The 263,414-nt window shown below is 48.8% G+C and overlaps 2 protein-coding genes, 1 long non-coding RNA gene and 1 pseudogene across 4 annotated transcripts; all 4 read right to left on the reverse strand.

The window, feature by feature from the left end:
- Nucleotides 1-6,749: 6,749 nt before the first annotated feature.
- On the reverse strand, nt 6,750-63,287 carry RAB6B (RAB6B, member RAS oncogene family). The gene is made up of 8 exons (XM_027091640.1): nt 62,866-63,287; nt 36,989-37,047; nt 16,056-16,109; nt 15,767-15,872; nt 14,395-14,506; nt 13,267-13,360; nt 10,584-10,650; nt 6,750-8,930 (listed from the first exon to the last, which is right to left on the reverse strand). Exons 1-8 carry the CDS (start codon nt 62,933-62,935, stop codon nt 8,866-8,868), a joined length of 627 nt encoding a protein of 208 aa, XP_026947441.1. The 5' UTR covers nt 62,936-63,287; the 3' UTR covers nt 6,750-8,865.
- A 27,599-nt stretch (nt 63,288-90,886) lies between these two features.
- SLCO2A1 (solute carrier organic anion transporter family member 2A1) lies at nt 90,887-168,023 on the reverse strand. Of its 2 annotated transcripts, none has more exons than XM_027091771.1 (14): nt 167,662-167,871; nt 132,891-133,028; nt 126,323-126,485; nt 110,598-110,825; nt 109,731-109,829; nt 107,731-107,867; nt 105,827-105,905; nt 105,142-105,306; nt 103,920-104,109; nt 102,156-102,321; nt 99,678-99,841; nt 96,300-96,364; nt 93,697-93,866; nt 90,887-92,862 (listed from the first exon to the last, which is right to left on the reverse strand). In XM_027091771.1, exons 1-14 carry the CDS (start codon nt 167,755-167,757, stop codon nt 92,674-92,676), a joined length of 2,049 nt encoding a protein of 682 aa, XP_026947572.1. In that variant the 5' UTR covers nt 167,758-167,871; the 3' UTR covers nt 90,887-92,673. The 2 variants fall into 2 exon arrangements, with proteins under 2 accessions (XP_026947572.1, XP_026947573.1); XM_027091772.1 differs by having other exon boundaries at nt 92,624-92,862; nt 93,697-93,820; nt 167,662-168,023.
- A 55,356-nt stretch (nt 168,024-223,379) lies between these two features.
- On the reverse strand, nt 223,380-244,472 carry LOC113612074 (uncharacterized). Its single transcript, XR_003429710.1, has 2 exons — nt 243,706-244,472; nt 223,380-224,181 (listed from the first exon to the last, which is right to left on the reverse strand). It is a non-coding gene; the product is annotated as an uncharacterized LOC113612074 (long non-coding RNA).
- A 13,762-nt stretch (nt 244,473-258,234) lies between these two features.
- Nucleotides 258,235-260,343, reverse strand: LOC113612109 (tropomyosin alpha-3 chain pseudogene; annotated as a pseudogene).
- Nucleotides 260,344-263,414: the final 3,071 nt, after the last annotated feature.

Consider the following 263,414-nt stretch of genomic DNA (forward strand, 5'->3'; position numbering starts at 1 on the left):
GACATGTGAAGGAAGGTTGAAAACAGCAGGGCTGTGTTGACAGTGGTCTGTTCTTCATCAGCTCAGTGACTTGTCCACACTCCAGCCTCATAGCACTTAGGTTTCAAAAACATGTTGTGAACCCTAGGAGTCGGCCCCAGGTGATAGAACTGTAAGTGCTAAATCCCCAAATGCTACTAAAATGTACCCTAGAAATGTACGTTCTAGTGGTTTCCCTTAACTGGGGAATATGTGGAGATTTAGAAGCTGTTCTGTTTTTCTGGATGCGTGAATGCTCCTGGGCTATCTTCATGTGCTGTTTGATGAGCTCCTATCTTGTACTGTCAGCTTGAATGCTGTGGAACAAATACAAAATGAAAAAAGTTCTCTGTAGATTTTTAAAGTGCATGTTCACTGATGGTTTAAGAAAAATGGCATTTTCAAAGTGATGTTCTTCGCTGTCTTCTTAAATGTATGGCTTTTTTAATGGCTTTTATAAATGATTAATACATTTCATGGTAAACAAAACAGCCTGTCTAGCTTAAAGCATTTAAATAGAGTGGTAGAGTAGGTACAAATGGGAGCACGTTTTAGGATTCAGGCCCAACTCCAGGTTTCCAGGGCCTAATGATTGCAGTGTACGTAAGAAGAAACTCTTCAATCCCTAGCTCACACACTCAGGGACAAGCCAACTAAAGCCTCAAAGGAGACAAGGGTGGCTGTGGATAAGTGAGACACTAATCGCAGAGCAGTGTGGGAAGTGCAGTTAACAGGAGAGGCACAGGGTGCTCCAGGAGTGTGCAGTGGGGCGCCTAACCCAGTCTTGAGGGATGGGGAGAGGCAAAGGAGAAAAGCATGGAGCTGATGACGTCCCAGTGAGTGTGGCCCCCACGTACATACACTACGGCCCAGGCCTCTGCCTGCTGTCTCCCCTTCCTGTGTGTCACTCTGGCTCCGAGTGAGGGGACCCCAGGGCCCCTCCTCCCCCGCCCGCACACCCTGCATCACACACCTTGCTGCTGGAGTATGAAATAAACCCAAGCTCGTGCGGAGAAGACGTTAAGCGTATGACCGTGGCAGGGTTCTTACTGGGAAGCCTCACTGCTGCTAATGTTATTACTGTCTTTTGGACTCTTTCTTGCCCTTTCCTTATTAGCCAAGTAGTAATTTAAGGAAGTGGGTAAGATCAGTGAACCGGAAGCCCAAAAGGAATCTGATGAATGTGACATGTTCACATAATCATAGGTAATGCTCACCTGAATAAACATCAATGGCTTGATGCTTCCGTTAAGAGGCGTGTGTGTTCTCTCAGCTTTTTTGATGTTTTTTTCTGGTAATAAACTGTTTTACTTTATTGGAGGAAGCAATACACAGAACAAGTGACTTGAAGAAGGGGAGCAAGGTTGAATTTTATTCAAGACCTAAAGATGATCTTTTGCAGAAGGAAAGTTATGTCTCAAACAGTGATTCTCAGATGTTAGTGTGCATCAGAATTAACTGATGCTTGTTAAAGAGCTCACCTGAGGACCCTGCTTCTGAACATTCAATTCAGCAGTAGATCGGGTGTGGTCTCAGGAATCTGCATGCTTAACGTGACCTCTACCAAGCACCTGGGGCTCCTGGGCGCACCCTCACAGGTGACGTGGCCTCCTGTAGTATCATGCGTGCCTTTAGTGTGTTTCGTTTCTAAGTTCTTTGGGCCACAAGCCCTGTGTAGTTTTGCTCACAGGGTGAAGGAAGCAGGCAGGCCGCATAGTCCCATCCTGCTTCCTAACCCTGTGCCACAGTCATCCCACTCTTGTGGGTCTGGGCCAGGGTGAGGTCATGGTGAGTAGTCCTTGGGAGCTTGGAAGGGTTTTCAATGGGAGGTCAAATTATTTTCTTGTGGCACTGAACCCGTTCAGCCAAAGTAGGCCCATTTCTTCATGGGATGGGAGGCGAGTATGGCCAGAGTGGAAAGAGGGATGTCAGGTCACAGGGACCAGCAGACTAGGCATGACTGTATGTCACAGGTGAGACAGCTGTGGCTTGAAACACCTTGGGAACACGGCAGTGTCTGAGCCACTGCATGTTGGGGCCGCTGAGACCTGCTCCCAGGGCAGCTGCCACCTGATGTGAATGGCCCTGTGCCCTGCGAGTGGGGAGGGGCAGGCGTGGTGTGGTGCCGGTGTGGAGACAACTGTGATGAGCAAGCCCTGGGCACTCACTGTCCTGGTACATACCACCCGCTTCCGGAATGGGGTCTCCGTGGGTACTGAGCACACCCGCAGACTGAGGCCGCCTGTTTCTTCCAGCTCTTTCAACACTTTCCGAGCATTTTGGGGCCTTGGTAGCCCCTCTGATGCCAGGTGCCTGATGGTTTGCTGGGATCTTAGCTCCTGACCAACAACAGCTGCTATTGCTGGGGAGACCCTGAGGTCTGCTCCTTATATTTCCCCACGCCCTGTGTCTCAGCACCCTTGGGATTCCAGTGGTCCTGCTGTGTGTGAGGCACTTGGCTGTGTTCTATTGGTTTGAGATCATTTCAGCCAGAATGTTATGCTTTTTTTTTTTCTTTCTTAAGGTTTGATTTAGAATGGAATTGTCAAAGCTTCAACTGGTTATGCCCATTCTCACCTAAAGGTGCATTAGCAGCAGTTTAGATGCTAACCTATTTCAGCCCTTCAGTTACTTAAAGGAAGGTGGTTGGTTACCTCACCTGACTTCTGCACAGGCCAGTAGTCCCACTTCCTTGTTCAACTACGAAGCCCTAAACTGTTGACTACTCACAAGAGCCGTGTATGGTGTTTACTCATTCAGAAGACGCCAGGCACCGTACCCAGCTCCGGGAATACTAAGTATGGCACAATTCCTGCTTTTATGGGCATATGGTCACGTTCTGAGGTGAAGAAATGTGCCCTTTCCATGCAGCCCCTGCTCTCCCCTCATTAGCATGGGCTCCATCTTAGCTGTACTGAGCTGCACCCCCCTCCCCCCACTGCATGGGCCCCAAGGTCAACTGCCTCAGGGCTGCCCTCACCTTCGCCCTTTCTCGTGCTGCTGTGCCACCCTTGCAGCCCCAACCTGACCCGTGTCTCAGTGTCTCCTGTGATCCCAGCATCCACCCTGTGGTCCTGTCGTGGGTGAGGCACTTGGTGTTCTTTTGACTTAGAGCTTTTTGTTTCAACTAAAATATGCTTTTTTAAAAAATTTGCAGTTAGCACAGGATTATCAAAGCTCCTGTCTGCACCCTTGGTCACTGGACAGCAAAACACAGCTACAGTGATAGGGAAAGCCACCTTGAGCGACATCCCTTGATGGCAAGCAGGGCACTCCAGGCAGGACATTCACCACAACCCTAATCTTCACATTCACCTCTGGGGAAGCCCAACAGTGCTTCCTTCACCCGTGGGGGAAGGGGTTGCTGGGCGTCCGTGTAAGCACCATGCTCAGGGAGGTGACCCACTCCCCTTCCTGTCTGCAGTCACGTGGCCCTGAACACCACGGTCTTGGGGAATGACTGTTTGTCCGGAACAGCTTTACTCTGGCTTTGATCTGGTCCGTACAAGCACGTGCACTTTGGCTCTCAGGCCCGGTGCCTCCTCTACCTTACAGTTTACACCTGGCAGCCAGGAAAGTTAGGCTCAGTGGGCAGGGACACCTAGTTCCTGTTCCTCCTAATCAGAGATGGCTTCCTTGAGGTGGCAGATTGGAGGGTGTTCCAGAAACTTTAGTACCTTTAAAGGGGAAAGATAATTTTAGTGAAGTTGAACTTGAGGAAGAATAAGACCTGGTGAACTTGGCTTTCCCTATAGCCCCGGATTCCCAGCATTATCAGACCAGGGCAATTCTGGGCCTAATCTTGGCCTTCGTGTCCTCTTTGGATTGGTCCTACCACTCTCCTGGCCTTCAGGGCATTTTTTAGTCTGGAGGTGACTGAGACCTGAAGGGCCGTCTCAGGGAGGTTCTCTGATTGGTGTGGAGTGCTGCTGGAGGGGTACGAGGCAGCTTAGTGTCATCTGAAAGGTGATTATGGTTCATCTTGAATTCTTGCCTTTAAATACTTTCTAGAAATCACCGGAAGGGAGATCCAGCCCCTGTACCCACCCTTCCTAACCCTCATCCATGGCGAGTGGAAAGCAGGGATGACAGGAGGTATCACACAGCCCTGAGTCTCAGTTCTGCCTGGAGTTTCCATCAGCCTTTAGGCAGAATGCAGATTATGGAAGTGTGTGGATTTAATCTTATTAATGGGTCCTGCCTTTTCCCCCTTCTGAATTGGAAAGCCCAGGTGAACAGAAGGGAGAAGCAAAGGGCTTTGGATGGTGAACACACCACCGGGACATGAGAGGAGGGTCTTCGTGGAGAATGCACTTGAAGAAACCTGTGTTGTCCACACCATGCCCTGCCCCCCCACCCATACATGACTGCACCACTTAGAAGCATTAGACAAGAGCCTTTGTGTTGAGAATTAGGACAGTTTATTGTTTGATCAACATGCTGAGTCTTCCACATTTTACACAGTTTTATGTAAAGTCAATGTGGCCATTTAAATCTGCTGAGCCAGTGAGAGATGGAAATGCCACCCTCTGTGCTCCTCACGGCCAATCACTTTTATGGGGACGGGCGAGGGGGAAGGTGACACACACGTGATACAGGCTGGCCGTCGATGTATGGAGGCTTCGCACTGGAAGGAAGGTCTGAACCCCACTGCAAGGATAAACCACGCCCTGCCTGGAGTGTCAGCCACACAGGGAGGCGGGGGGTCTGGTGTCCAGGGAGTTTACACACTGAGAGCTCAAGGTTTCGGAACACTGAAACAGTCCATTTCAAACAAAAAGTCCAAAGGGTGCCCTGGTCTGACAATCAGAGTGGACTTGGTGACTGGCCCTTCTTTGCAATGGAGGAGCCTGAAATGTACATGGGTTCTTTCCTGCCTCACTCGGCTATTCTGGACAGACTTACATCCGAACCAGAGTAGAGATGGCCTGAGGAGCATGCGTGCCCAGCAGCCCTGTGTGCCAGCGCACCGTCACATTTGTTACACACAGGTCAGCAATGGATGAAGAGTGGAAACACCTTGGTTCTGACTGCTTCTGGCTTACTGGGTGACCGTAAGCAAGTCACCCTTTTCGGTCTTGGTTTTCCTGCCTTGGCATAGGAAGGGTTCTGAGCTCTCCACCTCGATCAGCTGTAGCCAGGGGACAATGCCTCACATTTTTGGGGGAGAGGTAGTTAGGAAACTAGTGCGCACGGGTTAATGCACAGACACTTCAGCTCAGCTGCCCTTTGTGTGGCTCAGACATACCTCACAGCCCTCGGCTACCTGTTCTCACATCCTGACATCCTCACCCGCCTTCTGCCATGTGAAGGAATGAGGCTGCTCTGCCTGCAGGACACCGAAGCCAGCGGTGCCATTACTGTCACACCTGGTACTTGTGGGCAGGGGCTCCCAGCACTGACTGGCCACCAGGAAGACAGAGACATTGCACTCAAGATGTGTTCTGCACCCTTAGCCACCACCATACAACCCTTGTTTCTGTTGCCTGAGACACTGGAACTGATCTGGCCATTGCTCCTCGAACCTGGGACATTCCAGACCGATTGAGGATGCTGTCAGGAAGAGAGTCGTGACGATGATGGCAGGGAGGCCTCTGACTGAGTCAGCACTTGCTCGCCTTGGACCACACAGCTGCAGTTCTAGCACTCAAGATGCTGGTACCACACTTTCGCTCCGGCACATGTGTGCATTCATAAATATGCTTCCTGCTTTTCCCACCGTGTGCTCAATTTTTCAGATGCCCACAAAACAGGAGCTTTACTGACAGCTTTTCTTTGAGATTCCTCAAAGTAAAAAAGAGGGCTACAGAAGATGACCCTGCTCTACTCCCAGGTCAGGGCTGCTCTGTGGGGAGAGAGACTGAACCACGGGCTAAACTGAGATCCTTTCCTAAAAGGATTCCTCCCCTTTGCCTGGATTTGGCAACGGTAGGATACTCTCACTGCGTATGCTGAGGAATTTCATGATATTTTCTTCAAGGGAACCTGATCATTTCATTATTGAACCTTAACCCTGAGACAAGATCCTAGCTACAAGCAAGAGGGCAGTGATGGCACCTGCCCAAAACGGGAGCCAAGGAGCCAACACCCTTCTGTGCTGGAGGTCTGGCTGCCCTGACAGACCCAGGAATGAGGGGTGGAGATGAGGCCCAAGGAGGGTGCCCATGGAGCGGTGTGGCACCACCAAGATGGGAGGATGAGGGGAGGCAACCGCCCTCACCTGCAGAGGCCCACGGGGCTGGGAGAGTCCGGGCTCAGGAGAGAGGATGTTGTGTACGCACTGGAAAAGGAGGGCTCACCTACGCCACATCAAGCCACATTGTATCTACTGCGTCTCTTACTATTCTTCTAGGCTGTGATGGAAAAAAAAGTGGTGCCTTGGGTATGTGTGCACATGAGAAGAGGACTTTCTACCTTTTTTTACAAGAATGTTTTAAGAAAAAGTACTCTTAGTACCAAGAACATAAAAATCCGCCATCCATTCATTCACTGAGACCCAAAGAGATCCCTGCAAATGGGGCTGTCCCAGGGGCCACAAGCAATGGCCCTCACTGCCAGCCAAGCCGGGTGCTGTCACCTGGACTCCTATGAATTCTCACCAGGTAAGTAAGCACTCTTCCAACAAGCACCGCTTGGGGGGTGTGCCATGGTGCGGCTACGGGCCCACGTGGGCATGCACACCTGTGCATACAAGTACAGACAGAAAGAGTGCACATATTCCCAGGGGCTAGTTTTGCCTGTAGTTAACAAATCTATGCAGTATTTTATTGATGGCAAGACAATCACAAGTTTTGGGACAATATTAAGTATTTCTTATTTCAACACGTTGCAGTACTTTTGAATTTCCAAAACTGTTATCACAATGCAAGTTCCAACTTGAGAGGAGGAAGAACAAGAATATACATTGAGCACATGAATCTCTGTGAGAATGTGTGTGTGGAAGGTGTATACACAAATCTATCTCTATATATAATTATGTACACACATATAAAAACTCAACACTTGACACTGGAATTACGTTCGTACATTGGTCTATGCCTTCTGGAAGAGGAGCTCAGTGGGAATCCTGCTTCCTCTTTTCTTCACCCGAAGATACACTCCTCTCTAAAGATCAGCTCTGACACACAGTCTCTCCTTAGCTGAGTGTGTGACAGACCCACTGGACAACTTATCAATGAGTCCTGCCAGGTCCTGCTGCACTTACAGGCTGCCAGTTTGGATTAGTTTCTGAGAAGTTCCAAATTCATTGCAATAACTTGTCAGAGCCCTGCTTTATGGAGGAATTTACCCCCTACCACACCCCAGATGGTCATTTAGCTCAATTATGACAAGCCCAATAGCAGCCTGGAGGAAGAGTCAATGCCGGCTTGGAGGGCAGGGCTTACCGATTTTGGCCAGAGTGGCTGCCCACTGCCTGGCTTTGGGCCAGCTCAGGGGTGGTGAGTCTGGGTCTATTTGGAATGCTGGCCAAGCAGGCTACATCACTTAGTGAAAGAGAGAGTTCTCTTCAGAGATTTTACAGATAGGTCCTCAGGTCTAAGTCCTCTCAGAAATGAGTCAAACATGGCAAGGACGTCTCTCTGGGAAGCCTTCTGGGGACCCCACTTCAGCCCTACCCTCAGGCAAGCAGAGTGCTGCTACAATAGCTGCAAAGGTCTGTGCACAAAGGTTTCAACTGCACTGTGCCAGAGTGGCAGAAACACGTCAAGAAGTCAGCTTTTGCAGAACAGCATCAACAGTATTAGCAACCAAGGTGGCAAACATGCATCTTCCAGGCGGCAGTTCTGCAGACCCTCCCTTCCCCAATCACAGACGGGCCAATACTGTGTGATACAGGCTCCAGCTTTCCTGGCACCCAAGGAGGAGGGCTTCAGGGGGCACACACTGAGATTCCGTTTGCCCTTCCCTTCCCTGCAACCCAGATGTGTGTGCTGATCGCTGGACAGGTTGGCTAAAACATTTTCAGAACTACACATGGTGCCCCCAGTCTATAAACCAGCCCACAGTTGCCAACAGCACCCCATCCTTCCTTCCTTCCCATGACCTCTTGTTCTGCCAATCACTAGGCGGACCACAGAGAGTGGAAGGTTGCCTGTGGCGAGTGCCCTCTCAAGGCTTTTCAGGGAGGGGAAAGAGGCAGAAATAATTCCAGTGGGCCTGCGGCTGGGCCCCCTGCAGTTCACAAGGCCTTAATTTCAGCTCGGGGCCGTGACTAATGCCCCACTCTGGCCATGGAAGAAGGACAGAGTCACTGCTGCCTCTTCAGAGGCTGTTTCATTCAATCAGTGTTTGATTTAACCAGGTAGGGCCTGTTTGGTGGATGCTGGTTGGTCTGGGCCAGACAGCCCGGGGATTGGAACCTAATTAAATCGCCCAGTTAATTGTTTAAATGTATTGGTCTGGGGGTGGGAGGAGAGCAGAGGTGATGAACCGTTCAAAGAGGACAGGAAGGAGGAGGTGTGTGGAAAAGGTTCTCTGTAAGTTTACAAATATACAAAAACAAAAAAGCACATCTTTCAAATAAAAATGACTACATTTTTATCTGGCAAAAAGTTGTATACACATGGTTTAAATTTTTTTTTAATTTTAACAGTTTTTGGCAATCTTAATAAAGTACAATATATTACAACCAAACCAAAAAATAGTTGTTTAAGTAACAGCTGTTAAGAGTGACGTGATCCCTGATGCCCAGCCTCCCTCCCCATCCCACCCAACTCCTAGAGACAGAGAGAAAAGAAAAATCCTCCCATCTGGATAAGCTCATCTCCCACCCCCCTTAGGAAGCTAACCAATAGGAAGCAACACAACAAGCGAGTAGTGTTAAAGGAAGCCTGCGGTCAGGCTGCATTAGCAGGAGCAGCCACCCTCGCTGGCCGGAGGCTCCTGGGGTTTGTCCAGCTTGATGTCGATCACTGCAGGGGGCGGGGCTAAGGAAGATGACGCTCTCGGAGCTCCCACCCCCGCTCCTGCTCCGGTGCCCCCTAAGTTGCCCTGCGCAGACCCTCTGTCCCTCAGCAAACACCCAGGAACTTGCTCTTTTCTTTGCCTGGGTGGGAAGGATGCAGGGTCACCAGCTCCCACCCTTCCACCTCTTCCCCGACCCTTCCACATGCCCTCACCAGTATCCACCAGAAGTAAAACTTGTCCTGGGCTGTGGGACCATCATCTAAACACAGGCCCGACAGACCCTTTCTTAGAAGGCTTCCCGGTGACCAGCCTCGGCCTCGGCCTTGTTACCTATCAGCCCCACCCCAAAGTGCCCAGGAGGTGGAGCCTGCCGGCCGGGCATGGAGCCCACCTCACAAAGTACAGGGCTACACGGGCCTTGCCCAGGTGGGCACAGCAACCCTGACCCCTCAAGCTCCCGTCAGAACGGGTCGCTTAGACCCTGAGGCTGCTGCTGTGAGAACCCACATCCCTGGGGCAGGGTGTCAGCATAGCCCCTCTCCAGCCCTTTCCACGGGCGCCGTGGGGACTGGGGGTTGGCGAAGCACCGATCGGAACCGCCAGAGGAGCGGGTGCAGAGTGCACAGCCAGGCCGCTCCCTCTGCCCTCACCAGGCTGAAATCTCAGTCAGGCCAGGCTAGGCCTGGTCACGGCACTGCGCAGAATCGCCCTTCCTGTGGGGCTGGGAGTGGGTAGGGGTTGAAGCAGCCCTGCTATGGGACCTGCTGCCCGTGTCCTAGGGAGGTTTTGTGGTCCCTAGGTAAGGACGATGGGAGAGGTTCTTCAGAAGTTAAGTACTATAAAAAGCCATGCTTCCCCTAAAGACCACGTACCACCTTCCCTCCTTACCACTTTTTGGCCACCTGGCCATGGCATATTCTGAGTATGACTTTGTCCATGACTTTTCCTGATTTTCCCTAAACCCCAATCTTCTTATGCACATTTTTATCCTGTTTTGTGTGTACGCAGCGTATATATACATAAACACACATTATTTATAACATGGTAGACTATAAATAAACTAGTAAATAGACAATGAACAACTGCCTTCCTCCCCACTGGGCAAATCAGACCACCTCTCTGAGCCTCAGTTTCAGCTTTTGGGTGTGGCCTGAGTTCTGGGGTGGACGGTGTGAGCGGTGTGCAGACCCTGCCCCCAGAGCAGTGGGGAGGCCTGGGCTGTGCAGGGCAGGCAGGGGAGGAGACACCTGGCGGGGCAGTCATCTCGCACAGAGGAGGTTGGGCCATGCTGAAATCACGTCTGAGTGCACGGAAATGGAGATTCTACTTGTCCCCATGAAACACGGGTCTGTGTTCACTGGAAAGAAGGGCACTTACTATCTCTCACTCCCCACACTGTCACTCCACACACATCCCTCTGGCATTCCCACACGGTTTTGGAAGCTTAGGTGGTTCGAGCTGGATATGGTCTTAAGGACCTTGGAGTTCAGCCTCATCCCTGTACAGAGGAGGCCCCACAGAACAGCTATCTGCCAGGAAGGCTGGCCTGGAGAACTGGCAAGGGTCTGCCCACTGTTCTAACGTACCACGTGGATAAATCAATGAATAAATGGCTTCTGCAGCACATCTTTCACTCACTTGTCAAAGGAAAAGGATACTGCCTTCTTTGCTTTTCTCCTGGACGTTCTCCATTCCAGGCAGAGCCGAGGCCACACGTCGGAAGAGCTGGGGAGAGGGGGAGATGCAGCATGAGCCCCCATCCTTCCCCTCCTGCTGCCGGTGTCTCCACCCTCTGCCTCTTCTCACCCTGACCTCGGGCTCTGCTCTCTTTCTGTCCCACTGACTGCACCCTGGACAGCAGGGGCTGCACCTAACTTCTCCCACCTGTGCCCCCAGCACCTCTCATGGCGTTGGGCCCCGGCAGGCCTCTCACCCAGGCAGGCTGGCCACAGGGTCACGAGGGGCTGAGTGTGGGTCATGGTGATGGCAGGGACCTACCCTAGTGCAGAAAACGATCTAGGTTCTGGGAGACAAGCTTCTGGCCCACTGCCCATGTAGGGACCTGGTGTGGGGAAGGGACTTTCGACCTGCCCTTGAGACAATGACCCTCTCCTCAGAGAGCCCCACGGGCATCGGGGCAGCTGGGAGTCAGGGCCACACAGTCACAGCGGAGATTTTTTTGGAGGCAATAAGGACACAGGAGTGTGAATGTGACATTGTGGGTTTGCTTGGGTGTGGGTGAGTGCGATGTGCATATTGTGTGTAGAGGAGTATGGGTGGTGTGGTGTGGATGTGTGGCATCTGTGGGGGGAGAATGAGTGTGTATGGTGTGTACATGTACACATGTGGGGTTTCTGTGCGTGTAAGTCTGTAAAGTGTGCATGAGAACTGTGTGCGTGTGTGTGTGTGTGTGTGTGTGTGTGCGCGTGCGTGGAACCTAGCGGGTGACGGCAAGTACAAGGCAGAAACACAAGGCACCAGAAGATCCTGAATTCCCTCCCATCTCTCTACAAACACCAACTGCAGGAACTAGGTGAGCTCTGGGCTTAAAACTTCTCCACTGCCTGAGCTCTCTGAAGACAGGGTGAGTCTTATTCAAGGTCTCACCCCAGAGCCCAGCCGCATGGGAGCACCCAGGCTGGGTGACAGGACCAAAGGCGGTAAGGGTCCAGGCGGGGAAGCCACTGGTGGGCTCTGCGTGGTATGGACCCTGTGGGCAGGCTGCAGGGGGGCTCTGAGCGTGGCTGGCAGAAGTGGGAGTTAGATAGAGGCTCTTGGGGTCACATGGGGGCTTCTGAGAGCAGATATGCTCACGTTCAGAGTCCAGGAGGCTACACTGCATGGGGATGCCTCTCCACCACACAGGCTTAGAACCGACCATATACAACTCCGGCTCAGACCATCGCCCGGCTTCCAGAGCAATCCGGAAAGGGGGGCATCGGCATCTCCCTGACCATGGGGGCAGAGGCTACCTGCCCTCGGGGCTGCTGCCCTCTGCTTCCCTGCCCCCCAAGCCTTTCCATCAGGGCCGCGCAGAGCAGCAACCAGTGTCTCCTGCAGGCCTCCAGGGACAGGTAGCTCCCTCCTCCAGGTGACACCACGGCCACCCTGGCCTTATTCCGAAGGAGGCTGGGAAGGGGATGGGAGGGAAGAGAGCCATGTTGATGACCCTCCAACTGGGGTGGGGGCACTGAGTCCTGGGAGCTCGGGGCCTCCCATTCTGTCCCTTTCCGCTCCTCTGCCACCTCCCACTGGCAAGGCACTGCCCAGACTGGGTAAAGCCTCACTGCGTGAGGCCGGCTGCTACAGTGGCAGCTTGTCTAGTGCCCCTGGACACTGCTGGGGGCGGCAGGGCAGAAGTAACCCCCAGCCAGGCCCCGACACTCCTCCAGCGGCACCTGTGCCCATGCTGGTCCCCTGGCCCAGGCCGCCCCCTCTCATCACCTCTCTGAGTCCTCTTTTCCCTGCAGACAGGGGTTCCTCACCTTTTTTTGAACCAAAGATTCCTTTGGCAGGCTGGCGAAGCCTATGGGCTCCTTTTAAGTGTGTGAAATGAATTACATATAAGTTTTATGTAAAGGAGACCACTTAGTATTGAAACAAACTTCTAAAATCTTTAAAGATACAGACTTGTGACTAGCAGCCCGGGAGCCTGTTAAAGAGCAGAAGCCGGCAGGGCGTCTGACAGCCCCTGAGATACTGAGGTGGGAAAAAGTTCAAGAGACCTGCGACACCGTAAGGTGATAAGAAAGCGGCTGTGACCTCTACCGTGATAAAGCCCCAGGTGCTGCTAACATACGGAGTTGGGTTGCCTACGCTCACAGCTGCAGGAAATGCTGGAGACCCGTCAGAGGTTAGTGCAGAGACACTTGTTTCCCACCTAAATCCACTGACCTGCTGAATTCCATCTGTGGACTCCTTGGGGGTCTGTGGACCCAGGAGAAGACCCCTGCTCCCAGGCTCAGCCCTAACCCCACCCCCTCTACGGCTCCTCTGAGGCTTCTGACTCCCAGGCCTCCCCCCACCGCGAGCTTGGACCGCACCGTGGGTGGGCTCTTGTCTCCAAGCCTGCCTGGACCGCCACAGCCTTGAGCACGTGCCAAGCACAAGGCAGGAACCCCAAAATGCTGATTGGATAGACCCTCCTGCACGTCCACCCCACGTGAGGTAAGAAGCAGGGGAATGCTACGTCTCTCGGCCTCCTTGAAGCTGGTGGCTGATCCCATAGCCCCAACGGCCTGAGGGCGAGCAGTAGAGCTCTGGAGGCTACTCGCTCCCCATCTGGTGGCTGGATGGCCCCACCTAGTCACTAGCCCCTTGGCCAAAGGCGGCAGACCCCACCTGCTTCACGTTGTAGCCGGTCTTGGCGCTGGTCTCGATGAACATAACGCTCAGTTCTTTGGCGCGCTGCTCCCCCTCCTCGATGGTTATCTGCCTGGAGGGGAGGCGAGGGGGGACCAGTTCAGTAGGGAAGTAGCCCCTGGTGGGGGCGGAGGGAGCAGCCTCAGATGATGGGGGCCCCTCAGTCAGCCCTGAAGTCGGGGCTGGACCCCAGGGCTCCCTCAGGGCACAGCAGGACACCAGCCCCTCCCTACTCCTTGGCAGCTCCGTCCAGGTTGGGAGCAGGCCCTGAGGCAGGTGGCTTGCTGTCCCTTTCGCAGTGTCACCACGGCCAGAGCCAACATTCGTAAAGCACTGCCAGCCACAAACCGCCTCTCTGGGTGGTACCATCAGCCCCATTTTCCAAATGAGAACACTGAGGTTAAAAGTAATGGCCCCAAGGTCACCTACTGCAAAGGAGCTGGGCTTTGAACTCCGTTTTCTTCACTTCAAGGACAAGACTCAAATAAAGCAGCCTCTAATTCAGATTATTCCCTAAACGGGCAGAGTACATCTCAGGAAGCCCTCAGTCCATGACTCATTGCTCTACCTGCCCCATGAGATGAGTGGACCAGTGCAGGGAAGGGCGCTGGGGTCAGCCCTGTGCCTGGAGGATGGTGTGGAGCAAGCAGCCTCTTCAGGGAGAGCGTCCCACCCAGACACAGCGAAGGACCAGGCCCTTCACACCCACACCCACATCAGCCAGGCATTTCACAGGGGCAGGGCCGGTGGGAGCCCGAGGGCTGCTGTGTCTGTGTCTGCACTGAGGCCGGGCCCAGACCATGCGCTGCTGGGCCAGCCGGGCGCATATGGCTCCACTCAGGCCACGCGTGGAGGCCTGCCCTGCCCCTGCCAGCCTGGAAGGTGGGGCTTCAGACATGACACACCTGTGGGTAGGCGTCTACCAGGTGCTTTCAAAGCCTCCGGTGCCCCAAGGGGGTCCTTCCCAGATGCAGGGGGACAGGTCAGACAGGGTGCTGGGCAGGGGGTAGCTCACAGGGGCTGCTCACCCACAAATCCCAGCACTCCCCGTCCAGGAGGAGCTGCAGAGGTATGGAGGGGGCCCGGCCTGCAGCCCGCTGCACCTACCTCTTGTCGGCCAGGTCCGTCTTGTTGCCCACCAGCATGATGATGACGTCGCTGCCCCTCTCTGTTCTGACATCATCAATCCACTTAGAGGTCTGTTGGAAGGAGTTGAGATCTGGAGGTGGAAAGTGCAGATAAAACAGGGCGTGAGCGGCAGCCCTGGCAGGAGAGGGAGAGGGCGGGAAGGGAGTAAGACCAGGAGCAGGAGGGAGGGGTGTGTGCACCCTCAGACACCTGGGCGGCGCGGGAGCACAGTCCAGCGGGCCTGGGTCCTCCCAAGGACGTCCACACGTGTTTGTGGAGCTGTGCCCGGGGTCCCCGAAGGCCCCTCATATGCTGAGCCACCCTCTGGGGAGAGAAGTCACAGCATCTGGAAGGCCGCTGGGTCATGACTTCCTAGTAGTGGTCCTAGGGCCCACCTGAGAGTCGGACCTGACTTTGGAGGCTCACAGCAGAGTGAATGGATGCAGTAGACTTGGCTGAGCTTGGAAACAGTGTGACAGTGTGTGTGTGGGACCGCAGCAGCTCCCAGCGCAGGAGGGCCCTGCAGAGCAGCCTCCCACTGACAGGAGCTCAGAGGGATTTCTGAAGAGTACCCTCAGGCCCTGAAAGTAAGGGGAGCGGGGAAGGCGGCCCCAGGAGCAGATAAAAGCCAGGAGAGGCCAGGCATTTCAGGGCAGCCCCCTCCTCAGTCAGAAGCTGTGACAGGCCGCCGCACAGAAGAGCAGTCACAGGGCGACGCCCACCACTCAGCAGCCTGCAGGCCCAAGGGGAGCGGAGGCTCCCTTTCCTGGAAACCTGGGCTTCTCGCAGCCTGACCTTCCTTATGCTCAGCATCAGGCTGCAGGAGCCCAGGCCTCCTCAGGGCCCAGCTCCCACCCACTCTCAGGTGTGCAGGGAGCCTGCGGTCAGAGCCAGAGGCAGCCGGCTGGGGCATCCTCCCACCACACCCATGACTGCAGCCCAAGCGCTTGCCAGTTGTGTGCCCTGACACCTGCCTGGGCAGTGGGGCTCTGCACCAGGCCCTACCCTCACCCCAGCCCCACGAGCCTCCCTCAGGGCTGTGCGTCGCTCTTGAGAACAGCTGATTTGGCCAGAAGAGCCACACTGTGTGAGAAGTGCAGGCCACCCAAGGCCCTCCTGGACCCGCTGGGCCTCCCCTCCCACGGAACCCGGTAAGGAACTGGGATGCTGCTGACAAAACCACGGCTGCCAGGTCAAGGTTGGCCTGGGGACCAGCGTCTTCTCCCATCTTCACACACACACACAAACACACACACACACACACACACACTCTGCAGCCTGGCTGGGGCCGCACCTGGCCCCGGAGCCCCTGCGAGCTACCCTCCGCCCAGCACCCAGGCCCCACACTCACTTGTGATGTCGTACACCACCACAGCCACCGTGGAGTCCCGGATGTAGCTGGGGATCAGGCTGCGGAACCTCTCCTGGCCGGCTGTGTCCCAGAGCTGCAGTCGCACCTGTCACAGGGAGGGAGGAGGCTCAGGGGGCAGTGAGGTCCTCGTGGTGGGAGTGGGGGCTGAGGGAGGGCCCAGCTCTGGGATGCTGGCCAGGCACAGGCTCTCAGCGGTGCCCAGCGTGGGCCCCAGGGGATAGGTCCCAAGGAGCCCTGCCCGTCCTCCCGAGTCAAGTCAGGCACTCACCGTACGATCCTCCAAGTACATGGTTTTTGACAAGAAGTCAATCCCAATGGTTGCCTGTTAGACAAAAGCACAGAACGGTCAAACCCAAAAGGTCTCAGGCAAAGGGGCAAAAGCTGAGACACCCAGGCGGGGACACAGCCAGGAAAAGGGGTCACCCACGCCGAGCCTTAGGTGGGTTCTGCTCTGATGCCCCACCCCCAGCTCAACAGTGAACCCTCTTGCCCCTCTCAGAGGGAGTGAGTTTGAGCTAAACAAGGATGAGGATAGGTGTTTAGGGAGTGATACTTTTTGGAGAGGAAGAGAAAAGTGCTTTGGAAAGGAGAGGAGAGAACAGGTGAGGCGGCTTCCCCAGCAGCAGGGCCACTGGCACATGTATCTCCTGCCCCGCTCAGGGGGGAGCCCGGAGGAGCAGGAACGAGGTGGTCTCCCTGCCCCAGCCTGCCGGCCCCGCCTGCCTCCTTCCCTCCCAGCCTCCACTCGAGTCTCCCAAAGCTTTTCTCCTCAGCCCTGGAACTCGAGCGCCTGGCGGGGGATCACCACTGGCCAGGAGGTGGAGCGGGGGCAGGGCGGCTTGCCGCGGGGGCGGGCAGAGAGCAGCTGGCTTTCCCCAGGAGCATCACGGCCACCCACAGCAGCATCTCGTTGCGAAACCCACCGGCTCTTCTCTACCCAGATCGACACACTGGAAGCCAACTGTCTAGGTCACGCCTGTGCCTCCTCTGTCCTGGCACAAGGAGATGCAGTTGGGCCAGATGGCTGGGACCCATCACTCACTTGCTGTGTGGCTTGGGGCAGGCCTCCAACCTCTCTGCGCCGAACCTGCACCCAGTGTTTGTGACGGGAGCAAGATGCTTGCAGCATGAAACAGTCACTGCTATGTAATTAATAATAATGGAGACTCCGACACAGCCTGAATGTCAGGGCACTGGTTAAGGACACGGTGGTTCATCCAAATGATTAGAAGCTTTGGCAGCCATTAAAAATCACGTCCTTGAAAAATATTTAAGGATTTCGGGAAATGGTCATCAGGTGAAAGAAAGCAGGTTACAAAACATTATGTATAGTGTGATCCCAACTTGATGAACTGAAGTAGAGATACAAGTATTTTTCATATTTTCTTAGACGTTGACGTGAAGGGACTACACTAAAGCCTTAATAGTGCTGGTGTCTGAGTACTGACACTGTGGGTGCTTTTTTTTTTTTTTTGGCTTCTTTCATTGTACCTTTTTCTATTTTCTACAATGAACATATAATAGTTCTAGAAGCATAAATAAAGCATTTTTAAAGAAAAATAGGGCTGAGAAATAAGCTTCATTGAAAGGAAAATTGTGCGGTGACTTCTGACTACAAAAACCACAACCAAGGGCTTCCCTGGTGGTGCAGTGGTTGAGAGTCCGCCTGCCGATGCAGGGGACGTGGGTTCGTACCCTAGCCCGGGAAGATCCCACATGCCGCGAAGTGGCTGGGCCCGTGAGCCATGGCGGCTGAGCCTGCGCGGCTGGAGCCTGTGCTCTGCAACGGGAGGGGCCACAACAGTGAGAGGCCCGCATACAGCAAAAAAAAAAAAAAAAAAAACCACAACCAAGAAAGCCCAAGGAAATAGAAAAACCCATGTCTGCAGGCCCCTGCAAGCAGATGCATGTACACTCCCACCCTCACCCGTTCCACAAAGGAGTTAAAGTGGCTGCATCCTCCTGGAAGCTTGCTTTAGTGCAAAGATAGGGAGTGTCAAGGAATCATACAATTCTACAACATGCGTGCTAAGCAAACACCTTAGAGACAACTCAATTCCCTACTCTGGAGACCTGGAAAGTTAAAGCACACACCGAGCGTGACTTTGCCAGTCAGAGGCAGAGCTGGGAGGATCAGTGTAAAATCTTGGCATCACTTGGGCTCTTTCAACCCCAGCTTTGCACACCTTTCCTGCATGGTGTAGCCACTGGGGAATAAGTCTGGAACTGACGAGCGGCTTGTAGACTGAGCCTTGTTCCTTAACAGTCACACTACCTCCACTTATTGGTATCTGTTAGAGCAATGATCCTTGTCTGCTGTCACAGAGAAACGTACAGAGCAGGCAGATATCGCTCAACTTCAGTGCTCAGTGGGCTCCCCAGGGACTGCCAAGCTCCTTCTGTAAAGTGACCCTTGAGCTAAAAATCCAGGTGTATGACCTCAGGATTGGTAGCAGGGACTGCTAGCTGTCCCCCAACACGGAGTCTCCCTTTCTATAGTATTACGACTCCAAACGTATAGATAAACTCATGGCTGCCCCAAATAAAGACTGTATTTCCCAGCTTCCTTTGTAGCTGGGTGGCTAAGTTCTCTGGTCAGTGGGATGTGAAGGTGACATTTGCATCTTCTGGGATGGGTCCTTCATGGGGAGAGGCGATGTACCCATAGCTGCCCCTTTCCCTTTCCCACTGTTTGGAATAAAGACAGGTGGTAATAAGTCATATTGGCCCATCCAGATGAAGGTGACAGAGTAGTGGCGACAGATGAACCAGACAGAGGAAGCCTGAGTTCCTGCCTGTAGAGCCCCCTCAGCAGCCTGAGACTCTTACGCCCAGACTGTTGTGTGACAGAGAACTGGACTTCTATTTCGCTTAAGCCACTGTTATTTGCAGTTTCTTTTAATACAGCCTAGCTCTATCCAAACTAATAGAGCAAAGAACCATGGAGAAACATACCCCTCAAGGGTAGGCAGCATGGATGGTGACAGTGATGTTCCTGATGATAATGTAACAACAACAACCCCATTTCGCCTCACATGTGCTTCCATGGAGGACAGAGAAGTCACCAGATGACATGACAAGGATTGTGCCTTGTGGATCAAGCTCTGGTAAAGCTCAACCCAGTGGCCTCCATAATCATAAACACCATTTGCTGAACACTCACATACTTTACTACCCCTCACAATAGCAGATCAGTGGTAATGATGAAAGTAAGGCTGAAAGGACCAACTTCCTATCTCTCCAGCTCTCTCCCACCTCTATTCCCACTTTCATGCTTCTTCCACATCAGGGAAACACCTGGTTCCTTAAGTGCCCAGTCTCTCAGACCTGTTCTGGCCACACTTCCCACCCAGCCAGGCCGTTGAGCCACAAAAGACCTTCCCACAGCTGCACACACTGGTCAAAGCACAGGCACTGTCCTTGGATGTGGCTGAGGCATCAGCTCTGCTCAAAAACATCTCCCTAAGTTTCACTTCCAATAATGGCTAAGTAGTTTGTATCAAACTAACCCACCCACAGATAACTATTATAAACTCTGCACAAATGCAACAAATAACAATTTGCAATCACCGAAAAGTGATCAAAAGCAGGCAGAAAATGGAGGGGTTATAATCTCTAAAGGAAGGGAAGAAAATGAAGTGAGATCCTATGCTTAACCAGTTTTTCCCCTGAGGTAGCTTCCTAGTCCCACCAAGTTAGAAGGACTTGGTAAACACCTCAGGCATTTCATGAGAACCCCAGAAGGGCCAGCTCTGGGAAAAAGGACGTCATCTTAGGACTAAGGGTTATATCAGAGGACTAAGGAAAAAACCCAAAGAGACCTATCTTAACAAACTTTAAACATGGTAAGTAGGTTCCATGTCCTGGCTATTGTAAATAGTGCTGCAATGAACACTGTGGTACATGACTCTTTTTGAATTATGGTTTTCTCAGGGTATATGCCCAGTAGTGGGATTGCTGGGTCGTATGGTAGTTCTATTTTTAGTTTTTTAAGGAACCTCCATACTGTTTTCCACAGTGGCTGCACCAATTTACATTCCCACCAAAAGTGCAGGATGGTTCCTTTTTCACCAGACCCTCTCCAGCATTTATTGTTTCTAGATTTTTTGCTAACAGCCATTCTGACCGGTGTGAGGTGATACCTCACTGTAGTTCCGATTTGCATTTCTCTAATAATTAGTGATGTTGAGCATCTTTTCATGTGCCTCTTGGTCATCTGTATGTCTTCCTTGGTGAAATGTCTATTTAGGTCTTCCACCCAGAAGATGTGACACATATATACAATGGAATATTATTCAGCCATAGAAAGAAACAAAATTGAGTTATCTGTAGTGAGGTGGATGGACCTAGAGTCTGTCATACAGAGTGAGGTAAGTCAGAAAGAGAAAAACAAATACCGTATTCTAACGCATATATATGGAATTAAAAAAAAAACAAAAACAAATGGTACTGATGAACCTAGTTGCAGGACAGGAATAAAGATGTAGACATAGAGGATGGACTTGAGGACACGGGGTAGGAGGGGGAAGCTGGGGCAAAGTGAGAGTAGCATCAACACATATACACTACCAAATGTAAAATAGATAGCTAGCTGGTGGGAAGCAGCAGCATAGCACAGGGAGACCAGCTCAGTGCTTTGTGACCACCTAGAGGGGTCGGATAGGGAGGGTGGGAGGGAGACACAAGAGGGAGGGGATGTGGGGATATAGGTATGCATATGGCTGATTCACTTTGGTGTACAACAGAAACTAACACAGTATTTTGAAGCAATTATACTCCAATAAAGATCTACTAAAACAAAAAAACAAAAAACAAACAAAAAAAAACATGGTAAGTAAACTCTTCCAAACAAAAAAAGGATTAAGTTGCCCATAATTTAATTCCCCATTGAAATAAAACTCAACACTCTTCAGAGGAAGGTAACAGAATCTATGAATCTCTACAACTTATTATTATTCACGATGTCCACTACACAATAAAAAAGGATTAGACGTGAAGAGGCAGGAAATTTAACCCATAATTAATGGGAAAAAACTCAACAGAAACAGATACCCAGATGACTCAGATGTTGGATTAGCAGACAAGAAATTTAAAATAATTATTATAACTGTGTGAAAAATATAAAGGAAAAAGATGGGTGAATTTCAAGAGATATATGGAGACTAAAACAAAACCCAGAAATCTTAACACAAAAAAACACAATACCTGAAATAAAAATGCCTTGGATTTGAATAACACCAGCTAGGACACTTCAGAGGAAAGGGCAGTAAACTTGAAGACAGTCCAAAAGAAGTTGTTCAAACTGAAGCACAGATTTTTAAAAGATAGAATAAAAATGAACAGAGCTTCAGGAACTTCTAGGGCAATATAAAGACCTGATATACATGTAGATGGGGTTTCAGAAAGAGTAAAAACAAACAAACAAACAAAAACTAATGGTCAGATATTTTCTCAATTTGATTAGAAACATCAACCCACAGCTTCAAGAAGCTCAGTGAACCTAAAACAGGATACAAAGGAAACCACACCCACACAAGTCATAGTCAAATTGCTGAAAACTAAAGATAAAGAGAAATCCTTAACAGCAGCTAGGAAACAGAAAGACACAATACATACAAGGAAACAATGACAGGAATGATGGCTGATTTCCCTTCAGAAACAATTGAGAACAGAAGACAATGGAGCAACATCTTTAAAATTCTAAAAGAAACAAACCACCATCATCCCCATCATGTAAGCCTAGAATTCTAAAGCCAGTGAAAATTTCCTTCAACACTGAGAGCAAAACAAAAACATTTTCAGATAAGGGAAAACTGTGATCATTTGTCACCAGCCCTCATTACAGGAAATGAACACTTTAGGCTGAAGGGAAATTTTACAGATGGAAGTTTGGATCTTTAAAGAAGGAATATAGGAGCACCAGAAATGGTAAGTCTGTGATATATAAAAACATGTGACTTGTCCTCGACCACCTCCTGTTTCCATCCACATCAGTAACAATTCCTAACATCCTCCTGTTTTGTCCCTGCTTCATCCTCCACGAGACTCACTCTCAGAAGATGGCCTCAAATCTACTTTACAACATCAAGTACAAACCACTTCAATTCCTTGCTTTTACCCTCTAATATAACAACGATAACTACAGTAACAATGACTAAACATGTGAGTGCTCATCATGTGCCAGGTAAGAACTTAATATGCATTACTTAACTTAATCCTGATAACCTGTGCCATGAGTTATGCTCTTTAGTATTTATACGTTTCTGCTAAGAAGACTGAGTAAAGTTGATCCCTGAGCAACGTGTGGGTTAGGGGTGCCGACCATCCACACAGTGGAACACCCGTGTATAACTTACAGTCGGTCCTCTGTATCGCACTTCGGTTCCTCCGTTCAACCAACTGCAGATGGTGTAGTACTGTAGTACTTACTACTGAAAACAACTGCATGTAAGTGGACCAGCCCAGTTTAGACCCACCTTGTTCAAGGGTCAACTGTATAAGAGATGCTAAATTACTTGCTCAGTGTCAACAGCTGGAAATGGCAGAGCCAGAATACAAAGATATTTGCAAAGTTGTCTATGTGTGTCCAGCCGTATCTCCATCCCTCCAGCCTCTGAGCATTTGCTCCTTCTGTCAAAGCAAGCCTCTCCTTGGGGTTCTCTTGGCCCTGAGCCTCTCAGCCATCAAGGTTCTTTTCTCTTTTCTCAACCCCTCATTCTCTACTCACTCTTTCCTTTCATCCAAGAAACATTCTTAAAATTCTTGCATCCTTAAAAAAAAAACCCTTCCCTGTCACTAAGTGGCTCTCCAGCTCTCTGCCAATCTCTCACCTCCATTCCCTTGGTATGCTTCTTGGAAAAGGACCCAAACCAGCTGTCCCCACTTCCTCTCTTCTCACCCACTGCTCAGTGGTCTGACTTCTGCCCCTCTGCCCACTGAGGCTGCTCTGGCTGTGATCGCCATGGCCATTCATCTGCAAATTGTAACACTCTATAGGCCAGACTCTACTAGATGTACTTGACCCTGTGGACCAATCTCTTCCTTGACACTCTTCCTTCCTTTGTTTTCATGATGTGACTTGTTTCTGGCTCTCCCTGCCTCTCTAACTGCTGTCCCTTATTGGCCTCTTACAGGATCCTCTTCCTTTCTCTGTCCCTAAAATGTTGGTGTTCCCTACTGTGTCAGGGGACCTCATTTACTGTCATAGCTTCAAAAAGGATGTGCTGCTGGCTTCCCAACCTACATTCCAGGCCTCACCTCTGTCCTGAGCCCCAGATCCAGGTATCTGACCGCTTACTGGACATGTCCATCCACGTGTCCTCTAGACCTCTCACTAAACATATGTGTCCCACCCGGAGCCCCTCATCCCCCTCCAGACTTACATCTTCTACTTTCCCCATCTCGATGAATGGCACCTCCACCTCCATGGGTGCCCAAGCCTCCAGAAGCCCTCCTGAGTTCCTCCTCTTCCCTTGCTCTCTCGTCCACCCGCTCACAGCAGAGGAATCACTGAGCTGATACTTTGCGTCCTGAGTGTTTTCACCTGTCTGCTTCTCTCCATCCCCACCAGCACTGCCCCAGTTCAGTCCTCCAACTTCTTTTACCTGAACAGCCTAACAGCTTCCTGACTGGTCTCTCTGCCCTGAGGTTCTCCCTGGATAAATAATCTCTCACCAGCACCAGTGTTATCTTTCTAAAACATAAATCTGACCATATCACTCCCTACTGCCCCCAGGAAACAATCCAAACACTTCAGCTTGGCCTGCAAAGGGTCTGCCCGTCGCTTCCTTTGACCTCGTTTCCCCTCTTTCCCAGCTTGCACTTCATACTTTAGTAATAATACTGTGGTCAGGACTCTACACGCACAAGTCACTTTGTGTTTCTGTGCCTTTTCTAAGGCTCTTCCACATGGTTAAAACCTAATCAGAGATCAAGATTCAGCTCCTCTGCTGAATCCAGTCATCTTCTGAGCCCTCAGGTTGGCCTCAGGGCCCCTCATTTAACAGTTTCTTTTCTAAACTGGAAAGATCTCATACTAGTCAGTCTCTCCCAGTGGCCAGTGATGTGGTAATTCTCAACACGTAGTGCATGGACCACTTGCTTCAGAATCACATCAGAAGCTTGTTAAGTATGCAGATTGCTGAGCCCAGCCCAGACAGACAGAATCACAATCTCTGGGGTGTCAGTCTGGGAATCAGAATTCCAGACAAGCCCTCAGATAACTCATTTGTGCAGTAAAGTTTGCAAACAACTGCGTAGATTCTGAGCTCCTGCTGTAATTGGTCTGAGGAGTCTGTGGTATCCAGGAGGAGGGGCAGATTCCTTGCCTGGGGTGAGAGACAGGGAGATGCCCATGCCTGCAGAAGGGGCTAATCACGGATGAAAAAACCAAGGCTCACTCTGAACTTAGGTCATACAGGTGGGGGTGGCAGAGGCAGGATTAGAACCCAGGTCTCCCTGACTGCAAAGCCCCTGCTCCTGACTGTTGAGCTGTATTCCCTCTGCTTCCTGAAGTCCTTTCATTTCTGAAGCTGTCACTGAGTGTGTGTGGGGGGGTCACATCCTTTCTGGCTCCCTCCTGTCAGAATCTATGGTCATTAGCCATAACAGCTCAGCAGAGTCCACATTAAGAGGAAGTTCATTTGCATTTTAACAACAACAACAAAAGTCAGCTCTCTAAGGGCAGAACAGAAACAAGAACTTTTAAGATGGCCTTGGTTACCAGAAATTTTCTAGCTCCTTGGCGTCATTTATTTTTCCAGACACAAGGCATAAGCAGTTGGCCCTACACTACTGCCAGCTGGAGCCCATTGCTCCCAGACAGGCCAGATCTGCAGGGAGAAGGTGGTCACGGTCTTTCCTGGGCAGCTCCTTTCTGGCATATGGTGTAAGTAAGTAGCACTCATTCACTTATTCACTCTTGAGTGTTTACTATGTGTTAGACCAAAATAAGCCCTGGTCCCAGCCTATAAGGAGTTGTTCCCTCCCATGGAATGCTCCTCCATATGGCTAACACCTATTCACAGTTCACGATTCAGCCTTGAACTTCCAAACTTGTGGAGGCGCTAAGATTAGCACACAGAACTATGGTCCCTGACAGATGGGTAGGACTATTGTAGTTAGAGGGTCTCTAAGAGGAGGCGGACCTTGCTTCTGATTGATTTCTTGAGGAAAGGCAGGGCAACTATGCCAGTCCTTGAGTGAATACTAACTTACCAGCAGGTGAAGATGGGGAAATAGTAGAGGATGGGAAGTACAGGGAGTAAATCCCAGATGGAGGGAATGGGGGTGTTCCGATTTTGGTAATCAGAACCAACCCTCTTACAGATTACAATTATAAATTCTGAGCAGAATGTAAAAAACAACTAACTGAAGGCACTAGAAAGTGACAAAAGCAGGTAGAATCTAGAGGGGAGTCAACACTTAAAAGAAGAGAATGGCCCTGGGCAAGGCTCCTGTTTTTACGACTGTTCATTCACCTAAAGGCAGCCCCGGCTGGAGCTGAGGGGTAGCTACAGCTTGGCAAGAAACCCATAGTCTTACTGGTTAAAAATGAGAGGGCAGATCATAAAACTATCACAGCAGCTGGAAAATGTGGAAAATCCTGGAGATGAGAAATCCCAAATTCCGCATGTAAATGCTACCCAAATCTCTGGCCCAAAGAGACCACAAGTAGCCTAAGACTGAAAACCAAACAAACAAAGCTGAACAGAACTTTAAGTTGCTGCCTACCACGGGGGAGAGAATTGAGAATTTGGGTTCAACAGGTACTATTCCAAAGGAACAAGCAGAATCCATAGTCTTGATCACAATGTGTAGTATACAACTCAAAATTACTATACATATGAACTAAAAGCCGTATTTAAGAAAAAAAAGAATAAATGGAGACCAGCCCCGAGGTGACCCAGATGTTGAAAGTAGCAAGCATTTTTCGGCAGCTAATACAATTATGCTCAAACATATAAAGAAAACATGCTCACAATGAAGACACAGATTTTAATCTGTGCATCTCAGCAGAGAAACTATAAAGAAGCAAATATAAATTTAGAACTAAAAATACAATATCTGAAATTTTTAAATGCTTAACAGAAGACAGCAAATGACAGATGAAACAGTGAACTTGAAAACAGATCAATAGAAATTATCTGAAAGGATAATATGGGGACACCAGACAAAAAGAACAACTAGCTACCCACGTAGGCCACAACCTCCATTCCCTCTCAAAGGTCAGCACAGGTCATACAGTGTGTGAGTGTATTGATGGGAATGTGGTTATGAGTGTATGTGAGTAGACACGTGATGAATGGAGATACACGAGTGTGCATGCAACTGTGTATCTGCATGTGGAAGGTAGTAGGTGTAAGAGGCTTGTGTGGGTATGAGTGTGTGGTGGGGAGGGAGTCATTTCTCCTTTGAAGGTAAAGCCCAGATCAATGTATGCACACAGCCCTGGTGAGGCCAGGAGGCTAAGAGGCTGAGGTGACCAGGAGCCTCCATGGGGGAGGGGGACAGATTTCTGCCAGCAAACCTAGGCTCCCTGTCAGTGCCTCCTAGAGCAGTGCATGGCCAGGCCTAGAGGATCTGGCATGCAGCTAGCAGAGTGCCCCACCCAAATGGGCCTGGGTGGGGTCATGTGCCCAGAGGGCCCTGGTCCGTCTTCAGGGACCTCTGCCAGTGCCTTGGCAGGCTCTGAATGCTGTATAATGGGCTTGGAAGAACACTGTGTTGGGAGTATCCTGGAAAAATGACAGCCTCTCTGGCCCTCAGCTTCTTATCTCTAAAATGGGGATAATCACAGCTTCCTTCAAGGACTCTTGGATCAAATGAGTTAGACTGCATGAAGGTACTCTGTGCAAACAAAATGAGGACTGACCAACTGACTGAGGGATTTCCAAAAGATGCTGTAGAAACTTGGTCCTGGGAACCTTTGTGCTTGTAACCTGTATTCACATCCCAATAAATGAGTGTTCCCAGAGCTTCAGGAAAGGCTGGCCCTCAAAGAGGTGGGTTCCAAACGAACCATGGAGTCTTGGCCACAGCATTCATTTTCTGTATTCCGTATCCTCTTATGAGGTATGCAGTAAATTATTCTTGCTGGAAACTTTTCCACAAGGATGTAAAGAGGGTATCAAGACAACACGAGCAGCAGGTTTGACTCTGAGACTCTCCTACCAGTACATGACCCCCACGATCCTCTCCTTCCCTCCTCGACTGTGCTGGGTGAGCCTCCTGGGCTCGATGGGCTCGATGCCCCTCCGAGGAGGCTGGACTGCATCCTGCTGTGGTTAGATCACCCCAAACCTGGCAATGCTTATTTATTCCTTTAATATTGCTGTACTTGCCAACTGTACTGCTTATGAAAAATGGCAGGCACTTCGTTTTATACAAAACAGGTGGAACCTTAACAAGGACAGATTTCATAGCTGCGTCCACATTTATCTCCTTCTGAATGTGGTATTAACCAGTGTTAACAGGGGCTCAGACACACAGTTCAGAATGATGGTGCGTTACACGCCTCCCTCTACACGAAAGCTCCCATTGGCCCAGCATATGCCCGAGGAAAGAGATGTTTCCTGAGGCACTTGTTGAAATCGTTTTTGCTACGTGCATTTATTATGAAATGTAATTTTGCATCCACATTCTGACAAGACACAGTAATAAAGTGTGCTGTGGAAATTTGCATGGTAATTTGCATGAATTGACTCAAGATTCTCTTCTCTGGAAGAGAGATCATGAAAAGGAATGTATTTGTGTCTTCTTTTAGCCTTGGCCAGGCCTTGGCCCGTGGCTGGGGAAGCATCCCCAAGTGGCAGAAAGCAGCTGGGCATGACAAGCCCTTGACAATGAAGCTGCTGTTTGTGCTCTGCACCACCAACCATCAGATGAGAGTATCGGTAAAGACATGCAAATAAGCATGCAAAATGAAGCTGGCAAAACTTACGGATTCAGACCAGCAAGTGGATGCTGTGGGGGAAGGAGACAGCAGCCTCTGGGAAACACGCTGGGCACGGTCTGGCCTTGCCAGCAGCTCAACCAAGTGCTGCGGAGGAGGGGCGGCTGGCTGGGAGGCCACAGCGCAGGTACCAGGATTCTTTCAGACACCTCAGTCTCAAAGTCTACACAGTCCCTGTGGCCACTTTCCTCCCAATGGGGAGTGGCTTATGCCAGTCACCACCCAATACAAATATTTATCAATTGCTCTTTTATTTCCTGACTGTGCTCTGAAACATCAACCAAACAATATGCACCTTACAACTTTAAACAAGGGGTGAAATGTCATCAAAATTAGTCAATCCTTCCAGAAGCCACACAGATGCCCAGGGATGTGTGGCCTGAAGCTCCCTGACAGGTCTCCCACAGGCTCACAAATGGATGCAATGCATCAGCCCTCTCCTCATCTCTTAGGGAGAAAGATGTTCTGGGGGATGGACTTTTGAGGGCATCTAAGCGCTGTCTATGAGTGACCTATGAAGCGAATTAGGAAGGATTACTAAAACCTGGGTCAGAGTCGCACGATGGGGCCACTTCACTTATGAACGCTAGCAGGTGCTATTGGACTCCCCCAATACCAACTGGCAACCTCCTACTCCCTTGCCAGCCTGGAAGTAAAAGTGAAATGCTGCTTTCCCAGCCTCTCTAAAGGATAATGGTGATCATGTGACTCAGTTCTCGCCAATACGACATAAGCTGCAGTCTGCTGGAGGGGGAGGGGATTCTAGGGAAGCTCTTGCTATCTTTATCTGCCTTGAATGCAGAGGTGACCTATGGAGCCAGGCTGCATGAAGATAACCCACAGAACAAGAAGGCAGAATAGACTGACAGCAGGGGTCTGGGACCTGCCTGATGGCATCACTGGGCAGCTGGGCCACCTCAAGTCCTACCGTGACTTCTCGCATCTGAAAAACCAAAGCCCTTCCTTGTTTAAGCCAGGTTAGCCAGGTTTCTCTACTAGAGGCTGACTTCATACCTAATTTGCAATATGCTTGACAAAAGAGCGAGAGAAGCGCAGGGGAGAGGAGGGAGGGAAAGAAAAGATGTTACAGCAAGTCTGCCCTCAGACCAGTCCCAGGTAAATGTCCAAAAGGAGCACCTGGGTGACTGGTGGTGCCCAAGTGGGTGTCTGAGGGCAAGGTCATCTTGCCAAGCTGCCTGCCTGGCATTCAGGGGCATTTCACTATATAAGAGTGTCACCTCACATTTTGACCACAGAACCTAATGTTTGCGAAAGGTGGAACTCTACTGCATTAATATGATAAAATCATCATGTTGCTAGAGCTAACCAAAGATGGAGTCCAGTGTTCTGCCAGAAGTCTGGGGCCCTGGCAGCATCTGGCAGAGTGCCAGAGCTCTGCACAGGCAAGCATGGTTGGGAGGCCCACAGTTTCCCATGAAAACACTATGTTAGTAAGTTATTGTTAGCTTCACTTCATCATTATCAACTTAGTTTGTTGTGGAGTTGTTGGTTTGCTTCGCTCTCTGTATAGAGCATGGTAATGCACATTTGTATCAACAGTATTTCTGGCCTATAATTTTCCATCATCCAGGCTTTAAGACCTCCATGAGCTATGGTTTAAATACAAATTAACCACATCCCTACTGCTAAAGTTTGAGGCCACTGGTCTAGGTGATGCAGGGGTTAAATGCCATCCAAATAATTTCCAGGTTAAAAAATGCAATACTAAGAAACTGGGATGCTGGCCCAGAATCTCTCAGCTAAGTGACAGAGGTAGGATTTGAACCCAGGCCTCTGCATGCAGCATTGTTTTGGAGGAGAAAAAAAGAGCTGATATAAGAGGATGTGCTGACTCTTTCTCCTCTGTGTGACCCCACTCTGACCACCTCGACAGGGGTGGAAGATTCTGCCCCTGTCTCTCCAGGTGCCGGGTGGTTACCTGGACACCACCTGGGGATACGTAGCATCTTGGATTCTATGGGGAAAGGCCCCTCCTCTTGGCCCTCCACCTGCTCTCTACAGTCTGACCCAGAAAACTCAGTAGCTCTTGGGACTTCAGGAATCCAGATCCTTCCAGCGTCTCCTGGGCCCACCCACATAACAGCCATTTTCAAACATCTTCACTTGACTGTTCCACTATCACTTCCCACTCAACTTTTCATTTTGCTTTGTGTTGACGGCACCGATATTCTTCTGGGGTGTCTGGACAGAAACCCAGGGCCCACTCCTCTCCCTCTTCTGCACCCCACAGGCCTACTCTGTCCACTCGCCCTTCCCACTGTCCTGTGTGTCTAGGCCCAGGCTTGGCCCAGGCTCCTCACTCACATCCCACGCAGCCCTGCATGACTGCTCAGTGACGTTCCTCCCTCCCATGCTCCGCCCTTCCACTCACAGAGCTGCATCCAAGTCTGTGGGCCCTGCTGCAACTGCCGTCCCTGCCCTGGCTGGGACCCACAGGCCTGTCTCCTGCAAACTCTGGGGTCTTTGATCCCATCGGTGCCCACCGTAGGAACCACAATAGCTCTCTCCATTCCCTGCCCCGTAAGCCCAAGCCCCGCTGAGTTCCTAGGGCCTCCACAGCCATATCAACTAGGCCCACTTACCCACTGGGACAGCAGGCACAGACCCTGGAACCCACAGTACTTTTAGAGGCCCAGAAAAATGTGTTTTGTTTTGTTTTGTTTTGTTTGCGGTACGCGGGCCTCTCACTGTTGTGGCCTCTCCCATTGCGGAGCACAGGCTCCAGACGCGCAGGCTCAGCGGCCACGGCTCACGGGCCCAGCCGCTCCGTGGCACGTGGGATCCTCCCGGACCGGGGCACGCACCCGTGTCCCCTGCATCGGCAGGCTGACCCCCAACCACTGCGCCACCAGGGAAGCCCTGTGTTTTTTTTTTTAACTTTTTAACTTTTAATTTCTTTTAAAATCAAAAGAAAAAATGAATATAATAATAATGACATATAATAATGAATCCAGCCTGTATTGTCTTCATCTTTAGAACAATACAGTTATAAAATATAATTTACATACATTATATATATTTGTGTGCATATATATATATATATAGCTTTTTAATGAAGGAAGGAGCAAAGTGCCCTGGAAGGCAAAAGTGCCTAAGGCCGTGAAAGTCAAAAGGCAGCTCAGCCAGTAGCCCATCCACAGGCCCGCTAGGACCCTCCACTCCAAAAGGGCACAGCCCGCCCCGGCACCGCCCCCCACGCATGCGCAGCACTGGATCATTGCACCTGGGGCCCCCACCAAGGCTTCTCCTTCAGCATACTAATCCTCCCTCCCACACAGTGGCATCAGATCCTCCCTGCCCCTTCCCACTCAGCTCCCACCCTCTCCTCCAGGAAGTCTTCCACACCCACTAGAACAGCCACTGATCCCTGCCTTGTCTGAAGCTCCACGCCCCCAAGGACCACAACACTCTTGATGAGCTTCACGCATTAATGTAGGATGAGAGAATGGGAGGATGAGCAGGGAAGTACCTGGACAGCAGTGTTGGTTACGACGTGAGCCTCAGCCCCATGTCAGCACTCCAGCCGCAGAGCATGCTCCCCAGGGAGGGGTAGGGCGGCCACGTGAGGCCCACCCCCTCACCTCTACCCGCCCACCGCCCAGGATCTGTCCTTGCAGAGCTGCAGCCTGGCCACCCCACCACCGGACCTTGCCCTCAGAGCTGGGTGCCCAGCACAGTACGATGTGCACACACACCCTGGCAGATGGGACGGATGCTGCGCCGTGCACCCCGTAGGCCAAGGGCCAGCTGCCTTGCCCGGTGCCCTTGCAGCACGCCATGTGGCTCCTCTGAACCTCCTGCCTCTTGCGGACCAAGTGCTCCATGCCGTGGCCACAAAAGCCATCTCCCCTGGACCCTGCGTGCCGACCCATCCACTCGTCTGACTGGCTGCACCTCCTCTTCAAGGTGGAGCCCCGGGCACCTCCCCACCTATCAGAGGGACCCCTGGCTCCTGGTCTCTCTTGGCTGCTGTGGGCTCTGTGTGGGCTCACTCATCTCCTCACAGTGACCCCCTGACAGAAAGGTGCTCAGTGCCATCAGCAACCTACCGCCAAGTCCCCAGGCCTTTCCTTTTCCCTGGCCCCGGCAGGGGAGGGGATCAGAGAGCAGCGCCCTTGAGTGTGAGGCTGGGTGTCCAAGGAGGACATTCTGGCTTGACCCATCCCCAGGTCCTTCTTCCTCACTGTGGCCCACTTCAGGCCCACCAGTGAAGGCGATGTGGAGACACTTTAGGTGTGGGGCTTGGCTGCCCAAGCCTGGCAGCCTCCAGACCACCTTCCTGAGTCTGGTTGGACAAGCATTAGCAGAACTCGCTGCCCCAGAAAGAGAGACTTCAAAGCCCCACGCGGACGACCCCTCACATACCATGGTCATCACAAACGCCCCCTCCCTGAGCACCTGGGATGTGCTGCTGTGAGACCCAGCGGGAGCTCAGCTCCACTGAAAGGCCACCCGTGCTGCAGGGGTGAATTGTCGGGGCGGGGCAGGTGCTGGTTTGGGGGCTGCTGAGCAGCCAGATGGGCAGCTCCATGGCGTCAATGACCAGGCCCCAGTGAACGTATTTACTTTATTAAATCAACTTACAAATGTTACATAAAGAAACATCTGATCATTCTGAAAAGCCCTGTAAGAACAAAAAGACTTGCTGCCAGATAGGCTCCTGGGGAAATGGCTTCCCCAGGTCAGATGCTGGGCCAGTAGCACGTGAAGCGCCAGAGGGGCCTGGAGCCTGGAGGGGTCCCCAGTAGGATCAGACTGGGAGGTGCTGGGACACTGTGTAGTGGGTTGAAGAGTGTCCTCTTCCCAAATTCTGTCCATCTGGAATCTCAGAATGTGACCTTATTTGGAAAGAGGGTCTTTGTGAATGTAATTAGTTAAGGGTTTCAGGATGAAAAATCATCCACGATTTAGGGTGGGCCCTAAATCCAATGACTGGAAGTGGCAGGAAGGATTCTCTCCCAGGCCTTTGGAGAGAGCGTGGCTCTGCTGATTCCAGACTTCTAACCTCTGGAATTGTGAGAGAATAAACTTCTGTTGTTTTCAGCCACTTGGTTTGTGGCAATTTGCTATAGCAGTCCCAGGAAACTAATACACAGCTAGCAGGGAGAGAGGAAAGCCCCCAGATCACTGAGGGGCTAACAGCAACTCAGGCAGTCCCTCGGCCTGTGAGGGCACAGTGGACACAGCCATGCTGTCCCCTTCCCAGAGGCACCGTGGGACCCAGGGAGTGCTCCAGTGCAGTCCTCCAGAGACACTCCCAGGAGCACCTAGGTAAGCCCCCGCGGACCGGGACCCACTGGCTGCTTTCCTAACTTGTGCTGGGTGGGAGGTCTAGGGACAGGCCGGGGGCTCCAGCCTTGGTTATCAGTTCATCTCAGTCACCTCTGAGATTTAAAAATGCTAATGCCTGACCCAGCCTGTGCATCTCGTCATCCCCCCAGTAGGTAATGCTAACGTGCAGCCAAGATGGGGGACCCCTGAGAAACCCCAGGAAGAGGGCTGCTCCCAGATTCCCCCCTCTCACCCACAGCCACCACCTGGGGGGCTGAAACCTCCCATTCTGGTTCTAGTGCAGGTTTCAAACAGGTGGACCAAGGGCCAGGCCCACAGGTGGGTTTCACTGGCCACTGGGAGGGGAAAGGGAGTCTGGCCCACAGAGAGGGCCACATCTCATCATGGCGCAGGTACCAGGGGTTTCTTCGTAGTACATTTTGAAAGACATTTTTTAGTTGGGATTTTATATAAGAGCATTGTTGCAGACGTGAATCTCACCAGGCTGTAAGTCTTGACTTTTTGCTTCTTTAAGTGAGTGGATTTAGATGGGGTGACAGGTGGGTGGTGAGAGGCTGGGGAATGCACATGTCAAGAGGAGAACAAGGTACACGTGTGTGCAGGGGAAATGCCAGGCAGGAGGCGGCAGGAGACCCGCTCCCAAGGCCACAGGTCAACAAGGCAGCATCTCCCCTGGGCCTGCCAGGCGGACAGGACCCCGGAAAGGTCTGGCGGGGAACCGCGCTCTGCGTGCCCAGGTCCTCATGCCAGCTCCTTGGGGCCTCGGGCATGTTCAGCCCCAGACAGAGGGAGGACTCGCTGCCACTCAGGATGAGGTTGAACCCTCTCTACCCTCCATGCCTGGCTCAGGGCAGGGCCAGATTCTGTGGCCAGGTCATTTTCTCCCACTTCTCTGCAAACAGTAAGCACTTGACAAACATCCGTTGTCAGAATAAGTGAATAGGGGAGGGGGTGGGAGACAGAGCCAGAGACACACATAAGGATGGGAGGGGTGGAGCGGTGGAGCTGCCCTGGGAACTTTCTGGGCACCTCAGCCAATCAAGGCGGGGACAGGGGCGCTTTGCTGGGCTGTACTGGTTGGTACACAGGGTATTTGTGGGCAGTGCTGGGGAGTGGTCAGCGTAGGGGGGCACAACTGGGAACATCCCCCGGGGCCCTCGGGCATCTTGTCTACTTCCCAAGTGCCTCTGCCACCATGTTAAGAAAAAGTAACATTTCCCCCTCTCCATCTCCAGAGAATTCATGAAAATGGGCCTGTGTGCGCACACAACTGGAGCCCCAGCCTCCCAGCCTAACTACCATCTTAGAGGGTATTGGGAGAGAAATTCTACCTGCAGCCAAAAAAAAAGTCAGAAAAGCCTACAGTGGGGAGGGACTTGGGCTTTCTTCACTTTTTGCCAGGACACTGGACATCGACACTGGGCCACTGTGGCCGCTCAGTCAGATGGAGTCTAAAAACCAAGGCAGACAGGGCCTCTTGAAGCCACTGTGGTGGATTCTGACACCAGCTGACACAGCTGTGGGCAGGCCCTGCTCTGGACCCATGAACGCAGAGGTGGATCCGAGGGGTCCTGGCCTCAGCCAAGCTGAGAGCCCATCCGGCAGCCAGAGCAGTAGGAGTTCCTGTAGGGCTGGGAGGGCAAAGGAGCCCCGAGGACAGTGTGCTAGGGAAGATGGAGCCGTGGAGGGGTGCAGAGCATGAGGAGGGTCCTGACCACAGACAAACATGTGCTCTGAGCCTTGATGAGTCAGTCAGAGGAATTTTCCACAGCAGAGGAGAGAAGAGGGAAGGGCATTCCAGCAGAGGTGACACCATGAGCCAAGGCATGGAAGTGGGACAATGTCACTGAGTGGGGAGCAGCAAGCAGGGAGGCCCGCTGGACCACGGGATATGGGACAAGCAGTGGGCCATAGGAGGTGACACTGGAGACTCAAACGACATGGGGAGGAGTTGAGGCTTTGATCCACACCAGTGAAGACCACTGCAAAGGCTCTGAGGCCATCTCTACCGCCCACCACTGCCAAGAACACCAGCCAGCCAAGGGCATCACTTATTATCAATGGGACATCAACAAGAAGTATTATAAGTAACTTAATATTTGAAAAATCAAATAATCAAAACAATATCTGTGAGATCATTCACTGACACACACACACATGCACATGAATACACACACAAATATGCAAATACCAAGTCAGACTTAAGAATTGAAGTTAGAGCTGTGATTCGGACGCAAAGCGACGCAGTAGGAAGCCCCTTACAGGGAGGAGAGGGCTCTGCAAGCTGCCGTGGTACAGAGCCTGGCCTGTACCAAGCAAGACAAAGTGTGGCTGAGATAATCATCCCAGAGCAGATGTCCAAGGCTGTGTACGGCACTCGGGGCCCCATGTCCTTACCCTTCAGTCAATTCTTACCAAGTCCACTAGTTATCTGGTATTTCAGATGACAGCAGAGGAAAAGTAGGGATTTAGAGGGAGACAGAGAAAGGAGCTGTGTGTGAGGCAAAGATGCTGACTGGTCCAGAGTGAGACAGACAGACTAAAGAGTAGACACAGAACCGTAATCTGCAGTGGGCTGTGCTCTGCATGCTCTGTAGGTCCTGGGATGTGGGAGAGAGACCTCTTAGCACAGCAGTCCCCAGTGTGTTCTATAAATATTCATCCTTTGAGGACTCGATGACAAAAGGATTCCATGACCAAATATATCTGGGAGATCCTGCACACTACATCTCCCTTTCAGCAAATCAAAACCATACACTGATGTAGTAAAAGGCCCTGAGAAGTCCTGCAGTAGAAAAGTAGATTTACTTTCGTTCACCAGTGTTCCCTAAGCCCCAAACCCTTCTCCCTGCCTTTTTTCCCTCAAATAACACCTACTAACATCCCTTGGAACTACTATCTCACAGAACCCACTGGCTTAGAAAACTGAATTATTATTTGTGTCTGTCTTAAGGAAGAAAACAATATATTTTTTCTTAAAAATAATTGAAATGATTAAGTTTGGTGCTTTGTGATAACAGCTTTAGCTGCAGGGGAAATTCACTTCATTTGCTCATCAGTGGTGACAGGAAAGTGAAATGTTACTGACCTTCAAGAACTCAGCCTTAGGCTACATGGAGCCACCTCTGGTTGATTCCAGACCACCCTTGAGAGCCAGGAGCACACAGGTCACTCTATCCAGCCTCCTGCCCATGTAGAGCAGTGCAGGCCCATCACACCAGCCTCTCCAGGGAAGGAAGTGTCCCAGCAACCGTGTGTGTGTGTGTGTGTGTGTGTGTGCGCGCGCGTGTGTGCGTGGGCGTGTGTGCACGCGTGTGTGTGTGTGGGCGTGTGTGTGGCTGTGTGTGTGGGCGTGTGGGTGTGGGCGTGTGTGTGTGTGGGGGCGTGTGTGTGTGCGCGTGGGTGTGGGTGTATGCGTGTGTGGGTGTGTGCGTATGTATGTGTGGGTGTGGGGGGGGGCGTGTGTGCGTGTGTGTGTGTGTGTGTGCGTGTGTGTGTGTGTACGCACTCACGAAGGTCCAGCACACAGCCACGCTGGAGGAGCAAGTTCTCCTACTGCTCTTTCACGTCCCTCATTTTGCTTCTTGCCCATCCTCCTCCACATGGTGATGCCCCCAAGAAACCAAACACTGTCATGGTTTAGCCCTGCCATGGGGGGCAAGAGAACACAGACTGAAAGGTGTCCTTTCTCTACTGGAAACATTTCCCTTATTGAGGTTTGCATCTTCAGAAGGGCCCAGGGTCTTTACCGGGCTGGGACCAGTGTGCAGATGGGAAGCTCCTCCAAGGCAAGATGGATGCCCTAGGTCCCAGGAATGCCCCACTCTCATCCTAGCATCAGCAACCCTGGGAGGGAGGCTGGCATGGTGTCCAGGTGGCTGTCAAGGCTGCAAACACTGCGGGGCTTCGTGGGGGGCAGGGACCCAGGAACTCACCTGGTACGTGTTGTCGAAGCTGTCATACATGAACCGCGTGATCAGAGACGTCTTCCCGACTGTAAAACAACAAGAAGAGAGGGGTTTAGCCGTGATCCGAGCTAGGCTCCTCTAAACACATTTCATGTGACAAAAACAGATAATGAAACAAAAAAGCCCAGAGGAAAAGATGAGATGCAGAAACAGAAGTGGGAGGTGGGACCCCCAGAGAGGGACATTGAGGTGAGGCAGCCGAGTCTACACTGGGTGGGCTGCAGTGGCGTTCCTGCCAGGCACCAAGGAGGAGGCCTCCCCCTGCCCTGTGAACTCTTACCACCCAAATCCAAGTCTTCCTTGACCCATAAGAGCCCAACTGATGCAAGAGTCATACCTGAAGAATCAGAGCAAGTGTGTGCACTACAAGATGCTTCTGTCACATGGGTCCACGCTCACCTGGAAATACTGCCTTGCCCTTGGTCACAGGCTAGGATGGAGACATGCTCCTTTATTTCAGCCTGGGCACTGATGAGGAACGTGGCTTTCCAAGGAACCAGAGGGCAGGGGAAGTAAATGACTCCCCAGCGTCTCTCTTGGGCAGGACTATTTTTCATAACGTGTGCCTGACTGTCCAGCTCCTCGCAGGATGTTTAGCATCCCCGGACCTTGCTGGATAAATGCCTTCAGGATCCCCCGTCACCGTGACAAGCCTGAACTCCCCTGCACATTTGCAAATGCCCTCTAAGGGGCAGTAACACCTCCAACGGAGAACCACTGGTATGGCTAAAAGAACCAGGAAGTCTCTTGGGAATCCCATAAATGCTGCTAATTTCCCAAATTGCAGGGTTTGGCTTCTGACCTAACCCTGTGCAGGTCCCCTGAGGCCTGGCTGTGGCGGAAATGCCTGCTGCAGCATTTGTGAGCATCTGGGTGGGAAGGAAGGGCGATAGGAATATTTGTTAGGTCAGGCCCAGCAAGGAGTGCTACTCCGTCCCACCGAGTCTCTGCCATGGCCCTGGGAGGCTCAGAGGGGGACCGGACCAGCTGAGCTTGGCTCAGAGCTCTTTGTGCTCCGGGCTGCTGAAGACAGATAACTCTGGCAGGGAACGCAAGACAGCCAGCGCCCAAGAGCTCTCATTCCACCTCTCCCTGATTCTTGGACGGGATGTCCACAGGCTGGGCCTAGAAGGGTGGCTGGTCACTGCCTGGACGGAGCAGGGCAACCCAATGGGGTTCTTCTGGGAAAGGTCCTTTTCCAGTTCGGAAGCCTCAGTAGTGCACCAGGTGAGTGCAGTCCTCTCCCAACAGCCAGCACTTGTAAGGGAAGGGCAATTGTCTTCCACGGGGAGAAGACACACTGCTCGGTTCCAGGCCTCCCAGACCTCACCCTTCGCGTCTTTTCATTGGGCTGTTCCTGATTTGTATCTTTCATAGTAAAACTGTAATTGTAAGTAGAGTGCTTTCCTGAGTTCTGTGAGTTATTCTGGTGAATTATGGAACCTGAGGAGGGTCGTGGGCACCCCCAGATTTGCAGCCAGCTGGTCAGAAGTGCGACTGCTCCTGGGGACCCCACTTACAGCTTGCGTCTGAGGTGGGTGGCAATCTAGCTGGGGACTGTGCCCTTAAACCTGGGCAGCCTGACACCAGCTCAGAGTGGGTAGCGCCAGGACTGAATTGCAGTACACCCGCTGGTGTCAGAATAGCCTCGTTTCTCTTCTCAGTATCTCTGGGGTGAGCAGTAATACACCCAGGATCTCTTGTAAGTTTACCTGGAAACTGCCCTTTGAGCTTCTAATAAAAGTTAAATCTGTAAAGTACTTTCCAATTGCTTTAAATCTCCACTCAAACTCACACAAAGGTGAGAAGTCGGGGCTTCCCACACCTGGAGGATCAGCTCTGAGGCTCTGAGGCCACAGAAAGGCCTGGCTGGGAACTGCTGAGGGGGGACCGACCACAGAGTGAAAAGTGGAGCAACCCGAGCCAGCAGGAGGAGGACGAAATCAGGGAGCGCACGGCATCCTCCTTTTCCAAGAGACAATGGAAAGTTCCTTCCTCCTCGGGAAGAGAGGTACTGCAGGGCCCACTGGTAGCTCCCCTCTGTGGTGACACACAGCACCTCACACCTTCGCAAAAGGGACACGGTCCTCTTCTCCAGCGGGCTCTCCCCTGGGGCAGCTGAGCAGGCAGGGAGGAGAGACAGCGGAATCCCCAAAAGCCACTAAAGGAACAGGAGGTTCACGGAGGAGCTCAGAGATCAGAAAGCCCTGCAAGGCTTCTCTGCCAAGTTCCCCTTCTTGGGGCGCCAGCCACTACCAGTGGCTTCACAGTGGCTTGCAGGGCGACTGCTAGGTGGGAGGAGAAAATGCCAAAGGAACAAGTAGTGTCCCGGGACTGTGCAGGAGGAACTTTTAGGTGTGGGGTCCTGGCCAGTGCCAATATTTTCTGAGCTTTCTCACAGTCACCGTAACAGGCAACACCTGAACCCTGTATTTATAGAGCGCGTCAGGCACACCCCAAGGCTGTGCCAGGCACAGATTTACACGACAGCAGTAAACAGAGGAGACGGGACACCCGCCTACCTGAAGCTTGCAGGACTTCTGTGTTTGCAGCTATGCTGTACTAAGCCCTTAAGACCACCCTGGTTAGTCCCCAACCCTGAAGCAGGTACTCATGCACCCCCATTTTATACAAGGGGAAACGAGCTGACAGCTCCTTGCCTAGGGCCAGAGCCGAGCAGCGCCAGGATAAGGTGGTCGGACCAGGGACTGAGCTCCTATCCCTGACGCTCCTCAGCGTCTTTGGGTCATGCTGGGTTTCAGGATTCTGCTGGGTCATTATTGCCACCACTGTAGATGGATGTCACGGAGCTCCGGGAATAGCCTTGCCAAGTCAAGGCACCTTTTTCTTGGGATGGGCTGGAGGCAGGGCCTCTCCCTACTCAGGCAGTGCTTGACCCAACCTGCAAGGCCAGAAACTGGGAATTCAGGCACGGGTGGGGCAAACGGAGGGCTCAGCAAAGCAAGGATGGATGGGTTAGGACACCTGGGGCCCAGCACACCAACTGAGGCCTGGACTGAATGACAGCCTCGTTATCAAAAGGGGATGATTTCTTCCCACTCTTCTAGGTGGTTTTTCTCATTTCTCAGAGCAGAAGCCCTCCTCTTCCTTACCTCAGAGCTTCCCCAAGACCACCCATATTCTTTCCATGGCTGCCAGGACAACATGGCTCAGACCCTGTCTGAACCTGTCAGCTTGGCCTCCCTGCTTAGAGGCCTCTAACGGCTCACCCTCCCCGCGGCCTCAGTGTGCACCCTTTACTGCAGGCAGGTGTGCATCAGCACCACGGCTGGTGTGTCCTGCCCCGGCCCCAGCTTGAGCCAGGCCTCCACCCTGACCCATGGCCCCAGGGCTCCAGGGTGGGGCTCACCAGCCTGCAGGGGACCAACCAGCCCTCAGAGCAGAGCCCAGGCAACACTATGCAGCGCCAACAGCAGGAAAGGTGCCTCCATGCTTTGTCCCTAGGGCCCTGAGGCAGAGCTTTACAAAGGAGCCCCTCGCCCACTGCTGCCCTGGCATCACGTAAAGGAGCTGGCTGCGTAAATGGGCCGCCCCACGCACTTCCTGACCCCACACCCCACCCTCAACAACTGCCTTGGGTGGAAGGTGCTGGAACCTGGGTATGAAGAGCTGCACAGCCCACCTACCTGGCCACTCTCGTCTCACCGCAAAGAGCAGCGCGACAGCTGGAGCCGTCAGCTGACAGGGCACCACCACTGGGCCAGCCAAGGGGAGGTCCAAGAGGACAGCGCATTCAAGCAGCTCAGACAGGGCTGGGCAGGGGGAGGGGGGGGAGACCCTCCCCCTGAGGCCCCCTGCCCTCCTGAGGCCCCTTGCAGCCTGTGGGAGGGCCGTCCTCCCACACAGCCCTGTTCTCAAGGTCATACTGTCCCACTGCCCTTCTAACAACTGCTCTCCGACACCACTGCAGCAACGTGGAGCTGTTTCCCAGGGCAGAGATTCAGCTCTATTGGAAGGATTTTATTAAAAATAAGCAGGCAATCATTATTGAGCTTTTCTCTCTCTGCTCATGGCTCAGCAATATGCTTATCATCTTCTGGTGGTTTAATCCCACATGATTAAGCAGGGAGACATTTTCCCTCTTTCACCCAAATGAGGGTGAGAAAATGCATTCCTGAGCACTTATTAGGAGCCTCTAGAAAGAAGGAATGGAAACGCTAACTCTTACTGGGATTCTGCTCAGCGCCAGACAAGAAATTCTTAGGTTTCCTCATTAATCCTCATCATGATCCAGTGAGGTGGTTCGTATCCCCAAGGTCACATGGCTGGGAAGCAGTGGAGCTGACATATAAAACCAGATATGATGCCAAAGACCTCACCTCATGAATGACATTGCGCTGGTTTATGGGAAGGTCTGACCAGCAGCAAAGCGGAGATCACAAAGGGCGGGGGCCCAGGGGGCTGGGCATCAGGAAGGCTGCAAGGGCAGCTGTTGAACTGTGGGAAGCGGGGGTCAGAGGAGACCAGGTATTTCGGGCGGAGGGAACAGCGGGAGCAAATGCACACAGGCAGGAAGATAAAAAGCTTGTGCAAAGAGATGGGAGGCAACAAGGTCAAGGTCATTTCCCCTGTCCTTTGGCTCAGGGAAAATGGGGCCAGACCAGGTGTGTAAGGAGAGGGGTAAACGACAAGCACTGTTCAAGGAAGCTACGTGTGGCCACTGAGTTGATTTAAACCAAAATCCATCTATGGGGCCAGTTGTAGAGGAAGGGAAGGGACGGACCGATAGAGGCAAGCCCGGTGGGCCAGGGGCTAGATGGCCAGGCCATGTGGCCACACCAAGGAGCACGATTCTCTCCTAGGGGCGGCAGGAGCTCCCGAAGGGTCTTAAGCAGAGAGGTGGTGGGAAAGGTGTGGCAGCTCATAATGGCCACGATGGCTCACAAAATATGCCCCATACCACGTGCTCTTCTTACAATGTACCACAGACACTCTATCCAGAGGTAAATCTGTGGGCCCGTGACTGTGGCAGAAATGGCACCATGTGTGACTCGAGGCGAGGTTAGAAAAGGCAGCACACCTTTGGTCTGGAATGCTCCAGCTCCCTCACACTCTGAAAGCTAGCCCTTCAACCCAGCCGCCATGCTGTGAGGAAGCCCAAGGCAGCCTACACGTGGGAGAACCTCCACGGAGGCCTCCAGCCAGCAGCCAACAGCCAGAAGACCTGTGGGTGGGCGAGCCTTCAGATGACTCAAGTCCAGACTTGGAGCCATCAAAGTGGAACAGAGGCACCCTTTCCCCGCTAGGACCTGCCCAAATTATAGATTCCTGAGCAAAGTAAATATTTTCATCCTCTTGAGCCACTAAGTTTGGGGTGGTTTGTTATAGAGTATTAGGTAATCAGAGCAACAGTTCTGTGCTTTAGGAAGAAAATTTACCCTTCTAAGGGGGGAAGGGCCTACAGGGGCCAGATTGGAGGCAGGAATCCAGCGAGGGATGGCGGATCTCAGTTAAAGCAAAGGCAGTGGCGCTGGGGAGAAGTGGAGAGCAGAGGAGAGTGACAGGACCTAGTAACTGGTCAGACTCAGAGGAGAGCCCAGGACGCCTCCCTGACACCTGGCTTTGTGACTAGCACACGATGGGGCCATTCCTTAAGCCCAAGCGAACTGGACAAGAAGCAAACAGCAGGTCATCACTCTGGATTCAGGTCACCCATAAAAGCTTTCTTTAAAATTGTCAGACCAAAGCACAGATACCAGCACTACATTCCGAAAAAAATCATTACATAATGATGGGTAATAATCATGCAACCTCATGAGCTGAGGATCTAAGCTTATTTTCCATTATTGATGTCACCACGGAACAGTCCTTTCCTTACCCACATCTAAGCTTCGGGCCCAGAGGTCTTGCAAACCCGTGGGCTGTCCCGATGAGCTCGGTTCCACACACCCTGGAAGTTCAACCAGTGCAAGGTGGCCCTTCATAGCCAGCTAGCAGCACCCACCTGGACCTCACCCATGGGGGCCACTCACTCCACCAGCCTCCCATGGGCCCCAGTCCCCATCTCAGTGGCAGGTCCCAGGTAAATAGATTTTTGTACATTCAGGTGGCTTCTAGGTAGCCACAGAGGATGTGAGGCCTCTCTGTTCATTCAACAAACACCCAGTGGGGGCTTACTCTGTGCTAGGCCCAGGCTAGGCCCAGAATTCATAGTGAGAAGCAGATGTCCTTTTGTCCTACAGCAGCCCTCACCCAGTGGCAGAGCCAGATTCAGGTGCAAACACCTAAGATGTGAGGCAACTTGAGAGGGGGTACGAAGAGGCCAACAAAAAGGTAAGGCCACTCTCTGCTGGGGAACTGCAGAAGCATCCTGCAGGCGGTGGCATTTGGGCTGGGTCTTGACTGGTGAAGACAAGGCATCAGGGGGACAGCATTCCCAGGAGAGGGACCAGAGGGGTCTGGTGATGTGAGGCTGAGGTGTCCTCTGCATACAGCTGTCCCTTACCCACATCTCACCATGGCTGCCACGTGAAGCCAGACTCCCAGGGCTTTGGGGTCAGTGCCTATGAGAGTTCCCGGGCATGGCTGGGGCCCGGGCCACAGGTTGACAGCTGAGTGGGCTGTGAGCACCCAGACTCCCACTCCGACACTGTCTTGCTCCAGGAAGGACCCCTCTCCGCCCTGTCACCTCCACTGCGGGTGAGGGTGGAGGTGGAAAGACTGCCGTGAGGGCCAGAAATGGGGCAATATGTGAGGCAGAGTGCAAGAAGTTCGCTGGAGACTTGGTAGAGGGTCTGCCAAGACCCGGCAGTGTGTGCCCCACCCCTGGGTTCCCCCCCGCACCGAGCCACACCCGAACCTTGCCCCACCATCTGTGCCCAGCTGCTCACTCACGTTTGCCGCCCACACCAGCGCAGGGGTGCTGCTGGATGGTCAGTGGGGTCTCCCCTGGTCCTCCTCGGGGTCACAGAGCTGGGCCCAGGGTGGCAGGCAGGAAAGATGTGGCAGACCTCACTGCCATCTCTAGGCTGCCCTGGCGGGCTGCCCACCTCTCAGACACTTGTGTTTTTAGGAAAGCAGTCCCCATGCCAGGGAAAGGGTCTCTGCATTCTTGGCCCATAGCCCCATCAGCCTGCCCAGGTCAGAGAAGGTCCGAAGCTGTCACAAGGTGGCCCTCGGGGCTGAAAAGGCAAATCTGCTTCCCCAGGGCTCAGACCAGCAACCCATTCCTACGATGGGCCCAGCTAACTCAGGTGTCCCATCAGCTCAGTTTCCAGAACACAGATGGGAAATGCTGGGGAGTGCTGGGAAGGAGGCCAGTCCCTTCCTGGTCCAGTGTCCCTGCCCTGCAGGGGCCTGGGGAGATGGCTCCACCAGTCCCATGCACCTCCCTGCCTACAAAGCCCCCCATTCCTGGCCTGACCATGAGGTGCACAGCCCCCAGGCCCTGTGGTGATAAGACGAACAGCTGGAGACACCAGCTTCATCTGTCTGATCCTTGTTTCCTTTTGTTCTATTTTCACAAACCAGAAAACCCAGCCCTGCCCTCCTGCAAGGTGGAGAGGCGTGGGGGGCTGGGCACCGGGCTCCTGCTGCACACCCCACCCTGCCACCTCATGCTCAGAAGAGCTGCTGCAGACAGGGCTTTCCCAGCTCCTACCTGAGCCCTGAGGGGCTGGCTGGCTCACCATAGGCTAAATGAGGAAACACGTGAAAATCCCATTTCAAACCATCCCCCCAAAGACTCAGGCGGTAATTAAGAAATATGTAAAGCTCTTAATTGGACACTTTAATTAAGTGTGTTAATTCCCTCTGCCGGAGGATGCTCAGTCACCTGGGCCTCACCCGGGGACCCAGGGAAGACAGAACCGAGGAGGGAGGAGGGGGGAGAAGCGGAAGGAGTGGTCGCAGGACAGTGGTAGGGGCTGGTCCGGCCCAGGCCCTTTCTCCTGCTCCAGCTGGGAGCCTGGTCCATCCCCGACGCTCTCGCTTCCCCACTGTCCTCCAACTGTCCGCATCTGCTCTGTCTGAGCCCAGTGATGCCAGGAAAGCCTGCCCTGGGTCAGTCGCTGTGGGGTGTCATCCACTCTCTTCCCCCACCAACATATTATCTCACCTCTGCCGCTCACTGAGCTAAGAGGTCATTATTCCAATGAGGTCAGGCTAGATGGTCTTTAAGGGCTGCTTCCAGTCTGAGGCGAGTGACAATGCTTACCAAGACTGAAATGCAGCTGGATAAAAGGACCAAGGGAGGGGCTCATTTCCAGCTGTGGGCGGAGTCCCTTTGACCCTTGGGTCTCACTAACCTTCAAACATTTCATCCCATTCCCACTCCCACCCCCACAGGCCTAGAGCCCTGAGAGCCCAAGAAGGGTCTGTGCTCCGCTGTCTGCTCTGGTGGGAGGGCGGAGGGGCACAGAGGCCAGGGAGGGTGCACCAGGCTGTGCATTGGCATGACTGCTGTGCACAGGAGAGCTCACACTCATCTGATAGCCTGGGTTAACCCTCTCCTTCTTTCCCCCACAAAAGGATCACTGGTGACTATATTATTTAAAATAATATCAGGATACAGTAGCTACCTATCAATAACAATAGTGGATAGCTGCCCAATTCCTCTGAATGCCCCTACTGTGTTGGAGAGGTCTAAAGCCATCCTCCCCAATGCAAGAGCCTCCCTTGCAGCTCTGTTGTAGGCATCCTACCTAGAATTCTCCCATCAGATGCTCACATGAGACTCACCAGAAATGACCGACATGAATCTAGTGAGGTGTGGGATGTCCCTGGATTCTGATGTGGGTTTCAACACCAGCCTTTGACAGTACCCAGCAGAGGGACTGCGTCTACCCCTGGACCAGTGCTGGTGTGAGTCAGGCTGCTGCTCCAAGCCTGGTTCTCTGACTCTGACCCTCCCAGAGACTCTGTGCTCCCCAGTCATTGCTCTGATACACTGCTTGAATTGGCTGGAGAGTGAGAGTAGACTTCTCTTATTTGCAACTAAGAATTTTAAGAGGGATATAAGGGAAAGGATAAATAAGCTAAAAAGAGAAGGCTGGAGCAAAAAGTTTGTTCACAGACATACATCTTAAAATATATTACCCGATCATTAAAGTCAGACTAAGAAACTGCCTGAGCTCTCTGGAGGTCAGAGCAAAAAAAAAAAAAAAAAAAAAAAGCTAACGTGATCAACTGTACAATTCTCAGTATTCATAAGACAAGACCAAACTAGTTGTTAATGATGAGCTTGTAATAAGAGCTGGATAGCAGAAAGTTCTTGCCAAGACTCCAGAGTGCAGAAATCATGCAGCAAATTTACGTTTATATAATTAATTGTATGAATATCACAGATGAAAATCAAGAATACTAACTAGGGTTTCCCTTGTGGTGCAGTGGCTGAGAGTCCGCCTGCCGATGCAGGGGACACGGGTTCGTGCCCCAGTCCAGGAAGATCCCACATGCCACGAAGCGGCTGGGCCCATGAGCCATGGCCGCTGATCCTGCATGTCCGGAGCCTGTGCTCCGCAACGGGAGAGGCCACAGCAATGAAAGGCCCACGTACCACAAAAAAAAAAAAAAAAAAGAATACTAACTAGACAACACTCCTGTCCAAGCCAGTGTTCTCACTCATGGGCCCAGACCAGTGTCCCCTACAAATAAATGATTAAATGAAAAAACAAAGACCCAAGATGTTAGCTTCTGGTCATCAGATTTATCTTCTCACTGGAAACAATCAAAAGACAGACAAAATATATGAAACTGATTTTCAAGACAGTACATAAGGGCAGTAAAGGACAGTAAACCCTGAGAGACATGAAGCAAATCAAGTGAGCCCCCCAACTGCCCCCAAATTGTTGCCTTGAGAAAACTTCAGGACATGGCACAGGGAGTGGGGAGATAGAGCTGAGAGTCTGGAGAAAACATGTCAGCCAAAGTTCACAAGAGAGGAAAGAGGTGCACAGAGAGAGAGAGAGAACACCAGAGGTCTGCGAAGTGGCTCACTTAAGTCTTCAGCTGAGGACTGATCAGCAAAGGTGTGTAAAGAAACTGCTCAAGACTTGGGAAAGAACCACCCAAATGGATTAAAAAGGAAACAGCACCTGGCATCTACAGAGGCCTGGGATAGTGCCTGTTCCTACCAGCCAGAGTGAAAAGCTTCCTCATTCATGGCACACTGGGGAGAGAACTCTGAAGGGCTGTGCCTCAAGAGTGGGAAATAATTAGCCCCAGACTGAGCACCACTCCAGTCCCAGCTAACAAATCCTAAGAATTTATAGGAATACAAAAACCATCCAATACACAACATGACAAAATTCACAATGTCTAGCATCCAATAAAAAATTACCAGGCATGAAAAGAAGCAATAAAATAAATCCTTAATAAGGAGAAAAAAATCAGTCGAAACTGACACAAATGTTAGAATTAGCAAACAAAAATATTTTAAAAAACAATTATTATGACTGTATTTCATATGTTCAAAAAGTTAAACAGAGATATGGAAGATATTTAAAAAGACACAAATCATCCTTCTAGAAGTAAAAACTACAATGTGGGAAATGAAAAATACACTAGATGGGTTAGCAACAGATTAATCCCAGATTAAATGCAGAAGAAAAGATCAATGAACTTGAAGACAGAGTAATATCTAAAATAAAACACAGAGTAAAAAGAACAGAAATAAATTACTGGAACACTAGTGAGCCATAGGATGACATCAAGTAGATTAACATACATGTATTTGGAGTTCTCGAAGAATTGAAGAAAGTTTTACTGAAAATATTACAAATTTGAGAGAAAATGTAAACCACAGATCCAAAAAGTTCAACAAACCCCAAGCAAAGGAAACGTAAAAGATATCACACAGAGGCACATCATAATCAAATTGCACCAAATCAGTGATAAAGAGAAAATCATAAAAGTAGCCAGGGAAAAATGACACACTATATACAGGGAAACAAAGATAAAGAAGACAGCAACTTCTCCTCAGAAACAATGCAAGCAAGAAGACAATGGAGCAGTATCTGTAAGGTCCTGAAAGAAAAACTTATCAACCTAGAATTCTGTAACTTTCAGATATATACTATATAACATCTTTCAAAAATAAGGATGAAATAAAAACTTTTTCAAATATTCAAAAGCTGACAGAATTCATCAGCAGCAGATCTGTACAGGAAAAAGTGAAATGACACCAGATGGAAATGTGGGTCCACATAAAGGAATAGTGAACACAGGGAATGGTCACTACATGGGAAAATGTGTAAGATTTCTTTTGTATCATTGAAATCTCTTTAAAAGATAACTGACTGTTTAAACAGAAAGAACAAGAATATATTGGATCACAGGCCTAAGAAAATATAGAATAAAAATCTTTGTTACCTTGTCAGAAACCATGCAAACCAGAAGAAAATGAAGTGACATCTCTGAAGTACTGAAAGAAAAATATTGTCAACACAGAATTTTATACCCAGCAAAAATATTTCAAAAATGGAATTGATATAAAGAAGTCAGATGCCAAGACAATTTCTTGCTAGCAGATCTACAACACAAGAAAGGAAGTTCTTTGGGCAGAAGGAACAAGGCACCTACACACTCACGCTTACATCACACATGGTCACACACAACTGACAGGCCTGGATTTTAATCTTGGCTCTGCCACTTATTTGCTGTGTGATCTTGAGTTAGTTACTATACTCTCTGAGGCTCAGCATCCTCATTTGTACAATGGAGGCAGAAGTGCCTACCTCACAGAAGTGCTATGAATCCCACAGGAGCAGTAAAATGTTAACATTCTGGGTGGAAGGCATGTGAGAAGTCTTCATACTAGTCTTACAACTTTCTATAAGCCTAAACTTATGTCAAAATAAAAAGTTAAAGGAAAAAACGAAATATGACGATTTTTAAAATTATGCACACACACACATATGTATGTTATATCCCTGTCTCAGATTCTGCACGCATTCAGGAAATGGCTTGTTCTGATTAAACATTGTGGTCAACGTGAAATTTTCCTAAGGAAATAGAATATAACTGTACTTGGCATCAACAGTCTTCGCCAAGAACAGGGACCTAGCTGGGCACTGGGGAACTGCTGTGAGCCCTTCTAACCACAGACCAGGAAATGGAGTAAGCCTGGACAGGACAGCTCGGTGGGCAGAACCTTGGCATAACCACCTAGAGCCTTATGCCATCTAAGTGAGCTCATGCTCACTTAGATGCATGCAAACACACACACACTCCCTCTCTCTCTCTCTCTCTCTCTCTCTCTCTCTCTCTCTCTCTGTCTCTCAACCCAGCAAGCACCAGAAGCCCTGGTGTGGGGGGGAACTCTCTAGTACCCCTGGTGTCTTAGCTACGAAACTGAGAACCTCATCAAGGATGACGTCTTCAGGATTTCTTGAAAACCACTTGAGCCTGAGCACATGTGGGCTGCAGAGTTCCTCCCCACCATGGCCAGTTCACCCACTGTCTGGACCCTCTCTACCTCACTGAGTCATCTTGAACACTCTTCTCAGCTTCAAAGAGGTGCTGGGTCTCCCCTCCAGGTCCCAACAGCAGTAGCAGCACCTGCTAGCTTTGAGTGCTAGCCACTCTCCACCCCCAGCTAGAACAGGAGCTCCCGCCTGCAGTGCACACACTCTGGCTTGGCTTCCCTGGACAGCCAGACTTGGATGGGCAGGATGCACTCCATTCCAATTGGCTTGAGGCTCATCCCAACTCTAGTCCGACCCTACGCTGGCCAATCGTGTCACATGTCTGAGTAGCTGCATGGGTGCTGTGAAGAATTCAACCATAGTGAGGATATGTACATTTGAGAGAAGGAAGAAACACATGCTAAATTCCCACCACCAGCTGATCTTTTGACAAGGCTGGTGTTAATGCAATTTGGTAGTTTATTAAACTGAGAGGAACTCTTGGTTCATCCACAGCATGGAGGTTGGCAAAGTAATATACGTACATGCTCACATTTATACTTCTCTTCCTAAGGCAAATTGCTGGTGGCATTGCTATTAAAAGCCTCATTCACAGGGAGAGGACAGTGGGGCAGTGACAATGTGTAGACAGAGCGCTGAGAGCCATGGCTTGTGTTTTCCAGATTATCAGCTGAGGTCCAGTCAGAGGGGCCTTGTGACAGTGGACCCACAGCCCCCATCCAAGGGGGCCCAGCTGTTGCCTGGCCATGAGATCAAGCTTGCCCGGTCAGGTGGAAGGTGGCCTCAAGGTCACAGGCTGCTGGAGGCATGGCATCCTTCAGAGGAACCCTGGGCTGGCGCTGACCAAGGGTGCTGACTCCAAGGCCTCCTCGAGCACAGGGAGCTGCTCCCGGCACTTGTGGGGGCCCAGCGCCCCCTCCTGTCCCTGCATACCCTCACACAGCCTGCTCACTCTGTGCACCTTGCTGCTTTGCCAAAGAGGAAATGGGCACAATCCCAGCCCCTGCATGTCCAGAGCCAGCTGGTGAGGGAAGAGTGGATGTGGAGACCTCCCCATTCAGTCAATAGAAAGAAGACCCCTCCTGCCCTCAGGATGGGCTCAAGGGCACCTGCTCAAGATTCACCTGGAGAGTAGGGATGGCCTTCCAGGTGAAGTTTAGAGACGAGGACCATTGTTTCGGGGGTGGAAGATGCACTCTAGATCTCCGGACCCCTGGGCCTGAGAGTGAGCACAGGACCACCCAGCAGGCAAGGAGGATTCTTTGTCTCCAGCCCTTGTGGACCAGAGATGACTGCTGGCCAGGCACTGGGGTGGCCAGAGGGCCAGGCTGGGGAACAAGAAACTGGGCGTATATTCAGGTCTGCCCCTGGACTTGGACGCCTGGGTACCAAGAAGATGTATCCAGGCTCACTTGTCCCATCCCACAAGCTCCAGGTCCTTAAGGAGCCCTTCTCCAAAGCAGCACCCCAGAGGGTGTGAGCCATAGAGGACTCTGGAACTAATTCTGTCCAAGCCTCTCACTGAGCTAGGAGATGTGAGGTCAGAGAAGAGGGGCCGCTTGCCCAGGATCACATGACCCCAGGATCACGGCCAGATAGTAACTCCTGGTGCACAGCCAAGAGCTCCACTTCAGAGGTTTGCCTGAACCCATCAGGCTTATAGAAGTATGCCCAGGACAGGAAGATCATGCCTCCTGAAGCCACAGTGGAAACACAACACGGGAGGAGCAGCAGAGATTAAAACTCACAAAGGCCCTGAGGCCTGGCTTCTAGAAGGATCACAGATCAGAGTGGCCTCAGAATGCCAAGTCATGGCAAGAAGTCACCTAGAGATCATCAGATCCAGTCCTTCACGTAACAGAGGAAAAACTGGAGGCCCAGGAAGCAGGAGGGTTTGCTCAAAGCTGCACAAAGGGAGAGAAGTAGCAGAGCAAGAACTAGGACTCGACTCCCGGGGCCTCCCTGGAGGAGGGCCTCCCTCCTCCCATGGGCCCAGCCAGCTGCTTAACCAGGAGCAGGTCATAGTTCCTCATGGAAGCTCCAACTCCTTGTCTGCAAAAGGAGGACATCTCTAAGGTGTGTCTTCCCTGGAAAAATCTTCACCCCATCTGTATTAGTTATTTGTTGCTGTGTAACAAATACCACAAAGTTAGAGGATCAAAACAACATACATTTATTATATCACATTCCCCTGGGGCAGGAGTCTGTGCACGGCTTTCCTGGAACCTCTGTTCGCAGTCTCACAAGGCTACAATCATGGTATTGGCTGGGCTACGTTTCTTCCTGGAGCTCGGGGTCCTCTTTCAAGCTCCTGTCTGTGGTGGCTGACCAAATTCAGTCCCTCGTGACTGGAGGACTGAGTCTCCATCTTCTTGGGGGCTACCGGCCAGGGGCTGCTTTTCCCCTAGAGGCCACCCACAGTTCCTCACCACATGACCCCTCACTGCCCTCTCACCACATGGCAGCTCACGCCTTCAAGGCCAGCAGAGGAGTCTTTTAGAGAAACAATCGTGGGAGTGACAGCCCATCATCTTTGCCATACCACACTGGCTAGAAGCAAGTGTCGGGTTCCATCTGCATTCAAGGGGAAGGGACTAGGCAAGGGGGTGACTCATTCAGGGTCACCTTAGGTTGTATCTGTCAAACCATCTCACATTCCTAAAAGATGCCCCCTCTACTCTTCCCTCAGCCCCCGCCTCCTCTCCTGCGGCGGTGTTAGTGGCTGGTCACCTGCTGCAGAACCTCGCAGGTCTCTCTGTTTAGGACTGAAGCCCTCAGCTGCCCTGCACGGAGGCTGTGGTGGGCAGGGGCTGTGACTACCTCACCATACATTTCCCACAGCACTTCCAGCCCCCCGAGGTGAGGTGGACAGATGAGTGGACATTGCTGTCCAGACCAGAACTCTGGCTTAGATGACCCTTTGGCTGCATGACAGAGAAAGGGGAGGAGCTGGCTCTTCTGGCCCAACACCTGGGGTTCTGCCCTCTTCTGATGCAGGTGGGAGAGAACCAGGGTGGGTGGGCTGGCAAGGCAACTTTCCAGGCCTGCATTTCACATTCTGACGTGGGCAGCAGCCGGCAGTGCTTTGGCTGGATGTGGGGGAGTGACGGATTCGAGTCAGGGGAGAATTTCCGGATCCTGGTGCTACAAGTAGGATCTGCTAATATCCCTAAAATAAGTGGCTAATCTGAGAGTGGCTTTTTTTTCCCCCTAAAAATAAACCCTTCTCAGAGGCGCTCTCTACACAGAGAAGAGCAGAACCAAATAATCTCCTGCCCCAAGGCTTGACCCTACTTGCAGCAGCCCAGTCTGGGAACTGCAGGGTCCCAGTGGGGCAGAGCCAACTGGCCTTGGGGAGGGAGAGACGAGGCTCAGTCTGCTCATGGAAGCCCGGTGTCGCAGCACTGGGGCCGTGGAGCTGAAGAATGCCCTCCCTCATCTCCCGGGGCCGAGGTGAGAGCCCTTCTCTCCACTCCTGCTCTGCCTGGCCGAGGGTCGTCGGCCTCCTCACAGCAGCAGCCCCCACCCCTCAGCTCATCCTCCACGTGAAAACAGAATTAGTCCCGTCACTCCTGTGCCCCAACAGGAATCAGTGCCTCCATAGGACCCTTAATTCTATTTGGTTGGGGCCCCAGGACGGACAGCACCATTGCCTAGAGCCTTATGCCACCCGGGCTTTCCCAAGGCCGCAGCACGTGGCGGCCAGCAGGCCTGTGAAGGTGCGCTCCGGCACCTGTGTCTGGTGGGGGGGCCTCCCCTCAGTGCCTCCATGGCCCTCTCTTCCCTGCACTTCCCGACTCCCACCCCCCATCCTTCACTGGATGGGAAAATACACAAGAAATGTGAGTTTGAATGCTTCACTTTATCCTCTTCAGTCTGTGTGATGTTTATTCCCCGCTCGTCAACAGGGTCAGAACTTTTCTCTACCTCTCTCGGAATCCGCACGCCGCCCCCAGAGGGACCTGACGCCCATGTGGAGGTCACACTCGCAGCTCTGCAGTCCCGAACCAGGGATGTGTCTCTTGGTCCTGCTTCTGCCCCGGGATGGGGGCAACGGGGGTACCCAGCGGGGTTTCAAACAGGTCAAAGCTGGGCTGAGCTGCTTGCGGCCAGCTTCCAGGCCGTTTTCTCTAGTCCAGCAACTCTGGGCAGGGGCGACACCTCTGCTGAGCACCAACCGAGGGCACAGGTCTCCTTACCCACTCTGATCTCACAGACCATTAATGTGGCCCTGCCCACAGGGGCCACTGAAATGTGCTGTGACCGCTGACGATGCATAATTAGGGTATTCTCCCCCTACCAGCTACACTGGCAAAGGAATACCCAGGGGGGGCTCAGTAACCTCCATGGGTGGAAGACACGAGGAGCAGGGAACAGAGGTTACCAGGGCTTTGGAGGGTGGCGTTTCAGGCCTTGAGGACAGACCATCAGACCGTGAGCGGGCCTGCAGGTGGGGGCCGGGTTCAGGAAGGCAGCCCCCTGTCTCCACGCCAGCTCCCTGGCTCCCACCCTTTGCCTTTTGCACAGCCAGCTTAAGACTAGGTTTCTGTTTCCAAGGCGGGGAGGGAAGCTCTTCCCCACACAGTCCTCCCTCAAGTCCTCAGGGACGCCTGAGCTGGTTGGGAAGCTGGAAGCTGGCAGAGAAGAGCAAGGGAATCTATGGAAGAAAGCACAGGAAGGGAGTCAGGTGTCCGCTGGAAGAGAAGCCCAGCAAGGGAGGCAGTGGCAGGAGGCTGCACAGGAGGCAGGAGCTCGCACACCCAGCGGCCCGCTCCTCTCCAGGTGTACACCCGCCCTAAGCAGCTGGCGGACGGGAAGAGTCTGGAAGGGCTGCCAGCAGTCCCAGAGCACCCAGGGCACTGTGGAGGCTGGAAGGGCAGAGGAGCTTAAGGCAGCCAGTTTGGGTACATCTGGGGACAGTGTGGTCTTGCAGAGAAGGACAGAAGTCCCTCCTCTACAACCCTTCATTGTTCCTGAGTCCTCAGTCAACAGAGAAAGAATCAAGAAAATATACATCCGCAGCAGAGGTGAACTTCAGGGCTGGAAGGAAGCTCAAGCTGATACCTGTCACAAGGCCTCCTCTAAATTCCATCCTCTGAATGTTCCCAGCCGGCCTGGGTCAGGCCACCTGGATCTCCTGCCTGCAAGTGGGCCATAGCCTTGTCTTCTAACCCATAAGCATGTCCCTCCTTGGTTGAAGCCCCCTATTGGGTCCCAGCTGCCTGCAGGGAAGACCCAGACTCCTGTGTGTGGCCTGACCCTGCTTCTCCAGGTGCAACTCCTCCCAGCACGTTCCCCCAACCACACCAGAGCCCAGCCACATGAAGGATACCCAATTCCCTAGAAGGCCCATGCCCATCACAGCCCTCAGCCTTGGCACAGCTGGGCACTCTGCTCGTGATGCCTCCCTCACCTGCCAGTGAATTCCTGCTCACTGTGCACCACCTCCTCCGGGAAGCCTCCCCTGATTCCCCAGCAGACCACACCCGCAGCCTTGCTTGTGTAGTTAATACTCACATCAACACTGGCTGAGGTCCAAGAACTGTCCCACTCACAACACCGCAGACCCTCCAGCCTGCAGTCCCTGGGCCGTGTCCTCAGGGAAGGACAGTGGCAGTGAACTTGAGGTGCTCTGCTTGTGAGCAGCTGTGGGGCCACAGGGGGTCAGGGTGAGTCTGTCCCCCTCCCTGCCAGGCCAGGCAGCAGGGAAAACGCCGGCCAGTGAGTCAGAGACCCGGGGGTCCTTCCCAGCTCAGCAGTAGCAGCTTCTGGGTCCCGCACCCTGTGTAAACGTCTTCGCCTCTCAGAGCCTCACTTCCCTCATCTACAAAAGTGATAAGCAGCTCTACCTGTCAGATCACAAGAGCGCTGCCCTGCAGCTCACTACACAAAAACGGTCCATCAGTGATTCTCCGAAACTTGCACCCCTCATACATCTACGAGCAGGCGGGGAGGGGGGGTGCCGTCACTGTTTCACCAACAAAATTACCTCTTACCGGAGCATTGAGCATGTGCCACATATGGATGTATTAGACACATCTTGGAAGTCCAGCAAGGTCATAAAGACCCTACTGTCTTGGAGGGAAATGAGCACCGGGGGTCCTCATTTTTGAGGCCCCTGTCTGTCTGGGTGTTACATCCCAACACCCAGACAGAGAGGGCCAGGCTGGGGTGGAAGCCCAGGGCTCAAGAGGATGCCGTTGGTGATGGGGCTGGAGTAGGAGCTGGGACTGGTCTACTGGGGACACCGCATATCCCTCTTGGCTCTGGTCCCTTCCCAGCCCTCCCCACTTACCACCCACCCACCTGGCTACAGAAGGAAGTGTCCCGGAGTAGGAGTACCTGGGAGCTGTCACCCATTCTGCTGTCCTCTGTATGAGATAAATGCCTGTCGGCAGGAAGGGCAAAACAGCTCCATCCCTGTTGCCTGGCAACCTGAGCCAAACACATCATCAGAAGGGATGAATCAAAGCACCCCGAGGGCACAGTAGGTAAGGCTGGGCCCAGGTAGGTGGGCCTAGAATGTTGGCCAAGAGAAGAGATGGCAGACTGGAGAGGACCCTGCACTGGAGCCCAGGGCAGTTCCAGGGGAAAGAGTTGGCAGAGGCCCTGATCCCATTCATTCATCCCTGCAGCCCCTCTGACCCGTGCCGTGCCCAGGCTGGGAGTGTTACTGGCTTGGCGTCATACTCTAAGCTGGTGCTGAATTATAGAACCACTTAGAGCTCCACTGGCCCTAGTGATCACCAAGTTCACTAGCCTCCAGGGACACATCGAGAAAGTGAAAGGTGGGCTGGGGCTAATCCAACCACATGGCCAGCTGGTGGCAGACCCTAGACAGAATCAGGGTCTCCAGGGCCCTGATATCTCCAGGCCTGGAGGGAGAATGAGGCCAGAGGAAGGGCTACCCCCAGAGAAGGTAGGAACCAGCTTCTCAGTGTGACTGGTTCTTCCCTTCTGAGTAATGAGTTCTCAGCTAGAACCTGGCTGAGCCAGCCTCTGTGACCTGCCCTCACCTCATCTCCAGCCACAGGGGGAAATGGGTGAGCCAGTCATCCCAATACTGGAAACCCCTTTCTCGAGGGAAATCCCACTAAAGCAACAAGCCCATCCCCCAACTGCCCAGACCCTGGAGGAAAGCTGTGGTCTCCAGCACAGAGCGCACCCAAATGAAGTCCTCCTCCCTCGCCCGTCCTGCTGGGGCTCCAGGCCGCCACTCTTTTAACGCATTTTATAGAGGTAACCTTTACTGTAAAGGCTCCATTCTGCCCTCAGGGGTGAGGCATCATCTGCTTTCTCCTGAACCCTGGTCTGTCCCTTGGGTATGTCACCCCCCGGGGAACAGGAGGCACCTGGCCGAGTCACTCAGGCTCCCACCGGCCTTGTTACCAGGAGACCAGGATAAATATGCTTTTCTACTGAAAATAAATCATTTTACTAAAACGATAACATATTCACGGTAGTGAAAATTTACTTTTTAAAAAAGATCCCACTTAGTTCAGGGCCAAAGTTACCGAAATAAAAAAGGGAATTGGAAATTTCAAGTTCAGTAAAGAAGCTCTCTTAGGAGTCCTCAGGCGTTAGGAATCTGCATCCTTTCCTGCCCTGTTCCAGGAAGCAGAGACTGGCTTCCTCACCGTCGCGGTCCCCTCAGGGCTTAAGTGCCCAGCCCCGCCTGCAGCCCCATTTCCCGGCAGCCTGTCTTTTGAGCTCCTCACAAAAGCTGCTCATCTCAGGGTGCGTCAAGTACTTCTCCCTGGCAACCTCCCCCATCTTCTCTGTGGTGAGAAATGGAAAAGGATGACAGACAGATACACAGACAGACGGTGGAGGAAATGCCCAGTATAGTAGTCCACCCCCGATGATTATGAATTTTGCTGTTCCACCTAACCTTCCCTCACCCTCCCCAACGGGTCTGTCCATCAGTTTCTCTAAATGATTTACACTGAGACCAGAAAGCCCTGCACATTCAAAGGCTCATTCATTCTGCAACAGTGGAAGAACGGTTGGGGAGGACAGGAACACTTTGCAGCCTCGATGGGACACAGATGGTACCACCCTCAGGCCTGCCCTGGGCGAGCTTGCAATGTCAAGGCAACACCTATAAGGATAAATATTCATGGGCTGATTTTAGGGATTTAATAAGTAACAAAAGGACAATGAGGTTATTTTGTTATATTTTAATGGTATTCATTATAATTTGGAGGCTGCAAATGATAATGATAATCAGACCATGCAAACGATGGTAATTACTATTACACCTGCACCACCAGAACGTGTTCTCACAGTTTCTTTTTTGTCTTCTGGTGAGTTCTCGAGCATCTATCATCAGCACTGAGGGTGCCACTTTTCTCTTATACCAAGTACAGGTTAATTCTCATCTTGGTGCCTGTCTGTCTGACCTCACACCCAGTTCTTTAAACAAATAAAGCAAAGGTTCTGGGCCTGCACCTGACATCCAAGGTTCCCTCTCTCATTCCAGCCACTGAGGCAGGGAGAAAAATTGGGAAGAGAGAAAGCAGGACCAAGAAGCTGAGGCACAGAGACACTGGGTGATTCACTTCAGATCTCAAAGTGAGCTCTGCCGGGTCTGGATGTGTCCCTTCCGCCCCACCTCTGGTGGCCTTGCTGCTTCTCAAAGTTCTGCAGAGATGGTGGGGATGGGGGTGCCCTGAGAAATTCAGCTTCCGTGAGATGAACGGTGAGGTGGGCATGACCAAGGCTAAATGAGCCAATCCTCTATGAAGGACTCTGTAAGTGTTGCAGATAAAAATCCTCTGGCTTGAGAAAGCGGCAGGTGTCAGGATGAAGAATCCTATTCCAAAGCGGCCTTGACTCCTGTCGCTTTCAATCTACTGATGGGCCATCAGCAAATCCCACACAGCAAAGATCTCTCATCATTTTCAAATGAGATATTTAATGAGCACAAAACTCCTGCAGGCGGAGAGGGGGGAAGGATGACTAAGATGACTAGTCACCTTAAGGTGCTGAAATTTGCCCTTAAGGGGCTTAAAATTCAGTTAGGGTTTCTGTACCTAAAAGAAGTTAATAAGCATTTTAAAATCCTGAGGAACCAAGACAACAGAGGTCTTGGGGCAGCATGTGATTGTTTCTAAAAATGTTCAGAAAAAAACAAAGCTCCACCATGGTGAGTGCCCAGCTAGGCTGGGCACAGCAGGGCCAGCAGGTCTGGGAGGAGTCCACTTCTGGGATGGGCTTCAGGCACAACCACCAAGCCAGCGGTGGGCTCCCTGTGGGGCTGCAGCAGTGTGGGTTGCGGGGAGGCAGGGGTCAGGCAGGACCCTCCTGGCAGTGAGGACAGGGATGAAAGTGGAGGGGCAGCCCTTCCCTCTCAGCAGTTGCTACTTGTCCTGCTCTCCTTGTCCTTGTCCTGCTCTCCACCCTTGTCCTGCTCTCTACCCCACGCACTTCCTCAATGCAGGAGGGAGAAGAGCAGGCAAAACTCTCTGGAGAGGGTGGGCCCCTTGCAAGACCTACTCCCCGCACTCAGCCCAAAGAAGGAGTACCAGCATGCTGCCTATAGAAGCGTCTCCCCCTCTGACGCCTTTAGAAGGCGCCTCTGACACCTGCCCCCATAGGTGGGCAGGACGCCCTGCTATGTGCTTCTGCAGCAGCTGTTCCTCCCTCGTCACGGCCCTCGCAGACCTTTACTGTAATTATATCTGCAGATGTCTGTGCTCCCCAGTGGACTATAAGTTCCACGAGGCAGGGATACACTCAAAGGTCTGACTGAATGAATAAACGGATGCTGGGAGGAGGAAGTGAGAGAGGCGGATGGGGGAGGGAGAGAGGGATGGTTGAACAAATGAGAAAACAACCAAAGCTGCCTGCTGGGTCACTATGCTGCATGAGTCCAGGGATGCCACTCACATCGTGCTCGGCATGGATGGCACGTCCAGCAACACAACTGCCAGGGAAGGACAGGAAGGTGGCTGGTCACAGGGAGAAGCTGGCCTACTGGCCTCAGCCTGGGGAAGGAGACCAAACTTGTGTCCATCAATCTTCCTGCTCCGGCTGGAGGAGTCTCAGGGAAGGGAGGTGAGCAGAGGCCAGAGTGCAGCAGACACAGCCCACTTCCCCCTCCCTGCCACACACACTCGGAGAAGCCCCGCGTGAAGCTGGAGCCCCACAGAACGCCATCAGAACTCAGGAGGAGGGCTGTGTCCCCCAGGTCGAGCTCCTTCCTCAGATATCTGCTCATGCCTGCCTTCTCTGGATGCCACCAAGTGCCCAAGTCGGGACTGGTGTGCATCACCCCCTCTTTCACCCTCCACTGCCATCAGCACAAGGGCACGGCCAGCAGGCCCAGAGAGCCATCTGAGCCCCAGCAGGATTGCACAGCCTCCACACTGCAAGGAAATCCTTCATCCTGGGTCCACAGCAACCTCTCCACAATCCCTCCCCCTGCCAGGCTGATACTGGCCAGCCTGTATTCCATGCTCCACAGTAAGGCAATCATTCGGCTGCTAGGAGGTGGTACTCTCTCATGGGCTAGAGGTATTCTCTCCAGATTGGCTCCTCAAGGCTTCCCACCCAAACCAGATCCCTGGAATCTCTGAAGGCCCGATGCCCCTGGGATTATCTGGTCCTGGGCACCCTCCTCATCACTGGGCTCCAGGCCGGGCACTCCTCTCTGGGATCCAGCTGTCCTCGCCCACTGGCCTAGAGAGATGCTACCAGTAAGCCAGGCACAGGGAACAGGAGAAGGCCATCTCCTTCCCCTGGCTCCTTTCCAGGGGACTCAGCTCATACAGGCCAGCCCATGCTGTTCTAGAAGTCCCTGCTGTGCTCAGCTGACCCAAGTTCCCTGAGTACAGAAGGGGAGGTACCTCCAAGGTCACACAGGGAGGGAGACCCAGGGTGGAGGTGATGGCCAGAATTCAGTGGGAACTCAGAATTCCCTCCACCACACAGGCTGTAGAGGATGCGGGCACAAAGGACCAACACGTGTAAAAGTGCATGTGGGCAAGATGGAAGCCATGGCTGCGGTGGCAATTCCTCTGTCCCACCAGGCTCAGAGATGCCCATGTCTCCTGCCTAACTCAGGGACCCCAAAAGCTCTGTAAAATTGAAGGTAAACAACCCACTAATGACACAATAAAGTGGGAGGAGGCCTTTCAGGGTCCTAGGGCTCCCTGCCAGAAGGGACCAGAGTGGCTAATAGCCAGTGGCACTGATGGCAGTGCCTTTTTCCCTAATGACCATGTTCAAAGGGCCCAGAAAGCAAGCTCCCAACCAACTAGCCCGGTATCTCCACCAGGTCACCCAACATAGCCACAAGCCTGGCCAGAGTATGGCAACCCTAACCCCCTATCAGGAAAGCTCCCCAATTCTTGGCTTCCCCAATTCAAGGTCACCTTATTTCCCAACGGCATGTTAGTGACTGGGAACAGGAGATGTGGTTCCAGTCCCAGAAGGGTTAACAACTCACAATAGGATTCTGGGTCGACACCCCATCCCTGGGGCTGGAACTTCCCATATAAACATGCTGGAGAGGTGGGGGCTCACTCTCTGAGGCCTTCAGGTCTCATTTCTGTGATTTTAGGGGCAAAGGCAGTTTGCAGGGCTCAGTAGGGGCCTCAGCCCATCAGAGATTCCGTGGGAGCCCAAAGTTTTACCTCAAACACACCATTCTCCTCATCAAACCCCTGGTCCTTTGCTGAAGCATGTTCAGACTTGGAATAAACAAGTGTTTGTTGGGAACCCCCATGGTCCAGGCCCTTTGGGAGACACTGAGGAAACATGAAGGGGTAAGAGAACTGCTCTTAGGCAACCATCTTACAGAGACAGAAACTAAGGCTCAGAGAGGCTTTGAAATCTGCTCAAGGGAACACAGCTAAGAATTCAACTCCCAGGGCTCTAGGCCCGCTAACACTAGCACTGGGATGTGAAGACCACCCCCACCCCCCAAATCCCTTTAGGCACAAGGAAAAGTTAGTTTTGTGAAACTGGAATCTACTAAGATCAGAAACTCAGAGTCCAGGACACAGGGCTGGCTGCCTGAGTTGATTTTGTTCTGAAACGCCCAGCCTGGCCCCAAAATCCATGTCAGAACTCGACCACCTTTTGACACCCTTCTCTGAGCTGTAATGAGCAGCAGCAGCAGGCAGGTGTGTGACCTCCACAACCCATAGGCACACACATCACAGCAGCACTGCTCCCGGAGCCCACCAGGGCCTCCCAAGGTTGTGTGTGTCTTGGCCCCTTGTATAGACAGGCACCAAGCCAGGTGAACGGGACTGGTCTGTAGAGCTAGAGCTGCTGGTCCTGCTCCCACAGCAGAGCTGGTCAGGGTCCAGCTGGTCTCCCTGCAGCCCCAGGTGAGAGGCCTCTGGAGGGATGCTCTGAAAAACCACTCCTTCCTACAAGTGTCAGAGGGTCCATGCTCCTCAACCTGGTCTTCCCACCTCGGGACTAACCTGGATTTCAGAGATGCTTTCCCCGGGGAGGCTGCTGGGCAGTACGTAAGCCATTTGTCTCCCCCTCTCCCCGGCCCCTGGCCCGCTGCCACGGTGACCTCCCCTCCCCCAAGAAGGGCGGTGAGCTGGGGGGTGGGAAGAATCCACCGCCAACGCTCTCGGGAGGGGTGCTGGGAAGCCAGGCAGGGCGTGTCGCCTGGTCCTTTCTCTGCCCAGCCCCGGGCGTCACGGCTCTTGGTGTGAGGCGCCCCGTACCATCCCCCAAATCTGCCTCGCACTGGGGAACCCTTGCTGTCGTCGCCCAGATCCCTGAGCCCCATAGGGGCTAATACATACTGGCGAAGGGCAGCGGGTCTAGAACCTTCTGTGCCCAGTCGGACGTAAGCCAGGGGAGGTAGGCGCCTTGTTCCCCCACGACCTGCACCCGCTCTTTTCAGAGGAGACATCTGTGGGTCTCCCTCCGCCCGCGGCCGTCTGCCCTTGGGGTCTGGACGTGCCCGTAATTACGGTTCCGGTCAGGGGCCCCAGGGAACCCCTCCGGTGCCGCGGGGTGGGGAGCGGCCAGACGCCAGTCCCGTCTCGTTCTCCAAAGAGGGGCGCCGTCCTCCCCGCGACCCTCACCGGCGCCCCGCCACCTGCGCGGTCGCCCGCAGCCGGTGCCGCAGTGCGAGCGAGCCAGCGAGCCCGGAGCCTTCACGCCTCGGCCGGCGCCGCTGAGCGAGCCGCCGCCCTCCGGCCTCCCCGCCGCGCCGCACCTGCACCCGCACCCGCACCCCGAGCCCCCACCCCAGATCCCACCCTCACCCCCACCTCCGGCCCCAGCGTCTCCTCGGCCCTTACCCTTGGGCCCTCCCCTGCCCGGCCCCGCCCGAGCCGGCCCCGACTTCTCATCCCCAAACCTCCCCTCTACCCAGGCACCGAGGGGCCTTTTCGAGCCGGGGCCGGGGTCCCAATCGGGTGGGTGATTTGGCGGGGGTTCGACTCGACGCCAAGCCAAGAGAATAAGCGGGGTACTTACCACTCTGCTCCCCCAAGAACACCAACTTGAATTTTCTCAGTGGGTTCCCAAAATCTCCCCCTGCGGACATGGTGCTGGCAGCCTGGGCTGGGAGAGAAGGAGGAGGAGGAGGAGAAGCGAAGGAGCAGGGAGGGGAGAGGAGGAGGGCGAGGGGAGGCGGCCGGCGGTGCGGGAGCCGGAGGGGGAAGGGCTGGCTGCGCGCGTCCCTGACTCCCCAGCTGCGTCCCGGCCCCGGCCTGCGGCTGCGTGTCCGGCGGCGGAGGAGAAGGAGGAGGAGAAAGAAGAGGAGGAGGAGGAAGGCTGGGGCTGGGCTGCCGCGGGCGGCGCTTGATGCGGTGCGAGGGGCGCGCTCTGGACGCCCGAGGCGCGGCGCGAACAGCGAGGCGCGGGCTGAGCGGGGCGCAGGGACTGCGCGCAGGGCGGAGGAGCGCTCTCCCAAGCCGCACTGGTCGGCCCCCCTCCCGCCTCTCTTCTCCGCCCGCGCCTGCGCTCTGCGCGCTCCCCAGCCTCTGATGTCATTCGGGGCCTGCGGGGCTGGGGGGCGCCAGTCCACCCACCCGGAGCCCGCACCCGGCGGGGGAGAGAACCGCCTCGCCGTGCCTCAGAGAGATCCCCGAATCGAGCCCTGTCTCACTGCCCCTCTACGTCTGTCTTCCCCACTCTACCCCTCCTTTGAATCCAGAAAATGACGTGAAATTATCAGGGGATATTTGTTTCTGGTCTTTAAACCTAGATGCTAGTCCCTTCCTCCACCTCCTGCAACACCAATGCACACTCAACCTGGCCATCCTATAGGGTGGAAAGGAAAGGAGTGGGGGATGAGCCAGGGTGTGGTGGACCGTGTGTGCTCAGACAGGCTCTACTGTCATCTTGTGCGTCTCTTGCCCTCCCTACCCTCTCTAGACCCAGATCCCCCCTCTTGGGCACAATCTGTGACGTCATAGGTGTCCCCACAGACATGCCCAGTGAGAGAGGAAGCACCAGTAAAAGGCGTACCTTCCTCAAACCAACCGCTCCTAAGGATCATTTTATCCTAAACCTAATGCCCCGTAGGAGAGAAGGAACAATGAGGCCCTGAATGTCAGCACCTCCATCTCCAGAACGGTGCCCTGGATCCCTGGACCCTGGGGCCTCCGTGTTGACAATGCCGCTCCTTGCCCTGGCAATTAGGTGTATCTGGACAATGAGCTCCTGGAGCACAGGAGGGAGACCTCGCATTTGTCTCTGTATTCATCCGACCTTTTAAGGCACACAGAGTAAGTTGTGAGTGGGTGAGAACAAGGAGCAGGTGCCAGGTGTTAGAAGCACTCCCAACCCAGTCCTAGCATTCTGGCTAATGCTAGCTTTGAGGTTTTGCAAAGCTGCCTCTACCGTGCTGCCACCACGTGGTCTATGCTTTTAGGACTGTTCAATGAACATTTATTTGGGATTATAACCCAAATGTTTAGGAACAAGTTGCATGTGTGTGTGTGTATTTCATACAGAGAGAAAAGTGAGACGCAGCCTTCATCTCTGGAGATTTCCAGAGGACATTTGTTGACCTCTTTTTGACTTACATGGCTTGCTTGGGATGTCTCCCTGTCTGGCTCCATGGTTTGTTTACTTAGAGTCTCTCTTTCTCTCATTGCTTATTAAAAACCAGAGAGTGAGTTCCATGAAATCAGCAGTTGAGGCTCCACTACTGAATCCCAAGGACATAGCTCAGAGCTTAGGAAATAGTTGTTGAAAGTTTGAATGAATGTCTAGAACACAAATCAGAACAACTGTTCCACTTATTGAAGAGATTGTCTTTTCCCCATTGTATGTTTTTGCCTCGTTTCTCATATGTTAATTGACCATAAGTGTGTGGATTTATTTCTGGGTTCTATATTCTGTTCCATTGACCTATGTGTCTGATTTTTGTGCCAGTGCCATACTGTTTTGATTACTGTGGCTTTGTAATATATTCTGAAGCCAGGGAGCATGATTCCTCCAACTCTGTACTTCTTTCTCAAGATTTTTTTGGCTATTTGGGGTCCTTTGTGTTTCCATACAAAATTTGAAATTATTTGTTCTGGTTCTGTGAAAAATGCCATTGGTATTTTGGTAGGGATTGCATTGAATATGTAGATTGACTTGGATAGTATGGTCATTTTGACAATATTAATTCTTCTAATGCAAGAACACGATATATCTTTCCATCTGTTTCCATCATGTTCAATTTCTTTAATCAGTGTCTTATAGTTTTCTGAGTATAGGTCTTTAACCTCCTTAGGTAGGTTTATTCGTGGGTATTTTATTCTTTTTGATGTGATGGTAAATGGGATTGTTTCCTTAATTTCTCTGTTTGATAGTTCGTGGTTAGTGTATAGAAATGCAATAGATTTCCGTATATTAATTTTGTAATTAATACAACTGTACAAAATTTATTGATGAGCTCTAGTAGTTTTCTGGTGGCATCTTCAGGATTTTCTATGGATAGTATCATTTCATCTGCAAACAGTGACAGTTTTACTTCTTTCTTTCCAATTTGGATTCCTTTTATATCTTTTTCTTCTCTGATTGCTGTGGCTAGGACTTCAAAAACTATGCTGAATAAAAAAGGTGAGAGTGGACATTGTTGTCTTGTTCTTTTCAATAAATGGCACTAGGAATACTGAACAGCTATGTGTAAAAGAATGAAGTTAGAATATTCTCTAACACCATATACAAAAATAGACTCAAAATGGATTAAAGACTTAAATGTAAAACCAGGTACTATAAGACTCTTAGAGGAAAACACAGGCAGAACACTCTTTGACATAAATGGCAGAAATTTTTTTTTTTGGATCCATCTCCTAAAGCAAAGGTAACAAAAGCAAACATAAACAAAAGGACCTAGTTAAGCTTAAAAGCTTTTGCACAGCAAAATAAACCATTGACAAAACGAAAGGACAACCTACTAAATGGGAGAATGTCTGCAAATGATATGACTGATAAGGGGTTAGTATTCAATGTATTTAAAGAGCTCATACAACTCAACATCAAAAAAACAAAACAACCAAATTAAAAAATGGGCAGAAAAACTGAACAGACATTTTTCCAAAGAGGAAATGCAGATGGCCAACAGGCTCATGAAAAGGTGCTCAGTATTACTAATCATCAGGAAAATGCAAATCAAAACCACAATGAGATATTATCTCACACCAGTCAGAATGTCTATAATCAAAAAGATAACAAATGTTGACAAGGATGTGGAGAAAAGGGAACCCTTGTACACTCTTGGTGGGAATGTAAAGTGGTGCAGCCACTGTGGAAAACAGTATGGAGGTTCCTCTAAAAACTAAAAATAGAACTGCCAGATGATGCAGCAATTCCACTCCTGGTTATATATCCAAAAAATAATAATTCAAAAAGATATATGCACCCCAATGTGCATAGGAGCATTATTTACAATTGGAAGCAACGTAAGTGTTCATCAACAGATAAAGACAAAGAAGATGTGGTGTATATTTAGATAGATAGATAGATAGATAGATAGATAGATAGATAGATATAGATATAGATGGAATACTACTCAGCCATAAAAAAGAATGGAATTTTGCCGTGTGCAGCAGCATGGATGAACTTGGAGGGCATTATGCTAAGTGAAATACGTCAGACAGAGAAAGATAAATACCGTATGATATTGTATGTGGCAACTAAAAACTATAACAAACTAGTAAATAGAGCAAAAAAGAAGTAGACTCACACATACAGAGAACAAATTGTGGTTACCAGTGGGGAGAGGGAAGGGGAAGGGGCAATATAGGGGTAAGAGAAAGAAAAAGGTTATTATGGGATTATATGAAATCATATGTGTGAAACTTTTGAAAATTGTAAAGCACTGTAGGATTTAAAGAATCTTTCATTCAATAAAAAAATTTCTAAATAAAAATAAATTTAAAAACTAAAAAATTCATTCTTTTCCCACTGGGAAAAAAACAAACAAACAACTGTTCCACTCCTCAGAATGGCCTTTGGTTTGGAGCCCCATAGACTGTAGGGCATCACCCTGGGATATCTCCCCTATGATGCCTGGCATCAGGCACAGGGCCACATTTCAAACTCCCACCCCACTTCTGCTCTGGGGTTTTGCTCTCTCAGGAGGCTGCATCCAGCATGGGGCTGAAGGATGCCCTAGAAGGAGCCAAGCCTCCCAAGCTGCAGCCCTTCCTGCCTCTATGAGTGGTCCCTCCATGGGAGGGGCAGGGGAGGCACCCAGCGGGGCACCCTTCCTCCTACCCACACCTTTTCATAACATCTGGTGCTGTCTTCCCACACACTCCTGTCACATCCTGAGGAAATCATCTGTGGCAAGACGAAGTGTGACAGAAATTGTACCATCTTATCGGTAAGCCTGCGCAAGTCCTGTGCCTTCCCTGACCATCTGGTCCATACATGAGGCAGTGGGGCCGTAGGGGAGGGAGGGGTGGGGCACGGGCCCCTCTGGGCACCTCTAAGCCTCTGAGTCAACTTACGTGCTTACCAGCCCCAGCTGACTGTGGGCCAGGATGCCTTGTGGGACTCTGTCCAATTCTTCCAGTTCAAATGACAAAAGCCCGACTCCAGCTACTTAGGTACAGCGACGTGGGCTGGCTCAGGTAGCGGGAGCAGACAGTGGCATTGCTCACAGAATGTGGTCATCAGGCTATGGGATCAGAGTTGGCTCCACATCCCTCTCCTTCCCCATCTTTTGTCATTGCTCGTCTCTCCTTATTTGGGGTCTTGTTCTTAACCTGCCCTAGAGCAGACAGGCTTTCTCCAGGTGGGGAAAACAAAATGTGAAATGTGGCCACTGTGACACTCAGTTTGGCAATCCCACTGGAACAAGTTTCTTCCACATGGCATCCTTGTGTTCCATTTTTGGAAATTATGTAAAGCTTCCTATTGAGGCTAACGATGTATATATAAGTTGTAAAGAAAACCTGTCATTAGGAATGCCCATTTACCCTCCACCCAGCTGGAGCAATCAAACATCACAATATTCTGAGGTGTCTGTTGTTTCCCTCCACTGCACCCCTGCTGCTCCCTCCCTCCCCAACGCAGAAATGCAGAACCCCAGCTGCCTTTTCGTTGAGTTTATCACATTTGGATGTGTCCTTCAACAATATCTCCTTTTGTCTGCATCTTTTGAACTTTATCTAAGGTATCAAATGACGTGTTTTTCTCCTATGACTTACATTTTTCTTACGTCATGTTCCTAAGATTCATCTGTTGATGACTATAACAGCAGTCCTTTCATTTTCACTGCGATTTTGTATTCCATTGTTTGCTCCAATTTTAAAATCATTTTCAGTAAAATGTGTCCAGTTTAAAAATGTAAAATACTTTTAGATTCACAATGATAACATCTTACATAGCCATAGTACATTAGTAAAACAAGGAAATTAACACTGGAAAATGTACCCAGTTTTCCTTCTGCTACTACAAATAATGCTGTTGTGAACATTCTTTATGTGCCTCCTGATACACCTGTGAGAAGTTTTTGCAAGCTGTGTTTTGAGTAAATAAACTGAGGTATAGAATTAAGTATATGTTTAATCTTATGCCAAACTGTTTTCCAACAATAGTTCTCAGCTCATATAGCTCTGCACCTTCACTTATAGTTTTCATTTTCTTCAAGAGACTCTTGACTCTTCTCAGCTCTTTGCTATTATATGCACTTTTTAAAAACTTTTTAAAAATTTGAAGTATAGTTGATTTACAGTGTTTCAGGTGCATAGCAAAGTGATTCATTTATACATATTATTATATGCATTTTTAATTAAACTTTTTATTTTGAGATAATTATAGATTTACAAGTAGTTGTAAGAAATAAGACAGATCCTGTGCATCATTTATCCAGATTCCCTCAGTGGTAACGTCTTGCAAAACTATAGTACCATATCACAACCAAGATACTGACAGGTGCAGAACATTTCCATCCCCACAAGGGTGCCTCATGAGGTCCTTTTATAGGGACACCCTCTTCCTCCTGCCTCACCCCTTTCCTAATCTCTGGCAACCACTAAACTGTTCTTTGTCTCAATAATTTTGTCATTTTAAGAATGTTATATAAATGAAATTATACAGTATGTAACATTTTGGGATTGGTGTTTTTCACCTGGCATACTTCTGTGGCAATTCACCCAGGTTCTGTGTATCAATAGTTGGCTCCCTTTTACTGCTGACCAGTATTCCATAGTAGGGATTACCACAGCTTGTTTACCATTCACCCATGGAAGGGCATCTGGGTTATTTCCAGTTTGGGGCCATTACAAATAGAGCTGCTATGAACATTCATGTACAGGTTTGTTTGTTTGTTTGTTTTCATGTACAGGTTTTTGTGTGAACATAAGTTTTTATTTCTCTGGGATAAATACCAAGGAGTGCAATTGCTGGGTCATATGGTAGCTGCATGTTTAGTTTATTTTTCTTTTAAAGGAATAGCCGAACTCTTTTCCAGTTGGTACCACTTTATATTCCTACCAACGTCACATGAGGGTCCGGTCTCTCCACATCCTCACCAGCATATGGTTTTGTCACTATTTTTTGAGCCATTCTGTGAAGTGTGTAGAGATATCTCACTGTGGTTTTAATCTGCTTTTCTCTAATGGCTAATAATATTAAACATCTTTTCATGTGCTTATTTGCTATATGTATATCCTCTGAAATATCTGTTCATGGCTTTTGTTCATTTTTTAATTGGATTGTTTGCTGTTTTACTGTTGCATTTTGAGAGTTCTCTATATATTCTAGGTATTAGTCCCCTGTCAGATATGTGGTCTGCAAATATTTTTCTCCCAGTCTGCAGCTTATGTTTTCATCCTCTTAACAGGGTTTTTTGCAGAGTAAAAGTTTTCAATTTCGATGAAGCCCACCTTACTGATTTTTTTTCTTTTAAGAATTGTGCTTTTGCTGTCATGACTAAGCCCTAAGTCTCAAAGATTTTCTATGTTTTTTCCTAAAAGGTTAAAAATAGGTTTATGTTTTACATTTCAGTTCATGATTCACTTTGAGTTAAATTTGTATGAGCTATGAAACTTAGGTTGGAGGCTTATTTTGGTTTTTTTGGTCTATGGATGTCCAGCTGCTTCAGCACCATTGTTCTTCCTCTAGTGAATTATTTTCGGCCATTTGTCAAAGATCAGTTGGGCCTTGTTACTGTTGGGGAGGGGGTGAACATCCGGTCTCCCCACATGGTCTTCGCTGACACTACAGGTGGGAGTCACTGCCCACCTCCCCCCACCCCATACTGCCCAGTGGGGACAACAGGCCCAGCTCCCATCTTGGTCTTCTCTGATGCCCCCATCCCAGCTGAAGGATTGGGGCACCTTGTTCTAGCTTAGAGATGGTAGAAGTCTATACTCACCGCTTGGACTTTACTGGGGTAGGTAGGTGGGAGTGGGGGGACCTCACAGTTTTTCTGCAGTGTTTGACTAAAAGTTTTCTGTCTTACTAAGCTGCCCCTCTCCTGCTCCATTGACTAGAGAGAGCAAGCTTTGGTTGGGGCTTTATTTTTTTCTGTGCTCAGTGGTGTTTTTTAGTCACTAGCTTCTTCAGCTCCAAGTCCAGGACATAAGAGATAAAAGGAAAACCCAGGGAACTCATCACCATGTCATTCCTCAGGCCCTAAGGTCCAAAGCTGGTCTGCCTTCTTCTCTCCACCTTTTAGAGTTTTCTTATGTTTGTTTTGTACATAATATCTGGAGTATTCAATTGTATTTAGCAGGAGGAACAGGGAAGAGTATGTTTGCTCCATCTTTCTACCTACATATTTTAATGTAAACTTTTATTAAAATGTATCATGCATGCCTAAAAGTCAACAAATCACAAGTGTACAGCTTAATGAATTTTTCCAGAGTGAACATATCTATCTAACCACCACTCAGATCAAGAACAGGAATATTTTATATATATATGTATAACTGAATCACTTTGCTGTACACTTCAAACTAACATAACATTGTAAATTAACTATACTTCAATTAAAAAAAAAAAGAAGAGGAATATTGCCAGCATCCCAGAAGTCTCCGTCATGCCCCTTCCCAGGCATTGTTCTGTTCCCACAAAGGAAAGAACTATTCAGATATTTCAGCAAAGACTGGTTTTGCCCATATTTAAACTTTGTATAAGTGGAGTCAAACAATATGTACTCTTTCTTTTATATTTATTATTTATTTGTTTGTTTTGGCTGTGCTGGGTCTTAGTTGCAGCACGCGGGATCTTCATTGCAGCATGTGGGATCTTTAGTTGCAGCATGTGGACTCTTAGCTGTGCAATGCATGTGGGATCTAGCTCCCTGAGCAGGGATTGAACCTGGGCCCCGTGCATTGGGAGCATGGAGTCTTACTCACTGGACCACCAGGGAAGTCCCAAACAATATGTACTCTTGCATCTCTGGCTTCTTTCATTAAATACTGGGTTTGTGAGAGTCACCCATGGTGTTGCATGTAGTAGTAGTTGATCCACTTTTGAGGTTGTATAGTGTTCCACGGTGTGAATATATCAGTTTATTTATCCATCTATTGTAGAGGGACATTTCAGTTGTTTCCAGTGCTTGGTTATTACAAATATTGCTGTTATGAAAATTCTTAGATGTGTTTTTTGATGAATATATGTTCCAGATATACACGTGTATTTCTTCTGGGCATATACCTAAGTGTGGAATTGCTAAATCATAGAGTATGTCTATTTTCAGATTTAGTATATACTTCCAGCTTTCCAAAGTAGTTGTACCAAGCAGCAGTGATATATGAGAGTTCCAGTGTTTCACATCCTTGCTTACACTTAATATTGTCAGTCTTTTAATTTTAGACATTCTGGTGGATAGGTAGTGATTTCTCACAGTAGCTTTAATTTGCTTTTCCTTGATGCCTAGGAAGGTGTTATCTTTCTTTAAGGAGGATTTACATTTGTTTATGCCAGGCACTAGGGAATCCTAGCAAACGGTATTCACTTAATCCAGTTTCAGAAACTGAAATGCTTTGGAGCTGGACTGAAGTCTCTGTGAGAGCTGGTCTCCTTGCAGTCCAAACTGATGACTAGGCTGCACTTCTCTGGGTTCTCATCCCAACATGAGTCTCTCTTCTTCAGTGAGTCCTAGACTCCAACTATCTACCCCATTCCTTTGAGCCTGACTAGTACACCTCCCAGACTCTCGGCTGACTTGTCCAGAATTAGTAAATGCTTCTGGGCCAGAAGTAGTCCAAATGTTGGGCACACCTTCCTGGATTCCCATTTTCTCCAAAATCTAGGCCCACTACATCTTTGCTACTTTGTTCTCTCTCCAATACTTTCAAGTATATTTTTAAAAACTGCGCCTAGTTTTTCTTGGTGTCCGGAATGAATCACCTAAACTTCTATCAGAAGAGGCATGGGTTTTTTAAAAAATTGCTTCTTGTTCCTTCTTCCTTTTACAGATATTCTCCCTTATACCTTTGAATATATTTGCTACATTTGCTATACTTATTTTACACAGTTGATCTGTATGCATTGTGTCCAGTTTGTTGTATATCTTTTATAGTGGTTTTAATCCTCAAGTCTCTCCTGGTTTTGGCTTGTGAACTCCCGTATCCCTTGTGGTTATCAGCTGTCCAATCAGATAATGAGTAAGGGATATGATGAAGGTCTGTTTTTGTCGCTCCTGGTAAGTATGAAGGGTGGTGTGGGGATGACTCACACCAGATGGAGAGCCCTGGGTACTCCAGAACTGCTACTCAACCTCCTTCTTGCTTTTGTGTCACAGAGAAATCTCTCTAGTCAGGGACTCCTAGATTCTTCGAAAAAAGCAGCAATGATAGAAGACAGAGTCTTTAGAATGGTCTCATGAGTGGGATCACCTACTGTCCTTGAAACCATCATCTGCCATCCATGAGGGTCTGGAGGAGACTGGGATGGAAGAGCAGATGTCTGGGCATCTGGGCAGCCTGCATGTGCTTCATCAGAATCCCAGATTGGCGTGGCTCTGCTATGAGCCTGGCACCCCGAGCAGCCAAGTTGCTGCCGCTCATTCCTTTTCTCCCGTGACAGAGGCTCCAGCCATCCTCCGGGAAATACAGCAGCCAGGAACGAACAGAACTTAACATCTCTCCACCACCCTTTCTTCCCACCTGTGTACCTGCCACCCCCGCCTCAGACTGCTACTAACGTTTCACATTAGTCACCCAGCTTAGTCTCCCAGGGGTTAGTCACAGTGTTTATATTAGTTTCTCCATCTTACTTCTGTAATTTCTCTGTCATTGATTTCTTGGGGGAGGCAACCAGAAGACAGGGCTAGTTCACTATCTTGCACCTCCCTTTCTCTTCCTTGAATTCCTTATCATCATAATTTACGTTCCCTTCTTTTTCCTCCTTCTTCCTCTTTCTCCTTTCCTTTTTCAGCTTTAGGTTTGATTAGAGTTTCCTTATCTCTACTTTGCAAATTACTCTGCAAGAGAGTCTTTAAAATTTATTTTTATTTCTACTCTATTTCCTTTTGATTTGTTGTGATGTGTGTTTTTCGTAAATCGCCTTTATCCAGTCATTCTAGCTATGAATCACTCATCTGAGTGAGAAACTGAGCTTCTCTCCCACCAAGTTCTTACTGCGGTCCATTGAAGTGAGGCTTCCAGGCTGCTTAACCTACATAGGGTGGGGTGGAGTAGATGTTAAACTATGTGTAAATTGGCAGGTCATGTTCAATAGTGGCTGGATGGCCAGAGAGCTGAGCAGTGGGTGGATTTTTGAAAGGTTTGCCCACAACAAAAATATCAGGCCAATGTTGGAGGAGGTCTAAAGCAATCCAAATATGGGCAAAATTTCTGCCTCATGGTCTGCGGCTGTCATCTTTGCTGATGACCCTTCAATAAAGAGGGGATTGGTTATTGTGAGAAGATCAGAAGTTTCAGTTATTGGGGAGATTGTTAACAAAGGGCTCCATGCTTAGAGCCATAAGATCCACAGTCTCTGTTGTAAGAATTTTCATATGGCTGAGAGATGATTAGGGTGTGAGCTCACAGACCTCCTTATTGCTCCCATGGAATGCTGTGGTCTTCTCTCTTTTCTTCTTTTGTTCAATTTTTTTTCTTTTTTTTATACAGCAGGTTCTTATTATCTACTTTATACGTATTAATGTACATGTGTCAATCCCAACCTCCCAATTCATCCCACCCCCACCCCCACCCTCGCTTTCCCCCTTTGGTGTCCATATGTTTGTTCTCTACATCTGTCTCTATTTCTGCCTTGCAAACCGGTTCACCTGTACCATTTTTCTAGATTCCACATATATGCATTAATAGACAATATTTGTTTTTCTCTTTCTGACTTACTTCACTCTGTATGACAGTCTTTAGGTCCATCCATGTCTCTACAAATGACCCAATTTCATTCCTTTTTATGGCTGAGTAATATTCCATTGTATATATGTATGTGGTCTTCTCTTGATGATGTGAAATGGAATGAGATCACAAGAGAATCTTAGAGGGATACCACTCCTTATTCTATGGAAAGTCTAGATTTCAGAGTTATCAGTGATTGGATGAATTGAAAAACTGTCTGGTTGAGTAGATGAATTAATAGAAAGGATAAAAGGATCCATGGGAGATGGAATGGACTAATTTTTGAATGGGTGGCTTTGTGGGTGAATAGCTGAATAGAAGATTGTCTGGAAGAGTGGGTGTAATTATGTATGGATCTATGTACATGGGTGGATATTGGAGTAAATGAATGTAGATATATGGATAGACAGATGAATGGAAGGGTGGTGGGTGGACTGACAGACAAAATAGGGGGTGGATAAATGGCTACATATACATGCATGTAAGTCTGCATCATGTGTGTGAATGGAGGGATGATGAAGTAGGTAGGTGGATGTTTGATGGATGGATGGGGATAACAGATGGATAGAGTCAGAGCTACATAGGTGGGAATGATGGATAATGAGCGAGTGTGTAAGTGGATGAGGGCAGTGGATAATGGATGGATGACAAAAGGGTAAACTTTGAAATCAGTCCTGTGTTTTCATCTTGACTTTGCATCCTAGCTCTGTGACATAGGGTAAAATCCTTTAATTTCTCTAAGCCTTGGGAAAATTTTAAATATTCAAGAAAAAGTAAGCCATAAGTGAAAAATTTAAGGGGAAGTATTATTGAAAATAAATACTTCCAAGGATAAAAACATTCAAGAAATAAATATCAGAGAGGGGTTAAGGTCTTACTTGGAGTTAAATGTCTGTAAATCAAAATGTAGATTTCAGGAGTGGAGAAGCTGTGTTAAGATTTGGAAATATTTAACTATGAAATAATAGTAATACAAAACATTTACAAATTGTAGTTACAAACTAAAATATAAATACTATTTATGTAAACATATTAATATCACAATATATGATGATGTGAGGGAGGGGAAGGAAGGCTTTGGATCTGGTGTCCTCATCTTTCATATCAGGGAGTCCAATGATAATGCCTACATTGAAGTATGGAAAGTAAAAATGATTACTCTCATATCAATGTGTTTTTTCCCTCTACTCTCTTTTTGTAATTATAGAAGGATCTTTTACAAAACCCTCTTGAAGTGAATAAATATTTATTTGAAATTTTATCATTGTTTCATGTTCCTTTTGATTTCTTTTTCAGGTTTTAACTAAAAATGAACTGAATTACAATAACATTACAAATAACATATTAAAAATCACATATTTATCAAAATATTTCAATATATATACACTTGATCTTAGCCAAAAAGCTGAGAAGTGATAAAATATTTCAGTATATCTATTTAGCTTTTCTGGAACACATACATGAAACGATGTCTAGAATGATACCCTCCTAATGTAAATATTAATTATTTATGAGTAGTGGCATTTGAATTTCTTTAACCTCTACACAGTGCTTGAATAATTTATAATAAGTATGCATTCTTTCTACAAAACTCATACTGGTTTTACCTCATATGAAAGAGAAAATTAAAAAAAAAATAATTCTCTGCTTATTCAGATCTTTTCATCATTACCTGAAGTAGTTTATTTGTAGGCGTGCTCTGTAACCCTCTAGCTCCAGGCTTACTGTTAATTCTCTCTGGAATGCAACCCTTAATCTCAGGACATAGAAACTGCCATACTCGCTTTATTTTGTACGCTTGTTAGAGAAAAGTGTTCCTTTTTAAAGTGTGAATTATGTGCCCCACGAACGTCCCAGTGCAGTGAGGTGGGAGGAGAGAGGAGGGTGTGTCTCCAGAGATGCCCGATCAACACATAAGAATCATGCTCATGGACTTCCTTGGCGGTGCAGTGGTTAAGAATCCGCCTGCCAATGCAGGGGACACGGGTTTAATCCCTGGTCTGGGAAGATTTCACATGCCACGGAGCAACTAAGCCCGTGTGCCACACCACTGAGCCTGCGCTCTAGAGCCCGTGAACCACAACTACTGAGTCTCTGTGCCTAGAGCCTGTGCTCTGCAACAATGAGAAGCCCGTGCAGTGCAACGAAGAGTAGCCCCCGCTCGTGGCAACTAGAGAAAGCCCACATGCAGCAACGAAGACCCAAGGCAGTCAAAAATAAATAAATTTATTAAAAAAAAAACATGGTCATATGAGGTTATCCATCCAAAGATGTGGAATAAGATTCAGTAGTATTCAGGTAGACAGTACAGTGATTTGTAGATTCCTGACTCATTGCCACAAATGTTTTGTTCTGTCCCCCTGCCCTCCATGTGTCCCTGTGGCCTGAGAGGGCCCATCTTTGCAATCTCACACAAAGTCCAGTGAAAGAGTGTGATTTTTAAATTCTAAAATGTGTGTAAGCATACTAAATGAGTAAAGAAAATTCATGTATAGAGGACTGGACTTTATAAAAAAAAACAAAAGCTTTGTTCTTTTCTTTTTTCAATACATGAATTGTTTTTAATGTTTACTTATTTATTTTCTTATTAGTTATCCATTTTGTACATATTAACATCCATATGTTAATCCCAATCTCCCAATTCATCACACCATTACCCCCACACCCTGCCACTCTCCCCACTTGGTGTCCATACATTTGTTCTCTACATCTGTGTCTCAGTTTCTGCTCTGCAAACTGGTTCATCTGTACCATTTTCTAGGTTCCACATATATGTGTTAATATATGATATTTGTTTTTCGCTTTCTGACTTACTTCACTCTGTATGATAGTCTCTAGATCCATCCACATCTCTACAAATGACCCAATTTCGTTCCTTTTTATGGCTGAGTAATATTCCATTGTATGTACCACATCTTTATCCATTCGTCTGTCGATGGGCATTTAGGTTGCTTCCATGACCTGGCTATTGTAAACAGTGCTGCAGTGAACATTGGGGTGCATGTGTCTTTTTGAATTATGGTTTTCTCTGGATATATGCCCAGTAGTGGGATTGCTGGGTCATATGGTAATTCTATTTTTAGTTCTTTAAGGAACTGCCATACTGTTCTCCATAGTGGCTGTATCAATTTACATTCCCACCAACAGTGCAAGAGGGTTCCCTCTTCTCCACACCCTCTCCAGCATTTGTTGTTTGTAGATTTTCTGATGATGCTCATTTTAACTGGTGTGAGGTGATACCTCATTGTAGTTTTGACTTGCATTTCTCTAATAATTAGTGATGTTGAGCAGCTTTTCATGTGCTTCTTGGCCATCTGTACATCTTCTTTGGAGAAATGTCTATTTAGGTCTTCTGCCCATTTTTGGATTGTGTTGCATGTTTTTTAATATTGAGCTGCATGAGCTGTTTATATATTGTGGAAATTAATCCTTTGTCCATTGATTCATTTGCAAATATTTTCTCCCATTCTGGGGGTTGTCTTTTCCTCTTGTTTATGGTTCCCTTTGTTGTGCAAAAGCCTTTAAGTTTAATTAGGTCCCGTTTGGTTTTTTTAATTTTTATTTTCATTACTCTAGGAGGTGGGTCAAAAAAGAAAAGATCTTGCTGTGATTTATGTCAAAGAGTGTTCTTCCTATGTTTTCCTCTAAGAGTTTTATAGTGTCTGGACGTACATTTAGGTCTCTAATTCATTTAGAGTTTATTTTTGTGTATGGTGTTAGGGAGTGTTCTAATTTCATTCTTTTACATGTAGCTGTCCAGTTTTCCCAGCACCACTTATTGAAGAGACTGTCTTTTCTCCATTGTATATCCTTGCCTCCTTTGTCATAGATTAGTTGACCATAGGTGCATGGGTTTATCTCTGGGCTTTCTATCCTGTTCCATTGATCTACATTTCTGTTTTTGTGCCAGTACCATATTGTCTTGATTACTGTAGCTTTGTAGTATAATCTGAAGTCAGGGAGTCTGATTCCTCCAGCTCCATTTTTTTCCCCCAAGAGTGCTTTGGCTATTCGGGGTCTTTTTTGTCTCCATACAAATTTTAAGATTTTTTTGTTCTAGTTCTGTAAAAAATGCCATTGGTAATTTGATAGGGATTGCATTGAATCTGTAGATTGCTTTGGGTAGTAGAGTCATTTTCACAATATTGATTCTTCCCATCCAAGAACATGGTATATCTCTCCATCTGTTGGTATCATCTTTAATTTCTTTCACCAGTGTCTTATAGTTTTCTGCATACAGGTTTTCTGTCTCCCTAGGTAGGTTTATTTCTAGGTATTTTATTCTTTTTGTTGCAGTGGTAAATGGGAGTGTTTCCTTAATTTCTCTTTCACATTTTTCATCATTAGTGTATAGGAATGCAAGAGATTTCTGTGCATTAATTTTGTATCCTGCAACTTTACCAAATTCATTGACCAGCTCTAATAGTTTTCTGGTAGCATCTTTAGGATTCTCTATGTATAGTATCATGTTGTCTACAAACAGTGACAATTTTACTTCTTCTTTGCAATTTGTATTCATTTTATTTCTTTTTCTTCCCTGATTGCCGTGGCTAGGACTTCCAAAACTATGTTGAATAATGGTGGTGAGAGTGGACATCCTTTTCTTGTTCCTGATCTTAGAGGAAATGCTTTCAGTTTTTCACCATTGAGAATGATGTTTGCTGTGGGTTTGTCGTATATGGCCTTTATTATGTTGAAGTAGTTTCCCTCTATGCCCACTTTCTTGAGAGTTTTTATCATAAATCGGTGTTGAATTTTGTTAAAAGCTTTTTCTGCATCTATTGAGATGATTGTATGGTTTTTATTCTTCAATTTGTTAATATGGTGTATCACATTGATTGATTTGCATATATTGAAGAATCCTTGCATCTCTTGGATAAATCCCACTTGATCATGGTGTATGATCCCTTTAATGTGTTGCTGGATTCTGTTTGCTATTATTTTGTTGAGGATTTTTGCATCTATATTCATCAGTGATATTGTTCTGTAATTTTCTTTTTTTGTAGTATCTTTGTCTGGTTTTGGTGTCAGGGTGATGGTGGCCTCATAGAATGAGTTTGAAAGTGTTCCTTCCTCTGCAATTTTTTGGAAGAGTTTGAGAAGGATGGGTGTTAGCGCTTCTCTAAATGTTTGATAGAATTCACCTGTGAAGCCATCTGGTCCTGGACTTCTGTTTGTTGGAAGATTTTTAATCACAGTTTCAACTTCATTACTTGTGATTGGTCTGTTCATATTTTCTATTTCTTTCTGTTTCAGTCTTGGAAGGTTTTGCCTTTCTAAGAATTTGTCCATTTCTTCCAGGTCATCCATTTTATTGGTGTACAGTTGCTTGTAGTAGTCTCTTAGGATGCTTTGTATTTCTGCGGTGTCTGTTGTAACTTTTCCTTTTTCACTTCTAATTTTATTGATTTGAGTCCTCTCCCTCTTTTTCTTGATGATTCTGGCTAATGGTTTATCAATTTTATCTTCTCAAAGAACCAGCTTTTAGTTTTATTGATCATTGCTATTGTTTTTGTTTGTTTGTTTCTGTCTCATTTATTTCTGCTCTGATGTTTATGATTTCTTTCCTTCTGCTAACTTTGGGTTTTGTTTTTTCTTCTTTCTCTAGTGCCTTTAGGTGTAACGTTAGATTGTTAATTTGAGGTTTTTCTTGTTTCTTGAGGTAGGCTTATATAGCTATAAACTTCCCTCTTAGAACTGCTTTTGCTACATCCCATAGGTTTTGGATCATCGTGTTTTCATTGTCTCTAGGTATTTTTTGATTTCCTCTTTGAATTTTTCAGTGATATCTTGGTTATTTAGTAATGTATTGTTTAGCCTCCATGTGTTTGTGTTTTTTACTTTTTTTCCCTGTAATTTATATCTAATCTCATAGCGTTGCAGTCAGAAAAGATGCTTGATATGATCTCAGTTTTCTTAAATTTACTGAGGCTTGATTTGTGACCCAAGATGTGATCTATCCTGGAGAATATTCCATGCGCACTTGAGAAGAAATTGTAATCTGCTGTTTCTGTATGGAATGTCCTATATATATCAATGAAATCTATCTGGTCTATTGTGTCATTTAAAGCTTGTGTTTCCTTATTAATTTTCTGTTTGGATGATCTGTCCATTGGTGTAAGTGAGGTGTTAAAGTCCCCCACTATTATTGTGTTACTGTCAATTTCCTCTTTTAGAGCTGTTAGCAGTTGCCTTATGTATTGAGGTGCTCCTATGTTGGGTGCATATATATTTATAATTGTTATATCTTCTTTTTGGATTGATCCCTTGATCATTACATAGTGTCCTTCCTTGTCTCTCGTAACATTCTTTATTTTAAAGTCTATTTTATCTGATATGAGTATTGTTACTCCAGCTCTCTTTTGATTTCCATTGAATATCTTTTTCCATCCCCTCACTTTCAGTCTGTATGTGTCCCTAGGTCTGAAGTGGGTCTCTTGTAGAGAGCATATATATAGGTCTTGTCTTTTTATGCATACAGTGAGCCTGTGTCTTTCGGTTGGAGCATTTAATCCATTCACGTTTAAGGTAATTATTGATATGTATGTTCCTGTTACCATTTTCTTAATTGTTTTGTGTTTGTAGGTCCTTTTCTTCTCTTGTGTTTCCCACTTAGAGAAGTTCCTTTAGCATTTGTTGTACAGCTGGTTTGGTGGTGCTGAATTCTCTGAGCTTTTGCTTGTCTGTAAAGCTTTTGATATCTCCATCGAATCTGAATGAGATCCTTGCTGGGTAGAGTAATCTTGGTTGTAGGTTCTTCCCTTTCATGGCTTTAAGTACATCATGCCACTCCCTTCTGGCTTGTACAATTTCTGCTGAGAGATCAGCTGTTAATCTTAAGGGTGTTTCTTTGTATGTTATTTGTCGTTTTCCCCTTGCTGCTTTCAATAATTTTTCTTTGTCTTTCATTTTTGCCAATTTGATTACTATGTGTCTTGGTGTGTTTCTCCTTGGATTTATCCTGTATGGGACTCTCTGTGCTTCCTGGACTTGGGTGGCTATTTCCTTTCCCATGTTAGAGATGTTTTCAACTATAATCTCTTCAAATATTTTCTTGGGTCCTTTCTCTCTTCTCCTTCTGGGACCCCTATAATGCGAATGTTGTTGCATTTAATGTTGTCCCAGAGGTCTCTTAGGCTGTCTTCATTTCTTTTCATTCTTTTTTCTTTATTCTGTTCCACAGCAGTGAATTCCACCATTCTGTCTTCCAGGTCACTTATCCGTTCTTCTGCCTCAGTTATTCTGCTATTGATTCTTTCTAGTGTATTTTTCATTTCATTTATTGTGTTGTTCATCTCTGTTTGTTTGTTCTTTAATTCTTCTAGATCTTTATTAAACATTTCTTGCATCTTCTCGATCTTTGCCTCCATTCTTTTTCCAAGGTCCTGGATCTTCTTCACTATCATTATTCTGAATTCTTTTTCTGGAAGATTGCCTATTTCCATTTCATTTAGTTGTTTTTCTAGGATTTTATCTTGTTCCTTCCTCTGGTACATAGCTCTCTGCCTTTTCATCTTGTCTATCTTTCTGTGAATGCGTTTTTTTCCCCCACAGGCTGCAGGATTGTAGTTCTTGCTTCTGCTGTCTGCCCTCTGGTGGATGAGTCTATCTCAAAAACTTTGTTCTTGAAATAGGTAGCTTGTGAGTATAAAATTAAACTATGTATAAACAATTAAGCTCCCATTTAAAAAGTAAATATTGTGCTCTGACAAGACAGAACAAATGTATGCAGATATTTTGGGGTAAAAAGCTATTAATTAGAACATTTTAAGAGGAAGATGAATTTTGAACAATAAGTATTAAAATTTATTACAATTTATGCTGAATGTTAAAACTGATAATCCTATTTTTTTCTCACATAATGTTTTTTCCCCTATCAGACAGTGCAGACTGAGGAAGTGGGGAATAAAAAAGTCACTTCTTTATTCTACTAAGTTAAAACAAATCAGACTTTTGGCTTGAAGCCATCTCTGTCTAAAATAAGTTGCAGGGCAGGTGGTGCCGTATAACATGGTAGTATTGGCCCTCATTTTAAAAAATCATAAATATAAAGGTAAATTGGTGCAAGTTTTACAATTGGAAATGCTTTCTATTTGAGGCACTTCAATACAAAGACCATTTATTTTAAAAGATAGTAACATGTTACTGTACGATAAAATCACAAGTGTTGATTTTAATCTAAAATTTACTCAAAAAATTAAATAAACCCTTGTAAAATCAAATCTTAGGTGTGAGTTTTACTTTAAGGACAATTCTGTGTTTCATCCATGGGGCAATGGTGCAATTACAGAGGTGCCAAAAGAGATGCATCCATTTCATTTTGACTCTTTATACTGTGAACTATGATACACAGAAGCAAATAAAGCATAACTGCATGGCTCAATGGATTATCACAAAACAATGTATCCACCAGGAGTTCAAGAAGTAGAACATTGCTACAATCACAGCAGGCATCCTCATGCCCTTCCCAGTTACTAAGCCTTCCTTTCTTCCCAAACTAACCACTTTTCTGACTTACAACATGCAGTTTCATTTGAGTGGTTCTAGAAGCCCAGGGTATGAATTCTATTGGGTTTCAGCTTTTCACTCAACGAAATGTTTGTAAGATCCATCCATGATGCTGTGGTTACTGTATTCATTGCTGTATGTATTGTATATGTATGTGCTCATGTATGTGTATGGTGCAGTTTCCAGGTGGGGCTATTATGAATGATGTTGTTATGAAACATCTTGCTGGTGTCTCTTGCACACAGGCAGTGTATTTCTGTGGGTATATGCATAGGAGTGGGATTTCTGGGTCAGATGATATGCAATGTGTTCAGCTTCAGTAGAAAATGCCAAAATGCTTTCAAAGTGATTACACCAATTTCCACCCCCACCAGCCACATATGAGCATTCCTATTCTTGCCAACACTTAGTATCATCAGTCTTTATAACTGTGGCCATTCTGGTAGAGATGTAGTAGAATCACTCTGTAGTTTTAATTTTTATCTCCTGAATGACTAATGATATTAAGTACATTTTGATATATTTGTTGGCATTTGGATATCCTCTTTTGGGAAGTAAGTATACAAGTACTTTGCCTATTTCTCTGTTGGGGGTATGTTTTTCTTGTTTACATGTATAGGAATTTTATGTACATATTCTGGATACAAGTGTTTTACTTATTATATAAGTTGGAACTCTTTTTCTTCTCTGTGGCTTGCTGTGTCACTCTTTTAATGGTGTTTTTGCTGAAAAGAAGTATTTAATTTTCATGTAGTTCAATTTATCAATCTTTTTAATAGTGCTACTTGTACTCTACATAACAGATCATTACTGAGGTCTTCCACTTCCATTTCAACTTTGGAAACAGGCAGTTTCTTATGAAGTTACACATCACATACCCTTTGATCTAGCAATTTTTACTCCTAGGTTTTTCCCCAAGAGAAATGAAAACATAGATCCATAAAAAGATGTGTGCATAAATGTTCATAGCAGTTTTATTCATAGTAGTAAAAAAAATTGTAAACAACCTAAATGCCCAGGTGAATGGATAAAGTATGGTATACTCATCCAACGGAATACTAACCAGCAATAAAAATGAATGAACTTGTACATATCCACAACCACATGAATGAATCTAAGCAAAAGAAGCCCGACACTGAAGACTATGTACTGTGTGATCTCATCTATATGAAATTCTAGAACAAGTAAAGTTATCTGTAGAAATAAAGCATATCAGTGGTGGCTGAATGAGGTGAGAGGATGGGGTAGGGAGGTAAGTGTAGTATTGACTGCAAAGCAGTATCAGAAAGTTTTCTGGAGGTCATGGAAACATTCTATATCTGGATTCAAAACTCACTGAACAGTAAGTAGGCTTAAAATTAGTGCTTTTTGTTGTATGCAAATTATATGTCAATAAAGTTGATTTTTTTTTTAAGCTTATTTTCTATTGTCTCCGAGGTTTTGGTCTAATCACTAGGAGGCTAGAGTGCTGTTAAGTGAGATGGGAAAGTCAGTGAAAGGAGGTTTGGGGAGAAAGGTGGGAGTTCTGCTTGGACTTCATTCTCCAGCAGGCCCCAATCAGCCACCTGCAGTCACCACTGTCTCTCACGGCTTCTAGCAGGCAGTCATCTATCTGGAGGTTATTTCTCAAACACAGCCCTTTGCTTCTGGATTGGCCCTTTCCAACATTCACCCGGATTTCTGGTGGCTTAGCTTGAAGCTTTAGGGGTGTAGGTATGTGTGAAAATTTAAATACCCACAGGGGCTAAGCACGTGATGTGGGAACCTCAGCAACCTTAAGAATACAGGGACCACCTGAAAGGGTGGTCTCTACTCAGCTCCAGTTCCTTGTTGTAGGACTTGAGTACTGGCCCAGGGTTTTTCCAAGAAAAAACCCCCGAGATTCAAACTCTCTCAATGATTGCAGCTAATTTAAAAACAAATGTTAAGTGGGCCAATTAGACCCCATGTGTTGGGCCCAGAGACAGCCAGTTCCCAACATCTATTTTTTAACAAGGCACATTCTGGTGCAGGGACCCGCTCCAGCAGGTCTCATGCGAACCCTCACACTCTGGGCAGCTCAGCCTGGCCGCCGGGAGCCTGTGGGCCCCTGGGAGGCTCCTGCTTCTCGCTGGTCCCACCCTCGGCTCTGGACCTGCTGGGGCATCTCAGCTCTGACCTTCTCTAGCAGCAGTGCCCCCAGCAGCCACCAAGACAGGAAGGAGGCCTCCTTCCTGAGAACCTACCTTTGCCAGCCCGGCTCCCTTTCCCAAGTACAGTGCAGCCCCAGCGGCCTTTTAAACCCAGAAATCTGGTTGCATCTTGCCTCTTAAAAGCGTGTCGGTGGCTTCCCATTACCCACAGGCAGCATCCAGTTACTAAAGGAGGTGTAGACGGTACGTGGCACACCTTCCCTCTAGAGCCTGCTTCCCAGCTACACTCCGCCTCCAGCAACTTGTAACTGTGCTACCCACCCCCGACCCCCCTCCAGGCAAACATACCACAAGCTTCTCCCCTGTGAGTCTCCAAGCCTGTAGCTCCCCCTGCCCAGAACACCTTCATTCTAAGGCCCCTGCTCCACAAACTTGCTCCCACCCTTCAAGATTCAGCTGGAGTTCACCTCCCCTACTCCTGATCCCTAATCCACTAGGGAACTGGCCTCTCTCACCTTTGTGATACCACCACATACCCGCCTTTGCCCTGCATTCCGATGCAGGCATCTGTCTGCACTTCTCCTCCATGGCACTATTGCAACTGGAATTATTAGCCAATCCCAACCACACAATTTGTGTGCCTTCTTGGTTACGTCTGTCTTCCACCGGGGAATGGCTTCTATTTGTCTTGTTCACCGCCACAAGCCTGGTGCCCGGCACTTGCCTGATGCCCGAGTCTGCGACAGGATGGGCAATTGGACACTCCCCGAGATGGACAGGGCCTGAATCGGACATAGCTTTCTCTCTCGTGCCCGCTTCTGTCTCAGGGCCAGACCCCAGGACTTGCTCCAAGAACCGGAGTTAAGGAGGGATGGGAGGATACCTGAGCGCCCTGCAGCCACAGAACGATGGTTCCCAGGCGGCGACGCTGCGGGGAGGCTGTGACCCCACAAGGCGGGCTGGGGTGACCGCCCTGCCCATGACACGTCGGAGAGCGTGGGGGAAGACATGTGTGCCTGCGGGCCCTCTCGGTGCTTCCTGGCACCCTTTTCTCTACCTTCCTCGTTCTTGAATGTGTTTACTGCACTTTCGTACTGAAAATACAGATAAACAGACTAAATGGCGCTTTATCGCGCGGCGGGGGAAGGAACTCTTCTCAAGGACACGCCAGAGGCAGGCGCCGGCGGGCTGAGACCCCTGGCGGTCCCGGGGTGTCCAGGATGCGGGAGTGGGGTGGGCGAGAGGAGCCCGGCGGGCCCCAGGGCGCCGGGGCGGGGACGCTGAGCTGCGGGAGGCGCGCGGGGCCGGGCCTCGGGGGGCCCCCGGACGCGCTTGGTGGGGACGCAGAGCCGGTCTCCCCCGCCCCGCTCCGGCGGGCGGGGCGTGGTGCCCGGCGTCCTACTCCGGGCCCGGCGCGGCGGGCGGCGCCCCCTGGTGGCCGCCTGCCACTCGGCCTCGCTCCCATGGCGCCCGCGAGGCGCGGCTCTGCAGACCCCAGCGCCGGCCCCGCGCCGCCTTTCGGTGGAAATGAGAGAAAAGGGCCCCGGACCACAGTCCGCTGTGCCTCAGGTTCCTCATGGGAAATGGTAGGATAATTACATCTCACTGGGCTTGTGGTGACGATTAAAGGTGCAAACGTATGTGAAGCTCTTAGGACAGAATGAGTGGGCGCTCAACACACCTGATCTATTGAAACGCTGGGCTGCAGGAGCCCTTCTGGAATCTCGGTGTGAATGGAGAGGAGGCTGGAGTCAAGGAGCCAGACGGGAATAGCGTGAAACCTGCCTCGGTCTTTCGCAGTGGGGGACCCAAGGGAGAACTCATCCGAACCCGCTGCTTCCTCTTCCGTAAGCTGGTGGTAGTGAGGTATAATGAGGGCTGAGGTTTAAACAAATGTTGGGCCCCGTCTGGGATCTCTGAGGTCACGTTTATGGAGCTGGTGTCTGTAGAAGGGGCTGCACGCTGATGGATCACAGATAAAGGAGAAGGGGGTGGAAACACACTGAAGGCCTGGATGGATGCCCCTTTAAATTACCTGCCCCGTTCTGCCCTGAGACTCAGACTTTCTGACTCCCAGCTCCAAGTCTGGAGTTCCAACAGGCTCAAGTAGGGAGAGAGAGGAGGTGGGAGGGGAAGAGAGGGGATAGAGCAGCTTCCACCCCGCGCTGGGCTGGGGCAGCCTTGGAGCTCTGGCCAAGAGGGAGGATGCAAATGGGTGGTTCCTCCAAGCACAAGACGTGGGGGCTCCCTGGGAGCATGCCAGGTGTGCTGGGGGTACCGAGAGGACCGCTCCCTGAGGGACGGCAGGGCCCACTCAGGAGCCCTTTCCCAGTGTAGACAGAGCCCTGGAGGGGACCTGAGCTAGAAGGACCTTCCTGGGATGGGTTGGCTGGGGCTCTGAGGTCCCCCTTCCAGGCCCAAGTGGGAAGAGGTGGGCGCTGACTCAGCCAGGACCAGGGGGCTCCACCACTCCTGGCCGCCCTCAAAACCCTCCAGGAACCGCTAAGCCCAGACACGACTGCCTCTCCAGAGATGACCCCTGCTCTCCTTCATGCACCCTGTGTCCAGTGAGTTCTCAGAACTCCCACAGGTTTTCCTGCTTCCTGATCTCTGCCTGGAATGTCTTTCCCTGCACCTTGGGGTCTCCTGAAATCTAGCCCATCCTGCAAGGATGGATCAAGCCCCTACTCTGATCTCTCAGCCGAATGAGCTCTCAGCACTTGTACCTAATTCTTGCTCTTAATTATGTGACCTTGGAGGTTAGGGATCATGTGTGTATCATCTTTTGTCCTCATCTACATCAGGTACTAAGTGAATAAAGGAAGGCACAAGTCACAACTGGGAGGGCCTCGTTTTCTCCATTTGTAGGGTAGAACTAGTCGTGCTGGCCTTTCAGGGCTGGTGGAAGCTCTGGGTGAGATTCCTGCACAGAGGATTGGCGCACCCCCTCTTCCTCCTCAGACCCCTTCTCTCTGGCTCCTCAGGCTCCCCGTTCCCTTGGCCATTTGCCCCAGAAAGTCTCTCCCATCTCAGGAGAACCCTTCCCTGACCCCGCAGCTCCCTCTGCCAATACTCCATCTGCTTCCTCTGAGCCAACCTTCCTGCCCACCTCCCCGTTCCTCGGCAAACTGCCTACGGGCTCAGCTTTGCCTGGAAATCACCTCCTCACCTTTGGGAACCCAGTACTGATGCTGCCTCCTTTGGAGAACTTCTTTTTGCTGGACCCCCTCCCCCAACACCTGATGCACTTAAGTGTCCCAGTGAGCACCTACCTCCATCCAGGTTCGCCCCAGTGGTGGAGGAGCCTAGCGCTTATCCATACCTGCTGTCTCTTCTGAGCTCACAAAAGGATTATCTTTCCCCATCCCTGTGGCAGTTAGGCAGGGACACTGACTAGTTCTGGCCAAGGGGCTGGGAGCAGAGGTGAAGCATGTTACTTCTGGGCCAAAACGTTTACTTACCAGCGCAAGACCTTCGAGGACTGCCTGGCCCTGCTTCATCCATCATGGCAGCATGTTATGAAGTGGAGGTACTGAGCCACCACTTGGAGGCCACTGCCCTGAGAGTCACCCAGAGCCACAGTAGACTAAGACTAAACTCCTGTTGTGTCATGTGACAGATTGGTGAGGTTTGCTACCCAGCGCAGCCAAGCCTATCCTGACTGAGTTTCCAGTTAAAGGAGTTTGTTAAATGAATGGATGGCTTTGTGAACTGTAAAGATCTGTGCACATTTTAGTTACTGTTATTGTCATCAAGCTGTAGCAGGTGCCTGGGATCAGGGACTTCAGCAAGCTGTGGTGACCCCTGTGTGGCACGGCAATGACACTGCGGGGGTGGGGTGGAGAGCGGATGAGTGGGTGAGCGGGCAGGGTGTATCTTGGGAGAAAAACTTTCTCTCACTTATGATTTGCCAAGGGCTTGCCCACGACCTGTTTACATATTTAATCTCTGGTTAAAGGTTATAATGAATTCTGTGCTGTTGGCAGGAGATGGACATTTCTCCCAGCTATTTAGTTCTTGTGGTTGTAAAAGATAGTATTTCTCTCTTGGATTCACAGAGTTTTTATTTTTGTTTTTTCTTTCTCTCTTCCTCGCTCTCTGTCTCTGTCTCTGTCTCTCTCACACCCGCGCGCGCGCACACACACACACACACACACACACAGCCCCTGGGAATCTGTAATATAATATTTTAATATTAATTTGATAGTGACTGGATTCACCCCCAGATTAAATGTATCTCTTCATCTTTGAACGCAGCTGGAGAAAATCACAACGTGGCTTTGTTTCCTAAGCGAGACTCTGCTAACCCGTCACCAGGTGGGCGTGTCTCCTTGAAGGTCTGTCTGTGTGCAGCTCTCTCAAGGCCTTTTCTCCTAAAAGCCTTTTCCTCTTTGTCCCTTTTCTCCGTGACTCTCCTTTAACTTCTGGTGCTATAGGGCTGACGTGGCCCTGGTTAATGAACAGTTGTAACGTTCATTACTTGAAAAGCAGGTGGTAAGTGAAATATTACCTGGTTCTCTCCACCTCCGTTACCTACCTTGCTTGGCCCTCAGTAGATTCCCCCGCCTCCATCCCATGGGCTAGTGAACTTCCGAGGGAACAGACTGACTCAGTAGGGGAGCTGGAGCAGACAGAGAGGTCTGGACAGCCTGGTTTGAGTCCAGATCCGGCCAGTTATTATTTGCATAAACTTGACTACACGGTCACTTCCTTGATTTCAGATTCCTCATCTTCAAATGGAGCCTTAAGACCAGTCTGGCCTCCAACATGGGGCTATGGTAAGGATCACCCCAAAGGGCTGTGGGCCAAAGGATGATTTATGGAGATGTGGCATTTAATTCTCACTGCATTTTCCCTCTCCTGTGCCAAAAAGGCTCAAGGAAGGATGGGATAAAAAGGTTCCTGCATACCCTTCCTTTCCTGGCTTTTTCATTCAGCCCCCGAGGGGCTGGGAGAGGGAGTGGAGCAGAGGGGTGGGCTTCCTAGGACTGGTTGGGGGGATGGGGAGCATCATTGCGGGTACACAGGACCTTAGTCTTGGGATCTGGCCTCTTCAGGGTTTCCAGGCTCAGGGAAGAAGCAGGGCTTCTAGGAGGCCTCAGACTGGGAAGGGACCAAAGACCCACAGTGGCAGGACCCAAGGACATGCAGATGGCTCTGAGAGCCAAACACAAGGCTGGTTGAGGTTGAATTTCCGGCCAGTCAGCAGCATGAGGGCCTGAAGTCAGACACAACCAATATGAAGAAATGACAGTGACACATTTTGCACTCTCAAGCTTGTAGAGGGAGAGTTCCACCCTTAGGACTGGTAGAACCCAATATAAATGTGGGCTCTTGCATTGTTTTCCATGTCCACTAGCCCCTGACTGGAGCCTTCTCCTCCTCCGGCCACCTTTGAGCTGACCACAGGCCCAGTGTGGGTCCGTGTCTCAGTGGTCTAAGCATAAGTGGACATCCTTGAGGCCCTGATGACCCACCACACAGGGTCTAACAAGCCACATCAGCCTCACACGAGGGGCCAGTTAAAAATGCCACTCCTGGGCCCCCTTCAGCCCCATATAAAGGGCCTCTGGGGCTGGGTGGAGAGGGTTGGGAATCTGCATTTTAACAACACACTCTATGAGCGTCCAACACTCAAGGAAGCTTGTTAAGCTTTGCACCGGAAGTGAAATGAAGGTGACACCATTATAGTCCCAGCTGGCAGGTTTGCTGTGGGCCAGTTGTACTGGCTGTGACCAAGTGATCGGTGATGATTACGATATTAGTTCTCTTTTGTGTCATGGACTTAGCTGTCCATGTCCAACCCCACTTCTGCATATAAACTCAAGGGCAGGGATCAGGGCTCCTGAGAGCCCAGTACTGTGGGGTCTTGACAGTCACCTGCTCTCAGAGATTCACTGAAGGGACAAGAAGTACCTGCTGCTGCTCTGTACCAGGATGATGGGTTAGAGTGGCATCACCTCCTATCCCCATGGCCTTGGGCCCCCAAGGGTTGGGGCAGGGGCAGCTCCTCTGGCCAGAAGGTATAGGTTCTGTCTGCTCTCTAGCCAATATACATGACAGTACAAATTCATCCAAATTATATCAACAGCAGAATTATAATATATTAATAGCAATATCATAATAGAAAAAAGGCTTGGGAGGGCAACCATCTTCCAGAATCTGAAGGTTGGCATTCATTCTTCATGAGCTCAGCTGAAGGTAGTGCCTTCAGAATTTGGTTAAATGGCAGCGAGAAGGACCAGGGTTAGTTGCAGGAAATCATTTTCCAAGCAGGTCATTTAAGGGCCTGAGGTTGCATGGAGCCTCCCTTCCAGAGTGAGATCTGTGGAAATAGAGCTGGTGGCTTTGGAATCAGGCTGTCTGCGACAGTGGCTTTCACAAAGACTTCGGTCCCATGGCAGTGTGGCCGTTGACATTCCACCATATGAGGCCTTTCTGGAGGTGGCTTCTGGACGGGTCTTCCAAGAGCAGTGGCACTCAAGAGATCTGCATGTGGCCACGACCAACGTCCAGCTGCTCCAGAGGACATGGCGAGTCAGCTCCCTGTTTGGTAAAGGCCAGGAGCGGGCTCAGTCCAATGGGGCGTGGACGGTCAAGGTCTTGTTGACAATCTCCGGGTTCTTGCTTGTGCAGCCCCAGCCCTGCCCAGTGAGCCCACTCTGGGAGGAGGCCTTAGTGTAGATGGAGGGCGGGGAAGCTCCGGGAGAACCACGCGCCAGCGCCGCCTTGCACAAGGTCGGTCTCCAATAAATAAAATACTTGTGGATGAAAGGCCTCCCTTGCTGGTTTCTGACTCTGAACCTGCACCCACAGCAGCAGCGCCTCTCAGCCCAAGCCCGGAGAAGGCGCTCACCCCTCTGGAGGCGGTGAGAAGAGGCTGAGAAAATGCTGATGAGTGTGTTCAGGACCAGGAGAGTCAACCTCTCGGGCCTCTACTTTGTGGGCTGCAGACGGCCGTGCAGCCTGGCAGCTTTTGACATTCCCTGGGCTTCATCACCTGTTTTGCGGACATCCCTGATGGCCTCCCTTTACTCCGCGACACACAGGCTAAAGTCCAGACGAGGGAGCCCCTGTGAAGACACCTCATCTGAGCCTGGGGAGGCTTGTGGGGGAGGGGTTCTTCCCACCACTCTGAGATGACGAGTCCTGTCCTCACACCGTGGAGTGGGGCCTGGGCATCACGGCTATCCACAGCCGGCCGCAGGTCTTCACCACAGCGTGGCATTCTTAGTTCGAGATATACCCCCAGAAAGACAGAGATAAACATGCACAGACCCGTGTACGGAAGGGCCTAGAGTTAACGTGAACGGCATTTGGATGGCCCATCCTTGGGTGTCAGCCCCAGCTCTGGCGCCTGAGCGTGGGTAACTGAGAGGGGAACAGCTGGCTGTACTTCCCAACGGGGAAGCTTCCAAAGTGGCCTCTCGGGGCAGGAAGTGAGGATCTGAGGGGAAGGGAGCCAGCCCCTCTGGGTTCTGTGCTGGTACCGAACCCGGAGGCAGAGGGGGCTGCAGCCAGCCTCCCCCTCCCCTAGCCTGGTTCTGGCCAGTAAGAGCTCAGCCCTCCCTTCTTCCTCTGGGCAGATACCCAGAGGTCTCTCCGCCTGGGAAACCACCCACTACGGGGCTGGGGGTGCAGAGCTGCCTCAGTGAGCATCCCTACTGCGCAGGATGAGCCTGGGCCTCTGGGGGCCCCTCCCAAGGGGCCAGGGAAGACCCAGCCCACCAGCTCTGTGCCCCCCCCCCGGCCCAGGTGCACAGCAGCCCCAAGGGACCCTGGGGTGCTCTGGGAGGCGGGGACAGGGAAGGCAAATGGTGGTGGGGTTTTCTCTCTTATTTAAGAAATGAAAAGGAGATGCCGTGTTAACGTTAGTAAATGTGGGCAGGTGCGGGGCAGGGTCCGTTCTCGAGAGCAGAGCGGCGGCCGAGGTCGCCTGTCAGATGAGGCTGGCGGCCTTCTCCTGCACGTTGTACTCCTTGTTTTTCTTCACCCGCCAGCTGATGTAGAGGAGCAGCAGCGTGCCCAGAGCCTTGTAGCCCACCTGCAGGCCCAGGTACCTGTGGGGCAGGAGACAGGCCCTGTGAGGGATGTGGAGGCTCTGTGGGCAGCATCACAGTGGCCCGGGCCAGGTGTCCTCAAGGCAGGATCCGGGCCCACCCAGGTGGGGCCGCTCTCCTCATTCCTTTTAACCCCAGGACCACAGGCCTCGCAAGGAGTAGGCGGGGAGTAGATGTGGGACTCCCAGTCCACTGCTTCTCGTCCCTGCCCTGGCGACCCCTGGAGGGCCAGAGAAACACTGCAGACCCAGCCGACTGGAGGGTCCTGCTGCCCAGCACAGCCAGGAGGGGGCACCTTCCCGTTGCCTCTTGGTCTGCCCCTCTCCAGGCCTTCTATGCCACTCCCACGCCGTTTCCAGATCCCGTCCTGCCCCCTGAAGCCCACTCTCCCTGCTGTTTCTGTCTGTGTGATGAGGCAGCAGGTGAGGTGGCTGGAAGAGGTGCCAAACTCAGTGGTGCTGCAGCTGGGTGCCGCCTGCCCTTGGCCTCTGCCAGGAGCCGTGACGGGCCACCTCTTTCTGAGCAGTGGGAGGCTGGCCTGGCATCATCATCCCACAGCCACGGCCTCTCCCTTTGAAAAACCTTTCTGCTGCTGTTCCCACCCCCCGAGGGCCAGTGGGGACCGCAGAAGGGGGGCCACAACAGAGCAGCCCCTGAGTCTTGGACGGCTCTCTGTGGGCCCTGAAATGCCAGTCACCAGTGGCCCTGCTCCCTGCCCAAGGCAGCTCCCCTCCTGCCCTCTCCCTCGGAGGCCTGAGAGCCTCACAGTTGCCACCGGAGCAGATGACGGCCTCTGCTTGGGCCTGGGGCCTGGCACGTCGTGCGGGCCCTCACCTGTCTCGGAGAGCGTCGTTGTCGTAGTAGATGCAGGCCCCTCGCCTTCCAGAGCACTGCGCGCCCCAGCGGATGCAGGAGTAGTCGATGGTGAGGCCGTAGAGGGCTGGAGACGGCAGCCAGGCTGGCATCAGTGGGAAGAGAGTTCAGAGAGCTCAGGTCACGTGGAGCTGCCAGGAGAGGCACCCGGCAGGGTGGGGAGCGAGCCCCCCAGCACCCCTGCACAGCTCACGGGCATGAGCACGGCTCTGCCCCACCCTGGGAACCACCGTGACTTTGGAAAGCAGAAGAGCTTTCCATGAAGCCTGAATTACTCTTTCACCAGAGGCTTAGAAGAGAAAAGGGGCCTGAGCCATCCTTCCAGGGCAGAGTGAGTCGCAGATGTCACTGTGGGCCTGCTCAGACAGATACCATAGTTCCCACACTTGGGGTTGCTAGGCTCCACTGGGTGGCAGGAGGCTCTCAAGGACACCAACTCCTCGGGTCCTCGCAGCAGCCCGGAGGTGGGTGGGTGTCCTCATTTAACGGGGAGGAAGGTGGGCTTGGCTGGCTCACCTTTGCATAGGCAAGCGGGGTTAGGGCTGGACTTTGCACCCTAGTTTTTGGAGGTTCAGATCCCACATTCTTCCACTACACGAAGCTGCCCTGCTGGTTTAGACAACACCCCCAGCAGACCCCCAATACCCTGGCTGCTCAGAACCTCCCAGGCCCCCTGAACTTCCCCACAGCTGAGTGGCGAGAACTGGTCCGTCAGGGGCCATGCCCTACGGCTGCTGGATATTCGGATGAGCCCCGCATCCTTAGCTACAGTTCCAGGCAGTCACTGGACTGGGGAAGGGCTCGGCCGGATCCACACCTGGGCCAGGCCACCCCATTCTCAGAACCACTCTGAACAGCCTCTCAGACTGTTTTGGGCCCTGTGGGAAGCTGCTTCTGGAGGAAAGAAAAAGGCAATCTTCTGCTTCTGGCTCTGCCCAGAGGTGGGAACCTTCAAGAACCAGCCTCTCTATTCAGACCTGTTGGCTCCCAAATCTCCAGGTGAACAGGGGATGGAAACTGGACACAAGGACCGACCTTCCTGAATGCTGGTCCCTGAATAGAAATAAAGTCCAGAAAAATTTTCAGCCAAGTCCCAGTGGGTAATTTGAAACTTGCCAAGTCCTTTTTTCTACCCAGGGTGGAATTGCCTTCTCAGGTGATGAATGGATCCCTCCAGCCTGGGTTTTCTATCTGTGGTGGCCACACTGAGTTATCTGAGCTCAAATGACAAAACAAAGGCAGCAGGTGCTTTGAGCCTCAGGAGAGGGGCTGTTTTCACCGTGGCTGGAAGAAGCAGGGCAGGGCTCTCCAGAGCCCATCCTGGCTGCTGTTGGGCTGGGCGGAATGTAAGGTTTCCTTCCCAGTGGAGGTTTCAGAGCAAGTTATAAATGGAAAGGCACTGTGGTGACGAACATACCTCTGCCACCAGGACAGGATAGATCCCAGTGTCCTGTGTCCTTTGTGCTTGTAATATAGGCCAGAGGAGCAGAGTCTGAAGGGGGGCTTCTGGGGCGAGAGGAGCAAGTGGCCAGACACCGAGAAATCCCACTGAAAAAACTGATTCACTCCTCATCACCCCACACCTCCCCCAGATTTGGTCAGAGAGGGCCTCCTGCTCAGCAGGCCCAGGAGAGACATCACCCACACACCCCAGTGTGATCGTGGAAGCTGCTACGGGGTGAAGTGCAGATCAGACTCCCAGATAATAATGCACCATGCGCTCTGCAGGGATTTCAGCGTTTAAGGTCAGAAAGTGCACCCTGATCACAGATGAAGTCCCTCCACTACAGTCACCGTATTCCCACTGCGGTGCATGCCCCCGGGTCCTCAATAAATCTGTCATTTTATCTGGTCCCTTTACTTAGTGTGAATCCGTCCTGGAATCAGTCCCTTTACTTAGTGTACCTTCACTGCAAGGGTCTCCATATTAGTGCCCTGTGTTTATCTAGTGCTTGGAGGTGTCCAGAAGGGACAGTCCAGCGTGAGCAGTCTGGGAAAGGACCTGCAGGGCAAGCTGGGTGTTCCCTGATGCCTGCAGGCAGCTCGTCCTCCTGTAGCCAGTCCTGATTGCTGTGCCCAGTTCCCTTCCTCCTGGGTTCTGGGCTGCCTGAGAGCAGGCAGGGTTGGTCAGCAGAGGGCCCCACTTTGCTAAATAGAGGTAGGAGGAGTGTATTTTGTCAAATGGAAAGGAAGCCAGGGCTGGGCTCCGCTGCCCTTCTGCTTGGGACAGGAGCACGAGGTTTTGTTCCTACAGCGAATTCTTGGAGAGAGATGAAAAAATACCTGCCTTCAATGTTCTATTAGGCATTCTCAGCTGCGTCCACTTTTCCTTTTTCTTACATACTTTCATTTGGTGTTAATGCCATAGATGGAATCTTTCCTAACCTCAAGTGATGGGGAAACCGCCCATGTGGGATTTGGCATTTACTGTTGTGTTGATTGTGTACAGCTTCTCTTTACGACAGAGATGAGACGGGGCTTTCCCCCTCCCCACCCTGCACCCCACAGCCCTCTGATTCCCCGTCATCTGGGGCCACGAGGAGGGGGGCATCTCTGACACTTACCCAGCAGACGCATCAGCAAGAACTGTACTCCGATGGCAAATGACTTTTCCTCCTGGTTCACCACGCTGAAAAGGCACACAGGAAATCAGCAGTGGGAGGACTCAGGGCTGTGCCTTCCCCCCACCGGGGCAGCCACAGCCTCAGGGCGCGTCGGAACCTGCCCTCACGTGGCCTGGCTGGGTTCCCCGAGCTCCCGTTGCTCCTCTCAGTGGTTCGCAAAGCATGATCACTGGACCAGCAGCGTCAGTATCCCCTGGGAACTTATTTGCAAGGCAGATTCTCAGGCCTTGCCTCAGAAGAAGAGTCAGACACTCTGGGGATGGGGCCCAGCGATCTGTGTTGGAAGAAGCCCTCCAAGAGATTCTGTGCACACTCAGGTTTGAGAACCACTGGTCTCTGTGATTTTCTGGGCTGCCCACAGCCCCCTTCAAGAAGCAAAGGGCAGAGTGTCTGGGAGCGGAGAGGATACTGAAGGCTGTGTTTATGGCTGCAGGTCTGAACAGCTCCTGTGGTGTTTACAGCAATAGAAGACAGCCCTGATACTAAGTGTAATTAGGGCCCCTGGGCTGTCGGCTCCTGTGTGCAACTAAAAGAATCCTCTACTTTGGGCCGGCTTCGTGGGCATGCGACCTGTGTGGCCTCACAGGGCCCCACCCTCAGAAAGGTCCCGTGTTTGCTTTAGTGCTCTGCTGTGGCTGGCTTGAAATTCTTAATAATTTTCAAACCAGGAGCCTTGCGTTTCCATTTTGCACTGGGTCCTGGAAGTTATGCAGCCAGTCGTGCTCCCACCCTTCTTCTCTAAAGAGGAGAGAAGTGCTTGGCTGAGGAAGGACGTTCAGAGAGAGAGGAGGCAGGCTGTCTGGAGGAGGTACCGCCAGGCCCTGTCATCCCGGCTGGGCGTGGAGCAGAGCGAGGACACGCCCTTCCACGAGGTGGGGGGCCAGGGGCGGGCCAGCCGGGGCACCAGGCTTCCCTGTGCCCTGAGTGCACGCACTCCTGAGCGGGAGTTGGCTGGGGGAAAGCATTCGGGGGCTGAGGGGCCAGCAAGGGAGGGAACTCAGAAGTAATCCCCAGGTCTCTGCACACGTTTTGTTTTACCTCCATAGTTCTGCTAGCAAACTGGAAAGGGACCTTCTTTCAGCTTCTCAGAATACCCACTGGGGTGAAGCAGCGGGGAGGCACCCACTGGGATCCCCCAAGTGGGAAGTGCCTCAAATCTCAACCTCATGGACACTCCCTTAATTGCCCATAGATGCCTTCAGTGGTCCGATCCATAGGAGAAGCTTCCGTGTCTTGGTCCTTATCCCTGGGCAGACTCCTCTGGATTCTCAGCCAGATGGGACTTGGGAACCCCAGTTTGGCTTCTGATAGAGATTTTGAGTTCCTTGTACTCTCTGCCCCTTCAGCCCCGAATTAACGCTGGCTCTCTGACCTCTCTTTCCTGATACATTTTCGGCAAACCTTCACTCCCAGCCTGTATTTCCATGCCTGGCTGGAGGCCACGACTGATACAAATAAGGTTTGGGTCACCTACAATGCCATCGTTAAGCCTCACCTTCTCCATACGACACAGCATCCATTCTTTCATCTTTCCCAGTGGGATTTATCTTTAAATCATTTTGGGATACTGGGGCCTCTTCTCCAATTTCACTCCAGCCCTTGACCAGAGATTTTCTAGAAAAGCCCACCCTGTGGTTGAAATGGTGCTTTGCCTCCACTACTTCCCCATCCCTGGGGCTTGACAGCCCTCTGGGAGGTGATCTAACAGGGATGCCCTTCTCCGCTGCTCAGGGACTTCCTTATCCTATTCCCTCTCCTCGTCATGGCCACCCACACACCTTTCTCAGGATCCCTGGGTCCACCATGGTCCATCTGACTTGGGGTGTAAGAAGGGAAGCCCACTCAGGGGCCTTGGGTGAAAGCACGGGTACTTGGAATGCATGGATGGGGAGCAGTGGAGGAGAGGGTGGTGCTGGGAGGCAAGGTGCTCCCAGCGTCCCTACACAGTCTTGCGGAGTATGCTAAGAATGCAAGGTCCTGACTGTTCGCTTCGTGGGCCATTTCCCAGGGTTGTGGCTGCAACGAGCATCCTTGAGGCATGAGGTAAAATCTTCTAGACCAGCAGCAGGCTTGGTCTATATAAGCAGTGGCTCTCCCAAACTCAGTGTTCCTTAGCTGTGACCTACACCCACTGCAGGCGAAACATACACCTGAGCCCCTCCACGTCACCCAGTAGGACTTGGGGGGCATGGATAAATGATGCAGCATGAGGTTCACACTGCTTGCTGTGCTGTGAGCAGCAAAGTCCTTTGGCTTTGACCCGGGAGTCTCCCAGCCTCTGCCAGCATCCTTGTGGAACAGTAACAGAAACAGGAGCTTGGTAGTTTGCAAGCTAACTTGTAAATAAGGTAAAATCCCAGACCCTTCCTCATCTCCTAGTCTTCTGGGGAAACTAGCCACCTAGCTAGCTGATAATAGTAATAGCAATAACAATAATTTGGTTAATAGTGATAATTAACTAATATGCAGAGCACCTTGTATTTACAAAGCAATTTACCATATAACCCTGACACCAATCCTTCGAGGTCAATATCATTAACCCCCTTTCATCCGCGAGGAAACTGAGACTCGGTGAGATGGGCAACACCCAAGGACTTTCAGCCAGTACATGGCAGAAGTGGGCCTTTGACCCTGGCCCTGGGCTTCCAGATCCTGTGTTTTTCCCTCTCTGCTTGCCAGACGGATGAGGACACGAGGGAGGCAGGCAGGGGGTGAATTATGCCCACTTGGTTGAAACCTTATTTTCTCCTTCGCCGAGGGTGAGGTGAAGGGAGGTCATTCCCTGTCCACACCTCAGGGGCACCTCAGTGCTGCTGTAACAGGATACCTCTGTCCTCCCCTCCCACCTGGCCGGCCCCTCCCTTCTGACCTGGCTCCTAGCACACTGCGCTTTTCTCATTTCCATCCTTTCCGTGGCCCTCATTCTGTCTCTGGAACTTTCCTCATTTTCCTTCCCCGATTTTATGTATCCAACTGAATTCTCCTCCACCCTCTCAGTTCTTTTAGGACTTGAAGATAAATGAGTCTACAGATGTGCAATCAGGCGGCCTGGCTTGGCCACGTGGCTCAGCCGTCAGGCTCTGCCCTCCCTGTGCGGGATGGAGGCACAGGGATCCCGTGAGACACGGAGTGAGGCTGCAGCGAGGGACTCCCAACAAGCCCGGCACAGAAGCCCCCGCCACTGGCGCACCAGCATTATCTCCCTGTATCACCCCAAGAACGTCCAAGGACACTGAGGGGCACGAAAGGCAGGAGAGCTGAGAAGGGGGCAGCTGGGCACGAAGTGAGGGAAGCGTGGGGAAGGAGAAGCACACTCACCGCAGCACCATCATGTAGAGAGGGTTGTGGGAGATGCAGGCTATGAGCGCCACAAAGGAGATGAGGAAGATGGCCGGGAGCAGGAAGTGGGCGCAGGGGATGGGGCACGGGCCCGTCTTTGCTGAAGCGGATCCTCCTCTCACGCAGCTGCAGTTCGAGTAGGTCTTGGAAGGAGAGGGAGGGGAACGGGGGAAACCTGCTGTCATTATTTCGACTCCACATACTTTTAAATGCCTGCTCCAGCTCTCGCTCCTCTGCCCTCCCTGGGGAGCTGGTGATGCTGGATGCAGAGGTTGGACGGGAGACCAGGTGGGGGTTTCAGGTGCCCCATGGATACTGCCTCTGACCACTATTTGGGCAACAGAAACCATCTTCACCAAAACCAGTTGTGCAGCGTGGGCTGGGCTCTTCCCGCAGTTACACCCGCATCAGGATATGTAGGATTCCACTGCCAGGCACTGCCCACCCAGTGGGGACCGGGGCCTGGGAGGGCCCTCCTCTGGAGCAGCAGTGGTTTTGTGGGTTGCTGTTTTTGCTGTTTGTGTGTTTACTGCAGGGACATTAAAGGAAGATAAAAATAGGGGGAGATAGCAGTGGGAACCCAGAGGAATCTACTGTACTTTCTGCCTGAGAGAAATTCTTCCTGTCTGCAAAGGTCTCTGTCTCAAGTCTGCGAATCCATACGGCTCAACACTGTTGTATAGCTCTCCTTGGTGGCCACTGCCTGTCAGGTGGCCTTCACCTTTTCTCTCACATTGTCTGATAGACCAGCCTATGGTCCAATTACTGTAAGTGTCAAAGCAGTTATAGGGGCAAGATTAGAACTAATGAACTGGTATGCTTCCTTCTACCAGGCATTGGAACTATGTACTCTTTTTACTTTGGCTGCTAGGAAGCTCATAATTAAGTTATATACAGTGTTGCTGCTACCTCCTTCAGTCTGGATTTTTTTAAACATAGATACTTTTCCTTATAATTTGCTATTTTTTCTTGATATTATGCTAATGGATTTTGGTCTTGATGTGCTTGTGCTGTCACTGGAAACCTGTCAAGATTATTTCTGGAAATAGATGAGTCAGAGGTAAGTAAATAAAGATAAGAAAACCACAGAAGCCACCACAGGCTCCTCCAACTAGAAGGCAACTGAGAGAGTAACTTGTCCAAGTTCTTTGTCCTCCTGCTGCCTGAGAACCACGCTCCTCTGTCCGCAGAGCTGGCTGTGGAAGCAGCCTTGTCCTGTCCTCTCAGGGGAGGATGGTAAATGGGTCTAGCCTTGCCTGTGCCCTCCACACAGGCTTAAAGGAATAAGATGCATCCTCTCCTTAGGGCATCCTCAGGGGAACTGCACAGACTTCCCAGTGCTCTTAGGAAAAAGAACATCCAAATCCTAACCTGACCCCTGCCGGCTCCCTGGCTGAGCTGGGTATGACTCTTCTCCTCACTCCCTGGCAGCCCTGGCCTTCTCTCTTTTCTCCTGTGCCAGCTCATTCATGCCCTGGGGCCTTGCAGCTGCGTTCACTCTGTTCGTTTCACTCCCAGGTCTTCATAGTGTTTTCTTCTTCTGGTGGTTCAGTTCTCATGTCACCTCCTCAGGGAGGCCCCCAGGCATTCTCTGTCCCATTAAGTCTCTTCATGGCATGGGTTACTTTCTAAAACTCCCTTGTGCATTTATTTGGTAGAATACAAACTCATGAGGGCAGGGACCTAGGCTGATGGGTTCCCCCCTGAATACTTAGCACCCGCGGCTGTGTCTGGTGTTTACTAAGTATTTGCTGAATAACCGCACAAACGACTGGACTTGGTTTGCTGCTGTCTGGTCCTGGGAGGCTGGGAGCCGTAGTGCTCTGAGGGCTGGCCAGGACCTCACCAAGTTAGCCTGGTGAGTGTGGGCTACCTGAGTGGGAGGCTGTGGCCGGGAGATACCTGGCCTTGCACAGACATGCCCCAGGCTGAGGCAGCACCCTGAGTTCTAGTCTCAGATCTGCTCCTAAATAGCTGCAGACTTCAAGCCAGTTGTGTGGCCATAGGTGAGTGTCGAGAGGGATTGAACCAAATGACCTCTATCACCACTTCTGGCTCTAAGCTTCCAGGTCCACATCACAGAGGCCCTCTGCCCTCGATTTATCTGGGCCAGTCCATGTGGCCTTGCAACACTGCCAGGACGCAGACAGGCCCATCAGGATCCTTCAGGGTGAGACTGGCAGTCCTCAGCTGAAGGAATGCTCTGGCTTGTTTCTGCTCTGAGCATTGTTAGGCCTCAGGAATGTGAATTTGTTGGACATCGGCCAACCTTTAATTGACTTTAGGCTGTAGACATCTGGTCATGACCCTAGGGAAGGGGAGGTGGAGAGAGGGTGGGTGTGGCCCAGAGGCCAGGATGCTGGGAATGAGTGGGGTGGAGCCCTGCCCATCCCGAGTGGAGGAGCAAGCTGCAGGGGCACATACTCGGCAGTGGCCCGGGGCCCCTCCGGCCCTTACCGGTTGCTTGGAGACTATAGAGCTGACGTTGATTTCACTGCAGCCAGCATGGCAAGGGGAGAGGTACTCAACCCCATCGTCTCCACAGACCGGGTGGAAGATGGAATCTGGGCACGAGCAGTCCCTGCGGCAGGCGGGAGGCTGTGGATGTATAGAACTTGATGTGCTGCCAGCAAAACGGGAAATGGGAATCAAACAAAGCAAGACCAAAGGAAAACCTCTCCACTCCAGCCCAGCGTGAGTTCCCCGCCGGGTTAGTGTGCCTGTGCGTCTCTGTTTGTCTTGGGCCAGCGCCACCCAGGGATCTGAATTATGTCTATTGGAGCCAACAGTGAATTTGGCCAGTGCTCGTGGCACCTCTACTTCTTCTGCTAGTAGGATCCCAAACTACTAGTCGTTGGAAATGCTTGGTTGGCAAATCCCCCACTTTGGAAGGGGTCGAGACAGCCAACCAGTCAGGACTCTGATGAGAGAGGTGGCAGATGCTATGGGAGAGTCACAGGCAATAATTTCCCTTCCCTTCGCTTTCATCTGAGCTCGGGCTGAGGCCCCTTGAGGCAATCCAGGGTCTAGATGGCTCCCGTCTCTGGGTCTATGTAGCCATCACCCAGGTCACTCCATTCCCCTGAGCTTCAACCAAGCGATTTCACTGGCTGATCTCACCAATCTTACCGTATCTGATATTCCTGATCTTCTTAGGGGAGGGTCGGGATTGGGGCTGATAAACCAAGGTTCAGAGCTTTGCTAAAATAATTACACTAATCCTAGTTAATGGGCATCCCTCATGCTCCAGGCACTGTGCCTGAGGGCTTTTCATGCGTGCCAGCCATCGCAGTATTAGTGGTGCTCCTTTTGTGGATGAGGAACCTGAAGATTAGATAAGTTAAGTAACTTTCCCCAACCAGTAAAGAACAGTGCCAGAACTAGGACCTGATCTGATGACAAAGCCCCGTGCTAAACTCCCAGGGAAAGCCTTCTTGGTCTCTCTCAATCCACAGCCAGAAGACCAGGACAAACCGGTGGGTGGGGGGGGGGGTCCCATCCTGAGTGATACTCCCTTCCCTCATACCCACCAGAGACAGGAGAGTTTCTTTCAAAGAGAAAGAGAAAACACCAAGGCTGAAAAGTATGGTATCTCCAAGTATTGCAACCTCACCGGGCAAAATCTTAAAGAAGAGCTGTTGCAAGGTGGCTCCCGGGAAAAAAGTGACGGCTCCTTGCTCAGCACACTCCCTCATGGGCCTCAAAGCCCTTCCTGAACATGAAGCCAGACTTAGAACTTAAAACCATGTTGCTTTATGCAAACCGACAGGTATGCTTTACCTGCCCTCTTCCTCACCTGCCCTAGTTTTTCAAGTCTGCCATCACCTTCCTTGTTCTTTCTCAGACCTTTGCAGGTCTCCGTCTCTCATCTTTCTCTGGCAGCTCCATAAGACTCTGTAATTTTAGCCGGTACAGAGTGGATGCTAAAGGTAGACAGTTCCTGGTTTCTGAGGCTCACAGCACTACAGATTCATCCTGAAACCAAACTAATTAGTTTTGGGTGCTTCTTAAAAAACCGAACCCTAACCTGATTGCTGGTGCCCCACTAGGACCCTCTGATTTCCTCTCATAATTGAGCACACTACCCAAGATCTGGTTTTCTCAGTTGCCACATAAGAGATTAGATCAACAAGGGAAAAGGAGAGAGGATAGTTGAAGAAGCAGAAAGGAAGACGTGTGGCAGCCACAGACAGGCTCTGGCCCCGGCCTCATTCCCACTACCTGCGGGGGTTGACCTCTGCCACGACTGGTGTGGAGCAGCCCATGAAGAACAGAGGGGCACAGAGGATCATGGAGATGGTGATGATGGTGGCAGCCACGCGGGGAATGGTTTGCAGAGAGAAAACAAAACGCTTCATGAGGATTCCTCCAAACAGCATCCCCAAGGCCGCAGCAGGGAGGTTCACAGCACCTACAGACGGAGAGAAGCTGGTCTGGGTGCACAGGCCTCGCAGTGTGTGTGGGCCGCACACTGAGCTGGACCACAGAGAAGGGGGCATGGCTTCCTGAAGCGACATTCAATATGATTAATTGCAATAGTAATAAACGACATTAATTGAGCATTTACTGCAGAGTTATCTTGACATGGCAGACTGCCCTGCCTGTGCCAAGAATAAAGAAAGAAGTGGGGCCCTTGCAGCCAGAGGGATGTGGGTTGAATGTGCACTTATTAAGCGCCTTTCATTACCTGGCCCGTCCTTGAACTATGATCACATGGGGTTAGCAAGGCACTGGTGGCGCCCCCTGCCTGATGTGCTAGTCAGAGGCCAAAGGCTAGAGGCGTGAAGTCACAGCCAAGAGCCACACAGGAGGTCAGGGGTCACGCCCTGACCACCTTGCCACTTCCACATGGTCAAGCTCACCTGTGAATTGGGCCCCATAACTCCCTTGGGTACTTGGTGGGACCACATCAGTGCTTCTCACCCTCAGCTGCAAAAAACACCGATGCTGGATGCTGGACATTCTGCTTTCATTGATCGAGGGTGGGGCCTGGGCGTCCGTATGTCTTAAAGCTCTCCATGGGAGCCTAAAGTGCAGTGGGGATGGAGAATCACTGGGCCCCATACTCCTTATCCAGGTGAATGTCTTCAAGTCATTGGAGAAGAAGGAAAAAACCCAGAGGCATCTTGCCCAGCCCCCAGTTCAATCCTTTCTCTTTCCTTTGTCGCCCCTGATGATGTCAGGGCCTTTGGGAGGCAGTCAGGCTTTCAGCCCCTCTGACAGGGTGGAAGTCATCCCCCAGCCTCCGCCCACTCCTGTCTGGAATGATAAGGGCCTAAGAAATCTGCCAGGAACGGTCTAGACTGCCAACCTGGAAGAATGTCCTTAAAATTCTTTCTCTCGGGCAAGAACCCTCTGGCTCCTGCCTGTGTCCGGTCTGGGGGTTCCCGGCCCTGGGTGGGTGGCGGGAGGGCCCAGCTGCGGCGGCACCCGGGGGACTCACCGATGAGGAAGTTGGCATAGGCCGCGGAGGCGCCGTACTGCTTCTCCAGGAACTTGTTGAGGAAGGTGGAGAGGCCGGCAATGACGGAGGAGAAGGTGCACTGGGCCAGGACCACCAGCATGAAGAGCGGGCTCATCAGGAGGCTCAGGAAGATGCGGGGGAACCCTGCCAACAGGCTGCCGTCAGGGCCGGGCCTCCGGGCAGCGGTCACAGGGTCCGCGACACTGGCCACTGCCCTTCCTCCCCCCGGCCCCCCTCCAGGCAGCTCCTCTCTCTTCCTCAGGGCAGAATCCAGGCCCTGAGCTGTTCAGTGGCCTGTTGGGGGCACACAGCCACTCGGACTCCACTCAACATGCTCATGGGCTGGATGAAAGGAGGACAGGCCTGGAAGAAGTCAGGCGGAGGGTGATTGTACATGATGGCTGCATCCACGGGAAGGGAGGGGAGAGGAGAACGTGGGCCAGGCGGTGTGGGTGGGGCTACCTCTATCTGAGTTTGGGTCTCCTGCTATCTGCACAGCAGCAGTCACCAGGGCCCCTGGCAGAGCCCCTCGTGAGGGGTTGTCCAATTTTAGACCACCTGCTTTTAGTGCCCCTCACCACACCTAATACCACATGGGCTGGGCTACCCCGGACCGCCCCCACCCCAAGCCAGCCCTCCCAGGGCTGCCGGGTCACTCAGTTACGTTTAATGAAATCCACCAGGGAGCTTCTTGACTTGGCCTCTTCCATCTTCCTTGCCTCATCTGCTATGGTGGGAGTCCTCTGAAGGCAGTGAAGGGGGTGAGGGTTAATGACCCAGGTTCCCTGCAGCCACCTTCCCTGGGCCCTTGATCCCTCTGGTCTTAGTGGCTCAGGGCTGGGCAGTGGTCAGCCACCCCGGGTGTGTGTGGGAGGGCGTCCAAAGCCATCATCACCTGCGTGTCGGTGAGCCCGGTGCTTGGCCACCGACCAGAACGCATCCATGCCAGGGCCTCCCAAGATGTTATTTCATACCTGGGCATATTATTTCGTATCTAACTGCTGGCTGATGCCAAAAGGCATCTGAGTGGATCTCACCCCTCGTCTGTCTGTCATGGCTACACTTCTTCCCTGTCCTCAGATTCCAGGGGCTGCGGGCTTCTGGGACGCTCTGGTCTAGAATGACCTCTGTTTTCCAGCTCTCTCTTTCAGTCTCCTCTATGGAGTCCCTTCTTTCTTCTGGGCCCAAACCTGGGTACTGTTCAAGGCTCTGACCTGGCTCTCAGCCTGCACTTTCTGTGCAGACCTCCTCAGTGAACTCGCCTTCCGCTTCTGAACTTGTTAGCTGCAGCCTGAGGCCCCCAGCTCTGAACCACCACACAGACGCAAGGCCCCTGAGCTCTGACACCATTAGGATCCCCCAGGGGACTCATCAGCAGGCCTAGGAGCTCCCATTCGTTTAGTGCTTTCTCCACGGTGGGCACCACACCCAGCGCTCTGCATGCAACCTCCCATTCCTCACAACCTCCTCCCAAGATAGGGACTCTATCTCCAGTATTTTAAAGCAGAGGAGACTTAGGAGAAAGGAAACTTGCCTAGGATCCCTCAGCTAGTTGACAAGTAGCAGAGCTGGATTCAGATTTGCCTCCCCGCAAAACCACCCCGATGTGCTGCCAACCTCTGAAATTCTTCCTCAAGACAAGTGGAGGCCCCTCTCCCCTCACCCCTCCTCCAAGCTGGGCCTAGATCTCACACACCTCATTGCCAGACGTCCAGCTCTGCCTCTGGCTCTGAACCTCGGCACAAATTTTTGCCCCTCTCAGCTCACTGCTGAGTCCTTCTCGGCACCCCCTCCGAGGACATCTACCCCTGCCCTTGCCTCATCTGTCCGGCAGCCATGGCCTCGGTCCTCAGCTGCATCCCCCATCTCTGCACTGGCCTCATCAGATCTCCAGCCTTCATTCCTTCCCAACTCTCCAACCTCAACCTTGACCCAGTTGCCATGCTGTCACCTGAGTGGGCACCATTCACTCAGAATTTCATGGGATCAGAACAAGTTTTAGACCCTTCAGTCTAAGGGCAAGGCCCCCACCCAGACTTCTCCCTGCTGTTTTCCATTCTCATCCTTCCCTGATTCCTTTCCCCAACAGATATGACTGGAAGATGCAGGGCAGGGCAGTCGGCTCAAAGTCTGCTCTACTCACAGCCCACCCTCACGCTCTGCAGCACTAGGAGTCCCCTTCTTACTCAGTCCTTTAGGATTAGACATGACCGGCCCTATCACATGCAAAAGTCAACTGCTCCAGGTCACATATGCAGCTTTTATTGGCTCTTAATTCTTTATCCCACTTTAGATGAACTCAGTGTTTCCCCAAACTACATTCCCTGGAGCCCTCCTAATCTGTGAGATGCTAACACAGTAAGGGAACACTGATGAGATACCATTTTTTGGAAATTCACAAGCACTCTCACCTCTCAAAGTTTCTCAGAAGTCCTGTATCATGAAACTTGTTTAGATTTCACCCAGAATTTACTTAACCTGCTGCAACTTCTCAGCTCTGTTTATTTTCTACCTCTACCTACTATTATGAAACTCTTATAATAGGTAGAATTGTGTGTAGAAGCTTACCTCCATTCCTCTGGGCATTGCTCGAGGAAAGAAAAAAAAGGGGAAAGAGGTAACAACCAGGCAGGCTGAGGAAATGAGCAGGCCCAGCCACCAGGCTCCTATCCATCGGGGGTCTCCGGGGCTCAAGTTAACTGCAGCTGAAGAGAAAACAAAGGACACAAGTGTTTGTTGGATGAATGCATGATCTCACCTTACTGATCGGGGGAACTTTCTTCCCATGATGCAGAAGAGGTAAGCTGTGAGCTAGCATCTTCGTCCAGTCGGCGTTCTCTCTCCAGGCCACTCTGGTCTTCTCAGAGAACGGAGGCCACTGGGAGGATCAGTGAGGTTAACTTTGGCCTGCAAGCGCCATTTCACTGGTCTATTTTCAAACCCATGCATGTATTTGTGGTTTCCAAACCTGCACTCTTAATCACTGGATGCTACTGCCTCCCAACTTTATTGATCCCTAAGAAAGGAGGCCTCATACTCCTTAGATGCTCAAAAAACCCACCACCAACAGAGTAGGCTACCAGGCCGCTGAAGGCGATGCTTTCTTCTTTGTAGTCTCCCATCCACGTCTAAGGGTCTGCCACTGTGTTTCTCTCTGTAAAGAAACTACATGGGCGTGGAAGGAGGGAGAAGATAGCAGAACAGCCCTCAGCCCAGCACTGTCCTGGGCACTGTCCCTGGTGGCCTGGGAGCTCAGTTGCTAGTCTCTTTGGGACCCAACTCAGGAAGTGCCAGTGAAGGGCAAAGCTGGCTTGACCCTGAGCAGACAGCTCTGCTAGCTTTGCCCTTTCATTTGAAGCACAGGTGGATGACCCTGAGCAGATGACCTTGTGGTCAGACAGTCCCAGGGACAGGAGTCTATGGGCTCTGGCAGCATGACTGGGTTAAGGCCTGCCCACATTCTTTGTGAGACAGGCAGGTTCTGATCTGGGTGCTGGGCACTGGGGGGTGGGGGTGGGGTGTTATTCCTGAAGGTCTGGCTTGGACCTGCCTTCCAGCCACATCTGGCCTGTGGGAACTTACATATCACCCACACACGCCCCACGCATTGCCCCCCTTGGCTCTGCCCGGATGGTTTCCTCCACTGGGAAGGCCTCTCCCATCACCACCTGTGTAATTCCACCCACATGGGATGCAGACCTCACCTCCCTGGGAGGCCCTCCCTCATCACCTCATCAAGCGCTTTGTCTGTCCCTCTGTTACACTGCCAGCCTTCCCTGCCTTGTGGGAGGCTGGGGTGTGTAAGGCAACCTCACAATAACCATATGCCCTTGCAGGGTCCATCCTGGGGTCGGCTCCCTGAACGGTTAACTCAGTACGTGTGCTCCTGTCTATGGACTGTACTTTCTCATCCTAAGACACACAGTGGCTTCATCCAGATCACTTTTTAAAGAGCTCACTCCTGTCAACCTCAATATATATCAGGCATGTTCTAAACACTGCAACATCTCTATTTCCCTATCATTAGCCCCTTTTTACAGATGAGGAAACTGAGGCACAGAAAGGATGAAGATACTTGCCCAAGATCACTCAGCCAGTAGAGGAGGTGGAACCAGGATTAGACACAGGCTCTCTACTACCTGTGCCCACATGGTTAAACATGATGTTACACCCCTCTGGATGGGAGTCATAATCCATGTGTGTACTCTATGTAGTGCTTCTTCTTTTCCCCAAAAGAGCTCTTACCAATATTTTTTTAAGCAATCAAAACCATCTTAGAATCAAAGAATCATAGAGCTCTTTTTAATACCACCACCAAGACAGGCAGCTGTGGTGGCAACACCTGAGGCCCTGCCCTAGGTCTCAAGGTTTCCCGCTGCAGAAAGTGTGTTTTCTTCAGCAGCGCATCCCCCTTGCCCACCCCCACCCGCTGGAGAGAGGAGGCCCACCTGTCCGCTGACTACAGGAGGGAGGGAGGGAGTGGGTGGCGAGGGGGCCGTGAGCATTTAAAGTTCAAGCTTCATCCTTGTCCTGACTGGCTGGGGGTCGTGGTCCTGGCACACACTCACCTGTGTCCACTCTGCCATAGTCCACAAAGATCTGCAGCATGACCGAGCCCAGCAGGTACCCGAAAGCCGGTCCGAATACAGAGATGGCAAATAAGATGGCTGGAAAGGGGAGGAGGAAAGGAGGCTGAGAGGGTGGCAGCCTCGGGCTCTTTCCCTTGCTGAGGGCTTCCTGAGACATCACCCCATCTGTCCCCTGGCCCTGACGGGTCCACACCTGTGGCATTTACTACAGGCACTCAAGATCCTGAGACGTGCAGAACCAAAGTTGTTTCTCCTCCAGCCAGATGCCAGAGAGATCCGCTTGCCGGGAGAGAAGCGGCCTCCTCGGCATTTGCAGATGCTGGCCCAGGTGCGTGTTGCTGGGCAAATCTCCTTGCAGGTACGGTGTGGCAGTGGCAGCCCTGGGGGAGCTTGTGGGCCACAGAGCCTGTGCATGTGGTCTGTCTGGTCTGGGCCGTGGGCCCTGAGGATGCTCAGTGTGGCTTGTTCTAAGGGAAGGAGTTGGTCAGTCAGATGGTCATGTGCTATCTGCTTTGCATATGCTTCTTTGAGGCCAAACTTCTCCCTAAGTGGATGGCTCAGAGAACACGTGTGCCCAGCCTGTGCCCAGACGTGACAGACGCAGTAGCTACTGCTGGTCGAGGAGCTGCCCGGTGCCTGCCCTGGGACCAAGGGCTCACATACATCACCTCAGGTACTCCCACGTCCCCAGTGCACAGAGACTGTGGGCCCCATCCTGCTGGTGAGGAGCTGGGGCCTGGGCTGGGACTCAAACCAGGTGTGTCAGATCCCCAGACCTCTGCACGCATTGGCTGGGCCACGTCAGGACCCGCCCCCACCCCGCAGCCCTCTTCAAGCCCAACTCACAGATGTACAGGGGCGAGTTGTTGGGCTCCGAGAAGTCGTCCACATAGGAGATCCCGAACGGCTGGATGGGCACCGTGCCGATGCCTGCCAGCAGCTGGGCCACAACCATCAGACCCCACATGCTGCTGGTCTCCTTCCGGGAGTCCTGGGTGCTGCTGTGGCACCTGCTGGGGGGCAGGCCCTGCCAGTGTTTCTGACAGAGCTCAGTCTGGAGACGGCTGCTGTTCCCTGCAACGAGACAGCGGGCGCCGGTCACCCCCGCCCTGGAGTCCTGGCCGCATCAGCTGGCCTCCAGACCCGGACTTTCTCCCAGGCCTTCTGGGAGCGGCTCCAGAAACAAACGTGAGAGGAGGGGAGAGGGTGGGCTCCCTGCCCTGAGGCGGCGCAGCCCTTGTCGGGTGTGAGAGCCATCCTCGTCTCCCGGGGGTCCATTCCTTCTCCTCTCTGGGTACAGGTGGGGGGCTGGGCATGGAGGGATCAGTACCTTCCTCCCTGGGAAAGAGGGAGCCAAGGTCAACACCCAGGCTTGTCGGCCTTCAGCGTCGCTGTGCGCAGCCTCAGGCTCGGGCCCCCAAGGTGTGGTTCACTTTAGCAGGACAGAGGTCATTCTGTCCCACAGAAGATGGTGTCACCCCCAGCCTGGGATGCTCTCCGGGGGTCATGACCCCCAGAGCCCTCACTCCTAGATGAACCCGGCATTGGGTCACGCTAAAGAGCCCTGTTGTCAAAGGCATTGAACGTGCTTGCCCAACCTGGCAGCTCCCAAGGATCAAGAACCTGGGAAGCTGAAGGGACTTTGAGACCCTCTGGTTTAAACCCCCCTGTTACAGATGGGGGGCGAGGCTGCACCCACAGGAGCTAGGCTGCACCTTCTGTGAGGGCCCCAGAGGCCGCAGTGTGGCCTGTGGGCACCAGTGCCTATGGCTTTGGGGACCTGGCCAGGCTGGACTGCCCCTCCCATGCCACTGTTTCCAATTTGGCTCACACTAAACAAAGAGCACTGTCCGCTCTCCGAGGCCTTGACGGCTCCTGAGGGCTCCTTTCCGTGAGATACCTTCTTTTCCAGCCTTGTAGAAGCCAATGGAAACTGCTAACATCACTGATCCCTCTCCTTGGAGTTCTGTTTCACTCTCATTTGTGGCCCTCCCAGAGGTGGCAGAGCTCTGAGCTGGGTGGGCCTCAGAGTCCCACAGAGAGGAAAAGTGAGGGCCGTGGACGGGATCTGTCCATCACACTGGACTCTGCCCAGTGCTGTTGAGCTCAGGGCTACCCTGGACGGTGGGGCTGGGGAGGGATCTGCCCTCCTATCGTCCCCTCACCTCCCGCAGACACACATGCTTGTCCATCCTGGCCCCAGCATCTCCTGTCCTCTATACTAGTGCCTGTGTAGGACATGTTTAAAAACCACTGGCCTAGGGGGCTCCCCCATCGATCAGGGGGCCCCTTGGCAAAGGGGGGCAAGACGCCTGTCTGGTCGAGGTCATCCAGACCTGACACCAGCCGTGTGCAGGGGAGCTGTGTGCACCCAGGCCAACGGCCAGCCCCAGACGTTTGGGAGTGTCCCTCTGTACCTTCACCCTCCCACTCCACACCCGCTGTCCCACCTTTCAATTCAGGGTTTGGATAGAGAGTGGTCTAACCACATGGGTAAATAGGAGGCGCCTCTTAGAATTAGAGTGGGGAGGTAGCCTTACTGACATGCAGAGACAGCTGTAACATCTTGTAGAGTCAAAAAATAACTAGTAGGGCTTCCCTGGTGGCACAGTGGTAGAGAGTCCGCCTGCCGATGCAGGGGACGTGGGTTCGTGCCCCGGTCTGGGAAGATCCCACGTGCCGCGGAGCGGCTGGGCCCGTGAGCCATGGCCGCTGCGCCTGCGCGTCTGGAGCCTGTGCTCCGCAACGGGAGAGGCCACAACAGTGAGAGGCCCGCGTACCGCAAAACAAACAAACAAACAAAAACTAGTAGTTTGGAGAAGAATATGATCCCTAATTTATAAAATGTATGCGGCCTAATGGAATATGCAGAGAAAAACTCTGGAAGACCATGGTTCTCTCAGGGTGATGGGATTGTGATGATCTTTGTGTGTGTGTGTGCTTGCCTCAGTGTACTTTCTAATTTTTCTATAATGAACATAAGATACTTTTGAAATAAAGCAACAGTGAAAGCTTTTAAATTAAAAATATTTTTTTCATAAAAATATATAGCCAGAATGTAACAATGTCTCTCCCACTTCTTATTTCTTTGTTCCACAGCCATTGCCCTAGGCCTGCAAAAGTCAGGCCCATCACACTAGGGCTGAGTTTCTCTGCCCACCACCCACCTTCCCTGACGCCTCTCCTTGCTTGTGTTTTGGGCCTTTCTCTGACTTACACGCTTTACTGTAGAGATCCAAGTTCCAGCGCCAGAATTTTTAAGCTTCTATTTACTGCACAGGCAGACACTGCCAAGGCTGTGACGTACATTTTGTCCTGTTCACAGGGGTTATTGGCCCACATAAGTGGCTGATCTGGGGCAGAGCTGGTATTTGAACCCATATGTGCCTGACTCAAAGTCCTGAATGAAATCAAATCTGAAATGGCAGTTTTGAAATGACACAACACACATTTTTCAGGGATGGAGGAGCCAGGCCTGGGGAGATTCCTCTACCCATCCCTAGTTACATTCAAACACATGAGCCCTCTGACCTCTGCAAGCGGCTGGGAACTTCCTCCCAGGTAGAGGTATCCTGGAAAGGGGCTGGCTGCTGGGAGTTTTGCTGAAATCCGAGACAAAGAGATGAAACAAACACATGGTATAAAGAGTCAAGAAATTGGCTTTGGTGAAATAAGCCAGACACAGAAAGACAAATACTGTATGATCTCACTTATATGTGGAATCTAAAACAGTCAAACACAAAGAAGCAGAGAGTAGAATGGGGATCGCCAGGGGCTTGGGGGAGGGGTAAATGGGGAGGTGATGGTCAAGGGTATAAGGTTTCAGTTATGTCAGGTAAGTTCTGGAGATCTACTAGACCAGCATAGCGCCTCTAGATAACAATAATGCACTGTATACTCAAAATTTACTAAGAGGGTAGAACTTAAGTGTTCTTAACACACACACACACAACAGTAATGACGGGGCAGGAGGAAACTTCGGGACGTGATGGATATGTCTGCAGCTTTGATGGTGGTGACGGTTTCATGGGTATATTCATCCTCAAATTCATTAAGTTTTATACATTACTATGTACAGCTTTTTACATGTCAATCATATCTCAATAGAGGTTTTGTTTTTAAAGAAGGAAAAACTGGTTTTAGCCCCAGGTAGCTGTGTGATCTTGAGCAAGTTTCTGAACCTCTCTGAGCCTCAGTCTCCCTTTAGGCAGAGACCATAAGGTGGCCGGATAGGGAGAGTCCCTATGGGTCATTAAAGTGCTAGAAGGCTATGGTTCCAGAAAGGGGAGCAGGCATGAAAAGTTGGACCCGCTGGTTAGTCAGCATGGCTGATGGCTGTGCCTGCCCCTTTATAGGAAGGCTGGTGTGCCTCAGTGATGCTGCAAGGGCCTGATTCTCAGGATCGTCACTTTAGTCTGGAAGCACAAAGCTGTGAAATGTTCCTGCTGAGAAAGAGCCACTCCTCACCACACTCAGGAACCCTCCCACCAACACTGCCCCCTGTCCAACACTCAGAGACGGGGCTGTGGTGCTGGCAGACTCACGCCCATCCCCAGGGGGAGGCCCAGGTGGCTGTGGGCTGGCAAGGCCCATAGATGTTGGAGCGGCTGGACTGGGAGCCTGGGACCTGGGTTCTAGTCCTGGATCTGACTCCTCACGTCAGTGACCTTGACTTTGAGAGACCTCAGAGGATTCTGGGGAAGGGGCCATGCACTGCAGAGGGTGGGCGGTAGCCGGAGGGCCAGGCTCACAGCACACTCCGTGCCCTCAGTGCGGCAGCCACACGGACGCCCCAGTGGGTGAGCGTTTACACGCTGTGGGCTGTGCTAGTCTTTAGAAAAAGACCCCACTACCCTTCTCAAGACCATATGGGCAGGTTCAGGAATGAGGGCAGAGCTGGTTGCCTGGCCCTGGCCACCCTCTGACCCGTGCTACCAACTGGCCAGGTGCAGCTGTGTGGTCACTCAAACGGTTGGCCACTCGCCCTGCTCACCTCCCTCCGCCAACTTTGACTGAGGTGACACACATCCAAAGGGCTCGTAAATTAAAAAGCTGCTCAAATGGGCAAGTTCTCAAATGGGCATTTCTTTTCAGAAGATTCAAACAAATTTCGAGTAGATTTTGTATGAGGAAACGAGCACAGCTTGGAGTTCCCTAAAACCGTGGGCTGCTGTCACTTGCAAAGGTGTTTGGCTGAGCTGCCTGTCTCTGTCTAGGTGTGACAGCAGCTCCCTGTCACATGTTGTCTTGTGGGCTATGGGGTGGCAGGGCCAGGTCTCCCTTAAGTGCAAGGGTGGAGTAAAGATCCCCCAAAGGCAAATGACCACACTGGGAAAGAGGTGCAAAGAATTGGCCCCTGCTCCCAGGGCAGCCACTGAAGGACCACACCCAGGCCCGTCAGCTCCCATGGACGATGCCTGCCTCACAGGGAAAAGCTGGGATGCTAAGACCTGAAAAGACACCTGGACACACCTTCCAAAGCCTTCTGTCTGCTGTGCTACACACATCATCAAAGAAGCAACCGCAATGTTGCCAAAATATTGCTCAAATCAAAACCACAGTGAGATACCATTTCATACCCTTCAAAAAACAGAAAACAAGTGTTGGGTAAGATGTAGAGAAATTAGAACCCTTGTGCATTGCTGGTAAGAATGTAAAATAGTGCAGCCACTGTGGAAAACAGTATGGAAGCTCTTCAAAAAAAATTAAACATAGAACTACCATATTATCCAGCATGTACACTCCTGGGTATTTACCCAAAAGAATTCAAAGCCGGGACTTGAACAGATATTCATACACTGGCGTTCATAGCCAGATCATTCACAATAGCCAAAAGGTGGAAACAACCCAAATGTCCCTCAGATGAATGGTTAAACATAATGTGATACACACATGCAATGGAATATTACTGAGCCTTAAAAAGGAAGGCTTAATACACATGCTACATACAAAATGAATGAACCTTGAAGATATTATGCTAACAGAAACAAGTCAGACACAAAAGTACAACCATTGCATGATTCCATTTATATGAGGAACCTAGAATAGACAAATTCATAGAGACAGAAAGCAGAATGGTGGTTGCCAGGCAGGGGCTGGGGGAAGGGGGAAGAGGGAGTTAGTGTTTAAGGGGCACGGTTTCCATTGGGAAAGATGAAAAAGCTCTGAAGATGGATGGTGACAATGGCTGTACAACAGTGTGAAAGTACTTAATGCCCTGAATTGGACACGTTTAAATAGCAAAGTTTATGTTATATATATTTTACCACAATAAAAAATACAGCCTGGTATCCACAGCGTACCAGAGAGCACGTGGGGAGGCACCAAACCCAGTGCTGTTGGGGAGAGGGTTTGGGAAGGATTCCCAGAGACAATAGCCTCTGAGCTGAGAAGAATCAGCAAGAGACAGAAGAGCAGTGCTGAGGAGGGGAGAGCTCAGAGGTTCAGCGGGCTCGGTATGCAAACACCACCAGGGCGAGGCCCAGCTGCTCCTGGAGGGCTGCTGTGTCCCGCAAAGGGGCCTGGATTACATCCTAAGGAGAGCCCAGAGGGTGACAATCAGGAGGGGGGGCAGTACAGCTAACACACTGGAGGGATTAACCAGTTTTCTAAGGCCCATGTGTAAAGAGCAGAACTGACCCAGCCAAGAGCTACTTCGGTGGTAAAATAGGTGAGGCTGCGTGTTGCCTGAGAGGCACGTAGGGAGTGCTGATCTACTCCACGGCTGCGAGCACGGGGATGCTCAGCCCACAGCGGGTGTGTCAGATACACAAGGCCAGGCTGGCTGTACGGAAGCAGGAGCCTCAGAAACAAAGGGCCAGAGAATAAGTGTTTCTTTTCAGAGTTCTAGTTCTTGATTTTGCTGATTCTTATTATTTTACTAAAGTCACATTTATTAGAACATTGTTGCTGGCAAAATTATTTTTTGTGTGCCATTTAGCGGTCATCAAAGATTGTAAAAATGTTGACTGGCTTATTAAGTCTTTACATGGCACGTTGCACGGTGCACCAATGCCACAAAAATCCTCATGAAATTTCACCTAATGAAGTGTCCAGGAGGCAAAATTCTCTGGGGATCTTTTAACTGTTATCATTAACTTGTAGAACGTCAGATTACATGTCAGAAACTAACTGCCTTTATTAAAAATGTGTATTTGGGGACTTCCCTGGTGGCACAGTGGTTAAGAATCCGCCTGCCAATGCTGGAGACACAGGTTCGAGCCCTGGTCCGGGAAGGTCTCACATGCCGCAGAGCAACTAAGCCCGTGTGCCAAAACTACTGAGCCTGCGCTCTAGAGCCCACGAGCCACAACTACTAAGCCCACGTGCCACAACTACTGAGCCTGTGCTCTAGAGCCCGCGAGCCACAACTACTGAGCCCGCGTGCCACAACTGCTGAAGCCTGCACGCCTAGAGCCCTTGCTCTCCAACAAGAGAAGCCACCATAGTGAGAAGCCCACGTGCCACAATGAAGACTAGCTCCCCACTCGCCACAACTAGAGAAAGCCCGCGTGCAGCAACGAAGACCCAACGCGGCCAAAAATAAATTAATTAAAATAAATAAATTTTTTAAAATGTGTACTTTAAAAGCTAATCAATTGGCCCCAAATTAAATCCAAGTCTACTGAGACCTTCTTGGGCTATTCTACATTCCAAATTGATTCAAGATCTCCCAACAAACTCTCTTTTCCTTATGCCTGCCCTAAGTGGGGCCAAATCCACCCCAGACCAGGCTGTGACACAAGCGAAAGGGAGAGATCAGTTCCTCCACCTGGGAAGCAGCAGCTTGCTCTCCGTCCTGGAGGCGGGGTACGGCGGTGGGGAGGACCCGCTGCTCCCTGACGTGTTGTGTTGTGGTGAATGTGTTTGTCAGAGACAAGGTCTGAGCTTTCCAGGAACTCACGCCTGGGCCTCCCTGCGGTGATGGCCATGGCCAGCTCACTCTGGTGAAGATAGAGTCTTCTAGAGTTTAGAACATTAGGCTCTTCTCTTAAAAAGAAGAAGACAGGGCTTCCCTGGTGGTGCAGTGGTTGAGAGTCCGCCTGCCGATTCAGGGGACGCGGGTTCGTGCCCCGGTCCGGGAGGATCCCACGTGCCGCGGAGCGGCTGGGCCCGTGAGCCGTGGCCGCTGAGCCTGCGCGTCCGGAGCCTGTGCTCCGCAACGGGAGAGGCCACAACAGTGAGGGGCCCGCGTACCGCAAAAAAAAAAAAAAAAGAAGACAGTGATGGAGTGAGAAGACCTGTATCAGGACCCATTGGCAGAACTGTGGGGCTCAGCTTTCTGCAGCCCACCCCACCCCTCTCCTCCCTGGAGCAGAAGAGCTCGGGCCACGTGAAGGAGAGAGCAACCTCTCCCCGCTCCTCAGGCGTTCCAGCAAAGGCCCCGCACCCAGTCCTCTCCTTGGACTTAGAGAAGCTCACCACCCTCCTTCTCCCACCTGCCCACCATCAGATCCTGTGATATGGTCAGAGAAACGCCTGCTTCTTCCAGCTACCACAGACTCGGGGGCCACCCGCCTCCGCCTTGAGGGGCCTGGGTAAGGGAGGGAGGGGGTATGTTTGAACTGGCTGTCAGTCTGTTTCTCATCTTCCCTGAGGCCCACTTCTGGAAGGTTCAAGTTTGTCAGAGCACATTCTTCTTCCCACAAGACACCAGAGGTCTAGCCGTGCCAGTTTTCACAGGGCTAACTAGAAACAATTCGGGACCTCTCCCCTCCTCCAGCTACCCCCCCACCAGCCCAGATGCACGCCAGTCAACCCTCTGACTCATCCCACAATTTACATACGCAGAATTTCAGCTCTTATTTCTGAACCCCTCCGTGGGTTTGCAAAGTGGGGACGCGGTGGCAGGAAGGGCTACCTCCCTGGAATGGGACCCATGGAGATGGGTGAAGCTGGGCAGACTAAGGCCTGGCCTCTCCATTGTTCAAGGACACACGTTCCAGGTGCGGCCAGGCTGAGGCCAGCGGGCTGTCAAGGGTCTAATAAGAGGTCTCTGCACAAAGATCCAGCGCTGGGGCCAAGAGAGAACCCTAGAAGGATTGAGCAACATAGGAAGGCTGTGGCGAGTGGGCTTTCCTTTGAGTAGTGCTTCTTGTCTGGTAGAGGAAAGGGAGAATTGTGCCAGGAAACAAGAGGGCAGCTCCTTGAGAGCCACCCATTACCTCCCTGCTCGGAAGGGGGCACCGTTTGCGAGTGAGTAGGGCCAAATGAGGAGGAGGTTAGCAAGGCCCAAACCTCAGAAGCGACCCATAGAGAACAATAGAGAAAGGCAGCGGTGTTTCCAGAGAGTATTCTGGAAGTGTGGCCAAAATGCCAAGCCTCGAGCTCTCAGCAAACTCCTGGAAGCTCATTCAGAATGTTCCACTCTGAAAGACCTATTTCCTCATCCTCCCAAATTCGGCCACTCAACAGTTCTTCCCGAAACTCTGGCCACGCCCACCGGCAGGCCTGGAACAGGCTGTCCTGAACTTACCCATGATTGAGATCTCAAAGTCATTTATAAAGTGACCTGTTTGCATATCAGAAGTGATTGGGTCCCCATGGAGTTCACAAAGCCTCGTCAGTCCATCGTGCCCCTGTGATAACATGGGTTCTCTTCCAACTAGACTAAGCCTCCACTTAGAAAATGATTTCTATGGGCACGTGCATTCTGACTTTTATTTTGGGAAACTAGGAGAGCATATCCTTCTGCACTAGCTGGGGGTTGACAGCTGGTGGAGCAGTGCAAGGAATTCATATTTTGAAGTCAGAGAGACCGGGTTCAAATCTTGGTTCCACTGCTCACCGGTCAGGGAACTGTCAGAATCTTAGTCTCTTCATCTCCAAAACAGATACAGATAATCATACCTACCTTGTAACATTCTTATTCAGATGAAAATGAATAACAATGTCATAACCTGGGATATAGTGATTTAAACAGATGAGGGAGATGGCAGAACCCTGGAGACAGGCATTAGGGCCCAGGTTTTTAAGGACTTGGGGACTGGATCCAGAAACTTAGAGACAAGTAAGATCAGCGCTGGTCACTAGCAACGGATGGATGTAACAGAGGGGTTGAGGGCAAGTGGGTTGCTTGCAAGGATTCACATCCATGCAGGAAAAGAGTGAGCTTAGGTGAGTGGAAGAAGAGGGATCCCCTGCTCTGATCTCAAGACTGACTTTCCGAGACTGAGACTGAGGCTGGACGCCCCTTCCGCACCGCCACCCTGGCACTAGAGGGGTCTTGGGGAAATGCCTACTTGTATTGAGGAGGCCATGTGACCAGTGAGCTGGGCATGAGAGGGCAGGTCCACTGTGCGCTGTGTGACAGGCTGGGCACCACGCTGCTGGCAAGGGGCTTGCCTCAGCCCCACCCTACCCCCCTCCCCGCACACGCGCCCACCCCTGAGGAACTGCCACCAGGCCTCGGAAAGAGGCATCACCCAGCTCAGCTCATCATCAACACTGTTTCTTAGTGGATAGGAGGGAAGCAAGACACACCCGAGGCAACAGGATGGCAGCTCAGAGCCATTTAATTTTACTATTCAAACAGAATGTGCACCCCCCAGTTGGGAGTGAAGCAGAACTTATTGTTCACAGATTTATTAACAGCCTAATGAGGAGCAAATTGAAGGGGGAAATAAAAAAAGGGGGATTAGCTGAGCCAACATGAGTTCATCAAGAGTCAGTCCTGCCAAGCCAAGCTCATTTCCTTTGTTAATGGGGCTCCCAGACTGGCAGGAAGCCAGAACACGGTGTTACTTGAGTGGAGGAAGCCTTCTGACAAAGCCTGTCATGATATCCCGACAGATATCCAGACCAGAGGTGGACACGTGGCTGAGTCCTCGAGGGAGAACTGCTCAAGGCGTGCCCAATGCAGGCGTGGATGGGCCAGTGTGACCTGGGAGACACCACGCAGCACCGCTGTCCCGGACCTGGGGACAGCTGAGAGCAGCTGACAGATTTGTGAAGGACATGAATCGTGTGAAGCCGGTGGCAATGGCAAATAAGACAGTCCAAAGGCTGAAAATTCAAGATGAGATCCCAGGCTACAAGGAGGGGCTCCAGCCAAAGGGACTGAATCTTCTGGAGTCAGCTGCGGCTGCTGTACCAAAGAATCATAGCCTGGGAGGCTCACACACAGCGGAATTATTTCTCACAGTTCTGGAGGCAGGAAGTCCAAAATCGGGGTGCCAGCCTGGTGGGGCTCTGGTGAGAGCCAGAATGCTGACTTCCCGCTGCACCCTCACGGGTGCAGACAGCTCTCTGGCCTCTTCTACAGGGCCACGAATCCCAACACGGGGCTCCACTTCCGTGACCTCCCCGCCTCCAAATACCTGACTTCTCTTTGCCGTCTCCCCCTTTAGATCTCTGAGCCTCACATCCCGTGACGGTGGCCAATCCAAGCTCTGAATCCTCAAAAGTCCTTTTGTTCCTGAGAGAAAGAAACTGCTTCTGCTGGTTTCCTGCCTCATGGTGTGGGTCGCTCGCTGCCCGAATGTGCCTGCTGGTTCCCTAGTCAAGCCTTTGGGCCACAGGAGGTGTCTGGGCACAGCAGCCTCGAGTGTGTCAAGAAGAGCAGAAGCTGCTCCCTGTGTCCTCTGGGGGTCCTTGGGGGCCCAAGGCCTCAGGCAGGAGGCATCAATGGTTTCTTCAAACCACAGTGCCCCAGGGGACAGGGGCTGGCACCCTGCTTCTGTGGGGCTATCCCCGACTCCCTGACTGTTTTCCTGGGGCAACCATAGCCACTGGAATAGTAACCAGCCTTCCTTTTCCACCCTGGCTGATGACTCTCCCCAGGAGACCCTCCCTGCTGCCTTGGGTGGGCCCAAGACACACAGTCCACCAGGGGTCCCTGGGACGCCACTCTCCCCAGAGGAGCAGGACGCAGGACGCAGCCTGGCCCCTAGGCGTCCCTCCTCTCCTCACCAGACATGGAGCAGGCCTGCAGCCCCCAGCCTCACCCCTGAGCAAGGGAAGTGAGGAACAAGCCTCCAGGGGAGGGGGAGTCACCCCCAGGTCTCTCCTGGGCCCAGGGCTGGAGACCCAGAACAAGGGATCCCGCCTCCAGGCCAGCCAGGGTGGGTCGTGGCTCTCCCACAAGACAAACGTTAAGAGAGCCTGACAGAGGCAAACGCTCTCAGGTCAGCCGCTGGGGCCATGCCTTGGAGATGCCCGTTCTCCACGGCCCCAGCTCCTTCCCCGGCCTTCCCCTGACACGCAACACAGCAGCCTGGTGTCTGCTGTCATTTCTCCACACGCGTTTCTCTTCTTTCCTATACTGTGTGTTGAAAATGTGTTCCACATCAGGTCTCGTTAGCTTAGCTGTGCTCATCCGTTCAGGGCTGTTTCCCTCTCAGTTGACTTGATAATACCCATGTGTTTTGTGACTCGCCCCCCCTGCTGCTTTCCCCCCCTTTTCAGGTTAAACAGATCCAGCTGGCAGGGCCATGCACCTCCCGCTCGACCGTCCACCCACTCTCCGCCCCCAGCACACCCATGCTCCCCCCGCCTCCCTAGGCACCTCCACCCTAACAGCGGCCCTGCTGCCCCCTCGTCAGTCCCCGCCTCCACCTCCACACCCACGCAGACCCCACACCTTCCACCCCCCCCTCCACTGCTGGCCACCTCCTCACAGAGGAACGCCTCCCTCACACACACTCACGCTTCCCCCGCAGACACACTCCCTTCCCCCACAGTTCCCAGCAGGTCCCTCTGGCACCACGGCTGGGTGCTCCCCGCTGAACTGCCCTGAGCTCAGGGCCCCTGAGCGGCTCCCCCAGTGGAAGGACCCTGCGTGGCACTGGGGTTCTGCTCCAGGCCGGCGTGTCCTCCACCGAGGAAGGGGCGCCGTCACTCAGGAGCCCGAGGCTCCCGTCCCCAGGCCTGCCCACCACCCTCCTGCCCAGGGACGCCTCTGATGAACGGAAGTGCGTGAGGGACTGGCAACTTCATGAGCAGAGGACTGGAAAGCCAAGCCACTCTTCCCTTTCTTTTTTTGACTGCTCCAAAAATACAACAGACTCCCCCCTGCCCTGCTCCTCCCACAGGAAGCCCCTCCTGTGTGCATCCATCGTCTGGGTGGGGCTGACTTCCCTCTGGACTTGGCTCAGGACCTCTCACAGGTTACACCTACTCCTACCAGACACTTGTTTCCGAAGCCCCTGCTCTTGTCTCCCAGGAGAACTGGTCTCGGGTTGGCCTGTTTCCCCCCTATCCAAACCTCTCTGAGCCTTCCAGAAGTGGTCTTAGAGGCTCTGGCTTGGTGGCTAGGCTTTTCTCGAAAGGCGCCAGGCGTATTTCCGGACCCCATTGACATTTAGAAAATCTAAACATTCATAAATGTCTGCATGGCCTTTTTAAAATTAGCCATGAGTTGTTAAAGGTCTCTGTGATTCCCACAGTATTCAGCTCCTCTTTAATTTTTTTCCCTAAAATACAGAGTTACTTTTCATTTCCCACGTTCATTTCTGGAGGAGCTTTGCTCCAAGGGGAAAGAGTCAGCCGTCAACACATGATAATAGGTCTGGGGGTTATTGCTCATGAGGAAGAGATTTCAAATACCACATCAAGGGCAGGCAAAGAGAAATGTGCTGAACAGCTAACACGGGCGAAGCACTTTACCTATACTATGTAGTTTTAATTTTGCCCTCGGAACACACTGGAAGTGGAGGTATTATTGTTCCCACTTTACAGATGAAGAAACTGAGGTTCAGAAAGATGAACAGCAGCTTGCCTAAGCAGACTTAGCACCTAAATGGCTGAGCTGGGATTTGAATGTCTATGCTCTCTCTACCCAGCATACCAGGTGGCTCCCACTTAAGGGTCTGGGAATAGAGCAGAACAGCAGCCTAAGCTCCAACCAAGAGAAATCCTATGCCTCACACGTAAAGGCGCAGCAAGGACTACACCAAGGAAGGGGCCCCGCTCTGGCTAGAGCAGAGGACAGCCGTACAGTGAGGACCAGGGAGAAGCTGCCTTCAGATGCCCGCAGGACGCCCAGCGCGTTGGCTGTGAGCTGTCAGACTCTCCAGAGGAAGCAGGCGCTTCCTCATTTGGGACCCTAGTTATCCAGCATATTACACGTATTGTTCCCAGCACCGCTTGTTATAAAAGCCGCTGCTTAATGGTTACCGCATGTGCCAGCCCCTTGGCTAAATTCAGAGCATGCATCCTTCGGCCTTCGCAGCCCTGCGGGGGAGGGTCCATTTTATACAGGTAGGAACTGAGACTCAGCTGTGGAGGAAGTGGCCCAAGGCCATGCTGTTAGGGGGTTTCAAAGCCCAGCTTCAGACCCCGGACCGTCCAGATTCATGACATGATTGAGGGTGGCACGTTTAATGAAATTTGTGTGTGCCTGATGGCCCTGCATAATTTAAAACTGAAGTTCCCATAGGAATACATTTGAAGTAAGAGTCGTATTTCAAACTTTTCCCACGAAGTGAGATTTTATGAATATTTTTGTTTGCACATATTAGCATAGCACATGCCCCCGCTGTACGGGCACCCACAGCTCCAGCTAGATCCCAAGGATGTGGCTCCTGGGCCAAAGTCCTCCTTATCCCAACCCCCTGGCCCTGGGAAGATGCCCTGAAGGTAGCCCAGCCCTGAGCACTTGCAGCTGCTGCTCTGATCCCAGCCAGCGTAAAGGAGACTGTGTCCTATTGTTGCAAATAGAATTTACACAAACAAAAAACAACAAAGCTCACGCTCCTGGACAGCGATTCCTCCCTGCAGGCTGGCAGGCGCGCTGTGGTCCCTCTCACAGTCCCCTTCTTCCCTCTCTCAGTGGAGGTGGGCTAAGAGCACTGAGGCAGAGAGTGTGCCTCAGAGCAGGGAGGATGGTGGTGGAAAGGACCCAAGACGCCCGGTCATCCCTAACAAGGAGCAGAGTGATTGCTTTCAGAGGCCCGCAGGTCTCCAGCCACTCTCTGTGGTGGCTGCTCTGCGTGATGCAAATGCCCTTGGTATTTGGCCCAGGCTGGGGGAGCCAGCCCCCGGGCTAAGCAGGCCATGGTGTGTGACGCCTAGCAGCATGCCCTCCCCGAAGCCTGGCCCCAGCACCCCAGGTTCCCTTGCTGGTTTCATTAGCCCAGTCTTCATGCTGACGGGGAAGGGCAGGGACCATGTGTCTGGAGCAGGCTTGGCACATGGCTCTCTGAGGTGGCCAGCAACTCCTGACTCTCCTTCAGAGCTGGCCTCAGACCCCTTGTCCAGACCGAGGGGGAGAAAGAGCTTAGACCCCTAAGCTTGGGTCTGTCTTCCTCCTGGGCCTATTTGAAGCAAGACTCAGGCTTAAAGAGTCCAAATAGATCCAAGGCCACAGTGAATTTATGGTAATCATCAGTGATCAGTCTACTGGTGATTACAAGGGAGGTGGGGAAAAGATTCTCAACCCAACAAGCATTTCATCATTACACATCGCTGTTCCTCCATTCTTTTTCCATTCCAGCTACCCACCTCCCCACTGTAGGTCTCACAGCCTATAAAGCATTCCTGTTTGGCATTCTAAGTGACTCCCCTCTTGGATCTGATCTGCATATATGACTAAAAACAAGCCTGGTATTTAAGCGAACAGGAATCAGTTACCCCTCCGCGCATCCCCGGGTGGCCCGGCTATCCTCAGACATCTTCAACTCCAATACAGCAGACCGAGAATAAGCATTTAGGGACTGGGCCTCTCACTTGCTGCTCCTCACAAAACCACTGCCACATACCATATCCCTTAAAACAAGTACAGATTGATCCCACGCCAATACCTTATCATAAAATGGGCTCCAAAGCAGTGATGTTCCCAGGGTGCCAAGTAAATGCAAATACAAAACCACCCTTGGGGCTATTTCCTACCCAGACCACACAAAATTTCCACAGGGGGAAAAAGAATCCCACTGCCAATGACCACACCATCAAACATTACAGAACATAAAGGGAACACTCCACCATAAACAAGAGCAAGCAGACACAGAATGTGGGAGGACTAGCAATCTCAAAATTTGCGCTAATAAAACAATCCAGAAAGGACTATAAAATAAATACATTTAAAATAGTTGAAGAAACTAAAATGAAAATAGAAATCATAAGGAAATACCAAGAAACCATGAAAATAGGGCAGACAGATTTGAAAAACTATTTGAAAATAATGCTAAAGGATGTACTTCAGGAAAAAGGAAGTTAAACCAACAAGGGTGGGTGAAATGCAAGAGGCAACGGCGAGCAAAGACACCAGTAAACTGTGGGTAAATATAAATAAGTACTGAACTATTTATAAATAACAACTGTATTAATAATGACCACTGGGAGGAGGGTAAAGACAGGCAGAGCTAAAATATAGTCAACAATAACATGGAAGATGGGAGACGATGCTGGGCATCCAAACACCCCAGGATCCCACCAAAAGCACAGGAGGATTGAGCGGGTGTCTCACAAAGTTGGTTGGGGGGCTTCTGGGGCAATGGATACCACTCTGGGCTATGCTGTCCTCTCCCACCAGAAAGTTTCTTCAGCTTTTCTCCCCAGAGCGTATCTGAAAGTCAGAACCTACAGAATCATGTACCCTCATCCCCTTGAAGCAAGAGTGGGAGGCCACTTACCCATGCTGGTCACGGTGTATTGGTAAGGTTCTGAGAGGAAGTGTGGGAGGGTGAGGACAAAGGCCCCCGAAGCCAGGAGGAGACCCCCCATGCCGATCAGACGCGGACGGTGCACCCGGCTGCCAAAGTAGCTGACAAAGATGATGAGGATGGCGTTGCTGATCTGCAGAGAGAGCAGAGGAGCCGAGTGAGACCAGAGGCTCTGTCGTCCCCCACCCACAGAGTGGACCTGACCGTCACAGCAGAGAGGCAAGAAGCTGCCTGGTGTCGCCCAAGGGCCCAGGCAGAGCAGTGGTGCCAGCTTTGCCGGGAGGGCCAAGCATGCAGTTTCAGCTTTCCCCTGTTGTCAGAAACCCTTCCCAGCCTCAGCCTTCTAGACCAGACCAAGAGAAGTATCTAGAGACCATGGGAAGCTCAACCATTAGGACCAAAGCTTTGGGGGCCAAATTCAAGAAAGCTTCCTATTCTGGCTGGCTCCTAGGAACAGTACGTGTTCCCTAACTAAACTCCCTAAGGACTCTGAGTTCATAGTCAGAATAACCACCAAGCAACCTTCACTATCTCATTTCATCACGCAACAAGTCGCATGTTTGCAGACGACACAATTGGGGCTCGGAATATTAAGTAACTTGCCATGTCCATGAGGTCAGGAGGCGGCTCAGACAAGGACTGCCTGAGTTTAAAGGGCCCCGCCTTAAATACAGTGGTCTACTGCCCCTAGGAGAAGTGAGTTTCTGCCCCAGCAGCTCTGCTCCTAATCAGCTCTGGCCCTCCCTGGGTTGGCTTCCACCTCTGTGAATGAGGGATGAGGACTAAAGCGCCCTAAGTCCCTTCCCGGGTGAAACACCAGTAACTCATGTTCCTGGTGCTCCCTGGAAAGCGTGCTCTCTGAGCCACACCCAGAGCCAAAGAGGGGAACCGAAGGCCCCAGCTTGGGGAGCAGGGTCTTAAATGGTAAAAGGGGTGCTGGCAGATCTTCTGACCTCGACTCCATCCAAAGAGATGGTCCTCTGCCCCAGAAGGTGAGTCCACCTGAACCAGAGGAGCCCTGGATGTCAGCACTCATAACCCCTACCCTGTCCACACCACAGTCTCCTTCCGGCCGTTAAAGCAGGTGTCCCTGTCTCGGGAAATAGGGACCAGAGTCTTGGTATGTGGCTCTTGCCAAGATTGTCAATGACCTCCTCATTGCCAAGTCCGCTGGCCAATTCTCAGTTCTCTTCTCACTTGATCCCTCAGCACCATCTGATTCAGTTGACTGTTTCTGCCTTCCTGAAACACTCCTTTCTCTAAGTTTCCATGACACCATGTTCTCCTAGTTTGCTGCCCCTGGTTGCTCCTTCTCAGTCTTCTTGGCTGGTTCCTCTTCACCTCCCTGATCTCTCAACTCTCAGAGCTCAGTCCCCATACCTCTGCTCTTGTCTTGGGAGCTCAGCCAGTCCTACGGCTTTCCTTGTCCTGTATGCGCTTCTGATTCCCACAGGCCCGGCGCATCCCAGAGCTCATTCCTCACCTTCCACCCAAAACCTGGTGCCCCCCTCCCCAGTCCCCCTCCTCTCAGTAGACGGCACCTCATCCTATGAGCGGCTCAAGCAGAACGTCTGCACATCATCCTCGACTGCCCTTTCACACCGACATCCAACCACCAGCAAATCCCATTGGCCGGGCCCTCAATGGAAGCCAGCCACTTCTCACCACCTCCACCACTACCACCTGGTCTCAGCCACCATGGCACCCTTCTGAGCTTTGCCTTCTACCCACCGCCACTCTTGCCTCAGAGCCCTCTATTCTCCTCCTAGCGGCCAGAGTGGTCCTGCTGAAATGTCAGACCGTGTTCCCTCTGCCCAAATCTGATACGGGATCAAAAACAAAGTCGGTCCCAGAGCCTCTGAAGCCCTGAGGAGCCTGTCCCCTTCCCCATCACTGCTCCGACCTGCTCTTCTTCTGTCCCCCCCACTTCCTCCACCCCAGCCACTCTGCCTCTGGCTGCTCCCTCATCTTACATGTCTGCGGGGGGCTCCCTTCTCAACGAGCCCTACTTTAGATCTCTGCTCAGGTTGAACCTTCTCATTAAGGCCTTCTCTGAAAAAGAAGGGGGTCGGGTGGGTGAAATGGGTGAAGGGCGTCAAAAGTACACACTTCCAGTTATAAAATAAACAGGTCCTGGGATGTCACATACAGCATGGCGACTATAGTTAATAACCCTGTACTGTATATTTGAAAGTTGCTAAGAGAATAGATCTTGCAAGTTCTCATCACAAGAAAAAAACTTGAACCATGTGAGGTACTGGTTGTTAGCTAGACACTGTGGTGATCGTTTTGCAATATATACTTATCTCGAACCATTATGTCGTACACCTGGACAGCTAATATAAAGTTAAATATCCATGATATCTTAATTAAAAAGGAGTTATTTTAAATATAACTTATATTTGTAATAATTAACGGAAATAAATTATAATATATTAAAATATATTTATAATTTAAATATAATTCAAAGAATAAAGTTATTTAAAATGTAACCACCGTGCCCCTCCACGATTTTATTTTTCTTCATAGCATTTACTCTAATCTGATCCACCATGTTTTATTTATTTCTATAAATAAATGTCATATTTATCAGTAGAATGATATATATGAGCAGAGATTTTTGTCTGTCTGTTCATTCCTGTCTCCCCAGCACCTAGAATGGTGTCTGACACATAGCTGGTGTAAATGGTAGGTTTTTTCAAGAAGAGGACACGATTGCCCAGAGACCCCTCCTGTGTGGCCAAGAGTAAGAATGGTTTATGACACACAGAGAAAGGGGATGTGAAGGTGGGTGAGGAGGCAGCCTAGTCTGATCGGGAAAGACGTGGTTCTAGGACATTCTGAAACCAGCACCTGGAAACAAAGCTTTATCCTTATGCTTCCTAGATTTCATTCCCTTTTTGTTTCCCCATCATTTTGCATGAAATGATTGTAAATGTCAGACCATATCAGCTAAGCTAACTGAGGCTGACTTGAAAAGGTCTGGGAGAGGGACGGGAGAGGGCCCCGAAGCGACCCAGGGAGGAAGGATTGGGGGGTGTCCCATCCCATCCACCTGGAGCGGCCCTTCCTGTGCTCCCCCCAGGGCCTGGGCTGGCTTCTAGGAAGGAAGCTGGGCCTCTACAGCAGTTACGGCTGATGCTGGCTTAAGACCTTGGTTCCCAAACGTTCCTTCAGCTGTGGCTTTCCTTTGAAAAAAATTATTTTCCCTAATATTAAAAAAAAAGAAGAAGCTGTTCTAGCTGAGGAGAATAGGGCCTCTGCAGCCTGGGCCTCAGCCCCTCGGCCCGGAAATGGCCCCTAAAACAACTCTGTGGACTTCGTGTTAGAGCATCTGAAGGTTATCACACAGCCCATTTGTAACACATCCTTACCCACGCCTCAAACCAAAGGGGCCCAGGGCAAACTGATGGGGGGCATTAAGGGTGGCTGACTGCATCTGCTCAGCCCTGGCCGTGGGTGGGCCAGGGAAGCCGCTACTTCACCGGGCTGGATGCCCAACGTCTTCCCTGCCAGCCAAGCCCTCCTCCTGCCACTGGCTTGTTACACCCAGCCCTGGTCTCCCCTTCTCCTCACCCTCTGAACCCCAGCGAGACTGGGTCCAGCGTGAAGGCTCCCGTCTCCTGGAAGCTGGCTGCACACTCCAGGCATCCAGATGGGCTCACCTTCCCCTCCACCAGGCCTGGTTCTTTTCTCACACCCCTCAGGCTTCTGATAGGCAGCCGCCTTGTGGTCTGCGGTGCTGCCAAATCCTGCCTTTTCTTCCTTTGCAGCACTGCCGGGGTCCTCTTCTCCCCCAGCTGCTCAGGCCTGGCTGTGACAGCCGCCCAGCCATCCAACTTCGGGATACACTGTCCCTCAACTCAAGTGTCTACCAGGCACCTCTTCCAGAGGGTTCGTCTTCACGAGACTGTGCACCCGGGCCTGGCTCTGATCAAGAAGCCAGGCCAGTCCCTTACTGACCCCCCCAAAAGCTGGGAGCCTCGAGCTTGAACATGAAGCCCCCTCTGATTTGGCTGCTCTCTGCTCTTCCGGTAAGACCCCTACTTTCTTAGTCTGTTTTTAAACGCTTCGGTCAGAATCAACGGGATTGTAGAAAGCCCTTTGGCTGAGTTCCTCTCCTCCACACAATCACCCATCCACTCCCCCTCAACACACACAGATACACACACACACACACACACACACACAGATACACACACAGACGCACACAGATACAGAAATACAGACAGACAGACACACGGATACACACACAGTCTCAGATCACAGATACACACATATAGTCATGCACACAGACACGCACAAATACTGAGACACACAGAGAAACAGATATACACACAGACACACATTTTCCCACTAAGCACACACACAAGATTGTTAGGTTCAAGGAATTAACTTTCTTATGCTGTTTGCCTCAAACCACGCCCACAGGCATGTTCTAAAACCTGACTGTTGAAAAGCTCATCTAAGTTTAGAAAAGAGAAAATTTAATGGGTGAATTATTTTCATTTTTTATTGAACTATAACCTGGGGAAATATTTTGCCCCTTATTTGCCTAATCAGTCTCCTGCCACAGACACACGGATACACACACAGTCTCACATTTCCCAGCTAGCTACTCCCTGCCCCTTGAAAAATCCAGTTGTTCCTGGGCCCACATCTTTGTTCCAAGCATGGGAAAAATAAAAATGAAAATTTAACCATCAAAGATCATAGATTCAATATCATGCGAGCCATAGTGGAAGAGAGGATTAGCCTACACACCAGCTCTGATATTGATTAGTAGATGTGCCTAGAACACTGTGTTGAGAAGGATTCAGAGTCTGGACTCAGCAGAAAAGAAGACTGCAGTTGATTAGTGATGTCTGCCAGGGTCACGGGATAGGACTGTGATGACACAAATGTCAGAGATTTGTTTTTCTTGTGTCCTGCGTGAATGAAGACAACATGTGCCAGAAGCATTATCAAAGTCACAGGCCAACACACAGAAGGGTGCATTTTGTGTGAGTGGTGCCAGGTCCCTGTCCTGTAAGAGAGCACAGCCTATGTGGAGGGGAAGACCCCCGTCACTGGGCATCACCAGGAAGCTCAAGACACAGATGCACAATCAGGTAGATAGAGGCATACATATGCACGTGTATACACACACACATACATTAAAACACACGGACACAGACACACATCCAGAAAGCAGTGAAGGCATCCACGTGGGCCTGGGGGTTCAGAGGAGGGGGTTTGAGGCCCATGAGGCCAGCAGGCATGACTGATGGGCCTCAGGGCTGTACGTGTGCAAGTACGTGCACGTCACAGGGTGGAGGAACAGTCCATGGGGAGGAGGAGTGCGTGGCGACCGTCAGACGGACCTGGGCTCCCACCCTGGCCGCACTACACACGTGTGCGGCCACTGGGATGGGGGTAGACTTTCTGCTGCCAGCTTCCTGTCTGGAAGACGTGACTGTGAAGAGAGCCCTCCTCCGAGGACGGCAGAGGCGTGGTGGAGAGGGCTCCTGAGGGGCACTGCCGTGTGGGCCGTGGAGGGCGCAGGAGTCAAGGGGAAAGGGGCGTTTCCAGCAGGGAGCAGGCTGTGGGATGGGGAGACTGGAAGGTGGGGGTTGGGGGACGTTGGAACACTTCCCACCTTCTTTACAGCCCATTCCAGAAGCTGTCTGGGGAGCCCAGACTCTACTGGGTCGGTTGTTGGCCTGAATTTCGCTATGTCAAGGGAAGATCTAATTGCATCTGGGCTCCTGGGAGGGGGAGGCCAAGACCTCCATCCCAGAACAGTGGGCCTTGTGGGAAGAAAAGACAGGAGCCAGGCCCAGGGCCCATCTCCTCACCTGGAGCCGACGATGCTGCAGCCACGATGCAGGGGCTTGCTGCCTCCCCTGCCCCTTTCTCCCTGGCTTCCAGTGACTCCTAGCTGACCCTGCCCTCTGACCTCTCACCCTGGCCTCTTGGCCCACCCTATCTTCCTCTAACTTTGACGTGCCATCAGTGAGGGATAGTGTAAACTCCACGTGGCTGGGAGGTCATAGACCTCTGACCTTGCCTGGCAGTCAGGGCCATTGAGCAGCTCTGTCTCCCGTTGCCCTCCTAAGACAGGAGCTGCCAGCCTGGGGCTGCTTCCCTAGCTGCATGCCTGGGGCTCGTCTTCCCCTGGACCGGGGATGGGCAGAGGCCACATAACCTCGTGGATGGTCACAGAACTCAATTAGAGGCACAGAGTTTGGAGGCAGCAGGCCTGCACACCTGGCACAAGCTGCTGCCCTTGCTGAGCCCTGGTGCCCTCAGCTGTCAGCAGGGAGGAGCAGAGTACCTGCTCGCAGGGCTGCTGTGAGGAGGTCAGGTGCCTCCAGAGGCTCTCAGCTCAGCGCCTGGTGCAGGGCAGCCTTGGGAAATGTAGCTGGCTGTCTCCATCCCCCATGGGTCCAACCCCGCCCCCCCACCCCGTTCTTCTGCTCCTCCCAAGGCCCCTCCTGGATGCCGTGATCAGGGTGGTGCACAAGTGGGGTCTGATGGACTAGAGCATCCTGCTTACCTCATTCAAGCTGGAAATGAGACCTGAGGAAGAACTGGAGAGGCCAAAGCGCTTCTCAATGGTGGTGAGGCTGCTCTTGAAGTAGGCGCTATACAGGAGCTGGCAGAGCTGCAGCAGGCCATGGCACAGCACGAACACCTGGGGAGGAGACCTGGACGGTGAGGCCTCTGGACAGTGAGCCCTGACCACCCACCTTCGCCCTCCATTCTGGGGCACAGAGGCCCAGCAGCCTGGCCCCGCTCCCCTGTTAGTTGGGAACACTTTCTCCATCAGGTGGTCCTAGGGTGAAATGTCATCATCCTCGGACCAGTTTCACCCACAGCCTTAGTCAACACATGTGAACCATTCCCATCATTCCTGCCATTCTTGTCACATTATCATCAATGGCAGGAAAACCACAGGGTTGAAGAAGCATCCCTGAGGGAAAGGCCTGACTCATCAGCCATGGCCCAGGGCATTCAGCACCTGGAATTGTTCTCTGACAGCTCTGCCCTCCCTCCTGTGTCCTGTGAGGGCTGAGGGCCACATTCATGTCACTCCCAGGGGCACAAACAAGCCAGGGGTCACACTGCTCCATTCCTCTTGACCTGCCTTCCATTCTCCTCCCTCCATCAATACCCATCCTCCCAGGCCCCCCTCTCACACCCCAGTGAGGCTCCAGGACGGGCTTTCACACTAGCCCATTTGAATGAAAACACTAGCCAAGCTTGTTACCACCTCTCATACGGGGTATTTGTGACTGTGCCGGCTCCTCTCCTGAGTGGATGATGAGGACCTGGAGAAGGCATCCCACCCTGCCCCATATGCCTTGTCCTGTGGGTATGAGTAAATGTGACAAGTAAATGTGGTTGATGGGGAGGGTGGAGAGGGCTTGTGGTATCTGGAGTCGGCTGCAGGCGGAGCTCTCCTGGGTCCTCGGCTATTGGGCTGAGAGCAGGCTCAGAGCTCAGAGCCCAGGGCCCCACATCCTGAGCCCCCTGGAATTGCCCCTTTTGGAGATTCACTCTTCCTCCAGGGAAGGGTGGGGTGCCATTATGTTTCGTAGTCTGCCAAAGCTCTTCCCTTAATTGAAGGCTGGCATCTCAGGAGAGCAACTGGGGCTCCACCTTCATTTCCGTTTCCTTGTAAAGCCAAGCCAGCCCCTCCGCAGGGGCCCGGCTCCAGGCTGTGGGATCAGAGCTGACCTCCCTTCTCCTACCTGTCAAGGCAGAGTCTTTGTGAGGCCAGCGTGCAGCCCTAGTTGCCTGCCCGTGCATCCAAATCCAAGGAGGTCATCAGGCCACAAAAGCAGACACCTGTCCGAACCACCGGCCCCTGACCCCGGAGCCCGCGGGGCCTCCTCACTGCTCATCAGTGGCAGAAGGAAGCCTGTCCACCTGGAGTCAGAGGCAGCCCGCCACCCCTGCCCCCTTAGGGAGGCTCCACTCTGCTTCATTTCATATACTAGAATTCTTAATATTCTGTGATAAAGGTACCCTGGAAAATGATCTAGTCTCTCTTACAAATGGGGAAACAGAAGTCCAGAGAGGGAGAGGGGGAATCCTAGCGCCCCAGAGTTGGGGAAACCAAGGGCCTGCGAGGGTGGGAACTGGCCATGGCTGCTCCATTGTGTGAGAGGCAGGCCCAGAACCGGTCCCCGGCAGGCATCTCAAGTGCCTGGCACTAAGCCCACAGTGCCTGCCACATGCAGGACAGAGGCCATTTGGTCTTGGATGCCTTGCCAGATCCTCTTCTTCTGACCGTCCCCTAAAGGCTGATGCCCCCCCAGACTCTGTCTGTAGTCCCCTTCTCTGCGCACGGCACCCTTTCTGCACACACTCATTGGAAACCCCATTTGCGGTGCCCACATCTCAGACCCTCCTCCAGAACGTCCCCCAGAGCTTTTACACTCAAGTCCACCTCATTGTGTGCTGGACGTGTCCACGTGGACATTCTCAGACCCCTCAGGCTAATCACTTCCCAGATAGGGCTCAGGGTCCTCCCCCACAAACCTCTCTAGTTTTTCATTCATTCCCCACCACCTTCACTCAGTTCCCTAAGCCAGAAACCGGGAATCCTCCTGGATGCCTGTTCGTCACTCCCTGGCATTTGGTGCCACTGCTGAGCCCTGTGATTTCACCTTGGCATCTCTTGTATTTGACTGGCCCTTCATCTCCAGATTATGCCTTGCCTCAGGCCCTCTCCCCTCTCCCCTAGATTCCTTCAGATTCCTCTCACAGATCTCCTGCCATCCCCTCAAACCTTCCATCCCACCACTCCAGAAAGAGCTTTATCAAACACCAATGTGAGCAGGTTACTCTCAAATTAATACCTCTCACTGGCTCCCCACTTCCTACAAGATATAAACCAATGCTCAAGGTTGGTATCCAAGATGCTACAGGTCCTAGACCCTGCCTGCCTCTTTGGCTCCACATCCTGCCGTGGCAGATCAAGTTTCACAAAAATGGCTACACCAATATCTCCTGTCCCACATACACCTCTAACAATGGGACAATGACATTCGTTCATCAAGAAGTGGGCTCTGTACTCCCTCCCTTTCAATATGGGCCAATTTTAGGTATTTGCTTCTAAGGAAGAGAAGGAAGAAGAAGTGATGCTCTGTGACCCCTGGAGCCAAGTCCTGAAAGTTGATAGTGAACCCCCAGCCCTTTCTCTCTTGGGACCCTTAGACCCCGGACATCACACTATAAGGAAGCCCCGTCTTCCCTGCTCACGGGGGGTCCACATGGTGGTGTTCCGGCCAACAATTCCAGTTAAAGTTTCAGCCTGCAGCCAGCATCAGCGGCCAGACATGTGACTGAGAGCCTTCAGAGGATTCCAGCCTCCAATGCCAAGTGGAGCAAGAGTGAGCTTCTATGGATGGCAGATCCGTGAGCAAACTAAATGTTGCCATTGATTGAAGCGCTAAGTTTAGGGCTGCTTTGTTATGCAGCACTAGAGCTAGAACACCTTGTCCTTCAAACTGCATCAAGGTCACACCACCCCACAGCACACACTCATTGTCTGCATCTTTGCTCACAATCTGCACAAAATCATCTTCCCCGCCTTTGTCTGGATAACCCTTCGGTGGCCCCCTTGCCCAGCACAGGGCTCAGGCATGTGTCAAGTTCAAGGTAGCTTCCGAAAATCCCGGCAATCCCGGCACCTGATGCTGACTTCTGCGAAGAGGTATCTTGATGCCTTGGCACATGGCTGGCATTTAGGGCGACATCCAGCAGAGGATGAGGGCTGTCATAACAGCCTGGGGGAGAGACAGTGAGGGCTGAACCAATGTCCAGGGCAGTGGGGAGGTGGGCAGGGGCCGATCAGAGGCTCCTGCAGAGGTTGAGTTGACAAGGCTGTCACTGATCCCAGGTGGAAGAAAAGGGGCAGTGTTTCCAGCCTGAGGGCCAGGAACGGGGCAAGGCTGTGTGTGACGGGGGCCCACGAGGAGGAGTGTAGATGGAGAGGGTGGTCAGTGAGTTCAGATTTGGAACAACCGAGGTTCAGAGCATAAAGCTCAGAAAAGACTGTCTCCCTCTAACCAAATTAGTAATGAATTAACAGGAGTGACTAATCTCTCCTCAGTTCCCTAGTAGTCTCAGGAGAGGAAGGTGAAGATAGTGGGGGGAAAATCTGTCTCAGATCTTTTCCTGAAAGATAAGCCTTTGCTTTTTCCAGTAAATACAAAAATCCCTTAAGATATGAGGTGGAAGACTCCACCTAGAGCCAGCGGGTGCCTCCTCATCCCATACCCCCCACACACACACACACCAAAGAGCCAACCACACGGCCAGCTTTCAGCCACTGCAGTCCTGTCAGGTCAGGGTGCCTTATGGGTGCCCCAGCAGAAGATGCCAGGTAAAGAGAAAGAAGTGGATGGGTGGTTCCAGCAGAGCTTTCTGGCCTGAGCCGCTCAGAATCACAGCCATCTGGTCCCATCTACTGAGCTTATGTGGACAGGACCCAGGCTGCTGAAACTTACCAAGTACCCACTCCATGGCCAGCATGACATGGAGCAGCAAACACTCGACACCAGGCAGGACACCACGCGTGGACGCAGAACTCCACCCCTCGCGAGAACATGGGGCTTATGAGCATAAGCAGACGGATTGGTGGGAGAAGGAAAGGTGCGCTCGTTGGGTTGCAACCCACCTCCTGCCACCACCATTTAGACAACATAGTGTTGTGGAATTTGATAGTTTGGGTTTGGGAGTCAAACAAGCCGAAGTTCACATCCTGACTGTAAGGAACGGCAAGACCTTCGGCCACGTATTTGACCCTCTGACAGCAGTTTCTACGCTAGTAAGTGGAAGCTGTGATAATACCTGTTCCCGCTGCCTTGTGAGGCTTGCACGAGAGAGTCTGTGTTTAAAGGCCTGGTGCCCTGCCTGGCCCACAGAGAGTGCTCCACATTCTGGGGGGATATGTAATAAGCCCAGGCTTCCTCCACTCCCTCCTCTTGCCCAAATAATTGAAACTTTCTGTTGCTTTCACGTCTCCTGTGGCATGAAAACTCTAGGATAGAATTTCCCACAATGTCTTAGGCAGATCACCACTTGCTTGAGATGCTCCAAGTTGAAAGGATTCCCAGGAGAAAAAAGTTTGGAAAACTGCATGCTATAATCCTCCCTTGCAAACATTTACAATTCACATTAGCATATTAAAGGCTCTAAGAAAACCTTGGGTAAAGACCGTCTTAGCTTTGTTTTACCCAACTTTCTCCATAGCTTCTTTAGCCATGTAACCCCCTGCATATATATAAAACAGATTCTAGCATTCTGCAGAATACAGCTTAGGGAAAGATTCCATGTCCCTTTTGAAAGAAGCTTATGGTAGAATCTGGGTCTTGAGATTTCTTCACAAAAGGAAAAGAAAATAAAGATATATTACATGGGCTGTATTATCTTTTTAAAAATAGCACACCAGCATTTTCTGTCTCCTCACTCTACTTTTTTCCTTTTTCATAGCACTTATTGCTTCCTAAAATTACATCATGCATTTGACTTCTCACTTATGGACATCTACCCCCACCAGAATGCAGACTTCACAGAGGAAAAATGATGTGTTTTTAAGATGCCACATACCTGTTGTCTGGAACAATGCCTGGTCCTTAAATGGGGCTCATTCACTGTCAAGTGAATGAATATGTCTTTAAATAGTCTAACTGATGAACCCTCTTCCAGAATATACATCCATCAGAGTACCCATTTAGGAAGCTGCAGATTTGTTCCAATGATCTGTCCTCAATCATAAATTTCCCCTTCAGCATTGCTTTTAATCAGTCTACAAGCCACAAAGTTTACAAGGTACAAAACATCATTTGTCAGCTCAGCTGCCCCACCTACTCACTTGGCTCGGCTTGAAATCATTTTTGGATATTTCTAAACTCAAATTAAAAAGTTAAAGATTTGCATTTATGTATGAAGAGACTTTCTGGGGTGGTAGAAATATTTTATATTTTGATTGTGGTGGTATTTACACAGGTGTATGCATTTGTCAAAACTCATCAATTATTTAAAATCTGTGCACTTTATTATATGTAAACCATACCTTAATAAAGTTGATTTAAGGATCTTTTAAAAAAGATCTGCAACCAGGAAGGTATTCAAAATAACATTCTGAGCCTTTGCAGGGAATTCCACAAACAGTTTTTAAAAAATACTATGAGCATGGGCAATTTCATTGGAGTAGATCTGTTTATTTAAGGGGTTCACTTTGAAACCATCAAAACCCATGTAAAGGGCTTCCCTGGTGGCGCAGTGGTTGAGAGTCCGCCTGCCAATGCAGGGGACACGGGTTCGTGCCCCGGACCGGGAAGATCCCACATGCCGCGGAGCGGCTGGGCCCGTGAGCCGTGGCCGCTGAGCCCGCGCGTCCGGAGCCTGTGCTCCGCAATGGGAGAGGCCACAACAGTGAGAGGCCCGCGTACCACAAAAAAAAAAAAAAATATATATATATATGTGTGTGTGTGCTAACATAAACATATATGTGTGTGTGTGTGTGTGTGTGTGTGTGTGTGTGTGTGTGTGTGCGTGTGTTAAAACTATACATGTCTTTAGGCACATCTTATAGAAGAAAGCTCGAAGGGAAAGTTAATGCAGGGGGAACAACATTCTTGTAGGGTGTGGTGGGCAGGAAGCTCTAAAACTTCTAACTGTTCATGTTCACAGCTCTATTCTTTTTCCAATCTTAACAAACATGAAGAGGAAGTTCGACGAGGAAGGAAGCAGGGAGATTGGAATGGTCATGAAGATCTTTCTTTAACAATGAGGACTCTTTTCACCACCTTTGCCAGAGAGCTAAGAAAGGTTGAAAAGATGCTGAGATGCCAAGTGAAGGTTCAGAGTGGGGCCCCAGGCCCCAGCCAAACTTCAGAGCTCTAAGTAAGTAAATAAGTAAGTAATCAGACCATAAGGGTAAACCATTAGGACAAGGGGTGAAACCCTCACAGCACAGGATGAATCAGAAACGATCAAAGTCCAGCCTAGCCATAGTTTCCTCTGCTCTACACGTTCATGACCCTCTTTTCCAAACTAGACATAAGAACTATGATCTGAGGCAGCTAATTAGAGTTACAGGGACACTGGGAGAAGTTCTGCAGTGTGGACCCCACAGGGTTATTACCTGTTTAACCAATGACTCTGTTGTCAACCAACTCTGATTTCATCCACACGCATCCTGATAAAGGCAAAACTCTAGAAAATTCAGCTGACTGTAAGGAACGGCAAGACCTTCGGCCACGTATTTGACCCTCTGACAGCAGTTTCTACGCTAGTAAGTGGAAGCTGTGATAATACCTGTTCCCGCTGCCTTGTGAGGCTTGCACGAGAGAGTCTGTGTTTAAAGGCCTGGTGCCCTGCCTGGCCCACAGAGAGTGCTCCACATTCTGGGGGGATATGTAATAAGCCCAGGCTTCCTCCACTCCCTCCTCTTGCACCAGCTGACGGCCCCTTGGTTCATGGAGAGAAGGCTACCTGTGCTTTCCCTGGGGTAAAGGGCTGCTCGGTACTAGCCCCTCGGGTTCAGCTTCACGTGTCGTCTCTGCCTTCTGCCATGTCTGCCCACTCTGAATGCGCCGTTCCCCATGGCTGTGCCGAGTCCCAGGTCCACAGGCTCCCCCGCTGCCGGCCCCACCCACGCACTTAAGAACCCGCCCTCCGCCACTCTGTTCCATCCATCAACACTTCCATCTTGCTGAAGCTATTGGACCGTTTCATCCACTCATAATCCCTCTCCCTTTCTTTTTTCTGTTGTTGGTCTTTACCATTTTTGAATTCATTGCTCTTATCCTAATGAGAGTGTTGGAGATGAGGACAAACGTGATGAGCCTACCATGTTGAATTATGAACCCAATCTACCTCCTGATGAGGACTCCAGTACACAAATCAACAATTCTGTCCCCACTTTTTCAATGGGAAAAAAAAGAAGTGGACTAAGTGGTCAAACCAAAAAGTGTACCCAGGCCTTTCTCCACAACCTTCCCTGCCCCACCCCCAGGACACTCATGCATCCTGACACCTCATGATTTGACTAGAATCTTCCAAAATGGTTGGCATGTCTCCAACAGAAGGCACATGGCTGGAGAGTGGTGCTTGCTTGGGGTGTCTCCCCATCTCCGCTTAAATATTTCTATGTTTTTAGTGTCTCTATTCTCATAGTCCATGCTCAGTCCTGGTTGGAAGTTCACCAAATGGGTAAGACCTGGAAGGTGAGGCTCAGGGCTCAAGAGGCCCTAATGCAATGGGGACAGAGAAGGAAACTCAGAAACGGTGACTCCAGCTGTTTCCCAAAGATCTCAGAGAGGCAGCATCTGAAAGGGGAAGAGGGTCTGTGGGTTGGCTCCTCTGAGGCCCCTCAGAGCTGGAGGAGAGAGGGGATCGTTCCCCCATCCTGCCAAAAGAAAAAGGAAGCAAAGCAAAGGTGTGTCCTGGAGTAAAGGCCTTCGGCCTACTCACCCCTCCTGTACCTTCAGCAGGGTGTGACTTTGGATCCGAACCATGGCCCAGTGGCCACAAAAGGGAATGTCTCTTCCAAGTGATTCAGAAAATCAAGTATGTTCCTGTGTAGCAAGAATGCTGGAAAAAACATAAAGTTCAGAGATTCAAAATAGCTAGCCTAGGGTCCAAGGTGGTGGTAGTCACAGTAGCAGGAATAGAAGGCATCTTTAGTATCATTCGTGTTATTATGAACTAGAAAAAGGTTTTGATAAGACACAGTCCTGGGGACCCTTGGAAGTATAAAAATCAGAACAATCAAAGAAAAACACAGATTTTCCTCACAGCTTCCTTGTTCCCTAAGAGGGCAGTGGCCAGGCTGAAGAGCTGGGACTGGGATCCTGCCTGGGAAGGGAGGCCAGCTGAGCCAGGGCCCCGACAGTACCTCTGCTCAGTGTAATTGTCCTTTCCAGGGCCCCCGAGCCAGCCTCTACTGTCCACACCGTGACCTTCCTGTCCGGCAGGTTCTCCTCTGAGGTCTGTGGGAGCTGCTCCAGGGAGGACTGGCGCCTCAGTGGAGGCCAGGAGGCCACCAAAACCACAACAGGCCCAGAGGACCACGGTGCTGAAGTGGCCTAATCCACCGTTCATACTCCTGGGGGGCGGGGGGGGGCTGGCCAAGTACCTCTAGGAGCCAGGTGGCCAAGGAATTGGGTTAGACCAGGATCTTTCGGCCATTTTTTAGTTTAGTCCACTCAGCTTAGAAAAAAATCTCACCTGAAGGCCTCTAGGTAAGAGAAAATTTAACTGGACCATGGAAGTCCCAATCCGAAAATTCTGTGGTTTTTGTTGTTATTGTGAGCTAGGAAAGGCCTTTGATAAGACCGAGTCCTAAGGGCCCTTGGAAGTACAAAGATGGGCACTATCTGTAAAGAAACACATGGATTTCCATGGCAGCGGCCCTGTTGGAAGCGACACGGCCACGGAAAAGCAAGGCAGACGAGCTTCCTGGCTCCTAATACCAGTAAATTCTCACACGCTTTTGGCTGTGGTTGTTTTGCTCTGCTTTTCCCGGTGGTGCGTGTCTGAAGCTCAGCCCCAGGGATGAAGAAGGCAGATGGCTGCGTTGACCTGGTGGCATTTGCGAGGGAAGATGAAAGAGCAAAGGGCGAGAGACCGCCTGAGGTGACCAGGACCTGCAGTGTGGGCTTTAGAAATCATAGATGAAAAAAAAATTCTGGAAGAGATGAAACATAAGCGCATGAGACTAGATGAATTTATCAGATTAGCTAGAAGCATGGTGCTCAAAGTTTCCCAGAAATATAGAAACTTTGAAACAAAATTATCATTGACATTTATGTAAATATGTGTCCAAATTCTTCTTCAGAAATTTCCAAAGTCACTTTTTTTTTTTTTTTTAAGTCGGAAAAGCTTTCCCTCACAGAAAACAAGTGCCATGTGTCTTCTCTGGAAGTTGGCACAAGAGCAGTTTGTTAGGTGAAGTAAGGAGCCATTAGGGAAACTGCTTTGAATACATTTATGGCAGGAAAAGAACATTCAAACTGTATTAATATAGAAACTTCATCTATTTTATATTCTTCCTATTCTTTGTGTAACAGGATGGGATGTTAATATTTTTCCTCACCTCCCTGAAGGGTTTGCAGATTAAGCTCTTCCCTTCCTGCCCTCAAGGAAGGGGAATTTAGTTTTTCAGAGAGAGAGAAGGCGGGGTGTGGGGACGTGGTATCAGAAGAGCCCAGGACCCTGGGAGCTGATCCCTGGGAAGCCGGCCAGGAAGGAGGGACCCCACTGCCCCAGAAGCCTGGCTCATGGCCACAGGGAAGCACTGAGGGGCTATTTTCCTCACTCATCTTCTTTGTTCTGTCTTCCTGTTTGTTGGTCACCCTGTATCCTCTGCATCTGGCTGCCTATCTGGCACATAACAAATGTTCAATAAATATCTCCTGCATAAAGTGAATCCTCATACCACCCTGAGAGGCAAATATGATTCTGTTGGTTTATGGCTGAGGAAACTGAGGTTCAGGGAAGCTTACAAAGTTCTCATGTCACACAATTGGTAAATTGTAGCAACCTACTGAAGCCATGTCACGCCCTCGTTCTGCTCCACCCGGCAGCCCAAGCGCATGAGAGTCTGGGCAAAGAAGGCATCGCTGACATTGTTTTCACCAAGATTGCTGGTTACCTAACTGCCAAATCCAGTGGGTTCTCCAACAACGGCTTTACCCAAGTCCTGCAGCATCTGACACTCCTGTTTCCCCTCACCATCTGTGACGTCATTGCCACCCCCGAGCTCCTGCAGTCTCTCTAAGTGTTTCTCCTTAGAAATTCTCGTGGGAGCTCTTTCCTGCCGCTCCACCCGAGCTTCTGGCCTCAGCCCCCTTGCCCATCTCTTTGCACACACTCACCCTGGGGGTCCTACTCGTCCACGCCAGAGGTCATCCTCGGCAGTGTGCTGGAGCCTCCAGTCCACAGCCAGGCTGTGGACCTCCCACCTCAACCCCCTGCTTCCCACGCAGTTCAACTTTACTCCCAATGATCAGTATCTGAAATTCACGCCCCAAACGACTATCGACTATCGTTACCCGGCGCTGCCTCGTCTGGGTTCCAGTCCTCGCCCTGCTGCTTCGACCTCCAAACCAAGGCTCCAGCCCACGCCGCAACTCCACCTCCACTGCCACCTCCCGTCCAGACACCACCTGGCCACTACCACAAGTTCCTACCCTTTCCCCAAGCCTACTCCTTCCTCCTCCCAATCTATTCTTTAACCAGCAGCCAGAGTGATCTTTTAAGAAACTTTATTTAAGTATAACATTCACCAAAAAAAGGCACAAGTCACAAGGGTACAGCTTGATAAAAATGTCACATGCCGAGGACACGTGAGGGACCAGCACTCAGACAGAGAAACAGAACATTTCCGGCTTCCCAGACGTCCTCCAGTGCCCTCTCGGTCACCCCCCACTCCCCCGGGGGAGCGACTCTCCTGGCCTCTAGCAGCACAGGTTAGTTTGCCAGTTTTGTATTTTACAGAAATACGATCATATAGTGTGTCAGCGTGACCTTCTGAAGATGGAGACCAGAGCCTGTCACGACACTGTGAAAAAACCCTCCAATGGATTCCCACCAGCTCAGATCAAAATCAAGCAGAGCATGCCAGCCTACAGGGCCCTCCCTGTTCCAGCTCCCATCCACCTCCGGCCTCGCTGAGCTTCCCACCACCATGGCCTCTCCTCGGGTACTAAGCTACCTACATTCGGTCTGGAGTAACAGGCAGTTGAAATTTGTAAGCTGTTTGGAAAACTCATGGCCCATGTGAGACGATGTGTTGCCTCAGAGCCTTTGGTGGTGGGGCCCATTCTCTCTATGGAGGGAGGGGCTCTTCATTCCCACCCCCTCCCTTGCTTAGCTTCTACTCACCTATCTATATGATGGCAAAGAATGTCCCTCCTGTTACACATTCTCCATTGTTACTTCATGGCCCTGAGCCCAGATTACAGTTACAACCACCTTAAGTGTTTGGTGCCCTGTGGCAATCCTGGCACCCAGAGCATAGCTGTTGCCAGCCAGCGGGGCGGAGGAAGAAAATGACCACAGAAGCACTGCTGCTACTTTATGAGGAAGAGGCAGTCCACTCAGCAAATATCTGACGATGAACAAATCAACGGGAAAGAATGAATTTCAGGGAATGACACCACCCATTACATAGACACCTGTAAGCCGTAAGTAAGTGGATGTAAAATTATCCATGTGGATCATGAATTCCTTGAAGAAATAGGTTTTCTTTTTTTCCCCCTTCTACTATGCCCATTTATCTCCCAAGGAGGTAAATCAATTTCTTAGCAAACCCTTGTAAATTCTTTCACTGTCATCAGGGTGACACCCAGAGCCAGCTGTACATCAGAGCTCCCAAACATCTCCATTTGGAGAAATGAACCCCTGGACTTATGTTCACCTCTTGGCCCTGCCCAATTTTTTAGGAGAAAAGAGACTGGAGACATACTGAGCAGTGAGGGAGGGTGTGTCTGGGTGTCCCCCCAAGGCTGCCCGGCGGGGAGTCTGAGGTTCCATCGGGAACAGTGGGTGCCCCGCTGGGACAAGAAAGGAGCCCTCGCCCAGGGAAGCGCTGCCCGGCAGCCTGTGCCCACCCCCTCAGAGGCTGCCGAGCTCCTGATAGACCACAGCACGCCCAGCCCCTTCAAAGCCACTGTGGAGGTCTGAGAACCCAGTCTCGAGAACCTGTAACAGAGTCAGAGACAGCAGACGCCTGAGACGAGGGTGGGCCCGTCGCCCACCAAGAGAGGCCAAGGCACAGGCGTGCGTGGACGCCACGACGCTGGGTCGGCTCGTCGTCCCACTGGCCGTCTCGCTGGCTGCTCTGGTGTCAGAGCGCCTCCTGAGGCTGTGGCATTCCGGAGCCGCACGGACGCAGAAGGCGTGTCCCGCCGCCGCCGCCGCCACCGTCTGAGCTCACAAAGGCGGGGACTCCCCTGCAATAGGCTGTCACTGGCAGCGACGCTCTCCTGCACGGAAGCATTCCCACACCCCAGCCTGATCACCCCGGCATTCCTCTGCCTGCCGGATACCCAACATTCATAACCACGGCTGTTCTCACAGGTGCCTGCTTCCTTCCAAGACCGCCCCCATCACTCCAAAAGCCACGGCAGCTCCCTGAAAACTCCATCCCAAGAGGAGAGGCCCCCGGCAGCCAGGATAAGATGTTCCCAGCAGATGCTCCCTACACAGGACAATCGCCACACTTCGTGGGCATGCCCTCCCTCTGCTTTTCTGGCGGCAGGTGGAAGGGTGGCAGGAGGAAAAGGCTTTGTCCAACATTCAAACCTCTCCATCCCATCAGACGCCTCAAGAGGATGACGTCTTCTCCCTAAGTGCTGAGCACAAATCCAGATCCCACCACCTGCCCTCCTGGAGATCCCTGGAGGGGCGTGGAACCTGGTGGTCCCGGCTCCCCACTGACCGCTGACAGTCAAAATACCAAGGATGTTGACCCAAATGGCTGCACCTCCTGCAGGTGGCTCTGGCAAGGAAACCAGGATATCTGTCGCCACCAAGCCCTGTGGGCCTCCACTTCACCTCCCCACAAGCCCCTCTCCCCTCCAACCCCCCAGGTGGTCCCCCCGCATCCTCGTTACGATCCTCACGACTGATCTCACCTCTCTCTCCACCCTACTCCCTCTGCCTCTGCTAAGGACATTCCCTATCACCTGTGCTGTCCCCAGCCTCTTTGTTGGGTATTATGGGCTGAATTGGGTCCTCCAAAAGATGTCAAAGGCCTAACCCCTGGTACCTGTGAATATGACATTATTTGGAAATAGGGCCTTTGCAGATATAATCAAGTTACGGTGAGGTCATACTGGATTAGGCTGGGCCTTAATCCAAAGACGGGTGTCCTTATAAGAAGAGCAAATTTGGGTACAGAGACACAAGACACTTGGAGGCACAGAATGGAGTGATGTGGCTAAAAGCCAAGGATTTCTGGCAGTCACTTAGAGGCACACCTGCAACTCCCTTGGTCCTCTTCCCTCAGTTCAGTGAACAAATCCTGTCGCTCTGGCCCAGATGTCCCCAGCTGACTCTACTAGAAACCTGGTTCACCTCTCCCGGGCCCACCACCCTTCCTCCTCCAGCTTCGGAGAGAGTCTGCGCTCACCTGCTCTCCAGCTGACTGAGGAAGCAGGTTGCCTTATTTTTGAACTGTTCAAGTCCCTCCAAATTCACCCAGTTATTTTCTTAAGTCTGCGATTACTCATCATTGTTCTCTGTGGACAAACACCAAGACAGCCGAGGCCTCCTGCGCCGGTCACCCATTTCCTGCCTCACTCTCCCCAACCCTTGATTTGATTGCCTCTGGGCTCCACTCCCCTGCCCTGGGTGCCCCCTCTCATTCCCAGGCTCTTCTGCCTTCTGTCCACACCTGGGGGGGCCTGATTGCTCACGTTCCATGAGGATTTTCCCCCAACACAGACCTCTCCTCTGTGGGAGCCAAGTCGTTACAGGAAGCCCGTGTGGAGTGGAGGGGCCTTCCTTCTCTCCACAAGCTGAGACTGCTTCCTTCCTTCCCTTCGAGGCTGTCCTGTAGGGTGGTGCTCTGCCTTCTCGGCTGATAGCACGTTCTCCCGGGTAGCAGAGGCAGTCTGCAGGCATTTCTCCACAGGCCAGAGAATGTCTACCCACCATTTTTTTTAGGCCTTGTGAAAGACAGAACTCCAGATTGATTGGCTTCTCCACACTTGCTCTAAACCTGAGCCTGCAACATGTGTACCTGAAAGAGGCCTCCTCGCCTTGCAGGGCTGTGCAGCCCCGTCACACTGAACTTGAACTCAGCCCCCTTCATCCAGGTTACAACTCCTCGTGCATGCTGCCCTATGCCTAGAATATTCTCCTGCCCCTTCCCTTGCCTCCTTGCTGGCCTGACTCCCCTGTCAAGCACTGTTTGAACATCGCTTCCCTAGGAAGGCTTCCTGGTCCCTTATTTAGGCTACTCCACTGCTGACACATACCCCCACAGGGACCTGTGGACCCCTCTCTCCGACGCCATCACACTTGTGATTCCAGAGCAGTGATTCGGGCATCCGCTCCTGAAGACGCTTATTTCCTTCAAAACACGCACAAGTCAAGACATCCTTCACTGGAGGCTGTGTCTCCCTATGAAGACTGAAATGGAACCTCCCTCTGGCAAAGGTGCAAGCACAGTTTACAGTTCCTGTGGTCGGCCAGCTTTGACAGATCTTATTGGGGGCTGTGTGTGTGTGTGTGTGTGTGTGTGCGTGTGTGGCAGGGGGTACATTATTGCTAATTTTGCCCAGAAGGAACATTTGAAGTAATGTGATAAGCAAATATTTATTGAATATCATTATGGGCCAAGCATATTCCAGGGGAGACCAAGCAGGGCTAGACTCCTCTGGGGCAGTGTGTTAATAAGATGAGGTATGTGTACATAGTAGTGGCAACTACTCTCAAGGCAATATGGCAGATGCCAAAGGGGCTCAGGACACACGAGGGTGAGGGAGAGGCTCCTGGAGAAAGGGAGGCTGGACTTAGGTCTTTGAGGATGAGGAGAACATCAGAAAGTGGAATGGAAAAAAGGGGCCATCCCAGGCCCAGGAGGCAATATGAAGAGTAGAAAAACACAAGTGTGATTAGGGGTAAGGAAATGATCTGGTTCGTCTGAGGAAGTTCTGGCTAAGTGAGAGGAGAAAACCAAGTCAAGTAAGAGGACTGGTACCTGAGAGGAGCCACAGACTTTTCTCTCTCTCTGGCTATCACCGACGACTTCTGAGCAGGGATAATGCATGTCAAACATTTTTAGAAAGGTTAATCTGTAGCAGAGTAGAGGCAGGGAGGCCAATAAAAGATCTTGGGACAAGGTCCAAGAAGCCTCTAGTCAGGGGGTGGCATTCAGCAGGGACACCAGCAGGGGAGAAGGTCATGACCTGATGACTAAGGAGAAGTGGGGGATGGTGAGTGGGCATCTGAAGACCAAGGGAAGGGAAGCAAGGAGCTCAAAAGACAATGCAGAGCAGGTGAATGGTGGAGGCAGAGGTGGGCTGTGGGGCAGGGGAAGACCCTAGTGGACATCCAGGGAGCCATCCCTGGTTTCAGGCTAGCCGGCAGGTACCTCTAGGGAAAGATGCCCTCACTTCTGACAGCTCTTTAACCCCACACCCCAAGAAGAAAGGAGGAGATCCCCTCAGGACCAAACGGAATCCAAGGACTAATCACTACATTAAAATGGTGACTCAGTAGCTACTATTTGGGGTCTTGAAATAAATCCCCCTAGGGCTTTATGTTGGCACTCTTTGAGCAAGACCACAGCTGTGGGAAGATGTCTTGTCCTATTATCTCTGTTACCTTTTGTTCCTTCTCCCAGAGGTCAGAGCCTCATGCCTTGTTAGACTTCACACAGCTGCAAGTCACTGTCTGTAAGATGGACAGGTTGCCTGCAAGGAGCCCCAAGGATATCTCCTAACAGAACTTCACTTGCTAAATTTGCAGAAGAATCAGGAGGACAAAGGGGCTTTTGATGAGGCTCTCTGGGACATGTGAATTCTGACTTGAAAGATAAAGGATCTGGCCCCTGACAGAGGCTATTTGATTTCTAATATGATTTGGTCCAAGTCCAGTCTTTTGTCTAGTCTTTAAATGGGTAGAAGTCTGCCCATCTGGTCCCCTTCTCCAGGGGTGGGCAGCTTTGTCTCTGAAGGCTGCATCAGGATGAGGGTGGTCAAGGCATCTACTTGGTCTTCTGTAGTCACCCCCGGCCAGCACAGTGGCCTGGGACATCTTTGTCCCAATGGGCCTCTATTCCAGCTCTACTCTCTCCATCACTTCAACTTATTTCTGGACTTTTCTGGCCTGAGGGCTGCTCCTTCCATGGCCTCACCTCCTGGACTTTCCTACGTGCCTCCCAAGGTGTTCCCCTTGCCCTCTGCCGTGTCTGCCTTCCTTCCCACTCCACTCTTCAGATCAGCAAGGAGCAGGGAAGAGGGAGAAACAGTTGCGGGGCCTGGAGAGGGGAAGGTAGAAGAAACTGAGTGGGATCCAGCCCTCGGCTGACAGGAAAGGATTTCAGTCAGCACCGCAGAAAATGCCCTAAGCCTTTCTTGGAAAAGTTTCCTCAGGTCCCAGGTTTGGCCTGAGAGAGGAAAGGAAAGGTCAAGGCAGGGGGCCAAGTGAGGCATGCTAGCCTCTTTCCCATCACAAAGCCACGTTTAGATGAAAGCAACTGAACATCCTTTCCTGGTACCCACACCCTCCGTTGCTCCCTCCCACCCCCGCTGCCTAGGGCCCCAGGGAGCGAGCAGGGGAGTGGGCCACAGGGGTCTCTACTGTTGCTGGGACGGGTCGTTTAGGCTGTGAAGGTCTTCTCTGTGCCATGAAATGGCCAGTCTAAACACAGGAAATGAGGGCAGGAGTGGGAGCAAGGGGAAAGCAAACCAATTCCTCAAATTCCCTGTTTACCTATGGTAAGCTTTAAGCTATAAATAGCATTAGTTACAATGCCCCTGACCTCGGCCTCCGAGAACATCTGCCATTTCCAAACTACCTGTGGGAAAAAAGAGAGCAAAATGGAACTCAGCCTAGCAGAGCACGCCTGTGTGCCCTGAGCTCCCTAGAGATTCTCTGAACGTCAGCGTGTGGCCGCAGTGCTCCTCAAGGCCAAGAAGGCTCTGCTCCACCCCACCCACCTTCCTTTCTCCACAGGGAGCTCTGGGAGGCCTTCGCTGGCCAGTCTAGAATGCTTCCCAAACTTCCTCCCTTCAGTTCCTCTCCACACAAGAGACTCACGTTCCCTGGGAACCATTTCAGTTTAATACGATTACTTCCCATCAATCACTTTAACGAATACCTTGGAGACAAGAATATCACAGCCACCTCAGTGCCCTCTGCCTGTGAATCAGTGCTCTGATATGTGCCTTGCCTTAGAGCAGAGGTTCTCGACCTTTAGGGTGCATCAGAGTCACCTAGAGGGTTTGTTAAAGCAGCATGCCCCACCTCCAGCTTTGGATTCAGTAGATCTGGGATAGGGCACAAGAATTCACATTTCTAACCAGCTCGCACGTGACGCTGAGGCTTGCTGGTACAGGGACCACACTTTGGGAACCACTGCCTCAGACTTGAGTAAGTCCCCCTGAACTCTAACCCAAATCCTTACTTCTGGGCACTCCTTTTCTGGAGACAAGGCCCAACGTCTGTGTAAACCCTTTACAAAGGAATGGGGGTAACACTGAGACACACCCTTGATGTCTCTGCCCTCCCCTTAGCCATCTGCCCATCTGGGTACGGGATCTGCTCGCACAGTGAGGCTCTGTCCGCGCTGTCGTGTGGGCCGAGAGCACCCCACAATTAGCTCTGACTAGGAACTTCCATCCACCTCCCAACTCCTTTGAACTGCCTCGCATGGAGCTCTTGGACAGCAAGGGCAAGGGAATGTGATTTCATCTTCCACACCTGGTCTGTTTGGCTGGACTCTCTCCTGGCAGGTTTCAAGACTCCTGAATGAAATCATCAGTAACCATCTTCAGATGGGGAAAGATTAGCTGGGCAAATACTCGACGCCTACCAGCCGCAGCCCTGGGAGGAGCAGACATGAGCTCACCCACCCTTCCAACACTGCGGGCGATTCATGTCTGCAGCCCAGGGGGCTGTGACCTCAGCAGCAGGTCACAGAACAAATACTGGTGGGCAGCGTAGGAAGGGTCATTGAGACGCTGGTGATATGCTGGGCATCTGCTCTGTGTAGGGGAGGGAAGCACAGCCCGATCGTGGAATTTTCAAACTGTGGTAAGGAGAGGATGGAATGCCCCATTGCAAGCCTCCTTGTGGAAGCTCGCCCCTAAGCACAGCTTCCTCCCATCAGTGACGTCAGCAAAGCACCTCTGGCCCCCCACGCCCCTCCTTTTTCAGGGCTATTGACCAGGGGTGCTCACCTCTCCTTCCTGCAGGACATTCTGCCCCATACTTGTCCTGAATGTCACTGCCCTTTGACCTGGGGCAGTGCTTTTGACGTGTCAATTTGGCCACGCTACAGTCCCCAGTTATTCAAACACTAATCTAGGTGTTGGCTATGAAGGGAGTTTGCAGCTGTAATTAAAATATATAATTTTCAGGAAGATTATTTTAGATAATCTGATAATCTGGGTGGGCCTGATTCAATTAATCAGAAGGCCTTAAAAGCAGGGTGGAGAGAAAAAGAGAGAGAGAGAGAGATCGATTCCCCTGAATAGGAGCTTTGGCCCAATGCCTGTGATCATCCTTTCCTGACTGCCTGCCCTGTGAATTTTGGATTTGGTTATTCACCCCCACAACTGTATAAGCCAATTCCTTGAAATTAATCTCTTTATATATATATATATACACACACACACACACACACACACACATACATGTGTGTGTGTGTTTGTATCTTCTATTGGCTCTGGTTTGATTAAACCCTACAGTAGAGAAAATAATGGCCTCCCCAATGCCTGTGTACTGATATTAGAACCTGTGAATACGTTGCCTTACATGGCAAAAAGAACTTGGCTGATATGAGTGAACTAAGATTCTTAGCATAGGAGGTTATCCTGGATTATCTGAAAGGGTCCAGTGTAATCACAGAGGTCCTTATAAGAAGGAGGCAGGAGGGTCAGAGTCAGAATAAAAGATGAAAAGGAGAGATTTCAAGATGCTGAACTCCCGACTTTGAGGATGCAGGAAGGGGCCAAAAGCCGAGGAATGTTGGTGGCCTCTAGAAACTAGGAAAGGCGAGGAAACAGATTCTCCACTAAAACCTTCAGAAGGAGCACAGCCCTGCCAACACCTTGATTTTAGGTCTTCTGTCTTCCAGAACTGTAGGAGAGTAAATCAATGTTGTTTTAAGCCACCAGGCAGTAGTACACTAATACAAACCCTGGTTCATATCAACCCTCCCCGTCTTCCCCCGCTTCAATGTTCTTACTCAGGCCACTTCTTTTCCCTCGGCAGAACCACACCTCCCCTTTTTTGACATCTTCGGGGGTCTGTTCTCCAACTTTCCACAGGAAGGCTCAACGGTCTTGTCTGTTCAGCCCCCCTCCTGAGAACAGGGCTCCCCCTTATTTTAGAAAAAGGTACCTATTCAACTATGAGAAGCCCCCAGAGACCCCACCTTGCCTCAAGGCACATGACCCAGCTGAACCAATGAGAGTCCTGCCCCAGTAGTTTTTCAGGTTGGAACTAAATGAAGGGCAGCAGGTAAGCTGGTTGCTGACCATGACTCAGCCATGAAGAGGACAGAGGTTTACAATGGAAGACAATGACGAGAGGAATTAAGAGAAGAGGAGAGAGGAGATGGGGGCAGCTGGCACTCCAGGCCACCTGCCCAAATCCTTCACACATTTTTCTATTGTGTTTCTTGTCTTTTTCTTGTTGGTTAGCAGGAGATCTTTGTATAGTCTAGATATTAGTCCCTAGTCAGTTTAATTTTATTTTTTTTGAATTTTATTTTATCTATTTTTTATACAGCAGGTTCTTATTAGTTATCTATTTTATGAATATTAGTGTATATATGTCAATCCCAATCTCCCAATTCATCACACCACACCCCCACCCCGCCACTTTCCCCCCTTGGTGTCCATACATTTGTTCTCTACAGCTGTGTCTCTATTTCTGCCCTGCAAACTGGTTCATCTGTACCATTTTTCTAGGTTCCACATATCCTAGTCAGTTTTAGACATTGCAGACATCTCACAATCCGTCTTTCTTTTTGCCTGAAACACTATTTTCTGTTATTAAAGTAGATAAATCTTCCTTCTTTAGTTGGTATTCTCCTGATATATCTTCTTTTGTCCTTTGATTTTCAACATTTTCTTTTAAAGAGCATGAAACTAGATTCTCTCTCTCTCTCTCTTTTAGGCAGTCTGTCTCTAGCTTTGAAATGGTGAGAGTACTCCACTTTCTGATAAACCTAGATTTATGTCCACTTCCTTTTATTGTGCTCCTATTTACCATAATGTTTCTAGTTTGTTTGTTTTTGCCTTTTATTCTCCTCTTTTCCTGCCCTCTTTTGGTTGACTAGGTTTCTACTTTTTACACTCTTCTGCTTTGGAAGGTATGCATTCAATGTCTTTACACTGAATGATTACCCATACATTTTAACTTAATGTTTGACTTAAGAAAGACTAAAGTTAATTAATTATTCCACTCTCCTCCCAAGCAAGCCAAGGACTTAAGATTTTAACTCCAAATTTCCCTGCCAATTCTCCATATTATTGGTATGTCTTATTCTACTTCCATCTTTTCTGCCCTCCATAAATCATTATTATTTTTGTCTATTCACAATCAATAATTACTACCATTCTGTATCATCTTTTTCTGTGTTTGATTTCTTGCTTTATGAATTTCATCCTTTTGTAGTTTATTTTAGTAGGACTCACGATTAGTAAATTCTCTACCTTTGTTTGAAAATCTCTATTTGTCCTCTTGAATTATCATTTAGTTATAACATTTGAATTTGGTGGTAATTTTCTTTCAGCATATTGAAAAGTATTCCATTATTTTCTAGTATATCTATTTATTTTGAGAAGACTGTTATTGGTCTAATTATTGAGTCTTATGTGTAATCTATAATGTTGCTCTAGTAGCTCTTAAAGTTCTTCTGTCTTTACTGTTCTGCAGTTCCAGTATGATATGTATAGGTGTACTTTTTTGTAAATTCCTGTCAGAACTTACTGTGCTTTTTTATTTTGAGGTACCATATGTCTTATTAATTCTGGAAATTCTCTGTCATTTTTTCAGTATTGACTATCACCTATTCATTCTTTCCTTGGGGACTCATTTCAGACTTATATTGGACTTTATTTTTACTGTTTTCATGTCTCTTAAGCTGCCTTTTAGAGTTTCCACTATTTTTGTTTTTGTTTTGTTTTTTTACTCACAAAACTATACTTTATTCAGATCTCATTAGCTTTTCTCTTTTTCTGTCCCAGGATCCCATCCAGGACACCATACCACATTTGGTTATCAGGTCTCCTTAGGCTCCTCTTGGCTGTGACAGTTCTCAGACATTCAGACATTCCTTGTTTGGAGGAGTACTGGTCAGGTATTTTGTAGAATGCTCCCCAGTTTCGGTTCGTCCATGATTTTCTCATGGTTAGACTGAGGTTATGTTTTTTGGGAAGGCCACAGAGATAAACCGCCCTTCTCACCACATTAGTTAAAGGGTACATATTTTCAAGATGACTTATCACTGATAATGCTAACCTTGGTCACTTGGCCAAGGCAGTGCTTGCCAGGTTTCTCCTCTGTGGAGTGTCACAGTTTCTACTTCTTTATTCCTCTGTGCTGCATTCAGGTGACTTCTTCAACCCTATCTTCCACTTACTAATTATCATTTTGTGCAGATGTCATTAAGTTAAGGACTTCAAATTGGGAAATTATCTAATCTGTTAATTAACCAATCATTGTATCTAATCTGCTATTTCACCATTTGCTGAATTGTTACTTTCTGTATGTATAGAATTCCCATTTGTTTCTCAAATCTGCCTGTTCCTTTTTCACAGCATTTGTTCTTTCCTGGTGTTTTCTATTTCTTCTTACACTTCTTTAAACATTTCAATGTATTTTTATAGTCTCTTTCAAAATGTTCCATTATCTTAAAATCTTGAGGTGCTAATCTTCCTCACTGAATATATGTACTGCCTGTGGCTTATGGTGGGTCATTTCCTGTATAACTGTTTATCGTAAGCTCCTGTTCCACGGACATTGTCTTCTCTTGGGGATTCCAGTTGGTCTGGACTGTAGAAGTATCCCTCCAGAGTGGTTTTGCTCTTGTGTCTACCAGATGACAAAGAGTTGTCACCAGCCCGGAATGAATTTCTTATCCTAATTTATATGCTTAGAGATTCCCATACTGTGTGGATAGTATGCATTCTGCTTCCAAGTCCATGTGGCATGGACTTGGTGTTTTGATTTCTCAGCGGAATTATTTTACCCAGAGGTCCTGTTAGAGATATACCTCTAACCTGTAACAGGGTGGTGGGCAAAGTTTTACGGGTTCCTTTCTGAGCAAGGGACCCAGTTTCATGCGTGAGTCTTCGTGCCAGCTCCCCATGTCATCTTTGGTGCCTGTAGGATTACTAATACCCAATCTGCAACAGGAGTTTCTTGAGGGTTTCTTTATACACAGCTTCCCCTCAACCCCTGCTGGTACAGTCATTGTTCGGGTGTCCAACTCATTCATCGTTTCTTGCCCCTGAAGATTTCACTTTCTTTCTTGCAAGTTCAGCTCTGCATTTAAATATTTGATGGTGTTCTATTTTATGCAGTAACTCTAGGTATTTGTAGTAGGAGGGTCCCATGTTTTGTAAACCTGTCATATGGATGAAAACCACAATTCACTATAGTTCTTTATGACCCATCTTATCCCAACTAACCAGAGCCTTTGGAAGACAGGGACCTTGCCTGATTCATGGTTGTATTCCCCATGCAGCGGCTAAATAGCAGAAGCATGAAGGTTGCATGTTAGAGTTCAGAGTATGCGGTCCCAGATGTATTGAGCAGAACCCAGTTCTGTTTCTACCTTCTCCTCCCTCACAAAACCCAGTTCTTTCCCCTCTTATTTGACACATTTTATAACTTTGCATCTATTTGTGCATCTGCCCACTGTTTACATCTCTCATGAGGGCATGGCCCATTCTGTTTTGTTCATCATTGTACCTCCAACGGTTGATGGTAGGTGATCAATAATTACATGTTGCATGAATAAATGAACAAATGAATGCATCTCAGGCAGCTGTACTGACACCATTCCTAGCCTCAGAGTTCTAAAACCCCTGCTGTTTATGACATCAGCAGAGTCCTGCCTTGCAAACAGTGGGTCACCAACTGACTCAACACTCACCAAAATGACTGTGTGAAAGCCAACCCAGGGATGTCATCACATCCTCCCAAGTATAAAACTCCAGGCTCAGGACCAGACCCCAGGCAGCCCTTAGCAGATTCTGTCCCAGACTCTGCCCTCACCACCTCCCCCTGAGGCCCATTCTTCCTAACATGGCACGGAGCTTATCAGGTACACTCACTCCCCTAAGATGTTTGGCCAACCCTTAGGGCTGGATTCCCAAACTCTGAGCCAGTCCCTGGGAGTGGGGCACCAGAAGAGCAGAGAGGCCTTCCTGGACAGAAACACTTCTCAATCTTCCCAGAAAAGAAAATGTTCCATAGTTTTGCCTCTCTTTAAGAGTTAAAGCATTGTTATCTGACTTCACCTCCATCACTGAGGAGCCATAAGACTCCAGTGAAATAATAGATGTAATAACGCAGTGACAACAGTGATGGGCACAGGAGTGGTCCTTATAGACAATCCCGTCCCCTGGCTGCCCTCCTGGCCGTACCTCTGGTGCATCCTCAGGGACCTGGAGATCAGCCTCCTCCCACCTTACGTCTCACTTCATAGACCACAACGACAGATCTCATGGCACCAGGCAAAGGTGGGTGTCACCGCAGACTTCAGGGCTTTTAATTGGTAGTTTTTTCTAATTATAAATGCAGGACATGTTTATTGTAGAAATATGGAAAACATAGAACATCACAAAGAAGAAGAAACGATTTATAGGATCCCACTCAGAGCACTATCTCTGTTTAGGTATACCCTCTTTAAGTCTCGTGACTTTTAAAAATCTGGATCATCTCTTCATACAGTTGTCCATCCTGCCGCCTCTGCTTAACATTATAGAACGAACCCTTCCCTCAAGTTGTAACTTTTCGCAATAAAACTTTAAAACATGTCTTGTAAATATCTCATAGATGGATGTCCCATGATTCATTTATTGCCTTGCCAATAACTAGCTATACGAGTCATTTCCTCATTACAAGTTTCTGAACAGACGAGTTAAATGATAAAACGTTGTTCAGCAGACTGGGTTTCCATTTATTTGCTCAGGAAGGTTTTCTAAGCCACTTGGTCGCTGTTCCCACCCCACGCCGGGTCCCTGGTCTCAACGCTTGTGTGCTGTGGGTGAGACAACGTGCCACAAGAGAGGAAGACTGAGGAAGAAGGACTTTCCGGGCCACCAGTGTCAGATTTGGTTCAGGAAAATAAAACAATAAATAGGAACAAGCAGCCCTGCTGTGTCTGTGAGTATGGGCACGGAAGTAGCAGAGTCCTGGCTCGGCTGGTTGGGGTTTGTGGTGGGAAATGGAGAGCAGCCACAGAGGACAGGGTCTTAAGACAGAGTGCCCGAATTGCAGCTCTGTCACTGTGTGACGTGGCAGTGTCCACAAGCTGCCTGCCACTTTCCTCCACTACACAACATGGACAACATGCACCTCGTGGCACAGAGAGTGTTTCTGAAAGGACCTGCCCTTGTTATTTCACTAAATTTGGCACACGTGGGTGCCCCCATCAAAGCATTTGCATTCACAACTAAATATCCACATATCCCCTTACGCTTTATCACACAGATGTGGCCTAGTAAAACGCGTCCGCCTTTGTGATGATCGCTCAGAAAATCATAACTGCTGCTAAACATGTGTTGGTGCCGAGGGTGGGGATTCTAAATATTTGTGACTTTAAGGTAAACCAATACAGGCTTGACTAACACCTGTCCCCACTCCTTGTTAACTGTACGTGTTATGTATTAAATTCACATGTTGACTCCGTGGGCCTGTGCTTTTCCGGGACACAGAGGGAGGAGGCTGGAGCGGCAGCGAGCCCGAGAGGAAATGAAGCGGCAGCCACAGGGCCCTGAGGCTCACTTCCCAAGTCAGTGACAAGGTCCAGGGCTGGAGACAGTCTGCTAGACAAGGCCGGTTCTACCTCCCTTGGGCTCGGCCAGTCTGCGTGGGTGGGATGTGGGCGTTACAGCCTGGGGCACAGGCGGGGGTCCACAGGAATGTTCCCACTGGCATTAGGCCAGACGCCCTCCGTAAGGGTCTCTGTCAGGCCCCCTAATGATCAAGTCAGGGACTCTGGTCCTTGTCTACTTGCTCCAGAGAGATGTCGCCCAGCTGGAGGCCGGGGAGTGGACCCAGTGACCTGTCCAGGGCTCTTGCTGGACTCTCCATGAAAATTCCAAGTCAGGGAGAAGCGAGAGCTGGGGTGAGAAGAGAGAAAGATGGGGGTAAGACGGAAGAGTGTGAGAGCTGGGGCGGGAGCAGGCCTTGGGCTCCTGAGAGCATAACAAACTGCGGGGTCCCAATCATGGGAAGGTCTCTGCTGGTTCCAGGAAACCCCGGGCCCACCAGCCTCCCTAAAGCCTGAGGTCCCCTCGTGAGTGATAACCAGAGCCAGCGAGGAAACCTTTGTGATCTGGGACAACAAGGGTCGGAGGGTCACATGTGCCCCTCAGCAACACCCACCTTCAGAGCCTGGCCTGGCTTTTAGAGGAGGGTAGCCCAGGACACGTGGCTTTCTGTTTCAACCTAGTTAGAGGACTTGTGGGAGAGGTGAGACTGCTTTCTGCCAGAAGCAATGAGGAGAGTGGCCAGGAAGAGGGGGCTCTGCTAGCTTCACTCTGGGGGGTATACAATTCTGAAATTCAGTAATTCTATAAGTGAGGGGCACCATGTTTCTGTAGCTCAGTTTTATCATTATTCGTATGGATTCTATACAGTAAGAGGTTAAAAATGCTGCACAAATCACAACGGGCAATGAAGGCAGGGCCAGGCGGGAGAACTTCCATGTACTAACAAGAGGCAGAAGTGGGCCCTGCCGCTTGGTTTCTCCCTGGAAGCCTCCAGTTCCTTCCTGTCATGAGTCCTTGAGGCTTATTTCCATTGTTGGGCACCATCCCTGGCTCTCCATGGGCACCTCCCCTGCCCCACAGTCAGTGGGTGGAAGTCCATTCTTGTAAAACGGCAGTGGGGTGACCAACTTATCCCAATCTGCCTAGAAGTCTTCAGTTTTAAAACGGAAAGTCCTATGTCCCAGGAACCCCCTCGGTCCTGGGCAAATCGAGGCAGTGGGTCACACTGAGAAGCAGGGCCCTACGGGCCATTGTTTCTTGGAAACGTGGGTGTCTCTTCGAGAGCTGAGTGCAAACAGCGAAGCCTGGGGAAGAGCCTCCCACCGCAAACATGCAGTAAAGGCTCACGAGTGAGCGAGGCCCAGGCTCCGACATCCACACTCAGCTCCCCACCACTTCCCTCAAATGCACTGTGAATCAAAGGCAAAGTAGCACAGTTTCAGAAGGGCCTGGAGCACAGGCAGGAAGGACATGTAAAACAGACTGAGAATGTGGTCAGTTTAATTCCATCCTGAAATCTCTCTGGCAGCCAGTCGTGCAGGACAAGTGTGGCTCCGGCAGCCTGACGTCCTCCCCCTCCCCTCTGCCACTGTCCCCTTTCCCCAGGCCAACAGGGGCCTCACTGCGTTCTCTAGCCGGCTCCTCTCCTGCAGTGTCCCACGGGCTCAGCCCAGGAACTGTCTGCTATTCACACCCCACACCTGTCCCACTTACATTTCCTAGGTTCCCTCTATGCCCAACAAGCTGGCTGGGTTAGAAAAACTAATTCTGACTTGAGGCCTGCTGTGTTGTTTCCCAAACTCCACCTGGGGTCACATCTGGCAGACGTGAGCTAGACATGGCATAGCTTCCTGGAGCATCAGTGTTACTCCAAGATTTGGGGGGAAATACAACATATTGTTTGGAAGCATGTAGATATATTGTGGAGGAAAATATAAAATACACTTGATTCTAGGACGAAACATAAAATTCTACAGAAATGTAATATCCATGATTAGTTAAACCACATTTCCCGACACCACCCTTCATCCCCTTGTCCTACTCCATTATGGAGACCGGTCACTCCCTTCTAGAATTCAGGGCATCTTGGTGGGCAGATTGACAACCACTAGCTCGCTATACCCTCCCTGGTGCCCTCTGCATTTTAACTGAGGCCTTCTGTGCTCTAGGCCAGCATCTCTCAAGGGTGTTCGATGGAACATCTTTCAGAACATAAATAGGTATGGCTGATGTTTGGGTAAACAAAATAAAACTTGTCATCAGATTCCTATAGGACTTGGTGCACACTAAATGATAAAGAAAGGGTTAGTTTGCCCATATTTATAGAGGCAGTGGTCATCCCTGTGGGGGTCAGTGCCAATGCTGACCAGACTGAGTGTCCCACAGGTCACAAGTCCTGGGGTTACTGCGCCGGCTGGTGCCTTCTCCCCAAGCCACAGCCTCCATAGCATCTCCACCCAACAAGGCAACGAGGCTGGGAAGACAGCTCTGGGAGACAGCTGCTCGCTGGATAGGATCATCCCATCCATCCAGTCCACAGTGTAGTCTGAGACTCCTGGCCTTGGGTTCATCCTTCACCCCGATCAAATTTAATCCATCCCAGGGAATCAAGGTCCATGAAACCAAGAGAGCTGGGATTGATTGCAGACAACCGGGCCAGCCGCACCCTCCTCTTTTGCCAGGTTTCAGAGCAGGTCTCCTGGCAAAGCTCAGACCCAGCTGGCCCTGCTCCTGGTCTCATCTCAATCAGCAACTTAGCATGAGATGGGAATCTGAGAACCTGAAAGGACCTCAGAGATCACTGCGCTCAGGCCCCAAGGTTCACAGACGAAAGAATCCAGAACTGAGAGGCATTCTGGGGCCATGGGAAGAAAGGGGCTGGGAGTGAGATGACCCTGGTGGGAATTCCTGCTTTGCCATTGACTGGATATGTGGTCTTGGATGTGCCTCGATTTCAAGTATGAAATGGAGATGCTGATACCTCCCTTGCAGGACTGGCATTACGCATAGAAAAAGCTTAAGAACTTAGATTGAAAAATCAAATTCAAGGGAAAAGACAACCATTCAGCTAAGGCCAGAAGAAAAGCTGGAAACATGTAAATATGTAAGATCCCATCCACCTACTAAAAGCAAGCTTTAAATCTGTCCTTAAATCTTCCTAAAAGGCAAAGTAGAAGAGAAACTGAATGGGTTATAAGGTTTGGTAATCATTCCATTGCAGAATGAAAATCAAGTTTTACCTGATATCAAGACTTGCTATTTAGCTACTGTAATCAAGACACTGTGGTACTGGCAGAGAGATATACACATACATCAATGAAGCATGATAGAAAACCCAGCATGGACCCACCCAAGTATGGCCAACTGATGTTCAACAAAGATACAAAGGTAATTCAATAGAGAAAGGAGAGTCTTGTCAACAAATGGTGCAGGAACAATTGCATAACCACAGGCAAAACAATGAACCTTTACCTAAACCTCACATCTCTACAAAAATTAACTCAAAATGGATTATAGATTTAAATGCAAAATTATAAAACTTTTAGAAGAAAACAGAGGATTTCTCCTTCAGGAGTTAGGATTTGGTGAAGAGTTTTTAGACATGACAATAAAAGCAGTATCCAGAAAATTAAAAATTGATAAATTGGACTTTATCACAATCAAAACCTTTTTCTCTGTGAAAGATTCTGTTAAGAGGATGAAAACATAAGCTATAGACTGGGAGAAAATATTTGCAAACCACATGCCCAACAAAGGACTTGTATCTCACATATATAAAGAACTCTCAAAACAACAATTTAAAAATCCAATTAGAAAATGGAGGGACTTCCCTGGTGGCGCAGTGGTTAAGAATCCTCCTGCCAGTGTAGGGGACATGGGTTCGATCCCTGGTCCGGGAAGAACCCACATGTCATGGAGCAACTAAGCCCGTGAGCCACAACAACTGAGCCCCCATGCCACAACTACTGAAGCCCGCACGCCTAGAGCCCGTGCTCCGCAACAAGAGAAGCCATCGCAAGGTGAAGCCTGCGCACTGCAACGATGAATAGCCCCAGCCCCCTGCAACTAGAGAAAGCCTGAGCGTAGCAACAAAGACCCAATGCAGCCAAAAATAATAAAGAAAAGAAGGAAGAAAGAAAGAGAGAGAGAGAGAGAAAGAGAGAGAAAGAAAGAAAGAAAGAAAAAGAAAGAAAGAAAAAGGAAAAGAAAAATGGACAAAATATATGAACAGATGTTTCAGTGAAGAGCATATACACATGGCAAGTGAGCACATGAAAAGATGTTCAACATCACCAGCCATTAGGGAAATGCAAATTAAGACCATGATGAGATCTCACTACACACCAATTCGAATAACTAAAATACTCTACTTCCAGTTCCCTGAGACCTTGCACAGGTCACCTCCCCTCCTGGGCCCATTTCTTTAACTGGAGGAGGTTCCTTCCGGTGTTTACATTCTATTGTTGCATAAAAATGGGGTCCTCTGGTTTATTTTCACCAGAGGCAGTGCCTCTCTGTAGGGTTGGAATTCTTAAAAAAAAAAAAAAAAAAGATAGCTAAAATAAAAAGCAGTAACACTAAATGCTGGCCAGGATGTAGAGAAACTGAATTTCTCATAGCTTGCTGGTGCAAATGTAAAATGTTATGGCCACTCTGGAAAACAGTTTGGCAGTTTCTTTTAAAAATCAACGTGCAACTACCATATGACCTAGCAAAGGCACTCCTGGGCATTCACCCCAGAGAAATGAGAGTTTATGTCCACACAACCTATACATGATTGTTCATAGCAGCTTTATTTGTAATAGCCCCAAACAGGAAACAACCCAAAGGTCCTTCAATAGGTGAATGGCCGGAGAAATCACGATACATCCATGCCATGGAATAGTACTCAGCAATAAAAAGGAACAAAGGGCTTCCCTGGTGGCGCAGTGGTTGAGAGTCCGCCTGCCGATGCAGGGGACACGGGTTCGTGCCCTGGTCCGGGAGGATCCCACATGCCGCGGAGCGGCTGGGCCCGTGAGCCATGGCCGCTGCACCTGCGCGTCCAGAGCCTGTGCTCTGCAACGGGAGAGGCCACAACAGTGAGAGGCCCACGTACCCCCCCAAAAAAGGAACAAACTATTGATACATGGAACAGCTTGGGTCGATCTCAAGGGCATTATGCTTAATGAAAAAAGCCAGTCTCAAAAGGTCACACACATATTTCATGACTCCATTTATATAATGTTCTCAAAATGATAAAATTACTGTGCTAGAGAACATGTCAAGGATAGGAGTCAGAAGGAGACCTTTGTGGAGATGGGATAGTTCTGTCTTGAAGCAGTGGGGTGGTGTCTCCCTGAATCTGTACACATGATCGAATGGCCTGGAACTATACTCACACATCATGGCAATGTCAATTTCCTGCTTTTGGTATTACACTGTAATTATGTAAGATGAAATCCTTGGGAGGAACTGGGTAAACACAGGACCTCTCAGCACTGTTTTTCCTATGCATCTATAATTATTTCAAAATAAATCCCTCTGCCACTTGTTCTGTGGCAGCACAGGTCACGAATTCATCACCAGGAGACACGAGGAAAGCTAGGAAGGGCTTTGAGCATAGTTATAGGAGGAAAGGGTCTAAGTGACCTTTGACCACCACCCCACCCATTCCCATGGTTCTCCCTCCCCACCCCCCAAACCATCCCCCAAAACTGCCTCCCCAACACACACACACAAGCAGGGCAAGGTGGGCCTCTCAGGGGACAGACACCCTGGAGATCATAATATATGCTGTCCCCAATGTCAGAGAAATACATCCTGGGGAGGGAGGAGCATATCTTAATCCACCAGGTTGATGAAGGAATTCTTTTGGCCCAGAGGGTTCTCTTCAGAGTGTCTCCCCAAGCATGGATTGCAGGTTGCTGGGATATAGCACTTTCCTCTGGAAACTGAGAAGTTAAGTCCAAACTGCTGCCCCATGATTGGGAGTCAGAGGCCTCAGGACGTTACAGACACAGGCCAGGACAAAGCACCTCTCCCTCATTCGGGGGCCTCCCTCCCAGGTCACAGGTCACAGGTCACCAGGGCCACCCAGGCCAAGCTGTGAGACTCGTCTATCCCTTTCTTCCCACTGTTCTTCCCCAGCCTTCCATCCACCGACTGGATATCCATTATTTCCCTACACTGGGGCCCTGGGTGTGTTTAAGTTCCCAAACTTTGGGCAGCAATTACCAATCGACCACTCCTTCTATAAGACAACCTCAGTTTGGCCCCAAAAGTTTCATTTTCAGAAGAAACAGATCTCTTTGAGGCTGCCAGGTTAAGTTAGCCAAAAGGCTCCCCGCTAACTCCCCCACCCCTGCCCCATAATTGCTGAATGAACCTGTTTTTAATTTAGAGCTTTGGAGTACTGGATGCCAAACTGCTCCCTCTAACCATGACTGGCGAGCAGGTCCTCTAGTTCTTAAGAATGCTGTAACCCAGAGGCAATTGAGACTGTCTCTAGATTAACACGATTGTATTGACTCCTGCAGAAGGAAGTACCAAAAACTCAGCCTGAGCCTGAGAGTCACCAGGCTCGAGATGAGGTCGGGAGGAGTGAAAGGGTCTGAGCCTGTTACTGCTTACGCGGATCTGTGCTGCAGCCATGGCAGTGGTCCCTGGTCACGGCTGAGATGTGTGTGTCACCAGGGCCTGGAGAAAGCCCTGACCACTCGGAACAAGCACATCTGAGGAATCTCCACGCGCTAACGCTGAGCTGACCAGTGCCGTGCGACAGAGAGGGCCAGGCGCACAGGGGTTAGGGGTTCTGACCTGGAGGCTCACGTTCCTGGTTCCTCTACACTCCACTCTTTCTGGTTATGTATCCAAGCCCAAAGGACCAGCCTCACTAAGCCTTGTTTTCCTCATCATTAATGGGGACAGTAACAGCATCCAGTTGACAGAGCTGTAATGAGGACTGCATATGGGTAAGATATTTCCATAGTTCCCAGTAAATTCAGACAGATCTGTTGCTGTTCGCTACTATTGCTATTTTTGGATATTATTATTAACTGTAGTTTTTCTTAACTATTAACTATGTCTCATAGAATGAGGCGTAATTGGTGGAATAATCGATCCTAAATGACGTTTGAATTCACAGTCTTGTTTGTTGAGGCGAGAACTGTCCTCACAATGATGCCAATCCCAGAAAGCCCAGTATGGTTTACAAAGCCATTTCCTCTGCCTCATTCCACATAATCCTTATGAAGGCCTTCTCTACCCTGCCTCCGGGAGGAGGGAACTGTTCATGTTACCCAGTTTTTTTTTCACATAAGGACTCCGAGGCTCAGGGATACTTCCCTGTGTTACCTAGTTAGTAAGGGGATGGCATGGGGCTTGGATCTGAGTCCCCTGGCTTCATCTTCTTTCCCTAAACCATGTGGTATGTGGCGTTTTGCAGGAATGTCATAAAGCCTATTGGTTAGTCTGTCCCAACAACAAGGAACCTAGAAAAATGATGGGTCCTCAGGTTGGGTGTCCTGTGTTCCTCCCATGTTACACATGTCACGACATGTGCAGTCCATACCCCCCTGGCAGGGTGCATGGCAGCCACCAAACCTCTCACTGGGAGAAGGAAATCTCTCATCAAATAGCAAAGCCCCCAGAAGCCAGCCCTACCCCCTGGAAGAAATGACTTCAGGGAGTTTAACTAATGGAATTCCAGCCCCCAGATGTGCCTTGAGATATCCAGTCTCCTACCTGGTTTCAGGCGGATAAGTGAAGCTAAGTGGAAGTTGCTCCTAACTCTGGTCTTAGAATTACTATGGATCAACGGAGGCAATGATTAAAGGAATCTGGTTTTTAGAGTTCAGAAAAACTCCTAACTGGTATGAGCCTTCCGGAGGCCAATTGGCCTGGGCCCAGGCCTCAGGCACATGTGGCTATATCATCAGCATGTGATACATTATCTTATTTTTATAGATCTTCAAAGAAACTGCTGCCATAAACTCATTTATTTTAGGGACTCAGGGCGGGTCTAAATGGATCAGTCTCGTTTGGCGTTACCCTCGCTGTCAGCTGTCCCTCCTGCTCCCAACCCTAAGAGTGGTGAAAACAGAGAGAGTTGCCCCCACCCTGGCTCCCTCCTGGGCCTCTCTCTTTTCAGACCACCCAACTGTTGCCCCTGCCCTTTCCTCCCAATTCCTAATTTATAAACCCCAAGTTTTCCACAATTCTCTGCTGAAACTTCTCTAAACTCCTTTAAATGATGGAACCAAAACCACACACAGTGTTCTCATCAGGGTCTGGCCAAAGGTGAGGAGATTTGAGGATTATTTTAAACTATCTCAAAATTTCTATGTGTTATTTATGTCCAACCATGGAATCAATTCAACCTTTATTTAGTGTGGTGTGGGGAACGAGCAGAAGCAGGAGTGGGGAGCCCAGCTCTACTGCTAACAATATGAGTAAGTACATAGATGGGCTCCACTGTGACCTCCAGATCCTTTTCTGTTGGACACACATAACTGGCCCACAGAGACCCCCATCCTCCATTTGTATGTTCTGGGTTCCCCTTAATTGCGCCACTGGAGGCATTACCTAGCCCCATCTGATTGTGTGCTTGCCAGAAACAACCTCTCTGCACCATAATTCCCACCCTGACCCCAAGGAGCCTGTGACCTGGGCTTTACAACCTCCCACATCCTCACCACCGGAGGTGCATTCCTCAGTTGCTTCTGCCCTGCCAGAAGAGGCAAAAAAGCCCGAGTGTGGATTCAACCATTCCAGTCCTCTTGGACCTGTGATGGGGTGGAAAGCATTCCTGACCCCCTGGGGGGTCCTCACCACACTACTGCCTACACCCCTTCACCTACTCCCCATAACTTGCCAGGCACCTGCCTAGAATTTACGGAATAGACTGCGAAAGCCGCTGCTTTCCTGGGGCCAGTTCCGGACCAGGAAAGCTGGTCCAAGAGCTGCAGTGTTGGTTGCCAGCCTCGAGGGAATTCTCAGCATTGCAGGCAGCAGCCCGTTCAGGTAGCAGAGCTCACGCACTGCCGCCCTTGGGGAAGACGAAAGCCTAGCGGAGAACAGCCCTTCTGCCAGCCACCCAGGATGAGATGGGCTCTGATATTCATCTCAGAGGGACCCCAGCCTGTCCCCTACAAGGTGCCGGACACGGGCAACTCCAAGCCCATTCCCTTAACGAAGTAACTGCCCACAGGAGCCCAAAAAGGTGCCCCGGAGATATTCTTTTTCAAAGAACAGAACAATTCCCTCGGCTAGTGCCAGGACTATCTGAATAGATAGTTGGCCCAATAAGCAAGTACTTTCATCGCCCTGTTTCCTACCCTGACGAGGGCGTGTGAGCACGCGCGCGAGCACATACTCGCACAAACACATGCACACACGCACACACGCCCAGCACGCGCTTCCCTGGCCAGGTGCCTCCTCGCCGGCGGCGCGGGGCCCGCGGGGATGCGTCCCGGAGCGTGACACCGACGGATGGACGGCGGGGGAGGGAGCCCGCCCGGAGGGAGCCCGCCCCCCCAGCGCCTCCCGAGCGGCCGCAGCACTGACGCCGGGACCCCGCCGAAGGTGCACCCGGCGCGGCTCGGGCCAGGACGTCCCGGGTTCTCCGCTCACCTTAACGTTGCTGAAGATAGAGCGGGGACAGCGGCCGGCTCGGCCCGCAGAGGCGCCGCTGCCCTGGCGCGCGCCGGGCTCGGGTAGGAGCCCCATGGTGGCTGCAGCGCGGGGCCCGGGGCGGGAGGCCGGGCGAGCGGGGCCGGGACGCCTGGGCTGCGGCGGGCGGCCGGCGAGTGGCGGTTGCGGCGTTGGTGGCCGGAGGAGGCACGCGGCGCGGCCGGAGGAGACTGAGCGCGAGGGTGCGCGCCCAGAAGTTTTATAAGTGGCCGCCGCCGCCACCGCCGATGATGAAACGCGCGCTCCCTCCTCCCTCTTTCCCTCGGGTGTCAAGGGCGCTGCGAGCCCCCGCCCCGCCGCCGCCCCCTCAGACAGGTGTGACGCGGTGGCCGGCTGCGCTTGACCTCGTTCCGGCCGGAGTTGTCTCCGCGCCCGCAGCCCTGCAGGGACCCGCGAGGCTCGACCGCCCCAGGAGAAGGTCCCGCCCGCTGGAGGGTGGGGGCGGGAGGTGGCGGGCCCCGGGAGGGGGAAGTCTGAGGGAGGGGGCGGGAGGCTGCTGAGTGGGGTGGGGGGGGCGCCCGGGGCGCTGACGGGGCAGGGTGAATGCCGCGGGCCCGCAGACTGCAGGGGCCCGGACAAGGGATCGGCAGGGCTGCGGGGGCCGGAGGAGACTGGCGGAGGAGCGAGGGGCGCCGGGGGGGCCAGCGGGAGCCAGGGGCGTCGGAGAGGCGCCGACGCTTGTGAAGGGAAGCGGAGCCTCCGCGCCCCTCCCGACGCGCTCAGGAAGGTTTACGGAGTCGGTTTCTGCTTGTTTGCACTCGTCCAAAACCTGGGCTCTCAGTTCCGGTGATGGCTCTGAGACTTGCCGAGGCTCTGTTTGCGTCCAGGACTGATTTATATTTAAACTGCTCTTTGCGCTGTAGAGGGGCCTGGTAACAAAGGTGGAGAGGTGGGGGCCGCCCCGGGCTGGGCCTGGACTCTCTGGACGGGAGCCAAGGTAAACTGGAGGTGCTGTCGAGTGTCAACATGGCTGTGCCTGGCCTGGAGTGTTGAGGGGAGGCGGGGGAGGTCGTGGACAAATGGGATGCACCCACTGATCTCCTTTTCAGGGCTGGAATAGAACAAACGCTTACTTTTTTTTCCCCAAGATCTTTTCCACCAGGAGAGGTAGTGCAGAAAAGAGAAAGAAGGTGACACTTTCACGAGAAGGGTAAGAAGGGTCTGCCCAAAGCAGCTGCAGTAAGGAATCCAGTTCTGGGGGTATTTTTCTAACTCCCTAATTCCTGTAGTTATCTGCAGAACCAACCTCTTCAAGACCCCACCCTCACATCCTCCTCCTAGCTATTCCTAGGAAAAGATGCCCCTCAACTCCCAGGAAGATTTGGCTAAGACAGGGGCCACAGGACAGATGGACCATGTAGGTTTCTTACTTCTACCCAAGGCCTGATGCCTTTCTGGGCCTGGTCTGGGCTGTCCGATGTCCAGGGGCTTCTCCTTTCTACCTGTGGCCCAGGACCCTGGACACAACAACACACAGTGCTGGAGGAAAAGCCGCTGGACAGTGGGTGGCCTTGGGCCACTTTACTCACCCACAGATCGAGGGGCATCAGCGAGGCTTTCCAGAGCCCTGCAGCAGCCCCAGATCCAGAGTAGGCATGAAACTCTGGTCACCAGTAAGCCGTCTCAGAGAACTTGCAACACAAGAACGGCCTTCCCCACAGAGCACTCAATGTGTGCTGGGCGCTGGGCTGTAGCAGCCATGATGGACTGTGCCAGGCATTCTGCTGGCACCCCCAGGCACGATGCCACAGAACCCCAGCATTAGCCCAACGGTTATCAGCACTGTCACAATCTGGATTTTACGGATGATGATGAGGTCAACCAAAAAGAGTGACTGGAAGTCATACCCCCAGTAAGCGATGCAGCTGGAACCTGAACCCTGCTTTCCTAACTCCAAAGCCCAGACTTGCAGCACTATGCCCTTTGAAAAGCTATCTATCCCAGCAGCCCCATCTCACAAGTGAAACCAAGCAGAGACCAGAGAAGGCCCAGGCCAAGGTCATGGTCACATTAGGGCCACCATGACTGGAGCCTCTTCCTCAAACCTTGAGTGAGTCCTTGCCATGGTCCTCTGACAGAATCCTAGGCAGGGTCGGCCTCTCTAGCCCTCACCTTGTCCTGATCCATTCATCTTGCCTCTGCCCACTGTCAGGACTAGCATCATCTTTAAAGAAAAGGTCTATTCAGAAATGCCCACAGATGGTTATCTGCCATCATCTGCCTTTTCTATGGGGGAGTGCAGCTAAATGTAATGGAGACCCAGCTGAAGTTGGGGCCTCAATGAGATTTATTTGTCTTTCATAAGAAGCCACTAGTAGGTAGTCTAGGGGTCATGACCTAGGTCCCTTCAAGATTCCTTAGTGTGTGACTCCCGTCCTTATGGCTGGCTCATCATCACAAGATGGCTGTTCCACCGCCAGCCTCCTCTCCTAATTCCAGGGAGGAAGTGGAAGACAGAAAACAGGAAGGGGCCGTGAGCACATCAGGGAAGCAAATCTCTCCTGTGCACGCTCAGCTACCTTTCCTTAAGGCTTGTTGGCCCAAACTGGGTCACATGGTCACCCATTAGAAGGCGGCTAAGAATTGTAGTTAATACTCTAGCTGCTTCCTTTCAGCGTCTACACATAGGGTAACCCATTTCCCTCAAAGAACACCCCCAGGGTCTGTTTCTAAGACTCTTCCCAGATCCTTTGATTTCAGCAAATACTTTTTAGCACTAGAAAAACAAAGCACAAAGACAGTTCCTTGTGAACTCTATGAACTCAGGGTGGGCAGTGAGGAGAGGAAGCATCAGTGTGACCTAGGAAAAGAGCTGTTGTGCACATCTGCTGTGGGAACACAGAAGAGGGGTCCTAACTCGTCCTGGGGCAGCAGGGAGGTTTCCTGGAGGAAATGACTTTCAAGCTGAGCCCTAGGGACTGCCAGGATTGGGAGGATTAAGGTGAAGGAAGGTAAATCTGCTCCATGATTTCAGTCTGGCTGGAGCATGAGACCTGGGGACCGTGGGAAGTGTGCGGTGAAGAGGTTGGGACACGAGCGGCATGCAGTGAAGTGTAGGTCTTATCCCCAACATAATGGACAGCCTTTAAAGGCTTCTGAACAGGGGGTGACGTGGGCTGTTCGGCATTTTACATGGGCCTTTCTGGCAGCGGGGTCACAGTGCAGTGGGGCAGTCTAGAAGGCATCTCAGGAGCTCTGCGGGGATGACTCCCAGGGTCTGACTTGGGCAGCCTGCATCAGTGACACCAACTACTGGCAGAGGGGACCAGAAGGGGCAGCAGCAACTGGGGGAATGCGATGCGTCCTCCTAGGTTCCTTTTGAGTTCAGATGGCCTGGAGCACATGCAGGCAAGGCGTCCAGCAGGCAGACTGGTACAGGGGTCCAGTGCTCAGGGCGGACGCTGAGCTAGAGATTGTGGCCTGGACATCCGCATGGAGGCAGTGGGTAAGCCTCAAGAAAGGATGAGTCTCCTGGTGAGAATGTGTTGGAGAAACAGGTCCAGGACCAGCCACAGCAACATCCAGGTCACGCAGGGGATGGAGCCAGCAAAGGAGACAGAGGGGAAGAGTCCAGCATGGAGGGAAGTAAACCCGAGAGTGCATGTCCACATGTTGATATAGCCCCGGGGTAGTGTTTCAAGGAGGAGGAGGTCAGGAGCATGCCTAGGATGGTGAGGAGGGAAGATAAGACCCAAGGATGGCCATCGGGCTGGCTATAGGCTGGCACCGAGGACCTTGGCAAGTATTGCCGGTGAGTGATGTGAGCAGAAGCCAGACTACGTGGGCTGAGGGGGAGCTGGAAGGGAGAAAGTGCCAACGGAGGCCGGCAGAACTTGCCCCAGGAGTGCAGAGGGAAGAAGAAAGATAAAGGAGCTGAGCAGCTTCTCATCTCAGCCCTGAAACCTCCTGCTTTCTCTCCGCTTGAAACTGGAGCAGTTACATGTCCCGCCTCCAGGCTTTTGTTCATGCTGTTCCTCCTGCCCTGCTGACTGCCTCATAGCACTGGGCTTCTACCCTTCAAGGGCAGCTCCTGTTACTGCCTATTCTGGGCCCCCATAAAAACAATAGAACCTGTCACATACAGTATCCCGTGTCGCTCACAAAACTAGAGGTCATTATGCCCATTTCACAGATGAATAAACTGAGGCTTGGGGCTCTTCCCCAACACATACCATGTGTTCCTGCCTTTATTTTCACAGGTTCCAGTGGAGACAATACATGTGTTGCTGAGGGCACAGACCCCAAAGTCAGACATAGATGCCACTACCCTTCACAAGCTGCGTTACCTTAGTTGGCCTGCTTAACCTCTCAGCTTCTCTGTGCCCATCCTGGGGCTGTTATAAGTGTGTGAGGTGGTGCCGAGAGTTCCTGGTGCTGGTGTGGGAGCTGCCGGTGCCTGGTGGTTGGTGGAATTGATGGTGTTCTCTTGCTCCAGATCAGCTGTGAGCTCCTTGAGACAACGGTTCTGTGTTCATTCTCTTTGCATCCCCCATTTGGCCGAGCACATCCCGTTGCTTTAAAATGTTTATTTAATGGAACTGAGCTGAAATGAAGTCCAAAAAGACCCAGTGACTGGGAAAGGCCTCATTGCTCCTGAGGCCTCCAAGCCCTTGCTGTCTCTGTCAACCCCCTACTGCCTGCATTCCGGGCCCCTCCCTTCTGCCCCCTGGAGGCCTCCCTCATCAGCCTTGTCGTCACTGGAGGCTGGCCAGGGGCCCCTCGGTATGTTTATCAGTCCCCGAGCCACACCCAACACTCCTGCAGCCACTAATGGGGGTCTGTTGACAATTTGGACACAACTACGATCTTGCATTAACTCTGCCCACCTAGCTCCTTGTGTGCCAAGTTGGGGGGGGTTGTGGTGAGGGGGGCCCAACGACCACCCCATCACCAAGGTGGAGGGCACCCCTGCAGCCAAGTGCTCCACCACGTTGTCAGTGACACTGGTGGGGAGGCCCGGTCCCCTGTGAGCCGCCCTGGCCACTAGTTTATATTTTTATTGGACAAACATGCAGTGTTGACAGTCCTTGCCCCGTGCTGGCACAATGCTGATTCATTTAATCCTCAAAACAGCCCAATAAGAGGGATTACTTTTATTAGTGCCATTTTATATTTGGAGAAACTGAGGCACTGAGAGGTTAAAATAACTTGCTCAAGTCCACACAGCTAGGAGGTAGCAGAGCCAGGATTCAAACCCCGGCCTCTCGGTATAAAGTCCCAGCTCCTGGGGGCCTCCGCTCGCAGCGTTCGGGCAGGACAAGTGTAGTCCCCCACTGGATGGACCTTCAGGGGTCCGAAGCCACCTTGGGCCTCACCCATCCCTGCCCCCTCAGAACCTCCGCTGCCAGCAACACACCCAGCCCAGAGTGCTCTCCCTGAGTGGGGGTCTGAGCACAGCCCAGGGCCTCCGGGACCCTTCTAGATCCAGCTCTGAGGGCCCTCCATCCCTCTCCCCTCTACCTGGCACCTTCCCTCCTGCAGCACCTGCTGCACGCCATTCTCTCGGCCACTGGGCCCCTCCCGGGGTTGACCTAGCTCCCCACTCCCCATGAGAAAATGCAGCAAAGAGAGGAAGGGGCAGGGGTCCCGCTCCTGGGACCCCAGCTGCGTCGCATGTTACCTGGGGTACACCAGTGCTCGTTCAGGGTGGGGCACACAGATGGGATGTTTGCTTTCTTCCGGGAAGGGCTTCTCAAGGCCTTGGTGTCCTGTTCCAGCTCTAGGTCTCACCCAGTGCAGGTCGCTCACTGCTATGGCAGGAGATGCAGCAGGCGCAGGAAAAAGAGAGACCACAACAGGGCTGGCCCTGCACCCCTCCCTGTGAGCGAGGAGCCCAGCCAGGCCCCATCCTCTGTGCTCCATCAACCCGGGTTCAGGTTGTCCCCAAGCGGTGTTATCATAGCCCGTCCTCCTGCGTGATCACGAGCCAGCCTCCCTGCAGGGCTCGGACTTCACCGTCCTGATCCTGCTGGGGGTCATGCCACACACTGTCACGAGCATCTAGAGTGCCTTTGGCCCCTGAGGGCCTGGGGCCCGTGGATCCTGTTGTTTGGATGTTACCAAGTAACCAGAAAACCAATGCTTTGTCTCTTTGCCATGACGCTTGTTTTTGAACTGTTTGTTAATCTTTATATTATAGTCTTTCAAAACTAATGTAACTGTGTTTGAACTCTACTCCACCCATCATCCCACACCACTGTTAAAACTTTACTCAGGTTTCTACTTTTCCCGTTTCTTTCCAATAAGCATGTTTCTACTTAGAAAGATCACAGTATAGCATTTAGCTCTTACTTTTTACAATAAGCATTTTTCCACGTTGACAGGGGCTTGTCACCATCTCTTTGAATGGCTGAGTGGGCAACCAGGAGTTATTTAAGCCCTCCGCTGCTGTTGAATGTTGGGGGTGTCTCTAACTTTTGTCTTTTACACACAGGGACTTGATGGATAACTTTTTGCAGAAAGCTCTTTGCCTTTGGACTGCTGGCCAGCAGTGTAATTCAAACACCTCTAGATATTTTCCTCTGTGATATTCAAAATCATTCCTCCTGCTGCATTTCTACCCCTTAGGTCTTGTCTCCTCACCAGTGACACCCCTCCTGGCCCCTGTAGAGGAAAGCCAGCACCCCAGGGGAATGGCCTGACTTGCTACTGTAAAGTCCACCCAGGCCCTGGGAACCTCCTAGGGTCTTTCTTGTCTCCAGTAGCCCAGACAAAGCCCTGGAACTCAGAGAGCCAACTCAGGGCTGATCCCCAGATGCCAGGTGGTGTGGCTGCCTTGATCTGACACTCTGTCCCCCATCCCCAGTTCTGGAGAAGGAACTGTAGGCACCTTGTGTGGGCACCTTCCCGGAGAGAGCTGACTCCTCACCTGTATAGTCAAGGCATTGGGCTCCATGGTCCAAAGAGGGACCTCTTGTTCTCCCAGCTCTGTCAGCTTACTGGCTGTATCACCTAAGACAAGTTGCTCAACCTGTCTGTGCAGCGCTCGCTTTCTCCGAGCTGCGTGGGGAGTGAGCAGCTCCGTGGTGGTCACCATATTGTTACCCTTGTTGTTTTCTCCTAAGCCAGCAGTGCTCCCTCCTAGGCCCTGATCCCTCCTCAGTTGTTCCCTGCTTTCCCCTTCGGAGGCTTCCTTTCTCCAGAAACATCTCCCCAGAGACTTCTGCTCAATGGAGCCTGGGAGACACTTAATCCAGCCCCCTCTGTGGAAGCTGAGCCTGGGTGGGGGCTGTCACCTGTCACCCCAGGCCAGAGGTGGTTGAAGGCATGAGGGGCCCAAGCCTGCCCATCCCTAAGGAAGCGTAACTGGAGCCCCATCCTCCCCTAATGTTGGGGATGGAGTTGGGGGTCCAGCAGGGGAACTGCAGGATTAGGCCTCCTTCCAGGCCCCGTGGTCTCTCCTCCCCGTCGTGTCCCCTCTGTGTGCACTGGGAGAGGCCAAGCGTCCCAGTCCCAGCCCTGGAATTCCACACCCTCGCCTGGGAGCCCAAGGCCTGGGCTCTGTCGTGGCTGCAGTGTGAGGGTGTGCGCGCGCACACACACACACACACACACACACACACACACGTGTTTCCTGCTCAGAGGTACCCATCCTTTCCTCACCCTGCCCTCTCCTTGAATCTTCACACCTGTCCACAGCAGGGTCACCCCACGGAAGCCCCAACGAGGACACGCACTGCGCACCTTTTCCATTTCCGAAAGTTCCCACTTGGCCTGGACGACGTCCCTCTGGGGCACCTGGATCCTACTCTGCTCCCTGTCTGTCGGGCTGTGGGTCGAGGTCTGGCCTCGCGCTCCCACTGGTCCCGCCTCGCTTCTGGAAGGAATTTGCTCTTTCGTCAGTCTTGCTTCTTCACCCATATCTCCTCCTCCTGTGTTTATCCAGGTCTGTGGCCTCCTCACCGGAAAGGCCTCCAGTTCCCTGTTTCCTTCCCTCCCACCCTCCACAGCTCCCAAGGGTATTCTGGGGCCTGCTTCTGTCTCCTTCGAGGAGAGGGAGTGGGCCCTGCCTGGCTGTGCACACACCCTCCGGCGCTGTTTGGACTGACCCCATATCAGGTGGATTGTGAACCTTTGGGGCAGGGACCAAGTGTAAACATGTGCGCAGACAGCAGGATGTCACCCGGGGGACAGAGCAGGAGCCCGACTGTCACTCGGGTGGGAGCAGCTCGTGGGGACACGCTTATCACACAGACCTCACTTCCCAACTGGACAGAGCTTGGCCTTCCCAGCTCCCGGGCCTGACCTGACGGCACCAGTGCTTCCTCTGACAGCTACCCGTTCTGCTGCTCTGCCCTCTGCCTGCCCACGCTCTGCCAGGAAGCATCAGCTCTGCGTTCTCAGCGGTACACTTTGGGGCCTCCAAAGCTCCGTGGGGTCCTTCCCCTGCGCTGGGGTCCCTAACACACCCTGGGCCCTGGGCCCTGTTCCCCGTGCGCTGAGTCACCTGATGAGGTCACTGGGAGTCAGGCCTCCTCCCTGTTCATGGGTCACCAGGAGCGATCGCCTAGGGGTGTGGCCCCATTGCTGGGAATTCGGGAAGAGAATGTTGACTGCTTCTGTGCGCAGCCAGCTGGGGAGGAGGTGGGGGCGGGTGACCGGGCAGGATTTGAACCCAAGGCTGGGGAGTCCACAGCTCCCTCACACTGGGGTGTGGTGGGGACTCCTGCTCTGAGAGCCTCCCTCTAGCCACAGTAGTAGGAATGATGGCCAGAGAAGTGGGCATCTCCGGCTGGCCCCTCCCCAGATCTGTCCCACTTCTGGTGGAAGCACCCGACCTTCCTTTGGGGTACCCCCTCCCCACTCTCAGGTTATGAGGTTAGGTGGGTGGACCCTGCTGGGGCAGAGGGCATGGGGCCTGGCCCTCTACTGGAGCTGTCAGGACAGCATGTTCTCTCCTGGGGCTGCCAGCAGGGGGGGTGCCTCCCTCAGGGAGGGGTCTGGAGCATTCTGGGAGAATCTGTCCCAGGATGCAACCATTGAAGGAGCAGGAATGCAGGATGCATATGAATTTCACTGAGGTCACTGAGGCCTGTGACTGTGTCCTTCAGGCCCTGGGTCCCGCTGGACCTCAGCATCTGGACGCTGTGATTCTGTGAGCCAATTTAAGCTGTGTGGTGCTGGATTTCCTGTTGCTGGCATGTAAAAAGTGCTAATGAATCCAATAAACCAAGGTTTGGACAACACCAGGCAATTCACAGAGCAGCCTCAGAGCTAGGATCTCACTTAACCTGGGAGCTGCCTTGCGAGGCAGGTCTGGTTGCTACTACCCTTCTTTCAAAGAATGAGAACGAAGGCAAGAGGTGAGCGTGGCCTGGTACCTAGGTCTTCTGAACACAGACCTCGTCCTTCTGCTGGGTCTCAGGTGTCAAGGAGCCCTAATGCCATGCTGGAGTCGGGCCCTGGAGGTTGAAGACACAAGTGTGGAAGCCGGACTGCCCAGCACCTGGTGAGACGGCCGAGCTGCAGAGGCTCCGAAAACATGTGGAGAAACAGCTCCGTGGGTGTACACGGTCACTAAAATCATGCTCACGAAGAATCTGCGATAATAAGGAAAACGCTGTGTCATGATGTCAAATTAAAAATAGGACAAACTGGGGGCTCCCCTGGTGGCACAGTGGTTGGGAGTCCGCCTGCTGATGCATGGGACACGGGTTCGTGCCCCAGTCCGGGAAGATCCCACATGCTGCGGAGCGGCTGGGCCCGTGAGCCATGGCCGCTGAGCCTGCGCGTCTGGAGCCTGTGCTCTGCAACGAGAGAGGCCACAACAGTGAAAGGCCCGCGTACTGCAAAAAAAAAAGGACAAACTTATAGATTACACACACACACACACACACACACATATAATACTTACAATTATGTTTTTCAAAAAGCTTGTGCATAAAATTTTTTAAGACTAAAAGAAAATACAGCAAAATGTTAATAAAGATGATCTTTCCATGGTGGAAATGTGAACTTTTTAACTCATTTTTTCTACATCTTTCTCATTTCTATGATAAATTTACTTTACAATGAATCAAATATAAGCTTTATAAAAAACAAAAGAAAGAAGGAATCACTTGGTCACACAGCAATTTTCCATAAGTACCATTTTCAGAATTGAAACCAAACCGATCCCTTGTCTGGAAGGGCGTCGGGGAAGCTACTCCTGGTCCAGTCCTGCCGTAACCACTCTCCCCTGGTGCTCAGGTTCCAGTCAGTGAACGTGGCCGAAATTCACATGCATCCTGTTCCCTCCTGTGAGAGCTTGGCTACTCGGAGGGCTCACGTCACACCCCTGCTAGGCGGGGGCCCCCCTCATGGTGCACTCCAGCCCACAGCAGCCTGTTGGGAGCTCCGGGCATTGCCCCCCTTTCACTGGGGGGTAAACCGAAGTTCAGGGAGCCTAAAACTTTGCCCTCAGCCCTAGGGCTGGTGAGGGGCAGAACTGGAACTTGAACCGCAACCCGTCTGATTCCGAAGTCCACACCACTGGCCGTGCTGTGACGTGGCCTCTAGTCTAAAACCTTCCTGGGTCACTTGTTTATTTGTCCCTTTCACAAATAGTTGCTGAGCATCCGCTATGCCCATGACACAATTTTTACTCACAAAGGAGACTCGGAGGAAATCTGAGACAACTGCATACCCCAGCAGCTCATAATGCAGCCCAGCTGTCTCAAAGGAGAGCGTGTGCAGCCTGGTGGGGTTACAGGATCATCCTCTGGGCAGCGGTCTGAATACACCACAACTTCTATTATAGCTGTTTTCTGTCTAATAATTTTTCATTTCTGTTTTTAAGCATTTATAATATACATGATATACTGATATAGTGACATCCCTATAAAACATACGTGATAAATCTTTGATTGGCATATAATCTTGTTTATATGTTTATATACATGAAACTGTACATTGGGATGATCAGGAAAGGCTTGTGGAGAAGGTGGGAGCTGCACTGGGATGGGCTTTATCCAGGCAGAGTGAGAGAAAAGGGCATCAAAGGCAACACGAGAACATCACCAGCCACAGCCCCATGGGGAGGTGTCCGGCCTAACTCAGGGAGTGGGATTTCGGCTCGGAGCCTACAGAGCATTGGCTGGCCCTGCCCGCCTCTGGGCCCCCGTGTTTCAGCTTGTGTTCACCCAGTCCAGCAGCTAGGCTCCTACCCTGGCCCGGGACATGGCCCTGAACTCAAGGTCTTTGAAGCCAGATCCTCTGCCTCCTCCACCCCTAGACCCTCCATGCTTCCTACCAGACCCAACTGCTCCCACCGTCCCGCCCCTTCCAGCCCAGCCCACCTTGAACCCTGGGTCTGTGGTCCCCATCTCCCACCTCCTCAGCCTCTGCCTCTCTGCTCCCTCCACCTGCATCTCGAGGAACTGGCTGCCCTCAGGGCCCACCTCCCTGTGCCCTCCTGGGCAGAGCTGCACACCCTCCAACACCCAGGCCCAGGCAGTGGTTGCGGGGCTGGCTGGAGGCTTTCCCCTGGGCCCCAGAGGCCACTTCCAAGCCTCCTCTCTGTGAGCCCTGCCTCTTGCAAGGCTTGGAGTTCCAGCCCAGGCCCCCTCAGCCCCTCCTCATTTCTGTCTCCCAACCTTCCCCAGGCCCCTCTCCTCATTTTCCAAGGCCGTGACTCTGGCTCAGAGCTTTTCCTCTCGGCCTCCACATCACTGCCCCCGGGCAGCATGGATATCCACATGGACTGACCCCCAGCCCCCACCCCACACCCCACACCCTCAGTCCTTGACCTCCTCCACTTCGGAGGCCTTTCTCTCCCAGCAAAGGGGTCACCTGCAGCCACACGCGGGGTGCCTCGCTCCCCTGGGAGCTGCTCCACCCCCGGAACACCCACATTCTACTCCGGCTCATCACTCTGCACGCAGCCTCGCATTTCACAGAGTCGAGTCACACGGTGCTTTAATGCCTTCAGTTCTCCCATTTATCTGTCCCCACCTACTTTCACTTCCTTCCAGCCTAGAAACCAGAGAATTTCCGGCAAGGGCTGTCCCTCTTCTTGACCAAGAGTGACCAACCCTCAGGCTGTGCCCTGGGTCCATCCCCTTCTGCTTTCTTGGGCAGTAATTTGCTCCTTCAGATTTCCTCCCTCCCCACTGCAGCTTCAACTTTCTCTCATTTGTGAACCTCTTCCTTCAGCAGACTTGCTTCTCTTTCCATGTTTCCCCACATGAGTAACAGAGGAACCATTCACCCCTTGGCTTCCACTTGCCTCTGTCCTCTTTCTTTGTCCTCTTTTACGGTCAAGCTTCCTGAGATTGTCTCTGTTTTTCTCACCTACCACTGATGGCTCAACCCACTGCAAACTGGCCTGGGGATTTCTCCATCACAATGGACTGCTCGTGACAGGATCACCAGGGACCTTGTTAACTTATTCCCTGGACGTCTGGGTTCTTCTCCTGGCAGGCTCTCCGCAGCCGCAAACACGTGCTCGTGGAGGCTTTCTTCCAGCTTAGTCTGCACACCGCCCCCTCCTGCTTCCCCTGCCCCGACTCCGGCTGCCCTCAGGTTCTCTCCCAGCACCCTCATGGTATGTAGCCCTCAAACACCCATGGGAGAGGCCAAGAATTTGCATTTCTGACAAGTTCCTGGGTGCTGCTGCTGCGGCTGGTCCATGACCACGCTTTGAGAAGCACCGCTTTGGGGGAAAGTGCCTTGTCCTGAGCGCCTCAGTGAATAAAGCAGGCTCGTTACAAAGTGGGGCCCTGCCACCCAGACTGGGAGAAGGTTCTGGCTCCACGTGGGCTCTGCTTACAACAGTGAGGCCCTTGACCTTGGGTTGGACTGACTCCTCTCTTGGCTCAGTTTCCAACTTATTCTTGGTCCTCGTTGCTGTGGCTGGAGAGCAGGAAATAGGTATTAATGGTCATTACTGGTGCTAAAGGTGGAGGTAGAGAGCAGTGATGGCCATCCGAGGGTGCTCTGCCTGCCCTGGGGTTAGACTCACACCTTCCTTTCTTACCGCTGCATTTTATCTATGCCACATTCTTTGTGGTTTAAAGGCACACAAAGCTATGCTTCCTCAAAGACCTGAAAAAAGGTATCTAATAATTACATTCAGAATTATTACTCAGTTTCCTCTAAGGCCATGAGCTCCCTCCCCAGCACTCGCTTCTGGGCTGAGGGTCAGAGGACCCTCCACGCAGGGCAGATGCCCCCCTGAAGAGGAAACAGTGAACTTATTCCTGCTGTAGGAGCTCGCTCCCCAGGGGCTGAGCCTCACAGCTGCCTGGCTCCTTCCTCTCTGCCTCAGCAGCCTTCACTGTGAGCCCCTGCCAAGGGTCTGCCCTGTTTTCCACAGCCGGCGTGGACTGGCGGGCTGATGGTATCTGCACAGGAAGGAGGGCTGGCATGCTCGTGCTCATGAATGCACGAAGCCGCTGAGGCAGGGGTTGAGTTTCTTTGCATGAAGGCTAAGAGTGACACTTTCTTTGGTAAACACTGTAATAACATGGTACTCATTTCCTTACCGCGACCCAGATCTGACTCAATCATTCAAAACAGCCACACTTTAATACAGCCCGTGGAGCAGTGCCTGGATCCTTGCCTGGCACTCAAGAGATGCTTGATAAATATTTGTTGAGTGAATGAATGCGTTCACTCCAGTATAATCTGTCCATTCCAAGAGATCTGAAGTGATCCTGGCTACTCTTATCTAAACTGAGTTATTCCTGTTTCTTTTTTTTTTTTAACATCTTTATTGGAGTGTAATTACTTTACAATCGTGTGTTAGTTTCTGCTTTATAACAAAGTGAATCAGTTATACATATACATATATCCCCATATCTCCTCCCTCTTGCGTCTCCCTCCCACTCTCCCTATCCCACCCCTCTAGGTGGTCACAAAGCTCCGAGCTAATCTCCCACTAGCTATGCGGCTGCTTCCCACTGGCTATCCATTTTACATTTGGTAGTGTATATATGTCCATGCCACTCTCTCACTTCTTCCCAGCTTACCCTTCCCTCTCCCTGTGTCCTCAAGTCCATTCCCTACGTCTGCGTCTTTATTCAGGTTCCTGCCCCTAGGTTCTTCAGAACCTTTTTTTTTTTTAATTCCATATATATGTGTTAGCATACGGTATTTCTTTTTCTCTTTCTGACTTACTTCACTCTGTATGATAGACTCTAGGTCCATCCACCTCACTACAAATAACTCAGTTTTGTTTCTTTTTATGGCTGAGTAATATTCCATTGTATATATGTGCCACATCTTCTTTATTCAGTCATCTGTCTATGGACACTTAGGTTGCTTCCATATCCTGGCTATTGTAAATAGAGCTGCAATGAACATTGTGATATATGACTCTTTTTGAATTATGGTTTTCTCAGGGTATATGCCCAGTAGTGGGATTGCTGGGTCGTATGGTAGTTCTATTTTTAGTTTTTTAAGGAACCTCTATACTGTTCTCCATAGTGACTGTATCAATTTACTTTCCCACCAACAGTGCAAGAGGGTTCCCTTTTCTCCACACCCTCTCCAGCATTTATCGTTTGTAGATATTTTGATGAAGGCCATTTTGACTGGTGTCAGGTAATACCTCATTGTAGTTTTGATTTGCATTTCTCTAATGATTAGTGATGTTGAGCATCCTTTCATGTGTTTGTTGGCAATCTGTATATCTTCTTTGAAGAAATGTCTATTTAGGTCTTCTGCCCATTTTTGGATTGGGTTTTTTTGATATTGAGCTGCATGAGCTGTTTGTAAATTTTGGAGATTAATCCTTTGTCAGTTGCTTCATTTGCAAATATTTCCTCCCATTCTGAGGGTTGTCTTTTCGTCTTGTTAATGTTTTCCTTTGCTGTGCAAAAGCTTTTAAATTTCATTAGGTCCCACTTGTTTATTTTTGTTTTTATTTCCATTTCTCTAGGAGGTGAGTCAGAAAGGATCTTGCTGTGTTTTGTGTCATAGAGTGTTCTATGTTTTCCTCTAAGAGTTTGATAGTGTCTGGCCTTACATTTAGGTCTTTAATACATTTTGAGTTTATTTTTGTGTATGGTGTTAGGGAGTGTTCTAATTTCATTCTTTTACATGTAGCTGTCCAGTTTTCCCAGCACCACTTATTGAAGAGGCTGTCTTTTCTCCATTGTATATTCTTGCCTCCTTTATCAAAATTAAGGTGACTGTGTGTGGGTTTCTCTGGACTTTCTATCCTGTTCCATTGATTTATATTTCTGTTTTTGTGCCAGTACCATACTGTCTTGATTACTGTAGCTTTGTAGTATAGTCTGCAGTCCAGGAGCCTGATTCCTCCAGCTCCGTTTTTCTTTCTCAAGATTGCTTTTGTTATTCGGGGTCTTTTGTGTTTCCATACAAATTGTGAAATTTTTTGTTCTAGTTCTGTAAAAAATGCCATTGGTAGTTTGATAGGGATTGCATTGAATCTGTAGATTGCTTTGGGTTGTATAGTCATTTTCACAATGTTGATTCTTCCAATCCAAGAACATGGTATATCTCTCCATCTGTTGGTATCATCTTTAATTTCTTTCATCAGTGTCTTATAGTTTTCTACATACAGGTCTTCTGTCTCCTTAGGTGGGTTTACTCCTAAGTATTTTATTCTTTTTGTTGCAGTGGTAAATGGGAGTGACTCCTTAATTTCTCTTTCAGATTTTTCATCACTAGTGTAGAGGAATGTAAGAGATTTCTGTGCATTAATTTTGATCATTTCAATAGATGCAGAAAAAGCTTTCAAAAAAATTCAACACCCATTTATTATAAAACCTTCCAGGAAGAAGACATAGAGGGAACTTACCTCAACATAATAAAGGTCATATATGACAAACCCACAGCCAACATCATTCTCATTGGAGAAAAACTGAAACCATTTCCTCTAAGATCAGGAACAAGACAAGGTTGTCCACTCTCACCACTATTATTCAACATAGTTTTGGAAGTTTTAGCCACAGCAATCAGAGAAGAAAAAGAAATAAAAGGAATCTAAATTGGAAAAGAAGAAGTAAAGCTGTCACTGTTTGCAGATGACATGATACTATACATAGAGAATCCTAAAGATGCTACCAGAAAACTACTAGAGCTAATCAGTGAATTTGGTAAGAGTAGCAGGATACAAAATTAATGGACAGAAATCTCTTGCATTTCCTGTTTCTTTTAATCCTTCCCTTTTTAAAGTTCTCAGATGAAGCAGAAAACAAATCCTCTTTCATCCTGCCAGGAAACATGGAACAGTCATATGCAACCAACGCACACATGAAAATTCCTAGCCACGGGCTTCCTCTGCACTCAGCCAACCCAGCCTTCCCTCCATGGGCCCCACCCCAGAGGGAGCCCCGGGTCACCTTCTGATGACCCCCCAGTGGGATGTAAGGGCTGCCTCCCCTTCTCTGGAGATCTAAAGCTCCAGGAATCTGTAAGGGCAGGTGTCGCCTGGTGACTGTGCTGGTGTCCCTCCCCTTGTAGATTCCTCGTGACATGATGTCCCTCGTTCCCAGGCCTCAGGAGATCTGGGGCCTCAAAAGAGGACTAAAGAACAAAGAAGAGCCAGGGATGTGAGGCAGGGGTCAATGAAAGGCAAATGAAAGATGTTTTTAAAGAATTGATTTTGTCGCCAACTTGTAAAATAAACTTGCTTTTTGGAGCCAAGAGTTGGGAAGATTGCACCCGGCTCTGCTTCTTTTCATGCCCAGTTTCTCTTCTTGATTGGGCTCTCAATGCCAGAACCTCACCAATGCAGGCATAGCCCTCCCCTGTAAGGAAGTCACAGTCTTACTGGGCAGACATAGCCATCTTCATCCAAACGGCCATGCAGGGCTTCCCTGGTGGCGCAGTTGTTAAGAGTCTGCCTGCTGATGCAGGGGACATGGGTTCGTGCCCCGGTCCGGGAAGATCCCACATGCCGTGGAGCGGCTGGGCCCATGAGCCATGGCCGCTGAGCCTGTGCGTCCGGAGCCTGTGCTCCGCAGCGGGAGAGGCCACAACAGTGAGAGGCCCGCGTACCGCAAAAAAAAAAACAACAAAAAAAAACGGCCATGCAATGTGACCAGGTGGCAGAGGTTAAAGAAATCACTCTACAGCGTGTCATGGTATCATAAATGGTTATTGGTGAATTTAGTGTCATATTTTTCTAGTTTTGAACGAATTAGAAAAAAATTCATAACCATTTACAAAAATGCTAAAGTTTGTGTAGCTAAACTCATGTCAAGTACCCCCTACCGAAAGTGGTCCTTTCTTTGGGCAGTGTTGCCCCAGGCCCCCAGCCTCAGAAGACTCCCCGTGTGCCGCTCCAGCAGATGACTGTTGTCCCCCGAGGCCAGCCAGGCAGGCAGGGCGCCTGCTGGATGGGGTTGGGCAGCGCTGCCCAGCTGGGCCATGTGGCCCAAAGTCAGAGCCCCAGGTTTCCCTCTCTGGGCTTGGATGCCTGACTTGTTGGAGCAGAGCCCCTGGAGAAGAGGGAGCAGGAAGTCCGTTCATCAGTCAGCCGAGGCCGGGGTCTGCCTCCCTCCCATCCTGGCCCTTTGCCTCCACAAACAAAAAGCAATGCAGCTCCTCTCTCTCCCATTCCTTCTGTCAACATCTGGTGCAGTTCGTGACGTGGCATCTTCAGGGGAACCACGACGAGAAGAAATAGGAGTCAACTTGCCAGCGATTTCAGCCCAGACTGATGTCGAGGGAAATGTGGCTACCACCCCCTTGAAGCTGAGGAGTGGGCAGAAACCCAGTCCTTGACCCCTCCCAGGGCTGACTGGGGCATGGGCACCTCCCTAGAACCCTGTGCTGTGATGCGGGGCAGAGTGTGTTTCAGATGTTGTCTTTTAGAGCAATCATCCCAAAGTGTTTCACAAGCATATGAGTAAACACATCAGCCTAAAGGGTGATACTTTACAGGAAAAATTAATAAGCTTAGCTAAGTTTTCAAATACTGGATATTTTTCAATAAATGTTGATTCCATTTGCATATCTCCAATCCACAAGTATTATTAAGAAGATGTATTATTGAAGATGAAGAATAGAGAAACCTTATTTACTATTTAACTTACAGATGCATACAGTGGTATCATTAACCTGGATAACATCCAGCTCTGAGCTCACGTGGGAATCAGTCACAGTGTCTTTCGCGCCTGAGTGCGAAATGTTGAGCTGAGGGCTCTTGTCATGCTGCCTTTTTCCTTTCTAAAAATGTGTTCGAGCTGCTATAACAAAACACCATAGCCTGGGTGGCTTATAAGCAACAGATATTTACTTCTCATACTTCTGGAGTCTGGAAGTCCAAGATCAAGGCATCAGCAGATTCCTGGTTCATGGACAGCATCTTCTCGCTGTGTCCTCATGGGTGGAAGGGGCAAGGGAGCTCTCTGGGATCCTTTTTATAAGGGCACTAATCCCATTCTTGAGGGCTCCACCCTCATGACCGCATCGCCTCCTAAAGGCCCTACCTCCAAATATCATCACCTTGGGGGTTAGGTTTCAACATATGAATTTGGGGGACACAAGCATTCAGCCTATAGCAATGCACCAAGAAAAGGAAGAAAAGCAAGAGACATGGTGAAAGCATAAACTCAGAGCACTATGCAGCTGGTGACCACTGCAAAAACTGATGCGCTGGAGTGACCTCTGGGGGGATGAGGGTCTGGGTATCAGTAAGATTGTCTAGAGGCTATATGCACTTTCTAGAACCCAAGAGAGGGGCATTATGCCAGGAGCGGCCTGGGCCGGCCCACACACGTAGATCATTGACAAACCTCAGTTCTTTACTGTCAGTTACAAGCTGCTTGCAGAGCCTCTGACACTGGATGGCACGCGCCAGTGGATGTAGGTGCCAAGTTAGGGTCCCCAGATAAAATGCCGGATGCCCAGTTCAATTTGAATTTCCAACAAACAACAATTTTTTTTTAGTATAAGTATGTCCCAAATACTGCATGGGACAAGCTTATACTAAAATATTATTTGTTGTTTACTGGAAATTCACATTGAACTTGGTGCCCTTTATTTTTACTCACGAAATCTAGCAGCTAGCTACACTGGGTGACTGACGGCCTTTCCGGACCAAGTCAGGGTGCTGTTGACAAGCATCCACCTGGCCAGACCTCCCCAGACACTCAGGTCTGGGCTGTGCCCTGGTCAGATGACAGCAAAGCCACTCTTGAGTGACCTCCTAGAGAATGGGGCCATTGAATCCATTCCACAAGCGAGGGTCCTCATCCTACATTTCATCTCAGACACAGGTCAGTGGGGTAAAAATAAACAAGAGCCAAATCTAACGTGAAGACTGTGGGTGAAACTGAATCTAGATACTTTATATCAAACGTGTCACTGTTTCTTTTTCTGAGGTCACAGATGCCAAAAGTTTAATGGGAGGAGGACTTAAAAGAGAGTTCTCTCTATGAACTTTTTCTGTGAATTGGGAAAAGACTACCATTATCTTATTTGAAATGCAGAACGTACCTATTCCCGCCTGAGAAATGTCAAGGATCCACCAGGACACAGCTTGTTAACAGACTTGCAGCACAGACAGACACCTCGGAAGCAATGGGAGAGGGATCCAGGAAAGCAAGCCTCGGGCAGAGCTGAACAATTTCACAGGGACCAGGAGAGGCGCAGCCGGCCTGAAGGCAAGCGGTGTTCTGGGGGAAGCGGTGTTGCCTAAGGATGCACAGTATCTGTGGGGGCACACGGAGGCCTGGGGGCTATGTGTGTTTGTGGTGTTGTCATTGTTGGGGGCACTCTGGAGAATGCAGAGCCCAGATGACTGGCCATCAGAGCCCCAGGCCCTGGGAGGGCAATGCGCCAGGGCAAGTCAGGCATAGCCCAAGTGGGAGGGGGCATGGGAAGCTGAGGGTTGCTAACCCAGAGAGAAATCTGGGTCTGCTCATGGCCTGCCCTGCCACACAGAAGGGACCCTTCTAGGAGTAGGGGGGACCTGTCTGAAGGGTTGGAGACTAGAGCTGAGAAGCCCAAGTTTATTACCCTGGGAGAAGTCTTGGGGGGACCCCACGGCCTGTCGGGTGAGTGTGGCCCGAGTGGGAGTGGGCAGGGCCTGCCTGGCTCCTGACCGGGCAGGAGGGGACAGTGAGGTCCATGACAAATTGGCCACACAGAGGGAGGCACCCTGCGTGGCCTGGGGAAACAGGTGTAGGGAGCCACGCTGTCTGATTTAGACTGTTAGCACATGGGTCAGGGGGTTAGATCCTGCCTTTGCCTGCTGTTGGCCCATCGACGAGGTGTCTCCCACCAATGCCAGGCCTGACAGCTGGGTCGGGTCCCAGCTCCGGCACCATGTCTGTGTTACTTTGGACAAACCATGCCTCCTCTTGGGAGCTGTTTTCTCAGCAGCACAAAGAGGCCCGTTCCATGTGCTCTGGGAAGTCACAGCCTCTCTCATCGGGTGGGCCGTGTTGGCCCAGCACAGCCATTGGCATGGACCAAGCAGGTTCTGAGCCCGCGGCCTCCACGCAGCATGGCCTGCCTTGGCACCGGAGCCGGGCACCCACAGCCAGGGCTTCCCCACCTTTCTCGGTGTTTCATCAAGGGAGTCTGAAAGTGAAAACAACAGAAAGAAAAGTGAAACCAGCCTCCCCTCCCTGGGGGAAGGGCAAAGCAGCAGCAGCCCAAGTCGCACAGGTAAAGGTCACTCTGTGTCCCTTGAAATGAAAACCCAGAGAAACCTTTGGGACCTACTCATTCCTGTCTTCCATCAGCAGTTCCTGTACGGCTCTGGTTCCTGGGACACAGCAGGCCCCGTAGAGGCTCTCATCACAGCTTGTCAGCCAGGTGACCTGCTTGCTGCACCCCACACCCCCATCCTGCGCCGGGGCCATCTGAGCCGCTGAAGACAAAGGGTCATCTCCCCACGCGCCGGCCACACACAGAGTCACACACACGCCTGGACACGCACGGCCGCCTGTGCACGGGGCCGCACTCACACCTGTGCACACGACCCAACCTCAGCTACCCCTGCAGCTGTCCCCAGACACAAGCTTGCACGCACCCATCCTGGCATGAGCACGCTCACGTGCATGGACACAGGACACCCTGTACTCTGGCACGGCCACCCTTCTTATGTGTGCTCACAACCAGTGCACACACACACACAGACAGGGGCACGGACTCTCTGCCGATGACCATCAAGCCCTTGGGGCTGCCGTTCCTCTGCTGGATGAAGCAGGGACACCAGCTCTCTCCCTCCACTGCCGTCCTGGCATGGTCTCCACCTCCTTCCTGAGCTCGACCAACAGGGCAGGGCCCCATAAATGCATTTCGATCTGTTTGCACTGACCCAAAGGGCACTTGAGACCCAGCCCTTCAAAGACCAAGCCACCACCTACCAGCTGCTTTTCCCCACACATTTAACATGAAGCGCTGGAGGAACTTGCAACCTGGCCCCCTGGGCTCTTGGGCAAGTCGATATGGTTCTGTTTATTTCCACGTTAGAGAGACTCTTCCAAACTGCCAGAAACACAGACACTCCAGTTGGTTGGAGTGATGGCTGTTTTTTGGAAAGGAAGACAGGAAGGACAGAGAGAGATACAAAGGAAGGACAGAGAGAGATACACAGGCAGGACCTCGGCAGTTGTCCTGAAGTCAGGACGTGGGTTTGGGTTTAACTCTAAGAACAGTGAGCATTTGTTGAGCGTCTGCCCCGCCTGGGTGCCGGCACGACCCCCAGACACCCAACGTGCGTTATCACATGATGCTCACAGCAGTCTTATGGAATAATTCCCATCACTGGCCATTTGAGGATGGTGAGGCTGAGAAGGTCTGTGACTTGCCTGCAGTCCTACAGCTAGTAAGTGCAGGGCTGGGAGGCAAGCCCACACTGTCAGGGACCCATCCATGTGCCCAGGAGACCCCCTCATCCTGCCGCTCCCAGAAGCTGGCGTCTGTGACTCTTGCCCTGGTGGATCTGCCTTTCTCTCATGATGACTTCCCCACACCTCTGCGTGTCTGTCTGTCTGTCTCTCTGCTTCTCACTCTGTGTGTCCCGATTTAAAAACTCCCTGAGAGGGGACCCTCAGTGTCAGGCAGATTCCAGCTGGTGGGAAACAACCTGAAAGCAAAGCCAGCAAAGCACTGGCCAGACTGGGCCCACGCTCCAGCTCCTTCCTTTCCCACAGCGAGCAGCTGCCTTGGGGCAGGGCCCTCAGCTGTGGTCAGGACAGCCAGTCACTCTCGGAGCCCCTGGGGATGGGGCAGAGGCTCCACCGACCACAGATTGTCCAGTGTGGTTTCAAATGCTATGACTGGAAATCTTTCCTGAACATATTTCTTGTTTTCCTGACTTCGTAAGATTCATCTAGTAAGCATAATTGAACATCTACAAAAATTAGTCAGGATTTTATGATTCCTGGGACATCCTTCTGCATTCCAACGGCATCAGACAGCCGAAGCGGAGGGTACGGAGAGCTAACGTGTGGTGGTAACCAGGAAACTCCCTAAACGTCTTTTTAAATATTCCTGATGGGTTATTTGCCTTCATGTTAATATAGAGGCCACAACGAGGAGGAAATTCCCTGGCAGTGGGTTCAACGAGCTTAGGCGACGTTGTAGTATCCGCTGCAAATGCAGGCAGGCCCCCTGGGAGAGGCGGCTTCCTTCCCCCAGGACCTTCCAGCCCAGGCTGCAGAGGGCCGCCCGCACGGAGGGGCCTCTGGGCACACCTACACGTGAGGGGCCCCCGGCCAGCTCCTCGGTCATCTGCCTTCCCAGGAGCTCCCCCCGCTGACAGAGAACAGAGGTGGGGCCTCCGGTCCCTCAGCCCCGTAACACCCGCAAACACAGGCTGCTGCTCCATCCTTGGAACTGTCAGGAAAAGCCCATTTCAATTTGGTCCTTTGCGCAGTTAGATTACAGGCCACAGACCTCAACGTCAGCGTGTGGTCCAGCTTCTGTTAGAAAACATCCATATTTGCGGAGGAGCTTGAAGGAAGAAGCAAAAGCCCCGTACCCTTCACTGGAAATAACTGAGTGGGAGGGAGGATTCACACCCAAAGCTACAGTCTGATTTCTGGACCCCGTCCAATGTCACACAGAATTGCCTGTGGATCCGAAACCCTGCGTGCCAGCAGCTACCTCGGAGGCAAGGCTTTTACAGGACAGCCGGCTCCTTGGAGGCTGTGCCCCGTGCTGACCAAGGGGGACTGACCTTTGGAGTCTCCTTCAGCCCAGGTGGCAGTCGGGCGCAAGGCCGTGGGGCTGGAATTCGGACTTCTCTCCCCACGGGCCTGGGTGTGGGCAGCCTGGGTGTAGGGAATGTTGGCCTGGCCTGCAGTCTCCTGTTTTCCTAGGTCAGGAGCCAGTCAGATGAGGAGATGGCCTCAGACCACGTGTTGCAGTGTGACAATTACACGACAGTAGACTAAGGCACACAGTTACACCTCGATTTTTTAAAGGGGTGTGTGTGGGTGTCCTTGTTTTGCCAAGAAAAACCTTGTTTTTTCCCCCCTTACTCTGCAGAAGAAATAAGATACATTCCACCATGGTTTCACAGGACTCCTAGCCCAGCACCTGACTTGGAAACTCTTCCAAGAGGGTCCACGTTCATAATGTTGATATGTGGGTCTCAGTGCCTTGATCTTTTTAGCCTGCATTACTGACAGAAGCAGTTTAAAGGGGTGTGTAAACTGAAAGGGGGACAGGGTGGGAGGTTCTGGGGGGGCAAGTGGACCCACCATAGGCCACAACTAAACAAATCTGGTGCAGGAGAGGAGGGTCTGGAGATGAGCTGCCCCAGCGGAAGTGACCCCTGAGAGGAGTGAGGGCCATCCTCGGGCAGCCCCCCAGAACCCCACACTCTCACGGGAGGGATCTGCACTACCACTGCCCAGAGGCAATTCCTCCACACGAGCAGATATCCCAACCCTGAGAGCCCAGCACCCCAGACAGGGCCTCGGAGCACATGAGGGACGAGGCAGGTGGGCACGGGGCCCTGGGTGTGCGCCAGCCCTTTCCAGAGAGAACAGACTCCTCTCCTCGGAAAAAGGTGAGCAGAGGCTGCACTTTCCATCCCAGTCAATGTGACCAGGACCCTCCCAGACACCCGCTCCTCGTGGAACCTCAGCAAGGTGTGTTCCTGAGGGTCTTTGTGCAGAGACGGCCCCCACGGTGCCAAGTGGACTCCTCTTGAATTACTGGGTATTTCACTGAGGGACACAAATGGACAGCTCCAGGACCGAGGGAGGCAGGGTGTGAACGCAGGACCCCGGGGGACTGGTGTTGGGGTCAGTATGTGTGTCTGGGGAGGGGTTTCTGAGCAGGAGAGGAGGCGAGCGCTCAGTTCCTGGACTTCCTAACATTCCGTGATCTCATCCAGACCTACTCTCTCAGCTTCCTAGGGCTGCTGTAACTACAGTTCTGCAGTCCAGCAGGCTAGGGGGCTTATGCAAAAGAATCTTATTGTCTCACAGTTCTGGAGGCTGGAAATCCAAGGTCAAGGTGTCAGCAGGGTTGTTCCCTCTGAGGCTTCTCTCCTTGACTGGTAGATGGCCGTCTTCTCCCTGCGTCTTCACATCGCCTTCCCTCCATGTGTGTCCATGTCCAAAATTCCTCCTCTTATAAGGCACCAGCCACATAGGATTAGATGACCTTAAGGACCTCTTTTAATTTAATTATCTCTTTACAGACCTTACTTCCAAGTGTGGTCAGGGCTTCAACATGTGAATTTGGGAGGACGCACTCCAGCCCGTAACGCCTGACAAAGCAGCAAGCTTCTTAACTCAGATGGCAGCTGGGCACCCCACCCACAGGGCAGTCCTACATTGCCCACAAGGTATTTCACATGTGCTTTCTCCTTCAATCCCTATAATCCCCCTGGAGTCAACAGAGAAGGCAACTTTGTCTCATTTCACAGATGAGCAAACAGAGGTCCTGAGAGGTGAAGTCGGTGGCCCTGAGCCCCCTGCCAGGAAGTGAACTTTCTGGGCTGAGTCTGGGCCCCTCAACTTCTCGGCACTGTTCCTTCAAACTCACTGCTCCAGGGACCAGCACATTTCCCTCCAAGGAAGGAAGAAAGTATTTTCTCTGAGAAGAGCTTCACACCTGAGTCAAGTTCGCAGGCACCCAGTCTGCTCGTCCTATTTAACGTCCCAGAGCTTCACCTCGTAACATTTATTTGCTAAATAAAGTCACTTCTCCCTGCAGTTGGCTCTCATGTGGCCGCCGTGGGCCAGGCACTCTGCAAGGCCCCTCGTGCATTATATCAAAGTATAAATCATACTTCACAGATGAGAAAATGAAGACTTAAGGAGGTAACACTGAACAGCTAGTCAGCGCTGGAGGGGGGCACTGAGTCCAGATCAGGTCGATTCACAAGCCCATGTCTTTCTAGGGTAGTGACCTCAGCAAAGTCAGTCATTCAGCCAGTGTTCATTAGGGGCCTGCTCTATGCCAGGCACGTTCAAGGTGCTGTTCTAGCTGCTTGGTGTTCATCCGTTTACAGAGGAGACACTGACCACTGGCCTTATGGAGTTAGAGTTTTCCAGAGGGAGACAAACAATAAGCATAATAAATAAGTAAATGTGTTATATGTTGGAAAGTGGTAAATGCTGTGGAAGCAAGAAAGGCAGCAGGGTGGGGGTGATCAGGAATGCTGGGCTGGGTAAGGCCAGTTGCAGTATTGAACGGGGTGTGCAGGGAAAGCGTCTGAAGCACAGACTGGAGGGAAAGTAGTTAGACCGTGAGGATGCCTGGAAACGAAGGCTCCAGGCAGAGAACAAGCGCAAAGGCCCTGGGCCAGGAGGGTGCCTGGTGCGTTGTAGGGACAGCAAGGCGGCTCTGTGTCCGGGTGGGCAGGGAGGAGGGTGCAGGAGGGGAAATCAGAGCAGAACAGGGCCAGCTGGGTTGGGCTCACAGCCAGTGCCAGGACCTGGGCTTGGCTCTCAGAAGTGGGACCTCTGCAGAGCTAGTGGGATCCCTGCTGCTGTGTTGAGGACAGACGGCGAGGGAACAGAGAGGAAGCAGAGACACCAGTTAAGAGGCTTCTGAGATAATCCACACAGTGGCTTGGACAAGGTGGTACTGATGCCGAAAGTGCCAGATTCTGCTGCTGTTGCTGCTGTTTCTCCCTCTCCCCATCTCCTCCTCTTCCGCCTTCTTTTTGGAAAGTCTGTGGAACGCAGCTGACTGCATTGCAGTCCTGGTGTCTCCAGTGAGCAGCTCTGAGGCCAGAGAAAGCTGCTTCAACACTCAGAAAATCAGTTTTCTCCTTTAGAAAATGGGGTAAAACGGGGTTAACGATGCCAGCCTCCCAGGGCAGTGGGAGAATCACCTGTGGATGGATGGATGTGGGGCGCTTAGCAGGTAACAGATGCTCAGTCCCAGCTGGCTCTGTCCAGGCCCCTCTAACTCCAGGGCCTGAAACCTGCCTCAGATTGTGGGGCTCTGAGCCCTCGTCCCCCTGCCCCAAATGGGAACCCTCCATACGTGTGGCTCACAGATGGATGCAGCCCTTTGTGAGGCCCCAAAGGCAGAGCCCGTTGTCATGGGGGAACCAGCTTAGAGAGGCCCAGGGACCCAGGGATGAGCTTCATGTCTTCTGACCCTCAGGGGAGGGAGCTGTGGGCGAGCACTGGATTAGGAGTCCAGTAACCTGCATTTCTTTTCTTTTCTTAAAACTTGAGATATAATTGACACATAACATTACATTAGTTTCAGGTATACAACATAATATTTGTATTATGTTGCAAATGGTCACCACAGTAAGTCTAGTTAATAGCAACCTGCATTTCTGCATCAACTCTGCCAGGTTCTAGCTCAGTGTACTTGAGAGACAACGTCCTTCTGGGCCTCAGTTTCCCCATCTGTCAAATGGGTTGACAAAGATCTCCGTGCTTCTCTCCAGCTTTCTGGAGGTTTTCTGAGCCTGAGGGAGCCCAGACAGTTGTGGAGTTGTGGAGTTACTCACTTCCTTATTTTCCTACATGACTTGGCCCTATTTCCTGGCATCCACCTATCCCCAGCCAATTACTTGGTCGGATCCATTTCTGCAGGAAGGGCTGGTGAGCCAAGCTGGGATCAGGAAAATGCTGGGACAAACCTGGGCTACACAGCCTAACGCCCTCCCCTCAAGATAGGCGCCGCCTCTAAGGAGCTGTGTGGATGGGGGGTCATGGAGATCCAGGTGGAAGGTCTCTTAGGTTCCCATCTTACAGCTGGGGAAGCTGAGGCTAACAGAGGGTAAGGGAATTGTCCAGGGTCTCACAGAGGTCACTGGAAACATCTGTTTTTTTGTTTGTTTTTTTAAATAAACAACAAACAGCTTTATTAAGGTATAAGTGGCATCCATTAAACTTCACATGAAGTGCACAGTTGGATGAGTTCTGACACACATACACCCCCATCAACCCAGCTCCACAATCAAGATCCTTAACATTCCCATCGCCTCCAGAAGTTTCCTCATGACCCTTTGTCCTGTCTCCCTCACCGACACTCCAGGCAACCTCAGGTCTGCTTTCTGTCCCTTTGAGTTTTTGCATCTATTTTAAGGGAGTGCTGACAGGGCTGGTGGGCAGGCTGGGTGTGGCCTGGGAGAGAAAGACAGCGGTGCCACCAGGACTGTGGCCTGAGGACTGGAAGGCTGGAGCCACCGTCCTTTGAGGTGAGGAGGGGGAGCTACCCAAGCTCAGCTTTGGGCACGAGGCGGGCTGTCCAGTCATCCCCGTGTGGAGAAGGGTCAGGGGTGGTCAGCCACAGGAGCCCTGAGTTCTAGAGTCTGGGCTGGAGACTGGCAGAGGACTGGAAGCCAGGGACTGCCAGACCTCCAAGGAGCTAGTGTAGGCGATGGCTGGGCCCTGGCCTCCCACTAAGTGGTTGGTCAGGGCCGGCTCTGTAGAAAAGGTCTGCTTCCCTCCAGGGGTCAGGCCTCCCCGAGCCCTGGAAAGGGGGCCCTCCAAGGGCAGAGTGTCGTTCAGTTTGCCCGGTGCCCGCACAGGGCCTGGTCCCTGGGAAGAGCTTGGAACACGTTTGTGGAACAACTGGGCTAGGAGGGCAAGGAAAACTCTCTTCACCTCTGCAATGTTTGCAGGAACCATTTCTTCACAGAGCGTGAGTCACAAGAGCGGGATCTGTGACCCTTTACTGGAGGGCGTGTACCCAGACGACGACAACCGCTTCCCGTGGGCCTCACCTCTGGCCGGAATTTTTGCAGAAAAGGAAAAAGCAAGATGACATTTGACTCACCTTTCGCTAACATTCCCTCAGCTGACCTCCCAATAACCCCATCAGTTAGGTCCCTACTTCACAGATGAGGAAAGTGGGGCTCCAGAAAGAAGATGGGACCAGATCTGAACCCGCTGTCTCTGAATCCACTGCCACCTTGGTGACCCTTGGTGGCATGAAAATTTGAGCAGATCTGCCTTTGGCCATCCCCAGCTGAGCACTGCCCCATTTCCAGGGCTCTGCTCTCTCTGCAAACCTATTGCAAGACATTTTGTCCTGTTTGGACTAGCCACCCGATCTCCCTGCCCAGCCTCACACATTGACACTCCATCCTAGCCTTTCATTGTGAGCCCACACTCCCCAACCCTGCCCTGTCCTCAAGGACCTTCTCTGGGCCATGCATAACTTCTCACACCCCAGGTGTGTGCAGGGCCTCATGGCAGTACCTTCTGGAAACCCCAATCCTGCTAGAACATTCAACTTACCCGATAAACACAGTTGGGCAGCTCCCACAGTGTCTGGTCTGGCACACAAGAGGCAGTTAATAGCAACCTGCATTTCTGTCCTAGGACAGAAATTTCTGTCCTAGGACAGATGTCCTAGCCATCCTGTGCCTGGAGAGGGGAAGTCAGTGGGTCAACCTCAGGTCATTAACTTTGACCATGAAGCATGCTCTGAAGGAAAAGGTTAGGGCATGGGACAGAGGGACCAGCCATCCCAGGGTCCACAAAGGTGTTCCGGGGAAGGGAGGGGAGAGCTGGGGCTGAAGGATGAGTAGAAGTCGCCAGGGGAAGATGGAGGAGGGAGGGGGCCGGGCTGTGAGGGACAGAGAAGGCCTCTGTGCCTCAAGGGGGGACACCAGGCAGGGTGACTGGGGATGTCCCGATGGGAGGCGGGACCAGAAGCAGTGTGTCTTATCCACCAGAAGACACACACACCCTTCCCTCAGGTGGCTCGGTGGCTGGGGCCCAGGCACTGGGAGTGGGCAGGGGCCTGGGGCCTCATGGCACCCTTGGAGAGGGAGGCTCCCAGGTCAGTTCCTGCTCAGCAGAGGCCAAGCAGCTCCAAGAGCTTTGCCCAGCAGAGAGGGGGGTGCCAGTCTCCACACCCTGTCCATTGCCGGCTCCATGCAGCCCAGGAGGGCTGGGCCTTCCATCTGCTGAGTTTTCTGACTGAGGCGGAAAGGCCAAACCCTGGAATGTGCTGACCTCTGCCTCCTGCAACGCCCAGGAGCTAAGGCCCATTCTTCCCAGTGCCAGAGCCCTGCTGAAGCCAAGGGTGGGCACAGCCCAGCATGGGGCAGGGCCAGGCAGGAGGGGTATTTCCACTAGGATGGTTCCCAGAAGGGCCTTGGCTCCCCAGGGCCTGCTTCACCATCCCCAGCATCCTCCTCTAGTGAGGAGAGGAAGGCCCCTGAGGCCAGGGTCAGCACAGCACGCCGCAGACGCCACAGACCAGTACTGGCTCAGTGCTTCCTGGGCAGGGCCCTGCCGGAGCCCTTGAAGCTGGCAGCCCTGGATCGCCTTTCAGGAAACTTCACAGTTGGTTTTGGAAACCACTCCCTTCGCATAGGAACGGAGGTATGGCCTGTGCTGGGAGGGAAGTCACCGGAGGCTGGAAGGGGCAAGGGGCTGCAAGGCAGGGCCTGGGTGTGGGGAGAACACCAACCTCCGAGGAAGCCCACCCTCACCCTCCGCAAGCCTCAGTGGCCTTATCCGTGAAATAGAACCCACAGTTGCTCTGCCAATGCCAGAGAAAGGGTTTGAGGTCACAGGAAGCTGTACGGTGCTTTCCAAGTGTGAGGTGAGGCTCTTATCAGGCTTGGGTCACCCTAGCGGAGGTCGCTGGAGCAGAGAAGCTGCTAAGCTGGGGTTTTCTTTTGCCTGAGGGCACAGCGGGACCCACAGAATGAGGGGACAGGCAAGGTCTGAAAACTCTCAGAGTCCTTGATTCTGAAATACAGAGCCCTGGGAGCCCAGATGAACTGAGCTCCGAACTCTCCTGGCAGGCCCCTGGTCAGGTTTGCCGTGTTTTGCTTTGTGGCGAGTCCTGGCCTGTGGTCAGTGGTCCCCCATATCCAAGGCAGATTTTCGAGGAGTGAGCCCCGAAAGTGGCTCCCGATTTTGCAGGAGGGAGAACAAACCGATTCCAGGGAAGGACTATTTTTTCCTGAACGTTAAAGACAGCTGTTGTTTCTGCTGCCTGCAGGGGTGCCCCCAACCCTGTCATCCCCAGAGTGGCCGGGTCCTAGACCCTTGGGACCTGGGAAAGACACTCTCCTCCATCCTTCCCTCCCAACCCCCCCTCTCACTTCCAATCAGCAGCTCTTCTGCTGGGATTCTCCGCCTTGGACTCGCTCCCGGGAATTTCTGGAAGCATCAAATGGTACAAACAGATTGTTTTCATTATGATTATTCTGTGTTTAACCTCCTGGCCCTGTGTCACCAAGAACTGAGGGCTCTTTCTTAGAATTGCATGGAGTGAGAGGCCTTTCTTTCCTCTGCTCACCCCCTGAATCAGTCTTATTTCTCTTCCCTCAATTCTGGATTTCTCCTGACTGGATCCAGTCCTCTGCACGCCCGCCCACAATCCTGCAGTCTTTGTCTGATGAAGCCTTGGGGTCTCAGGGCAGCAGACAGGCCCCAGTGACCCTGCCCTCCCGCCCGACCTGCACCATCATCATGTCCTGGCCTCTCTCTGTGGCTGCTTCCCAACGTGAAACCAGCGTCTTTGAACCTTCCTCCAAAAGGCTTGGGGGATCCGCCAACATTTGGTCTGAATGTTTTTAATATGAAAATTTTCCTATTCCTCAAAATTGTAATGAAAACAACACACCCACACAAATGTGTTACATACAAATTTTAGTACATTGAAAACTACCAACACATTAACTTGGGCTGCTGCAGGAATGTGTTTTTTGTGTAGATCTCAGAACAAAACTCTTATTTAATTAAAGGTGGTCCTAGGAGCAGCAAGATTTAATTAAAGGTGGTCCTAGGAGCCACAAGAGAGCTGATAAAAGCAAATGAGCAAAACAAAGAAAACAATGACACTTTTAACAATTGCAAATACTTCTCACTGTGAAACAGGATTTTTTGATCTTGCGCAATCAAAGTAGATGGCAGTGGTTCTCACCTGGGGCGATATTACTCCCCAAAGGACACCTGCCAAGATCTGGAGACTTGTTTGGTTTTCACATCCAACGGGTAGAGGCTAGGGATGCTGGCAAACATCCTACAGGGCACAGGACAGCCCCACAGCAAAGAACAGGCTGAAGAATTCTGATATAGGGGGAGGTGTTGGATGCCCAGGTTGGCATGAGACTCTGATTGATTTCTGTAACCCTGGATTTCAGGTGGCTCTTTTCATCAAAATGGCCTTACTGTTCTCATCAGTTGGCTTAATAAGTAAACACTACAGATAGGAAGGCATCAGATAAAGTTTTGCTTAATAAAACACTGTTTCCATGGGGTTCCAGGTAAGATTCTTTAAATAGAAAAATCTGTAGCTACGAAAGCCCGTGTCCAGCTGGGCTGGTTTCTGCTCATCGCACACCCGACAGCCTGACTCTCCCGCCTCTGGACGTCACAGGCTCACCTCCCTTCCCCAAGTCCTGTGGTCGGGAGTGTCTGTCTGGACACCGCCCGGAGTGGCCCCCAGTCTTCCCATTCACCTTTGAAGGCTCCTCCCAGCTTCCCATGCCCACTGCCCCCCCCCCCAGGAGCCTCACTGGGGGATGGGGGTGCTTGGGCTGGTGCTCAGAGACACGTTCATCATCCACAGCCTCCAAGGCTAAGGGACGTTTCCCAAGTGCCGTCCCTTCCAACACAGGGCAGGTTCCCCGGGAGTCATCGACAGCGTCCACCTGCACCGCTGGGAGCCTCACCTGGGCGGCCAGGTGCCAGGCTGACGGTGCAGCAGCCCCTCCCTCAACGATCCATGCTCTTTGCTCACTGGCGCCTCCCCAGGCACCTGCAACATGTCAGGCCCTGTGAGGGCTCAAAGTTCACCCCACCAAAGGTCACGATCCTCCATTGTAGGGAAGGGCTTTGTAAGTCCAAGCCCCCAAAGGTAGGTGTCTCAGCCCAGTACTGTTAGCGTCCCAGCAGAAGTCACTTCTATACTCTTGCCCACGCAGGGAACACTAGAGAACATGACTGGGTCGAGGCAGTGGTAGGGTGGTGGGCTTAGCTCATGGTCAGGGACTTCGCCTTAGTCATCCTTGAACCCCCCAGAGCAGGCCTGTGAGTGTTTGCAAGGCCCTGTGCTATGGTGACAGGATGGCTGAAGCCCCACCCACTGTGCGCTGGACCCCCTGCCCTGACCACGGGCCTCTGTCACCATGCGGGCTCTCAAGTTGGGCCGCGAGGGCTCCCACCCTGGCCCCACCACTCCCAGCTTGTGTGACCCCGAGCACACTGCCTCATCTTGCCGAGCTTAGGTTTCCCCGACTGTAAGACAGCACAACAGTGTCATCTACTTCATTTGGCAGTTGTGAGGATCAGACGGTATAATCCACGCGAAGCGCTTAGAACGGTGCCAGGCATACATCGGCGTTAGCCACCACCACCATTATTCCTGCAGAGTCCTGCAGCCTGCAGGTCAGAACTGGCCACTGGGGGAACCCCTGTTTGCCTCCCAACTGCTGGGTCCCTGTCTTGCTTCACAGCCCGGCCCTGACATGGTTTCTTCATGGAGGAGCAGAAAGCACCCCTACCATGTGGGGAGCAGCCTCTTGGGAGGCACTGCTGCATGGCCAGAACAAAGCCTCAAGCGGCAGTGTCCAGAGACGCAGACACTTGAGGATCTTTCCGTCCCCAAACTTACAGACGCAGAGACCCACAAAGCACCCCCCCACTTCCTCACCGAAAGCCAGAGTCTGCTGGGAGGATGGGGGTGCTCCAGGCTCAGTCATGACCTCTGTCTTTGTGGAAGAGCCTCCTTGGAGAAGCTATTCAACTTTCAGAGACCTTGTGGGAGGGGAGTGGGTGTTCCACCAGGACACCAAGGGAAAAGGGCGTTGTTTACATTTCCTCGGACTCTATTGTTTCAAAGGACACAGCATGGCCATTTCCCATAACAATGGCGGGATGGAGTCAGAATTCCTCGCGTCTTGCAGTTGAGGCCAGGCTGGCTGGGTGGTTTGTTTATAACAAAAGTCATTGGGCTTCCCTGGTGGCGCAGTGGTTGAGAGTCCCCCTGCCGATGCATGGGACATGGGTTCGTGCCCCAGTCCGGGAAGATCCCACATGCCGCGGAGCGGCTGAACCCGTGAGCCATGGCCGCTGAGCCTGTGCGTCCGGAGCCTGTGCTCCGCAACGTGAGAGGCCCGCGTACCGCAAAAAAAAAAAGTCATTATTTTACCAAAACTATTTACTAAAAACTATCTTCCTGCATCAAATTTGAGAATTTTGGTCTAAATGTGACAAGTGGGTTTACTTGCTACAGATGGTTTTCCTGCAAAGACTGGCCAGGCTTGGTTAGGCTGTTGAAGTGAAAACAGTGGTCCTGCAGGCACCCTACGTACAGGGAGGCTTGCAGAGCAGCTGCCCTGCACCGTGGGCCCGAAGGGGAGCAAGGCTTTGTCTTTCTCATGCCTGTGTGTCTAACCACCACAAGTTACGGGCCTTGAGAAGAAACGGAAGCCCATTCAGTGATGAGTCAGATGGCGAGGTTGAGGGGGTATCCTAGGTCTGTCCTGGACACCTCAGTACCTTCCCCATCTCCACCTTCCAGGGGCTCAAGGCAAAAACTGGTGCCTCTATCCCCACCACAACTCCTGCTGGCCCTTCCTTCAGCATCTGTCCAGAGCTGGACCACCTCTCATCACCTCCACAGCGACCACCCCGGGCCCAAGCACTATCTTCTCCTACCTGGGTCGTTGCTGTGGCCTCCTCCCTGGTCTCCCTGCTTCTGCCTTTGCCCCTCTACAGCCTACCAGCTGGAGAAGCATCATTTTTAAATGTAAGTCCGAAGTTGTCACTCTTCTAGAATGTTCCAGAGTCCAGAGGACCCTTCCCAGCTCACATGGAGCCAAATCCAAAGTCTTTTCTGTGGCCTGTACAATCTGCTCCCACCCCACCCCCAGCACACTCATCTTGGTCCCCTCGCTCAACCCTCCCAAGCACACTGGGCCCTCGTTCTCCCCTGAACAGCCCCTGCACAGCCCAGCTGTTCCCTCTGTTCCCACAGAGCCTCCCTCACTTCCTTCGAGTCCCTGCTCAGGTATCCCCTCATCCCTGACCATCTGGACAACTGCCAGTGTCCACCCTACTGCACACCCTGGTCTCCTCTACTATTTGCTTCATAGCACTGCTGACACCTTAGCTGCTGTCTGCTCATCACTTACTTGTTCATCATTGGTCTCCCTCCCTAGAGCATCAGCTCCTCAGGAGCAGGAAGTGGTGGTATTCACGGCTCCATCCCCACTGCCCAGCCGCCCATGGCAGGAGCTCGAATAACTCTTGTTGAATAAATGGTGATTAAATGAGTGAATGCCGAGGGCAGCCCCAGACAGCCGTGATTCCTCTACTCTGCCCATAGCTGACGGAGCCGGGGACTGCTAATCCCCAGGTGGGCCAGCAACCAGGCAAGTCAGGAGGAGAAAGCTCAGTCCTTCTGCATGGTGGGGACTTGTGGGCCAAGCCCTCATCCATCTCCAGCTCCCTCTTTCTCAGGAGTTTAGAGAAGATTAGCCAGGAGATAGCAAGAAAGGGAAGTTACCTGCCAAGGGTTCCCAGTCGCAGAAACAGTGGCTCCCCATGGAAAGACCGCGGGTGCACAGATGAGGCCCCAGGTTGTCACAGACCTCTGGCTCCAGGTGCCACTGGGAGCCCGCAGGCCTGGGTGAAGAGCTGTTCCTTCCACACATATAATATTACATCACTGGTGTGGGTGTTAGGTTGGGGAGCAGGGTCAGGGAGGGCTACTCTGTGTAAGCGTTAGGGTTCAGCACAGTTCTGTGAGAGACAGAGGAATGCCTTTGGTGGCCTTTGGCTGGTCCGGCCGGCCAGGGAAATCATTCCAGAGAAGGAGGGCCAGAGAGCACACTCTCAACTTCCACAGGCGATCATGAACTTGGGAGAATATTCCAGGTAGAAGAAACAAAATACAATAAGAAATAACAAAACTGTTTCCTGAGCAGGGGCAGAGAAGCTGGAAAACAATCCTCTAGATTGGCTAATGTGTGGGATTCATGGCTGATGTGTGGGATTCATGCTGGGGGTGGGGGTGAGGGGTCAGGAAGAGGTGATCAAATGTTTCTCCAGCACCTGCTGTGTGCCAGGCCCTGTGCTCAGTGCAAGAAGACGAACCAGGCCCGATTCTCCCCACCCTATCACACCCTGCACAAGGCAGTGGGTGTCAGAGATATGTGTGCAGCCAGCATCACATACACACACACACATGCTTATGCACGTACACAAGGCACTTCCACACACACATACATGGAGAAGACATACTTGGATGACAGCTTACTCAGCGGCCCTTGTCAAGTCTCTAAAAGGATTTCTCCCAACAGAAAACAGGCAGTGGCACTAGAAGATCCACAGGGCAACTCACAGGCTGCACCCAGCTCCCCTCCTGCAGCCTCCTGGAGGCCAGCCTCCCACCCCGAAACAAATCCCTTCAAGTGGCCCTTATTCCTTCCAACAAAAGCACCCAACTCCTTCCTCCCATCAGAAACGTTGAGAATCTAAGGTGTCATCAGTGGGAAAAATCAGGGTGCGGAACAGCGTGTGAGTAGGTGGATTCCACTTGTGATGTTAAAAGTCGCCGTAATCATGGATGTGTGGGTTAGCTCTGCGGGGGAAACAAAGATCCTGGCAGCATGGGGGTGGGGGGCTGGAGTGGGAAGGAGAGAGATTTCGTTTTCACTGGGTTTTATAACGCATTTTGAATTTTGTATCAGGTTTATGCATTACTTAATCAAAATAAGAAACTAATTCATAACATTTAAAAAAATGCCCTGGATCTGAGGAGTCAGACTATCTCACAAGCAAGTCTCCAAGCATGGTGGCCCACAGGCCTTCCTCACCACTGGGTGCCGGCCAAGTGCTGTGGGCCCTGGCACACCATGGACTCTGGCCAACTCGTACACAGAGCGCCCAGGCTGGAAGGCACGTGGAAGCCCTCAGGCAGGGGGCCTGGAGAGCCAGGTGGCGTCTGAGCTGCTCCCACCGTGGCAGCCCGAGGAGGCTCAAGTCCAGACGTTTGCTCAGCCCTCGAATGGCTCTGTTGGAGAATCGTGGTCCCAGGAGAGGAATTCCCATTGGCCAGTCCTCAGTCTGGTGCCCCCGCTCAGCTGCATCAGAGCAATAATGGGAAGGGCCTGGGGCTGGGAGTGGACATCCTGCCCATGCCTGGGATAAACCTGCCAGGGCTGGCCACAGTGGGGAAGCTTCACTCACTCCACTGGGTGCTGCAGGGTGCCAGGCCACCTCAACTGGCAGAACATCCCCCACGGGGGTGATGGAGCACAGCACACTTGAAACTCCAGGGTGGAACGTGGTGGTGGACAGTCAGATCGAAGGAAGCACAGATTCAGTGACCAGCCACAGGAGACGGTTGCATCCCCACTGACAGAGTGCCCTGTGAGAGAAACGAATTGGGTCTTGAAGAACTGCTAAGCTATTCTGAACATGAAGTTACAATTTCAGAGGCAATTAATGGGATTCGGTTGTGTGACTCACATTATAAGCCCATCAGGGTTAAACCTCCAGTGGCTGGCGTGCCACACCCTGGGCCTGTTTCTTGGCAGGAACTGGAGAGCTGATCACCCGCGATGCTCCCGGGGAGCATGTCAGAAGTGGGTTGAGAGAGTCAGCCGCCCGAGAATGTCAGAGGTGGGTCGGTGGATCCCAGCACAGTCCCGAACCTTCTGGCTGAGTGGCTTACTTCTTGGCAATCTTGCGGTGCCCTGCAGTCTATGGAAGGACATTTCTCTTTCATGAAAATATTGAAATAATTGGAGCTGAGTGATCCAAGTCTGGCCTGAAAACCCCTGCCATGAGTCCTGAAGCTGAGGCTGTCAAACACCAGTGTTCTCATTCGCTTGGTCAGTATTAAACAATGACTTCCTCCCATGAATAGGAATGATTAAATTCATTTTCCTGGGATTGCTTTTTATTACATGAATATCTGTATTTTGGAATAGTTAATAGGCTAACTATACGCCTAACTATTGTTATCAATAAGATATCAACCATTCTGTGATGGCCAAGGGGCTTTTCAGTTATGGTCGACACCAAAAAGCCAAAGGCCTTATGAAAAATTATTCCTGGTCACAGACTTGGAGAAAGGAACCAAGCACCCCCAACTTCCCTTGGCATCAGCCGTTCAAGACGAAGGCTCCATTTTAACTTCAAAACATTTCTTCTGGTCCCTTCTGTGAGAAGAGCTTGTTTTGTTCTGCCATGTATTCTGCCTGTCTTCAACCTCTGGCAGAGGTCCCTGGGGTCCTCAACCCAGGCCTGTTTCCCCAAGAGGGTGACCAACTGCCCCAGTTTATGTGGGACTGAGGAGGTTCCCAGGGCATGGGACTTTCAGAACAAAAACTAGAAAAGTCCGGGGCAAACCAGGACAAGTTGCTTAACCTAGTTCCCTATCACTCAGTCCCATCATAGCTGCTTTCTCCAATCTGATCCACAAGGACAGGGAGGGACAGTGTGGTCTTGGCAAGAATAAGTCAACTCCCAATAATTTCTCCCTCATGGTGGTCCACCTGCTCCAGACTCTGTCCCAAGAGCTTTTCATGTATTACCTCATCTCACACTTTCCATAAATACTTTCCCCAGGAATCCTAGAGAGGTTAAATGGCTCATCCAAAGTCACCTGACAATAGGTGGAGAGGCAGGAACGGGGACACAGGTCTACCTGACATCAAAGCCTCACCCTTCACCTGGGAACAACATGCATATAAACCAAACACTCATTCTACAGTTTCTTACACCACTTGTCTTTTAAAACTTTCCTCGGGAAACCCTAAAAGATTTCTGAAACACTTTGTACTGTCTCAAAATTTAACTCTACAGTATTTTAGTATAAGTCTAAATTGCTCTAAATATATATAATTTTTGATATATTGTAAATATTAAATAAAGTGTCACACACTCTTTAAAATGTATGCCGTGATGGGAATGGAAAATAGCACAAACTCTAAAAAGGGGAATTTGGTAATACCTAGCAAAATCACATGAGTGTTTACCCCTTTACTCATCAACCCTACTTCTAGGAATCTATCCCAAAGATACACTAGCAAAAAATACAAAATGACATATTGTAAGACTGAATCACTGTTTATAACAGCAAAAGTCTGGAAATCCACAATTCCTGCAATCAGGGACTGATTTAATAAACCACAGCATGTCAATACAATGGAGTTCCATGCAGCTATGAAAAGGAATGAGGAGAATTTCTGTATACATTTTTGGTATAATAGGACATGTATTGTTCTATGAAAAAAAGGCAAGGTGTAGAATCATGTGTACAGTATACTACATTTTTATATAAGGGCTGGGGAAATATATGTATATACACATTCATATTTGTCTATATTTTAAGACAAAACAACAACAGTTGAAGAGGAGATAAAAATGGTATCCTGCATGGAGAGGGAGTGTAAAGGATTTAGGGGAAGAGACTGGAAGCTGAATTTCTCTGAATTTACCTAACTTTATAGCTTTGACTTTGGAATCATGTACATGTTTTACAGAATAATTAAAGAAAATTAAATCAAATGAACCTAAGTGGCTATCAAGTTGGTGGCTTAACCATACAGAGAATTATTAAAGTGACATTAAAATACAGTAATTTGGCTGAATATTAAATCTTAATCTTAAATAGGAATCTTAAATTGCTTAGTTGCTTAGTTCAGTAATCATACTGTGGTGATAATATTAGTAATATTATTTTGAAACTATTGTATATTAGGATAAAATAAATAATTTTGTTAGTGTTAATAAGAATCAAAATTTTCAGCATAAGAGAAAGGAGATACAAATACAAAATTTTAAATGTTAAGTCAAATTCTATAATCTTAAAGTTTAATCTGAAATATTAATATTGACTCATAATTTATTTTTATGACTCATAATTTATTTTTATGTTAGACAACAAATACCTATTTCCTAGCTCTGCCTTCTGAAAAGACCTGGAATTAATGACTCATCCAGTAGAAATGAGCACTCCTAACACCCAGATTATGGTCTCTAAATACCATCTCCCAATAAAAGGCTTCTGGGAGAAATGTCCAGAGGCTGAAGCAGGAAATTTACAAGGTGAGCCTGTAATACCTTGTTAAACTAGAAAGAAAGGATGCTACCCAAGACTATTAGGGTCATGTCAGAAGATCACAGGAGTGAAGTCTTAGATAGACATGAAAAAATTTGAGCAGATAGACATGGAACAATTTGAGCATCAAAATGAATAATGACTGCAATGAAATTTTACATCAAATATGCTTAAAATAACTGAGTCCATACATAATAACACAGACACAAAAATACTGACTCAGATCATGGGCCCAGAGCACCCTTGCATGTCTTTTATGGGTAGGCAAGGGATGCAAGCCCCTGGCCACTCGTTGCCCAGACCATTTATCAGGGTTATGTTAGCAGAGAACAACCTTGGGGGATGAGCAATATCTCCCTCCAGGACAAATGTGACTCCTCATCCTCTAAGCTAAGTGTGTCTCATTGCAATGCAACCGCACTGCATGTATGGCATCCACCTGGGCTGCTCTGTCTCACCCCATGGGACCTGGAAGACAAGGGGACTGACACTTACATGAAACCATGTTGCTTGCTGTGACGTGAATAAAAGACCTTTGTTTCTGACCCAGGAGTTGCGTGTTTTCAGCTGACATCCATGAGACTGTGGCAGCTAACTTGATGGCTCTTTGTAAGTAAAGATCCCAGACAGACACTCATCCAAATCACTGGTCACCTTTAGAAGTTATAAGGACACCAGCTGAAAATTAGTAAAAAGCAATCATTTATTGCAAAACCGGCACAAACTATACTTCAGGGTAACTAAATAGTTGACGTAGGAAAGTTCTTTATAGAAGGATCTTAGCTAATAAATTCAAAAGGGGTGGATAGAATTTGAAAATCACCATTTTGCACACCCGAATGTAATAATGAATCTAAGCAATGTTCATTAATGACAGTCCTTTAAAACCACTAGCTAGAATGTTGATGAAAAACTCTGCAGGGCAACCCTCACACAAACAAAGACAACAGGCGTTTATGTGACTTTTGCTGCAATAAAATGAGAACAAAATCACACCATCTATGATGTGTTCTTATAGAAAATCACCTATGAATCTGATTAAACCTCCAGACCTAACTACCATTCACAGGAAAGAGAGTGAACAGAGAAACCTATGAATGACACCAAGAGGGTGCAATCAACAAAGTCCAGAATATGGGAAACTCTATATAGTACAGATGCCTTGGTTTCTTCAATAAATAAAAGACCAGGAAAAAACAAAAAGAGAGAGGCAGAACTGCTAGATATTACAGGAGACTTAAGAGATGTCAACTAAATGCAATCACTTTGCGAACTGTTTGAATCCTGATTTAAACAAACCATCTCTAAAAAGACATTAATGAGACAACTGAGGAATTTAAACATGATGGAATATTTAATGATATTAAGGAATAATTGTTAACTTATTGTGTCACAATAGTATGTGGTTATGTTTTTGAAGGAGTCCTTACTTCTCAGAAACTGAAATACACACAGATGAAATGATATGTCTGGAATTTACTTTAAAATAATCCAGTGGCCCAGAGGCCGGGGAAGAAGTGGGAGTGGGGTTTGGAGATGAAACAAGACCCATCATATGTTAATTATTAAAGCAGGTCATGGGCACATGGGGATTTGTTTTAATATTTTCTTTACTTTTGTGATTGAAAATTTCCATAGTAAAAAAGTATTTTTAAGCAAAATGGTACTATTTCTTCTTAAATAATGTAACTAAAATCCAAATACACAAAAGTTATGTGTTTGATGGAATTAGAACAGTACATCAAATCTGAGAAGAAGAAATTAATCTACTGAAGCAAAGCTGATTTTCTAAAAATTGTGGGCATTCCATCCTAAACAACATTTGGGAATATTTTGTCCCACTCCCACACCTAAGTAGACAGCCTGCTTTTACTTTTCTTTCTAGAAATTATTAGCATAAAGAGAAGGTAAAAATACTATCAATCATGTGAAAGACATTAGAGTTTTGGATACTAAAAGGGGACTGATATACTTGAAAAGATTGGAACCTACTGGACTGGGGGTAAGCGGGAGTATGCTGGCTCAGATGCTGTCCTGGCTTCCTCTGCCCCAGCCTCCCACACCATCCCCGAATCCACTAGGTCTCCCCACTCTGCACCATAAGCCTGCTATTTGGCCCTCCTGGGTACAGTTTGCTCAGGTTGACCCTCCCCTCTTCTCTCTCTTTCTTTGCCCATCTCTCTCTAGCTCTTATGTCGGAGCCTGCCACCATATGTGACATATATGGGAAGGGGTAGGTGACTGGCCCTGCCATAAATCTGCCCACAGGGAGGGGGACCCAGTCCTCCCAGACTTCAGGGAAGGGCCATGATCTTTGACCCCCTCCTCCCCATGGGCCCTCCCCTCCATCCTCACTTTTCCACCTCTGGGTCTCCAGATAGGCCTTCCTTCACTGCCTCTCCAGGGAGGCGGCCTCCTGTGTATCATTCCCAGGCCCAGCAGCAAACCCACATCAGCTCCTGCAATGTGCTGGCCTCCTGGAGAAGCTGGCCAGGCGGGGACCCCCTGAGCCGTCGCAGTCATTAGCAGGCTGCTGCCCATGATGAGACGAGGTGCACATGGAATGAGAGGGGACAGAGTGGAGGATCAGCACAGGACAGCACACGGTAGAAGGAAAAGGATGGCTTAGATGCCCCCCAAGAGGGCACATCTGCAATGCTCAAAGAAGGAGAAGGTGAGTCCAAAGATGATCAGCAGATAGTCAGCAGGCACTCATTCGGGGTGGGGGTGGGGGGACCGTGGGCTAATGAGAAGGAGGGACAGCCAGGGGGAAGGAAGGCAGTCAGTTACTGAGTCATTCATTCCGAAAATGGATTTAGTGAGAGCCCCTGGCTGTGCTGCAGTGCCTGAGACAGAGTCCTCCAAGAGAAGGTTCCCTATTCAGAAGATATCACAGAGCTTGTGCCTGAGGGACCACTATCAGAGCTCAGGGCTGGGGGCCCTCATCAGGGTTCAGAACCTGGGGGACCCTCATCAGAGCTCAGGACTCCTCAGGGCTGGCCCTAATGCTCCATGGCTTGCTGGAAGCCACCTGTCAGAGTCTCAGTGTTTCCACACCTTCTTGATAATAGGGCCATAGACCCTCTCCAGGCACTCAAATCTTGTTGAGAAAGTTTGGCTGGAAGTACAGTGAGATCAGGCCAGGCGAGAAGAAACGAAGGGACTCCCCAGGGCTCTGGCCTGAGGCCAGAAGCTGGCCAGTGTGCCCCTGCAGAGAGGAGGAACCATCAGACAGGAAGTCCCTCCAGATGAGGGGCTGGGAGTGAGAAGGTTGTCAGAGCTCTCTCTGGAGGGGCTCTGATGTCCCTGACACCCCTCAGTATCCCCACTCCCACCCCGGGGCGGTGGCACGGGCAGGGAGGCTGTGGTCCAAGGAGCATCAAGTCCCCAGAGCAGAATCCCTGTGAGTCCAGCTACCCTGATGTATCTACTAAGAGGCACTGAGAATCCCCGCCATAGCTCTGACCACCCACTTCTGGGTTCTCTAGGGCAGAGGGGGACATAGGCCTGGAGTCAGACTGGAGGACAGGTAGGCCACAAGCAGGAACATTTGATCTGACTGGCAAATGTGCACAGACTTGTCTTACAGTGGCCCTGCCAGCGCTCACCTGCCCCCCCTGCGTCCTGCACACACTCTGTCACGGCCACTCAGCTGTCTGTCATCTGTGAGGGCGTGTCGCTGTGTCTCCCCGACTCAGCGGCAGAGCCAAACTTACCACAGAGGAGTGAGGGACAGAGCTGAAAAGAGGAAGAGAAGAATGGATGATGTCTGTGGCCCTGGGGGCCCTCCAGGAAGCGTCCTACTCCTTTGGACCTTGGCTCTGTGACTGCAGAAGGGAATGGCACTCAGCCAAGCCCAGAGGACTGCAAAGTCAGACTTCCAGGGAAAGAATTTCAAAGCACTCAAGTTACTCAGTCCTTGAGGGAGAGGCTAGTCAGGGACTGGGATCCGCTTTCCCGGGAAATGCACAGCCTCTGCCCAGATGTGTGAAGAGCCGGGCTCTCCAGATGGCCCAGCCAGCCTGAGTGTGTGTCCAGTGTCGGCTCAGGCCCCGCACCACCACTGGATTCCAGTTCAGAACCTCCTGTGGGGTCAGTGAGCCTGAGCTTGAGGGTGAAGAGCAGCAGGAATTTGCACCGTCCTAACCAGAGGTCCTCACCGGGGGCTGCAAATCAGGGTCACCTGGGGCGGGGGAGATTTCTAAAAAGAGTAATATTTCTATCCCACTCCAGACCACCCCAGAGTCTCTAGGGTGGGCCCAGATCAGGGGATTACAACGTGCAGCCAGGACAGTGAGCTCCTGGCCCATCTCCTGACATGTGAAGGTGGGGATGGGAGGGTGACCCTCCAGCCACAGAGCATCTCAGCGAACTGACTTAAACTCTGCCGTCACCTCTCCTGGACCATGCATCAGTGTCCTGCTAACTAGCCCTTATTCGCAAGAGAAAACACAGACTGCTTGGCCTGGCACCCGGCCGAGTGCCCACCATCCAGAAAACAACCTTGAGCGATACGGTGTGTGTCACAGGGGTGCTGCTGGGTCTGCAGCTCCTGACGGCGTCAGAGAAAGGGAGAAAGACTGCAGGGGTAAGAACATGGGCTTATGGTCAGCTGGGTTTCAAATCAGATCCTGCGACCTTGGAAAAGTAACCTCTCTGAGCCTCTTTTTCCTAAAATGAGGGCGGAAATTCTGACTGACTCAGATTTAAGGTGAAGCATTTAACGAAGAGACCCCAACTGGCACCCAGGAAGGGCTTGATACAAGGAACTGTCGTAGCATCAACGTGGGCCTTAACGTGTGACCTGCTGCAAAGGGGAACCATCTTTGGGGAGGGGTGTCAGTAGTCTGTCTGTCTCCCTGTGACTGGCCAACAAGAGTGCTGGTTCCTGCTGGGCAGGCTTTGAAGGAGGTAGAGTCCAGCCCCAGAGTTTAGTTCGTCATGAGAACGCCCTGCCCAAGACCACCCTGGAGGCTGAGTAGGAAGTCTGCTGGAGTGAGCTGAAGTTTGGGGGCAGTTCCAGAACCCACTGAGTCACAGCCCTGGCTTCTGCAATACTCGGATGCCTGGAGGCTGGAAGAAAGACACCACAAATGTCACTTGCCCATTGCTCAGGAATGTCAGAGGGCATGAAGGTAAATCCAAAATTCTGTGGGATTACAGAACCCCCTCCTTCCCTTGTGCTGGGGTTGAGAGAAGCACAACTCTGGGCTAGGCTTCCAGCCAAGGATGCTGACTCACACAGGATGACCAGGTGACATTTGTGCAGGTGTGGTAAGAAGTGGGTGACCGTGCTCAGCTTACCAAAACTGCTGGAAAGAAAATCCTCTGAGTCCCATCCCTAAAGAAATCAATGAAGATTGGTCTAACTTCTATGCCTGAGAAATGGGACTGTGACCTTCCCAGGAAACCTTCCCTGATTGCCTGCTACACCCCAAGTCTACCCTCGTCCAAGTTCCTGTTACTCCAATGTTTGCTCCATTGGCTATTTGCATGTCTGCCTCCCCACTGGATGGCAAGCCCTGTGAGGCAGGCCTGTGTCTCGTTCATCACTGTACCCCTGGCACCCAGCACAAGGCTCCTTCCAGTACAGCCTATGAGGCCCCAAACATGGAGTAAGAACATTCAAACACCAGGCTGGACCCTGGTCTCCAGATGGCACAAGCAGACACCCTGCCCCCTCCAAAGCCAAGGAGGCTGCTGCTGAACCACTCTGACCTCAGGACCACCTAGACTTGACACACAGCTCATCAAGAAATCAGCCAACTTGGCTGCTGGGCAGGCCAACCTCGCTGGGGTCTCCCCAGCCTCCCCAGCTTGCTAGTGTAGCCTTTTAGAATGGGCCTTGTGCCCAGTGCCCCTTCGAGACTGACCTGTGTGCAGTGGCGAGGCCCTGTTATCTCAGGGAGGGAACAGGAGCTTGGGCTGGGCAAGAACACACTTCCTGGAGGGCAGGGCAACCTCACAATGGGAGAGGGCAGCTACCCTCACCTGCCCCCCAACAACTCACACAGCTTCCTGTAGTCTACTCCCCGCAGAAGGGGGTGTCTGAGCTGTGAGGTGCGGGATTTCATAGAGCCTCCTCAGCCTGGACTAGCAGGCTATTGGGAGGTCTTTGACTTTTACTCTGAGTGAAATGAGAACCACTGCAAGGTTTTGAACTAGAAAGAGATAAGCTCTAACTTATCTGTTCACAGGATCCATCTGGCTGCTGTGATGAGAATAGACTGAAGGGGGACAGGGCTGGAAGTGTGAGACCGCCTAGGGAGCTATTTGATACTGACATTCAGTGTGCACTTCCAGTGAGCCAAGGCTTAATCCTCACAACAACAAAAACCCACTATGAAGTTGGTATAATTATAATCACACTCTTTATAAATCAAGATATTGAGTCAAAGATGTTCGGTAACTGCCCAAGTATACAGCCAGTAACGGGTAAAGTCAAGATTTGAACCCAGGCTTTCCGGCTTTAGAGTCCACACTTTTAACCAGCTTGCATTTCAAAGAAAGAATCAATATGACCTAATAATGACAGGATGTGGGAACCCAAGAAAGAAACCAAGAATGATCCTAAGATGCTTGTCTTACCACTTCTAATCGACATAATATTAGAGGTACTTGCCTGGGTGATGATGTAAGAAAAAGAAGTAAATGACTAAAATTTAGAAAGGAAGAAGTAATACTGTCTTTATTTGCAGACAACATGCTCTTATATGTTGAAAAGCCTAAGGAATCCACCCCCAAAATTACTAGAAGCAATAAAAGAATTTAGAAAGAGTGCAGAATACAAGGTCAATATAAAAAAAATCTATTTTATTTCTGTTTACCAGCAATGAATAATTGGAAATGAAATTTTTAAATACCAATTACAATGGCATCAAAAACATGAAATACTTAGAGACCAATTTAACACAGTATGTACAAGTTCTGCTCACTAAAAATTACAAAATATTATCAAGAGAAACCAAAGAAAACCTAAAGAAACAAAGAGACATACCATGTTCATGGTTTGGGAGACTCTACATTGTTAAGATGTCAATTCTACCCCAGTGTGAGTTATAAATTCAATACTATCTCAATTAAAATTCCAGTGGGCTTTTCTCATAGAAATAGAAAAACTGATGCTAAAATTAATATGGAAATGTTAAGGATAAAAAAATAGCCAAAATAATCTTGAAAGAGAAAAACAAATTTGAAGAACTTATACTAGATTTTCAGATATACTGGAAAGCTACAGTAATCAGTAAAGTGTTATATAGGTATAAGATCCATGGAACAGATTAGAGAGCCCAGAAATAAACACAAACATATATGGGCAATTGATAGTCAACAAAGATGCCAAGGTAGTTCAGTAGGAAAAAGGGTATCATCTTTTCAACAAATGATGCAGGAACCACTGAATATCTGTAAAGGAAAAAAAAAGGAACCCCAATTCTTACCTCACGTCATACACAAAAATCAATTTGAAGTGGAGCATTTACTTGAATCTAAAAGTCAAAACTATACAATTTCTAGAAGAAAATATAGGAGTAAATCTTTGTGAACTTGGGACAGGCAAAGATTTCTTAGACAAGACACATAAGGCTTAAAAGAAGCGATCACTTAGATTTTATCAAAATTAAAAACTTCCATTCTTCAAAAGATACTGTTGAGAAAATGAAAACACAAGCCACAAACCAGGAGAAAATATTCACAATACAAATATTATACAAGAGATTTGTATCTAGAATATATAAAGACGTCTCAACTCAATAATTAGATGACAAACAACTCAATTTTTTTTTAATGGGTAAAAGATTTAAACATACTTTATAAAAGAAAATGTATGAGTGACCAATAAACCACATGAAAGAATTCTCAGAGCATTAGTAATCAGGGAAATATGGATTAAAACCACAATGACAAATCATTGCACATCCAGTGATTCAATAGAATGGTTTAAATTTAAAAACTGATAATACCAGACGTTGGCAACAATGTGAAACAACTAGAACTTCCATACATTGTTCAGACATCGTGGGAGTGTAAAAGGGTACAACTGTTTTGCAGTTTCTTATAAAGTAAACACATACTTGCCATGTGACTTAGCAATTCCACTCCTAGGTTTTGAGAGAAATGAAAACTTATGTTCATGAAAAGACTTGTACACAAATATAAATTTATAACAGCCTTATTCACAATAGGCCCTAAACTGGAAAGAACTCAGGTATCCCTCAGTAGATGAACGGGTAAACACAAGGTAGTATAGGCACACCATGGAATATTACCCAGCCGTAAAAATGAACCAAATCCCTAAAACATTATGCTGAGCAAAGGAAGCCAGACACAGAAGAATACATACTGTAAGATTTCATTTGTATGGAATCCTAGAAAAGGTGAAACTAATCTATAGTGACAGAAAGTAGATCAGCAGTTGCCTGGGGCTGGGGTGGGCTGGGATTGGCTGAAACGACCTGAAGGAACTTCCTAGGGGTGATGCACATGTTCTATATGTTGATTTGGATCGTGGCTACTCAGGTGGACACATTTATTAAAAATCCATCCGAGGGTACACTAAAACGGGTACATCTTATTGTATGCAAATTTATAGTATCTAAAAAATGCCCTAGGGAGGGGGAAGGGTAAGATGGGATGAAGTGAGAGAGTGGCATGGACATATATACACTACCAAACATAAAATAGATAGCTAGCGGGAAGCAGCCGCATAGCACAGGGAGATCAGCTCGTTACTTTGTGACCACCTAGAAGGGTGGGATAGGGAGGGTGGGAGGGAGACGCAAGAGGGAAGAGATATGGGGATATATGTATATGTATAGCTGATTCACTTTGTTATACAGCAGAAACTAACACACCATTGTAAAGCAATTATACTCCAATAAAGGTGTTAAAAATTTTTTAATAAAAATAAAAATTAAAAATGTCCTATAAAGTTGATTTTAAAAAATTAAGAGAGAATAGGAGGAGAACTAGAGACAGTGGGTATAGGGTGGGGGGAAGTTCTTTGTGGCTGGTGAAAAGCCCAGTGCTTGGAATATAATAAATTGTCAATAATTTTTTTAATAAATGAAGAGGGGCTGGAGAAGGAAGGAGCAGCAGGAGATGATACTGGGGAGAGAGAGAGATTCCCCCAGAGACAGGGCGCTCAGGAAAACAAGGTAGCAGTGTGGCTGCTACCAGCCCTGGCTTGGGGTCCCTTGGCCACCCACCAGCTCTCTGCCCTTCCTAGACCAATGTCTCCACGAAAGGGAATGCTGATAGGGCTGACTGCAGGGATGAGGTCCTGGCGAGATCATTCCATGTGCTTAAGGCTTGAGCACACCCCTGGCCTCAATCGGTATTAGATGTTATTATACTAACAACAAAGATGTCCCACAGAGATCTGCTGGCCCCCTTTCTGCTCTGGACGTGACCTAATGAGCGCATATGTGTCCCTGGCTTCTGCCTCCCTGCTCTGCTCTTCCTGACATTCTCGGGCAGCTCTCAGCCCTGGGTGAGAAGGTGTTGTCTTTCTGTGGCTGCTCCACAGACAGGGAGGGAGGATGCCTGTCTAGAGTGTCTGGTGGTCCTCGAGGAGGTCGGCAGATAAGCTCCTGAGGTACTCTCCGCTGCTATGCTTCTCCCGGAATGTCTGCAATCCTTCAGATGGGATTGGATAACACACGGGACTTCTTCTTTGGGTATATTGTTTGTCCCAACATCAGAGGCCTCTCTGGACACAGGAGCCCCAGACTTCTGTCCCTTGCTCTGCGAAACCACAAGGATGATTTTTTTTGTCCACAGAGATAACAGTGGGACGATGAATAACAATGGGGCGTGCTCCCCATCTAGGTCTGTACCCAAATAGCAGGAGGAGGTAGAGGTCATGGAAGCATCGAGCTGGGAGGAAACACAGGAGCTGCCCTGCATTTTCCAAGTGTGGTATGTGGAATCGCTGTAGGTAGAATAGGATACACCTGTTATCCTAAAACTTATCTTTTGATTTTTATGGACACTTTCTTTTTTTTAAAAATTAACTAGCTAATTTATTTTTGGATGCATTGGGTCTTCGTTGCTGTGTGCAGGCTTTCTCTAGTGGTGGCGAGCGGGGGCTACTCTTCCTTGCAGTGCGCGGGCTTCTCACTACAGTGGCTTCTCTTGTTGCGGAGCACAGGCTCTAGGTGTGTGGGCTTCAGTAGTTGTGGCGCATGGGTTTAGTTGCTCTGCGGCACGTGGGACCTTCCCGGACCAGGGCTTGAACCCGTGTCCCCTGCATTGGCAGGCGGATTCTTAACCACTGCGCCACCAGGGAAGTCCCTATGGACACTTTCTATTTATGTCAATTTTTCCACTCATAATTAAGTATACATGGAGTTTCCTTTTCAAATCATTGCACTTAAGTTTTCATTTTAATAGGTCTTTAATAGGTTTTTAAAGAAGAGTGTTGAGCAAATAACAGATGATTCTATGCAAATATAGCAAAAAACACAGATAACATGCAAATGACTGAAATCTACAGAACATTGATAGACCAACTCCCCATCTGTCAGATGGGAAGCAGAGGCTTCCGGAGGTTGCACAAAAGTCTTGTTTTGGTTTTTTTTTTGGCGGGACGCGGGCCTCTCACTGATGTGGCCTCTCCCATTGAGGAGCACAGGCTCCGGATGCGCAGGCCTAGCGGCCATGGCTCACGGGCCTATCCTCTCCGCGGCATGTGGGATCTTCCTGGACTGGGGCACGAACCCGTGTCCCCTGCATCGGCAGGCGGACTCTCAACCACTGCGCCACCAGGGAAGCCCCACAAAAGTCTTAATAGCAAGATTCTTAGTGGTAAATCCAGAGGCATCTAGGAGCCCTGATCCAGAGGTAGTAGTCAAAGAGGGCAGGGTGGGCAGTGCTGAGCTGATCAGGGCTGTAGGAGGGGCCCAGACCCAGCAGACACTGTGGATTTCAGGGCTCCCTCCAAGACCCCCAGAGCATTCCCAGGGTTATGGAAACCTTACCCTTGGCGCCTTGAGCTGCTTTCTAGTGAGCACAAAAGAAAAAGACACTCACCCTCATGCTTCTCTCTGTTTAGTCACCAACCCTGACATTGCTCAGCCAAACCCTAGGCTGACAGGAGCAAGGCGAGGAGTTCCTTGTCCTGCATGCTGGGAGCCCACCGCTTGCCCAGCATTAGGGTCTTTGTGTTAGTGGACCAACACCAACTGCAGAACACTTGTGTCCCTAACCCAGGCAGACACTTACTCGTGGAGTCCTCCTAACACCCGCAGGAGGTGGGCCCCATGGCCATCTGCCTTTCAGAGATAGGGAAACCGAGTCTCAGAAATGTTCAGAGCTGGTACAAAGACCAAAAGGTGGCAGAGCAGGGAACTGAACCAAGTGCTGAGGTTAAATGCTGTTCCCCACCACCCCTCCCATGGCATCTTGGAGCCTTGAGTTCAGTGCAACCAGGGCCATTCCCTGTAAGATGCCAGACACCCTCTGCAGCCTCTTACTGGCGTCCCCTAGGGCCAATCCAGCTTGATGAAGTGTTTGCTGCACCCACTTATCCAAGGGCTGGGAGCTGATCCCGCTTTTACAAATAAGAAAACTGAGGCTCAGAATGATGAAGGGATTAGTGCAGGGTAACACACATGGTGAGACCTGGGAATCGAAGCCAGTGAAGAAAGCTTTCCCTCCAATCTCCGGAGTCCCTAGGAGAAGGGAGACCCTTGCTCAGAGAGGGTGATCACAGGTTGGAGAGAGAAGCAGTGCCCCATTTGAGGTACCCACTCTCTGCTGCCTAAGTGTCTGAGGCCCAGCATCCTGGAGAACCACCCCAGGTAAACCGCACTCTTCTGGGCTCACCTTCTAAAGGATCTCAAGTCCTGGAAAAAATAGCATCCCCAGGCAGGGGGCCTCTGAAGACAGTAAGATCTCTCAAGCCACTGCAGGGTCCACCCAGGAAGAAGGTCGTTTCCATGAGGCAGGAAAGAGGGCTGCCTGGGGGCAGCCCAGGCCTGGGTTTGAATTCCATCTGAGACCTTCACCCACTATGTGTCCATAGCCACGTTAAACGACCCCGCTTTGCCCATCTACCTACCTATAGTATATGGATAATAATGTCAAATTCAGACGGTAGCTATAAAATATGCAACACCTCTGGCACAGTGCCTAGAATATAGCATGTGCTCAATAAATCAACAATAAATAAACAATAAATAAATAAATAAATAAATAAATAAATCAACAATAATAGCAGTCACTGCAGTAATAATAGCAGTAATAATAGCAGTCACTGCAGTGATTGCACAATTGTGCAACTTTTTTGCTTTCACAAATTCTTGATCCTTAACCTTCATTCAATCCTAATTGGTATTCTGTCTCTGAACAATCCTTTTTTTTTTTTTTTGGCTCTATATCTTTGCTTATACTTTATCGCTTCCTGAAACACCATCTCCTTCCCTTTCTATATGCCTAAATTTTATCCATCATTCATGGCACAGCTCTTCATGGATCTTCCTTGTAAAAGAAGCACAGCTGGAGGGAAGAAATCAATAGTCAGGCAGGGTATGAAAGACCAAGAACCATGGCCCAAAGCTCTGGAAGAATCTGAGACCTGGGGTTGAAGTATCTGTTCAACTACCTTCAACTCACCACCCATCCAGTTCCCTCCCTCCCACCCAGTCACCTAGAGACCCAGCCACTTACATCTTACCCTCCCACCTGTTCCCTTGCCACCTGTATCTGCTCTCTAACAAACAGTGCCAAATTGCATCTGTCCTTTGTTCTCTTTTCCCTTTCTTTGGCCTTCTTTTGGATCAACTTAGAATGTTTTTCATGTCCTTCTCCTTTATTGGCTTATAAGCAATAACTCCATGCTGTTTTAGTTGTTACTTTAGAGTTTACAGTATACATATAAAATTTGTCATCGTCTACTTTCAAGTGATGTTATACCATTCCATGTACAGAAAAGACCTTACAATAATATATTTACATTTTCCCCCTTTAGGTCTTTGTGCTATTGCTGTCATACATTTTATTTCTCTATGTGTTTTTTTTTTTTTTTTTTTTTTTTTGCGGTACACGGGCCTCTCACTGTTGTGGCCTCTCCCATTGCGGAGCACAGGCTCCGGACGTGCAGGCTCAGCGGCCATGGCTCACGGGCCTAGCGCTCCGTGGCACGTGGGATCTTCCCGGACCGGGGCACGAACCCATGTCCCCTGCATCGGCAGGCGGACTCTCAACCACTGCGCCACCAGGGAAGCCCTCTATGTGTTTTTCTTTAGATGTTGGGGTTAGGAGTTTGTTAATTAATTTATTTATTTTTGCTGTGTTGGGTCTTCGTTTCTGTGTGAGGGCTTTCTCCACTTGTGGCAAGCGGGGGCCACTCTTCATCATGGTGCGCGGGCCTCTCACTATCGCAGCCTCTCTTGTTGCGGAGCACAGGCTCCAGATGCGCAGGCTCAGTAGCTGTGGCACATGGGCTTAGTTGCTCCACGGCATGTGGGATCTTCCCAGACCAGGGCTCGAACCAGTGTCCCCTGCAATGGCAGGCGGATTCTTAACCACTGCGCCACCAGGGAAGCCCAGGACTTCTTTTGGTATTCCTTGTAGTGCAGATCTGTTGGTGATGAGTTCCTTTTTGATCTTTATACCTAAAGAGGTCTTTATTTCACCATTTTTGAAAGGTATTTTTACTAGGTAAAAAATTCTGGGGTGACAATTCTTACATTTCAGTACTTTAAAAGTTTGATAGGCTATTTCTGATTTACGTTTCTTCCAACAAAAAATCTATGGTCTTTTCCTATAGCTACTTTTAAGATTTTCTCTTGTTTTGAGCAATTTGATTATATCTTGTACCTTGGTATAATTTTATTATTCCTTGTGCATGGGATTCACTGAGTTTCTTAAGTATCTGGATTTATAGTTTTTACTAATGTGTCCATTAGTTCTTCAAAAAATTTCTTTTGATAGAACTACCACGTGATCCAGCCATCCTACTTCCAGGTATATAACCAAAGGAGATGAAAACACAATCTTGAAGAGATATCTGCAGTCCCACATTCATTGCAGCACTATTCACAATAGGCAAGATGTGGAAACAACCTAAGTGAATGGATAAAGAAGAATACAGAGCACACACACACACACTGGAATATTATTCAGCTATGAGAAAGAAGGAAATTCTGCCATTTGCAACAACATGGATGGACCTTGGGGCATTATGCTAAGTGAAATAAGTCAGATGGAGAAAGACAAATACTGTGTGAGCTCACTCATATGCAGAATCTAAAGAAGCTAAACTCACAGAAAAAAAAGTAGAATGGCAGTTACCAGGGACTAGGGGGGTAGGGGAAATGGGGAGATATTGGTCAGTGAGTACAAACTTTCAGTTATAAGATGAATAAATTCTGGGGATTTAATGTACAGCATGGTGATTATTGTTAACAATACTGTATTTTTACAATAATACTGTGCATTTGAAAGTTGCTAAGAGAGTAAATCTTAAATGTTCTCACCACAAAGAAGAAATGGTAATTATGTAATGTGATAAAGGTGTTACCTAATGATATGGTGGTAATCATTTTGCAATATGTAGGTGTGTCAAATCAACACATTATACACCTTAAACTTACACAATGTTATGTGTCAGCAATACCTCAAAGCTGGAAAAAAATTTTTCACCTCCTCTCCTTCAGGGACTTTAGGATGCTTGAAGTTGTCCTACAGCCCACTGATGTTTTGTTTGTTTATTTGTAGTATTTTTCCTTTTTGTGTTTCATTTTGGGTAGTTTCTATTGCTCTGTCTTCAAATTCACTAATCTTCTCTTCCACAATATCTAATCTACCATTTGTAGCATCCAGTGTATTTTTTAAAAATCTCAGACATTATAGTTTACTTGTCTATAAGTTCAATTTGAGTATTCTTTATATTTTCTATGTCTCTACTTAACAGTTCAGTCTTTCATCTATCTTTCTGAACATATGGATTATAGTTCTAATAACTGTGTTAAGGTCCCAACCTACTATAATGATGATAACTTCTATAGAATCTACCATCTGTAGAATCTATCATCTATATTCTTTCTGGGTCAGTTTCTAATGATTGATTTTTCTCTTCATTATGGATCATACATTTCTGCTTCATTGGATGTCTGGCAATCTTTGAATGTATGCCAGACATTTAAAATTTTACCTTGTTTTGTGCTATTTGTTTCTGTATTCCTATAAATATGCTTGACTCTTGTTATGAGACATGATTAAGTTACTTAGAGCCAGTTTAATTCTTTCAGATATTGTTTTTAAGCTTTTTCAGATAGGGCCAGAGTAGTGTTTATCTTAGTAGAGGGGCTAAATTTTCCCCACTAGTGAGGCAAACTCATCTGATAACTTGTGAATTACATAATTTTCCTCTGGATGTTGAAAACAGACATATGTCTGTCCCTGTGTGAGCTACAGGGATTTTTCCTCTGATCTTTTTTGGGCAATACTTTCTTAGGCCTTGTGAAATTTTCTCATATTCATACACTGGCCAGTACTCAGGTGAATACTGCAGGAACCTTCTACAGATTTCTAGACTTCTCTCTCTGTGCAACTCTTCCTCTCTGATGATTTGCCCTGCAAACTCAAGCCATCTGGGCCTTCCAAATCCAACTTTTCAACATAAGGAGACCACTAAGCTCTCCCTGGTTTTCTTTCTAAGAATTAAGCTGGGACCGTCACAGGGTTCACCTCATTTTCTTCCCATTTTTCAAGAATCATTGTTCTTCATTGCTTAATATGTAATGTCTTAAAAATACTGTTTCATATATTTGTCCAGATTTTTAGTTATTTTGGGTGGAAATAAATCTGGTCCATTAATCCATCTTGGTCAAAATTGGAAGTTGTAAATGTTCACCTTTTGATAGTGAACATGTTTAGTCCATTGTGCTTGTTTCATTGAAACTTGCTGCAAATACCTTGGCTGCTGACAGATGAGAGATGACCCCAGGATGTTCTGTACATGGAGGAATGTGGGGTCCAGGCTCACCTCCCACTGTGCTGCCACTGCCATTCTGATGATTGTTTTAAGTATTAAACAGTTAGAGCCAGTTTTTGTCCAGGCTGTTGTAGCTTACAAAATTTAATTCCTTCAAACACTGGGTTGCTAATCTACTTGCTTTCAGTTCCATTTATTAATCATAACTAAGGTTTTTTCCTGGTCATAGTTCTCAAATCCTGAAGTGCTTTCCCACCCCTCTCCTTTGCCTCTCTCTCAATGTAAAGGCAGCTACCTTGAGCCTATCCAGCTTGAACAGAAAAGACCAAAATTTAAAATTTTCCCTGAGGGCTTTATTCAGCTGATAAGTTTTACTGAGCCTTTATTGCTCAAAGCTTTAAAACTACTATCTCTTACTATTTGGGCCTTCAAAATACTTGCCTTTCCCTTCTTTCAAGGTGCCAAATTTCTGGAATCTCCCAATTTCCTTTCATTTCAACATTTACACTGGCTGAGTCTTTCCTGAATGCACATCGTCTTTGCAATACCCTGCCATCAAGGCCAATAATATCCACACATGTTAATACTCTACTTCCCATCTTTTTCCTTGGTACTGATGACTCATTAGGCACGGGATCTTCCTCCCACATTTCAAAAAATGATGATTTTATCAAATATTTTTTCTCTAACAACATGGATCTCTATTTCTCCAGCCCCCGGCATAGCTTCCTCACTGCTTACCACCACTGCTATGCTAATGTCACATACTGTAGGATTTAATTTCAGCAAGACTCCACTTTCTTTACCAATTACTGTATCAGTCAGAATGGACTAACAACTATAACAAACCTAAATCTCAGTGGATTAATACAAAGACTTTTTCCTCCCTCACACAAACAAAGTGAATGTTCCTGGTTGGCTGTCCCTTCCATCTTATGGATCCTCCATCATCTTGCAGCCTTCTTCTGGGTCCTCTGTATTCAGATAGCTGCCTTATAGATAATGAGAGCAGCCAAGATCCTCATGGTATATCGTAGGAGCGGAACCAAGAAGTTGAATTCCATTGATCAGAACTAATCACATGGCCCCATCCAGAGGCAGGGGACACTGGGAAATGTAGTCTTCCTGTGTGCCTAGAAGAAAAAGTAAATGACTTCACAACACTGTCCAAGTGCTTACCTTTACATCCGCTCATCTACCATGAACCCACCAAGAACAAAATGAGAATATCAACAAAGAGAAAGAAAGTATTAAAAAAAAAAAAAACAGAAATTCTTGAACTGAAAAATACATTAACTGAACTGAAAACTAATGAGGGGTTCAACAACAGGCAGAAAAAAAATCAGCCTGAAGAAAGGTCATTTAAAATCGTCAAGTCAGAGGAGAAACAAAAGGAAAAAACTGAATGAAGAAAAATGAAGAGAGCTAAGGAACTTATGGGACAGTATCAAGTGGACCAACATACACATTGTATGAATCCCAGAGGGAAAAGACAAAGTGAAAGGGGCAGAGAATTTACTTGAAGAAATAATAACTAAAAATTTCCCAACTCTAAGGAAAGAAATAGACACACAGATTCAAGAAACTCAAAAAACTCCAAAGAGAACCACAATGCGACATTATAATCAAACTGTCTAATGTCAAAGACAGAGAGAGAATCTTAGATTCAGCAAAAGAGAATCACAAACAAGGGAGCCTCCATAAGATTTTCAGTGAATTTCTCAACAGAAACTTTGCAGGTCAAAATGAAGTGGGATGATATATTCAAATTGCTGAAAGAAAAAACTGTTGGCCAAGGATACTATATCTGGCCAAACTGTCCTTCAAAAAATGAAGGAGAAATTAAGACTTTCCCAGATGAACAGAAGCTGAGAGAGCTTATTACCACTAGAACTGCTCTAGAAGAAATGCTAAAGAGACTTCTTCAAATTGAAACAAAAGAATGTTAGCAACATGAAGCCATTTTTAAATATAATAATCTTGCCTTTGCACAGCAAAGGAAACCATCAGCAAAATGAAAAGACAACCTAAAGAATAGGAGAAAATATTTGCTAATGATATGACCAATAAGTGGTTAATATCCAAAACATATAAACAGCTCATACAACTCAATATCAAAAGAATCCAAACAACCAGATTAAAAAATGGGCAGAAGACCAAAGAACGAGAGATGATTAACAGGTACATGGAAAGTTGCTCAACATCGTTAATCATCAGAGAAATGAAAATCAAAACTACAATGTGATATCAGCTCACACCTGTCTACTTGATAGCTATCATCAAAAAGACCACAGACAACAAATGTTGGCAAGGTTGTGGAGAAAAAGGAAATGCTGTTCATAGCAGCATTATTCACAATTGCCAAGATATAGAAACAACCTTAAGTGTCCATCAACAGATGAATGGATAAAGAAGATATGGTATGTATATATACAATAGAATACTACTCAGTCATAAAAAGAATGAAAATTTGCCATTTGCAACAACATGGATGGACTTGGAGGGCATTATGCTAAGTGAAATAAGTCAGACAGAGAAAGACAAATATGTATAATATCACTTATATGTGGAATCTAAAAAATACAACAAACTAGTGAATATAACAAAAAAGAATCAGACTCACATATAGAGAGAACAAACTAGTGCTTATCAGTAGGGAGAGGGAAAGGGGAGGGGTAAGATAGAGGAGGGGGACTAAGAGGTACAAACTATTATGCATAAAATAAATAAGCTACAAGGATACATTATATAACACAGGGGATATAGTCAATATTTTATAATAACTATAAATGGAGTATAAACTTAAAAAATTATGAATCACTATGCTGTACATCTGTAACTTATATAATACTGTACATCAACAATATCTCGATTCTTTTTAAAGTAAAAAAGAAAGAAAAATGTAAAAAAAAAAGATCTCCAGTAATAGTAAATACATGAATAAATATAGTAATCTTGATGCAGGGAACTTATATACACATGTGACAAAAAGCATTTTTTAAACCAAAAACCTATGTTCTGGGAATACAATGTAATTTGAGACATGAATAATATAAAATAGAGGAAGTGGGGAGCTGTAATGGAGTAGAGATTTTTGTATGCAACTGAAGTAAAATTGTTATCAGTTTAAAATAGAATGTTATATTTTTAGGAGGCTTTATGCAATTGCAATGGCATCCACAAAGAAAACATCCATAGAACATACACAAAGGGAAATGAGAAAGGAACCAAAGTATATTACTACAAGAGAAAAATAAAGAAATACAAAGGAAGAAAGGAAGAAAGGAAAGGAGGGACAAAAAAGCTACAAGACACACAGAAAACAGTTAACAAAATGGTAACAGTAAGTCCTTCCCTCTCATTAGTTATTTTAAATGTAAATAGATAAACTCAACCAAAAAACATAGATTGGCTGAATGGATTTTAAAAACAAAATCAACAAAAGGGTGTCTCTAAGTGACTTACTTTAGATCTCAGGACACATTATAGACTGAAGGTGAAAGGATGGAAAGATACTCTACAAATGGTAACCAAAAGAGAGAAGGAGTACTAATATCAAAAATAAAAATATACTTTAAATCAAAAACTGTTATAAGAGATAATTCACCAAGAAGATATAACAATTATAAATATTTATGCACCCAACCTCAGAGCTCCTAAATATATGAAACAAACTGCAGAGTTGAAGGGAGAAATAGACAGCAACACAATAATAGCTGAAGACTTCAACACCCCTATTTTCAATAATGAATAGAACAAACAGAGAGAAGATCAGTAAGAAAATAGAGAACCTGAACTTGAACAATATAGCAATTGGACCTAATAGAGCACTCCACCTAATAACAACAGAATATACATTCTTCTCAAGTGCACTTGGAACATTTTCTATGACAGACCATGTGTCAGGCCATAAAACAAGTCTTAACAAATTCAAGATTGAAATTATACAAAGTATCTTTTCTGATTACAAATGGAATGAAATTGGAAATCAAAAGCACATGAGAAACAGAAAAATTCATGAATATGTGAAAATTAAACAGCACACCCTTAAACTACCAATGCACCAAAGAATAAATCACAACAGAAATTAGAGATAAATGAAAATTAAAATACAATATACCAGCACTTATGGGATACAATGAAAGCACTGCTAAGAGGGAATTTTATAGCTGTAAATGTGTACATTAAAAAAGAAGATCTCAATTTAACATTTTAAATTTACACCTACAGAAACTAGGGGTAAAAAACTAAACCCAAAACTAGCAGAAGCAAGGAAATATAAAGATGAGAGAAGAGAAAAATGAAATAGAGAATAGAAAAACAATAGAAAAAAAATCAATAAAATTGAGATAAATTTTTGAAAGATTGATAAAATTGACAAAATCTTAGCTAGATTAACTAATAATAAAAGAGAATGCTCAAATAACTAAAATCAGAAATGAAAGAGGAGATATTACAAATGGTGCCACAGAAATAAAAACAGTTCATTTTTTATATAAAAAAGAATACTATGAACAATTGTATACATAAATTGGAAGAAATGGATTTATTTCTTGAAACACACAACATACCAAGTCTGAATCATAAAGAAGCAGAAAATATGAGCAGACTAATAATGAGTAAGGAGATTGAATAAGTAATCAAAAAGCTGCCATTGCTGAGAAGAGGGAGAGGGTGTAACCATATGTAATAAAACCAGCTCAGACCTGACTCTCAGGGCTCCTCCTCCAGCATCTTGGGATCTGACACTGACCCAACAGGGCAGTGACAGACACTGAGAATAGGAGAACTAGACACTGATTCATATCTGGCTCTGGCTTTAGCCCCTCCATCTCCAGCCCCACCTCCCGCCATCACACTTTTTGACTTCAGACACAAAGCTATAAAACAATGGAACAGAATAGAGAGCCCATAAATAAATCCAAGCACTTAATGGTCAATTAATCTATGACAAAGGAGGAAAGAATATACAATAGAGAAAAGACAGTCTCTTCAATAAGTGGTGCTGGGAAAACTGGACAGCTAAATGTAAAAGAATGAAATTAGAAAATTTTCTCATAACACATATAAAAATAAACTCAAAATGGATTAAAGATCTAAATGTAAGACCAGAAACCATAAAAATCCTAGAAGAAAACATAGGCAGAACACTCTTTGACATAGATTGTAGCAATATATTTTTGGATCTGTCTCCTCAGGCAAAGGAAACAAAAGAAAAAATGAACAAATGGATTCTAGTTAAACTTAAAAGCTTTTGTACAGCAAAGGAAACCATCAACAAAATGAAAAGGCAATCTACTGAAGGGGAGAAAATATTTGAAAATGATATGTCTGATAGGGGTTAATCCAAAATATATGAACAGCTCGTATAACTCAATATCAAAAAAACACCAAAAAACCCAATAAAAAATTGGGCAGAAGACCTGAATAGACATTTTTCCAGAGAAGACAGACAGATGGTCAACAGGCACATGAAAAGATGCTCAACATGGCTAATCACCATAGAAATGAAAATCAAAACCACAATGTGATATCACCTCACACCTGTTTATTTGATGGCTGTAATCAAAAAGACCACAGATAACAAATGTTGGCAAGGATGTGGAGGCAAAGGAACCCTAGTACACTGTTGGTGGGAAGGTTAATGGTGTAGCTGCTATGGAAAACAATATGCAGATTCCTCAAAAAATGAAAAATAGAACTACCATATGACCAAGCAATTCCACTCACGGATATATATCCGAAGAAAATGAAAACACTAATTCAAAGAGACACATGCACCCCAATGTTTATAGCAGCTTATTTACCATAGCCAAGATAAGGAAGAAACCTAAGTGTCCATCAACAGATGAATGGATACAGAAGAAGATATAAATATTCCAATATATACATATATATGTATTCCGTATATATATATGTATTTATCAGAATACTACTCAGCCATAATAAAGAAAGTTTTGCTTTTTGCAACATGGAGGCTATTATGCTTAGTGAAATGTCAGATGGAGAAAGACAAATACCATACAATTTAACTTATATATGTAATATAAAAAATAAACAAATAAATAAATACACTGAAACAGAAATAGATTTACAGATACAGCGAAAAAATTAATGGTTCCCAGTGGGAGAGGAAAGTGGGGAGAGACAAGATAGAGGAAAGGAAATATGAGGTATAAACTACTATGTATAAAATAAATAAGCTACAAGGATATATTGTACAACACAGGGAATATAGCCAATATTATATAAAACCATTAAATGGAGTTTAATCTATAAAAATACTGAATCACTATGCTATACACCTGAAAATAATATAGTACTGTAAATCAACTATACTTCAATAAAAAAAGAAAATTAAGAAAACAAATCCATTTACAATGGCATCAAAAAGAATCATATCTAGTAATAAACCTAACCAGAGAGATGAAAGATTTGTACACTGTAAAATACAAAACATTGTGAAAAAAATTAAAGAAGATACAAATAAATGGAAAGGCATCCCTTGTTCATGGGTTTGTAGTACTTAAAGTGATCTACAGATTCAACGTGATCACTATCAAAATCTCAGTGACATTCTTTGTAGACTTAGAAAAATACATCCTAAAATTCATATGGTACTCCAAGAGACCCTGAATAGCCAAACAATTTTGAAAAAGAGAAACAAATTTGGAGGTCTCATATTTCCTGATTTCAAAACATATAACAAAGGTACAGTAATCAAAACAGTGTGATACTGGCAAAAAAACCAACACATAAATCAATGAATAGAATAGAGATCCCAGAAATAAATACTCACATATATGGTCAAGTGATCTTCAACAAGAATGTCAAGACCAGTGAGTAAGGAAATTATAGTCTTTTCAACAGATAGTAGTAGGAAAACTGAATATCCCCATGGAAAAGAATGAAATTGAACCCTTACTTTACACCATATACAAAAATTTACTCAAAGTGGATGAAAGACCTAAGTGTAAGACTTAAAACTATAAAAGTCTCAGAAGAAAACATTAGGGAAAATCTTTATGATATTGGGCTGAATGTTTTCTTAGATATGACACCAAAAGCATAGGCAACAAAAGCAAAAATAGACATATGGGATTACCTCAAGGTTTAAAACTTTGGTGCATCAAAGGACATCATCAACAGAGTAAAAAGAGAACATAAAGAATGGAAGAAAACATTTGCAAGTCATATATGTGATGAGGGTCTAGTGTTCAGAATATAAAAAGAAGTCCTACAACTCAACAAGAAAAAAATATAATGACCCAATTAAAAACGGGCAAAGAGGGCGTCCCTGGTGGCGCAGTGGTTGAGAGTCCGCCTGCCGATCCAGGGGACATGGGTTCATGCCCCAGTCTGGGAAGATCCCACATGCTGCGGAGCGGCTGGGCCCATGAGCCATGGCCGCTGAGCCTGCACATCCGGAGCCTGTGCTCCACAATGGGAGAGGCCACAGCAGTGAGAGGCCTGTGTACCGCAAAAAAAAAATAATAATAATAAATAAATAAAATTAAAAAAAAAATAAAAACGGGCAAAGAATTTGAATAGACATTTCTCCAAAGATGATATATCATGGCCAAAAAGCATATGAAAAGATGCTCAACATCACTAATCATCATAAAAATGCAAAGCAACACCACAGTGAAATACCACCTCAGAGCCACTAGGATGACAATTACTAAAAACAAAAAGAAAGAAGTAGAAAATAACAAGTATTAGCAAGGATGCATAGAAATTGGCACTCTTGTGCACCATTAGTGGATTTGTAAAGTGGTATAACATATGGAAAACAGTATGAAGTTTCTTCAAAATATTAAAAATAGAACTGCCATACGATCTAGCAATCCCTCTTCTGGGTATATATCCAAAATAATTGAAACCAGGGTGTTGAAGAGATTTTTTCACACCCATGTTTATAGAAGCACTGTTCACAATAGTCAAGAAGTGGAAGCAATCCACATGTCCATTGATGGATGAATGGGAAAACAAAGTGTGGTGCATGCATACATACAATGTTATTCAGCCTTAAAAAGGGAGAAAGTCCTGTCAACATGTACAACATGGATGAATCTTGAGGACATTATGCTAAGTGAAATAAGTCATCACAAAATGACAAATACTGTATGATTCCACTTATATGAGGTATCTAAATTAGTCAAATTCATAGAAACAAGAAGTAGAGTGGTGGTTACTAGAGGCTGAAGAGAGAGGGAAAGAGGAGTTGTTTAATGGGTATAGAGTTTCAGATTTGCAAGATGATAAAATTCTGGAGATCTATTTCACAATATGTTAATATACTTAATAGTACTGAAATGTACACTTAAAAATGGTTAAGAGGGGGCTTCTCTGGTGGCGCAAGTGGTTGAGAGTCCACCTGCCGATGCAGGGGACACGGGTTCATGCCCTAGTCTGGGAAGATCCCACATGCCGTGGAGCGGCTGGGCCCGTGAGCCATGGCCGCTGAGCCTGCGCGTCCGGAGCCTGTGCTCCGCAGCGGGAGAGGCCACAGCAGTGAGAGGCCCGCGTACCGCAAAAAAATATATATATATTAGTTAAGAGGGCAAATTTTACATTAAGTGTGTCTTTTTTTTTTTTTTTTTTTTTTGCGGTACGTGGGCCTCTCACTGCTGTGGCCTCTCCCGCTGCGGAGCACAGGCTCCGGACGCGCAGGCTCAGCGGCCATGGCTCACGGGCCCAGCCGCTCCACGGCATGTGGGATCTTCCCAGACTAGGGCATGAACCCGTGTCCCCTGCATCGGCAGGTGGACTCTCAACCACTTGCGCCACCAGAGAAGCCCCCGTTAAGTGGGTCTTTTAAAATCACTATTTAAAAAATATGTGTAGGAATAAATAAAAATGAGACCACTAAATTTCAAACCCTGTGATTTGTAGCCAAACACATACTCAGAGAAAAACTTATAGCCTTAAATGCATTTATGAGAAAGAAAGGTTAAAAATTAATGAAATAAGTTTTAAACTCAATAAGTTCAACAAACAAACATATTAAAAACTATAGACCAAAGATAATAGAAGAAACATGTCAAAGTCAATAAAAAAAAATTTAAAACAGAAGTGATCAATATAACTAAAAACTGGTTATTTGAAAAATTCAATAAAAAAGACAAATCTTTGGCAAGTGTGATCAAGAGAAGAGCATGACAAAAAAAACAGTTTAGAAACCCCCCCAATATTGAGAACATGAAATAAGACATAATTTTTGGAGAAGAATATTTTTCAATTATGAAAGAATTTCCATATACCAGATTCTTTTCTCACAGGTTATTACAAAATATTGGGTATAGTTCCCTGTGCTATACAGTAGGTCATTGTTTGTTATCCATTTCATATATAATAGTGTGTATATGTTAATCCCAAACTCCTAATTTACCCCTCCCTCCTCTTTCCCCTTTGGTAATCATAAATTTGTTTCGTATGTCTGTGGGTCTGTTTCTGTTTTGTATATAAGTTCATTTGTATGATTTTTTTTTTTTAGATTCCGCATATAAGCAATATCATATGATATTTGTCTTTCTCTGTCTGGCTTAATTCACTTAGTATGATAACCTCTAGGTCTATCCATGTTGCTGCAATGGCATTATTTCATTCTTTTTTATAGCTGAGTAATATTCCACTGTATACCACATCTTCTTTATCCATTCCTCTGTCGATAGACATTTAGGTTGCTTCCATGTCTTGGCTATTGTAAGTAGTGCTGCTATGAACATTGGGTGCATGTATATTTTAGAATTACGGTTTTCTCCAGATAAACGCCCAGGTGTGGGATTGCAGGATCATATGGTAGCTCTATTTTAGTTTTTTAAGGAACTTCCATACTGTTCTCCATAGTGGCTGTACCGATTTGCATTGCCACCAACAGTATAGGAGGGTTCCTTTTTCTCTACATCCTCTCCAGTATTTATTTGTAGACCTTTTGATGAGGGCCATTCTGACCAGTGTGGCCACTGTAGTTTTGATTTGCATTTCTCTAATAATTAGCGATATTGAGCATATTTTCATGTGTCTCTTGGCCATCTATATGTCTTCTTTGGAGAAATGTCTATTTAGATCTTCTGCCCATTTTTTATTAGATTTTTTTTTTTAATATTGAGCTGTATGAGTTGTTTGTACACTTTGGAGTTTAATTCCTCATCAGTCTCATCGTTTGCAAATATTTTCTCCCATTCTGTATGTTATCTTTTCATTTTGTTTATGGTTTCCTTTGCTGTGCAAAAGCTTTTAAGTTTAATTAGGCCCCATTTGTTTAATTTTGTTTTTATTTTCATTACTCTAGAAGATAGATCCAAAAGATATTGTCACGATTTATGTCAAAAAGTGTTCTGCCTATGTTTTCTTCTAGGAGTTATATAGTATCTGGTCTTCCATTTAGGTCTTTAATCCATTTTGAGTTTATTTTTCTGTATGGTGTTAGGGAGTGTTCTAATTTCATTCTTTTACATGTAGCTGTCCAGTTTTCCCAGCACCACTTATTGAAGAGACTGTCTTTTCTCTATTGTATACTCTTGCCTTCTTTGTCATAGATTAATTGACCATAGATAGATGCATGGGTTTATTTCTGGGGGAAACCTGAATTTATGGATGAGTTTCTTGGAAAATATTTGAGTGAGGATTACACAACATATATAATTGTCAATATTCATTAAAATAAACACTTAAGACTTGTGCATTTTGTTGCATATAAATTATAACTTAATTTTAAAACATAAATAATAAAAATTGTTTATCCTTCAATGATTTCCCTCTACATAAAGCACTAGGATCATATACTGTGCACAGGAAATCTATCAGACTTTCAAAGAACAGATGACAATAGCTATGAGCCTAAAAACTTGTAGACAATTTCTCAATATAACTCTGAAACCAAAAAGTGGCAAGTGTAGTACAATGAAATGAGAGTAGAGAGTAGAGTAGCTGCACTTATAAAGTTACATTTAACTTTTATAATTATTAGAAAATCAAATCTGGATCATATCAAAAGAACAATATGTTATAACCAAATAGAGTTACCTCAGAAACGTATAGTTGGTTCAACATTAGATAATTTAAAAATAAAATTACTATATTAACAGATTAAGAAGAAAGGGAAAATGACCTTCTTAATTGATGCTATAAAAGCATTCTTTTAAAGTATCTCTCAGAAAGCTACAGAAGACATCAGAGTAAGTGATGAAACACTGGAAGTATTTTCATTAATGTAAAATAACAAGGCAACTGCAAATATTGAAGATTGTCCTAAAGGCTTTTTCCAAGGGAGAAAAAACAAATAACATATAAACCCAGAAAAAATATAAACAGACAAAATTGTCTAACTCTTGGTAATATACTCAAATACATAGAAAATTTTATAACATACCAATTGATAAATTGCCAGAACAAGTAAGAGAGTATAGCAAGTAACTTTCTTTTACCAGCAAAAAACATTTTAAAACTATAATTGAAAAATTCCCATTCATTTTTTCAAAAGTCTATAAAACTTCTATTTCTACTTTTCTAATGTGTAATAATAATAACTTTGAATTGTGAAAGACATATATGAAGCAAATTACAAAATTTTGGAAGACATACAAATAATAGATTATAGTTGGAAAATATACTGTGATAGTGGATGGGATGACTGTTAACATGTCAATTCACTAAGATGTAATTATTAACTGAAATTACAATAGAAACATTTAAAGGGATTTTATGAGAGATTCCAAAATTCATCTGAAAGAGAGAATTTCAAGAATATAGAAGATGATTTGAAAAGACAAGAAAAAAGTGATAAGTGAGGAATGTGGCCTTTAATATAACAAAGCATACTGAAAAGCTATAATAATTATAACTGTATGGTGTTGATTCAGGTATAAACAAGTAGATAATTAAACAGAATAGAGAATACAGAATGAAAACTATGGATGCATAGGAATTAAATATATTGAAAGTTGCATTGCAAAAGAGTGTTTGAAAGTATAGAATATTCAATCAACGATTTGGGAACAATGAACTATATAATGTGGAAGTGGAAACAAAGTTGCCTTATCCCTTCACAAATATGAACTCATCTGTAAAATTACTAGGAGAAAATTTAGGCTAATATGTTTATTATAATTAGCAGATAAGAAGGAGTTCTTAAGACATATTTTTTTAATTGCAAATGGAAAAAAACAAATGAATTTGATTATATAAAAACAAAGGAGAAAAAATTAGTGATAGACTGGAGGAAAATGTTTACACAAAACATATCAGCTAATAAATAATATCCAGAATATATAGTGAACTACAGTGAAAAGAAGAGACAGAAGAGAAAAGCCACCTGCCTAGAAAAAGGGCAAAGGCTATAAATTGACAATTTCCAGGAAAGGATATACAGATGGGCCTAAAACTTTAAGGGAGGGACCCTTACGCTTTTGTCAGAGTTATCTGTAGTCAAAAGAGCACCCCAAGAGAGTGAGGCAAACCCGCATTGCTCTTTTTTTTCCTCTATCGTTCTGCCACTTGGCCCAAGACATGGCTGCAGTTGTGGGAAGTGGGATAACTAGAGCTCCAGCTTTAGTTTTCTAGCCAGAGGACCACAATAGGGAGCCACAGGGAAATAAAAAGTATGCGGAAGTTTGCAGAGAAGAGGGAGCTTGGGAGAACAAACCCATGAACTTGTTTATGAAATCCTGGTCTCACCTCTGAATTGTGCATGCATAGATCTAATTCTATACAGCATACCAAAGGTTTTGAGAACTAAACTAAGAGATAGACTGCTTTCCAGGACCCAGACTGACCACTAGGTGGCATACATGCAGGACAGATCTGAATAGCACTGCAAAGGCTTGAAAATGGAACTTATTTAAAACCACAAATGACAGAAGGCTGATTGGAGTTTGCAGCCAGAACTGAAGTGAGTTGATTGCCTCTAGAAACAAAATTTCAACATTTTATATAGAATTTAAACAAGACCCAGTATCCCATAACATAATAATCACAATGGCCAGGATGCAATCCAAAATTACCTGGCATACAAAAAACTAGGAAAACCTCAACTCTCATGGGAAAAGACAATCAACAGATGCAAACATCAACATGACATAAATATTGAGATTATCTGATAAAGACTTTAAAGCAGCTATTATAAAATAAGGATGAAACTGTTTAAATGAATAGAAAGATAGAAAGTCTTAACAAAGAAATAGAAGCTATAAAGAAGAACCACGTGGAAATTTTAAAACTAATACAATAACTGAAACAAAAACCTCATTGGATGGACTTTTAGTAATAGAATGGAGATGACAGAGGAAAAAGTTGTGAATCTGAAGATAGATCAGAAGAAATTATCCAATCTAAACAACAGAGAGAAAAAGATTGGGGGGGAAAAAATGGACAGGGCCTGAGAAGCCTGTGGGACAATATGAAACTGTCAAACTTTTTTGTCAACACGGTTGCAGAAGGAGAAGAGAAAAAGTGTAGTGTAGAAAAAAAAATACATGAAGAAAAAAGGCTAAAAAACTTCCCAAATTTGGTGAAAAATATAAGCTTATAGAGTCAAGAAGTTAAATTAACTCCAAAGATAATAAACCCAGAGAAATTCATGCTAGACACTTCATAATTAAACTGCTGAAAAATAAAGAGAAGGGAAAAAATCTTGAAAGCAGGAAGAATAAAAAAAACAATGATGAATCGTTTCTTCTAGAAGAACAAAGAGTCAAATGACTATGGATTTCTTATCAGAAACCGAAGAGGCCAGAAGGAAGTGGAACAACAGTTTGAAAGTGCTGGGGAAAAAAAAAAAGTGTTCTGATTATGGTAGTGGTTATAAAAATCTATACCTGTTTCAAAACTCATAGAACTATATACTAAAAACAGTCAAATTTTCATATGTTAAACAACAAAAACAAGTTGCAAAAAAAAATTACAATTCAGGAGTAGACTTCATCAATTAAAGCTTACTTCTACACAGAAGTAGTTTCTTTGCAGCTTCTTCATTTGCACTCTCAGCTACCCAGATGGTTAAAGTTACCAAGTATGTTAGATGTTCTTAAAGCCACTAAAACAGCCTCTGCTTGCACTACAGTTAGGCACTTCTGCAGAATTTTTAGCTTTTTTTTTTAAGGTCTTCACATCACACTAAGGCTTTGTCTTTAATTATAAGAAAGCTTGCCTCTCATGGCTTCAAAACACTAACATGCTGGAGAAAATCACATGCAAACTAGCAGAGTTTCTGAGTTATGCTGACATCATTATTTATCAATCATGTGTGAGCTAATCATTAAAGAAACATTGTAATGGAACAGACTGCATTTGATAACAATGGGAAAATATTACACGAAATTAAAGTGTTCTAAGGTCATTTTTGCCAAAGAGGTAAGTAAAGGTATTGACTAATACTGATCTTTGGTAAATCAGAGATGAATGTTATAATTTTCTGAGTAAATACTAAAAGAATGAAAATAGAGTGTATACTTAGTATACTTAGAAGCTAATTGAGGGGAAATGAAATTATTAAAATATATACCTACTCAAAAATAAGAAAAGAAAGGAGAGAAAAGTATGAGACCTATGAGACAAACAGTAAGTACATGGATTTGAATTAAGTTGAAATATACTAGTAATTAATTATCTAACTACATAAAATCAAAACAAAAGTGATGTTATTTATAAGCTATATGTTATAAAGAAGCAGGAAGGTTTAAAGTAAAAAGGAGGAAGAAAATATATCATGTAAATATTAACTAAAAGAAAGCTGGCTTAGCCAATTTAACATATCTCTACCTGTAACTGATAGAAAAAGTATACTAAAATCAGCAATATTTTTGAGCTCATTTGAGCAATGCTATTAAGAAACTTGACCTACGGATACATTGTTGTACCAGACAACTTATGGATACATGTCCATTGCAAGCACATGTGGAACATTTAGAAAAATTTACCATAAAGCTATAAAACAAATTTGAAAAGAATGAAAACACATAGAGCATGTTCTGTGACCACTATGCCATTACTCTAGAAATTGGCAACAACAAAAAAGATAACTAGAAAATTTTTGTATATTTTGATATTAGTGAATACACTCTTAAATAACCAGTGGGTTAAGGAATCGTAATGGAAATCAGAAGGTATTTTGAACTGAATAATAATGAAAATGGTAAATAACAAAACTCATGTGATCCAGGGACTTCCCTAGTGGCACAGTGGTTGGGAATCTGCCTGCCAATGCAGGGGACACCAGTTCGATCCCTGGTCCAGGAAGATCCCACATGCCGCAGATCAACTAAGCCCATGTGCCACAACTACTGAGTCTGCACTCTAGAGCCCACGAGCCACAGCTACTGAAGCCCACACATCTACAGCCCATGCTCCACAAGAGAAGTCACTGCAATGAGAAGCCCACACACCACAATGAAGAGTAGCTCCCGCTCGCTGCAACTAGAGAAAGCCCACACACAGCAATGAAAAACCAACACAGCCAAAAATATATTTTTAAAAAACTCATGTGATACAGCTGAAGCAATATTTAGAAGAAAAGGTAGTGGCTGTAATGCATATATTAGAAAAGAAAAAACACTTAAAATAAATATTTGAATGTAGAGAAAATGCAAAACAAATCCAAATAAATGCAGAGGAATAAAGGAATTTATGAAATAGAGATGCAATAGAGAGGATCAGCAAAGTTAGAAGTTTATTATTTGAAAAGATTTTGAAAATTGAACTCTGATAAGACCCATCATTAAAAGAAGAAGGCACAGTATCCAATATCATGAATTAAAAAAGTGAAATAACTACCAACACTATGGACATTAAAAGTATAACAAAATAATTTTGTAAATATTATGTATACATTTGAAATTTATAGGGAAGTTGCTAGGGAAAATATAACTCAAGGATGATAGAAAACTAAATATTCATAGGCTTCCAAAGAAATTGAATCAGTAGTCAAAGATCTGGTCACAAAGAGAATTCCAGATCCAAGTCACTTCAACAGTGTCCACAATTAATCAAGAAATAAATAATTGCAACCATACGTGAACTCTCCCAGGGAATAGAAAAGAAGGAATATCCCCAATCCATTTTTCCTTTTGGGGGTTGGCATCAAAACCCTGATCCCATAATCTGACAAAGAAAATATAAGACCAGAAAATTAGAAACTATTATCACTCATGAACATAGATTTTAAAAATCATTTTAAAAAATGCTATTATATCAGATATTGTACAGAAAGATACAAAAAGAATGCTACATCATCATCAAGTTGCATCATTCAAGTAATACAAGACTGGTATATTATTAGAAAATCAATCAATCAATTAGTTTGCCACATAACAGATTAAAGACTGTGAGGTCCATCAATACATTTTGTATTGTGTTGTTGTGATGGTTGCACAACAATATAAAGTATTAGAATTAATAAGAGAGTTTAGTGCATTTGCTGGGTACAAATTCAATATAAAAAATCAATTATAGTCCTTCAGCAAGGTTACTGGATACAATGTCAACATACAAGAATCAACTGTATTTCTATATACTTGCAATAAACAATCTGAAAATGAAATTAAGAAAACAATTCAATATACAATACCATCAGAAAGAATAAATACTTAGGAATAAAGATACTTAAGAATAAATTTGACAAAATAAGTGCAAGACTTGTACACAGAAAACTACAAAACATTGTTGAAAGAAATTAAAGAAGCTTTGGAAAGTCATCCCATGTTCATGGATTGGAAGACTTATTGTTCAGATGGCAATACTCCCTAAATTGACCTACAGATTCAATGCAATCCTAATCAAAATCCTAGTCGGGCTTTTTTCTTTCTTTTTTTTCAGAAATGACAAGCTGGTCCTAAAATTCATGTGGAAATATAAGGGACCCAGAATATCCAAAACAATCTCAAAAAAGAAGAACAAAGTTGGAGGACTTAAACTTTCTGATTCCAAAACTTACTACAAAGCTACAGTAATCAAGACAGTGTGGTGCTGGCATAAGGATAGGCATATGGAACAATGGAATAGACTTGAGAGTCCGAAATAAACCCTAACATTTATAGTCTCTACATATTTACCTATTCTGGACATTTCATATAAATGAAATCATATAACATGTGGTCTTCTGTGACTGGCTTCTGTCACTTAGCACAATGTTTTCATGGTTCATACTTGTTGTAGCATATATCAGTATTGCATTCCTTTTTATAGCTGAATAATATTTTGTTGTATGGATATACCACATTTTGTCTATCCAGTCATCATATGATGGACATTTGGGTTATTTGCACTTTGGAATATTATGTAGAGAGTTTAGAAGTCATCACCCTCATTCTCGCACAAGAAAAAAGCTAAACGAACTGGAAATCAACAACTTTTTTTAGATCCACAGAGAACTGACATCATAGGGCAACCTGTTTCCCTGAAAACTAGAGAAACAGATGAATACACAGAACCATATCTTACCAGGAGAATCCCAGGACCAGAAGCTTGCAGCTGGAGCCAGTACTGATAGGAACACAAACTATAATTGACAAATTGCTGGAAGCTCAGCATAGACAAGCTTGAGAGCAAAAAACTCTGGAGGGGACAGTCGTGGGGATTCCCAACACCTTTTTACTTCCAGGAGCCCCTCTGCGTCTCATGTGAAGATTGGAGAAGGTTCCCCTTTTGCTTCTGGCAGAGGAGGGAGAGAGTAACCAATTTAGAATATGCCCAGAGCTCTCTGTTCTCCTTAACATTGCCTGCCCTCAAGAGAAACTATTTTACCATAGCCTGACTGACTTGAGTTTTGCCCAAGACTAACCAATCTGAGGAAAGGAAAATATTCAACTCCAGTCCCCTATAGCCTTCCTGTCTCACTTAAGGGGTGAGGGAGCTGAGAAGCACTTATGATACTCAGGGACACAGGCCTACTAAAAGACTGAGATCCAATCATAGTACCATAGAGTGCGTCCCCTACCCCACACCTCACCTCCACGTCTACAGAACTCCTGTACAACAACAGGGGATTACTTATAGCTAAAAGGTTGCAAACCTCAGGTCCTATTTAAGAAGGAGTCTCTCAGGAAACTTAATGACAAAGGGCAGACAAAAACAAGAACACTAAAAGAAATTTTAGCCTCCAACACCACAGCTACAGCAAGTAGTAAACACATCCTAATTCCTAGACGGATAAATATAAAACCTCACACTAATGCCCTATTCGTTCATTTTACTCAATATATCACGTCCAGCTTTCAACAAAAAATTCCAAGGCATGCTAAAAGGCAAAAAACAACAACAAACAAACATCAAAACATCCAATCTGAAGAGACAAAGTATCAGAGCCAGACTCAAATATGGCAGAGATTTTGGAATTATCAGACTAGGAATTTAAAATAACTATGATTAATACACTGGGGGCTTTAATGGGAAAAAAAAATGGACAGCATGTAGAAACATGGGTACTTTGAACAAGTGGGACTACAGGGAGTATAAGCAGAAAATACCTTTATTCCTGCCCCTAGTAAAATTTCCAGCAGGTTCCATGGCTTTCTGATCACTCTTGAATAATAAAAATCTTCCAGTCTCAAGAATCCTATAGTTAATATGACTAGTCCAGTGCAACAATCAAATCCTTCTCTCTTCACTGTCAGCCTCTCCTGCACTGCCTGGCAAACATTGCTGGTCTGGAAGTGCTTGTGGAATGGATTCTCTGAGCCTCAGTTTCCTGATCTGTAAAATAGAGGTATTTTACACTGCACTGCTTACCTCTCAGGGTTGAGGTGTACAATAAGGGCAATAAAGTGGCAGAGCATGTCACTTTCTGAATGTGTGACCCTCTGGTGTGTCTCTAGAACTCTGCATACGATGCTCTTTCTGACCAGGAAGACTCCTCCCAAATCCACTTCTCCTGACCAGCTCTACTCTTCCTCAAGGCTTGGCTCCTGGGAAGCCTTCCTGACACCTTCGGCTGAATTTGGGGCCCCTCCCTCACATTGCCCTCTCTTGGAGATTGATAGCACTGTTTGTGCTTGTGTGTTCTTATTGTCCTCTAAGATCCACCACCACAGTCTGCAGTGGTGTTTGTTGAATAAACAGAAAGAGAGCAGAAGGGAGGAGTGTAATAGTCCTTGATAAGTGGCGATAAGAACTTAGCAATATGAGGTTGGTATTATTGGCAATAAATGAGAGAGGGGAGAGGCAGGTGAGGAATGAAAGCAGGAAGAGGGAAGAGGCAGGGTAGGAGAGAAAGGAGAGTGAGGACCAGAGACAGAGCAGCTACCCAGACTCACAGGCTTCTTGTGAGAGTGTAGGGGGCAAAGGGAGTGAGGCCAGCTCTTCCCAATCTGCTACAGAGCAGCTGGAGGAAAGAGGAGGGAGCAGGGTTAGGAGGCTGGTCAGCTTCTCTCTCCCTGCTCCCTGCTCTCCCTCTTGTTCACTGTGGCCCAGCCCTTCTGTGGGTGGCCTATAGGCAGGTGGTGGTGGTGGGGATTCAGAATAAGACTGTCTCCAAAGAACTTCTCCCAATTTCTTTTTCCTTGCTCTTCCCTTGTATTCTTGAAATGGAACATTCCTTGGACATTTTCTTTATAAGTTCTGCATGTGGTGGTCTGTCTCAGACTTGGTGGAATCTGATTGTCTATCACATCGGTGACTCAGACAAACTGAAGAGTCCCATTTTAACATTGCTTACACTAGTTTAAAAAATGGCAAAAGGAAATAAAAGGTACAGCACTAAGAACGGGAGAGGGGGCCACCAGAAGAGTTTGAAGAAAATCGGATGGGACCATCCTCATGGGCAGGGCAGAGGAAGCAGCCACAGAGGTAGATGCCTAGAAAGTAAGAACCACTGCTCACGGGGGCCTGGGAAGACTCTGTTGTCAGAAGGTACAGGCACAGAGGGCAGGAGACAGTGGGGAGGAGAAATCATGGCGAGTCTTAGGCCCACCTGGAAAGAATTGTGTCCGAGAGAACATCCACCCTATGCTTGCCTCTGTCTTGAGTCAGCACAACAGTAGGCCAAGATGGCACCCACCCAGGCCTAACCAGAGGGTGCCCTATAAAAGAAACAGGATTTGGGGGGAAGCCTGGGCTTCCTCGTGCCAGTGCTGCCATCCCAAGAAAAGACTTCCCCATTTTGGGGGGGGCTGGGAGAGAAGTAGTCCTGGTCATGACCTCTAAATGGAATCTTGCCAGTCAACATGCTCAAGGCTCCAACTTGGAGGAGAGGGCTGTTGAAAAACTAGATCCTATGCTGGTAGAGAAGACCAGTAAGAGCCACCTATATTAAAACACAAATCCTTCATTCACAGATATAAATGGATAGCCAAGGATCCCCAGACCTTTGAGTAAAACCAACGACCCATAAAAAAGAACCAAGATAAACAAACAGAGCTATGAACCCAGGAGAAACAGGGATAGTGTGGGGAATAGGAAATAACATTAAAAAAAAATCTACTTAGTATCCTCAGTGAAGTTTTAGGAGGTTTTTCTTTCATAGACAAAGGAAAAAAATCATCCAAAAATTGAAAACAATAAAAATGTCCATGAAAATTAAAAATGTAATTGTCAAACTAAAAAAATGCAAAGTGAAAGAAATACCTGAGAACAGTAGTTCTCAAAATGTGATAACCAGCCACCAGCATCAGTATCACCAGGGAACTTTTTAACATGAAAGTTTCTGGGTTCCAGTCCAGACTTACTAAATCAGAAACTGGGGGTGGGGCCCAGCAATCTGTATTTTCACAAGCCTTCCAGGAGATTGGGGTGCACCTCAAGTTTGATAACCACTGAGACCTAAAACATAGAACAAAAAGACGAAGAGGTGAGAAACATGAGAGAAAAATTAAAAGATCTAGAGAATCAATGCAGGAAGAGTTATAGAAAGGGAAAACAGACTTCTGGGGAGTACACAATCAAATACATAATTTCAGAAATTGTCCTTGAACTACAGAAAGATACAAATCTTTAGATTTAAGAGTCTCCAGGGTTTTATACCCTCAGAATTGCTGGGAAGTTTAGAGCTAGTACATGCAAAGAATCTCTAAAGAATCATGTAAAGAATCTCATGCCACAAAGCAAACACTCAGTAACTGTTACTCCCTTCTCACTCCTTGGGTGCTTGGCGTGTACCCTTCCAGACTTCTCTCTACACCTTTATAGAGTCCTGCTTGTAGTTTATTTTTTTCATAAAGTTCATCTTACTGTACATAGTGTTTTGCAACTTCGTTTTTTACATTTAACAAACAAGATGTTCTCCCAGGTCAGTTCCTCCAGATTTACTTTAATTACTAGGTAGTATCCATACTTCACCTGCCTCTTGTTGATAAGTTTGTGTCTATTTTTGCTACAGTTATAAATAATGCCCTACTAAGTTTCAGGTCTACCAACAGTATGTGAAGGTACCAAATTCCTTCACCATCAACACTTGATATTAAAAGTGAGTTTAATTCTTGATACATGTTATTAAAAAGAAAAGATCTGGGCTTCCCTGGTGGTGCAGTGGTTGAGAGTCCGCCTGCCGATGCAGGCGACACGGGTTCATGCCCCGGTCTGGGAAGATCCCACGTGCCGCGGAGCGGCTGGGCCCGTGAGCCATGGCCGCTGAGCCTGCACGTCTGGAGCCTGTGCTCCGCAATGGGAGAGGCCACAACAGTGAGAGGCCCGCGTACCGCAAAAAAAAAAAAAGAAAAGAAAAGATCCTCTTGCTGCATTGCACTGCATCTCCCTGACTTCAGGGGAGGTGACCTCTTTCTTGTGTTTGTTGAACATATTTATGTTCGCCTCTGTAAATTTTACATTCATACCCTTTGTCTAGTTTTTTCATATCAGGTTGTTTATCTTTATTGTTTTATATAGTCTGAAAATTAATTTTTTTCTATTGTATTTTTAACACATTTAAATTTGTAGCATAAGGTTGTTTAATATTAACTTCTGAGAAGGTTGTAAGATGACTTTCTAATTTAATTTTTCTCCAAATAGATAATTTTTCAAAACCAGCATTTGAATAGTTTCCTTATCTTAAGAAAATATGGTTTAAATCATTCCCCCAGGGACTTCCCTAGTGGTGCAGTGGTTAAGAATCCACCTGCCAGTGCAGGGGACACAGGTTCAAGCCCTGGCCCAGGAAGATCCCACGTGCCACGGAGCAACTAAGTCTGTGTGCCACAACTACTGAGGCTGCGCTCTAGAGCCCATGAGCCATAACTACTGAGCCCATGTGCCACAACTACTGAAGCCTTCACACCTAGAGCCCATGCTCCTCAACAAGAGAAGCCATCGCAATGAGAAGCCTGTGCAGCACAACGAAGAGTAGCCCCCGCTAGCCGCAACTAGAGAAAGCCCACATATAACAACGAAGACCCAACACAGCCAAAAATTAAAAAAAAAAAATTCATAAAAATAAAAATCATTCCCCCATTTTCACACGTAAATGTGCCCAATTCTGGCCTCTCTATTCTGTTCCAGTGATACATTTTTCAAATCCTTAATAATCTACACCCCCCCAACCATCATCACTACTACCAATCATCATCATTGTCTATGTTTTTCAAAATATTCTTATCTATTCTTGAACATTTTTTCTTCCAGATAAATTTTAGAATAAGCCTGCTAAGTTCATTTTATTTTACATTCACTTACTACTTTTTCAACATTCTTCCTTTGTATAGATCCAAGTTCCCAACTTATATTATTTTCCTTCCCTCTAGAGAACTTCCTTTAACATTTCCTGTAAAAAAAAAAAAGTCTACTGGCAACAAATTCCCTCAATTTTTGTTTGTCAGAGAAAGTCTTTATTTCGCTTTCACTTATGAAGGAAATTTTGCAGGGTAAAGAATTCTAGGTTGGTGAGTATTTTTTCTCCCTACATCTTAATTTCACTCCACAGTCTTCTTGTTTGCATGTTTTGTCAGGTGAAGTCAGATGTTAATTCTTACCTTTGTTCCTCTGTAGGTAAGGTGTTTTTTCCCTCTGGCTTCTTTCAGAATTCTTTTATTTTTGATTTGCTGTAGATTGAAAATGATATGCCTAGTCTTTCTTCCCTCCTTCCTTCCTGCTTTCCTTCCCTTCCTCCCTCCCTCCCTTCCTCTCTTCCTTCCCTCCCTCCTTCCTTCCTCCCTCCCTTCCTTCCTTTATTTCCTTCTTTCTTTTTTGGCATTCATCCTGCGTGATGTTCTCTGAGCTCCTTCCTAGATCTGTGGCTTGTCTGACACTAACTTAGAAAATTTTCCAGTAATTACTGTCTCAAGCATATCTGTGTTCCTTTCTTTCTTCTCCTTCTGGTACTCCCATTACATGTATGCTACACATTTTGTGTTGTCTCACAGACCTTGAATATTCTGCTCTTTTTTGATTGTTTGTTTTGTCTTTTAGTCTTTGTTCTATTTGCTTTTCAGTTTTGGAGGTTTGTATTCAGATATCTTCTAGCTCAGATTCTTTCCTCAGTTGTTCCTGTCTACTAATAAGCTCATCAAAGGAATTCTTCATTTCTGTCATGCTTCTGATCTCTAGCATTTCTTCCTCTGCTTACACTGCTCATCTGTTTTTTGTTTTTCTTGTTTTTTGTTTTTTGCGGTACGCGGGCCTCTCACTGTTGTGGCCTCTCCCGTTGCGGAGCACAGTCTCCGGACGCGCAGGCTCAGTGGCCATGGCTCACGGGCCCAGCTGCTCCGCGGCATGTGGGATCCTCCCAGACCGGGGCACGAACCTGTGTCGCCTGCATCGGCAGGCGGACTCTCAACCACTGCACCACCAGGGAAGCCCCTGCTCATCTGTCTTTGCATGCTGACTACTCTATCCATTAGTGCCCTTAGCACATTAATCACAGTTGTTTTAAATTTGTCGTCTGATAATTCGAATATCCCTCCCACGTCCAGTTCTGATGTTTGCTGTCTTTTCAAATTGTTTTTTGCCTTTTAGTATACCTTGTAATTTTTCTCTTGAAATACCCCACTCTAGTCAGCTCTAGCCTTCCACCTGGCAGAAGGGAAATTCCCAACTCTAGCCCCCTCTAGCCATTCTGTCCCACTGGAATTCCTCCCACGTTCATTCAAAAAGTGCTCATTTATAACTGTATTGAACCTATTAGCTAATTGGGGAAGAACTGACATGTTTATAATTTCGCATCTCTGTATCCAGGAACATGTTTGACATCTCCATTAATTCAGGGTTCCTTTTTAAAAAGTTCAATAACTTCAGTAATGTTTGATAGGTTTTTATAAGTCTTGCACATTTTTGACCTGTTTATTCCTAAGCATATTATATAGCTGTTTTTAAAGTTATTTTTTATAAAATCCTTTAAAAAAATCAGGTAACCTTATTGGGTATTGTTGGCTTCTTGGAATGCTAATGGTTTTAGTAAGTTATTCTTTACTAGGCCTCTTTCCTTTGTTTTTTGTTGCTTTTGCTTTTTTATTAGTTCCAATAGTTTGTCTGATAGCTTTATTAGTTTTAATTGTCAGTTGAGTCTCCTGCATTTTCTAGGTACATAATGAAATAATCTGGAAATAATTACAATTTTTGTCATCCTTCCTGCGCCACCACCTGCCCCCCCGCCCTGTATTATTTCTTATTCATGTCTTACTGTCCCATGAGATTTTGACAAATAAGGCCAGGCAGAACATGCAGTCACAATCCAAATTTATGGACCACATGCGAAAAGAATCCACTGCAAATGAAAGTCAGCAAAAGCATGAACAGCTTCAAATTTCTAAGAACTTCAAGAAATGGAATTAATAGATCCAGATTATTAAAAAGGAATGTGTACAATAATTAAAGAAACAAAAGGTGCAATGAAAAACATAAGCAACTACTTAGGTAAAAGGAGATATATTTTTACAAGAATAAAAGAGACCTTTTAGAAATGAAAAATACAGACACTGAATTTTAAAACCCAAATTCCATTAAAGAGCAGAAGAACCACAACTGGAAAAAAAAAAATAAAGAATTGGTGAATCAGAAGCTAGGTTACAAAAAGCTATGAATGCAGTACAGAAAGAATGCAGTACAGAAAGTTAAAATGAAGAAAAATATTAAAGAGAGGTTAAGAGACATGGAAGGTAGGAAGAGGCAACATTAGACTTCAAAATATTTGTTTCTCCCTCTTATTGTTAAAGATTAATTAACCCCACACTATACTCTACTCCTATATACACACTTGGCATTTCCTCCCAGAGAACAGGAAGTTAATCAAATGCTTAATGTAGCAAGTACACTTGCACAAAAATATATTTTCCTTAGATCTTGGAAAATAATTTCAAGGCTGCTTCCTGGTATTCTGTGCCTAGATGAGAAAGTATATTTGTAACAAAGGTACTGTGCACTTTCTAACTTTGCTGCATAAAATTTTTTGAAAATAAATCAAGGAACCTAATTCTTGGGGCAAGAAGGAGTGAGGGAAGACATTTGTCATGAAGTCACCATGGCAGTTCCTGATGCCTCCCTTCCATGGTAGGTCAGCCAACAGTGTCAGCTCTTCAGAATGACATTCTAAGTGATGTTTGTGCTGGCGAATTAGAGCAGGGAGTCGATGATGTCTAGGTCATGGGTCATTTCCTTAGTGGCTCACGGCCACAGGCAGCAGCCCAACCCCAGTAGGCGCCTTGTGGTCTCAGGTCTGGGTCCAGAGGTCAGGGTTGTTGGGCTGAAGTTGTTATCACTACTAGAAAAGCAACTCCAGTAACTCTAGCTGGATCATGTACATGCTTAAATACAGGTTGAGTGAATGCATAAACATATGAGCCAGCACTATGCTATGCTGTGGGAAAGGCACCCCATCAGTTGGTCTCATGTAAAAACTTCCTACACACGGACATCTCACCCTGTAGATCAGCATTAAGGATTAAGTCCATCCTTCTCTCTCTTTTTTTTCAGGAGTGTGTGTCTTAGAAAACAACCTTGTCTCTGGCGTACGTTTCTCCAGGGTTTTTGAATACATTTAGATTTTTTTTCTGCCAGTAGGAACTCTTGGAATAATGAATTCCATATGTGTATATTTCTCAGTGGGAAGTGGGATGATTACCTTTATTTGGTCAGTAAAATTACTCTTTGCTCCAAGAAATCATAATATTTCATAAGTCCTAAGTGCTGGAAGAAGTTGCAGAGGAGAGGGTGGACTGGTCCTTCATTGCTTAGGGAGCTTACAATGTTAACAGACTCCAAAATACACGTCTTTGATGTGCACGTGAAGCTATGCATCCATACTTGTTGAAGGAAAACATTTCTCATGCCAGTTTTTCAGAATGCTTGAGTGATTTTCAAAAAAGGAAAAAGAAGGTAACTCTGGTAACCAGGGTAGCACTGGGAAGAAAATGGGAACAGGAGACCCAAACAAGTTGTTATTGCCAAACACTGGGGGAGGGAGCAGAGAGCATAGGAGAGGTTGGCCTACAGGCAAGACTCTCAGGAGGATGGGGGGCTGGAGAGAGCTTGTCAGAGAGACCCAAAATTCTGCTCCTGGATGACTCAGTAAGAACCACAACAGAAGGAGTGAAGGTAGCTCCCTGGGGAGGCCCTGATGGAGGACTGAAAATGGAGAGGATGAGTTTTGTGTTGTCTGTGTTGGGTTTGAGGTAGCTGTGTGACATCCAGGTGGGGATGTCCAGGAAGAGATATTCAAAAAGGCCTGGACCAGAGCCCCAGGTGTGGAGGTGCTGGGCACAGAGCAGGAATCTGAGCATAGATGGAACACCTTAGGGACATGATGGAGAACGAAGACTGGGGTAGGAGCCTCAGGAAGCCCTCACATTTGGGGGGATGGGGGAGAAAGAAGTCTGTGTAGAAGGTAAGAGGAAGAAAAAACCCAGGAGAGAAGCACTGAAGGAAGAGAGGGTCTCAAGCAGGGGGATGTGGTTGGTAGGGCCAGGAGGAGGAGGACTGAGGACACTGAATCTGGTCGCCTTGGGAATCTTGGGACCTGCAGAGGAAGGCATCCCAGAGAGTAAGGACACTAGTCCCAGGTCAGGGTGCTGACACCCGAGGAAGCCAAGAGATGCCCCAGGGGTGCTTGAGCCCTCCTCTTCCAGGCAGTGCGATGGTACCAGGCAGGGGATACTGAATGGAGAGTGGAGGGAAGTCCTGGATCGAGGAGGGACCACCAGAGACAGGAAAATCACAGGGAATGAAGACCACCCTGGGAGTGGATCCAGGGTGGGAGGGGACATTAGTGTTGGCAAGAAGGAGAGATGAGAAGAGTCTTTTGAGAGAGGGGAGGGGTGTCCCAGGAACACGAGATGGACTTTTTCAAGAAAGAAAGAGGAGCCACTGACTGGGGCCGAGTCAGAGAGGGGGTAGGGGAGGGAGGGGCCAGCATGGGGGAGAGGGCTAAGGTGAGGACGAGGGGGACAGGAAGGGCCAGAGTGAGGGACAGGACAGTGACGACAGTCTGTGGAATACCAGCTGGACAGACCACAGCACAAAGTGACTCGCGACAAAGAACAGCTGGGCTTCTGAGAGGGCCCCTGGCCTGGCCTGCAGCTCAGCAAAGGAGCCCGAGGTCTTGCTGGGGCCAGCCTTCCTTCTTCCTGAGCCCCAGGGACCTCGAGGCCTCCAGGTGACCACCCAGACAGTGGTGGCTTCTTTTCTGGGAACACTCCCCAGCCCAAGAAGTCCTCTGTCTAGTATCACCACCCTGGCCTTGCTCTGTTTCCTGTGGTTTCCTCCCTTCACCCGCAGCTTCCAGGGGAGGGAGGTGATACTTCCTGTGCAATTCCTTCTGGAATTCCTGCCCAGGCTTCTGAGGTCTGCAGCTGTTCTGGAGAATCTGTGCAGCTGTACCACACTCATCCACTGTGATGGTTCAGACGGGCCTTTGGTCAGGAGGGTCCCCCGTCACAGGATGGCTCAGGCAGCTGTGAGGAGAGTGGCCTGGAGTCAGGGAGGCTGGAGGGTAGCTTGGTTAGGAAGGGCTTGAGGTGTCCGGGCAGGAGCGATGGAGGCCTGGACCAGAGTGCTGGTGACGCGGTGAAGAGAAGTGGAGGTGCAGGGATGCGTTTTAGAAGTAGGGGATTGAGCAAGGGGCTGAGAGAAAGAGGGGAACTAAGCCTGGTCTCTCAGACCAAGGGACACTGAACGCTGTCACCTGAACAGCAGACTTCCCAGTAAGCCATGTACTCAGTGAGCGTGTGATGGCCCAGAGGGTTTTCTCCAAGCCTGGGAAATCTCCGCAAAGACAGCAGGTGTCTGTTTTCCTGAGACGGGGCAGAGGGTGGGCAGGGCCTCCGGATGGGAGCGTGAGAGGGGCCGCTTCTCCTGCCCAGCCTCTGCAGGGACTTCCCCGAAAGGTTCAGGGTCAAACCTGAAGCTCCTGGGGGAGGTCCAGCCTCGTGGGGCCACCTCAGGCCTGACCCCCCAACTTCTCCCCAGCTCCTGCCCTGGGTGCAACCACGGTAGTGTGGGCCAGGAGGCCAGGCCAGACTGCTCTCACCATCCTGAGAAGTCCCCCTTGACCCAATGTGATGCAGCTTTCCACAAGATGGACATTTTTGGTTTTTATCTCTGGGAAATGGAGTATTTGTTTTCCAACAAACAAATTCTTGGATAGAAAGAACTGGATTTGCAAAGAAAAGTTTTAATAAAAATGGGGGGAGCAAGGGGAGAAGGGCAGCCAGACGGCTTCCAGCTGATGCCACAAACGATTTCCTTACTGTCAGGTTGAGGCTCAGCCTCAGGGTGTGTGCAAAGCTGCAGTCATACCCGGGGACCAAAGTGGTCTGAGCCACTGGGTTTGGGGGGCTGGGGGGGTGGGGAGCAGAAGTTCACAGACACAGGCTCTCCTCACACCAATTAGAAAACCAAACTCCAGGACGGAAGTGATGGCCACTCAGATGAACAAGGGCCGCGCATGTGCACGTAATCCACACACAAACCCTAGCAGCATTCTGATCCCACAGACAGTGGCTCGAGCCGCTCCCCCTTAGAACGGGGGCCACTGCCCCTCCAGGGGCCACCCCATGTCTCTCGAGATGCCCTCTCCAAGTGTTTAGGCTTCGCAGGTTTTTACCAGGCCCTCGAGGAAGGCTCTCTGGGGCTGGAACCCTGGGGGTGCCCACAGTTTCAGAGCCTTTCCTCCCATACTCATTGTACCATAAGTGGCTGGTTACACACCCTAAGCCCCCTCTTCTGTCCTCCTCTGCTACCCCCACTAGACTGTGAGAACAGGGTGGCTTCCTAGCCTTCTCCATTCCCAGGGCCTGGCAGAGCTTCTCAGTGTTCTAGTTGAATAAACAGACCAACGACCAAATACTCAACCAGCTGATCGAATCCCTTTGGTACAACATAAATTTATTCCTGAGTGGTGAGGACAAACAGCCAAATTGTATCTCCCTAAAAACCCCTCCTATACGCAAGGCCTGGCAGGAAGATAAAGCCATGATGGGGTGCCTCGTGTCCACACGTCACAGCCACAGCACTGAATGCAGCATAGGAAGCAGCTGGGCAAGCTCTAGATCTGCTCATTCTGCTTTCCTGCACATGACTGATCCGCTGATGGTAGGTAATACACAGGTTAGCTATGCTCTGGTATGAAAGGATGAGATGAGCTGGGCCAGTGAGATGGCCTGTCTCAGAAATTTGATATGAATATAAGCAAAGAAACGGCCGGTTAGTTGCAGATACGTAGTGTGTACATAGAGGATTAGGAAGGCCAAACTGGCCGTATGTAAGCTTCAGTTACAAACTATAAATAAGCAGAGGAAGACGCTAGCTGGTACCCAGAGAGAAGCCAAGAGGAGGCTTTATAAGGCTAGGGATCAAGGACGGCCTCTCGGACAAGGGAAACAAAAGCACAAATAAACAAATGGAACTACATCAAACTAAAAAGCTTTTGCACAGCAAAGGAAACTATTAACAAAACAAAAAGGCAGCCTATAAATGGGAGAGGATATTTGTAAACCATATATATGATAAGGGGTTAATATCCCAAATATATAAATAACTCATACAAGTCAACATCAAAAAAAAATGACCCAATTACAAAATGGGCAGAGGACCTGAATAGAGTTGACATTTTCCAAAGGCATATAGATGGCCAACGTACACATGAAAAGATGCTCAACATCACTAATCATCAGGAAAATGTAAATCAAAACCACAATGAGATATCACCTCACACCTGTCAGAATGGCTATTATAAAGACCACAAATAAGTTTTGGCAAGGATGTGGAGAAAAGGGAAACTGTCATGCACTATTGGTGGGAATGTAAATTGGTGTAGCAGTCACTATGTAAAAGAGTATGAAGTTTCCTCAAAAAAATTAAAAATAGAACTACCATCCAAACCAGCAATTCCACTTCTGGTATTTTTCCAAAGAAAAGGAAAACACTAACCTGAAAACATATACGCATCCCTATGTTCACTGCAGCATTATTCACAATAGCCACAATATGGAAACAATTGAAATGTCCATCCATAGATGGACAGATAAAGAAGATGTGGTGTACACACACACACACACACACACACACACACAAACACATGAATATTACTCAGCCATAAAAAAGAATGAAATCTTGCCATTTGCAACAATATAGATTAAGTGAAATAATTCAGACAAAGATAAATGCTGTATAATTTCACTTATATGTGGAATCTAAAAAACAAAAGAACAAACAAAACAGAAACAGACTACAGAGAACAAACAGGTGGTTGCCAGAAGGGAGGGGGAGGGGGGATAGTGGAAAAAGAAAAGGTAACTATGTGAGGTGATGAATGCTAATTAGCTTAACTGTAGTGATCATTTCAAAATGTATATTTATATGAAACCATCACGTTGTACACCTTAAATATATACAACTTTTGTCAATTACACCTCAATAAAGCTGCAAAAAGAGTTTAAAAATTAAATTTTAAAAGGACAGTCTCTTGGGAGAGACGACATGCATGGTGGTTTCTGCAGGTGAGGGGTTACCTGGATGGATGGAAAGTGGGGGTATGGTGCAGCACTTACAGGAAGGGAGATTACGTGTGAAGGCACAAAAGGGATGTGTGTCTAAGAACCACTGGCTTCGTGAGTGAGTAGAGAGCAAGGGAGGGGAAGAAGGTGTGTGTGAGGGGGACAGCAGGGCCACATGGTGGAGGGAACTGTGTGCTACGGTGGCAAGTCTGGCCCCTGCAGGGAACGTTGAATACGCTCCGGGAAGACCTCACCTCTGGACACCTCCGTCTCACCGTGTCGCCCTCCCAAACCCACGGCTCCACCATCTCCCAGGACTAGGCCACCTCTAGACCCAACGCCAGATCACACTCTACCCACAAACTACTGACCCTTTTCATCTCACATCTATGCTGCAACCTCTTAGACACAAGGCTCCAGGCCTTCAATATTCTGGTCTAACTACCTTGCCCAGCTGGAGCTCACAGCTGACCATCTGAACTACATCTTACCAACACCCTAAACTCTCTTGCACTGCCTTCCTCACACCTGTCCAGAAAACCCACAATCCTCCATCAACCCCCCAGTCAGCCTTCTCTCCTGTGGCGGGCTCCTAGCTGGGCCCCAGATCTATTCTCCTCTTCTTCCACAACACTAGAGTTTTAGTTGGTGACATGGCTGCCCAGCTAGACCCATTTCCCAGACTTCTTTGCAGCCGGGTGCCTAAGTTCCCACCAATGGAATGTGAGCAGAAGTGATGTGTACAACTTCCCTCTCTCTTACCTAAGAGGAAATTATTTGCTTTCCACTTCTGCTCCTACCGCCTTTCAGGAGCTGGAACACTGATGTGTAGAGCCCAGCTCTGGCCATGCAGCCACAGTCTGTGGATGGTGGAACAAGATGGAAGGGCCCGAGGACCCTGAGCGGTCCTGAAAAATGAGGCACTCCACCCTCCTCCCTTTGCACTGTAACATGAGAGAGAAATAAACATTTATCATATTTAACCCACTCCTTGTTACAGCAGATTCTACTACTGTCAAATGTGTGGAGAAAAATGCCGTAACCCATCAGGGCAGTCCCATCTTCAGGCCTCAGCTGAGGTCCACCTGCACTTGATCCTGATCAGCTCCCTTGCAAATTTCCCCTAGTCAAAGCTTCCAACTCTCATGTTTATCAAGCCCTCATCCAACCTCTCACTCTCAACAATCCTGTCTTATGGCACAACAAATGTGGAGACCACCAAGCAGGGTCTCCCACCATGTTCTACACACCACTGTGGTCCTCTCCCCTTAACTCAATGGTTGGTGTCCTTTTCTCCGTGCTCTGATTAGACTCCTTGGATTAAATTCACAGCTCCACTACATACTACCTGTGCAACCCACCTCAGCTTTCCCTTCCTCAACTGCAAAATGGAGGTGACAATACTACTTAACAGGATTGTGAGGACTCAATGAGATAATGCATGAAGAGCAACTAGCACAATGCCTGACACATAGTCAGCAATGGGCACCTGCCACTAACATCACTGAAACAAATGTGACCACATCACTACCTGATGGAGGCCTTCCACTGAATCTCCGTCACCTACAGAACATAGTCTAAACCTCTCAGTATGTTAGGCCCTTTGTGACACATCTGCCGTTTACCCCTGGCACGTTCTCTCTTGCTACTCTCTGCCTTGAACACTATGTTCTAATACCAAACTGCCCACAGATCTAAAAAACAAAACAAAAACCCATTCACTGATTAGACAGATATATATTAAAGTGCCCACTTTTGGAGCATTAGTGACTACTCCAATAAATTAATTCCCCTTCCTGGAAAAAACCACCCACCTCCCTAAAAATCATCATGAGAAAAAGCCTATTTTTCATCCTGTGTCTGGGAAGTGATACTGAATTCAGTTTCCTAAAACAAAAGTTAGGTTACCCTTCTTTCAGCTTTAAAATGCGATGCTATGCTAAGATGGTTATGGGGAAAAAAGCAATCTTTATATCTACTTTTAAATCTTATTGTTTAATGCACGTGAAATGTTGTATCCCATGGAAAGGGAAGGAGGTTCCTTTCAGAGGGACATTTGACACATGAGCCAGATGGTGAGGCTGGCAACAGGATGTTGAAGAGTAGGAAGACGGCCAAGGTGGCCAGCAAGGACAGTGGAGATGGGGGCAGGGCCTCAGGGCAGAGCCAGTCCCAGATTTTCACAAAGCGCGTAGCACCTGGCTGCGGTCTCCTGTCTCTTCCTCTTCCTGCCTTCCCAGAACAGGCAAGAAGGACCCTAGGGAGTACTTTCCACGAGACAAGAGTCTGCTTAGCTGACCAAGAATGCCTGTCAGGTCAAATAAAGCTGCCCTCCTTTCAGTCAGGTCACATGTGGGTCTTTCTAAGGGGAAAAAAAGAGCAAAGGCCAGAGGGACGCTGCCTAGAGATCCCAACACAAAACTTAAACACAGGTTTATCAGGACATTGCACTTCCTGACGAAGAGATTACGGTCAAGTCAAACCCATTCTGGCCTGAGCGAGTCAGAGTTAGAGGAACTTCATTCAGAATATGAACTCTAGTACTTTTCTGGGGCCAGGGCCTATGACCAATTCCTCCTCAAGTCTACCAGAGTGTCCAGAATGTCCTGTTCTCTGAGTTATGGAGACAACATCTAAGGTGTTCCTTAGATATATAGTAAGTAATGCTATCACCAAATAGTTCCAATTCAAAATTAACAAACCTTACATGAATGCAAAGAGTCTTTAAAAAGGCATATAAAATATAGTCCAGTAGATTCATGTGATATTTCATTAAATGAATAAACAAATGTTTAAGATCTTTTAATAAGAATATTTATGGAGACAGATAGCTAATCTCTAGCTTACTTCCAAAGGCCCTAGGTAGTCAGACCATGAAGCTAGAGGAAAGGCACCTGGTGGGAGATACCACAGGCCAAACACCGAGGAGAACAAAAATATCCCTGCAAGGCCAAATCTATAAAGTGGTGGCAGAATTATGGACTCGTGGAAAACAGTAGGGCCGAGGCCAAAGTACCAGCGATCAGGATGGTATAGTAGGGTTTTCTGGACATAGAGGCTAAAATGTTACCTAGTAATACCTACCAGGATTTCTCCTCAAATAATGGCAGTACTTACCAACCTGAAAACTAGCTGACTGGGCACTCTCTACATTGGCAAAGACTTCATAACCACTGCACTTCCTCTCATACTGACAATACTCTGAAGCAGTGATATACTGCTAAAGGAGGCCAGATACCAGTCCCTTACCCCATTTCTGCACAGGGGCAGACATTGCTAGTTGCCCACCAACAGCCATCCCTATTTTCCTACCAATGGAAGCCAAATTTTGTTCAAGGTAAGAATGTGCTCAACTAAAAAGTTTCCTCAAATGTGCACAAACTGATGAATGAATAGTGTGTATATATATATATATATATATATATATATATATATATATCTCCATTACAATGGAAAATTTGGCAATAAAAAGGAATGAAACCCTGATACATGCTACAATATGAACCTCAAAAATGTTACGCTAAGTGAAAGCAGCTAGACATAAAAAGTCACATATTGTATGATACCATTTACATGAAAGGTCTAGGATAGGCAAATCCAGAGAGACAGAAAATGGATTTGTGGTTGCCGAGGGCAGGGGTGGGGATGGAATTAGGAGTGACTGCTAATGGGCATGGGGTTGCTTTCTTTTTGTGTTGGTAAAAATGAATTCAATCGTGGTGATGATTGCACAACTCTATGAATATACTGAAAATCAGAGCTGTACACTTTAAATGGGTGACACGTGAATCAAATCTCAATAAAGCTGTTTAAAAAAATCCAACAAAACCAGTTTCCCAAGATGCTGGACTGCTTGGGGTACCCATGTGCTACAGTTCTGTCCAGTAAGGTGTTGGTGGAAGTATACTATGAGAAAGTTGTCTCCTCAAAAAAGACTCAAGTAACTCGTGTCTTTTGCTTTTCATCTTTTTCTCATCTTCTTGCCTACTAGAAGTCTAGGCCCTGGGGGTCCCCTTAGAACAAAAACATGTTAAAGATGACAGGGCAGCAAAAATGGAGGTAGCGGGTAATGGATGATATCCTGGGATCACAGCACGAGCCCTGGTTTGTCTCTCTCTGGAATTGTTATGCGAGAGAAATAAACCTGTATTTCATTAAGTGATTATAGTGGTATTTCTATCACTTGCAGCCAAAGGCTATCCCTAATGATGCACGCCTATCTAACATCAGCCTGGGCTGATTCCTGGAGCCAAGAAGGAAAAGGAAAAAAAAAGTAGACTCAGAAAGACACAAAAAGTTGATTCCAAATGTAACATTCAGACACCATGGAGTCAGCGTCAATTTTTTTGTTTAAAGGGTAAATAGTTATTTTATTTTCAAACTATATATGTTTTTCCCAATTTTTGTATACTGCCAAGGGAGTGCTTACCCCTCTCTAAAAACAAATCGCTAAAAAATGCTTTAGTTTTAAAACACTGATGAACCAAATACGAGCAAATGCATATTATTATTATTATTGGAGGGCCTGGTTCTTTATTTCAAAAAGACATTTATCAATGTTCAGTATCAAAACAGTTACACTATTGGTTTTTCTTTCTCCCAGTCGGCCCCCAAAGAGACGACACCAAAGGAGAGTACATTTAAAGTCAATTTTGCTGAAGGATGCACACCTAACTGACCTCACCGAAACCTCACCAAAAAGGGGGGATCGGGTAGGGAAAGAAACTTTAAAAGACCAGCACACTGCCAGCCCCAAAGAAGCAAAGTTTCAAAATAATATAAAATTTAAAATCACTTGTACATAAGCTATTCAAGATTTCTCCAGCACTGACACAATGTACAATGAGATGGCACTTTTAGAGACAGCAGCTTCAGACCCAGAAAAGGGTGATGAGTTTCATATGGCTAAATCAGCGGTAAAACATAATTTTCTTTCCTTTCTTTCAAGGAGGCGGGAGAGCAAATAAGTGGTCACCTCAAAATAAGGGGCACATGATCCATTCTGTGGGTGGTGGGGAAAGGGGTAGAGCTGGGACAAGGATTTCGTCTCAGAGGTCTCACCATCTTAATTTCGTTTGGTCACTTCTGATGGAAAAAAAAAAAAAGTTGCCCCAAAATACTGTAAAGCTGAAAATCTGAACAGTGGTTTTTTTTTGTTTTTGTTTTGTTTTGGCTAACTCATTCTGCAATCACCTTTCTGGTTTGGCGGGGGACTTTTTGCAGAGCAATGAGGCTTCCCAAAATGGAGTCCTTCTCTGGGCTGTTTGGCTCTCAGGAAGGCAGGCCCATACCTTTTTCCCTCCTCTATGGAGAGGGCGATATGTATTAAGCTGAAAAGTTACCTTCCAAAAGTGAGAAAGGGATTAGACTGCTGCTTCAGAACTATGGAAGTATCTGGAATGTTTTACAAATGGCTGCTACACCAACAACAAAAAAGATAATTACAAAATGCATACATCACAGCATGCTTTTGAAGACACTTAGCATTGTGCTCCGTTCCCTTAAACGTTGTTCCCAAAGGTGCTCAGCCTCTAGCCCAAATGGAATCTCTGGGGAGAGGCAGAGACAGTTGGGCGAAAAGGACACAGGGGTAGGGGTGGGAGACGTGGCAAAAGGAGAAAGCAGCTTTCCAGTTAAAGCTCAGCCCTCAGCTTAAAGGTCAGCTTCAGGCAGGCTGGCCTCAGCGGTCGGGGTCAGAGGGAGGGGCAGCGCAGGGCGGGACTAGGGCGCTCTACATCTCATCCAGGTCAAGCAGAGTCCGGTCCAGCATCCTTTGTGTACAGAGGTGCTCCTCTTTGGTGCATATCAGTTCATCTTCCAAATCACCGTCTTTTCCAGCTTGGCTACCGATCTCTCAGCACACTCAGCACGGGTCTCTGCCTCCTTGAGTTTATCAGTAAGAATCTTTCTCTCTTCCTCATATGTCTTCTTTTTGAGAGTACTTTTCTTCAGCAGCACTCAGACACTTCAGCTTCTGGTCCATCAGTCTGACCTGCTCATCCGTCTCTCAGCAACCGGACTCTGCCAGCTCAGCTCGCTCCTCTGTGCCTTCCAAGTCTCCCTCAATAATCACCAACCTAAGAGCCACCTCTTCATACTCTTCTGCAATGTGCTTAGCTTCTTTGAGTTGGATTTCCTGGAGCTCCATTTTTATTTCCTCTTTTAAGCCTCGGTTTTCAGTAACCTTCATGTCTCTCTCGCTGTCAGCAGCAGCTTTCTCGGCTTCCTCCATCATTTTCAGGGCAGCGGCCAGGTGCTCTTGAGCGCAGTCCAGCTCTTCAACCAGCTGGACCCTATGGTTCAAGGAGGCCGCCTCAGCCTGTTCCCGGGCCGCCTTTCTCCTACACTTCCGCAGGGGGCGCTCGGCCCTCTCCCCCCGCGTCCCTGGCCTGCTTGCTGCAGAAGCGGGGTCTTGCGCTTCACCACCTCGGTGGTGGTGATCCCGGCCATGGTGCCGCCCGGCCCCTGCTCGCCTTCGGGTTCCTGCCTCCTCTGCCCGGAGCTGCGGTCGCTTCTCCGCCAATGGCATATTATTATTTGCTCAAAGAGGAATCCTTTAAACTATAATCGATTCCCCATTTTTTTTTTTAAATACGTTTCTAACATCTGTTCTTTGAAGGGTTAGAAGACATCTCCCATTAAACCCTTTAGGCCTGGTCAGCCTTAATCCTTAAAGAACAGCACTCTGAGAGAGAAAACAAAGGCCCAGAGTTTCAGTTTACTTATATATAAAATGTATGTTCTCAGTACACTTATGCATGATGTTCATGTGTCCCAGAGGATTAAGTTCAATGTTATTCTGAACTATTAAGGGCAAAAATGAACGTAGAAACAAAAATTATTAACAAGCAACTGTTTATGTTTTTCTTTTCTAGCCCCATAAATTATATCACCTCCTTTTTATCGTATGGGTGGGGGTGCAGGGCATGGGAGAGTAACACCTGGAAAAGAATCTTCCACTCAAGTCAATGAATTACTTCATTTGAGATGATTATTTCATGTACAACTCCAAATAAAGTTGACCTTATAGAAGTATGAAACAGAATTTGCAATCAGGCTAATTGTTTCTGCGACCAAAGAAAGAAGGGAAAATGAAGTATCAATGAAAAGGTGGCTGGGGGTGGGGCTGGGGGTTGCTTAAGCCAGCAATGGGGTGGGATATGGTCTTCCCTACCAATCTGTCTCCTTTTATTTCATGCTTTATTGGTTTATATTACATAAAACTTAAACCCTTTAAATTTGAATATAAATACCACATTATAATAGAACACAGTACTTTAAATGAGATGTTTTACAGTTACCATTTTTTTTAAAGCCTAACTGCTCTCATGTGCAAATTTAGGTGTTTTTACTTACCAATTCACTAAATATTCAGCCCTAAAATATGTCAAGCACTAAGTAAGCAGTGGAGATTCAACCTGAGTGAAACACAAGTTCCTATCCTCAAGAAATATAAACAGCCAAGTGGTAAAAATAAGCCCCCATCTTAGCTTTGCCAGAATGTAAACCCAGGGAACAAGGCTGAAAAGCAACTATGGCAGAGCCTGGAGGAGCGGGGTGAGGTGTCAGGGGAGTCTCTTGGGCACTGGGCAGTCTGGAGTAGAGTGTGGCACAGGCATAGGAAAGGACACATGAAATAGCACCACGCTCAGGCAGGAAAGTGGTAAGCTGGTGAAGCAGGAGGGGACACAGCAGAGATGAGTGGAGGCTGTGTACACCTAGGTACTCTGAACTCCACTCTGCAGGCTCTGGTAAGGGGCTGAACGGTTCTGAGCAGGGACAGCTCAGTTTTAGGAAGCATTACTCTGGCAGAGGCTGGTTGGGTGGGATACAGACCAAGGCCAGTCCAGCAGTTTCAGGGCAAGAGGCCAAAAGATGATGATGGTAAGCAAGACCATGGCAGGTCTCAGGTCCTAAGGAAGCAACCTCAACAAAGGCAGGTTTTCATATAATGGAAACGTTTAAAGTTCTGTGTACCACCTCCCTTCACCCTCGCATTTTCCCCCAATAAAAACATAACCTTTACCAAAACGAGAGGCTGGTGGCTAGAGCGGAGAGGCTTTCATGCTTGCAGATCAAATCACAAGAACGAAGAGTATTCCACACCCAAAGGGATTTTTCTCCCTCTGCTCGCTCATTCCCATCACCAGTGAAACATTTCCTGGAAAACAAACATGTCCCGTGCCTGCCCCCACAACCCCCCACCCCAATACTTCTTTGATCTCCTCTAGTTCTGTTCCATTTCCCTTCACAGCAAAACTTTCAAGTAGGGTCTCTACTGTCCCACCTAGTATTTACACTTCCACTTGCTCCAATCCCTACTGCTTCTGTCAATAATTGCATAATGCCAAATCCCATACAGGCTTCTTCTTCCACTTTGAAATGCTTTCTTTCCTTTTTTTCCTGTTTTTTTGTTGTTGCTTTTTCCAACTGTAGTGGTTTCTTCTCTTTTTCTGTTATTTATTCTTCCTTCACTAGATCATTAAAAGTTGGAGTTACCAGGACCCCGTCCCAAGACCTCCTCTCCATCTACACTGGCTCCCGAAGCAAGTTCATCCAATATCATGGCTTTAAATATGGTCTGTATGTTACACTCCTACATTTATATGTTCAATGAGATCTCCTCCCTGAGCTGCAGGTTCTCATCTATCTACTCAAAATCTCCACTTAGATGACCAATTGGCATCTCGAACATGGCTTACAACAAATTACTAATTCCCCCTGCTAAAGCAAAATCCTGTTCCTCCTAGTTTTTTTTTTTTCCATCTCAGTATACAGTTTGGCCATACAGCCAGACTATATGTTCAAGCTCCAAACCAACTAGTTATTCCTGATCACTCTCTTTCCTTCTCCACCCCACCCTCCAACATCCAATGGATCCAGGTCCAATCTGCCCCTCCCAATCTCCTGCACTACTCTAATTAGTCCAAAACCACTATCTTTGCTCTCCTAAACTATGCAACAGTTTCTTATAGTCTCATTGCCTCCACCCTTGCCTCCCTACAGTCTAATCTTCACAAAAATGTTGGCATAATCTGTAAACTGCAAATCAGATCACGTCACTCCCTTATTTAAAAACTCCTTGACAGCCGCATAGCACAAGGAGATCAGCTCGGTGCTTTGTGTCCACCTAGAGGGGTGGGATAGGGAGGGTGGGAGGGAGACACAAGAGGGAGGAGATATGGGGATATATGTATATGTATAACTGATTCTAACACACCATTGTAACTAAGAAACTAACCATTGTAACTAAGAAACTAATACACCATTGTAAAGCAATTATACTCCAATAAAGATGTTAAAAAATAAAATTAAATTAAAAAAAATTTTAAAACTCCTTGAATGAAATCCCACTGTACTTAGAATATAAATGTGTCCCATGGCTTACAACCACCCCCAACCCTGCTCCAATGTCTGTTCCTACATCTCCCAGACCTCTTCCCTAACTACATTCTAGCCACATTGGCCTCTGTTCTCTTCTTCCAGTGGCAGCAGCTGGAGGATGAACAGGAAGGGCTGAC

This window comes from Aethalodelphis obliquidens, unplaced genomic scaffold, assembly GCF_003676395.1.
Source record: "Aethalodelphis obliquidens isolate GAN/ISIS:26980383/991018 unplaced genomic scaffold, ASM367639v1 scaffold72, whole genome shotgun sequence".
NCBI lineage: Eukaryota > Metazoa > Chordata > Mammalia > Artiodactyla > Delphinidae > Aethalodelphis > Aethalodelphis obliquidens.

What these genes read in the sequence shown, in the direction of transcription:
- SLCO2A1 (XM_027091771.1), bottom strand. Translation starts at nt 167,757, where the DNA reads ATGGGGCTCCTACCCGAGCCCGGCGCGCGCCAGGGCAGCGGCGCCTCT. An exon ending in CTATGGCAGAGTGGACACAG is followed by an intron (nt 107,868 to 109,730) that starts GTGAGTGTGTGC and finishes TTTTCTCTTCAG; the next exon opens with CTGCAGTTAACTTGAGCCCC. An exon ending in CTCTACATGATGGTGCTGCG is followed by an intron (nt 96,365 to 99,677) that starts GTGAGTGTGCTT and finishes GTGCCTTTTCAG; the next exon opens with CGTGGTGAACCAGGAGGAAA.
- RAB6B (XM_027091640.1), bottom strand. Translation starts at nt 62,935, where the DNA reads ATGTCCGCAGGGGGAGATTTTGGGAACCCACTGAGAAAATTCAAGTTG. An exon ending in GCTTCGACAACACGTACCAG is followed by an intron (nt 16,110 to 36,988) that starts GTGAGTTCCTGG and finishes TTTGTCTAACAG; the next exon opens with GCAACCATTGGGATTGACTT. An exon ending in TGTACTTGGAGGATCGTACG is followed by an intron (nt 15,873 to 16,055) that starts GTGAGTGCCTGA and finishes TCCCTGTGACAG; the next exon opens with GTGCGACTGCAGCTCTGGGA.